Below are 288,358 nucleotides of genomic sequence, written 5' to 3' on the forward strand. Positions count from 1 at the left end.
ATTGCATATCTCAGGAGAGACTGTATTCTTATTTTCAAATGCAGTTAATTTCTGATTAACAATTTCAAGGGCTTCAGAAGTGGTAAAACCATGCTACCTACTACAAAGATGGTTATGTTTTTCAAAGTAGTTACTAAACTGTATGTATTTTTAAAGATTGTGACAATAGACACTGGCCTTTAGTTCTCAGGGAGATGATTTTTCCCCCTTTTTGTACATAGGTGTAACTTTCGACATTCCGAGCTGGTCAGGAAAACTCCATACTCTAGTAATTTGTTCATAATAAATGTAAATGGTTTGCAAATAACGTTTATTGCTGTCTGGCGGAGTGTGCAGGAACTAAAATGCCCCCCAAGAAACCCTATCTTCTCCTCCACGACCTCAACACATTCTCTCAGGGACTAGAGTGCTGCCCAAGACACCCTATCGTCATTCCTTCACATCCTCAACACCATCTCTCCCATACGTTTCACGTGGTCCTCCTCACACCAGCACACCACCTTCCTAAATGTTGACTTCCTCCTCTCTTATGTCTCCATCCACACCTCTGTCCACATTAAACCCACCAACCAAGAACAGTGCCTACATTTCGACAGTTGTCATCCCTTTCCCACCAAAAAATTCGTACCACACAACCTGGCCACCCAGGGATGGCATATCTGCATTGACAAGAACTCCCTTACTCTGTATGCCGAGGGTCTCACCAAGGCCTTCACCGACAGGCACTACCCCCAGACATAGCGCAAACGGATCTACGGTGCCATTTCATGGATCTCAATGCCCCCAAGAAACAGCCATGAAGCAGTGTCCCCTTCATCACCCGGTACTACCCTGGAATGGAACAACTGAACCACATCCTTCAGCAAGGGTTTGATTGTCTACCACCATGTCCTGAAATGAGGGACATCTTACCTGAGGCACTTTCCATTCCTCCTAAAATGGAGTTCTGTTGCTCACCCAAACTTCACAACATCCAAGTACATCCCTATGCCACTCCCAATCCCAACCCTGTGCCACAAAGTTCATATCCCTGTGGAAGATCCAGGTGCAAGACCTACCCAGACCATCCACCTAACACTTCCATTCCAGTCCTGCCACAGGTTTATTCCACCCCATCAGGGGCTAGGCCACCTGTGAAAGCAGCCATGTCATTTACAAACTCTACTGGAATCATTGCATAGTTTTTTATATTGGTATGACTACCTCCCAGCTGTCCACTGCTCTGCTGGAATCATTGCATAGTTTTTTTTATTGGTATGACTACCTCCCAGCTGTCCACCAGGCCGAACAGCCACACTATTGTCAAGAGCAAAGTAGAACAACATGCATTGGTACATAACATGGTTAGTTTCAATGCCTACTTCACTACCTGAGCCATCTGGATCCTCACCTCTACCACCAGCCTTTTTGGACTGTGCAGATGGGAATTATCCTTACAACACATTCTCTGATCCCATAATTATACTAGCCACAACCTACGGTAACATACTGTACCCACACCTTTTGTTTGCCGCCCTCTGCCAATGCACCCGCCCTCTTTCCCTGTTCCTCTCCTTTTTCGCCCCTTTTTTCTCCACCTCCCTGCCCCACAACCTCCTGACACTGTGCCTGCTGACAGTCTAGTCCCTGCACATTCCACCTGAAAACGTTCTTCTCTCTCTCTCCCCACCCATACAATATCCCTTCCCTTTCCCTGCCCTGTCCTGTCCAGATTGCTGCTTGCATACCACATTATAATTGCATTATGGCCCTAGATGCTGGAGTTGGTGCCCATATGTGCATGAGGTGTGCTTGCTTGTGTGTGTGTGTGTGTGTGTGTGAATGGTGTGTGTCTCTCCTTTACTGATGAAGGCTATGGCTGAAAGCTTTAAGTAAGTGTCTTTTAATTGTGCCTGTCTGCAACTTAACATATCTTCCTTACAGTAAGTAGCAATCACCTTTTCCTACATTGTTCTTATTGCATAGTTAAATAGCCAGAAACAGTCCATGCTTTTTGAGTTAGAAAATTTTTAAACACAAATTTCTATATTTATGTGTGTGACAATATCACAACTAAATTCATGTCCTCTAGGAACATGATCAGCAAGTATATTAGTTGCTGGTGTTTTTAACTGGTTGATTTAAAATCTTCATTCATTTACTATAGCAATAAAGTACTTAGTGAGCTCTTCTGGCTCAAGCAGAATGTCTTTAGTATGTGTAGAGGTGGAGTCGTGTGTTATAATATCCCAGGCAGCCTTAAATTTGTTCGGAGCTCCTTCTATCTAATTTTTACAGGCAACTTGTTTGGCAATTTTAGATTTAGTTTTATAATTTTTTTCCAGATAAGCTTCATAAGAAATGTTATATTGCTCTAAGCCATATTTGCAATTATTTTTATACATCGTGGACAATGAAAGCATCTCTTCCCTGACACCAGTAGGTCATCAGTGTACAATTTAAGCTTTTTTATCTTTTTTGTTTGGTTTAGAACTGATTCTTTTCAGTAGTGAGCAAGAGTACCATAAATCCATGTCTGTCTTAAAGAAATTAATAAAGAGATTTTCAACAGTTGATTTATCTCTATCATATTCAGAAATAAAGTTTCAGTTTGTATTTCTAAGGCAGTCTGTGAATAACTTAATACAATCCTCATTCTGACCTCTAACCCATGCAATTCCTGGCTTGTTATTTGCGGTCAGTCATTATTTGACTATGCATAATAGTATGTGAGTAGTAGTGGATCACAGGTATCTTAAGAAATTAACTATAATATTGTCCAAACACACATTCCCATGTGTTGAGCTATTGTTAGTACAACATAAATTTAATGATCTGAGTAGGTTTAAAAATGTTTCTGAGTCAGGCACATATGAGTTGGACCACTCTATGTTGAAATCATCACACAATGCAACATTTCTTTTGAGTTTTAAAACTTTTTTCATCATTCAGATTTCTCAAAAAATAGATTAACGTCACCATTCGGAGATATCACAAACTGACAATTATGATTTTCTGTTTGATCAGTCTTATGCAACTAAGTCCTTTATTTAATTCAGAGAAGTATAAGCTTACATCTATTTTAGAAAATTTTATATATTGTCTGATAAATATTGCACCCACCTATTTTTTGTCTCACTACTACACATTATAGCTGCCTGAATGAAAAAAATGTACTTGGTTCTGTAAGCCAATGTTCTGAGACACAAAATACATCACATCAATCTCTCTATATACAATTGGGGTCCTGTTTTTTACATGATGTATTTGTACTCTGTGATGACTCTGGAGCTAAACTTGCAAATTTTCTCAAAAAAAGAGACTGGTTTCTTCTACAATTTGTTAAACACATTGTTCTATTTAAGCCTTTTCTCAATTATTTTGTTGAACTGTTCGCACATAAAAATGTCCCTTTGTAATTTAAATGTAGCCCATATTTGGCACATGTAGATCAATTAATATTGCCTATATCTATATTGTCACAATTATCATATTGTGAACAAAGCTGTTTGCTCCAGGTGCACTTCTTTGTTGATGCAGGAACTTGAACTTAAATCATGTTTATAGGGTACTGTGACAACAATGGAATTTTGTGATTGGTTATGTTCTAAAAACATCTGTATACTTTAATACAGATGCCTGCTTCATTACACACCACATCGTTCGAACCAGTTACGCCCATATCATAGTCAGTTTGTTGCAACATCATTTTCTTTTGACTGATATCTTCTAGGACAGCACTGCATCTGTGCGTGATCTCCTCGCCAATTTTGATATAAGGTTAGAGATGTGAACAAGCAATCTCCAGTGCAAAACACTCACCGAAGATGGATGAATGGTCATCAGCTGAAATATCATGGCAAGAAGTCAATGTCATCAAGCTGCAGTGCCAAAACTTCACTGAAAACTAAGATTGTTCTTCATCCTCACTATTCCCATGTTCTTTCTATACATTGTTTGCCCATAAAAGATTTTAATAAAGCACATCCTCAATTACACCATCTCCAACTGATGTGACCTGATCATTTGCATGGCAGCATTCCACTTCCAATTAGCCATTCTATAGATATATAACGACTATTCTCTTCCAGTTTTTTTTTGTGTTTTGCGTTTTTTCTTGTGTACCTGCAGAAAAATTGCAACAACTGTTGTCACTGAGAATACAAAATGTACCGCTTAAAACATCATTTTTTGCTATTTGTTCAAATAACTCATGCCATTCACTAGGTCTGTAAATGGACAAAACAATTAAATTACTCCGAAAATAGTAACATCCTTTCAGTTACTGGGATCTACAAGTATTATTTCAATTACAACTATCTTATACCACCAATTGTTTAAATTAATGTTAACTGATAAGAATATAATACAAAAATGTGGAAATAGGTGAATTTTGTGTAGATTATCCACTGGGAAACGGGAAATTTTCATGAAAAAAGTTGATGTTTTATTGTGCTACCTGTCATACAGAAAGAAGGACTTAGTAATACGTGGTGATTGTTCCATGATTTTATTGGAGAAATTTGACAGGAAAAGTGATCTAAAGCTGTTGTTGGTCATTTATAATTTATTTTTAGTCATAAATTTCCCTACCATACAACACAAGTTACAGAAGAACATAAAATTATTTTTCTTTTAAGGATAATGGGAGAATTGTAGAAGACATTTTATGTGAGCAGATTTGTTTAATTATTAGTTATTTTTAAACAGGTGAGAATATTGTTGCAAATAGTTTAGAAGAGAGAGCTAATAGCACACTGAAAAAGAAATACACAGAACAATTAGTGAAATAAAAATTGATCTCACATCCCCATCTAAAAATTAAAAGTTCATGTAGGGTGGATAATATCTCCAACAAGACATTGTGGCCCTATAAAAGGCAATGTTCACAGTCACTTCTGCAATGCATGATTAATTCAGGTGGTTTCCCGGAAGATTAAAATATCCTATTATGAGGCCTCTCTAAAAGAATGGTGACTCCACAGGTGTCAATAACTACAGCACACGGTCGCTCCTTACATCATTTTGCAGATACTTTGAGAAGGTAACGTACTCGATGGTTGACACCCAATTGTGTAGCAATGGGATACTTAACCAAATACAGTTTGAATTTATAAAGGGCTAATCTACTGAGAAAGCTATTTACACAATTTTTAAATGATAAAATATCACCAACTGAGACCTTTGCATATTTTCATTCACTGACGTCTTTTGGGAGAATATCCTAGGTTAATCCCTCATTTTGGTAAAAAGTATTCATTGCAACAAGAAAATCTTAACAATGTGTGGGGTTCACACACACACACACACACACACACATATATATATATATATATATATATATATATATATATATATATATATATATAAAACAGAAAGAAACTTCCACATGGGAAAAATATATTAAAAACAAAGATTCCAAGACTTACCAAGCGGGAAAGCGCTGGCAGACAGGCCCATGAACAAAACACACAAACACACACACAGAAAGACACACACAGAGATAGAGATAGAGTGTGTGTGTTTGTGTGTTTTGTTCATGTGCCTGTCTGCCGGAGCTTTCCCGCTTGGTAAGTCTTGGAATCTTTGTTTTTAATATATTAAGCAGTTGGCAATAATAACCACAGCCTAGCAGTACATTTATTCACTTACAAAACTTCCTAATAACAATCCATCTGAGTTAGAGTGTAACAGAAAAATTGACAAGTACAACAATAGATGGAAAAATTATCTACAGTAACCTTTAATAAATCTAACTTTGGTACAGAAAGGTCGGAAATTTACCTATGGATATGAAATTCTGACATACAGCACAAGTTTTTTCAAACATAGATAAAAGATGGTTCTACTTAACAACTCCTTGCATACCATACAGGAATTTTTGACAAGAAATAGTCATTTTTACAAAAGCTAAATTTGTAAATAACCAGCATCTAGCTATATAAAAAATTTTCAAATTTTTTCAGATATATAAAGGGTGTCCATAATTTAAGTTCCAGTTTCAAAACACTAGAAAGAGAACCACTGCTCCGAATGACATCAGAATTGAACAGTGTATTATTGACACGGGGGGAAACATTATGGAACAAAAAATTTGTATGAAAATTTGATCAATAGATGGTGCAGTAAGCATCAGAATATGCACACCAACAGATGTGCAGTGCATGGCTGTTCCTCAGTTTGCACCCGGGGTGCCCAACTTGATTGTCTCTATAAAGGATCGCATGCAGCTGGCAGGTCTCTTTTATAAGAATGGTGACTGTGTGCCACTAGCCCTGCAGAAGTTCCGGACACTCAAGGGTGTGAACAGAGGCACTGGCCCAATGTCTGCTGAAGGTATGGAGAAACTGATTACAAAACTCGAAAACACAATGGAGGAAAGCAGTTGATCTGACATCTATTGAAGATGTGACCACAGCACTCAGGAGGGGTTATGTGGTGACACGTAAACATGCAATGCATGAGGAACTGCACAAACGTTAGATATGTCTGTGAGCAAAGTACATAAAATCCTATGAAATATCCTGCAGCTCTACCCATACAGTATCATCCATTTTCAGCAGTCACTTCCTGCTGACTTACCAGCAAGACAAACGTTCACTCTGGAATTTCTTTTTCACATGGAAGTGGACAATGAATGGCCATGGTACAGTGTATAAAAGAGAAAGTCTACTACATGTCAATATGCAGAACTACAGAATATGAGCAACAGAAAATCTGCTCGCATATCAACAGGTACGACTTAATTTTGCAGAGGTGACTGTGTGGTGCAGGTTGATGGCCTGTTCATCACAGGGCCATATTTTTTGGAGGAGTTGAGTCCTGTGGAATCTGTTACTTGTACCATCACTGGTAAATGTTTCGAGAGGCTTTTGCATACCAACACGTCCTAACCTTTCAACGGCATGCATGTGTGGGATCATTTTACATAAGATGGAGCTCCTCCACAGAACGCACAGCTGGTAAAGTGGCTGCTGCAGAGGTGTTTCGGAAATGCTAGAATTATCAGCCATCATTTACTTACAGTTTGGCCATCTAGATCACCTGATCCTAATCCATGTGCCTTGTGGCAGTGGGGTTATCTGAAAGATTCTGTGTTCAGTGTTCCAATTACGAACGCAGCTGAACTGAAGGCATGCATTGTGCAACACATACTAAATGTGACCCCCGAGACACTCCAGTCTGTTGTACAACATGCTATTTCTCAGTTTCAACCTGTGACAGAAAATGATGGACAGCCTACTGAACATGTCTTGTACCAGTTCTTTCTTTTTATGTGGTTTTTGGCCTCAGTACAATTAAAAATTGATTTTTCCCATCCGATACAGTATTACCTTGCCGTGGTAGGTGGGATTAGCTGTAGGAATGGTGTAATGTGCAACTCAAACTATACCCATTGTACTGCAATTCAGTCAAAGCTGACCCAATTTACGTTACAATGCTTACAGCATTATCTATTGGTAAAAGTATCGTTAAATTTTTTTTCCCCCGTGATGTTTCCTCTTGCATCAATAACATGCTCTTCTCATTCTATAGTGTTTTGAAACTGAAATTTTAATTATGGACAGCCTGTATATAAACAGGGTGTTCCTCAGTTGATTTGCATCAAATGTCCAGGGGTAATAGATCACATTATGGGGAAAAGCTTTTGTCACAGACATAATGTTTGCTAACACTTCTTGACGATGCTACGCATCTTTTTATTGGATTTGCTGGCCCTCGGACAACAAGACTTCACTGAACCAGAAGGGTCTTCTAACCAGGTGTGCTGCATTCCCATAGTGCCTACCCTAACAAATTGTCAGAATGATTTTTCGCAAGAAACCTTAAGAATGGATGACTAAGTGGAGAAACATATTTCAGAAGTGAATGAGAAATGTTAAATTTGTTCAGCCTACCGGATTTCACGGGGCAGATGACTGTACAAAATATGTAACATAAATTGCACACAAAAACCGCAGAATGCCTACACCCTGCCTCCCCTTGGCAGCAACACCAATAAGCCTAGTGTAGCCAGGAGGCTCCAGTGATCAGCTAACATTTTGCCTCTAACAAAAGTTGTTCACCAAGATATTATCTATCAACCACAGGCATCTGATGCAAAGACTGTGTGTGTGTGTGTGTGTGTGTGTGTGTGTGTGTGTGTGTGTGTGTGTGTGTGTGTGATAACATGTTCCATGTCATAACACTGAATATGATCTATGGTATAAGTAACTAAGTACCTGTGCCATATCTGAAATATTCTCTACTTGTTAGACAATATGTTTTTAACAAAACAACATTAGTCCATGCCATGTACCTCTGGAATACTTGTTTTTATACAAGCCAGACTGATACATTACACCCCACAAATAGCCAGAGAAAACAATTTTTTCCGAAGGCCACTGCACTTACCAGCTGTCTCAGTGTATGAGTATTTCCTACTGATTTTTTGTCTAGGAAAAAGTTTACATTCGTTCACATCTAGCAATGCTGCTGGAGTTGAGAAAGCTCATTAGCACAGCCAATAAGAAAATCACACAAGCTAGCCTTTTGCTGAAAACGGAACAACCACCTGGATGTGTACTATAGTGAATATATTAACAAAACACACAAACACACACACAGAATTACGAGCTTTCGCAACTGGCAGTTGCTTCGTCAGGAAAGAGGGAAGGAGAGGGAAAAATGAAAGGATGTGGGTTTTAAGGGAGAGGGTAAGGAGTCATTCCAATCCCGGGAGCAGAAAGACTTCCCTTAGGGGAAAAAAAGGACAGGTGTACACTCGCACACACACACACACATATCCATCCGCACATACACAGACACAACATGTAGCGCATTTGAACTGGAGGCAAACCAGTGTATATTCACTCATTGATTTTCATTGATCTCATCAAGGAGGAAAGCTTTCATAGATTTTGAAAGAGTTAAGGTGTAAAAAAAGATGAGCAAATCATAGAAACTTAATTGTACAGTATCAACAATAAACTTTCACCATACCGCTTAATGCTACTTATGCTTATGCCAGCTAAGATAATCCAAGAATAAGACAGTAAGTTGGTGCTTTAAAAAAAGGGTGTTCTCTTTCATGGAACTGACAAAAAGGGTGTTATACATGGCATAGTTTCCTATGTTCACAAATCAAACAATATTTATTACATATCTTCAGCAGACACAAAAAGGCGTGTTGTACTGGATTTTCGAAGTAAAATGTATTGTCCAGAGTAAAACAACATTCGTATTTTATACATTAATGGTGGAATTACGTAATCAGTTAGTTATTTAGTCAGTCAGTTAGTTATTTGCATGTTACATTGATCACAGTTCTGATCTCTCATTGTGATGTAGAATAAGCAAGTTAGTTTACAACAATTCACTTAATATTCTTTCTCAGTGGAAAATCTGACAACATGTTGATCGTTCACATGACTCTCTCTTACTTTCATTGTATGCAATGCAGTGATTAATATCTAACTCCATCTGCAACCACACAAAAAATTATTTTATAATATTACACACTCTAGAGGAGGAAAAGGAATTGTTCAGCAGGTATGATTGGAGTTTGTGTTCGAAATTAATATGATTATCAGTATCTACAAGGTTCCTCACATTACTGGGTATTTGATCAAAGATTTTTTGGATGAAAACCTCAGTCCGTTCTGCACTACACGAAGGCTGAGTGAGGTATAGTGAAAGTCATTTCTCTTTATGAATGATACCCTTTCATAAGTGTGATGGAGTGGTTTTAGGTACACAGTGGCAGGTTCCAATTTATGTGCTGCCCCTCTAACCCGTCAGATCTGAACCTGATCAAACACATGTGGCATGCGATTGAACTTGTCACCAGAGGTAATTTGCCTCCTCGCCAGATTTTATGGTGATTTGTATGTGCAGATGTCTTTCCAACTCCATCCAGCGACCTACCAAGGCCTCATTGCTTCCATGCCACTAAGCATCACCACTGTTATCCATACCAAAGATACACGTACTGGTTATTCGATAGGTGGTCAGTGTATGAAGAATACCATGAACAACACTCCTTACCAGAGGACTGTATGGTCTTCATGGTAAAACTGGGCTATTGCTGGAGTTTCATTTCATAAAGTAGAAAACTCACAACGAAGTTTTGGTATGTAGTGATTCTATGAGCAGTCCAAAGGCCATTGGTCGAGTCTTTACCACCCAATAGTCTCTACTATCCATAACCATCTTTATGATTTGAGTTGTACAGCAGCCTCAGACGTTTTTCTCTGTATCCCAAGTCATATGGGAAATAAGTTAGCAGATCATTTAGCCACGGAAATGACTGCATGGCTAACATAGGCAATGGAGAGACCAGGCACTGATTTAAGAGTACATATGAGGCTTGTAATCTATCAGAACAACTCATTCAAATGGTGGGCTACTGTTCCCTCCAGTAATCTACACACCACTAAGGAGACCACTCCTGTGTGGAGGAGTTGTTTATCGTTCATTGTCTTACAAAATCGTGTGTTGGCTGGAGGTCAGGCATAATAAGAGGAGAGGAGGATCTCATCACAAGTAAGTGCTCCTGTTTGCCTCTTTTCCTTGTACCACAGCCATTGCGCACCTCTTCTTACATCTCTTGAAATTGCTTTTCACTCATGGCATTGTCTATGGTCCTAACATCTCTTAATTTTCCTGTTGTCTGTTTAGACATATATTACTTATTACATTGTTTAATAACAGACATCCTGGAAAAACACTATAAGCTCTATTTGTTTTGTAAATAAAAATCTTTCTATTTACGAAACAAATGTTTCTATGTCTGCTGAGGAGGATGGCCACGCAAAGAAACTATAAACTGTATATATTAAGTTTCCTATATTTCAATGGAGCACAACCAGTTTCCACATTCTTACTGGTCATTGCCACGTGCAGAGTAAATGAGTTATATTGCCAGTCCATGTGCTATTCAATACTGTTAAAGTGTACTGATTTGAGTTAACTAATAATGGCAATTGTTGAGATATTTGACAACACGGAATGCAGTTGGCAGTTTGTTATGTAACATCCCTTTACTCCGCACTTGATAACAACCAGGAAGGTTGAAACTGGTTGCACTCCAAAGAAATAAGTGAATTCCATGCATACTGCCTATGGTGCTTTCCCAGAATATCTGTCATTAAATTAAGGCTGTTGGTAACTGCTGTCATAATCTATTTAATTTATTATAGCATTGTTTTCACATGTCCTGTATCTGCTGAGAGCTGTGCATGGAGGGGTCTTCTCATCAGAGATGAACCCTGAAGCACCCTCATCTGCCTCTGGTCTTTATGCTGGTTCAGTTTTGTGCCTGTTTTTATGTCTCTTTGAAACTGATTTTAATTCTTAACATTGTCAATATTCTGGATGTCTCTGTCTTATTATTTTCCATGACATGGTAAAACTCCAAGGTGGCTTTTACAGTTTAAATCAGTGGTCTCTATCAGTAAATTGGTAGGCCAATTGGTTCTCTGGGATTACGAGACCAAACTACAAGATCGTCAATCCCTTCTATACAATACAAGTCTATGGAGAACAGCAACATTAACAGTGCAATGCTGTTCCCCATGGACTTGTTTTGCATATGCGGAATCAATCACATCAGTCTGGTCCTTTAATCCTATAGAACCAATTGGCCTACCAATTTACCAATATAGACCACTGATTAAAACTGTCATATAATTAGATAAATATATGAATATTATCAGGAATGTCTTTGGCATGTGCTATGAAACAAGTACATATAAGATGCCACTGATGACGGGAACGTGCACCTGTTCTGAGTCCCAGAAATTACAACAATTCTTACCCAATAGTGACAAGCAAGTTAAGGTGTCATCTGTCCGTATTAGTATAATCAACAGGAATGGGTGCATATAGACACTGGACCAGAAGAACCGAAAATCTGATTGTTTCTTTATGAGGGAAGAATGATTTTTTTTTTCAGGGGGTGTGGGGGTGGGGGAGGGGGGTATGGAGTGAGAAATAAATGCTCCAAACAAAACTTCACTGGATATTTACAGCAGTAGATAAAAATGAGTGGCCATGCCATAGTTGAAAAATTTATCTTTTATTTCTGTCTGTTGAAATGTATGTGTGAAACAAAAAATAAAAGCATTAACAATATGTATATCACAAGTATCAGCTTCTTACAAAAAATATCAGTACAAAATACCACTGAGATATTTCCCATGGAATGTTTGCTTTGGTTTCTACAGCGAACAAATGAATTAATCTTTTCACACAGTACCAGGTACCTACATGGTACATCCTTTACATCACAATGCTAAGCAGATTTCTTCCTCAGCTTCCATGCTCCTATATGGTATCGAAACCAGATAAGGATTAAATCCTTTCCCATCTGCAGCCAGCTCCAAACTGGAACAATCTTTGAGCCTGCAAAAATAACAAACAGGGAAACATAAATTTCATTTTAAGGAGAAATAATGAACACGAACCATTCCCAATTTGAGGAAAATGTTCTGGATGGTTAAAATTCATTTTATGTTCCAGAATTAATTTTCACTCTGCAGCAGAGTGTGCACTGGCACATTAAAACTGTGTGCCAAACTGGGACTGGGACTGAGACTCGAACCCAGGACCTTTGCCTTTTGCGGGCAAGTGCTCTACCAAGTGAGTTACCCAAACACAACTTATGACCTGGCCTCACAAATTTATTTCTGCCTTGGTTGGCTGTGGCCATGCCCTGTCCCTGAAGTACCTTTTCTTCCAGAGTGCTAGTCACACAGGAGAACTTCCATGAAGTTTGGAAGGTTTCAGATGAGGAGCTGGCAGAAATAAAGCTGTGAGGGTGTGTCGTGAGTCATGCTTGGTTAGCTCAGATGCTAGAGCACTTCCCTGCGAAAAGCAAAGGTCCCGGGTTCAAATCCTGGTCCAGCACACAGTTTTAATTTGCCAGAAGTTTCATTTTAGTTACTTGCTTTCTCTTTACTTTTCCTGATTCAGAACTAATGCCCATTTCTAATACAACTTTATAAAAATATAGCTGCTTTCTGGGAAAAAAAATAGAAAATGCAAACAATATATAAAATTACATAACTAATCAACAAATTTATCACTACAAATGAGTCAAAGCTTCATTAAACACACAGATGCTCAGCTGATCATCAAAGGTAACAAAAATTTAATCCCTGTAGCAGTTAAGATTTCATGTATGTACTGACTTATATGTGGAAAGTTCAGCTATAATACAATCAATACCATTTACAATAACATTACTTTTAACAATTTATTGGCTATAACGGCAATATCTATTGGTCCCATCTAAATCCGATGGAAAAGCTCTATTTAAAAAATTGCTTAATTGTTGGGTTCAAATTAATGATGATGTAAATAAAATAGAAAGAAACTTCCACATGGGAAAAATATATTAAAAACAAAGATTCCAAGACTTACCAAGCGGGAAAGTGCCGGCAGACAGGCACATGAACAAAACACACAAACACACACACAGAATTACGAGCTTTCGCAATTGGCAGTTGCTTCGTCAGGAAAGAGGGAAGGAGAGGGAAAAATGAAAGGATGTGGGTTTTAAGGGAGAGGGTAAGGAGTCATTCCAATCCCGGGAGCGGAAAGACTTCCCTTAGGGGAAAAAAAGGACAGGTGTACACTTGCACACACACACACACACACACATATCCATCCGCACATACACAGACACAAGCAGACATATTTAAAGGCAAAGAGTAAGGGCAGAGATGTCAGTCGAGGCGGAAGTATAGAGGCAAAGAAGTTGTTGAAAGACAGGTGAGGTATGAGCGGCGGCAACTTGAAATCAGCGGAGGTTGAGGCCTGGCGGATATCGAGAAGAGAGGATATACTGAAGGGCGAGTTCCCATCTCCGGAGTTCGGATAGGTTGGTGTTGGTGGGAAGTATCCAGATAACTCGGACGGTGTAACACTGTGCCAAGATGTGCTGGCCGTGCATCAAGGCATGTTTAGCCACAGGGTGATCCTCATTACCAACAAACACTGTCTGCCTGTGTCCATTCATGCGAATGGACAGTTTGTTGCTGGTCATTCCCACATAGAAAGCGTCACAGTGCAGGCAGGTCAGTTGGTAATCACGTGGGTGCTTTCACATGTGGCTCTCCCTTTGATCGTGTACACCTTCCGGGTTACAGGACTGGAGTAGGTGGTGGTGGGAGCGTGCATAGGACAGGTTTTACACCGGGGGCGGTTGCAAGGGTAGGAGCCAGAGGATAGGGAAGGTGGTTTGGGGATTTCATAGGGATGAACCAAGAGGTTACGAAGGTTAGGTGGACGGCGGAAAGACACTCTTGGTGGAGTGGGGAGGATTTCATGAAATATGTGTGTGTGTGTGTGTGTGTGTGTGTGTGTGTGTGTGTGTGTGTGTGTGCGCGAGTGTACACCTGTCCTTTTTTTCCCCTTAGGGAAGTCTTTCCGCTCCCGGGATTGGAATGACTCCTTACCCTCTACCTTAAAACCCACATCCTTTCATTTTTCCCTCTCCTTCCCTCTTTCCTGACGAAGCAACTGCCAGTTGCGAAAGCTCGTAATTCTGTGTGTGTGTTTGTGTGTTTTGTTCATGTGCCTGTCTGCCGGCACTTTCCCGCTTGGTAAGTCTTGGAATCTTTGTTTTTAATATAAAAAACTGCTTAGTAAGACATCACTTATTGTGATGTAGCATATAAACTAACGTATTTTTATTACATTTGCAGAGGAATATATTGGCTATAAAATCCATTATTGATTTCTGTTTGTTACATTTTTGCAGGTTACTAACAACAATGTAACTCATTTTCAAACTCTTGTTTCCTGTAGATTGTTGGTTTCAACTGAATATGTCTGTTAACAAGTCAATGAAAACATTGCTTTAAATACATCACAAAAAAATGAAAGTATTTAATATTGAAGAAAAGTCACACATAATATAGCGACTAGAAAATGAGGAAACAAGCTTCAGCATCGTGAAGAAATTGGGTGTCTCACATTCAACGATTTCTGCAATCTGGAAGGACAGAGAGAAAATAGTCTCTTTTTGAACACAATTTTTTAAAAATCAAGTGGGCGAGATAGTCTGCACACAAAGGTATTGAAGAATCTTAACTTACTTGGTTTAACCAACAAAGGTCAAATGAAGTGCCAATGCATGGACCAATTCTTCAGGAAAAAGTCAAAGAATTTGCCCATCTGTTGGGAAATCCGAATTTAAATTGTTCTTCATCTCGGACACAATATTTCCGAGCTTTTTATGCTATTACTGCCAGGAAAATTTGTGAGGAAGCTGCCACTGTAATTGATGGTGTAATGGATAAGTGGCTGTCTAAGAAGTGGCTTATTTCATGTTAAGGTTACAAGTCTGATGCATTCAGTGCAGATGACACTGGCTTATTTTACAACATGACCTGAGATAAGACACTGAAATATAAAGGTGAACAGTCCAAGACAAGACTCACAATTATGATTGCTGCAAATATGACCGGATCATGTAAAGAAAGGCTTTTTGTGATTGGTGATCAGAAAACCTAGATGTTTTAAAAACATTCACTTCCTATCGAAAATGTCCCTCAAAATACAATTGGCACTCGTTTTAAACATGCGGGATTCAGAAAACTTTCTTCAGCATCCCACAGTTAGGGGGAGACATTTTCAGCAACAGTTCATGATGAAGATGAGGATGACATTCCTCTGGCAGAATTAGTGCAATAATTTTGTCCATCTTTGTCAAATTATGAAATAGAGGACTTCACCCATGTAAATGCTAATCTTACCGTGTACACCTCAGTGAATGAACAAGAAACTGTAGCTGACATCCAAAGCCAACATGTGACTGACAAACATGAAAATTAACAAGAAGCACAGTTTGTTGTGCCATCACTTAACAAAGCTCTCGGTGCAGGGAAACTTTACCAGAAGTTCTTGTTTTCAAAGAAGAGTTTAATACAAATGACTGTAGTGAGGTGTTAAAATGAATGCATTTTCAAATGCAAAATGCGTACATACATCTTAAATCCAGAAAGCAAACAGAGAGAACTGATTACCTTAAGTAAGGCAATATACTGCAGAATATGTTACTGTATTGTACTTTAAAGTTATATATAATACTGTCATTTTGGCACCATTGATTAATTTCTGCAATACATTAACGGGAATGAAACTGTGTTATTCATTACTATTACTATTATACTATACAACACTTACAGCAAGTTTTACACATTCTCAACATTTTATCTCATTGATTATCCAAGACAGTGTTCGACATTAATGAACAATTTACATTGTTGCTACTTCTTTCTTCATTTATTGCAATGACAATGCACGTCCCCATTCTAAAGGGGTCACTCAAAACCTTATTCAACAATTCGACTGGGAGAAGTTTGATCATCCAGCATACAGTCCCGATTTGCCACCTTCTGACCACCACCTTGTTCTTGAACTTGAAGCATGATTTTGGAGGAAGGCACTTTGACAGCAATGATAATGCAAAAAATGGTGTTCAGCAGTGTCTGTCTTCATTGGCGGCATCTTTCTGTGATGAGGGCATAGAAAAGTTGACAAATTGTCAATGGAAATTAGCAGAAAAATAATTTAAGACATGTCCAAAATGCCTCATGCATACTCAAGAGGTTTCACTGCATCAGTATTCCTCCGGTACATTTCACTGAACAGAATGTCACAATGAAGCACAACTTTATTAAAATAAATGCAACCAGGAGAGAAAAATCATCATCTAGCAGGAAACCCTTCAGTCTGATAGCCTGGTTTACTTTTCTGTAATCATCAGTGTCATTTTCAATCATTTTCCCCATGCACTTACGAATTTCCCTTTGGCATTTTTATACAGTGGCTATGTTCCACAAGTTGAGTTTTCATCTCAAGGACTGAGGACAGGAGGTAATATGTTTCTTCATTATCTCATCAAGAATAGCTGTGCATTTAGGAGACTGAGAGAAAAAGGTGGAAATTCATTCCAAGTTGCTGAAGAAGATCTGCACTCTTATTGCATCACACAACCTTCACAACTGAATTTAAATGATGTCCATAGCAGAGAACAAAGTCAGCATTTTCATATACCTCTTCAACTCTAATTTTAACTCCAGTTTTCTGGGTACTCGTAATAGGAGCTCTGTCATAACACAGTACTACCAGTGCTTCAAGTGTTTCATTTACTTCGTTTTGTCTAGGTCACTGATAACAATTGTGTAACAGCTATACTTACATCATCTACAGAGTGACTTTTTGGCCTTATAATTTAAAATTGCAAATTGACAAGTGTGAGTTCCTACAGAAAGAAGTAACTTACTAGAGAAACATAATTACAACAAAAGGATTAAAACCCCACCAACAGAACATGAGTGTGATAAACATACCCAAGGGCCAGTAATAAGAATAAGTTAAAGAGCTTTCTAGGTGTTGTGTCATTTTATCACCGTTTTATCACAGACTTCAGCAATATAGCAAGACTGTTGCATGAACCACTCAATAAATGAGCAAACTATGAGTGGTCAACTCAGAAGAAAGCAGTTTTCGAGGAATTAAAAGAGAAAATAGTTAGCCTCCGAATCTTACAGTATCCTGATTTTACGAAGCAGTTTATAATCACAATGGACACTACGAAACAGTCGATTGGTGCCCTATTGAGTCAAGGAGAATTAGGGCAAGATTTACCAAAAGCCTTTACATCCAGGACACTGAACAATGCTGAGAGAGGATATAGTGTGATCGAGCAAGAGCTCTTAGCCACAGTGTAGGCAGTGGACCACTACCGACTTTACATGTACAAAAGAAAATTCATTTTATATACCGATCAGGGACCCTTGAAACTGTTTGGTGCATATAAGTGATCCATCATCAAGATTAATGAAATTCATAATTAAACTGGCACAATATGACTTGGAGATAATGTAGAAAAAGAGATGGCAAAACACAGTAGCAGATGGATTGTCAGGCATTATCAGAACACCCAGTTGCAGTTGTTAGGAATGTGGAAGAGGCCAATGATGAAGAACAAGATGACCAGCAAGCACCTATTAGTCATGAGGAGAAACAAGCTATTCTCAAGCAAATTCATCATTCACAAATAGGTGGACACCAAGGAGTCAGTCAAATGTATGACTGTGTTAAAAGGTATAGTTCATGGAGAGGTATGAAGAAAGACGTAGAAGAGTACATTAAAAGTTGCAAGAGTTGTCAGAAGAACAAGACTATCCCCAATAAGGTTAAGATGTACTTAGTGCTGATCGAAATACCTAACCAGGTATTCACCTTTTGTGATGTCAACATAGTCGGACCACTCCAGATGACAGAGAAAGTGACCAAGGCACAGACTTACAAAGGGACATCCTAAAGAGGGTTTGTTGCATACCGAAGTTCAAGAAGATTCAGTCTTGCACATACCATCTGCAAGTGAACAAAGCACTCGAAAGAATGCATCAATCACTAACAGAATATCTATGCCATTTGAGAATGAAGCAGGAAAACTGGGTAAATGGATGCATTTTACCTCTTCTGTATATAAGGCCACACCATATTCATTTGAGCTATTTTTGGGAGAATATGCAATATTCCTGGGATCCTACAGCAGGATGCAGCCAAAGCACAATACAACTGCGCTGATTACATAACACAACTAAAGATGCATCAGTCAGCAAATACGGAATATTATTTATTAAAAGAGAACATAGTTATCCCCCAATTGTATAGTATCCCGATTTCATGAAGCACTCAAAACAGAATGGAATTCAAGGCAGGAGACAAGTTACTATTACAGACGAAACTGTGGGAATAGGTGGGCAAACAAGTTAACAGGCTCATGGAGAGGATCTTCTCGTGTCATAAAGATTCATGGACCAAACGTAGTATGCCAATTAACAAATAAAAAGTTCATAATAGTAACACAAACAGATTAAAGGAGTTCATCTAACATTAGGAATGTGAGATTGAAAGTGAGTTAATTTGTTCTCAAGTAAGAAAGAGAAAGAATAAGGTACATTCTATCTTAAAACTGATTAAAGGGGTACTTATACATAGGAAATCAAAAGTTTGATGTGAGAGAGACTTTGTGGTTGATCCTCAAACATAGGCTGACCCTTGGTCACTTCACCTCTATTATCTTAACCCTGGCAGCAGTAGCAAACAGGAAGAAGGGACAGAGATGGAATATGTCTGTGAGAAACATAAAATTAGAAGTCCAGATATTAAGAGAAACCTCTTTTATATTGTTGGTAGCCCCAATGACAATGCTGCTGGGAGCCTATTTGACAAGTGGGTGAACAACAGCAACTTCAATCCAGTATAAGCTAGATGCCTACTAGAAAGAGGAGTTTCACGCCACCCCAGAGGTATACTACAACTTGGAAGAAAAAGTAGAGATCACCAGTATCACATGGAAAATTGTGACATACATCAGTTCATGCAAGTTAGAAGAAAAAGATGACAAGACAATACACGTGGCACAAGGTGCCATAGAATACTGGGACAAGTGGTCCCAGATAAGAGAGCTGGATGCTATATACGGAAACTCCACAGAGAAAATGGTGGAATGGCAGAAAGACATGCTATGGCTCTTCATCAACAACAGCCTAAGCAAGGACTCAAAAGTTTGTAGGATCAGGCAGTAAGCTTTTATACTTGGCACTTTAAACAAGTAGGATAATGAGTACTTTGAGATCGGGAACATAAGCAACTATTGCACCTAAGCCACGAGGAATAAATGATAGTGAAATCTGCAATAACCAATTTTAGCTGCATGGGGAATTGGCACAGGTGCACAGTTATCCAGTGGACCAGAACAGAGAAAATTAAGAAAAAAGTCTCTAACTTTCAGAACAAAACAGAGCAGAAGATGCAGCAGTTAATCTTAGAGACAGTTTTTAATGAGCAGATGACATAGCTGACAGTAACGTTCCAAGGATTGTGAGAATAGTATGAACAGTTATTGGCAGACATCATGAATGCACAGAGGGGAATATTAGTAACATATACCATTACCCCGTACAGGTGATAGAATACCTCCAGTTAATCAGGTATGACTCTGGTAACAACAAGTTTCCACTAGACCTTAAAGAACAGTATGGATATAGGTTCCTCCTAATAATAGAAACCAATGTGTTCCTAATTGACACACATGTTCTTAGCACATGTATTGAAAGTACTCCTAGGAGAGAACCAAGTTTTCAATTTATGCAGGGTATTGCCATAACCCATAAGGAGAGAGGAAGATTGGTATGTACAATTTGGATTCAGAAACAGACTTTCTACTAATGTACGATGCCAAGCAACAAAATGCTACTTTATTACATGATCAACTAGACCGTAAAGACGTAGCAAAATCCCAAAAGATATTCAAGCACACTTTTGCAATTAAAACAATTCAATAGCACAACCCCTGTGAGATAGACCTGTTGAAGCAGCTACAAGTTTCCAAATAACTTCATCAACAAAATTGTGTTGATAACCATAGCATCTGGACCCCACTGGGATCTATGTAGCCCCCAAAGATGAAACATAAACACTGTTATACAATAATCATGAACCAACAGACATATAATCATAAAGAAACAGGTACACTGAAATTCTTAGGAAAATGTACAGGATACAGCAAGTAGACTATACTGCATACCCAGCAGACAATACAGAATGTGTGAGCCCTCCGGGGCTTACTACCCAGTGTTAACACATACATGAAGGAGATCCAGTCCAAAGCTAAAAAACAAGCAGATAGTAATGACGTCAGAGAACTTTGCCTACACCTAAGAGAATAAGTCACTTGCAGGACCTAAAATGGATAGAGTAGCATCTGCATGAATTAGAAAATAAGTTAGGATTACACACAATAGCAGAGACTGAGAAGAGATCCAACTGGAAAATATGCATACCCATCTATGCTTTAGTCACCACCATTACCATCCTGTAACTATAGCAGTGATGCTAGGGCATCTCAGATGCTAGGGCATCTCAGATGCAGCATCCAGTGCAGGAAGTAGAACGAAGAGAAATGGTATGACCATGTGCGTGTGAATTGTGATCCAGCTTATCTGAAAATCTCACAAGTGCACCTCCCCAGAAATTATTCCTAGCCACAGTGCTTTGTCACAGGATCACAGATAAGCATAAAAAAGGATGTGATTACTTATTGTACATATTTGTGTCACAGGGATGTATCAATTCTATCAAGGGGAAAATCTATGTATGTGTATTTATAAGTTAAAAGAAAAGAGAAACCCAGGTATTTATGTACATATATTACACAACAATGTAACTTATATAAGAAAGAAGCCTAAAATTAGTATCTAAGATTTGAGGACAAATCACCTCCTGGTAGGGGAGATGTAATGACCAAATCATGCAAGGTTGCCAGAAAAAGAAAGAAAAATCATCAAAGTCATGTAGAGATGCACAGTGTAAGCCACTTTCGCCAGTCTGTTAAGCGGTAGCATTGAGATATGGTTCATCTCACACTCACTGATTGCAATCTGGAGCTAAAAAGCAACACAGAACATCCCGTATGTAAGCAGAGAGCCCCAACTGCCATATATAGAGGCCCTCAAACACCAAGCAAGGCAGGTTCCAGCAAGTTTCTGAGTTCCAGACAGAGGGGAGTTCCAGCTTTAGATGACTGACAGCCTACCAGTGTGTTTGAGCATTACGCTTAGTTAAATTTGTACACTAAGAAGGATTTGCAAAGCTTGCTTCTATGTACGTCTGGGCTAGGGTTATTGGTTACCATCATACATTTGTCTTCATGTTCCTAAGTCTATGTCACTTTCACTGTGATGAGTACTTGAACTTAAGGGTTCAATTAGAGCAATAGCATCTGGTAATTCTGTAGTTTTTGTCTGTAGTAGTATATGCTACTTTGTACCTTAATCTTAAAACTGTTCAGGTCAGGGCAGCCATTTGTTCTGGTATTTGATTATAATGACCATATCCACATCCTTAGCTTAACATCTTAGTCACTCTGCACTGCCTCCAATCACAAAGCCCTGAAAATTCTCAGTTTGACCCTGTCGCTCTTCCACTCCTGTACACAGCTGCTCATGTACCACGAAACAGACGATCTAAAATACCACATCTCCAATGACCTGAGTGTGAGCTTCTGAGTAAGTATGTTGCAGTCCACATCCGGTTACTACAATAACAGGACATATTATGCTTGCTGTTTCTTCTAATGATTTGTGAAATTCTTGTTAGGTGATGACACTTGTGAATGCATATTCTAATGCACTCTGGTGAGAAATTTTCAAATTTACTCCTACAGCAGATAAAACTGTCAATGTGACACACAGAAAAACTGTTTCACACACCGTCAAAACATTAATACTAATCACTGGTTAATCAAAACATAATAAAGATATAGTCTACTACACAAATCTAACAAACATTTCAAGATGTATCCTCGATATGCTAGCTACTACCTGTGATCTCTCAGGTTTTTTCAGCATGATTGATTAATGGTGTGCTTCCAGATATATTGCTGAGTTATTGTTTTCATTTTATGCACAATACTTTGGTGACTGACCCAGCTATCTTCTTCAAGTGATACAAGTTTTGCTATTATGTGTATTCACTGTCAGGAGTCCAGGCATAAGAGTCCAGGCAGCTGGGTCAGATGTCGAAATATTGTCCATAAAATGAAAACAATAAATTGGCCTGGAAGCACAACATTAGTTACTATTTGGTTACTATTGGTCAATAAACATCACTAAATATCCACAGTTTCAAAAGCCTTGCTGTCATTATTTAAATCCATGTGAGAAGTATGCAAAATTCATCTCGACAACTTAAATTCTGTAACACATTATTAAGAAATATACTTTAATATACAGGGTGTTTGGAAATTATAGGATGAAGGCTTTCACGACCAGATGTGATGGCTGCTGGTAAACCTTTCGGGATGCGAGGTTATGTTCCAAGAAACAGTTCTGTTCCTGACATTTCGTCTAGGATTGCACTGGACATCCTAAAACACACTACTCCACTGAGTCAGTTGACAAGACTCAGTAGAGGAGTGCCTCTAAGGATGCCCAGTGCAATCCTAGATGAAATGTCAGGAACAGAATCGTTTCTTGGACCACAACCTCACATCCCAAAAGGTTTACCAGCACCTATGTTTGGAAATTCCCCCTACAAACTTCTACAACTTGTAAATGGGAGCGAGTACATAATGTTTGATATAGGAATTCATGTGCTGAAAGGTACCGTTTCCGTGCTACAACCATTTGAAAACATGTTGGTAATGTGACAACTTTTATGAGAAATGTATTATGTGTGACCCAGTACATCATTTGTTTTATGGTTCCACTCATTAACAACCAAAGAAACTGCTTGTGTACTCACTGACGGGTTCTCTTCAACGTGATGCAGTACAGTTTCTTGCACTTTGGGAATTTGGCATCTCCTTGGAGGGCAACAGTCATTCCTGCTGACGGTGACGGTACCCCTTTCTCAAAGGCATTGCATAATTGTGGTGAAAAGTGTATGCAATGGAGTCATAAATTGTGGATAACAATCTTGATAAAGGCAACGAGGAGCTCTTACTGTGAACTTTGCCATAAAGGACCGTGTTGGCATATTCTGCAAATCTGACTCAATCATGTTGTTCTATAAGTCAAGACACGTGGATGAGGCTCAAATCGGGTCAGAGAGGCAGGATAGATGGCTGATGCCATCAATATGATGTAAGCACCTCTCCCCTGACTACCCCGTTGCATAACTACCAAGCAAACGTTTTCAAATGGCTGTAGCAAGGAAACAATATGTTTCCCAACACGGGTTTCACAATTCAAAATACAATGGGACTTCAATTTTACGTTCTCCAATTTTACATTTTTTGTGATTCTATGCCATAAATTCATAGCTCCTGTGAAAAACCTGTAAGATCAATGCTAAAAATTCAGCAAATTTTACATGTAAGGTTCGATTCTACATTCTCTTTCAATGTCTCACTTGACTCTGTCTCATTTTCTTCCTACTGACATTTGATGTGACTGAACGAGTTATAAGTGGCACAAAAGATAGACGGTTCGCACCATGGGTGGTGAGGGAATTAAGAGAATATTTCAGGCTACTGCAAAGAGAGGTAATGTGCAAGAGGATATGCTGACATAATCCACAATTGGTGTCGCCACCACAGCTTGCAACATTTAGCTTCACCATGAAATTATGATACAACTACTGCTAGATTGTGGCAGCATTGGAAAAACAGGACTGACTCAGGAAAGTGTTCTGGGCCAAGGCAATACATAGTAATGGGCCCAGCCACCACCTTTTGTTGTGGCACTTATAACTCAGTCTTGTATTTTTGCAAATATTTCCAATATACTGTACTCATCAACAATATCAATCATCAACCTTTTAAATTCAAACACTCAGTTGCGAAGAATATGCTAGGTCAGAAACAAGGAAAAGTCGGCCGTTTCCAGCTAGTGAAATCTTACTGGTTGGCGACTTGGTATGCCATCCAACAGGCAGTGCAGCCACCACATCACACTAACACAAGTAAAATAACTCACCTGCTGGGTGTGTGGAGAAGAGGAGAGGCTTCTCAATGACGGGAGTGGAGGTAGGGACAAAAGTATTTTATAAAGTGCTGAAAGTATACTTTTCATGCAAATCATGTGCTATGGCAGACATGTCACACAGAGACACAACAAGGATTTTGAGATAGCTCATTTTAAAGACCTTCATGCACAAATCTGACACAATACAGTTGCAACATCTACATACACTACTCATGTATATAATCTGCACTACACACTGCAGACTGTTAAGTTTGGCAGCAGTGATAGAAGGCATCAAACGAAACTGTAGCACTTGAGCTCTCTTTTAAATTTACATTTTACACATCATACAGAAGTTCATAGAGTCGACTTCTAATAAGCTTGTATCAATTGGAGAAGTACTCATTTTCTCACGTGTCTATTTCTCTCAGCGAGAGAAGGAAAACACGCACCCCACATATTTGATTCTGATGCCTTTCAGCACACTTCACAGTTTTCGTTTTAATTCACCATGTTCAACATTTATTATTATTATTATTTTTTTTTTGTTTTTTATTTTATTTTTTTTTTTTTTTGTTTTGTTGAGCACAAAGGAAAGTTCTCTCGAAAGACACATGTTTTGATGTATAATTTGTGGTTCTAGAATGTCAGAAAATAGCTTGATTACCTTGTATTTAGATACTAAGCTTTTACTTACATATTGTGATTTTTTAAGAACCAACGAAATTCATTGTCACAAATTATTGTGTGAACATTGTATAGGAGAGGATTCCAATTTTTAATCATATATGCCAATTACACACATTTTTGTTCATATTTTGGGGGTTTTACCATTTTCTTTGATTCTGCATTGTCATCAGTTTTCCATTTTTTGTGTCTGGATCACACAAAAACATGAAATAGGGGTTTCACTGAATTATCTATTCGATCCCCTCTACAAGTCCTAGAAGTTTGTAATGGGAATTTCTGAACACCTTATACATATTAGGGCAGCATTGGCTACAACCCTTAACTATGAGTCGCACGTGTGCAAGGCAAACAGATAACATATTTCATAAAATATTTCAAAATTAATCATTGCTTTTTGATCAGTTGAAAGTCCTTTCAAGTATAGAAAAAAAGGAGAGAAAGAAGAAATGTTTACGCTAGTGATAAATCAAAGAATTCTAGGATGTACACAACATAAACAAAGGTGTCAAACGACACAATGGGTTCTGTTGGTTCTCACTTATTCATTGTCTTTTGCATTATTGCAATCTCTTTTACACACTGCCTTGTTCTACTGATTTTACATCAACATAAGTATAGCCTGTTATTTACAATACTCCCATGTGTTTCCTTCCTTCTATCTATCTTACTTTTTCTTTTGGTTTTGAGAGAGTTGTATGAAGTCTGATGAAATGCTTGAAAAATTACAACACAGTCTTACAATTGTATTACTAATGCTCTTCATCTCCAACTGAACACAAACATGATCTTTGTTTATCTATCACTATTCATATTTAATAATTTTACACTTCTTGTTGAAATATATGTAAATGATATGTCTACCTTCAATCTCAGTCCAGTCAACTGCTACTTCTGCAATAGGAATTTTCAGCTTCTGGGCAATGTACAAAAGCTCCACATCAAATGCCCTGAAAGAAATATACATATTATCCAAAAGAAGCACTGAGTACTATTTAATAAGCATATAAAGTTCTTCTTAAATATGAAATCATCTGTCTGTTTTGCTATCAGAGTCCACTTTCTCTTGCATATGACTAGCATACTAACTTTGGTGGAAGAAAATTTGTCAAGTACTGATAGAGAAACAGGTAACTACTATATTCCATTTCAGTCATTATTACTCAGTAACTCAAAACACACTTAACATTCTCTGTGGCCAAACATTTTTCCATTCTGATTTAACATGACTGTAGTCTTAAGGGCAATGCTGAGTAAAGGAACATATATAAAGCAACTACAACTTTCTTTTCTTTCCAAATTTTTTGTCAATCTTAAGACGTTGCATGGTCATTAATGATTCACAGCAGATGAGACATTATGCCATTATGCTGTAACAGAGAGAGAGAGAGAGAGAGAGGGGGGGGGGGGGTAGGGGGGGGGGGGGTACACAACTTATAACACCTCGAATGGTTAGAGATGGACAAATTCATTTTCATCTTCAAAAACAAAACAACAAATACACTGCAAACATTAATCTTGCAACTACCAAACACCACAATCATGGTTTTACAGTTGCTCCTGCTAATGATAGGCTATTTTATCAATAGAGGATAATTCTACCATAACCATAATGACATTAATCTCATCACCTTTTTGCCACATACACCAGTTTTAAAATTCCAGAAGGCTTGTCATCAAATGGTAGCACAAAATTTGTAACAATCCACACACAAGAATTCATCTGACTCTTAAAAAGTATCCAGGATGAGTCGTGTAACGTTACTGCTGGAAACACCTTCCAAACCACAACAAACACTGAATTACCAATTCCATAGACCGAAAGTGAGGAGAGGGGCTGGTGTAATTGATTAATACAAACCATTTAGGAATGCAGTATGATTTTGAACACACACTTACTTTTTTTTAAATTTAAACCTGCAATCATTTTTAGCACAACTGAAAATAGAAGCTAATACTTAATCAATGTTGTTTGTTACATTGTAAAATGTTAAATACATCCAGACTAATTTGTAATGCAAAGTTGACACTTGAGTAACTCCTCAGCAGTTCAATCGTGTGTATCGGAGAGAACCGATTTAATTAGGAATACAAAAAGAACAGTGATGTAACATAGATACAGAAGAGACATGAACAGCACGTTACGTACAAATGCTAACATTTTTATTAGTTTTTTCTCTCTGAAGAATACTGTACGGCACTGATTTGTTAGAAGAAAATGTACATTAACATGAGAATGTAATTAAACTCACAAATTTGTTTTTTGTTTTCAATTACAGAATACGAAAGAGTGTATCCTGACATCTCAGGCCAATAACTGTTCAACCCCCTCCATGAATCATGGACTGAACCATGGACCTTGTCGTTGGTGGGGTGGCTTCCACGCCTCAGCAATGCAGATAGCTGCACCGCAGGTGTGGCCACAACGGAGGGGTATCTGCTGAGAGGCCAGACAAGCATGTGGTTCCTGAAGAGAGACAGCAGCCTTTTCAGTAGTTGCAGGGGCAAAAGTTTGGATGATTGACTGATCTAGCCTTATAACATTAACCAAAATGGCCTTTCTGTGATGGTACTGCAAACAGCTGAAAGCAAGGGGAAACTACAGCCGTAATTTTTCCCAAGGGCATGCAGCTTTACTGTATGGTTCAATGATGATGGTGTCCTCTTGGGTCAAATATTCCAGAGTAAAATAGTCCGCCATTTGGATCTCCGGGCGAGGACTACTCAGGAGAATGTCGTTATCAGGAGAAAGAAAACTGGTGATCTATGGATTGGAGCATGGAATGTCAGATCCCTTAATCGGGCAGATAGGTTAAAGTTAGATATAGTGGGAATTAGTGAAGTTCGGAGGCAGGAGGAACAAGACTTCTGGTCAGGTGAATACAGGGTTATAAATACAAAATCTAATTGGAGTAATGCAAGAGTAGGTTTAATAGTGAATAAAAAAACATAGTGCCATGTAGAAGACGGTGTAATTAGATGAATGACAAACACTAACTTCACTTAACAAAGGTTCATTCAGCACTTGCACATACAAGAGTGCGAAGCGAACTGCCTCTGGCCAAAGCTCGTACAGTATATATACAGCTACAAAACATTCCAGTACAATGATTCTTTACATTTGTGGATACTTCTAGAATGTAGTCGAACCAAATACAGAAATTAAAAATGTACAGTCCAGGTGGGTTTTGAACACATGACCCTCCATGCAACAGTTTAGTATCATAACCACTACACTACGGTGCTACTCAGCTTTATCTGTCACATTGCTCCCTCCTTAAGAAAACAACATCTCAGTGTTACATCCTCCTAGTCCGGAAATGAGTCATCGGTCCTGCATACTCCGACTGCCGATGACTGATTCTCGCCCTGGCAGTGATCTTCTTAGAACTTCTTTTGCCACTAGGCTCTTCGTCACCTTTCCGCTTGTTGCCTGTCGCTGGAGTTTTGACTTTATCCTGGGTTGCAAGATCCTTATAGGGCTTCATTCGAAGGTCATGGACCATATCTCTGATCTTTCGTTGTCTTGTATCAGGGTCAAAATCTTCAACTTCATAAGTAACAACAGACAACTGTCTTACAACCTTATAAGGTCCAAAGTAGTGCCTGAGGAGCTTCTCAGAGAGACCAACCTTCCGAACAGGAGTGACGATCCAGGCGAGGTCACCAGGCTGGTAGACAACAGGACGGAGGCTCGCATCATACCTTCAGCGATCGTTTTCTTGAGCCTGCAGTGTGTGGGGTTGAGCTAGCTGCCGAGCTTCCTCAGCTCTGGTTAACACCTGGCCAATGTAGTAGTTGTCCATGTCATCAGGATGTAACAGAAACAACATAGCGTCCATTGTCGTAGTTGTCTCATGCCCATGCAACAGGAAAAATGGCGTAAATCCTGTGGTTTCCTGTTTGGCGGTGTTTTAGGCAAACATTACAAAAGGTAGCACTTATTCTAGTTGCTCCGCTCAACATCGATGAACACTGATAGCATGTTGGCAAAGGTCTTAGTAAGGCGTTCAGTAAGCCTGTTAGTTTGCGGATGGTAGGCAATAGTCAGATGCACCAACGGTTTATCTCTGTCACAAAATTTGATTGAAAAACTTTCCCTCAATCCGTAATTAACAACCTTGGGGCACCGTGTTTTAATACAATCTCTTCCACTGAGAATTTGGCTACCTCATATGCTTCGGCTGTTTTTACGGCTTTTGTAATTTGCACATGGCCCAGATCACAGCAAGGCATTCTCTTCTGTAGTTGAGTAGTTTCTCTTGGCTTTTGTAAGTGTCCTAGAAGTATAGGCTATAACCTTCTCTTTTCCATCCAAAATCTGCACCAGAACAGTACCGATACCATACCCACTGGCATCTGTGTGTAGTTCTGTAGATGCTCTCTCATCATACAGACCAAGTACAGGGTCAGTCGTCAAGAGTTTTTCGCAGCACATCAAAAGAATCTTGTTGAGTACCACCCCCCATAAATTTAGCATCAGCTTTTAACAACTCTTGGCGTGGCCTGGCTTTGATACAAAAGTCTTTGATAAAACGACAATAACAAGAACATAATCTGAGGAAGCTTTTCACATCTCTAATATTTTTAGGAACTAGAAATTCCATTATAGATCTAACTTTTTCTGGGTCTGGCCGCACACCTTCGTTAGACACAAGGTGTCCAGGCATTTTGATTTCTTTTGCTACAGAGAGACACTTTCTCGGATTAAGTTTCAGTCCGCCTTGTTGGAGACACTTAAGAACGGCCCTCAGTCTTTTCATATGTTCATCAAACATCTCTGAGAACACTATTATGTCATCCAAATAACAAACACACATCGTCCACTTCAAGCGCCTTAGAAGATTATCCATCATCCATTCAAAAGTTGCTGGTACATACACAAACGAAACAGCATCATCTTAAACTCATACAGGTCCTCAGGGGTGATGAATGCAGTTTTCTAATGATAAGCCTCATCTACTTCAATTTGCCAGTATTCTGGGTACATGTCCACAGTTGAGAAAAACTTAGCCCCCTTCAGATAATCTAGTGTATCGTCAATTTGTGGAAGAGGGTAAATGTCCTTTTTTAGTTATCTTATTAAGCTTCCTGTAGTCAACACAAAAGCGCCAACTGCTATCCTTCTTCCTGACGAGGACCACTGGTGATGACCATGGGCTCTGCGAAGGCTGAATGATGTCATTCTTCATCATTATCTCTACCTCATCACGAATTATTCAACATTCAGTTGCTTACACACAGTATGCTCTCTGGCTTATTGGTTGATGGTCTCCAGTGCTAATTCGGTGCTTCACTGTTGATTTGTCTAATTTGCTTTTCACCTGTGGATTGAAGCATTCAGAGAACTCTTGAAGAATGGCAAGTATCTTCTTCTGTTGTTCCTTAGTGAGATCTGGAGATAGTCGAGCTAGAAGATCTTGTCTCATAGTGATAGCGCTAATTTTGCCCAAAGACTTGGCATGAGAGGTTTCTATGACACTCAGCTTTCCTTCAATTAACAGCTCAGCATTTGCTACACACATACGTCTTGGAAGGATTTGCAGTTTTCAGCGACAGTTAACTATACACAATTCACTGAATCCGTTCTTAAATGAGACAACAGAGGCTGGGATGACGACGTTACTCTTCAAGGGTATGCTTCTCTTACATTCCACTACAAGATCCATGGGTTGATGCATGGCATGACGCGTGACAGTTACTTTCTAGCAAAGACTGCAGGAATGATCACTTCATCCAGCACACATAGTCTCCACACACTCAAATGTGCATCTTCCTGTCAACAGTATCTCATTTCATCTAGCATAATCTTCGAGTGACCACAATCTATAATTACCTGAGAAGCTTTCAAAAAGTCCTATCACGTCATGACTATACTCTTGTAGGTATTACATATTTCCCATTAGCCACCTTCAGCAGAGATGTTTTGTTGTTGACGAATATGGTTTTCTGCAACTGGTGATGGTACTCCGAAATGACTGAATATGATGCTCCAGAGTCCACAAGAGGTTGGGCTGGTAAGCCATCCATGAGGATATCGAGGTAGTTTCCTATCATTTTTGTAGTGGCCAATGGCAGAGGATTTTTCTCTTCGGCGGCTTCACCTCCAAGGAAGGTCGCATCCTGTAGTTTTCCAGGTTGCGGTGGCTAGGTGATTGGCTGGAGATTCTAAATGGCGAAGGAGACCTGGATCGGTGTGTTGGGAAGCATCCTCTCCAGCGGCTAGCTTGCGGCGATGGTGACCTACGTCGTCCTGCACTCATATCTTCTTATTCATTTTCGTAGTACCGGAGTTGGCATCAGCTAAGATCGGTCTGCTGTCTTCTGGCATGGGCCTCATCATATATCTGCTGCCATTCTCAACAATAGCACACCACATGTCCCGGTTGTCCACAGTGGAAACATATTGGTTGGTTATCCTGGGTCCTCCCGATGTCAGTCTTCCTTCGTGCCCAAACAGTTTCCTCATGCGGCATTGTAGGAATGTAACTCCTCCTGGGTCTCGACTTTTTCACCATTTTAAAGGGAAATGAAGGACAAGAGATTGGGTTCAATGTCTGTTGCACTACCTCCCCTATGACCTCTTGAAGTGTCTCAGTTTTTTGCTCGCCGTGCAATCCAAGTGCCTTCTGAACTTCCTCTCTCACTATCTGACGAAGAACACTTGTGAAATCAGTTGCTTCCTCCATCACAGACATCAATACGACATTTTGAAGCCGTTCAAACTTCTTGCATGTAATTCTTTTTGTGATGCATTGTCTCGATATACTGGCACCATTTTATCAAGTCATCTCTGTTGAAACCTCCTTCAGGAGTAGGGCTTGATACATGTTCTCAGCAACACCCCTCATGAGATGTGCAACTTGATCTTCCTCCTTAATTCGACGATCCACTATTTTATACAGCTCCGAGACATCTTGAAAGTATGAAGCTGTAGTTTCTCCTTGATGCTGTACCCTGCACTTTAATTTATCTTCAGACTTGCACTTCTGTCGTTGTGTGTCACCGAAATACTTATGCAGTTCTGCCTGGAATACTCCCCAGCATGTGAACTTCTCCTCATTGTTCTCATACCACTGCTTGGCAGTGCCCTCCAAATAGAAAAATATGTTAGCCATACACACAGTGTCATCCCATTTGCTAAATTTGGCCAAATGCTCACATACCTTCAGCCACTTGTTTGGATCTTGGCCATTGTCACCAGAGAACACAGAAGGATGTCTCATGTGGTGGTGGCACACAGTTGCTGTCATCGTAACGTCCTCTTCTTCTTCTGACTCCAATAGATTGCGATCTGTTGAATATGGCTCAAACTCGGATTTCTCGCCATTTAAATGGTGGCTCTATCGTGGCCTGATGGGAGCCACTGTGTCATAGATAAAGTGGCCTATCACAAATTCAAATACTCGACACCTCCACCAGAATAATGTCACATAGAAGACGGTGTAATTAGATGAATTACGAACACTAACTTCATTTAACGAAGGTTTATTCAGCACTTGCATATACAAGAGTGTGGAGTGAACTGCCTCCAACCAGATCACATACAATATATATGCAGCTACAGAACATTCCAGTACAATGATTCTTTACATTTGTGGATACTTCCAGAGTATAGTCGAACAAAATATAGAAATTAAAATTGTACAGTCCAGGTGAATTTTGAACTCATGACCCACCATGCAACAGTTTAGTATCATAACCACTATACCACAGTGCTACTCAGCTTTTTCTGTGACAATAGGAATGTGGGTAAGGTACTAAAAACAGCACGGTGAACGCATTATTGTACCCAAGATAGACAAGAAGCCCACACCTACCACAACAATACAAGTTTATATGCCAACTAGTGCTGCAGATGACAGAGAGATTGAAGAAATGTACAAGAAGATAAAAGAAATTATTCAGATACTTGTGCTTTAACAGTCATGGGGGACTGGAATTCGATAGTAGGAAAAGGAAAAGAAGGAAAAGTAGTGGGTGAATATGGAATGGGGGTAAAGAATGAAAGAGGAAGCAGTCAGGTAGAATTTTGCACAGAGCATAACTTAATCATAGTTAACACTTGATTCAAGAATCATAAAAGAAGGTTGTATACATTGAAGAATCCTGGAGATACTAGAAGGTATCAGATTATATAATGATAAGACAGAGATTTAGGAACCAGGTTTTAAATTGTAAGACATTTCCAGGGGCAGATGTGGACTCTGACCACAATCTGTTGGTTATGAGTTGTAGATTAAAACTGAAGAAACTGCAAAAAGGTGGGAATTTAAGGAGATGTATTGCTCGGGAGATACATTCCTCCCTGTCCAACAACAATGTTCCTGCCCCCAGACCACACAGAAGCATCCTCCTTGTCACCCAATATTATCCTGGCCTCGAATACATCTACAAATTACTCCGCCAGGGATATGACTATCTCAAGTCAAGCCCTGAAATGAGATCACCCCAAGACAATATTCTCTCCACACCACCCAGAGTTGCCTTTCATCGCCCCCCTAACCTCCGTAACATCCTTGTCAACCCCTAAAATATTCCCAGACCACCTTCTCTACCCAGCGGTTCCTACCCCTGTAACCGACCCTGCTGCAAAACCTGCCACATGCTTCCCCCCACAACCACCTACTCCAGCCCTGCTACTGGTAAAACATACACAATTCAAGGCAGGGCCACATGTGAAATAACATGTCATTTATCAGCTGACATGCCTGCATTGCACAGCCTTTTACATCGGTATGACGACAACTAAACAGGCTGAGTGCATGAACGGTCACAGACGAACTATCCGCCTAGGAGATGTCCAATACCCAGTAGCAGAGCATGCCCTCCAGCATAATTCCTGGGACCTAGGAACATGCTACACCGTACGTGCCATTTGGCTTCTCCCACCCGACACCAGTCCCTCGGAACTGCGGAGATGGGAACTTGCACTTCAACACATCCTTTCATCCCGCCATCCACCTGGATTGAACCTACGTTAACCAACCTCACTCCCATTTACTCTTCAGTCTTCTCCTCTTTCCCTTTCCTCTTTAGCCATTCATGCATCTTTTCAGCCTACATAGTTATGTTTATCTTTATACTATATACCTCTTTACTTCTGTATGCATCCTCTTTAGTTTGAAGCTGGCGCAGTACTTACAGTAGAATATCTTTGGCTTCCCTCTGACAACCATGCCTCCATCCTTGCTACTCTCCCTGTTTACCTTTCCCTGTTGCTTCATAACCTGGGTTGTGAGTAACTGAATCCACTTTCCCTTCTTCCCTTTCTTTCCCCTCTCTCCTCCCTGACGAAGGAACAAAGTTCCAAAAGCTAGGAACGTAAATTTTCTGTTCTGTTTTGTGTATCTGTTGACTGTACTGAGCTAAGTACTGGCCAGCCCCTCTATCTCTTTGTTAGTATTTGTTTCAAACGATCAGTTTAATAAGTCACGGTTGCAAAATACTAACATGAATTCTTTACAGACGAATGGAAAGGCTGATACAAGCCAATCTCAGGGAAGATCAGTTTGGATTCCGTAGAAATGTTGGAACACGTGAGGCAATACTGACCCTATGACTTATCTCAGGTGATGGATTAAGGAATGGCAAACATACGTTTCTTGCATTTGTAGACTTAGAGAAAGCTTTTGACAATGTTGACTGTAATACCCCCCTTCGAATTCCGAAGCTGGCAGGGGTAAAATACAGGGAGTGAAAGGCTATTTACAATTTGTACAGAAACCAGGTGGCAGTTATGAGTTGAGGGGCATGAAAGCAAGCAGTGGTTGGGAAGGGAGTGAGAAAGGATTGTAGCCTATCCCCAATGTTGTTCTATCTGTATATTTAGCAAGCAGTAAAGGAAACAAAAGAGAAATTTGGAATAGGAATTAAAATCCATGGAGTAGAAATAAAAACTTTGAGGTTTGCCTATGACATTGTAATTCTGTCAGAGACAGCAAAGGACCTGGAAGAGGACAGTGTCTTGAAAGGAGAATATAAGATGAACATCAACAAAAGCAAAATGAGGATAATGGAATGTAGTAGAATGGAATCAGATGACGCTGTAGGAATTAGATTAGGAAATGAGACACTTAACATAGTAGATGAGTTTTGCTATTTGGAGAGCAAAATAACTGATGATGGTTGAAGTAGAGAAAATATAAAATGAAGACTGGCAATGGCGAGGAAAGTGTTTCTGAAGAAGAGAATTTTGTTAACATCGAGTATAGATTTAAGTGTCAGGAAGTCTTTTCTGAAAGTATTTGTATGGAGTGTAGCCCTGTATGGAATGAAGCCTTCGAAAAGTGGTGCTACAGAAGAGAGCCGAAGATTCGATGGGTAGATCACGTAACTAATGAGGAGGTACTGAATAGAATTGGGGAGAAGAGAAATTTGTGGCACAACTTGACTAGAAGAGGGGATCGGTTGATAGGACATGTTCTGAGGCATCAAGGGATCACCAATTTAATACTAGAGGGCAGCGTGGAGGGTAAAAATCGTAGAGAGAGACCAAAAGATGAATATGCTAAGCAGATTCAGAGGATGTAGGTTACAGTAGGTACTGGGAGATGAAGAAGCTAGCACAGGACAGAGTAGTATGGAGAGCTGCATCATCAAACTAGTCTCTGGACAGAAGACCACAACAACAACAACTGTTTAAAGTGGTGCCCATCATTTGCTGCACACATTTGCAATACTTTCAGCTTGTAGGTGAGCTGCTGTTGGAGTACTACAAGCAGCCAATGCTAATTTCTCTTGTTGATTGAGATACGAACCCTTGTCTTGTAAGTTGTCCTTCTACCTCCCTCTCAGGACATAATAAAGTTTGTTGAGCTTACAAACATTCTTCTTATAGTTGAAGAGATATATCTTCTATCAAAAGGTTTAAATTATAGCTCCAGACCAATATTAGGACTTCCTATTCATAGACACGACGACTTGACAGTCAATGTCATCCACACTTTAAAAACACAGTTTCCGTGAGAAAGTAACCATAATAATAATAGCAGGACTATAGATAACTTAAATAAGAAGTTAAAGATGCATAAAGCATTCATCACGAGGGCAGATAAGGACAGCACTGTGGTCACTTTAGGTAATGATGATTATGTTGATAAAACAGACAAATTTCTCTGAAAAATGGATAAATGAAGTGAATGCATTTCCAAAAAAAAATTTTTTTGCACTACTAATATGCAAAATTCAAGACTCTGATTTTCTACTCCATAGTACGAGGAGGGAAAATAAGACATATATATTAGTCATCAACCCACAGTTGCCAGACACACATTCACAGGTAAAGCTACATCTAATGACCTGATAAATGCTCTAATGACCTGATAAATGCTACACTAGCACAAATGATTTAAATACTACACACATTTTACAAGCAGTATTGTTCAAAAAAATATGTTTGAGTTTGTCGATCAAGTTAAGGATATAGTCACACCAGCTGATTCCATCTTTACAACCCTAGATGTGGTGAATTTATACACTAATTATGCCTGTCCATGAGACATTACAAATCATTAAGAACAAAATTATAAAACACTACAAAAAGGGTACAGCAGTAATAGCTGAATCAATGGAGCTTCTAGAACTTATATTATCCTACAACTGTTTCATGTTCCACAGTAAGATAGGACCACCAATTAGAAGGGCTAGCCATGAGAAATTCTCTAGCCAGCATTATGGCTGGGATTTTCCAAAATCATTTGGAACATCAATTTTTCACTGGCAACCCTGCAGTAGCCAGGAAAGTTCTCTGCTATTACCGCTAAGTAGATGGTGCCATTTTGTTAGTTAAAGCAAAGCAGTGCTAATGATACAGTGGAGAGCCCGAGTGCTACAGCTGAGCATGAAAATAAAGGAGCCATCAACTATCTCAACATTACAGTTACGAGAGACATGGGTAAACATAATTAATAGGTTATTAAAACTGCCACTAAGCGCGCATGAGATGAATAAAGAAATCGCTATTACAATGCAAGTTTCAGTGAGCACCAGTTATCCAGTCCCAACAATAACTAAGTTGCTATATAAAATTAAAAGAAAACAACCGTGTAAAATCAGTGGCAGCACACTAACAGATGAAAGGGAAGACAAGAAAGTCATATACTTCATGGCAGCAGGTATAGATAAACTAAAGTCCAAGAGTTTACATAGGTCAAACAGGCACGATGTTTGAAGTATGAAATATGTTTACAAGAGCACGCTTTAATTCACAATAATAAAACAGCATTTGATGAACATCTTCTAACATCAAAATGCTGTTGGAACTATTGATATGCATTTGAAAGTACTGCAGAATGAATCTAAGGGACACCTCTTCTAAACGTTGGAAGAAAACGAGATTTTTACATGACCGGCAAGAGTCTGGCAGCACATTAAATCAGCAGAATGATTTTATTAATAGTGCTTTTATTAGAAATTCTGAAGGCCTCTTTCAAGTGTCGATCTCAGCACATGACACATATGAGTAACAACCCCACTCATTGATAAGAGACAGCAAGTATCACTTTGATTGATACACCATCCTGGCAGCAGCACATCTGCATGCACACTGGTTTCTGAAAATACTGTACAATTCTGTGCCATAGGCTACCACACAGAGTCAAACGCAATTACCCATAACTGTTACATTCTGTTCTCTGTAACTTTAGTTGCTGAACAGTTTCACTTTTATAATTTATTGTTTTACAGTTTTCATCACTTTATACCTCTTTTCTTTTTAATTTTAACATTTAATGACACTTAATTCAGTTCTCACTACCATACATAATTTCACTTCTATAATTTTACGATCTTTATGTCTTTTACTATTTATGGTGGTGGTGGTGGTGGTGGTTGTTGGGATGTTTAAGGAGGACTTTCACTGTTTATGCATCCATTGTTCTACAATTTTAACATTTTAATGAGAATTTTTATAAAGTTATACTTTTTATACTTTCAGAGCAAGACTTTAAGGTTTTACACTTTCAATGTTTCAAATTAAACATTTTAAGATGTTACTTAAGTTTTAGTTACTTTATTTCCACTTTTATAATTTAGGCACTGTTTTATATATTTTACAATTTTTATGCAGCCCTTGGTCTATGCTTTTAATATTTTAATGAAAATTTATACATATTGCATTTCTGTAATTTTAGTGTAAGACCCTCTACTGTTAAACCTGTAACATCCCTACCACTAGCTCTCATCCCCCATCCCCTACTCCCTGCCTTCTTTTACCACTCTCATTCCCCCTTGCTCTATTTTATAATTTTATACTGCTTATGGTTTATGCACTCATTATTCTACACTATTAACATTTTAATGAGTATTTTTACATAATTATACTTTTTTATAATTTTAGCAAGACTGTTTTTGCTAAACTCTTGACATCCCTACCACTATCCCTCCTGCTTCCTCTCACCTCTCTCAATCACCCTTGCTTGATTTTTCTTTTCCTCCCGTTTTGCCCTCCCTACTCCCCTACTACCACCAGATATCTATTTAAAACACTGACCGCATCTGCAAACCACAGTACCCTGAGATGAGTTTCTAAACAGACAAGCCAGATTGCTGTCGCAAAATTCATGTACATTTTTCTACTTATTGTACAATATTAAATGATAAATACTTAGTTTCATTTTGTTTCAGATCTGAAGATGATCCAGAGTGATCAAACCACATCATATAATTAAAAATATGTAACTGAGATTGAAGAAAAAATGAGAACTGCTTTAAATATCAATACACCTACTGATTCTCTTGGGACAAAAATGTCAACTATACAATAGTTTCACTCAATAAATAGTTTTACTCAGTAAAAGTTGATAATCATCTACTTCAAATTTAACTTGAATATGTTATGATATTAAGTCACTGTTTACTGTAAATGTACCTACAGATTACCTAAAAACACAAAGCAATGTAAAATGAAGGTAACTTAACAAGGTTCGCTAGAACTTATTTTGTTTACTTTAATTATTTCAGGAAAGTGCAAATAACAAGAGGCAATCCAGGAGTCAGGTGGAATAAATCTAGGTCAAAATTCTTTGTTACTGTTCATCACTATGCAGACTGTAGTGATCTTACAGAAACACAAAAAGATAAAAACTGAGTATCTAGTTGAGCTTAATACCACTCACCAACGCTCAACATGCATGTTGTGAAAACACACTCTGGCAGTTTCACGGGTAAACAGTTTAAATCCACATTGTGTATCACGAATCCCTCTCACAGCAAACAGCCAGACAAGAAAATGAAATCCATGCATCAGTAATGTGCGAAACATGGACCGGGTAGCAATGGCCTCCTCCTCCAAGTGTGCACGTGATCCACATACTACAGCTATTCTACCTTCAACACCATCTGGTTCCTTTGTGTAGTCACCTAGCAAAAAACAATAAAACTCAAATACTGTTTTTTCCAAAGAACAATACAAAAATTACTACTACTACTACTACTACTACTACTTCTGCTACACAACATCATAATCTTCCTACTCTCCTTCACTGCTATGATAACAATCACAGGTATGACCACAAAATATCTAAGAAAACACACAGAGAGAGAATGACAAAATTGAGAAGACTCATTTTGCTACTAGATATTAAAATAACTTATATGAAGTTTGATTAATAAGACATGTTTGTTTTCTCTCCTTTTGAATATACATGAATTTCTAATTTCCAGTTATGTCTGAGCGTAATTTGGTGAGGACATCTGCGCCAGAAGACAGAACACACACTGAAACGTAGCTCCAGAAACAATCAACATAACACCTATCTCGGTATCTTATAGTGTGGCATTTGAGGTGGGTAGATTTCTGCAGAATGCACTGTTATTCATTTAACGTAATATTCTTGTTTCTCATTTTTGCGCAATAAATCTGTTAATGACTTCAGCTGCACTGCATTACTCCAGAAAATAACCACATAAAACAATATAGTGAATGGTAATATACGAAATAAGACTGGATTTTGTGCACACAGTAACATAGTAAGAGATGCTTGTAAGTACAACCCACGCCAAACACCTTTCTGTAGTCCTTTCAACTGGTTAATCCTCTGAAAACTAGATACATTGAAGGTAATTGCTGTTGCAGCAGTATGCAGTTTTATGCATACAAGCTTCATTACGCAATAGCATTGACTCAACAGTGGGTTTTTCACACTAAGTGATGGAGTGTAGATGACCCTGAGACTTCATTTCTGTCAGTAGTCACGGGCACACATTAGGATGTGTACTTACACTGAATTATTCTTGAAATTACAGGAATGAGAATTAATTTCATCATCTAGACCATAGTCCAAAGTAAAAGCAGGTCTCATAAAAAGTTTATTTAAATGTTGTAGCATAATGAAATGAGTAGTTTGCTCATTAAATAAAGGAAAGGCGATCACTCTTCCACGAAGAGCTCTCAAATGGACAGAAACTGGAAGAAGACCAAGAACAAGACGGAGAGATCAGGTGAGGGAAGGTTTGAACCAAAGATGATTACAATGGGAGGAAATGTGAACAACGGTCTTTGCACGAAATGAGAAGATTGGAAGAGGCTCTGTGAATGACTGGCATAAGAAGAAGAAGAAGAAGAAGAAGAAGAAGAAGAAGTACTCAGCAGATTGACGTGTGGGAACCAGATACACATAATACAACACAGTATTAACTAGCTTTCGAGTTCTAGCTCTCCTTCTCGCAGAAAGTCCACACTTCCACACACACCGTTCACAAACTGAACACTAGAGGTTTTATTTAGTATGTCACCAATAAAAAACTCTGTTAGGTGTACGACACAGCTCTTTGTTCAACACTGCATAATATTTTGTAAGCCGTCTTCATGATTCTTTGTGCATCAAATCACGCTTGTCCATATTCTTTGTTTCATCAGGTGAAGTTGCATTTGGGCCCCTAATTAGTACAGTCACAAATTTTATCCCCTCTCTCATTCCACCCAACACAACTCCTCAATGCAGGCAAGCTGCAATTGCAACATTGCATATTCAGCCAGCACAATATACATGTACAGGTGGGTGCATGTGTGCACACACACACACACATGCAATCCAGCAGGGCGGGGGGGGGAGGTCAAAATGCCAGCAAGTTTTCTGTCCTGCTTATGTGTCTGTCAATAATGCAACAGCTCTACTGCTTTGCCCCTAAATTGTTTACATTTCACCAGGATTTTCCATTGCCATGTGTTATAGCACTGGGAGAGCACTTAAAGACCTTAATATTAGGGCCACCTTTGAAGATTTTACAAAAACAAAGAAAGAAATCTTTTTGATGAAAAATTTTTATTGCTTGCCAAAACATTCACCTTTGGAATTTATACAGTTTTGCATGCATTAAAACTAACTCTGGAAACATTTTTCCCATCTATTTTTGCATCTCAAAAATCTGGTTTCGGAAAGATTCAACATGTCCTTCAGATGACAAAAATCTCCATTCATACATTTTTAATAACATAATGGAATGAAAAGAAGTCATTAAGCAATAATTCAGATAAATATGGGCAATGAAATATTAATTTCACGATTTTGTCCTTCAAATAATCAATTGCCTGACAGACAGCACTGTAATGATGAAGAACAACACATTTTATGTTCTTTTCCTGATTTCATCTGACTTGTGGTATAAAAAGGAAATACTCCATTCAGCATTAACTTTTCTTCGATCTTCTTCAGTAATGGACAAATTCCAGCTTAGACACAGATTCAAATGATCATTTTCATGTAAATGCTCCATGAACAAACAACTTTTCTTAGTTTCAGACAAATGTCTGATTGTGTCTGTGTACGTGCGGCAGATGGATATGTGTGTGTGTGCGCGAGTGTATACCTGCCCTTTTTTCCCCTTCAGGTAAGTCTTTCCGCTCCCGGGATTGGAATGACTCCTTACCCTCTCCCTTAAAACCCACATCCTTTCATCTTTCCCTCTCCTTCCCTCTTTCCTTAAGAAGCAACCGTTGGTTGCGAAAGCTTGAATTTTGTGTGTATGTTTATTTGTTTGTGTGTCTATCGACCTGCCAGCACTTCTGTTTGGTAAGTCACATCATCTTTGTTTTTAGATATATTTTTCCCCGTGGAATGTTATATATATATATATATATATTCCAAGACTTACCAAGCGGGAAAGTGCCGGCAGACAGGCACATGAACAAAACACACAAACACACACACAAATTACTAGCTTTCGCAACCGATGGTTGCTTCTTCAGGAAGGAGAGGGAAAGACGAAAGGATGTGGGTTTTAAGGGAGAGGGTAAGGAGTCATTCCAATCCCGGGAGCGGAAAGACTTACCTTAGGGGGAAAAAAGGACAGGTGTACACTCACACACACACACACACACACACACACACTCATATCCATCCGCACATACACAGACACAAGCAGACATTTGTAAAGGCAAAGAGTTCGGGCAGAGATGTCAGTCGAGGCGGAAGTACAGAGGCAAAGAAGTTGTTGAAAGACGGTAAATCTTTGACAAGGGCAGTTTGGTTGAACCTCTGTCCTATCCAAAGGCCTCACTTCAACCCCACTCCCAGGTTCAACACAATCTGGAACCACAACACCCCAATTCAGTAGTTAACCTTTCCTCCAAACCTCTCCCCCAATCTGAAACCTCTGTCCTATCCAAAAGTCTCATCTTCAGCCCCATTCCCAGGTTCAACCAAACTGCCCATGTCAAAGATTTTCTGTCCTACACTTGTAGTCTCTGCTGGAAATATCACTTTGCCACGAAGAAAAATAATCCTGATCCCACTCCTAATGATCCAACTCCCCAAGACACTATCCAAATTGAACCCTGCCTGGAACAGTTCCGTCCTCCATCAAAGCGGGACCCACCTCCTCTTCCTCAAAACCACCCTCTCCAAACCTTCCAGGAATTTCTCACTTCCAGCCTTTCCTTTCAATCTTTCTTGAAAAACCTTAATCCTACTCCCAACATCACCGCAGCCGAAGCCCAGGCTATCCGTGATCTGAAAGCTGACCGATCCATCATCATTCTTCCGGCTGACAAGGGTTCCACGACCGTGGTACTTGATCGTCAGGAGTATGTGGCTGAGGGACTGCGTCAGCTTTCAGACAACTCTACATACAAAGTTTGCCAAGGTAATCCCATTCCTGATGTCCAGGCGGAGCTTCAAGGAATCCTCAGAACCTTAGGCCCCCTACAAAACCTTTCACCTGACTCCATCAAACTCCTGACCCCACCGACACCTCGCACTCCTACCTTCTACCTACTTCCTAAAATTCACAAACCCAAACATCCCGGCCCCCGCATTGTAGCTGGTTACCAAGCCCCCACTGAATGTATCTCTGTCTACGTAGATCAACATCTTCAACCCATTACATGCAGTCTCCCATCCTTCATCAAAGACACCAACCACTTACTCGAACGCCTGGAATCCTTACCCAGTCTGTTACCCCTGGAAACCACCCTTGTAACCATTGATACCACTTCCCTATACACAAATATCCCGCACATCCAGGGCCTCGCTGCAATGGAGCACTTCCTTTCACGCCGATCACCTGACACCCTACCTAAAACCTCTTTCCTCGTCACCTTAGCCAGCTTCATCCTGACCCATAACTTCTTCACTTTTGAAGGCCAGACATACCAACAATTAAAGGGAACAGCCATGGGTACCAGGATGGCCCCCTCGTATGCCAACCTATTTATGGGTCGCTTAGAGGAAGCCTTCTTGGTTACCCAAGCCTGCCAACCCAAAGCTTGGTACATATTTATTGACGACATCTTCATGATCTGGATTCACAGTGAAGAACAACTCCTGAATTTCCTCTCCAACCTCAACTCCTTTGGTTCCATTAGATTTACCTGGTCCTACTCCAAATCCCATGCCACTTTCCTTGACGTTGACCTCCATCTGTCCAATGGCCAGCTTCACACATCCGTCCACATCAAACCCACCAACAAGCAACAGTACATCCATTATGACTGCTGCCACCCATTCCATATCAAACGGTCTCTTCCCTTCAGCCTAGGCCTTCGTGGCAAACAAATCTGCTCCAGTCCTGAATCCCTGAACCATTACACCAACAACCTGAAAACAGCTTTCGCATCCCACAACTACCCTCCCGACCTGGTACAGAAGCAAATAACCAGAACCAGTTCCTCATCCCCTCAAACCCAGAACCTCTCACAGAAGAACCCCAAAAGTGCCCCACTTGTGACAGGATACTTCCCGGGACTGGATCAGACTCTGAATGTGGCTCTCCAGCAGGGATACGACTTCCTAAAATCCTGCCCCGAAATGAGATCCATCCTTCATGAAAATCCTCCCCACACCACCAAGAGTGTCTTTCCGCCATCCACCTAACCTTCGTAACCTCTTCATTCATCCCTATGAAATCCCCAAACCACCTTCCCTACCCTCTGGCTCCTACCCTTGTAACCGCCCCCAGTGTAAAACCTGTCCTATGCACCCTCCCACCACCACCTACTCCAGTCCTGTAACCCGGAAGGTGTACACGATCAACGGCAGAGCCACGTGTCAAAGCACCCACGTGATTTACCAACTGACCTGCCTACACTGTGACGCTTTCTATGTGGGAATGACCAGCAACAAACTGTCCATTCGCATGAATGGACACAAGCAGACAGTGTTTGTTGGTAATGAGGATCACCCTGTGGCTAAACATGCCTTGGTGCACGGCCAGCACATCTTCGCACAGTGTTACACCGTCCGGGTTATCTGGATACTTCCCACCAACACCAACCTATCCGAACTCCGGAGTTGGGAACTCGCCCTTCAGTATATCCTCTCTTCTCGATATCAGCCAGGCCTCAACCTCCGCTAATTTAAAGTTTCCGCCACTCATACCTCACCTGTCTTTCAACAACTTCTTTGCCTCTGTACTTCCGCCTCGACTGACATCTCTGCCCGAACTCTTTGCCTTTACAAATGTCTGCTTGTATCTGTGTATGTGCGGATGGATATGTGTGTGTGTGCGCGAGTGTACACCTGTCCTTTTTTCCCCCTAAGGTAAGTCTTTCCGCTCCAGGGACTGGAATGACTCCTTACCCTCTCCCTTAAAACCCACATCCTTCCGTCTTTCCCTCTCCTTCCCTCTTTCCTGAAGAAGCAATCGTCGGTTGCGAAAGCTAGAAATTCTGTGTGTGTGTTTGTGTGTTTTATTTATTGTGCCTATCTACTGGCGCTTTCCTGCTTGCCAAGTCTCGGAATCTTTGTGTGTGTGTCTATATATATCTGTCCCTTTTTCCCCCCAAGGTAAATCTTTCCACTCCCAGGATTGGAATGACTCCTTACCCTCTCCCTTAAAACCCACATCCTTCCCTCTTTCATGATGAAGCAACTGTGGGCTGCAAAAGCTTGAATTCTGTGTGTGTGTTTGTGTTTGTTTGTATGTCTATCAACATTCCAACGCTTACGTTTGGTAAGTTACATCATCTTTGTTGGCTAGACTCCAACAATGCCAATGCTATTTTGCAGTAGGTAGGCTACCGGTAATTGTGGAGAGGATAGTGTCGGGTGGGATGTATGGAGGGAGAGGGTGGTGAGAAGCAGGGAGAGGGACAGGGGGTTTGTGGCTAACAGCTTGGGGTTTGCAAGCTAGGAATGCAGGAGGGAGGAGTGGCAGGTATATGGGCCTGGGCAATTGTACCATGCAGCGGAAGCAGCACACAATGAAGGCAACATGTGGACATGAATGGCTGGAAGTGACAGGACAGAGGAAGGGGAAACTGATGGGTGGAGAGTGCAGGGTAGCGAGTTTCCTTTCCTTTGTATGTGCCTATCGATAACTTAACACTTCTGTATTTTGGTGAGAGGTCTCCTTTAATCCTAAAGTATTTGGGAAGAAAACAGCTGCTTAAAAAAATAAAAAAAATAAAAACAGCTGTTATACTAATCATCTGCTGTTTTTATCTAAAACACCAAACGAAGTATTTACATAATTTTACACAAACAACTATCAGCTCTTCATATACCTACTGTGCCAAGTACTGTTGAATACAAGCACTACAATCATGCAGAATTTACATCTCTGGGTCCAAATATTATATAGAAAACGTGACTAATGTTATATTCTTTTCCTTTGTTTTTGAATAACTGAGGACTTTCAATTTTCTGCCTGATGTTTACTGCCAACTTGTTACTGACTTTTGTCCCACAGTACAAAACTCCATTATGAACTCTAGATAAGGGGACATAGTCTGTACGGAAATCATTTTTAGTCCTGGTTTTGGCATTGTGCACTGCATATGTCAACCCAAAGTCACCTTTGTTATTAACCAGAGATACAATTATGTAAAATGTTGAGTTACACACTTCATGAAATATTCACATGACGCATTTCTGTAAACTAAGTACTTTTCTAAGCTTATCTGCACTTGTAGTGCGGCGGCTCTATGAGGTCCACATTCCATTCCGCATCATTCCACCTCAGTGATGGTTACTGAACATTTTGGTTGCATGTGATTGATTTGTGAGCTACTGTGAGCTGGATTTATTCAAATTCAAAAAAGTAGTATTGATATGAAACATATATTTGCTTTGCACATAATTAATTTCATTACATAATATGAGCTCGAATTCTGTACCAGAGGAGGGTGCATGTGTGTATGTGTGGAAACAATCAGAGCCAACATAGCAAATTTTACAGTGCATTCTCACTGGAAAGGGGTACACGGCCATCAGGAAGATTTCAGATCATTGGTAGAATAATACTGCCACAGACTCCCCAAGTTAAAATGCAGTTTCCCTTCAGGGACATCATTTCCCTGCAATTACAGGACCAGCCCTTTCACTTGAGTGGGGGAAGAATGTAAAGTAGTGTGAAGCTACTTAATTTCTAACATGCACTCTTCCTAGAGTTTCAGAACAGAATGTGAGACAAGGTGAAGGATTAACCTTATTAAGCCTCCCAAGTACTTAAAGGAAAAGATTTATACAAAATAGCAGTTTCTCCCCACTAAACCTAGGATAAATCTTCTGTTTTTTGGGGAGGCATGCCTTGGGACCACACACTCAATGAAAGCCGATAAAACCAACAATTTATGACAAGAATTCATTTACTAATTATGACAAGAGCTACAGAGAAGCTATCAGACTCTCCCTCATGCTGTATTACACCAAAGGCAGCTTAAATATTGACGAATCATCCAAACAGGTATGGCAATGCCACCCCTTGGTGTTACAGGTTGAGATGCAGCTTTGCATCTTGTTTCACATCTCACAAAAGTGTCTGATGTGCAAGGTCTTCATGTTTGCATTTTCCTGGCAGTAACTAAAATCAGTGAAGCCACTGGGTTTCAATAAATAATGTTAAGGCAATAATATTTGATGAAATTTTGCAAGTCATGAAATAATGTTTAAGACTAACATGGTAAGACTAACATTTGGCTGTCACTGCTTTTGTACCCGGCACATTTGAATTGAGGAATAGTACTTTGTATTGTTTTATAAAAATGAAAAATAAACAATTTTAAACAATATAATGTAATTTGATAGATAAAAAATCTACTCACCAAGCAGCAGCAGGAGAACACACATATAAAAAAGTGTTTTATGTATGCAAGGTGGCTCCTTCTTCTGGTGGAAGGGTTGAAAGGTAAGGATGAGGTATTCTCATTCTGTCTGGTACGACTCCGCTGACCCGTGGTTCTGGGTGACTTTTCCAAACTCTACCCCTTTTCATTCACCCCTCTTCCTCCCCTTTCAACCCTCCAGCAAGAAGAGGTAGCCACAAGCTCCAAAAGCTTGCATGTGTAAAACCTTTTTTTATATGTGTATTCTCGTGCTGCTGCTTTGTTAATTTTTTTTAGGTAGTCACTGCACTTCAAGGTAAATAGTTTCCTTTCAAAAGTCAAATTTATTCTGACTGGTGCATGAATAAAAACCTTTCCTCAAGAAAGCAAGTGTTTCTCACTTCTTTAGCTATGCTATAGAGAGATCACATTGTGTGCTTGTGCTTTTTGAAAATGAGAGGCACATAGAGACTGCAGGATTATAGACCTTCAGTCAGTGGGATGATACGCAGCGCCAAGGTAAGTGGGTTTAAGTGGAGGTCCATTACCGCACTACCTGGGCACCACTCATCTTACCACAGAGGTAAAGGCACACTATGCTACAATTTGATGCATTGGCCAAGAAATGTTTAATTCATTGTTTTCATATTTTATGCTTGCAGGTAATAAATGTTTCCACACTGTTTGGATGTGAGGCTCGGTGTCAGAATAGACACATAATATGACTGAGCAAACTGACTCGCAAATTACCACTCAACCAGAGATTGGTTGTGGTACAGTTAGAAAATGACATTGAGCACTTTAGCAGTAGTTGGGAAGTGCAGCACAGGAGTGCATGAATGGCTCTCGATGAAATTCACCCTCGTTGTGAGTCAACTTGATCACCGCTATGCCATAGAAGTACAAGATGTGATTACTGCAGCACCTCATGAGATTAAGACAAAAGGCTCAGACTGGATTAATCCGAAGAGTCGCAGCATCGCACAGGAAGTGAATCCATCAAGTGCTGACACATGAACACATATGCAATTGCAACCGGTCAGCAATATTAGCATCATTTGTGTGCCCGCATCTCGTGGTCGTGCGGTAGCGTTCTTCCTTCCCGCGCCCGGGTTCGATTCCCGACGGGGTCAGGGATTTTCTTTGCCTCGTGATGGCTGGGTGTTGTGTGTTGTCCTTAGGTTAGTTAGGTTTAAGTAGTTCTAAGTTCTATGGGACTGATGACCATAGATGTTAAGTCCAATAGTGCTCAGAGCACACCATCATTTGTGGAGCAAGGTATATACGGTTACTGTTCCTGACAATCTACTACAAACACTGTGGAGCAGCAGGCTGCCATCACAAGTCAAAGTAATCATAGCATCACAAACGGAAATGTTGTTGGACACCGTAATGGAGCTCGCCAATTAAATTCAAGAGCACACCACACTTCCACAGGTTAATACAGTAGCAGTGCTAGACACTAGAACAACAGTGACAGCAACAGTCGGGTGCAAATAGTTTGACTCATTGGCAGCAAAAGTGGAGATGTCAGAACACAGTTCAGTACAAATCTATCAAATTCTACCCTTCTTCCCAAACTCTTCCAGTCCTTATCCTTCACCCTTTTTGCTTCCCCTTCAACCCTTCTGTCAGAAGAAGGAGCCACTGGCTCTGAAGTTTGCATATGTAAAACACTTTTTTTATATGTGTGTCCTCCTGCTGTCACTTGGTGAGTAGATTTTTTATCTATCCATTACATTATATTGTAAAAGTTAACTATTTTCATTGTTATAAAACAATATACAGCACTAAACACTTCCTCAATTACAGTTGTGCTTGGAAAGGTAGAGGATGTTATTGCCAAAGATAAAAAAATCTGATCGTCGACCAATGCTGCATCATTGAGCATGGAACAAGCTATGAGCTGGTAACACCAAAGGTTCAGTGAACAAGTACAAAAATGTACAGCACCATGTTCACACTCAAATGCAAGTAGCAGTCGGTAGTAGGCAGAACCAACTGCCCCACAAAGTTATGGTGCCTGTTCATTAGTGATACAAGGTCCCAGCCAGACGTATCTGATACACAGCAGCTCAGATTTAAACATCCTACCAAGAACTTCAGCGAAAAGCTGTAGACTGCCTGTGGCATTCCATTTATCTGTCGCTAATAACTCGTTCACTTCAACACATAGAACACGGTGGATCGAGTTGAATTTGTGACTGCACCACTCATTCAACTGAGACTTCACTGTCACCTACGTTACAGAGCCAATTACAGGAGCCGACCTCTTGGCACATTACTGGCCTGGCAACAGCAGACCTTCAACACAATACATCAGTGCACAGTGTTAAGCTAATGCAGGCATCTGTAGTGAAATATGCCTTCTTCTATGACAGTTTCCAACTTTGAACAGACCTTCAGGCACACCTACACATGTATCATATAATACGGTGCATAGAATTGAAACTACATATGGTTTTCTGGTATCTTGTAGATCCATGCATTTGGCACCTGATCATTTGGCCATCACAGAATTTGACAGGATGCTTAAAAAAGGAATAATCTGACCATCATGTAGCCCATGGTTACCTGCACAGCACCTCATCCTGAAGAAATGAAGAGGCTGGCATCCACGCACTCAACTCCAGAACTGTACCTGATCACTATCTCATGCCGATGTTACATGACTACAATTACATGCTGCAAGGCACAACAGTACTCCATGTTTTGGACTGTGCCAAATCATACAAGCAAATATCCATGGTGGAGGAAGACATTCCCAAGACGGTGATGATTACCGCATTTGGGCATGTTGAAAGGAGATTCATGATGTTTGGGATACGAAATGCTGCCCAAACCTGGTAAAGGTTCATCAGTTTCACTCTGCAGGGACTGCCATTTTGCTTTGCCTACTTAGACAATATGCTTGTATTTACGGTCCCAGGGAGCAACACCCTCTCCAAGGCCACCAAATATCGTCTGAAGGATCCCTACCACTAACTGAGAAAGTCAAAGCTATTCAACAGATACCGTGACTGACCACAATCAAGGAGTTACCTCAATTTTTAGGAACATTAAACTTTTACTGTCAACACATACCCTGTCCAACAGAGCTGCAAGAACAGTTGACGCAGCACTTCTTTCGATACCACAAAACATAGTATGGAAAACCGAGCACTCCTCACACATTCTTTGACGCACCTTTGGCATTAGTGGTGGGCACAAGTAAAATTGCTGTTGGTGCAGTACTGCAATTGTGGCAGGATGATTCGCGGCAACTGCTTGCGCACTTCTCCTGAAAATTGTCATGGAACACGTAATAGCACAGGCTCCTCGTCATGTATGAGGTGGTCAAATACTTCTGGCTGCAAGTGGAAGCAAGGACATTCACAATCTACAGGGATCACAAGCCACTAATCTACACTTTCTAACAGAATAGCATCAACATTAGACTCTGGTTAACTAGATTTGGGTGCTCCCTACATGTAACTCTTGCACTTTCTGCAGGTATGTACTTCAACGACTACCAGCCACCACATCACCACTAATGTAATAATCGAAAGATGGCATCACTCCCTGCAGGTGGTAATAATGAGCCCTAGAACAATCCTGGACTTCTGCCCTTCTGCTAGTCCTCCTCGGCCTACAAATGATATGCAAGCAGTATTTTGACTCCTCGGCTGTGGAATTGGTCTATAATGAACAACTGTGTCTTCCCAGAGACGTTTGATGACGACACACACAGACTCTGGACATCGTAGTGAGCAGAAAGCCCATAACTGTTGCCATCACAGTGTCAAACCTGCATACATTTTCCAGAAACAACTATCACCCGCCATACCAAGACTTCTGCACCCTCCAGCAGTAGCACTAGTGCTGCATGGTTCCATAATGATGATCCACTTCCACCACATGGGCCAATGTAGTATCTGCCATGTGGTTGTGTGCTGTCGTCACAGCCAACTGTTAAGTTTGTACCAACCATTGATGCTCCTATGTTTAGTGGTGTAGTGTCGTACGTGCACAGTAACAATAAATCACATCTGTCAAGCAACTTCCGCACCAGCCACCAGGAACACTGTGTTTTCTAATAAGTTTTTATGCCTCTGTGTATTGTTCACTCCTTGTTGTAAATTTGTATATGTTTTGTATGTTCTATGTTTTATGTTCTGCTCTTGATTCTGTTAGTCTGAATTAGAGCAGTAATTCCTTACTGACTTGTGTCCTCAGAGTCTTTCGTGATGGTATACATGAATAAAACGTTCTCAGTTTTCCAGCCGTGTCAATTCGAATAAAATCCTCGAGCTTTCGATGGCCATTTCCACCATCATCATCAGGAGTTCACTGACTGCCAGGGCTATTACAGTTTCTTGCTTATATAGGCATGATGACATCATTGGCAGCCAATCAGATCGAGCCAATGTGGTACATGTGCGTAAGTCGACCCAGGCAGCTAACGGAGCTATTGCCCGAGGCAGCACCGGTGATGTCAGGTGGCACCAGGGGCAGGCGCCACGTTTGAAACTGCCGCTCCCGCGTCACACATTTGCCTCTGCTTTCTTTCGATGTCCAACGCCCGTCCCTATGCCCTGCTGAGTGTGTATCCCTGGTCTCTGTTGAAACTGTTGTTGTTTAAACAAATCTTGGCTGCTTCCTTTATAATGGAGTCCCAATATGTAGACCATGAGCCAACACTTTTGTATAGGCAATGCTCCACTATGGCCGACTTGTCAAGCTCCCTTTGTTTTATATGGTGCTTGTGCTCAGTACAACACTCTGCAACCATGCGAGTTGTTTGTCCAGTATACATGCTGCCACATTCACAGGGTACACCCTACACACCGGACAGTCGAAGAGCAATGTCATCTTTAACAGGGTGCAACATGTCTCCTATCTTGGGGGCGGGCCGGAACACTGGTTTTAGGCCATGTTTCTGCAACAGACGTCCTAGCTTACTGGTAGTTGCTCCACAGTATGACAGGAATACAGTCCATTTGGCCTCTTCTACTGATTCACCAGATGCCTTTCATTGGCAACCCTTGAAAGCATTTGCTATGTCTCTTTAGCTGTATCCATTTTCCCCAAAAACACATTTTAAGTTCTGCAATTCTGATTGTGGGTGGTCGTTGTCAGAGATAATCTGGGCTCTATGAAGCAACGTGTTCAGGGCAGATTTCTTGTGTACAGGGTGATGGAAACTATTGGCGTTCAAGTAAAGATCAGTGAGTGTTGATTTCCGGTACACTGAATGACCAAGCTGGCCTCCTGCCTTCCACTCAACCAAAACATCCCCGAATGGTAGCTTGCCGTGCTTTTCCATCTCGACAGTAAAGTTAATGTTGGGATGGACACCATTCATATGATCGACGAACCGCTGTAGTGTATCTTCACCATGAGGCCATATCAGGAAGGTGTCATCAACGTATCATAGAAAGCAAGACGGCCATAATGTCGCAGTTTGCAGAGCCTGCTCCTCAAATTGCTCCATGAAGAAATTTGCGACTGCTGGAGACAGTGGTGATCCCATGACTGTGCCGTCAGTCATCTCATAATATTCATCGCAGTACAAAAAGGACGTTGTCGTTAGGACGTGACGGAACAACCTAATGATTCCAGATGGAAAATGTTGGGCCAAAAGATCCAGCATATCGTGTTATATATGTATAAGCTCGAGGATTTTATTTGAATTGACATGGCTGGAAACCAAGAATGTTTTATTCCTTACTGACGTCCTCTCAAGTATCTATACATTCAAGAACAATTTGCCTCAGAGTTTACATTCTGATCAATATTTGACAAACAGTAATAATTGCTGTGCTCCTTGTTCACCCTGTTTGTTAAATACAGTTGCCATAATAAAGTATTTTGTTCCAGTAAACCTCCATCTCAGTATGTTCACATTTTGCAAAGGTCGGACAGCCCAAACTGAGCTGTACTCGACAGCGTCATAGTTGGTAATCAATACTTGACATACCACAATAATTACTGTGCTTCCTCTTCACCTCGTTTGTTAAACACAGTTACTACAATAAAGTATTTCATTCCAGTAAGCCTCCATCTCAGTGAGATGTACTCAACAGCATCGTACTTGCTAAAGGCTCCAGGAATTTCTGCAACACCTTATTCCCTACATTATTACATTAAATGTATTATGAAGAAAGATTTTTAGATGTCTTACACACAAAATGGACAGTACACTTATATGTTCGGAGTATAAAAAGCTCACTCTTGCAGACTACTAGTTACCGCTAACTGACACTGACAATAGAGCCTCTCAAGGCCTTAACTGAATGAGCCCGTAACATATCAGATGCAGAAGGCCTACAAGATATGGAACCTTTTCAAACTGTATTCCTTGAGAATAGTTAGTCACCTCAGTAGACACAGAGCTGGCTACAGACTATAAACAACAGAACACAGAAGAGGGGCTCAAGACAACAGTTTACCTGCCATATACTGAAAATGTTTCCACAAAAATCGCACACCAGACCATGACTCTTGATGTAGATTCTGTGTGTCTAGCACGCAGACAAGTTGGCTGCAGGCCCTCAACCAACCTCCTTCTAACCAACGCACAGCCATCACTGGCACTAAGACAGAACTACCTTTCACAAAAATCACAACAGCCTCCACCCTGCCTTCCAATGAGCTCTCACTTGACACCACTAAGGTCACAAATGGTGTTCTTGAAGTAACCAATGGTAACACTTTCGTGTATCACTGTGGTGCCAACTGCTGCTCAAATTGCTGCTGCAGATGCAGTATGATGCACCAAAGCCATACACCATATACAATCGTCTTCCCTCTCAATATTGCCACTTAGCTGTCGGAGGCCCAGTCTTCTTGTCACCGTATATTCTTCTGGCCACCCCTGCCAGCAAGCATGTGTAGTGGCTACACTCTTGCCAAGCCTTTCTGCAACCTCGCAGAAGGGGTCTGTGGCTTCTGATAGCCCTGTTACACAACCTTGTTCAAACTCAGTGAGGTGTTGATAATTGCATCTTTGTTGCCTTAAAGGCATTCTTGACTAACATTGACTCAACACGTACAATCTTAAAGGTAACCAATGTTCATTAGCATTACAGAGTCTATTCAGAGCAAACCTATATTTGGATCCTCATATTGGTGCTATTAGCACCACTCTTATGCGACTGGTGTAAAATTTGAGTAGACATCATCTTTCAAATGTAGAAACATGTCTACCAACTTTTGATTATGCCTCACAATCTTCCCACTTGCTGTTGCGATTTTTTTCTGTTAGTGTATCTAGTAAAGTCATCAGGATATCAAAACTAATTGCAAACTAATTTAGAAAAGATATCTGTATGGTGCAAAAAGTGGTAATCGACTCTAAATACTAGTAACTGTGGGGTCATCCACATGAGTGCTAAAAGTAATCCATTAAATTTTGGTTACATCTACATATACCCTCTGCAAACCACATAAAGTGCATGGCAGATGGCACCATTGTACCGTTCCATTCAAGTATGGAGTGTGGGAAGAATAACTGAATGAACACCTCTGTGCATGCAGTAATTATCCTAATTTTATCCTCATAATCCCTTTGTGAGCAATATGTAGGGGGTTGCAGTATACTCATAGAGTCATCTTTTAAAGCCACTTCTTGAATTTTCATCATGAGACTTTCTTGGGACAGTTTATGTCAATCTTCAAAGAGTCTTCCATTCAATCTCTTCAGTATCTCTGTGACACTCTCCCATGGATCAAACAAACCTGTGACCATTTGTGTTGTCCTCCCCTGTATATTTTCAATATCCCCTGTTAGCGCTATCTGGTATGAAACCAACACACTTGAGCAATTTTCTAGAATTGGGTGCACAAGTGATTTGTAAGTGATCTCCTATATAGACTGATTGCACTTCCCCAGTATTCTGCCAATAAACTGATGTCTATCGCATGCTTTGCCCACAACTAAATCCATGTTATCATTCCTTTTCATATTCCTACAAAGTGTTATACTCAGGTATTTGTATGAGTTGCCTGATTCCAAAAGTGACTCATTGATATTATAATCATAACATTGTGAATTCCACAAGGTTACATTCCTGAACATTTAAACCAAAGTGGCAATGTTTGCACCAATTTGAAATCTTATCTAGATTTGGCTCTATATTTATGCAACTTCCTTCAGACAGTCCTTCATCACAGATAACTGCATCATCTGCAAAAAGTCAAACATTACCATTAATATTGCCTGCAAGATCATTCATATACAACATGAACAGCAAGGGCCCCAACACACTTCCTTGTGGTACAGCTGCAGTTACTTCTACATCTGATGATAACTCTCCATCCATGATAATACGCTGTGTACTTCCTACCAAAAAGTTCTCAATCCAGTCACAAATTTTGCTTGTTACCCATGTGATCATACTTTTAAAATAAGCGTAGATGTAGTACAGAGTCAAATGTTTTTCGGAAATCAGGAAATACTGTATCTACCTGACTGCCTTTATCCAAATATATCAGAACAGTATGTGAGAAAAGCACAAATTGAGTTTCGTATGTTTGATGTTTTTGAAATCCATGCTACTTAGCATGGACGGTCATCCAGTTCAAGGTATAAAGGATATTAGACAGTAGTTTTGTTGATCCCTTCTACTACCCTTCTTGTAGACGGATGTGATCTGTGGTTTTTTTCCAAGAACTGGACATGTTTCTTTGTTCGAGGGTCTACAGTAGATTGTAGTTAGAAGAGGGGAAAATGCAGTACAGAATTTGACAGGGATTTCATTGGGCCCTAGAGCTTTATTCAGTTTTAATGATTTCAGATGATTCTCGACGCCACTGAAACTAATACTTATTTCATTCATCTTTTCAGTGATATGAGAATTAAATTTGGGCAATTCTCCTGGATTTTCCTTTGTAAAGTAACATTTGAAAATGGAGTTAAATATTTCAGCTTTTTCTATGCTTTCCTCAGTTGCAGTTCCTGTCTCATTCAGAAGGGACTGGACACAAACTTTGGTTCCACTAAAAGCCTTTACATATGTGCAGAATTTCTATGGGTTTTGTGAAATATTATTTAACAATATTCTGCTACAGTAGTTACTTGAAGCCATCACACACTGCTTTCTTGACAGCCAAATGCATTTTATTCAGCATCTCTCTATCTGTACCCCTAAGCTTTGTTTCACACCTATTATGCAGTAATTTCTGTCTTTTTATAAATTTCTTTACAGTGATTGTATACCATGGAGTTTCCTTCCCATTATTAACTGTTCTCCTGGTTGTACATCTATCCAGTGCATGATCAACTATTCTTTTATACTTGGACCATAGTTCCTCTTTTCCCTGCACTGAAAGTTTCACGTTCCTCACTAAGATATAACATTGCTGACTCTTTATTACTTTACTGCAGATAATATCTCTCAGCTTGTTTTAGTTGTCCTTGGTACTTAAGTAATCACTGTTGCCACAAACGAGAGTAGTTACTGGTACCAGTTTCGATATGGACATCCTCAAAGAGGTCAGGTCCATTTGTTGCCGTTACATCCAATATACTGTAGTTCCATCATGAATGGGGTTCCTAACTATCTGTTCTGGGTAGTTTTCTGAGACGATATTTAGTAATGTTTCACAGGATGCCTTGTTGTTGTGGTGGTCTTCAGTCCAGAGACTGGTTTGATGCAGCCCTCCGTGCTACTCTATCCTGTGCAAGCTTCATCATCTCCAAGTAAGTACTGCAACCTACATCCTTCTGAATCTGGTTAGTGTATTCCTCTCTTGGTCTCCCTCTACAGTTTTTACCCTCCACACTGCCCTCCAATACTAATTTGGTGATCCCTCGTGCCTCAGAAACATGTCATACCAACCGATCCTTTCTTCTAGTCAAGTTGTGCCACAAATTCCTCTTCTCGCCGATTCTATTCAGTACCTCCTCATTAGTTATATGATCTACCCAGATCTTATCTTCAGCATTCTTCTGTAGCACCACATTTCAAAAGCTTCTATTCCCTCCTCGTGTAACTAGTTATCGTCCATGTTTCACTTACATACATGGCTACACTCCATACAAATACTTTCAGAAAAGAACTTTCTGATACATAAATCTATACTCGATGTTAACAAAATTCTCTTCTTCAAAAATGCTTTCTTTGCCATTGCCGGTCTGCATTTTATATCCTCTCTACTTTGACCATCACAGTTCTTTTGCTCCCCAAAAAGGAAGACTCGTCTACTGCGTTAAGTGTCTCATTTCCTAATCTAATTCCCTCAGTATCACCTGATTTAATTAGACTACGTTTCATTACCCTCATTTTGCTTTTGTTGATGTTCATCTCATATCCTTTAAAGACACTGTCCATTCCGTTCAACTGCTCTTCCAGGAATTACAATGTCACTGGCAAATTGCAAAGTTTTTAAGTTTTTATTTCTTCTCGATGGATTTTAATTCCTTCTCCAAATTTTTCTTTTGTTTCCTTTACTGTTTGCTCAGTATACAGATTGAATAACATCAGGGAGAGACTACAACCATGTCTCACTCCCTTCCCAACCACTCCTTCCCTTTCATGCCCCTCGACTCTTATAACTGCCATCTGGTTTCTGTACAAATTATAAATAGCCTTTCGCTCCCTGTATTTTACCCCTGCCACCTTTAGAATTTGAAAAAGAGTATTCCAATCAACATTGTCAAAAGTCTACAAATGCTAGAACATAGGTTTGCCTTTCCTTAAACCATCTTCTAACGTAAGTTGTAGGGTAAGTACTGCCTCACGTATGCCAACATTTCTAAAGAACCCAAATTGATCCTCTACCAGTTTTACCATTTGCCTGTAAACAATTTGTGTTATTATTTGGCAACCATGCTTATTAAACTGATAGTTTGGTAATTTTCACACCTGTCAACATCTGCTTTCTTTGGGATTGCAATTATTACATTCTTCTTGAAGTCTGGGGGTATTTCACCTGTCTCATACGTCTTGTTCACCAGATGGTAGAGTTTTGTCAGGGCTGGCCCTCCCAATGCTATCAGTAGTTCTAATGGAACGTTTTCTACTCCAGGGGTCTTGTTTTGGCTTAGGTCTTTCAGTGCTCTGTCAAATTTTTCATGCAGTATCATATCTCACATTTCATCTACATCTATGTCCTCTTCCATTTCCATAATATCGCCCTCAAGTACACTGTCCTTGTATAGACTGTCTAGATACTCCTTCCATCTTTCTGCTTTCCTTTCTTTGCTTAGAACTGGTTTTCCATCTGAGCTCTCTTTTCTCTAAAGGTCTCTTTAATTTTCCTATAGGCAGTATCTATCTTATCCCTGGTGATAACACCCTAATGAAACTGTAAATATATTAAAAACAAAGATTCTAAGACTTACCAAGCGGGAAAGCGCCGGTAGATAGGCACAATAAATAAAACACACAAACACACACACAGAATTTCTAGCTTTCGCAACCGACTGTTGCTTCTTCAGGAAAGAGGGAAGGAGAGGGAAAGACGAAAGGATGTGGGTTTTAAGGGAGAGGGTAAGGAGTCAATCCAATCCCGGGAGTGGAAAGACTTCCCTTAAGGGGAAAAAAGGACAGGTGTACACTCACTCGCACGCACACACACAACACACACACACACACACACACACACACACACACACACACACACATATCCATCCACACATACACAGACACAAGCAGACATTTGTAAAGGTCTGCTTGTGTCTGTGTATGTGGGGATGGATATGTGTGTGTGCAAGTGTACACCTGTCCTTTTTTCCCCCTAAGGGAAGTCTTTCCGCTCCCGGGATTGGAATGACTCCTTACCCTCTCCCTTAAAACCCACATCCTTTCGTCTTTTCCTCTCCTTCCCTCTTTCCTGAAGAAGCAACCGTCGGTTGCGAAAGCTAGGAATTCTGTGTGTGTGTTTTATTTATTGTGCCTATCTACTGGCGCTTTTCTGCTTGGTAAGTCTTGGAATCTTTGTTTTTAATATATTTTTCTCATGTGGAAGTTTCTTTCTATTTTATTTACATCATCATTATAATGAAACTGTAATCTGGAGATGAATCAGGTGGGCTATAGAAGGAGCCAATTATTATTTTATGCCAATTGCTGATACTGAATCTTGCCCAAATAGTGTCTCTGCAGCTTGAGTTTCTATCTCAGTCGATTTGAGTTTCTTGTCTGTTGTGATACATACACACTCCCAGTTGCCTATCCTTTCAATATGTGTTTCAATTTCAACTGCCAACTTTCTTCTGCAAATGCAAAAATATTTTCTTGACATCAATCTACATAGGCAGAAATTATCATCATAATAAAATACAAGAAATCAGAGCTCATAAAGAAAAATATGTTGGTTTTCTTTCATGCTCTTTTGAGAGTGGAATGGTAGAGAAATAGTCTGACGGTGGTTCAATGAAGCTCTGCCAAGCACTTAAGTGTGATTTGTAGAGTAGTCATGAAGATGCACACATAGCTGAAATTTGTTCATGGGATGTGCTCTGAACTGTAGCAATATACTGCTCAGCAACGTTGTTAGAAAGCTTGGTCACTGCTGTTCTATAACTATTGGTCACATTCAAAATTAAAGGAGTAATTTGTTTTACTGTTTACTGCACAATGAAACAAATGACTGTCCAGTCTATCTTCAGTTCATCTTGCCTGTACTAGTCCAACAGCCAACAAAAATCAACAAGTTAGACCAGCAACCACAGTGGGATTAAATATTACATGTTTACACAGTTATTAGAATTAAAAGTGACACACAGTGTCACTGAGACAATGATTATGATACACATATCACACAGTGTGACTGAGATAGTTTGCTGCAGACTACAATGATTATGATACACATATTTGAGTGTCAAAGGGAACCATTTACATACATTTGGAATTACACTGTCTGTCAGCAATGTTCCTGAGGAACGGTGCATCAACTCATAACATCAGCACTATCAACAGCAGACATGTAAAATCAGACATGGATTTCCTAAAATCAAACATTTCTCATGAAGTGAAGACTGTATAAAATGGCAGGATTTTAGATCAGAATAGGACTACTGTCTCTTCACAAATAAGATATGTTTTAAATACTAATAAAATATTGATAATAATACATATATTAGAAGGATAAAGGTCTCGTTCACTTTGAACCACAGCAGTGCAAAGTATAATTTTAAAAAAAAATACATGTAATAACGTGACTTTGTACCTCCAGTCAACTTCTGGAGACTCGTTTCAAGTTTTTCAAGTTCTGAAAACTTTGTAGCACCATCAGCATCAGCAAAAAGTATAACAGCTCCTCGGGAGCTTAGAACACCCTGAAAATAAAGACAAAGAAAATTCATAATGGAGCAAAAGCACACATACAATATCAAAAACAGGTAAAGTGCTTGAACTTAATTTAACAGTAAAAATTAACATACTGTATTAAAAGAAAATTTACTTGAGAAAACAATAAAATGGCAAATGAGCCACTCACTTTAGGGATGCTGCAAACTAGTTGCAGAACAGAACAGGTTACGTTAACTAACTGAGCATGATCTGGACTTAAGTGACTGACTGTTACAAAACCTATACATGCAAAAGAAACAGGATAGAAATATCAGTATTGACTAAAGTAAGTTTTTGACAGGACAGTAATGGGTAATGCAGCATCTTATCACATCAATCATAAAACAACTGCACAACTCCCAGTGCCCACAAGATAACAGATTAGGTCTAGTATACACACAGAGTTAATTTCAATATGTGTTTCTACACTGCAGTAAAATCACAGTAAGTGTATTGTGTAGGGCAGCTAGGTCATAGTAGGCCATAAATATGACAAAAAGTGTGAATGAATAGAACTTATTGCAATGAATATGTTGTGGCACAACATGAATATTTTTGCCAGGCAAGGACTTTAACCCAAACTCCCATTTATAATGAGCAGTGGTCTTAACTGATACACTATTAATTCAATTAGAGAGTTGTGGGATGAAGCAAGGAAAATAGGGGAACAGGAAAAAATGCAATGGTAGTAGAAGAATTCTGTGAACACAACAACGACAAATGACTTCAGGGAAGTTACACAGAAATGGTTGGCAGCAGTCAAGAAAATGAGGCAAGTACAGTACACTACAAACAGAAAACCACAGTAGGGCTGTCTCTGTATTTTACAGTGTCTTTATAGTCCAATGCAATGTTCCTTTGGACATGCATTTACTAGTAACATTCAAAAATTTGCAGTAGACCAGCACTCAAAGTCAGATTTCCCACTTTAAACAAGCAATCACCACAACCTCCCTTGCCATCCGTGTACACTTCTAGGACCGACCCAAACTTCCATATGTCCTGGTGTCTTACCTTCCATAGTGCTAACATACAAATCGCCTGATTCCTGCTGAGGGAGAAACATTGTTTTGCTCATCAGATTTCCTTGCTTTGATATAAAATACAGCAGCACAGTGTCTGTATAGTTCAGTGTATAATGTTCCTTCGGACATACATCCATGACACTGCTGATGATTGACAGCCACATTAAATTATGAAATGTATTCTCAAATTGTGAATGTGATTGTGCAATGGCTACATGATTTATAATAGCATTTGAAAATTTGTGCTGGACCATGATTCGGACCCAGATTTCCGTCTTTAAGCAAGCTGTCACCTTAAATGCCTCAGCCACTGAGCACGCAATGAGGACAAACCCAAACTTTCACATCTCCTAGTGTCTTACATCCCATGGTACTCCTAAACAAATTGTATGTTTCACACACAGTGAGTGACATTGTTTGACTTGTCAGATTGCCTTCCTTTGGCATAAAATACAGTAGGGCTGTGTCTGTATTTTCCAGTGTATGTATAGTTCAATGCAATGTTAAATTTTATGATTTGTGAGTGGGCACTATGGGACATTCCTTCAGAAACAACATGTTTAAAAATTTTCCTGTAAAGTTCCATCACAGTCCTAAAAGACCTGCACAGTTTTTAACGGCTATTGCAATCATCTTATATACAAAAAGAATTACTGAATCCCATACATTGATCAATGGGAAACAGTTAAGAGCATCCTATGAAGCCTATAACTTAACTGCAAAGATTTAAAAAAATCATACAATTTAGGCAAGATCATGTGTTACCAGCCAGGGCAGTAAGAATGAATAGAATTATTCTAAGTCAAAAATTTGTATGCACAGACGCATGCGCGAGCGTGCTTGCTCTCTCTCTCTCTCTCTCTCTCTCTCTCTCTCTCTCTCTCTCTCTCTCTCACACACACACACACACACACACACACACACACAAATCGTACTACACATTCAGAAATTATTCTCTGGAGTAGAAGAAGTTGTCAAGCAGATAGTTTGTACTCGAAATTAATTTTATTCTCTATTAAAATCTTTACTTCAGTGGATAGATGGTCGAATATTTTTATGGCTGAAACCTCACTTCTTTCTGTGCCTAACTAAGCCTGAGTTATGGATAGCGTAAATCATTTCTCCTACCAGTATTACATTTATAAAAGTTACTGTTGTTTTCAAACTGTGACTGATTGTTGGCAACAAACAATGTAAGGCAGCAAGTGTACTGTGACGCTGTTGTCACTATGCTCAACTGGTTAAGGAGCTGTCTACAAAATTTTCTAGAGTGGATACGTGCAGAAAACATTGTTCTTTCCTCGATGACAGGTTAACCCTGGAATATGATGCCATAAGACAGTTGTTGTGGGCATAAGTCAAAAAACTGGTTTGATGCAGCACTCCATGTTACTCTATCCTGTGCTAGCCTCTTCATACCCAAATAACTACCGTAAGTTAAATTCTTACTGTATTCATCTCTTGGTCTCCCTCTACAATTTTTACCCCCACAATTTCCTCCAATACTAAAGTGGTGTTCCCTCAATGCCTCATAAAGTGATCTATCAACCGATCCCTTCTTCTAGTCATGTTGTACACAAATTTCTGTTCTCCCCAATTCTACGAAGTACTCATCATTATTTATGTGATCTACCTACCCAACCTTCAGCATTCTTCTGTAGAACCACATTTCAAAAGCTTCTATTCTCTTCTGTCTAAACTGTTTATTGTGCATATTTCACTTTCACACATGGCTACACTACATAAAAATACTTTCAGAAAAGACTTCCTGACACTTAAATCTATATCCAATGTTAAGAGATTTCTCTTTTTCAGAAACACTTTTTCTCATTGTCAGTCCACATTTTATATCTTCTCTGATTCATCCATCATCAGTTACTTTTCTACCCAAATAACAAAACTGACCTGCTACTTTTAGTGTCTCGCTTCCCAACCTAATTCCCTCACATTGCCTGATTTAATTCTACTACATTCCATTTCCCTGGTTTTGCTTTTGCTGACATTCATCTTATATCCTACTTTCAAGACACTGTTCATTCTGTTGAACTGCTCTTCGAAGTCCTTTGCAGTGTTTGATAGAATTAAATCTTTGTCAGCAAAATTCAAAGTTTTTATTTCTTCCTCCTAAACTTTAATTCCTACTCCAAATTTTTTTATATTTCCTTTCCTGCTTGCTCAGTAAACAGACTGAACCCCGACCCTCGACTCTCATAACTGGTTTTTGTAAACATTGTAAATAGCCTTTTGCTCTCTGTATTTTACATCTACTACCTTCAGGATTTAAACGAAGAGTATTCCAGTGAACAATGTCAAAACTTTCTCTGAATCTGCAAATGCTATAAATGTAAGTTTGCCTTCCTTAATCTACCTTCTAAGAGAAGTTATAGGTTCAGTAGTTCCTCATTTGTTCTAACATTTCTCCAGAATCCAAAATGATCTTCCTCATGGTCAGCTTCTACCACTGTCCCTATTCTTCTGCAAAGAATTTGTGTTAGTGTGTTGCAACCACAACTTATTAAACTGATAGTTCGGTAATATTCACTCCTGATCAGCACATACTTTCTTTGGAACCTTTTATTTATTTACTCGTGTCCAGAACATTCCATACATGTATAGCCGATAGACGGCTATTCACAAACTGGAACTATTATATTCTTCTTGAAGTTTGATGGCATTTCAGCTGTCTCATAACTCTTGAACACCAGATGGAAGAGTTTTGTTATAGATGGCTCTCCCTATGCTATCAGCAGCTCTGACAGAATGTTATCAACTCCCAGGGTCTTGTTTCAACTTAGGTCTTTCAGTGCTCTGTTAATTCTTCTCAGAGTATCATATCTCCCATCTCACTTTCATCTACATCTTCTTCCATTCAATATTATTGCCTCCAAGTTCATCTCTCTTGTACAGGCCTTTTATACATGACTTCCATCTTTCAGCTTTCCCTTCTTTGCTTGGGACTAGTTTTTCACCTGAGCTCTTGATATTCATGCAGCTGCTTCTCTTTTCTCAAAAGGCCTCTTTAATTTTCCTGTGTGTGGTATCTATCTTCCTCCTAGTGAAATATGCTACTAAATTTTACATCTGTCCTCTACCCATACCTGTTTAGCCATTTTGCACTTCCTGTCAATCTCGTTTTTTATAGGTTTGTATTCTATTTTAATCTGCTTCATTTGCTGTATTTTTATATTTTTGCCTTTTGTCAACTGAATTCAATGTCTCCGGCGTCATCTGAAGATCTACTAGACCTTATCTTTTGCCCTATTTGATCCTCTGGTGCCTTTGCTATTTCATCTCTCAAAGCTATCCATTCATCTTCTGCTGTAGTTCCTTTCCTCTGTCCTAGTCAATTATTGCCAAATGTTCCATCTGAAACTCTCAACAACCTCTGATTCTTTAATCATATCCAGGTCTCAATTCTTTAATTTCCTACCTTTTAGCGATTTATTTTGTTTTAAGCCACAATTCATAACCAATAAATTGTGGTTAGAGCCTACAACTACCCTGGAAATGGCTTACAATTTAAAATTTGGTTCCAAAATCTCTGTCTTATAATTATACAATCAAACTGACACCTTCTGGTGTCTCCATGTCTCTTCCACATATACTACCTCATCTCATGATACATTCCTTCAATCTCTTCATCATCTATGGTGCTAGTTGGCCTACTGTGGTGGGTGTTAGCTGTGTGTATATCTTGACCATGATAATGCATTCACTAGGCTGTTCATGGCAGCTCAGGTGCAGTCCTATTTTGTTATTTATTATTAAACCTACTCCTGCATTTCCCCTACTTGATTTTATATTTATAGCTCTGTATTCACTTGACCAGAAGTCCTGTTCTTCCTGCTATCTAACTTCATTAATTCCCCCTACATCTAACTTCAGCCCACCCGTTTCCTTTTTTAAATTTTTGTACCTGCTTGCTTAAGGGATCTAACATTCCACACACAGATTCATAGAACGTAAGTTTTATTTCTCCCGATGATGACATCCTCCTGAGTAGCCCTGCCCAGAGATCCAAATGCCCATTTTATCTTCAGATGCCATCATCATTTAACAATACAGTAGAGCTAAATGCCCTTGAGAAAAATTATAGCTGTAGCTTCCCTTGCTTTCAGCTGTTTGCAATATCAGCACAGCAAGGCCATTTTAATTGATGTTACGAGGCTAGATCGGTCAGTCATAGAGACTGTTGCCCTGCAATTACTGAAAAGGGTGATATCCCTCTTCAGGAACCTCATGTTTTGCTGGCCTCTCAACAGATATTCCTCCTTTTCGGTTGCACCTTCAGTATGGATTTTGGATGCACCTACGGTATGGCTATCTGTATCACTGAGGCATGTAAGCCATCTCGCCAGTGGCAATTTCCTTGGTTCACGGAGGGTGGCAAAAGACAGTAGTGAATGAAAATTGGAACAGTATGTCAACTTTTTGGTATTTTTATCACCAAGATGTAATATCTGTAGCACTAAAAGTCACTCAGCTTAAACATTTAAGGAGTTTTGAAAAGTGTTACTTTCAGTTCATTTTTTTATCACTGTAAACACCTAAGAATTTATAATATTCAGTTTTCATTATTGATTTACCCTCTTTTTTATGGTGTGTCAGGCTTTGTGAAAAACAGAACTGCCAGTATTGTGAGCTATCTAAATTTGGAGATAGTCTATTTGCCAAGAAAAAATTATTAATTAGTTATATTAAAAACAAAGATTCCAAGACTTACCAAGCAGTTAGTTTAACAAACTAACTATGGATGATTTATACAATTGGTCATTATGATGCAGATTGAGTCAATTTAGAATCACATTACACATTCATATGTAAATATGGCTACATGTTTACCATTCACATTTTTTTCCTTTTTTCTTTTTGTAGATAAAGATATTAGTTGTTCCTGGTCACCAGCCACTAAACATAATAAAAATAGAAATTCTTCTAGTGAACAAAAGGAGTTCCCAAGAAGAAACTTCTTCAATTCTGTGGCCTGTTGTTCTGAATGTCAGACATTTTGTATCACTGGGCAAGTCATCAGAAAATTTGGTGGCAGCGTTGTGCACCCCTTTTTGTCCTAAACGACAATCTCAATATTGTTGTAATTAATGTCATTTTTCTTCTGGAACTAACATTATGTCCATCATTGTTCCTTTTGAACCGCGACAGATTATTTACATCAAACTCCACAAGTGAATAATTATACTGTGCAGCAGTAATCAAAATGCCCAATTCCTTAAACAGATGTTACAGCACTTTTTTGAGCAATGAAGACTTTCTTTCCATAAGATGAGTTACCCCAGAACATATTCCTGTAGTTCATTATTGAACAAAAACAAACAAAATATGTCAGCTTACTCATCTGTCGCTTCCCAAGATTTACAATGAAACAAAGTGCAAATGTGGTTCAATTAAGTTGTTTTAGGAGTTCCAAAATATAGTTTTTTCAGTTTAAATTTTCATCAGTGTAGAAATCTAAAAATTTTGAAGTTTTTGGCCTTGTTATTACTTCCTCATCATGTGTTGCACTCATCATTTGTGTAGTACCTCCAGCACTGCAAAACTGAATACGGTGTGTCTTTTAAAAATTGAGAATGAGACTATTTGCAGAATACCACTCAAAAATACTTTCAGGAATATAGTTTACCATTTCTTCTGTTGCTATATGTATGTTTGGAATGATTACAGTACTAGTGTCAGCTACAAAAAGAACTAATTCTACTTGTTGTATAGCAGACAGAAGGTCGTTCACATGTGTGAGAAACAATAGTGAACTTAAGATTGAGCTTCTCGAACCCCAAAAAACATTTTTTCTCCCGTCACAAGGATATCTCCTGTTTAGATTCATTGCATTACTAAATACAACTTTCAGCATTCTTTTGGTGAGATATGACATTATTCTTTGGTTATCTATATTATCAATACCATAAAACCCCAGTTTATCTTGGAGGATATTGTGATTCACACAGTCAAATGCCTTAGGTAGGTTACAGAAAATACCAATTGGTGCTATTTTCTTATTCAATGCTCTCAGATTTGGTGAGTGAATGTGTAACTGGCATTCTCAGTAGAGCATCTCTTCTAAAATCCAAACTGTGACTTACTGAGGACATTATTATTGCTTAGGGGGGCTACTGTTCTAGAATACATCACCTTCTCAAAAATTTTGGAAAATGATGTCATTGGTGAATCAGGTCAGTAGTTACTGCCATCCATCCTATCAACTTTCTTATAGAGGGGTTTAACAATGGCATATTTCAATCTCTCTCCAAGTTAATGATGCAGTACATATTTCACAAAAGAAAGCACTTATATGAGAACAAGTCTTCAGTAAGTTCAGAGTACTCTGTTGGAAACACTGCCACATCAAGGTCACTCGTATTCTATATAAGTGGGCAGTGCACGCCAGCGGAACCATTCCACTGTGAGCTCTATCTGCCACAGCGTTCAAGCACTATGCCTCATCGACGTGTGTATCGTCAACGCCGCCATCACATGCCTGTCTACAAACATATTATTAGCCTCGAGAATAAACTTGGAGGGAATGGAACAGCACAAGCAATTGTATTAAATGGACCTATATTCTTCCATGGTTGCACGGTTAATTTTACTCTCCACATCGCTACTGGAAATTCTGGTAGTGGTTGGTTTACCCTAGCCATCGTTTGTTGTGAAAACTCTTCACTTCCTGGACTTGAATCTTTCGCCAACAGAGATGTCATCACCTACAAGACCTGGCATTGTGGAATTGACCCAAAGAATCAAAGTAGTACATTATTAGCCTCGAAAATAAACTTGGAGTGAATGGAACAGCCCAAAACCCCTAAAATACTGACGAAACACAGTAACCTTACTTTCTTGCACATTTTTAAACATTTTGCAGTATTATTCTGTTGTTTTAACACTTTTCACAAAAGGAAACCTCTATCATGAATTTAGATTAAGAAAAGTACCCCTCTGATACCAGTACCAACAGAGATCTTGTTTTGTGTGACAAAAGCCCCCACACCTTTTTTACAAGGTCAGCCAACCTATCTTCCTTTCTCTTCTTCTTCTTCTTCTTCTTCTTCAGATATCAGCAGTGTCTAGTAAATTTCTCAATTGTAGCAACAGTGACTACTGCATGAGATTTCATTTAAGTCACCAGCAACCGGCTCAACTACATGTTCACACAGATTACAGGGCAAAAACCCCGGGTTGGTGATAGTGCTGTAGGACCTCCACAAAACTCACATTTTATGTTTGATGCATCTACTCCTATTCCATCGAGGTCACCCCTAATCCTGGAATTTCTATCTTTAGCCAGGATGTTCCCTGCTCCATCATGATAACCCGATCCTCTTTGTCAGAATCCTCACAGGAAATCCCAATTTCCTTTATCACCTGGCTTAAGCTTCACAATACTTGTGACATAGTACCCTGAGCCTAATTTGTCCTGTACCATCTGGCCTATAGCCCTGCCATGGTTACTACCTAGCAGTACATCATTTTTTTCCCATTCTCTTTTGTTATCAATCTACACTTCATTTCTTTGCTAGTTGTCCACTGCAAACTGTGATCTACAGATGAATGAGGCTCTTCCCCTACTACTTCAAGTAATTAGTTAAACTTATTAGAGAAATAAGCTTAAATGCAGTAGACGAGCTGTTTCCCTTTCACACATTACTTGTTACCTTTATTCAGTTTCCATGGTCCCACCTTTCAAACTATAGAGTTCAAATTGCTCCCTGTTCAACAATTCTCTCATCTTTTTTGGCAGAGTCAGCAATCGCATGAGAGAGTCTTGTTATGTTCCCCATTCAATTTCCCATTATAATGGCCTCAATGGAACTCTAACCCCCAATCTTCACATACCACTCCCCTGTCTGATTACCCCATGGCAACATCAATATTAATCACACGTTGCTACATTGATAAACACTTAAAAATCGCACTAAACAACTTAAAAAACACTTTACACCACATGAATTAATGTTATTGATGAAACACAAAAATTAGGCCTACAGATTCGAACTTCAGGTGTGTGATATAATGTAAAAAGTTAGTTATTTCAAATTAAAACAAGAACTAGGCATTCACTTAACTGTAGTCTGTGTTATTTAACTCACTCACAATAAAATGTAGCTTCTAATCACTATTCATCACAAGCACTGTTTGAAACTAGACAATGTTTATTATTGGCAAAATATTGCCTATTACATGTGATGTAATTTTGCATGATAATTTAAAAACAAAACTCAGATCTTCAACTCCACAGATAAAGGAGACACAGAGGAACAAACTAGTGTATAAAATATCCTTCAATCATGTGTCCCTATGAAACATGTTTATTTTCACTAGTAACACAGACACGGCTACAGATGGAAACCAGTGTTGCCAACTATTATTTATTTAAGACTGTTCATTTTCATTTTAATTCAATGAAGCATGGCATTGTAGCCTTAGAGAAATTAAAAGTTTATTATCTTTTATATATGGAAATCAACTAATGTCAGCTGACATCTTGTCATTTCAGTTAATTAAACATAAGTAGCCACCTCGTTTTAACAGTTTTTATACCCTGATTTTTAGTGGACTAACATCTGGTAATAGCAGTTTACCTTCTCATTTTAGAAATACTGTCTCTGGTCTTGGACTTTCCAGTTTATAAGCAAGTACTACCAATGAGAACCATGTGTACGATGAGTTATCGTTTACTGGCATTATCTTTAAGCAGCAGTACTAAATGTAAGAATGCATTTGAGTGTATTTATTTATTTGGTCCAGGAAACCATTTTTAGTCATTGTTTGTACATATGATATACGAGAAGGGGTGAACATAATTTATGATCTCAGTAGTCACTGTGACTACATGATCAACACAATCAAAGCACATAATAACATAAACTGACATACTACTTTGCTTATACATATAACAGCAGAAGTTATTAACTGAGATTATGATCAAAAAGCAGTTTACTGGCGGTGTTCATTTTAAATAAGAAGGTACATTATTATATAAGATAACTCCGGTATGGTAAACCCCTCTTTTGCAGAAGTCTGTATTTTTACTATGTTTACACGTAGGTTAAGCTTCTGCCTAGTTTCATATGCATGTAAATTATAGTTGGTTTTTTTTTTTTGTATATATAAAATTCCAGACTTTTGAAAATATGTCAACAGGAATCCCCCAACTTAGTTTTCTTTATCACCCTGAAAAATTTTGTTCTGTATTTTTTGAGTTTTTTTAAAATTTGGAATCCCCCAAAACTTTGTAGTGTATATTATTAGTGACTGTATAGTACCATAATAGACTGCCATCATCGATGAGCAGCTTGTATTTTGCGTGACAATCCTTACAGCATCTGTAAGTTTTCAGTTTTTTATTTTGATTGTTCAGGTGCATTTCCCACTCAAATACACCAGGATATATATGCCTAAAAATTATGTACGACTCACATTTGAGAAAGTTTTTCCTTCAATGGCGAAAACAGGATTTGCAAGGTTTTGTGTGGCGTGAAACTGTCACTGGCCCTTCCCCTCCCCCCGGGATTTATGATGAGTCTATTGGTCCCGAATCACTGTGCTAAACCAAGCATAACTGGTGTTGTTGTTTCCTGCAGGTTTCGTACACTGTGTGATTTAATTTGAATATTAGTGTCATTTGCGAAGAGTAATGCGGTTCCATCATGTATTTTATCAGCCAAGTGATTTACATACAAAAGAAAAAAGGACTGACCATTGTGAGACTCCATACTTTTTTCCTCCATTGCTACAAGAACTATAATTTTTTTGTTTCACTGGTTTTGTATTTTATTTCTGTCATCTGTTGATGACTGTTTAGATATGACTGGATCCACCTTTCAGGCTGGCTCTAATTCCATAATTTCTTAATTTATGCAAGAAAATGTCATGACCAATAATATCAAAGGCTTCACAAAGATCAAGAAATATTCCAGATATACACTGAAGTGCCAAAGAAACAGGTATAGGTATGTATATTCAAATATAGAGATACCTGAATTATAAGTTTTTAAGTAAATCAGCATACCAGGAACCATTTTGATGAGAAATATATTAGAAAGTATCATTTTCTGTTAAATGGAGAAAAAACATTAATTTAAAGAATATATGTATGAAGTGGAACACAACTGCAGCAAATGGGCTCATAGAAGTATTTTAGAGAGAAAGGGGGCTACTTGTGGGGCACATACAAACAAAGAGGTTGCATGCAGAAGCAAAGAGAATTTTGTGGGATGAATAGAATAGAATATTTTTATTCACCTTTCAGTGTTTTTCATACAATTGGCTTCATCAAAGTTTACAATGGAGTACAGTTAAGCACAATAAACACTTACATACACAGAATTATTTAGCTTATTTAAGAATTGAAAACATTTCTTTATCACTTATTAAAAGCTTATATTATAATGAGTATTTCCAAGGAATTCTTCAATTGTATAGAATTCACTGCATTTTAGCCAATTTTGCAACACACTCTTGAATTTATTAAATGGGGCTGTATGAGCAGAGTATGGTAACTTATTAAAAAAATTTATGCCAAAATGTTTATAGCATGCATATTTAGAAAAGCTGTGTGCAGAGTTGTTAATTATCCTAGCTTTCAAACTGTTAGTTCCTTACTCATGGAAGAAAGGAGGATAGAGTGGGGCACGTTAGCAGAAGGAGATGTAACACCTACTTGGGCCCTATTTTGTATCTGAATCAAAATTTGTGTGTCATTTTGTACTATTGCTTATGTCTAATGTTGTCTCTGTCATAGAAATTCTTTGACTATGCATACATGTTTCAGTTATGTGAATTTTTGAATGATGTTGTTTAAATTATGCATGTGAATTTAAATAACTACTTAAATGATTGTTGTGTAATGTACTGTAAAGGACTTGGTCCACAGTTAGGAAACATAGGGTTAAATGTAAAAGATGTTGGGAAGCCCCGCAGCCATGGAAGTAGCTGGCAGAGTGGAAAAGGTGTGGTTGGCACACAAGTGGCAACTCGTCATTTGTGACGGGTAAGGAGTCTGGGGTGAGCAGTGCTGTGGATAACACCTCGCTATGAGTAGCAGATCATTGTAGCTCATATTCCCAGAGTTTTGAGGCCAGAAAAGCTTAAGGGCAGTATTTATGGGCCTTAGGTGCTGCATTTGGTGATACCATTATCACGGCATGGTTTTTATCCCTATAAATATCATTACGACACTAAGAAGATATGTAACAGGGCGAGGCCAACAGTACAGCTATGACTGCATCGCCGCCATGTTAATAGTCAATGCAAATTATGCCACCAGCACAACTAGCCTTTCACTAAATTGTTTATTTTTAGCACTCTGTAAATGGACCAGGTATTTGTGAAATTTGGTTTATTTTATAATAAAAATTGTGGTGCTGCTAAAAACTCTATCTTACAACCGTGATTAAACCAAATCACAAACCTGGACAGGTATCATATCCTACTGAATTTCATTCTGAGTGTCCTAATTTATTATGAGGAAGTGGTTGAACTTGAATTTAATGTTGTGTTGTCATTTGCACAACCAATTATATTTTTGAGTAAGTCAGAAGACTGCTTACTACATCTACATCTAAGTGATTACTCTACTATTCACAATAAAGTGCCTGGCAGAGGGTTCAATGATTCACCTTCAAGCTGTCTCTTTACCGTTCTACTCTCGAATGGTGTGCAGGAAAAACAAGCACTTAAATTTTTCTGTGTGAGCCCTGATTTCTCTTATTTTATTGTGATGATCATTTCTCCTTATGTAAGTGGGTGCCAACAGAATGTTTTCGCAATTGGAGGAGAAAACTGGTGATTAAAATTTCGTGAAAATACCCCATCACAACAAAAAAACACCTTTGTTTTAATAATTGCCACTCCAATTCACATATCATGTCTGTGGCACTATCTCCCCCACTTCACGATAATACAAAATGAGCTGCCCTTCTTTGAACTCTTTCGATGTCATCCGTCGGTCCCACCTGATGCGGGTCCCGTACCGAACAGAATAGGGCAGACAAGCATGGTGTAAGCAATCTCCTTAGTAGATCTGTTGCACCTTTTAATTGTTCTGCCAATGAATCACAGTCTTTGGTTTGCTCTACCCACAAAACTATCTATGTGATTGTTCCAACTTAGCTTATTTGTAACTGTAATCCCTAAGTATTTGGTTGAATTTACAGCATTCAGGTTCATGTGACTTATCGCATAATTGAAATTGAGCGGATTTCTTTTAGTACTCATGTGAATAACTTCATACTTTTCTATACTCAGGGTCAACTGCTACTTTTCGCACCATACAGATATCATAAATCATTTTGCAGTTTGTTTTGGTCATCTGCTGACTTTACAAGATGGTAAATCACAGCATCATGTGCAAACAATCTAAGAGGATTACTCAGATTGTCTCCTATGTCGTTAATATAGATCAGGAACAATAGAGAGCCTATAACACTTCCTTGGGGAAAGCCGGATATTACTTCTGTTTTATACAATGACTTTCCGTCTATTACTACAAACTGTGACCTTTCTGACAGGAAATCGTGAATTCAGTCACACAACTGAGGCAATATTCCATAAGCACGCAGTTTAAAGACACTTGTATGGAACAGTGTCAAAAGCCTTCTGGAAATCTAAAAATATGGAATCAATTTTACTTTCCCTGTCGATAGCACTCGTTACTACATGAGTATAAAGAGCTAGTTGTGTTTCACAAAAATGATATAGTTGTGTTTCACAAAAATGATATTTTCTGAATTCATGATGACTATGTGTCAATAAATCATTTTCTTCAAGGTAATTCATAATGTTCGAACACAGTATAAGTTTCAAACCATACTGCAAATCAACGTTAGTGATAGTGGCCTGTAATTCAGCGGATCAACATTTCCCTTTTTCCAGTCTTTAGGTGGGGATCTTTTTGTGAGCAAGCAGTTGCATGTAATTGCTAAATGTGGAGCTATTGTATCAGCATACTCTGAAAGGAACCTGACTGGTATACAATCTGGACCAGAGGCTTTATTAAGTGATTTAAGTTGCTTTGCTACACTGAGGATATATACTTCTTTGTTTCTCATCTTCACAGTTGTTCTTGATTGGAATTCAGGAATATTTACTTCATCTTCTTTGGTGAAGGAATTTCGGAAAACCATATTTAATAACTCTGTGTTTGTGGCACTGTCATCAGTGACTTCACCATTGTTATCGCACAGTGAAGTTAGTGAATGCATCTTGCCATTGGTGTGCTTTATGGATGACCAGAACCTCTTTGGGTTTTCTGCCAGATTCTGAGACAGAGTTTCATTGTGGAAATTATTATAAGCATCTCGCATTGAAGGACACACTATCTTTCGAACTTCTGCTGCAAAATTTTGCCAATCTTTGGGATTTTGCATTCTTTTAATTTCGGCTTGCTTTTCTTGTTGCTTCTGAAACTGCAATCTGACCATTTAGTGTACAATGGAGGATCAGAACCATCACTTATTAATTTATGTGGTATATATCCCTCAATTGCCTTCAATACTATCTCTCATATTTTCTACGCTTACATGATCAGAATGGAAGGAGTGGAGACCGTCTCTTAAAAAGGCATTAAGAGCATTTTTATCAGCTTTTTTAAATAGATGTACTTTGTGTTTCTTTTTGATGGTTGAGGATGTTATGATATTCAGCCTAGCAGCAACTGCCTGTAACCGTCATGATACTCCCTATTTGTTCAGGATTATTTGTTGCTAAGAAGTCAAGTATGCTTTTGCAACCATTTGCGCTTAGAGTGGGCTCGGGTACCATTCGTTCAAAATAATTTCCTGAGAAAGCATTCAGTATGACATTTTATGCCTGCTGCCGGCTTTAAATGTATAATTTTTCCAGCGTATCGAGGGTAGATTGAAGTCACCACTGACTATAATTGTATGATTGGGGTACTTATTTGAATTGAGACTCAAGTTTTCTTTGAGTTTTTCAGCAACTATATCCTCTGAGTCAGGGGGTCCATAAAATGATCCAATTAATAACTTAGGCCAATTGTCAAGTAAAACCTCTATGCATACTATTTCACGGGAAAGTATCTACTTCAGTTTCACTACAAGGTAAACTACTTCTGACAGTAATAAATACTCCTCCACCAACTAACCTTTCTGAACACTGTTAGGTCGTTTGAAAAAATTTCGGCTGAACTTATTTTCGGTTTTAGCCAGCTTTCCATACCTATAACTATTTGAGCTTCCGTGCTTTCTACTATTAGGGCTTGGAGCTCTGGTTCTTTCCCAACACACCTATGACAATTTACAACTACAATAATGATCATTTCTACGACTAGCACACTGTGTTTTAACTGCTCCCTTTTAGACGGATACCCTTTCTGTGGTTACCTAAGGCCCTCTAACCTAAAAATCCACCCAGTCCCTTCCACACAATCCCCGCTACGTGGGTAGCTGCTTCCTGTGTGTAGTGGACTCCTGGCCTATTGAGCGGAACACAGAAACCCACCACCCAATGGTGCAAGTCAAGGAATCTGCAGCCTACATGGTCACAGAACCGTCTGAGTCTCCGATTCAGACCATTCACTCAACTCTGCACCAAAGGAACACAGTTCTATCAACGATACTGCATATGGTGAGCTCCACCTTAATCTCACAAGCAAGACAGGCAATCTTTACCATTTCCACTAGCCACCTGAAACCAGAGAGAATCTTCTCCGATCCAAAGTGACACATCACTGGTAAAGACATGAGCCACCACCTGCTGTTGGCTGCACCCTGTACTCTTTATGGCATCCGGAAGCACCCTTTCCACATCCAGAATGACTACCCCCAGTATCCACACGGAGTACACACTGGCTTCCTCCCCCTCCTTGGTAGCCATGTTCCTAAGGGGCCCCATTACCTGCCTAATGTTTGAGTTCTGAACCAGCAGCAAACCCACCCTCTGTGAATGCCCAGATCTTGCAGGCCAAGAAGCTTCCTCTGGAACAGGGTGGATGACTGCATCCGGCTCAGAGACATCATCAGCCACAGATAATGGCCGAAACCTATTTGTCAAACAAACCGGGGAGGCCCTACGATCAGCCCCTCAGAAAGTCTTTTGCCGCCTGCCAGACTTTGGCATGATCTCCCACTCGACCACGGAGTACACACGGGTGTGGGGTCAACCTCAGTGCAGGCAGCCACAGCAGTGGACTGATCGGGAGACATTTGGGACGTGCTCAACATCCCTAGCATCCCCACGTGCAACTCCTGACAGTGATGCCCCTTGGCAGTAGCCTCAAGCTGTGTGTCAGAAGCCAACACTGCCTGGAGCTTTGAGCGAAGTGTCACCAACTCAGCTCGTATCTGCATATAGCAATCACAGTTCCTATCCATTACTAAAGTCTCTCCTGTTTGAAGCTCGTAAAGATATGCAACAAGTGAACAGTGTACTCAACTTATTAGCAGTAGGAACGGTCTAACAGACACTGAGCTGTTCTAATCAAAACAAACAAAATCCTGTACGATACGAGGGTCAATACAAGGATTGATAACAATGGTGGTACTGTACACTACACTGTTTTTAAAATAAAAGATTGTACCTAATAATCAATGAAACATGCAAGAAATTACAAAAATAAGCTAGTAACTACACAGATAACTGAAAATAAGTCGCTCTTATTTGAAACTCGTAAAAATACTAACAAACGAATGGTGTACTCGCCTTATTAGCTGCAGGAACTTGAGGTGCTCTGTCACTGACGGTCTAACCGACATTTGTTACTTAAAGAGTTATAGTTTGTTGTGCTTTATTTAATTAATAATTAATGATATAATACTTACCATTTCTCATACAAACTGGTGTAGTTTTGTTCAAACCATGAACGTTTAAGGGTCCTCATGTACTAGGCTAGTTAGTTAATGAGGCAATGCAAAAGCTCGTTCAGAGCCAGTGTAGTTGAATTTGCTTTCTCTTTAGTTGCGTCACACCGAGTTTAAGAATGAACTATTTACTGTGTTATATATTCTAGTGTAAGTTGGTTAATGCACACGCATAGATATCCTGTATTGGGCAATAAAGTTATAGATTGTGATCATTAGCAGAGCCCCTGATTTCAATTCAGAATCATTTCAAGCTTTTTCCTGTTCAGTATGCAACTAGTTTCATGTGTGTCAGTAATTGTTTTTATAAACTGTTGCACCTAGTTCATTTAAGGTACATGTTGTTGAGAGGCATATGTTACTGTTTACGATTCATTGGCCATTTGTTTGTTAGTAGCACATTTATCTGCAAGATTAGGTTACTACGTAGTAGTATAAGGAAAGAGTTTACTGTGTGTGTCAAGGAAGGTTAGGTTAGTCTTAGCACTGCCTTCCACTTTATGATTTTGCTTGACCCAAGAATGACTAATTAGGTGGGTGACTGGTTTAAATATGTTATGTTACAACTTGCTTTTGTGCTGGGAGAAGGTCTGTTCTTGACCCACCATTTACTATTTGTTATATTTTGCTGGAGTGTTTCGGAAACGAATCTCAGTTTGATTGTTCTGTTTCCATTAGGTTATCTCATGGTCACATGCCAAAAGTCCTCGCAGAGGTATAACGTTAACAACAATTGCTGTTTAAGACAACCAGTGTTACCGTTAGAGAGGGACAGGTCACTTTAACCCCATGTTGAAATGGACCTTCTTCCCATGAGGTGAGTCACTTTCAATTTGTGATCTGAGTGACCTACCACTCTTTCCCAGACATCAACAATCTATCCCTCATTTCTCCCTGAGAAAGGAACTAACAGTTTCAAACTCGAGGATAGTTTTCGTATTTTTACATAAGTCTATTAACAGATTGTAGTTTCATCTCCTAAAGATAAGTACTGAGCAGATGTGTCTCCTTATAATTTTTGTAGTTTCCTTATGCAATCTATAATGTTAGATCAGTTAAGATGTGGGTAAATGACTAACTAAAGCACACATCTCCATTTCCCCCTTTCTTTCTTATTCTTTTTCTTTTCCTTTTTCTTTCTCTCTCTCTCTCTCTCTCTCTCTCTCTCTCCCTCTCCCTCTCCCTCTCTGTAGTGCCTGGTAGTGTGGGAGGCAAAGAATAAGTCTCCTACTGTATAGCCAGTCTCAACTTATGGATAGTCAAAACTGAAGAATAAGTTGCTTTTAGCCAAAAAGTTGAATGGTGCTTCTGCACTGAAGGAAAATACAAAAATTTATTAGTTGCGATACTAGGTCACTCACTGCAGTTAGTGATACTCACTACTGAAGAAAGTACGCACGTGCTGAAACGCTTAAAATGTGGTCACCCTAATACACCCTATTGCTACCTCATGTCTGCATAATCTACCTTTTTTTTCCGCAATAGTCGTAATGACTATTGATGTTTGTCGGTGGCAGGAGGATGAACCTTTGACAATGCCAGCCACGCATGCAGACAAACCGTTATCAAAAAATGATAAGAAACATCAGCAAGAGATCCAAAACAGAAGCCAACAGGAAATATACCAACATGTAGCCACAAAAGCCTCACAATTTTCTGTAATGGCTTTTCTTGGCAAACTGAGATTTTGAAATTCACAGATATGTGCTTCTGGCATGTTGACATTAGGATCAAGGTTCTTTCACAACAGAAAGCCCTGATGATGAAGCAATGACTTCAAAATGCACACTGACAATGAAAATGCTATGAAAACAGTAGATGGAATTTATTATTAAGTTTTCGATCAACGTATGGCTCACGTTTTTGTCCTAATTTTCTTAGTCATATTAATTTGTAAAATAATGCTTAATCAAAATATTAACTTATATATGTAACTTATTGTTTAACATTCAAAGCAATGGTTATTTATTCTTTAACTTCAGGAACAAATAGTGGAGATGATTACAGAGTGTATCACCTAGTCTATGAGAGGAACAATTAACAACAAATTTGTAATCTGATGAGAAAGAATGTATGCTTGTTATGAATTCATTTAGGCTGAAACAAATATTTACTATTATTAACTGTTTTACAGAAAAAGCTTGTATGACTATTTAAAGTATAACAGCGGCAATACCTGACACCAACTATTTGGGTGCAGTAATGTAATACATTAACGTTCTTATGACAAATTAAAGAGAGGAATGATCAATGTTCAAGTATTTTAAACTGTTAGTTTTCTGTCCATTTACACTTGATGGTATTTGCAGTTAATGATAAAAATCAGTTACGAATTGTGATTTACACAAGTGCTATATAAGGCACAAAAACATTATCCATATAGACTGTACCATCAACTTCACAGTTCAAAATGGAGTTTTGTATTTATTCTTGTGCACAATAACTTAACTAATACTGCAAGAACATTTGACATGGAAACGGAAATTTTTGCTCATTAAACAAATAAAAATAAAACCTTTTATTAGCTACCCTTTCACAGTTCCCATCCCTTCAAATTCAGAGACTTCCTTTACCAGGATTCAGATTAGCTGGCTGTTCTTCAGGGAGTTCTTTACAGAGTGGGGGAGTAGCCATGTACATAAAAAAATAGTATTCCATTTGAGTCCATAGACTATGAACTGGCATAGTTTTCTCTTTGTTTATAACAACTAATTATGATAAAACACATCAAATGTTAAACATCTATAATGAATCAGATTAAAAGAATAGCACTTTCTAACATGACAATGGAAAATCCAGGATGGAATGTAACAATATTATGAGAAGGAAAGTTACTTCTCACCATATAGCGGAGATGCTGAGTCGCAGATAGGCACAACAGTTGCCTGAGACTGCAGTCGTATGTGTGAGTTGCGTGTGCGCGCGCGTACTCCTGTGTGTGTGTGTGTGTGTGTGTGTGTGTGTGTGTGTGTGTGCGCACGCGCGCGTGTGTGTGTGAGAGAGAGTGTGTTGACAAAGGCCATTGGCTGAAAATCTTTTTATTGTGCCTATCTGTGACTCAGCATCTCCGCTATATGGTGAGTTTCTAACATTATTAATTCATCATTGTGAACCTAATCAAGCATCACAACACAATGGTTAAGAAAATACTGACCTTGTCATATAATATAGATGGATAGATAAAACGTCTCCTCACCGAGTGGCGGCAGGGGAACACCCACACAAAAGGATTTAACTTTTACAAGCTTTAGAGTTAAATCCTTTTGTGGTGTGTTCCCCACTGGTGAGTAGTTTTTTTTATCTATCTGCTTATATTATATTATCAATAATTGATTCTTTTCATTGTTACATTCGTTTTATCATATGTTAGTTATGCAACAGTGTTATGCAAATAATTAACACCATGCCCTCACACACTAAAATGGGGTGCTCCACTACCACCTCACCCCCCCCCCCCCCCCCCTCTCAATTTTGCCCACACAGAACATGGAGGTACCTAACTATTTTCAAGACAAAGAAGGAAAAAATAGTAATGCCAGTATAAATCTTGCTACTCCCTATAAGTACTGTTCAATTATTAAGTCACAATAGAACATCTTTCAAACATATCAAACACAAACCCTTTTCATCTCTCATTGTTATTTTCGATGTTCACTTCACACAAATGTCCAAGACAAAAGCAAGACATCCATATACAAGAATATGCAACGATTCATTAAGTATAGCATTGTTGCTTCTTGCCATGGATGAATTACACTGCATGTTTTCACTATGATTTTCACATACATACCATATTGAAAATGCTTCATTCATAGCACAAAAATGTCCTAGGAAGAGTTAGGGATGTGAAAGAAGGTAAGTAGCTTTTCAACTTACCTGACAGCTATAAAGACTTTTAAATCAAAACATCTTGACATTATCATGCTTTTTTACTTGTTAGTTACCTATCTATGTCATGTAATATAATGCATTGTGCCCAGTAAACTATCGTGAGGTATGGAAACTCCAGGTAGGAATATCAACAATGTAGGAAAAGATAGATTGCTACTTACCACAGATAAAACATGTCAAGCTGCACATAGGCACAATTAAAAGATGGCACAATTAAATAACACTTAAATATAGTTTTTGGCCACAGCCTTCAGTAAAAGAGACGCACACACCATTCACACACACAAGTACCCTTCATGCACACATGACTGCCAACTCCAGATCTTAGGCTAGAATGCAACCATCACGTGGGATGCAAACAGCAATCTGTACGGGGCAGGGATGGTGTATGGGTTGGGAGAGAAACAAACACTGTCTGGTGGAGTGTGCAGGGACTAGACTGGCAACAACTGCAGTGTCAGGAGGTTCCGGGACAAAAAAAGGAGAGCAGCATAGAAAGATAGGCACATGCGTTGGTAGAGGGCTGCAAGTAAACCGGGTGGGAGATGAGCTTGGAAGGGGCGGGAGGGGGGGGGGGAGGGGGGGGGGGACAGGACAGAGGGAGTGAAAGCATTGGGTGGAGGGTGTGGGGACAGTATTTTACCGTAGGTTGAGGTCAGGATAGTTACGGGAATGGTGAATGTGTTGTAAGGATAACTGCCATGTGTGCAGTTCAGAAAAGCTGGTGGTAGACGGAAGGATTCAGATGGCTCATGTAGTGAGGCAACGATTGAAATCAAGTGTGGTCAGGCTGTGTGAGAGGGTTTTTTTGTTGTGAATGGGACGACAACTGCCAAAATGAAAGTACTGTGGTGGTTGGTGGGTTTAATGTGGACAGAGGTGCAGATGAAGCCATCAGAGAGGAAGAGGTCAACATGTAGGAGTGTGGCATGCTGGGTTGAAGAAGACCACTTGAAGCAGATGGGAAAGAAGGTGTTGAGGTTGCGAAGGAATGAAGATAGGGTGTTTTGGCCCTTAGTCTAGATCATAAAGATATCCCCAATGAACCTGAACCAGACTAGGGGTTTGGTGTTCTGGGAGGCTAGGAAGTCTCCTCTAGATGGCCCATAAAAAGGTTGGCATAAGAGGGTGCCATGTGGGTGCCCATGGCTGTGCTGCAGATTTGTTTATATACCTTGCCTTCAAATGAGAAGTATTTGAGGGTTAGGACAAAGTTAGCAAAGTGTATGAGGAATGGGGTGGTGAGTTTGGAGTCTGAAGGACTCTGGGAAAGGCAGTGTTCAGTAGTGGTAAGACCATAGGCATGAGGGATGTTAGTGTATCAACAGTGACAAGTAGGGATCTGGGAGGTAAAGGGGTGGGGATGGTGGAAGGTTAGTGAAGCGAGAGATTGGTGTCTTTGATGTGGTAGGATGGATAATGGGCAATTGGTTGGAAGTTCTGGTCAATGAGTGCTGAAATTCTATCAGTGGGGGCACGATAACCAGCTACAACGGGCGTCCAGGATTGTTCAGGTTTGTGGATTTTGTGGAGCATGTAGAAGGTGGGTGTGGGGGGTATCATAGGGGTGAGGAGAGAAATTGATTCCGGGGCATTGTTCTGGGAAGGGCCTAAGCCTTTAAGCAGGGATTGGAGTTTGTGTTGGACTTCTTGGATGGGGTCACTCTGGCACAGTTTATAGGTGGAGGAGAGGCCTTCTGCCAGGTAGTCATTGTGATTCATAACAGTGGCAGAACCTTTGTTTGCAGGTAGGATGATTAGGTTAGGATTTGTTTGGAGGTTGTGCAAGGCTATTGTTTCTTCTACTTACAGGTTGGAGTTTCGAGGCAAGGAATTTCTGGAAAGTGACCAGTGCATGGTTAGGTGGGAATGGGGTGGGGGTAGGGGTGGGGGAAGGATCACAGTTGGTATAAGCTAGAAGAGGCAGGGTTCAATGTTCGAATCAGGGTGGTTTTGGCTGGAGGGATTGGCAGCAAAGGAGTGCTTCCATTGCAGAGATTGGGAGAAGATGTAATGTTATGTGTGCCTCACTGTTCTTTTTTTAAACTAATTTGTGTCTGATTTTATTCTGAGAAGCTCAGTAATGTATGCAAATACTGTATATGTAAATGTGATTCAAAAAGTACTTGAAGTGAAGTGAAGCGCAGCTGGACAGCAACAAACTCTTTGGCGCAATCCCCGCAATGATAGTAGTTGTGAATCTTTGAGTAGGGACTAAAAACAAAATCTGTATCTTGTGGAAAGAGGACGTATTGCTAGGCTGTCGCTCAGAACATATTGTGACATTTAATGAAAATTGATATTTTAGTGATAAAACTGAGTAAAGTATGTGTAAGAGTTTCCAAACATTTAGGTACACAAATTTTCTGGAAGTGAAGAATAGAAATATTTTGTTTTTAGAAAAGGAGGTGAACTTCATTGTCCTTGCCATCTATCAATCGACAGAATTCAAAGTGTACAAAGTTCACTAAAATGCAGGAAAAGAAATGCATTCTCTATAGTTTTCATTTCTCATAATTTCTTAATTACAGTAACTGGATCATTTCTTGTACAACAGTATGGTGCTGAACTCCACTGACCAATTTTGATGTAGCAGGACGTGTAGTTTAAAGGAAGTTTGTGTGCCACGCAATCTCCTTTTCTCAAGAAAAGCAGATTACTGCTTGATCTTATTTACTTACAACAGTGGTCCCTTAGGTATGAAAAGCTACAAAAACTTGGGCTCAAAGCTATACGCAATACAGCCAAGTAACTAACAGAGTTGTATTTTAAACCTTAAAGAACAATAACTTCCTCCAAATTGAAATATGTCACCAACTGGTGCAGAAGCTGATCATTCAAGGAGACAGCAACCAAAATTCAAGTACCAGTTACGACTTAAAGTAAAAATCTCAATCAAAAATCAATCTCTCTCCAAACACATATATATATTAAAAACAAAGATTCCAAGACTTACCAAGCGGGAAAGCGCCGGCAGACAGGCACATTAACAAAACACACAAACACACACACAGAATTGCTAGCTTTCGCAACCGATGGTTGCTTCTTCAGGAAGGAGAGGGAAAGACGAAAGGATGTGGGTTTTAAGGGAGAGGGTAAGGAGTCATTCCAATCCCGGGAGCGGAAAGACTTCCCTTAGGGGGAAAAAAGGACAGGTGTACACTTGCACACACACATATCCATCCCCACAAATGTCTTTACAAATGTCTGCTTGTATCTGTATATGTGCGGATGGATATGTGTGTGTGTGTGTGTGTGTGTGTGTGTGTGTGTGTGTGCGCGCGCGAGTGAGTGTACACCTGTCCTTTTTTCCCCCTAAGGGAAGTCTTTCCACTCCCGGGATTGGATTGACTCCTTACCCTCTCCCTTAAAACCCACATCCTTTCGTCTTTCCCTCTCCTTCCCTCTTTCCTGAAGAAGCAACCATCGGTTGCGAAAGCTAGCAATTCTGTGTGTGTGTTTGTGTGTTTTGTTAATGTGCCTGTCTGCCGGCACTTTCCCGCTTGGTAAGTCTTGGAATCTTTGTTTTTAATATATTTTTCCCATGTGGAAGTTTCTTTCTATTTTATTTACAAACACATATATAAATATTCATATTATTAAGATAAAAGTCATTTTATAGAGAGTTCGCCATTGACAAGTCCAGCATTGTTAAATTTGGTTGTAGGCATAAGGGTAAGGCCTTTGGATAGGACTGAAACTTCTGTGGAGCTGAGGGTTTTGGTGGAAAGGTTAACAACAGTGCTATGAGAATTTTTTGGCTCTGGATTTGGTGGACAGTTGGTAGAGAGTTTTGGGGAATGTGGCAAGTTGAAGAAGTCAGCTACACAGGGTTTAGTTGATGTGTGGTGTGGACGAAGGGGAACACTGTGGATACAATAAGGGTTGAACAGTGATGCCCCGAGACAGCAATAGGAAGTCAGCAGGTTGGATATAACTTATGGAGGTTGTGTCTGAATCTGTATGTTCACTTATCTGATGGCTCATTCTGCATCTCTGTCCACATTAAAACCACCACTCACCAACAGTACCTTGATTTTGACAGCTGTCATCCCATTCACACAAACAAAACCCTCTTTCACAGTCTGGCCACCTGGGGACAGTATATCTACAGTGACAAAAACTCACTTGCTGAATATGCTGAGGGTCTCACCAAGGCCTTCACAGACAGGCACTATCCCCCAGACCTAGTCCGCAAACAGATCTCCTGTGCCATTTCCCCTCGCACCCCAAATCTTCCCACCACCCCAAGAACCAGCCACAAAGGAGTCTCCCCTTCATAACCCTGGACTGGAACAACTGAACCACATCCTTCGCCAGGGCTTTGATTATCTATCATCATGCCCTGAAATGAGGTTCATCCCACCTGAGATATTTCCCAAGTGGAGTTCTGTCACTCAACCAACCTCCACAATATCCTAGTCTATCCCTATGCCACTCCCAATCCCAACCCCCGTGACACAAGGATCATATCCCTGTGGAATACCGAGGTGCAAAACCTGCCCAATCCACCCACCCATCACTTCCTATTCCAGTTCTGTCACAGGTCTGTCCTACCCCACTAGGGGTCAGGCCACCTGTGAAAGCAGCCATATCATTTACCAGTTCTGCTACAATCATTGAACAGTGTTTCATATTGATATGACTAATAACCAGCTACCCACCACGATGAATAGCCAGTACCAAACTGAAGCCAAGAGCAAAGTAGACCACCCTATGAACACAGCATGCAGCTGAACTTAACACACTTGATTTCAATGACTGCTTCACTACCCGAGACATCTACATCCATCTCTCCACCACCACTGCAAAGATGGCAGTTACCCTTACAATACATTCTCCGCTCCCGTAACTATCCTGGCCACAACCTATGGTAAAATACTGTCCCCACATTCTCCACCCAACAGTTCATATCCCCTATGTCCTATCATCTCCTCCCAACCCCATCACCCAACTTCGTTTATTTTCAGCCCTCTGCCAATGTACCCGCCTGCACTTCCCTCTGTTTCTCTCCTTTCTTGCTCCTTTTTTTTCCTACCTCCCTGCCCCACAACCTTCTCACACGGCACCTGTTGGCAGTCTAGTCCCTGCACACTCCACCAGACAGCATTCGTCTATCTCCCCACCCATACACTATCTCTTCCCCTTCCCCGGTCCCTTCGTGTCCAGATTGCTGCTTGCAGCCCACATGATAGTTACATTCTGTCCTTAAATGCTGGAGTTGGCAGCCATGTGTGCGTGAAGTAAGCTTGTGTGTGTGTGTGTGTGTGTGTGTGTGTGTGTGTGTGTGTGTGTGTGTGTGTGTCTTTTAATTGTGCCTGTCTGCAGCTTTACGTGTCTTCTTTATGGTAAGCAGCAATCTATCTTTTCCTACACCGTTAACATGAGACATGACGTCATGAAGTATAACATGACACCATATACCATCGTGTCTCCTAACATGGCATTAGTCATATCATGTAATGTGACACAACATGTCATTAAAGCTTAGTATTTCTAATCTGGAATACTTCCTACTACAGATGCAACATCACTCTCAGATACTTCCTACTGTAAATGCATCCCTCTCTCTAAAAATACAAACATTTCTGTGTTCTTACACCCCTCATCATACAGATAACAGGGGGGGAGATCTAATAGACCTCACTGCCCTGGGGAAATAGGGTTCACACATAAAAAAAGAGTGAATATATCAAAATGGTTTAATTTAAATGCCTTTACAGCTGATAGATAAATCAAAAAGATAGTTTCTTTGTTTTACACCCCTAACTCTGACCAAGGCATATTCGCCTTTTTTGAGGGAGCATTTTTCATTCTGGTTCCCAACTTTTACTCTACCACAATTTTGACATTAGACTGCCATAGATTGGCAACCAACCAATGTAGACATTTGTTCACTCAGGTGACAACTGATCCAGTACAGGCTTTTTTATTGTCTTTCAAACCATGTTGCTTATATCGTGGCAATGGATAAGGCTATCACAAAACAACTGGATGGCCATAACAACGAGTATTTGTCTACCTTCTTACAATTTTGAACAAATTCATGTAAGTCTGAAACACAGAAGTGGCACGCATAAAAAACGCACAAAAAGTGTTTTTTTACATGTAAAATCCAAATAGAGCAAGAATTTTGTAAGTAAGTATTCAATTTCATCATAAGAATGCATTTTTTATTTATTTTAAACCATTTCACATAAAAATGAACTTTAGGTGCTACATTTAGCTTGACTTTAAGCAATCATATCCCAACAACGGATAAAGGTTACTGGATTTTAAAAAATTGACTTTATCCATTTATACTCTGTGCAAAGTTTGAACCATTTCATACACATTTAAAGTAAAGAAGAGGTGCACTACCATTTTTCTTTTTTTTGTGCACATGAAATCCACACAATGCAAGATTTTTTTAAAAAATGGTTAAAACTTACCTTAGACCAGGGTCCGATAGATCAGTGGAAAAAATTTGAACCATCAGTCTCGCTGCAGTCCGGAGCAATTTAAATAATCTGCTTCGGTGCCAGCTTCAGGTTGTTCAAACCTTGCTTACTATACTGTGACATAGTAACAGATATGTTTGGATGGCTGTACAAATGACCACTGGTCTGGGCTAAACCAAGAACTTCCCCATGTTCTTAGCTCAAGTAGGAACTGAGCACCCAAGAGCACCCTCCCTCCCCCCCCCCCCCCCTCCACCCAAATTGAGTATGTGGCCTTTTCAGCCATATTTGTTACAGTTGGTGGCAGCTCATAAGTATACATTCTGGGTGTTCACAAATTTTTAGATTCAGATAAATATGAGAGTGTGAAATTAATAGCATCTGCTGTGTAATAGTTATGCTTATCAACATATTTATACAACTAGAGCCACTGCCTATAATAATAATATATGTAACTTGTCTGAAAAAAAGGAAGATTTTTTTTTTAATTTTGTTGTTTGGTACACAATTAAATACAGTCTAGGGCATGAACAAAATAATGTTTAAGCTTTTGCTAATCTCCCTCTTGCATTTTTGTGAAAGTGGAAGTTTTCATACTTTTTATTTTCTCAGCCAAATGTACAAGATCCCTAACACATGTGTATCTATTAGTTAATGAATTAACTTCCGGGCTAAAAATCAGACATTTTTAGATTGCACCCACACATCTTATGCTTATTATGGACTTCTTCATTAAATGTTCACTTGTAGTCATGCTTATCTTATACATTGTGGGCCTGTAGCACAGATAGACCTAATCCACCATAAAATCAACAGATGTCAGAAGCATGAATAAATGCTACACTCTCACAATTAACGATGGCATGCTTTATGGTTCACAGCACCTCACTGCATTATAAAATCCAAAACTTAATACACTATATCTCATTCGGAATCACATAAAATAGATTTTTCTATCAGCATAACTATAACATATATTGATGTCCAATCTAATTTTATTATATAGTGAGAGAATTGACACATCTGAGGAGTGTACTACTTCCTAATGGGATTTATACAAAAAAAAAAAAAAAAAAAAAAAAAAAAAAAAAAAAACAAAGGTGAATCTACTGCAATGTGATACCACCTGATGGTATCAACACAAGCTTGCAGTTGAGTGGTTTGAGTGGTAAGGGCTTCCTGTGCTTGCCATGAGCTGTGCATGTTGTTTACCAAAACCATATGTATTTGGTCCATAAGGCAATTACATCACACCAGTTGTGCATGTGTACAAGCTCCTAAAAACTTGCACAACTAATGGTGTGTTCATGACTCTGATGCTAAGTTTAATGAAGTCTTGAGGAGTAGCAATGTAGCATAGCATGGTAGATTTATGCCATGAATTTTAGATTACCACATCTATATTATGTTTAACAGCATTCAAAGAAAAACAATCAATAAATCCACAAGGTGTCAAAAGTTGGAGTGTTCACATGCTCTTGTGCTCTTATACAACAGTTGCCACTGGTTACAGAGCTTCCCTTCTGTAATGATTACCTCCTGTGATTTTACACAGCAGATGAAGGAAGGTTACAGAGTCAGTGAGCATTCCAGTGTCTGGTCCTACCATTTGCAGTCCACATTCTGAGTATAACATTTTTTTAGAACACAGTGAAATTAACTGAAAACATCTAGGCCATCAGAGTGCATTTCCTACTTCACGACATGTGGCACAAGGAGCATTTTGTTGCTACTCTAAACAAGAGCTGTATGCAAATAATCTATGTGAACTATTGAATGAGCTTTGTGAAACATAGTCAAGTATGTTTCCTACAGTGGAATTAACAGATAAGAATTATTGGAAGTTCATTGTAACAATGATTTTAGGAAGAATATATCTTTTTGGCTCCAATACTCTAAGTTCCACGCATGTACAACAAGAACTTTCAATTACTCAGAAATCTGAGTTTGCTTGTGGATCAGACTGCTACAGTGATCTCCACACATCCATTTACAGTATGTCTTGGGTTTATATTTTTGTTTAGAAGGGGTGGTATATTAGCTGTATTTACATGCTGTTGATGGGCTACATAGTTCACACCATAGCATCAAAAAAGGTTCAACACAGCAGTTATCGATTTTTTGTACCCTTCATCACAGGCTGCTCAGATGCTGCCCCACAGGCAAAGGATGCCCCTCATCACATTTTTGGGCAGTGTGCATGTGTTTCAAGTACAGACAAGGAGCCTGGCCACCCCTCCCCGCACGCACATGGCCATTGCAGTTAGGTTGTGCGGGCTATGGATCATCTGCAAGAATGCTCGTACATCAACTGTTTGCCCATCCCTACCCACCTGTGGCCATGCCCACTCGTGCTGCCTCCTGGGCGGGAATGTGAGCTTGAAAAGCCTATCCTATGAGACATTAACAATGGCTACCCAATATCCATATGATTACTCAGTATCATAGAGGGGCCTGAAAAGATGTAACATAGCACCGAAACTGATTACAAATAAAATATAGCCTATAAATATAGCTGAAGGTGTCATCAATGTTACATAAACACACTATAGCAATTGTCATCAACACTTCTTATAATTAAGACAATAATATGAAAAGAATAGATGGCTAATCACCAAATAGTGGAGATGATGAGTTGCAGACAGGCATAAGAAAATGACAGCTAAACAAGTGAGCTTTTGGCCAAGAGGCCTTCTTCTGAATTAGACACCACACACACACACCCATTCACACTAGACTGGCCACAGCAGCAAGAGACAGGTGTCACATGCATGTGAGTTGCATTTGCATGAACATGTTTGTATGATGTCTAGAAGAAGGCCTTTTGGCCGAAAGCTCATTTGTTTATCACTCCTTTTGTTGTGCCTGTCTGTGACTCAATGTCTCCACTATATGGTAAATTGCAATCAATGCTTTTCATAATACTGTCATTATTCCATCCTGGGCCTTCTTATCAGTCTGTAATTTACATTCTGTTTCAACTGTCCACATTTTCTACTCTTTTTACGCAAATGATTTGTTTCTCTCTTGTGTAATGCAACTGGTAGTTAATACAGTAAAGATGGGCCCTTATGAAACAATAATACTAAATGGAAGATACGAAAAATGAACCTCCTTACCAACCGTACTGCACCTCCTTTACCCCTATTTTTAACGAGCTTTAATACTCGGACTTTCTCTGATCCAAATTTTTTAGTGTATTGAGATGCAACAGAAACAGTGTTATCAGTACTTCCGTCACTAACAACTATAATTTCATACTTGAAATTTCCGTTTCGTTTTTCAAGGAAGTCCAAACATTCATCAAGCATTGGCGGAACTGGAACAGGAAAAGAATAAAATTATAACTAAATAATAACATAGCATATTTTATCATAGTGTCATGTCTGTTACTAATCACAGTTGTTCAATATTAAATAGGAAAGCTAGTTCACAATAAAATAAGTAACATTTTGCTGAACATCAGGAAAGTTATCTGAAGATGGCCCAATAAGGTGAAAAATAGTTCATACAAATAAAAATCAGTAGAACAAAAAACCGCCTAAGTGTAAATTCAACCCTCATCAGGAAAGTGTTTCCTAATTAACACTGTTGTCATGTGGTGTCAAGCACTGGTGAAATATTCAGTTAATGTTACAAAGTAACAAGTATTGTGATTTGTATCATGCAAAATATGTGCATTCCCTACTACACTTTTCATAACTTAAAACATTTCAAGGAGGTTGTAATGTATGGGATCGAGGTGCCTTTAGTTTACTACTCGAACCACACTTTTAATGTGATAGCTGATACAATATTGTGAATAATATAACTTCTTGTATCTACTGTCAATACCTTATCATTTGTTATCTGATGTATAAAATCTTATATATCATAACTTAAACATATTTTTATGCTAAAATTCCATCTCTGTATGATCAACACAGACTATCTAAATATGTTTGCAAATTCCATCTTGAAGTATTTAAAACATACTTTAAGTTTAATGATGAACTATTATTAAATGCACAAATTATATAAATTTTCATAATGGTAAATTTGTCTTTGAAGACTGTAACTATGCTAGACCTTCCCAAGCAACTACTAAAATGTATTGATGTAATTATGTTTCTGTAAAAATATAATTTTAATTATACATCTAATTATCTGACTATCATAATCAAAACACCTTGCGATTTTTGCATTATTAAAATCTTATAAAGCACATCAGCAGTGGGGAGGGGGGGGGGGGGGGGGGGGAGAGATCACTTGGCCCTGTTCAGAGCCAAATTTATTATCAGTTCTCGTAACTAATTCTTATAGCAATGAGATCAGAAGTTGAACTAAAGTGTGGTGATAAATAATAATTTGTGTTGGTCATTTAGAGAAATGCATGATTATATTTTGCCAAAAAGAACACAGAGAAGACAAAACAAAAATTAAACACCTACCAGCCTCCTTTCCTTAAAGAACATTATATTCACTAAAATTATCACCAACTGCACAGAAAAATATTGGATTTTACGCAGTCTATAATACATTAACTTAAGGAACAGATATTGCTCAATGGCCAACTTGGAAGTCATGAACTTATATAGTGGAGCAATGAGCATCAATTATCAGCAAATCAGGGATTCATAAATATTGAGAATGCTTTTGACTTTGTTTCAATAAAATCTGTAGTAAAATCCCAAGAGAAGAATAACATTGAACTATATTAATCATATTCTGTGCATCCCACAGAGAATAGACACATAAGCAATGCATTCTGATCAAAGTGATTTCAGTATAGGGAAGTAAATGAAGATGCGGAGGCACCCACTGCAATGACTTTTTTGCTGTATCGTTGTGGTATATCTTCAAGATTAGAAAGAATTTTCTAGAGACATGCCATCAACTATGATTTTGTCCACCAGAAAAATTTAGGAATTTGTTATGTTTGGTCAGACAATCTTGGCCTTAGAAAATTTGGTTCATATAAGATCCCACGGCAATGTGGGAAATCTTATATTGGATAGACATATTGAACCATGCAAGAATGTTGTATTTGAATGCCACCATATATGCTTGGACCAATCCTATAAACCAGTGATTGCAGAACCCTGTCTGACCATGGAGCATCACGTTTTACACGATGACTGAAGTTTTATTCTCAGCTTTGTCATCCTGAGATTGCACTTTTACAAAGGCCATACATATCTGTACGGCAGACAATCTGGTCAACAGGGGTGCAGGGTTTCACTCAAGCACTGCCTGGAATCCAGCATTGGTTGCTGTTAAATTAAAATTAGGCAAACAAGAACTTCCCGATTCATGACCAGATGCTTCACACTGTAGAAATTTCATTCAGCTTTCATCACAGGAGCACCGCTTTCATCCAACTGTGAGCACTTCCACGTGCAATTGTATTTACTGCTCCTTGGCCTGATAAATTTCGACATTGCTGAGTGATTAACATCAGTCATGTCTTGTAGCAGTGACAACAGCAAATACCATCAAGTGAAGTTGCTGAAAAGTTGTATGGGTGGAATATTGTGATACTTACACAATGTTATCCAGTGGCAAACTCCATAGATGAATATCTTAAGAGAGATTGTTACGCCAGCTTAAGTAAAAATAGTTGTTAGATTTCAGTTTTGACAGCAGTAGGTCACAACAGTCAAGATTAGGTATTTTGTGTATGATAAATTTATTAATAGTGAATAACAATGTATCATTCTGACAGAGTGTTAATTCTGTAAATATCAGCTGTTGCAGATTAACGCATTGTACTCACCTACTTCAACAATCTCCTGACAAATGATCAGGGTAGTCAGTGTTATATTCAAATGTTTAATGTGTGTATGTTATACTTTCTGACAAGTTCCACACCCATGAGAATCACCTCATTTTTGGTCTCCGGAACGAAAACTGAATCTAATATAATCTAGAAGTGTATTTGCAAGCATATTGTTGATATTGTGTAAATTTTTCACAAGTTTTTGTTACTAGATATAAATGGAAAAATCACAATTAATTAAGCACTTCAGTTTGCCTGCATTTACAATATGCATCATCACTGCTGCAGGAGATCTAAAACTGAAGAAACTAGTTTATTCCACATATTTCCTCTCACTAATGAGTTACATAAATTTTTGGAGGAAACTTGATTCTCAAGGACAATATTTTGTACACTACATAAGCAATTTATAATAATTCTGTCTGGTGTTAATTCTAGAACATCTTGCAGAGAGTTCTTAAAAAAACATACTTTGGCAACCATTTCATAATAGATGTATGTTGAGTTGCAGACAGGCTTAACTAAAAGACTGCTACACACTTAGCTTTTAGCCAAAGCCTTCTTCAGAAAAGAAAAGAGAACATACGCAGCCACATAAGCAAGCACACCTTTCACATACATGAACACTCTCTGCAGCCGCTGTGGCTAGAATATTTCTCTTTTCTCAAAAACAGAGAGAAGCAAGAATATAGCACAAGGACAAAATCATCATGGGGTTAACATAAGTGAAAAACGGATTCAGATAGGGTACACAGTACACGTATATTCAACAACTTATCAGATCAAATTAAAACATGAGGGCTGTCCAGAAGGAAACAGGTAATTTGAAATAAAAAATTAGCAACATTGAAAAACCAAATTTCATTATTATAGAAATCAGCTATTGCAACCACTGGTTTATACCGGCATCCAGTTCGGAGTCACTACCAAAGAATTGTGTAGTGAGTCATGTCTTTATTGCTGGGAAGAGGTGGTGGTTGCTCAGTGCCAAATCCGAGCAGTATTGTGGATGATCAAACACCTCTTAGACAGAAACCATTAGGAGCTCTCTGGTACAATTGGCCATTGTGGACATGCATTGTCACGAAAACAACTAAACTTTTGTGTGAGTAATTTATCCCCGACGCTTGTTTTATGTCACCTGCCTTAACTTTGTCAGTGTTTGACAATACCTAACTGAGTTAATTGTTGTGCCACATCCAAGGAAATCAATAAGAATCACTCCATTTGAGTCCAAAAACACAGTGGCCATGATCTTTCTTGGTGACAGAATTTGCGAACACAGCCTTTGTTTCTGGGAGAATTTGTGCGTATCATTCCACCGAATACCTTTTTCTTTCACAACTGAGATGCTTAATCCAAGTCTCGCCCCCAATTACGATACGATCAACAACTCTCTTACAATTTTTCTCATAATCTTCAAGGAAGGTCATTGCTGCAATACTCTCTATTTTTTGTGGACTCCCATTAGGATTTTGGGAACTCACCGAGCACAAAATATGTGGTAACCAAGGTTTTCTGCCACAGTTTCACGCACTAAAACTCTGTAAATTTTGGAGAAAATGTCGCAAAACTTCTGTAATCATGAAACAATGATTTTCACAAATGTCGTCATTGATTTTCAACACTAGTTCATCAGTCACAAGGCTAGGACTATCACTGCAGTCCTCATCATGGTATAGCCATTTTTAAAATCAATGCACCATCACCTCAATCAGCTTTCATTCACTATTCTTTTTCTGTACACATCACAAAAGTCACCATAAAATTTAACTGGTTTGCAGTTTTTTGCAAACAAAAACCTAATTGCAGAATGCCCCTCACAAGTGGCAGTATTTTCTACTGCAGTGCACATTTTAACACATCACAGAAATCAAAGTAGCAGGGATACAGACCGCTCACTACCAGTGCTGGATGCGTACCAAGTGTAGGAATGTTATGGCACCAAGATGGCAGCTGTAGTTCTGCCCACTGCTGCGATACACAAAAATGTCTGTTACTTTCTGGATAGTACTCGTATGATGTTTAGGCAACTCTTTCTATACTACTGTAAAGTGTCTTCATAGAAGCTCACAATGTTGATGTTTTGAGTTATTTTATAATACACTCCTGGAAATGGAAAAAAGAACACATTGACACCGGTGTGTCAGACCCACCATACTTGCTCCGGACACTGCGAGAGGGCTGTACAAGCAATGATCACACGCACGGCACAGCGGACACACCAGGAACCGCGGTGTTGGCCGTCGAATGGCGCTAGCTGCGCAGCATTTGTGCACCGCCGCCGTCAGTGTCAGCCAGTTTGCCGTGGCATACGGAGCTCCATCGCAGTCTTTAACACTGGTAGCATGCCGCAACAGCGTGGACGTGAACCGTATGTGCAGTTGACGGACTTTGAGCGAGGGCGTATAGTGGGCATGCGGGAGGCCGGGTGGACGTACTGCCGAATTGCTCAACACGTGGGGCGTGAGGTCTCCACAGTACATCGATGTTGTCGCCAGTGGTCGGCGGAAGGTGCACGTGCCCGTCGACCTGGGACCGGACTGCAGCGACGCACGGATGCACCGTAGGATCCTACGCAGTGCCGTAGGGGACCGCAACGCCACTTCCCAGCAAATTAGGGACACTGTTGCTCCTGGGGTATCGGCGAGGACCATTCGCAACCGTCTCCATGAAGCTGGGCTACGGTCCCGCACACCCTTAGGCCGTCTTCCGCTCACGCCCCAACATCGTGCAGCCCGCCTCCAGTGGTGTCGCGACAGACGTGAATGGAGACGTGTCGTCTTCAGCGATGAGAGTCGCTTCTGCCTTGGTGCCAATGATGGTCGTATGCGTGTTTGGCGCCGTGCAGGTGAGCGCCACAATCAGGACTGCATACAACCGAGGCACACAGGGCCAACACCCGGCATCATGGTGTGGGGAGCGATCTCCTACACTGGCTGTACACCTCTGGTGATCGAGGGGACACTGAATAGTGCACGGTACATCCAAACCGTCATCGAACCCATCGTTCTACCATTCCTAGACCGGCAAGGGAACTTGCTGTTCCAACAGGACAATGCACGTCCGCATGTATCCCGTGCCACCCAACGTGCTCTAGAAGGTGTAAGTCAACTACCCTGGCCACCAAGATCTCCCGATCTGTCCCCCATTGAGCATGTTTGGGACTGGATGAAGCGTCATCTCACGCGGTCTGCACGTCCAGCACGAACGCTGGTCCAACTGAGGCGCCAGGTGGAAATGGCATGGCAAGTCGTTCCACAGGACTACATCCAGCATCTCTACGATCGTTTCCATGGGAGAATAGCAGCCTGCATTGCTGCGAAAGGTGAATATACACTGTACTAGTGCCGACATTGTGCATGCTCTGTTGCCTGTGTCTATGTGCCTGTGGTTCTGTCAGTGTGATCATGTGATGTATCTGACCCCAGGAATGTGTCAATAAAGTTTTCCCTTCCTGGGACAATGAATTCATGGTGTTCTTCTTTCAATTTCCAGGAGTGTATAATTGGCACTCACTGTAATACAGAATAACAGCTGTATGTAACATTGTTCTTTGGGAGAGACAACTCACCTGGCAGACTGTTGGTATCTGAGACCACATGTGCTTTATGTACCAGAGAGAATAAGGTACTAGTACACTGTGGAGGGTGATGACAGCTTGTGGCCTGTAAATATTACTCTGTTTGAGTTGGTTTGTGGTAGACGCTATGTCCCACCGTAGTGACAGATTTTCTTCTAGCCATGATATCTGTCATCCATTTGCCTCTGTTCCAGGGGGGTACACCACAAATATATTGCCTACATACCATCAGAACAGTTAGAGACTCACTAACTGCAAAAGTTTTACCTCACAGTCTTCCATAAAGTAGTTAGCCACGGTGAGAGACAGGGGACTTGCTGCAATGTCACTGTACACTTGTTCAAAGTATAGGATATTGAGGAAGAAGTAGATTGAGGTAAGAATGTGTTTAAACAATGTCACACTGACTCTCTCAAACTTGCTCCTAATAAGCTCTAATGAGTGCTACAGAGGTACTTTCAAATATAAAGATACAACATCAAATCTAACCAAAAGATCTGACAGTTGTAGTTTAAAGGTCTTTGGTCATGCTATGAAGTCCTCTGAATTCCAGATGTGATGGTCATATGTTGCTTACTACTAGGCTAAAGAGGAGACCCTTCCTTATGAATCTCTGGCAGGCCATACAGTTTTGAGGGAACTGCAGCCTGTTGGTGCTGGCCCTCGACTACATTTGTTGGAACAGAACTCTTCTTGAGAAGGTCTAAAGTTTTTCTCTGCTGCTTGCCAATCAGATTCTCTCTTAGTTAGCAATATGCAGGGCCATTGAGCAAAGCCTCTATCTTGCTGTTGTAGTCATCCATAAGAGAAGGGCAGTGGCTTTCCCTTTATCAGCAGATTAAAAAAAAAAAAAAAAAAAAAAACACACACACACACACACAATGAGGTCTTGGTCTGCTCTCAAGTCTCCCACAGCTTTCCTTTCCTCTGAAATGATATTTAAGTTTTTATATGGGGCTCAGGTTCAAATTCAGCAGGTATCCCTCCAAATCTCTTCTGCAATGTCACTGGGAACTTTTGAAATTTCCTGCTCTATACTAGATTTTCACACGTTGGATTGGAGTTGCCCATATGTTGGTGTAAAGTTCAGACCTTTCCCGACCAACAAAACCAATGTGATGGATTTTCTTCTTTGCATTTGGGTCTCAAGAAGAGTGTACTTTGACATTTAGTGAACCTTAGCATGCTGTTTAGTCCAGCCTTTTAGTTTCAGGTACCGCTACCTACCCAAGCGCAGAATACAGCAGAGACATTCAAAGAGCTCTTCAGATATAGTGATAGTAATGGACACCATGTGCAGTTGCCATTACATATAAGGTACCCCCTCTTCCACTAGGACTGCACTTGCCCGTCGCTTAATTCTAACAGCAGTCGCAGAGGCATTGTCAAATTCACGTCTGTCACTGGCCATCTCCTCCCAATAGAGGTGCTAGATCTGACTTTTCAGGCTTTCCCAGTGAACTTGTTGCAAATACAATTCTCAAGTTCGCCACCAAATAATGACATATCCAGAATTCAGAGGACTTCATAGGATGCCTTAAGACATTTCAACTACAACCATTGAATCTTTTGGTTAGCTTTCAAGTAGTATCTTCATTTATGAAAGTATCTCTACAGAACCCACTAGAGCTTAGCAGCAGCAAGTTTGAGAAAGATACTGTGGCACTGTTTAAACATGTGATTACCTCAATCTATTCCATAGTTAATAATCACTATTCTGAAGAAGTGGACAATGTCACCAGGAGAAGACCTTCTCTCCCAAGGCGGCAACTACTTTATGGAAAGCTGTAGTCAGAAAGCCTTCAACCTTCCTGTTTCTGACAGCATATAGACAATTCATTTGTGGTGTGGCCACATAGAACAGAGACATTACCTATATTTCTCCAGCATTTGAACCCAACCCATCTGAATATTCAGTTCACTATGGAAGTGAAAAAAAAGATGGCAGATTACCACTCCTGGGTGCCACAATACCCTGGGACATAGTGTCTACCAGAAAATGACTAACACAGGGTTGTACTAGGGTGCACAAGTTCTTAGCAGTTTTCTGTAAGTTTAATAAACACAATGGATACACATAATAGAGACTTTAAGTCACCAATAATATATTCTCATTCACTATTTACAACAGTCTGGCAATGTTGTGGTAACTTTTTGATTCTGCGATTGTAGAAATTTCTTGATTTTGAGACGAAGAACTTGTTGCCACATTTGGAATACATTTTCATACAGATAGGAAATTCCTTGACTATTTCTTGGTAGAGATCAGAAAAGGTGAAAATCTGATGGTGCAAGGTCAGGTGAATAAAGTAGGTGCAAATGACTTCCAACCCAACTCCTGTATAGTGTTTTTGCAGAATGCATGCGAATGTCCCAAGATCATCCTGCAGACATTTATTTAAGGATCTAGGGATATTCACAGTAGCTTCTCAGTATACATACTCTCTTATGAAATTTGTTATTAACAACCAAACCCAATTCAAAAGTAATAGCAGTGTGCACAACTACAATACTAGGAGAAAGGATAATCTTCACTATTCAAGATTAAATCTAACTTTCGCACAGAAAGGGGTGAATTATACTGCCACTAAAGTCTTTGGTCACTTACCAAATAGTATCAAAAGTCTAAAACAATTACTAACAAAGAGATAGAGGGGCTGGCCAGTACTTACCTCAGCTCAGTACAGTCGATAGAAACACAAAAAACAACCGAAAATTTAAGTTCCTAGCTTTCGGAATAAATGTTCCTTCATCAGGGAGGAGAGAGGGGAAAGAAAGGGAAGAAGGGAAAGTGGATTTAGTTAATCACAACCCAGGTTATGAAGCAACAGGGAAAGGAAAACAGGGAAGGTAGCAAGGATGGAGGCATGGTTGTCAGAGGGAAGCCAAAGATATTCTACTGTAGGTACTGTGCCAGCTTCAAACCAAAGAGGATGCATACAGAAGTAAAGAGGTGTACAGTATAAAGATGTAGGATGGAAAGATGCATGAATGGCTAAAGAGGAAAGGGAAAGAGGAGAAGACTGAAAAGTAAATGGGAGTGAGGTTGTTTAACGTAGGTTCAGTCCAGGGGATGGCGGGATGAAAGGATGTGCTGGAGTGCAAGTTCCCATCTCCGCAGTTCAGAGGGACTGGTGTTAGGTGGGAGAAGCCAAATGGCACATACGGTGTAGCAGGTTCCTAGGTCCCTAGAATTATGCTGGAGGGCATGCTCCACTACTGGGTAGTGGACATCTCCTAGGCAGACAGTTTGTCTGTGTCCGTTCATGCGCTCAGCCAGTTTAGTTGTTGTCATACCAATGTAAAAGGCTGTGCAGTGCAGGCATGTCAGCTGATAAATGACATGTGTAGTTTCACATGTGGCCCTGCCTTGAATTGTGTATGTTTTACCAGTAGCGGGGCTGGAGTAGGTGGTTGTGGGGGGATGCATGGGGCAGGTTTTGCAGCGGGGTCAGTTACAGGGGTAGGAACCGCTGGGTAGAGAAGGTAGTCTGGGAATATTGTAGGGTTTAACAAGGATGTTGCGGAGGTTAGGGGGACGACGAAAGGCAATTCTGGGTGGTGTGGGGAGAATTTTGTCAAGGGATAATCTCATTTCAGGGGTTGACTTGAGGAAGTCATATCCCTGGCGGAGTAATTTATTGATGTATTCGAGGCCAGGATAATATTGGGTGACAAGGGGGATGCTTCTGTGTGGTCTGAGGGTAGGAATATTGTTGTTGGACGGGGAGGAATGTATTGCTCGGGAGATCTGTTTGTGGACAAGGTCTGCAGGATAGTTGCGGGAGAGGAAAGCACTGGTCAGGCTATTGGTGTAATTGTTGAGGGATTCGTCACTGGAGCAGATACGTTTGCCACGAATACCTAGGCTGTAGGGAAGGGAACGTTTGATGTGGAATGGATGGCAGCTATCAAAGTGAAGGTACTGTTGTTTGTTGGTGGGTTTGATATGGACAGAGGTGTGGATGTGAGCTTCAACAAGATGAAGGTCAACATCCAGGAAGGTGGCTTGGGTTTTGGAGAAGGAACAGGTGAAATTCAGATTCGAAAAGGAGTTGAGGTTATGGAGGAAATTAAGGAGTGTTTCCTCACCATGAGTCCAGACCACAAAGATGTCATCTATAAACCTATACCAGGCCAGGGGAAGCAGCTGTTGGGTCTTCAGGAAAGCCTGTTTAAGCTGCCGAATATGAGGCAGCCAAGTCAACCAGGCATCAAAAACCACCCCCAAAAACCTATGTAAGTCCACCACTGTAAGAAGCTTGCCGTCAAGATAAAGCCGCGGCTCCGGGTGAACAGTGCGTCGCCAGCAGAAACGCATAAAGCAGGTCTTGGCTGCCGAAAACTGAAAACCATGCGCTACAGCCCAAGACTGCGCCTTGCGGATTGCGCCCTGTAGCTGACGTTCAGCAGCTGCAATGCCAATAGAGCAGTAGTAAAGGCAGAAGTCGTCAGCATACAGGGAAGCGGAGACAGAATTTCCCACGGCCGCAGCAAGCCCGTTAATGACTATTAAAAACAGACAGACACTTAGAACAGAACCCTTTGGCACAGCGTTCTCCTGGACTTGGGAGGAACTATATGAGGCCGCGACGTGCATGCGGAAGGTACGATATGACAGAAAATTGCAGATATAGATCAGCAGAGGGCCCTGAAGACCCCATCCATGAAGCGTAGAAAGGACGTGATGAAGCCATGTATCGTATGCCTTCCGTATGTCGAAAAAGACAGCAACCAGATGCTGATGGCGGGCAAAGGCAGTACAGATGGCCGACTCCAGGCTCACCAGATTGTCGGCGGCAGAGCGGCCTTTACGGAACCCACCCTGAGACGGAACCAGAAGGCCCCAAGACTCCAGTACCCAATTCAAGCGCCGGCTCACAATCCGTTCAAGCAACTTGCAAAGAAAGTTGGTGAGGCTAATGGGACGGTAGCTGTCCACCTCCAAAGGGTTCTTCCCTGGCTTCAGAATGGGGACAACAAGACTTTCTCGCCATCGCGACGGAAACTCACCCTCGACCCAAATGCGGTTGTAAAGGTCGAGGAGGCGTCGCTGGCAGTCCACTGAAAGGTGTTTCAGCATCTGAGAGTGGATGCTATCTGGCCCAGAAGCGGTAGGACAAGCGGCGAGGGCACTGCGAAATTCCCACTCACTGAATGGAACATTGTACAATTCAGGATGGTGGGTGCGAAAAGAAAGACTCCAACGTTCTATCTGCTCTTTAATGGAGCGGAAGCCCAAGGGGTAGTTGGCAGAAGCGGAATTCAGAGCAAAGTGCTCTGCCAAGCGGTTTGCAATGACGTCGGAGTCAGTACAAACTGCTCCATTCAGTGAGAGCGCAGGGACGCTGACAGGGGTCCAATAGCCATAGAGGCGGCGAATCTTGGCCAGGACCTGCGATGGAGTGACATGGAGGCCAATGGTAGACACATACCGCTCCCAGCACTCCTGCTTGCGTTGGCGGATAATGCGGCGGGATCGCGCACGCAGCCATTTGAAGGGGATAAGGTGTTCAATTGAGGGACATCGCTTGTGACGCTGGAGCACCCGCCGGCGAGCTTCAATCGCTTCAGCAATCTCAGGCGACCACCAAGGCACAGTCCACCGCCGAGGGGACCCAGAAGAACAGGGAGTGGCAGATTCGGCGGCAGTAACGATGCCGGTGGTGACCGATTGAACCACTGCATCAATGTCATCGTTAGAGAGAGGCTCAATAGCGGCACTGGAGGAGAACAAGTCGCCGGCCACTGTGGTCTCGCGGTTCTAGGCGCGCAGTCCGTAACCACGCGACTGCTACGGTCGCAGGTTCGAATCCTGCCTCGGACATGGATGTGTGTGATGTCCTTAGGTTAGTTAGGTTTAAGTACTTCTAAGTTCTAGGGGACTGATGACCACAGCTGTTAAGTCCCATAGTGCTCAGAGCCATTTTTCTTTAGGAGAACAAGTCCCAGTCAGCCTTATTCAGAGCCCATCTTCTAGGGCACCCAGAAGACGCATGCTGTGGCAGTGACAGAAAGATCGGAAAGTGGTCACTACCACATAGGTCGTCATGCACTCTCCATTGGACAGACGGTAAGAGGCTAGGGCTACAGATGGAAAGGTCAACGGCGGAGTATGTGCCATGCGCACCACTGAAGTGTGTGAAGGCACCATCATTTAATATCGAGAGATCGAGCTGCGCCAATAAATGCTCAACGATGGTGCCTCAACCTGTTGCCACTGACCCACCCCACAGATGGTTATGGGCGTTAAAGTCGCCCAGTAACAAGAAAGGTGGTGGCAATTGGGCTATCAGAGCAGCCAGGACATGCTGCGCGACATCACCATCCGGTGGAAGGTAAAGACTGCAGACGGTGACAGCTTGTGGCGTCCACACGCGAACAGCGACAGCCTCTAAAGGTGTTTGGAGAGGTACAGACTCGCTGTGAAGAGAGTTCAGGACATATATGCAGAAGCCACCAGACACCCTTTCATAAGCTACCCGGTTCTTACAATAACCCCGGTAGCCACGGAGGGTGGGGGTTCGCACTGCCGGAAACCAAGTTTCCTGCAGAGCATTGCAGAGGAAAGGGTGAAGGCTGATAAGTTGGCAGAGCTCAGCTAGAAGGTGGAAGAAACAGCTGCAGTTCCACTGGAGGATGGTGTTGTCCATGGCTGAGAAAGGCGTGACAGAACTGGGAAGGCAGATTACGCCGCTGGGTCACCTGCTGCCTCCGATTGAGCACCTGGGGTAGTGCTTTCCATGGCGTCTGAGGGACCGGCAAGATCGAGGTCCTCAGCGGACGTCAGAATCTCCACCTCGTCCTCAGACGCAGAGCTTGTAGGAAGCAGTGGGACAGGTGCCACCGCAATGTCGTTAGCCTTGGGGAATTTCTTCTTCTGTTTCTCTCGCTGTGCCTTTGATGGTTCAGGCTTCACTGAGTCAGTCTCAGGGATGGACGACGAAGACCATGAGGCCTGACGACCAGGGACTGGTGGTTGTTTTAGCCACTTGCGGGTGTCCGCTTTTCCACTGGTCGGAACTTGCGAAGGGAAGTCCCCAAGGGACCCCTTCCTGGCGAGAGTAGCCGAAGAAGTTATACACTTCTCCGGCTGGGAAGAGGGAGCTGATGTCCCCGATGGTTGGGAGAGTGTTGCTCCTGAAGAAGATGGAGCAGGAGCAACAGGGTGTTAAGTGCCCCCCACAACCAAGCGGGCTGTTGGATTCTGACCAATCAGAGAACCAACTGTACGGGACGACACAGGAGATGGAAGAACCGTCGTTGCAGCAGCGGCGTACGTTGACGTCATTGGCACAGGATGGAGCCTCTCAAATTTCCGCCTCGCCTCTGAGTAGGTCAGGCGGTCCAGGGTTTTATATTCCATTATCTTCCGTTCTTTCTGGAAGATCCTACAGTCCGGCGAGCAGGGGGAATGGTGTTCTCCGCAGTTAACACAGACAGGAGGCGGAGCACATGGAGTATTGGGATGCGAAGGACGTCCACAATCTCGACATGTGATGCCAGAAGTACAGCGGGATGACATGTGCCAGCATTTAAAACACCGCATCGGAGGAGGGATATATGACTTCACATCACAACGATAAACCATCACCTTGACCTTTTCGGGTAAAACATCACCTTCGAAAGCCAAGATGAAGGCACTGGTGGCTACCTGATTATCCCTCGGACCCCGATGGATGCGCCGGACAAAGTGAACACCCCGTCGTTCTAGACTGGCGCGTAGTTCATCATCAGACTGCAGTAGCAGATCCCTGTGGAATATAATAGCCTGGACTAAGTTTAGACTTTTATGGGGAGTGATGGTGACAGAACATCCCCCAACTTGTCACAAGTGAGCAACTTCCATGACAGGGCAGAGGATGCTGTTTTGATGAGAACCGACCCAGAGCGCATTTTGGACAAGCCCTCCACCTCCCGAAACTTGTCCTCTAAATGCTCCACAAAAAACCGGGGCTTGGTCAACGTAAATGATTCCCCATCAACTCGCGTACACACGAGGTACCGGGGTGAATAATCTCCACTGCCTTATTTAGCCATACGTTCCTCCCATGGAGTGGCCAGGGAGGGAAACGATCTCTGATCAAATTTCTTCCCATTGAGATTAGACCTCGATTGCTTAGAGACTGCTGGTGGAGACCCACCAGCGAGAGATGATGTACCACGCTTCATTGCGGATCATCCGCCCTGATGCCACCCACTCCGACCAGGGGCTCTCCCCACAGGCGCCACCCAGCTGCAGCAAAGACCACCTGGCAGGATGGCCTTTGCCGGGAGTCCTGATGCCCCAAAGGGATAGGCATCTACTCCTCGGCATACGTGGGGAGGTAGCAGCTCAGGCATCAGCAATGCGATCCCTGTGTAGTCAGGGGGCCAAGAGGGTACATGACAACCCCACCACAACGAACTGGCTACCGTGCTGGATGTCGGGTATCAAAATATCAATGTACATCACGAGGGCAAAGATGGAAGTGCACTATGGAGGGAATGTACGCTACCCGGAACACACTGCAGCAGATGTGGCCAGAAGCTCGATGGAAGTCCAACTCCATGACAATATTGGGTGGGCCAGATCTTAGGGCAAGATGGATATATAATACACCACGTAAGGCGTCCTTCCCCAAATGGTACGCATTAACAGAAAATTTTGAAAGGTAGTGGTCAAACCCCTTAGGGGACCATCACATTAGGCCGACGCGTTTGAGACTCCTTTTAGTCGCCTCTTACAACAGGCAGGAATACCGCGGGCCTATTCTTACCCCCGAACCCGCAGGGGGGTCCCTGGTTGTTGTTCTCGGATTGCATACACAAGACGTCTCAGTTGTAAACAATAAATGTCAGCAGTAAAGGTTATACGTGGGGAATCAATTCATAGTACACCACACAGTTTCACTTTTCCATGAGATGCATAACATTACCTTTCGTGCATGAACGTAGGTCTTTGTATGGGGAATTGCTGCTTTGTTTTCTGCTTTCTTTTCCTAGATGTTAGCATATAGAATTGTTTCTTGTCACCAGCAGTGATACAGGAAGGAAACGGTTGGAGTTGTTCATGAGCCAATTGAAGACAAGCAAGCATAGATGCACATAATATGACCGCCTGCTGATTTTTGTGAGTTTGGCTTAGAGTATGCAGTACCCATGCAGTCGATTTTTGAACCTTCCCCATTGCATGTGATTGCCGCATGATGTTAGAATGATCACATTTCATCACATTTACCAGTGCTCAATTACACTGATGTGGATCATTGTGGATTAAAGTGTTTAAAATGATTTTCAGATCCTGAAGGTCTTCCAGAACATGGAGAGTCACTTATGGCAAAATGATCCTCCTTAAAATCAGAAAACCATTTTCTTGTCATACTCTGTCAAATGGCATTATATCCATACACAGCGCAAATGTTTCTGGCTGCCTCTGCTGCTGTCACCCATCTATTAAACTCAAACGGAAGAGTTTGTTGGAACTGTTCTAATTCTCGACTTGGAACTCCATTTTTTAGCATCCGCAGCTCTACTCACTTTCTCCAAATGACAAAATGACAATATGTAAATTCAAATAGCTACAATGAACTACAAATAAAAAATGACAATCGATAAATAAACACGTAGCAACTAGAATACCAACACAAAAAACAAAAATCCTAGGAATTTAAACACCAACCTACTATTTACAGGCCGGAACCTGTCATCACTCTGCACTATGTGGAAATGTCTACACTCTCTGGTATGTGGGGCACATATGGTCGTCTCTGATAAAAAGTTGCCGAGTGAGCTGCATACCCCAAAGAAAAGTGTTCCAACAAAGTGGTCATTCTGTCAGTCAGATACACGATGCATTACATACATACATTAATACTTCTCCCACAGATCATGAATACAACATTTCATAATGATGTGGAACATATCACTTTAATGTCAGTTTTCTTTTCACAAAATAACAATTATTATTATTATTATTATTGTTGTTGTTGTTGTTGTTGTTGGTTGTCATTCAGAAATTCTTTTCATTTGTTTTTAAATGTTGGTTGGCTAAATGTCAGATGTTTAATGCTATTTGGCAAATGACCAAAGATTTTTACTACAGCATGGTTCACCTCTTTCTGTGCCAAAGACAGATCTAACCCAAAATTTTGAAGATCATAGTTTCCTCTAGTGTTGTAGTTATGCACCTCACTGTTATTTTTCAATTGGGATGGGTTTTTAATAACAAATTTCATAAGTGAATGTATGTATTGCAAAGGTACTGTCAATATCCTGAGTTCCTTAAATAAATGTCTGCAAGGCTCCAGCTATTATTCTGATTACACACTTTTGTGCAATGAATACTTTTTCTCTTAATGATGAATTACCCCAAAATATACCGGTAATGCCATATGAAAGCAATGAATGAAAATAGGCGTAGTAGGCTAATTGACTGATATGTTTATCACCAAAATTTGTAACATCATCAATGTGTTTCTCCCAATTCAATTTCTCATCAACGCACACACCCACATATTTTGATATTCTGTCTTAGCCACAGACTTCTGTTCATCATCTATGGTGGTATGTCATTTGCTGTACACAATTGTATCAACAGTGTTTTCTCAAAATTTAGTGAGAGTCCATTTGCAGAGAACCACTTAATAATTTTGCAAAAGACACTATTTACAATTTCCTCAGCTGATTCTTGTTTGTGGGATGTGATTCTATACTTGTATCATCGGCAAAAAGAACTAGCTTTGCACCTTCACGAATATAGAGTGGCAAGTCATTAATATATATTGAGAATAATAAGAGGCCCAAGACTGACCCCTGTGAGGGCACCATTCTTGATACTTCACCAGTTAGAGGACTCTGCTGATTTTTGCAGACTATCTGTACTGTTAATTTCAACCTTCAGGACTGTTCCAATTAAATATGAATTAAACCACTTGTGCACTGTCCCACTCATACCACAATACTTAAGCTTATCTAGAAGAATTACATGATTCATACAGTCATTAGCCTTTGAGAGATCACAGTTATTCAACACATTTAATATTTGATCAGTGAAAGCATATTAGCATTTTCTGTTGGAAAGCCATTTTGAAAACCAATCTGACATTTTGTTAGTACTTGATTTTTACAAATATGTATTGCTGCTCTTGAATACATTACTTTTCCAAGAATTTTTAATAAAACTGTCAGAAATGACACTGGGCAGTGGTTGTTAGCATCAGATCTGTCCCCCTTTTGTGCAATGGTTTAACAATAGCGTTTTCCAGTCTATCTGGAAAAGTGCCCTGTTTCAGTGAGCTACTACATATGTGGCTGAGAATCCTACTTATCTTAGTACTATGTTGGAAATGCCATCAATTCGATGTGTCAGCTTTTAGTTTTGAGTGAATTTACTATTTTCCTAATTTCAGTAGTACAGGTGGGTTGTATTTCAATTTTATCAAATTGCACAGGTATTCTCATATACTGCCTAGCATTTTCTAATGAATAGCTGGATCCTATTTTCTCTACAACAATTAAAAAATGATTTCTACTTCTGACTTCTTGTTATTGAGTTTGTCCTTTTCATTGAGTTTGTTAGAAATACAGTCTTCCTGCGCTCTCGGTTGCCCTGTTTTCCTTTTAACAATATTCCAAATTGTTTTAATTTTATTGGCAGATATGCAAATCACAGATATAATGCACACACTTGCGGACTTTTTAAAAAATTTCTTACTGTAGTGCACTAGTTTTTACAATGGTGTACTGTTTCTGGATCATTACTCTGCCTACATACAAGATACATTTCCCTTTTCTGTTTACAAGATATTTTTATCTCTGTAGTACACCATAGCATTCTGATCAAAACAAGTTTAATGTAGGGAAGTAAATGAAGATGTAGAGGCACCACTGCAATGGCCTCCTTGCCATATTTTGGCGGCATGTCTTCAAGAATAGAAAGAATCATCACAAGTCACAACATCAAATGTCCCGTATTTATCAGCGGAACTAATGAATTTGATGTGTTCAGTCAAATACGCTCTTAGCCTTAGAAAATGCGGCATATATAAGATCCCATGGCAATTTGGGGAACCTTATATTAGGCTGATATGTTGAAACATAAACACCATGGTCATACGCACCTGGGGCAACCTAATAAATCAGCTGTATCAGAGCAGTTCCTGAACATGGGGCATCACATGTTTCACAAGAAGACTGAAGTTTTAGCCTCAACATCATCATTTTAGGACTGTGTTTTTAAGGGGATCAGACACGAGTATCCAGAAGTCAATTTACCAAAAGGGATGTAGGTTTTCAACCGAGTATTGCCACAAATTTGCATCTACATGGATACTCTGCAAATCACATTTAAGTGCCTGGCAGAGGGTTCATCAAACCACCTTCACAAGTCTCTATTATCCCAATCTCGTACAGCACGGGAAGAACGAACACTTGTGTCTTTCTGTACAAGCTCTTATTTCCCTTATTTTATCATGGTGATCGTTCTCCCTATGGAGGTCGGTGTCAACAAAATATTTTTATACTCAGAGGAGAAAGTAGGTGACTGGAATTTCGTGGGAAGATTCTGCTGCAACAAAAAACTTCTTTGTTTTAATGATGACCACCCCAAATCCTGTATCATTTCAGTGACACTCTCTCCCCTACTTCACGATAATACAAAACATGCTGCCCTTCTTTGAACTTTTTCGATATACTCCATCAGTCCTATCTGGTAAGGATCCTACACTGCCCACCAGTATTCTGAAAGAGGACGGACAAGCGTATTGTAGGCAATCTCTTTAGATCTGTTACATTTTCTAAGTGTCCTATCAACAAAACACAGTCTTGGCTAGCCTTCTGTACAACATTTTCTGTGTGTTCCTTCCAATTTAAGTTGTTCATAATTGTAATTCCTAAGTATTTAGTTGAATTTACGGCCTTTAGATTTGACTGATTTCTCATGTAACTGAAGTTTACGGGATTCTTTTTAACACTTATGCGGATGATCTCACACTTTTCGTTATTTAGAGTCAACTGCCAATTTTTTGCACCAAACAGATATCTTTTCTAAATCATTTTGCAATTTGTTTTCATCTTCTGATGACTTTATTAGTCAAAAATGACAGCATCATCTGCAAACAACCTAAGACGGATTGCTCAAATTGTCTCCCAAATTACAATTATTATTTTATTCCAGTTGCCAACAATGACCTCTACCCATACTAACTAACAGGAACTGTCTACTTTAATTTCGCAACAAGATAAACTACTTCTAGCAGCAACAAACATGCCTATCCTTTCAGAATACCGTTCTGCTCTTCGCATAAATTTTGGCTGAGTGTAGATCTGCTGAGGAGCTGGAGAACTGCACGACACATTCCCTCCAAGGTGTTACAACCACAGGTACTAAATCTGACAGCAAATCAATGAGACAAAGAGGAATGACAAATAATCTGCATGTAAAGAAATTTCAATGATTCTCCCACTGTTCTCAATCTTTGACCCACTACTGTTCTTGTTTTAGCTTATTGATCTTTTATTTTATTTGAATCAGGAAGCATAGTTAGTCCCGTTTGCTGGTGATACAAGCATAGGTGTGAAACCAAACAAAGAAGCAACAACAGAGAAAATGGTAGTAAATTATGGTTTTGTCAAAATTACTGACTGGTTTTGCAAAAATGGGCTATCTTTAAATTTGAGAAACACAGCTCAAATGGTTCTGTACTGTCAAAAACATCCCACTTCCTACTAAGATGGCATACCAACAAAAAATAGTAAAGTTCTTTGTTGTGCTTGCTGATGAAAACAAACTAGACAAACATCCAACTCCGCAGTTCAGTTATCAGCTTGTCTGGCTGCTGCATAGGAGATTCAGGTTCGAATTCCCATGCTGCTATGCATGTTCTCTTCATTGGAGGACTAGAACTGGGTGCATTCAGCCTTGTGATGCCAATTGAGGAGCAACTTGATTGAGAACTAGTGGATTCAAGTTGAAGAAATCACACAATGGCCAAGACAGCAGTGTGCGAACACCACACCCCTCTATACCACATCCAGTGGCGTCATTTGTAGTGGTTAGTCGTTCGCAATTAGCCCATTAGGAACAGAATGCAGAGCTTTGCTAGGAACAGAATGCAGAGTTTTTCTAAACTGGGAAAAAACATATAATAGACCTGATAAAAAGTTTAGGTTGGTTACTTTTGCCGTAAGAATAATTCCAACTTGAGGCATATAACAGTCAGTAAGTTAAAATAATTTGTATAAGACTAATGTCTTATGGGTTAATAATATGGGTAACTCCTCAGTCCAACAAAAATTACTCACTGCACAAAAGAAAATAATTAGAATCATGTTTGAGGTTCACACACACACACACACACACACACACGTCTGAGAATATTAACTGCAGCCTCACAGTACATTTATTCCCTTATGAAATTTGCTATCAGCAATCCATCTGAGTTTGAAAGGAACAGTGATCTTCACATGTACAACACTAGAAGGAAAAATGATCTGTATCATTAGCAATTAATGAATTTAACTTTGGCAGAGAAATGCATGAAACACGCAGCTACAAAACTGTACCCATGAAAATAAAATGCGGAGAGCTAGCAGAAGAGTTTTCAAATCTATTATTATTATTATTTACATTTTATGGCCTTCATTGGACCAATCTAGTCAACTTTATAAAAAAAAAATTCAGCCTCCTGTCAATCCAGTACTTCTTCATTCTCTCAGATCTCATTCTTCTTTCTTCATCAGAGATCACCCTTCCTATTGTCTGTTTGTTGACTCTCGTTTGCAGTCTGGTTTGTTGGTGAGTTTCCTGATTTTGTCAGTTTTGTTTCCTAGGTCTTCCAATGTAATCTGTAGCTCATCCATATCTTCCTTGATTTCTGTAATCCACTTAATGTTGCACTTACTATTCCACAATTTTTCTATTATTCTCCTGATGATCCTGTTCTCTGGTGTTCTGATTAGATGTGTGAAAAATGAAATTTGTTTCTTCCTGATTGTACTCATTATCGGTTCTATTTCCTTGTAGACTGTTTCATATGTAGCTACTCTCCAGTGTCCATCTTTCTGGTACAATTTGTTGATGCATTTTCTTATGATTCTTCTCTCTATTTTGAGTATTTTGTCTATTTGTGCAGTATTAGTTGTTTTGAAGATGGTTTCACTTGTGTATGTTATTTCTGGTTGACTGACTGTTATGTAGTGTTTTAATTTTGTTGCTATTGACACGATCTTTTTGTCATAGGTGTTCAAATGTATATTAAAGATGTTTTTCCTTAACAACTCCTTCCACACCACAGAGGAATCCTTGCATGGAAATAATTTGTCAGTTTTACAGAAAAAAAAACCTGTAAATGGCCAGCACATAGCCATATAAAATATTTTTTAACAATATTATGAAAAGGATAGATTGTTACTCACTGTAAAGATGACACACTGAGTTGCAGACAAGCAATGTAAAAAGCACAGCAATCTGCAGTGGGGTGGGAAGTGGAAGGAATAGCAGGGTACAGTAGAAGGGGAGGGGGGCGAGAGGGAGAGAAGAGTACTATCTAGTGGAGCATGTAGGGACTTGATGGTGGGACAGGACAATGCTGTCAGGCGCAACATCAGGAAGCTGTGAGGGAGTAAGGGCAGAGTGGGCGGAATGGGGAGCAGAAAAGGAGAGGAACAGAGAAGAGCAAAAGAACAGTGGGTGTGTTGGCAGAGAGTGGGACACAGTGAGGGTGAGGAGAAGTGAACTGAGAGGAGTTAACAGAACAAAAGTGTGGAAACTTTTGGATGGAGAGTATGGGGGTAGTAGGTAGAGGTCGAAATAATTTCAGGAGCAAAAAAATGTGTTTTATGGTTAACTTTCACCTGTGCAGTTCAGAAAAGCTGGTGGTGGAGGGGAGAATCCAGATGGTCAGGGTTGTGAAGCAGCCATTAAAATCAAGCATTTTACGTTCAGCTGCATGCTGTGCAAGAGAGGAGTCTACTTTGCTCTGGTCACAGTTTGGCGGTGGCCATTCATCCCTGTGGGCAACTAGTTCATAGTCATACGTATATAAAAAGCTGTGCAATGATATGAGATCCCTAAGGCAAGGCATTGGGACTGGGAGTGATATGGAGCTAGACTACAATATTGTGCAGGTGGGTGGTCGATGGAATATCACTTTAGGGAGGTGAGAAACGTTGTGGGTAGGATGTCCCTTATTTCAGGGCATTATGATAAATAATCAAAGCACTGATGAAGAATGTGGTTCAGCTGTTGCAGTCCGAGGTGGTATTGAGTGATGAAGGGGGCACTCCTTTGTAACTGGTTCTTCAGAATGGTGGGAGAATTAAAGATGTGTAGGGATATGGCATGGGAAATATGTTTGCAAACTACGTCTTTGAAAGCCTTTGTGAGATCTGCAGCATAGTGGGCGAGGGTATTCTTGTGACTGAAGATATGCCAACCGAAGGTGGTCTGGGATTTTTGCTGTGTAAAGGATGGCAGCTATTGAAATGCAGCTACTGTTGGTGGTTGTTGAGTTTAATGTGGACAGAGCCACAGTGAGAAGAACGTCAACATCCAAAAGGTGGCACACTGGGCTGAAGAGGACCAAGTGAAGCAGGTTGGCATAGGAGGGTACCGTGCGGGAGCCCATAGCAGTGTCATGGATTTTTTTTTAGACCTTTCCTTCAAAGGAGGGGTAGTTGTGTGATACAATAAAGTTAGTAAGGTGTATGAGAAATGATGTAGTGGGTCCGGAGTCTGGAGGATGTTGGGAAAGGCAGTGTTCAATAGCAGCAAGACAACGGGCATGAGGGATGTTGGTGTACAGGGGGTAAGGTCAACAGTAATGAGGAGGGATCCAGAAGGATAAGGGATGGAGATGGTGGAGAGTCAGTGAAGGAATTGGTTGGTATCATTGATGTGGAAGGCTAGATTTTGGGCAATTGATTGAAGGTCTTGTTCAATAAGGGTCAAAATTCTTTCAGTGGGCCGGCGGAGGTCATGGTTTGATGGTGGTAGCAACTGGGACAGGCAAAATTCATTGTTGGGAATAGTTCAGTTTTGACTGGAGTGATTGGTGGCAAAGAACTGTTTACATTGCAGGTATCAAAAGAAACAGAGTAGGTTCTTGACAAGTTCAACATGGTTAAATTTGGGTGCAGAGCTGAAGGTAAGGCCTTTGGATAGGACTAACTTCTGTGAGGCTGAAGATTTTGGTTGAAAGGTTAACAACAATGTTCTGGGATTGTTTTGGCTCTGGTAAGAAGTTTTTGAAGATGTGGCAAGTTGATAAGGTCAGCTAGGCAGAGTCTGGGTGCTACGAGGTGTTGACGAGAAGAAACACTATGGATAGGATACAGGATGGGGCAGTGAGATGTCAGCAGGTTGGATACTTATGAAGATGGTGTTTGGAATGCTCTTCCAGGTGATGTAGAGCAAGGGATTCAATTTCAGAGATGTGATGTATGTAATAGGGGTTGCACAGTAGCAGTATCTTGCAGTGGTAGCAAAGGTGGTTCTGGCATGTCTGTGCCATGGAGATATGTTTTTGCAGTACTAAGATTGTGAGGGCAGGGACTGCCAAATCTGAATAGGTGAAGTTCACTATGTAACAAGGGGTGGGATCCACACAAAGGAATTTTTATAGTTAGGCTGTTTGGAGGGAGGGGGTGAGAGATTCCAAGATTTTGGCAGCACTTGAGGAACAGGATGTGGGTCTGAGTTTTAGCCACGAAAATGGATACTTCTCTGAACTGATGCAGAAATATGAAACATGGGTCCATTGTAATAGCAATGGCATTGGGAAAACAGAGAATGATGCAGAAAATGGGCAACAGAAAGTGTTATGTGGATGTAGGGGAGCTGGGTAACAGAAAAATACACGTAAAATGACAGCAAACACACAAAAATACACACAGATACTTAAAAATACATAACAATGTGCACAAAATATGTGAAGATATGTAAAATTATCCAAAACTACATAAAAAGTGGAAAAAACATAGGAGAAAAGGAAGTAACAATTGAAGTATAGGGTTGGATAGGTAGATAGATAGTTAGATAGTTACATGTTCCACATGTTATCAAAATGATGCAGTGTTCTTCATTTCAATGATTGCCTCACAGCCTGTGCCATCTGGATCCTTCCCACCAACACCTACTTTTCTGGATTGCACAGGTGGGAACCCTCCTTTCAATATATCCTATGTTCCTGTAACCCTCCAGGCCTCAACCTTCATTGGTCATTGTCCTCACCCATCTAGCCTCTTCCCTGTTCCCATTCCAGCACCACACAGCCCTCTATTCCACCAACACACCCGCAGTCTTTTTACTTCTCTCCTTTTCTACTAACCCCCACCCCTCAACCTCCATCTAACCTCCTGACTGCACCTAGGTGCCCTACCATCTCTCCACCTCTTCCCTGTATGGTCTCACAAGCAGCACTTCACCATCCATCACCTATACCCCACTGTGTGTGAGATGCATTTGTGTGAGTGTGTGTGTGTTGTCCATCTCCAACAAAAGCCTTGCTGGCCAAAACCTCACTCTCTGATAGTCTTTATGTTGTGCCTATCTGTGACTCAGAATCTCCGTTATATAGTGAGTAGCAACTACCCTTTTCATAATATTGTTGATTAGTGTCAGCATTAACAAACACATGACAGTAAATTCTCATTTATATGTTTTAGAAGGGAGATGATAAAATAAATGTACAAATGAGATTAATGTGAAATTGAAATTTTTTAAATATATTTCTACTACACTCAAGTGCATGCAAATAGAAGATACCTACACTGTACAGTAATAGGAACAGCAGTTTAAGTAGGCTTACACCTAAGTTATGGGCAATTAAAGTTATTTAGGCCTACAGAATGAATCAACAATGGTTTGTTTTTTTGGAAGCAATACTGCATTCATAAATCAAGTTTTCATATTCAATCACTGTGACCATTTTGTCATCACTAATGTTTTTTATCTTATGTAACATTGTGTTACTTCCAATGCAGTAAATGCTTCTGACAGTCTGGGAGGTTTCACAGATTCACCATCCAATTCTTCAGATTCCTCAGAACTATTTATTTCAGCTGATACTGGCTTACTTCTTTAATTATTTCATCCTCATTTTGTACTCAACACATGGCAGTATCAGCATCACAAACAACAAAATCGTCAAAATTAGTTTCACCTGAAATAAAAGCCCAGTCATTGTCATCTGGTATATTGAAATCTACATCAAAATGTTCAACATTTTTTATGCCAGCTTGAATTTCACCTTTTGTGATACCAGCTTCTCGAAAGCACATGTGATTTTGTTTGGCTTCAATTGATCCCAGGCAGTCCTTATACATCCATTCTAAAAAAAATGTAGTGAAGTTAAGGGTGAACTGACAGGGAATGCTATACATACACAGTATATGTGTAAAGTGTATCCTAACCTACAATGCAATTATTTGGTTTACCTGCAAAGGTCCAGCTGAGGATTACCCTTCCCATTGTCGAGATGTGTGATGACACATTGAACCAACATTTTCCTTTACTTTGCTTTCATGGCAGCAACAATGCCCCAATCCAGAGTATGAAAATGGTTCGTGCAATTTGCTGGAAAAAATTCCAGTTCTATGCTGCTGAACTGTAGCACCAGAGAATGAACTAAATAATTGTCTAGAAGCAAATATATTTTCCTATTCTCATGACACATGCGGGCATTAAACTTCTCTTTCCCCCAAGGCAGTGATCAACCTTAAATGCAAAGGTTTTGTCCAGAACAAGTTTTAAAAAGTCCTATCTCACCTGTGTTGCAAATACGTTTCAGACTGTATTTCCAACATTCTATGGTGACATTACCCACAATTTTGGCCTCCCTATAAACTTTGCGGCCAGTAATGTCACGTCTTACGTCGAATCAGTGTAACTAACCAGAAGAAGCACGAAAATTTTCAACATTTAAGTTTTTTTGCGAATTCTAAAGCCTTTTCTTTCAGTATTGCACATAAACTAGGTACATTAGCTGCACACTGTTGCTGAAACCAAATCTGTTGGCATTTTTCTACACCTGCAAACTTTCCACCCCAGATATGTGAGCATTTCTCACCACTTTCAAAGCACTACATCTTGAGTTTGATTGGCTTCATGGTAGTTAAGATAGACTATGGGATTTTGAGACACTTTGGAATGTTCACTTGAGGTTCACTAGGACTTCCCCGACCTTAGGGGCCCATTACACCATGACATCGAGAAGCAATACTCTGCAGCACTCATGTATTCACATGCCATGGTGCATCATGCTGCCATTCACAAAGGAGAAGCTGTAGCTGTGAGCAACTTTTATGCTGCCAGTACTGATGCTGTTTTCATTGACATCTTGTGCCGACTGTTCATAAGTGGCTACCCGCTGCTTGGCTGGTCAACAGCATCCCCAAGTGGCACTGTGTGAAGGCCGCTATTGGGAGCAATGTTCCGTCAAGTTATATGATCTGAAACCGACTGCAACTAGGTCAACAGCAACAGTGTCACAATGTGTACCACAGCTAAAGCCCACAATAATAACTGTGACTTTGCATGCATACACCAAACCAATGATCACTGACCACATCTCACACAAAACGTTTAAGACGATTTCTTGGTCTTTACAATGTATAAGCACGACAAAAATGACTGTGCCGGAGTAAAAATAATAGCATAAAAGTGCAAATATGTATAAATGGAAAACATGAAAGTGGGGTAACTTTGTACACAAAACTGAAAAAGTATACAGTATACAACATACAAGTGTGAAAAAAAGTAGAGTCGAGAAACAGATAAATGCAGTTTCCCATGCAACTACACTTATACAGACAGCTGTCACTGGAACAGAAGGATCTGTCCGGGAGAAATGATTTCAAATTAGATTTAAAACCTCCTTGTTACCTGTTGGACATTTCATGTCATTGGGCAAATGTTGCCAACAGTTTTTGTTTTTGGTTACTGAACTCCTTTCTGAGCCACTTACAGGGTAATAAACATCATTTTTCCCTCTAGGATTGTAGATATGGACATCACTATTCTTCTCAATCTGTGATAGATTATTTATGATGAATTACATTAGAAAATATGTGTATTGTGACGGCTCAGTTAAAATGCCTAGCTCCTTGAAGAAGTACTTACATGACATTTGTCGGTAAACAGCACATAGTATTCTTACTGCTTGCTTTTTTTGCAATAAATACTTTCTTTCTAAGAGATGGGTTACCCCAGAAATTTATAGTGTAGGGAATGACTGAGTAGAAATATGCAAAATACACTCCTGGAAATTGAAATAAGAACACCGTGAATTCATTGTCCCAGGAAGGGGAAACTTTATTGACACATTCCTGGGGTCAGATACATCACATGATCACACTGACAGAACCACAGGCACATAGACACAGGCAACAGAGCATGCACAATGTCGGCACTAGTACAGTGTATATCCACCTTTCGCAGCAATGCAGGCTGCTATTCTCCCATGGAGACGATCGTAGAGATGCTGGATGTAGTCCTGCGGAACGGCTTGCCATGCCATTTCCACCTGGCGCCTCAGTTGGACCAGCGTTCGTGCTGGACGTGCAGACCGCGTGAGATGACGCTTCATCCAGTCCCAAACATGCTCAATGGGGGACAGATCCGGAGATCTTGCTGGCCAGGGTAGTTGATTTACACCTTCTAGAGCATGTTGGGTGGCACGGGATACATGCGGATGTGCATTGTCCTGTTGGAACAGCAAGTTCCCTTGCCGGTCTAGGAATGGTAGAACGACGGGTTCGATGACGGTTTGGATGTACCGTGCACTATTCAGTGTCCCTCCATTCACGCCTGTCGCGACACCACTGGAGGCGGGCTGCACGATGTTGGGGCGTGAGCGGAAGACGGCCTAACGGTGTGCGGGACCGTAGCCCAGCTTCATGGAGTCGGTTGCGAATGGTCCTCGCCGATACCCCAGGAGCAACAGTGTCCCTAATTTGCTGGGAAATGGCGGTGCGGTCCCCTACGGCACTGCGTAGGATCCTACGGTCTTGGCGTGCATCCGTGCGTCGCTGCGGTCCGGTCCCAGGTCGACGGGCACGTGCACCTTCCGCCGACCACTGGCGACAACATTGATGTACTGTGGAGACCTCACGCCCCACGTGTTGAGCAATTCGGCGGTATGCCCTCGCTCAAAGTCCGTCAACTGCACATACGGTTCGCGTCCACGCTGTCGCGGCATGCTACCAGTGTTAAAGACTGCGATGGAGCTCCGTATGCCACGGCAAACTGGCTGACAATGACGGCGGCGGTGCACAAATGCTGCGCACCTAGCGCCATTCGACGGCCAACACCGCGGTTCCTGGTGTGTCCGCTGTGCCGTGCGTGTGATCATTGCTTGTACAGCCCTCTCTCAGTGTCTGGAGCAAGTATGGTGGGTCTGACATACCGGTGTCAATGTGTTCTTTTTTCCATTTCCAGGAGTGTATGTCCTGATGTCCATTCACTTGTTTCCAAGATTAGCAATTATGTAAAGAGCCAAAGTAGTTGAACTTAAATGTCTGAGAAGCTCAGTAATATGCAGCCAACGGTTCAATTTTCCATCAATATGTACCTGCACAGATCTGGAGTACTCTACCTTATTTACTGATTCCTCCTCATGTGCGACGTCAAATATTGGTATTACTGACCATATTTGTGGTAAAGAACTGAATGTAGTATTTCCTTTCTTTTTTCAAAATTTAAGGAGAATCCCTTTTCAGATAACCATTTAATAATTCTTTGAAAATTTCATTTACCAACTTTTCTGTTGCTTTCTCTTTCATGGGCTATATTGTAACACTAGTATAACCATCAAAAAGTAGCAATTTTGCTAGTTGAATTCACATATATGAGGAATAGGAGTTGACCTAAAACTGAACCTTGTGGGACTCCCTTTGTGATTTTTTTTTTTCCCTCCCCCCCACCTCCCCAGACACACACACACACAAACCTTTGCAACATTGTCTGATTTTTCAAAGAACCTGTTGCATTCTATTTGTTAAGTATGATTCAAACTAACTGTGCAAAAAGCCATCGACTCCATAAAAACCTGAGTCTTTCTAAGAGAGTAAAATGACCTACACAATCAAACATCTTGGAAAGATAACAAAAGCTACAAACTGGAGATACATTATTATTTACGACTTGTACCGTTTGTTCAGGAATGTATAAATAGCATTCACAGTCAAGCAACCCTTCTGGAAGCCAAACTGTGATATGCAAAGTAAACTGTTTCCACTTAAGAGTGCGGCTAGTCTTGAGTACATTACTGTCTTGAATATTTTCGAAAAGGTGTCAGTAAAGAAACAGGATGATAATTGTTTAAGTCTGTCTTGTCACCTATCTTATGAAGTGGTCTAACAATTGAGCTTTTTGACCTGTCTGGTACGGAAAGAGAATGAGGGGAAAGGGGCATTGGTTAGGCCAAGATTCAAAAGTTTTGTGGCACTTGTAGGTATGGAAAATAAAACATGAAAATACAAGAGGCTGAGGGAGGAAACATGATCAATAGAAGCCCCGATCTGCCCACCTAACCACACCTTGGTCACCTTCCATAAATTAATTATCACCAACTCTGACTCCCCATCCTTACCTTAGTCCACAAACAGATTTCCCATGCCATGACAGCTCCCACAAGCCTGCCACAAAGGTGTGCCCCTTATGTCACACAGCACCATTAGTGGCTAGAACGGCTGAACCTCATTCTGCAGCAGGGATTTGATTACCTTATGCCCTGAAATGAGGGACATCCAGCCCAAGATCTTTCCCACCCCTCCTGTGGTGTTCTGGCACCCTCCCCTCCCCCTTCTCCTATTTCCATAACATCTTAGTCCATTCCTGTGTCACTCCCAATCCCAACCACTTACCATAGGCATCACATCCCTGAGAAAGGTGCAAGTGCAAGACCTACCCAATCAACCCATCCAGCACTTCCTATTCCAGTCGTCTCATGGGCTTACACAATCCCATCAGAGGCAGGGCACCTATGAAAGCAGCCATGTCGTATAAAAGTTCTGCTGCAATCATTACACAGTTTTTTACATACGCATGACTGCCAACCAGCTGTCCCCCAAGATGAATGAACACAGTCGAACTGTGGCCAAGAGAAAAGTGGCCTACCATGCCACACAACATGCAACTTCATTTTAATGAACGCTTCACAACCCAGGCCACCCAGGTCGTCCCCTTCACCACCAAATTTTCTGAACTATGGCGCAGGTAGCAGTATTCCTTGCAAAACATTTTCCATTCCCAAAATCACTGTGACCTCAACCTACGGTAACCTACTGTCCCCACACTCTCCACCCAACAGTTTCCACCCCCTTCTGTCATACCACCTCCTCCCAATTTATGTACACTTACCTTCATTGTGTGTCACTCTCTGCCAATGTAAAAACCTTTTCCCCTTTCCTGCCCCCCCCCCCCCCCCCATGGTCCTCCCCCAAAGCCTCCTGTTGCTGCACCTGACAGCCTTGTCCTGCCATCATCTAGTCCCTGCATACTCTGCCAGACAGTGCTCTTCTCTTCCCCCAACCACACTCTGCTATACAAGCTCATTACCCATCCTACTCCAGATCGCTGCCTTTGTTGACTGCAATAGATGCATTCTGGTCATAGCTGCTTTAAATGGCAGTCATGTGAGCACGAGTTATGCTTGCTCATGTGAATGTGTGTTATATTTTCTGAGAAAGGCTTTGGGCAAAAGCTCAATGCATAACAGTCTTTTGGTTGTGCCTGTCTGCAACTCAACATGTCATCTTTACAGTGAGTAGGAGTCTATCCTTTTCATTATGCTGTTGATTTTCCCATCTGGACTTTCCACTGTTTGATTATTTTCATTTTCCAGTGTGTGTGAGTGTGGGAGGGAGGGGGTGGGGGTGTGCACACATCCGCTATTTTTGTTCAGTTCACATGTTCCACATCATGAAGTTTATCACAAATACAATTTATGGAACAACTAACTAATTAACTACACTCATGCTCATACAAAACTGACACTAATAGCATAGGAACATAGGGAACACACACGACACAGATCTGTAAGACCATGGTATTGGTGATAAGTTGAGAAAACGGCCCCGAAACACATGTGCTACAAAACGACACTGTTTCCTGCACATGTACCCTGACATCAATATGGGATACGATCACCATGCACACGTACGCAGGCCGCACAACGGGTTGGCATACTCTGGATCAGGTGGTCAAGCAGCTGCTGGGGTATAGCCTCCCATTCTTGCACCAGTGCCTTTCAGAGCTCCTGAAGTGTCGTAGGGGTTTGAAGACATGCAGAAATGCATCGACCGAGAGCATCCCATACGTGCTCGATGGGGTTCTGGTCTGGACAATAGGCAGGCCACTCCATTCGCCTGATATCTTCTGTTTGAAGGTACTCCTCCACGACGGCGGTTCAGTGGGGCCTGCATTATCATCCATCAGGAGGAAGGTGGGACCCTCTGCACCCCTAAAATGGCAGACATACTGGTGCAAAATGAGTCCCGATACACCTGACCTGTTACAGCTCCTCTGTCAAAGACATGCAGCGATGTATGTGCACCAATCATAATCCCACCCTACACTATCAAACCACGACCTCCGTACAGGTTCCTTTCAAGGACATTAAGGGGTTGGTATCTGATTCCTGGTTCACACCAGATGAAAACCCGGCGAGAATCACTGTTCAGACTATACCTGGACCACTGTTCCAATTACCATGTACTGTGTTCTTGACACCAGGCTTTATGGGCTCTCCTGTGATCAGGGGTCAGTAGAAAGCACCTTGCAGGTCTCCGGGCAAATAAACCATGTCTGCTCAGTCATCCGTAGACTGTGTGTCTGGAGACAATTGTTCCAGTGGCTGCAGTAAGGTCCCAAGCAAGGCTACCTGCAGTACTCCGCGGCCGTCTGCTTGCGCTGATGGTGAGATATCGGTTTTCATGTGGTGTTGTACACTGTGGACATACTGTACTGAAGCGCCTGGAAACGTTTCCTGTCTGCTGGAATTGTTGCCATACTCTTGAGATCACACTTTGTGCCACACGAAGGGCCTGTGCTACGACCTATTGTGTTTGACCAGCCTCCAGTCACCCAAGTATTCTACCCCTCATAACATCATCAATATGTGGTCTTTGAGCCATTTTCAACACAATCACCATTAGCACATCTGAAAATCTCTGCACACTTACTCGCTGCACTGTACTGTGACATGCACCAACACATCTCTGCGTATGTGGATTGCTGCCAGCGTCACAGTGCGACGACCGCAAGTCAAATGCACTGCATGGGCATACCCCAAGGTGATTGAAACCCGCAAACTGCCCACCAAAGCACTGTTTCACCATGTATCAGCATTATCCTTACTTTATGAGCACGAGTGTAACAATGCACCTTATGTGCCGTGTTTGAAAAAATGAAACACAAATTTCTAAAGCGTTAATGAGCTTTTGTATGCATTGCAGCAGAGGAAAGTGACTGAAAGGTCAGGGGAAAAAAAAAAAAAGAAAAAAACACTAACAAGGCTGGTTTGCACTTGAAAAGCAAAACAGAACTTAAAAAATTTAAGATTTTGACTTACCTGAAACAAGAAGTTTAGAATAAAGAGACAGTATTTATTACTATTTATCACTTAGAACCATGGGAGATGCTGGACTTTTAATGCAAAGACTATTCATCAAGTGATGGTAAACAATCAAATCAACAGAACCAATTGAGATGCACATGCCTTCACCCTCATTGTGTGCCATTCTCTGGCAATGCACCCACAGGTCTCTTTCCCTTCTCTCCTCCTCTCCTTTATCCCCCCCCCCCCCCTCCACCTCACTCCCACCACCACAGCTTCCTGACACTGATACGTAAATAAAATGAGCATGTAGAAGATATGTAACCAGGCGACTGAATGGTAAATACACCATAGAAAATAAACAAGAGCATCATAGCTGCATATAGCTGAAGGGTATACAGTGCATAAGGGGCATTTATACAGCAGTGTTAAGTCAAATGGCTGATGATTAGCAAAGTACGCTGTTGGAAAGACAGTACTGCATCATGAAAGAAATTCAAGGGTAATATGCAAAACATATCTTGTCTCCTTCTTCCTTCTTTTGAGGGAAATGTGAGTAACTATATTTTGCTCCGGCCACAACGCAGTACAGCAATGCTGTCGTCATCTGTTACACACTTCGTACTTCAGTTGCCATAGTATTAGTTTACATTGTAATCAAATCAGAATTGCAACAATGGTTCTTGTATCATTGCAGAATGTAAATGTTTCCAACAGCTGGATGAGATTTACTTTTTGTTGCAGACGTCCACACCGAGCAGATACTTAATGACGTAGAATGTGTCATAAATGCCAACAAAAATTTGCCAATTTTCTTTTCACGAATCCTAAGTGAAATGATCCTCATGGATGTGGAACATGTTTAAAAAAAATTAAAACACTTTAATTTAAGAGAGTACAAAGCTTCCAGAAAATATGTAGAGGTCAGTAACATGAAATGCATTTTACAATTCTTAGGCTATTGTAGCTACACCTGATCAAACAGAAAATTAGTTTACAAAACTTACGTCGTGTTTCTTCATTGTATGCTGGCACTACAACGCTAAGATGAATACTCCATGTATCTTCAAGACCAGGAAAATTTTGCTGTACTGAATTTTCATCACAAAAAGTCTTCTCTTCTGAAGACCGATCAATGATGGGGTAAGGAATGGATACCACTTTTAGTATCACGGAGATCTAGAACACACAAAAATATCTGCAGAGCTCCAATATGTTCAGGATTATTTAATGATTATTTGCAGGAACAAATTTATTCATGGGAACAGTTAAAACATTTTGGTGCTGTTTAATACTTTGGTCGCCTGAGACAACAGACAAGCACAGAATAGCTACCAGGTTTATCACAACACATATGAGAACAGCTGAGTAAATTATTTAGTTATTTTTCTCTTCATCACTTACTCAAGTGGTAATCAAACTAAATATATCTTGACGATTCCCAGGTACACAAATGATTGTGTTAAAGATTGTAATATATAATTATAGACACAACTGCTACTTCTGTGAAGGTTGACAGTCCATATAAGGGGTTATTTACTTATTCGAGGCCTGTTGATCCAGTAGGTAAAATAATTGTGTATATATGGAACAAGTCATATTTAACAAGTAACACAAAAATTAAAAATTTAGATATTGTAGCCATTCATGTGAACATTAACTGTTGTTGTTGTTGTCTTCAGTCCTGAGACTGGTTTGATGCAGCTCTCCATGCTACTCTATCCTGTGCAAGCTGCTTCATCTCCCAGTACCTACTGCAACCTACATCCTTCTGAATCTGCTTAGTGAACTCATCTCTCGGTCTACCTCTACGATTTTTACCCTCCACGCTGCCCTCCAATGCTAAATTTGTGATCCCTTGATGCCTCAAAACATGTCCTACCAACCGATCCCTTCTTCTAGTCAAGTTGTGCCACAAACTTCTCTTCTCCCCAATCCTATTCAATACCTCCTCATTAGTTACGTGATATATCCACCTTATCTTCAGTATTCTTCTGTAGCACCACATTTCGAAAGCTTCTATTCTCTTCTTGTCCAAACTAGTTATCGTCCATGTTTCACTTCCATACATGGCTACACTCCAAACAAATACTTTCAGAAACGACTTCCTGATACATAAATCTATATTCGATGTTAACAAATTTCTCTTCTTCAGAAACGCTTTCCTTGCCATTGCCAGTCTACATTTTATATCCTCTCTACTTCGACCGTCATCAGTTATTTTACTTCCTAAATAGCAAAACTCCTTTACTACTTTAAGTGTCTCATTTCCTAATCTAATTCCCTCAGCATCACCCGATTTAATTTGACTACATTCCATTATTCTCATTTTGCTTTTGTTAATGTTCATCTTATATCCTCCTTTCAAGACACTGTCCATTCCATTCAACTGCTCTTCCAAGTCCTTTGCCGTCTCTGACAGAATTACAATGTCATCGGCGAACCTCAAAGTTTTTACTTTGTCTCCATGAATTTTAATACCTACTCCAAATTTTTCTTTTGTTTCCTTTACTGCTTGCTCAATATACAGATTGAATAACATCGGGGAGAGGCTACAACCCTGTCTCACTCCTTTCCCAACCACTGCTTCCCTTTCATGCCCCTCGACTCTTATGACTGCCATCTGGTTTCTGTACAAATTATAAATAGCCTTTCGCTCCCTGTATTTTACCCCTGCCACCTTTAGAATTTGAAAAAGAGTATTCCAGTCAACATTGTCAAAAGCTTTCTCTAAGTCTACAAATGCTAGAAACGTAGGTTTACCTTTTCTTAATCTTTCTTCTAAGATAAGTCGTAAGGTCAGTATTGCCTCACGTGTTCCAACATTTCGACGGAATCCAAACTGATCCTCCCCGAGGTCTGCATCTACCAGTTTTTCCATTCGTCTGTAAAGAATTCGCGTTAGTATTTTGCATCCGTGGCTTATTAAACTGATAGTTCGGTAATTTTCACATCTGTCAGCACCTGCTTTCTTTGGGATTGGAATTATTATATTCTTCTTGAAGTCTGAGGGTATTTCGCCTGTCTCATACATCTTGCTCACCAGCTGATAGAGTTTTGTCAGGACTGGTTGTTCCAAGGCCGTCAGTAGTTCTAATGGAATGTTGTCTACTCCGGGGGCCTTGTTTCGACTCAGGTCTTTCAGTGCTCTGTCAAACTCTTCACGCAGTATCGTATCTCCCATTTCGTCTTCATCTACATCCTCTTCCATTTCCAAAATATTGTCCTCAAGTACATCGCCCTTGTATAAACCTTCTATATACTCCTTCCACCTTTCTGCCTTCCCTTCTTTGCTTAGAACTGGGCTGCCATCTGAGCTCTTGATATTCATACACGTGGTTCTCTTCTCTCCAAAGGTCTCTTTAATTTTCCTGTAGGCAGTATCTATCTTACCCCTAGTGAGATAAGCTTCTACATCCTTACATTTATCCTCTAGCCATCCCTGTTTAGCCATTTTGCACTTCCTGTCGATCTCATGTTTGAGACGTTTGTATTCCTTTTTGCCTGCTTCATTTACTGCATTTTTATATTTTCTCCTTTCATCAATTAAATTCAATATTTCTTCTGTTACCCAAGGATTTCTAGCAGCCCTCATCTTTGTACCTACTTTATCCTCTGCTGCCTTCACTACTACATCCCTCAGAGCTACCCATTCTTCTTCTACTGTATTTTTTTCCCCTATTCCTGTCAATTGTTCCCTTATGCTCTCCCTGAATCTCTGTACAACCTCTGGTTCTTTCAGTTTATCCAGGTCCCATCTCCTTAATTTCCCACATTTTTGCAGTTTTTTCAGTTTTAATCTACAGGTCATAACCAATAGATTGTGGTCAGAGTCCACATCTGCCCCTGGAAATGTCTTACAACTTAAAACCTGGTTCCTAAATCTCTGTCTTACCATTATATAATCTATCTGATACCTTTTAGTATCTCCAGGGTTCTTCCACGTATACAACCTTCTTTCATGATTCTTAAACCAAGTGTTAGCTATGATTAAGTTGTGCTCTGTGCAAAATTCTACTAGGCGGCTTCCTCTTTCATTTCTTAGCCCCAATCCATATTCACCTACTATGTTTCCTTCTCTCCCTTTTCCTACACTCGAATTCCAGTCACCCATTACTATTAAATTTTCGTCTCCCTTCACTATCTGAATAATTTCTTTTATTTCATCGTACATTTCTTCAATTTCTTCATCATCTGCAGAGCTAGTTGGCATATAAACTTGTACTACTGTAGTAGGTGTGGGCTTCGTATCTATCTTGGCCACAATAATGCGTTCACTATGCTGTTTGTAGTAGCTTACCCGCATTCCTATTTTCCTATTCATTATTAAACCTACTCCTGCATTACCCCTATTTGATTTTGTGTTTATAACCCTGTAGTCACCTGACCAGAAGTCTTGTTCCTCCTGCCACCGAACTTCACTAATTCCCACTATATCTAACTTTAACCTATCTATTTCCCTTTTTAAATTTTCTAACCTACCTGCCCGATTAAGGGATCTGACATTCCACGCTCCGATCCGTAGAACGCCAGTTTTCTTTCTCCTGATAACGACATCCTCCTGAGTAGTCCCCGCCCGGAGATCCGAATGGGCGACTATTTTACCTCCGGAATATTTTACCCAAGAGGATGCCATCATCATTTAATCATACAGTAAAGCTGCATGTCCTCGGGAAAAATTACGGCTGTAGTTTCCCCTTGCTTTCAGCCGTTCGCAGTACCAGCACAGCAAGGCCGTTTTGGTTAATGTTGCAAGGCCAGATCAGTCAATCATCCGGACTGTTGCCCCTGCAACTACTGAAAAGGCTGCTGCCCCTCTTCAGGAACCACACGTTTGTCTGGCCTCTCAACAGATACCCCTCCGTTGTGGTTGCACCTACGGTACGGCCATCTGTATCGCTGAGGCACGCAAGCCTCCCCACCAACGGCAAGGTCCATGGTTCATGGGGGGGGGGGAACATTAACTAAATATATTAATTACAAATTGTAATATAATATGAGTATGGGAATAAAATATGGTTATAATTACTGACTTCAGCATTTACTACAGTGAAACAGAAGTATTAAACAATAAAATCATATGTTGTAGTTATTCCACATTATAAAAAGTTCCTAATTAAGCTGAGCATTAAAAAATTACTGTAATACTGAATGCTACAGTATTACATTACATTACACTTTATTGGTCCCTTTGATCATTTGTTGAACAAGGTATACAATATTATATTCGACAATTCATTGTGATTTAAAGTACATGTTTTTAAATCATACAAGAATATTTACATCGATTTAGGCTTAATACTATCACAACTAAAGGTTCAGCTTCCATGCATTATATTTAGTATTTGGCAATAAATTTTTTATGTTTCACAACATTCATCTATACTATAACAACATTTTTGCAATGAATATTTATGGACAGCAGTTTTAAATTTTGAAGTGTCTTTTATTGTTTTAATGTTTGTAGGTAGCTTACTATATAGTCTGTTTCCTGTTTGCAGTGGTCCATTCTGTTTTAGTGTTGTGTGTGCATGTTGAACATGTGTGTCCTGCTTTCTCCTTGTGTTATACAGGTGGATACTCTGGTTAGCTGGCACAAGATGGAAGGATATGAAGTTTCTTGAATAAGTGCTTGCATGAGCTTCTTGATGCAGCATTTTCTATGGCTCTTACAATTCTCTTTTGGCATATAAAACAACTTTTGCAAGCAGATGTGTTTCCCCAAAAGATTATGCCGTATCGCAGTAAGGATTCTGCCTGGGCGAAATAAACACCTTTTAGTGTCTCTTTTGATGCACAATCAAAAAAAATTTTGATAGTATAGCAAACAGTATTTAATTTATTTGTGAAGTACTTTGTATGTTGGACCCATCTTTGATCTTCTTGGATCCATATCCCATGAAATTTTGTAGATCTTACATTTTCGAGGGTTCTAGTGAACAACTCTATGTCTGGTGCTAGTGGACATTTATTTTGCACTGTGTGTATATGCATTGTAACTGTTTTTTCTGTGTTTATTACCAATTTGTTTCCAGAAAACCAGTCTGTAATGTGGGTGGTACAATTTTTAATCTCATGTAGTAATTCTTCTTTGGTCCTTCCTTTTACTGTCACATCTGTGTCATCCGCAAATTTTATGTAATTATGGCATTGACCAGTCAGTTCCAAGTTACTTAAAAAGAGTAGAAACAGAACTGGTCCTAGAATGGGGCCTTGTAGTATACCATACTTGATGCTCTGCTTTTCTGAATAGTAGGACTTTATCTTGTTCCCTTCTTGGATAGTAAGCTCAACTATTTGCTCTCTGTTTTGGAGATATGATTTTATCCATTAGGCACAATAAAAAGATTCCCACAATCAAAGCTTTCGGCCATTAAGGCATTTGTCAGCAGTAGGCACACACACACGCACGCGCGCGTACACACACACACATATATACACACGCGCGCACACACACACACACAAACGCAATTTGCACACACGTCTGCAGTCTCAGAGAGCTTTTGGAGTCTCAGCTCTCTGAGATTGCAGACGTGTGTGAAAGTTGCGTTTGTGTGAGTGTGTGTGTGTGTGTACGTGTTTGTATGTGTGTCTACAGCTGACAAAGGCCTTGATGGTCGAAAGCTTTGATTGTGTGAATCTTTTTATTGCGCCTATCGCGACACAGCATTTCCACTATATGGTGAGTGGCAGCTTTCCTTCTCTGGTATTGTTACATTCCATTCTGGATTTTCCATTGTTCGATTTTATCCATTCACAGGCTGGGCCCCTAATACCAACAGATTCAAGGTTCTGAAGCAAGATGTGGCTGATGACATCAAATACTTTACAGAGGTCTAGAAATATGGCTGAGATATGTTCTTTATTGCCTATAGCATTTAAGGCTTCATTTAGGAATTCGCAAAGTGATAATACCAAATATTACCCATGCAGTGTGTCATCCCTAATGTACAATAGAGAAATATTCACATTACAAAATTCATCAAGAGAGAAGAAAGGGTTTTCAGATATATTCCTTAAACTTATTCTTACACTGTTGCCTTACACTAGTAAGACTCTTAACTGTCAGATGGAAGTGAACCAAACACCTTTGTGCTTGAGTAATGCACACCCTTTTATACAAGACTCAAGTTCGGTAAGCAAGTCGCGTTTTGACATTGTATCATGGTCATGATATGCACTATTTCTTTTGTGCACAGAGTGGTTATTAATCACAAAGCACATAAGAGACAAAATATACTGTGAGGTCACTGATATTATTTTATGTTTTTCAAAAATATTTCTGCATATATATGATTTCTTTTAACTCCACTTAAAATATGGATATTTTATGAGCAATGAATACCTTCTTCACCATTTGTTGGTGAAACAATGCCGCTGGACAACAACGAATGAAAATAACCTAAACAAGCAACAGTAACAGCACCAGTATTAACTGTTGACGCTGTAATATGGAGTGTATTAAGTTGCTGAAGTAGCTCTGTTTGTTAAATCAAGAACATGGCAAGACTAATTTAATTAATTTTCAGTATAAGGGTCTAAGTATTTGGAGGAGTATACTTAGTGTATGTCTTTATTATATTTTAATCTCATGTCCTCCTGCACTTACTGAGACCTATGAAAATGAATGTACTGTTCTTCTCTTCCTTTTTGTTATAAGTTAGGCCATTGCAACTAAAACACTTTTCAGGTCACATATTGTTTACAGTTAGTTGACAGGGCAATCATCAGGTACATAATTACCGCCAGGATGATCAAACTGCAAAATTTAATTTTCCGCACTATGTTCCTGCAGTTATTTTTTAAACTTGCGTTTCTAACATGCAGATAGGTCTGATTTTTGCAGTCTTTGAAACCATACTTCTTCATCAAAAATCACCCTACATCATAGGAAGACGTATTGTTACAATGAAATATTTATAACAAGAGGCGGCACTTAAAAGTTTTATTTAATAACATTTAAATCTGAAGTTAAAACTCAAAAGAAAGCGGCAAAACAACTTACCAACAATACTAAAATAATTCCGGCCAAAACTGCAGCACTAAGTGCACACCATAAATGAGACAGCAGTTCCATATTCCAGGTTATAATGGTTCTTCTCTGCACATTCTGGACTGATTTTTCTAATACGCTATGCCACGTCAAAACTTATTCTTTCAAAGCATGTTGTTGACATTGTACAGCTGGCACAGTGTGGATAAACATATGACGTGATGATGAACACCGAAAGCAACAAACTCTGGCGGCTACAGCGTGAGCGTGAAAACGAATCGTAGCGTCTTCTCCTTTAAAGATCTTTGTATTTATTTGTGTGTAACAGGTTGACATGTAAACTACACAGTGGGCGTATGGATTGGAGAAAGTGTGCAGACGGTATGTAATGATAAAGAACGTTGTTTATCATACCACTACTTTGTAAATATTCAAAGAATTCCTAGTATTGAGATTTGCGTCCGTTTCATTTTCTGGCAACGAATATCCGTATTTGTTTTCTTTTTCATTGCGAGCTTTCTCCCGCATTCACGTCGCGGTTTTAAAACAAGACAGATTAGCAAATGTGAGCTATTGGTTGCGAAGAATCTCTTATTTTTACATATTTTGTATAAATGGACAAATTGTAGAGTTACAGATTACGCCAACTGAAAAGCAAGTTCGCACAAACAGAACTGCTTCAACAAACAGATAAGGCCTACCTAAATCGTTCCTGTTTATTAGTATTGCTATAATTTTATAGGATTGGTGAATGTAGGCAGTGTGTAGCATAATCATTGAAATAATACATAATAAGCACCGAACTTCTTAAATTTCACTACAGAGATTTAGAAAATGAAACGTAACTTCTCCTTCGTTTAAGGCAAGTCTCAAGTCAGCCGTTGCATTCTCGTCAGAAAGAAACCATCCTTGCATTTGTGAAATGAGTGCAACGCCAAAGGTCTAGAGCTGTAAAAAAAAAACATCTGGGACGAAATCATAATCCAGATTTTGAATGAATTGATAGCTTCTAGGCAAGATAATGGCTATGAGATTAGTGTTCACGTGGAGAAACTGAAATTCCTATCACAGATGATGACAATGTGTTCATATAACCAAAAGATACTTTTCAGATACACCGTTACCTGTGTGTAAAACACTTGTTGCCCTTGCAAACAAGACTATCACTTGGAGTGTAGTTTAAGATAGTGTGTCCATACTTAGCATTCCCGCCCCCCCCCCCCCCCCCAACCCCCATCCTTTAATACACCTTTACAAGCAGTTGCTGCAGTAGTCTACATGCCACAAAGAACAACTACATGCTCCTGTATCTGACCCCTAATGAGGGTTATGACCAGAAAACACTCACAGCATGTAACCATATTTGCATTTTAATGTATTTACTGGGCTCTCCTATCCATTCAGCCTTTGTGGGCACTTCAACACACTAACATGCAATGGAGATTCTACCATCCCCAACACTCTGGGGCTATGCTGTTGAGAGTTTCATGTCTTTAGAAACACCGAAATAAGTTCTGCCATTGATATCTTGATATGCTGCCTTTTTAACCTGTAGACAATGCTCAGTGGAAGTGCTCAACAGTTTTCACTCAACTGACTACCTACTTCCTGAGAGGACGTTGCCTAACCAGATCTCAAGGAGGACTATTTGATACTTCACACTCAAATAACTAGCCTATTTAAACATTGATTGTACACTAGATGTAGGGGGATCACATTACCAACAGGATCTGCCAAGCCAATAATCCATCCATTCCAGAATCTCCAGGCTGCCTATAATGACTACCTGCCTCCCATTGGAATGAAGTGTGCTGCTCTTCAATCAGGGCAGGTGTAAATCTCTACAGCAGATCAAATGCCTACCAACTGCAAATAATCTCATAGCCATTTGGGCAGCAGTGGCAAAATACTGCAGAATTATTAAGGAGAACAGAAAGAGATCATGGTATAAATTGCTGAACATCATAGCATTTTCCATATTGTGGTATCTTTTGAGGGAAGCCAAAGAAATCATTCTTTCCCTTCTCAATCCAATCTTGGACACATGAAGCTGTCCTGACTAATTGGAGGATGTAATTTTAACAACCGTAGTGGCATTTGGAATTGACCATACATGTCCCTGTGGCTTTCATAGTGTAGATCTCACCAGCTACTTAGGAACTGCTATACAATTTTGGTTCAAAAGATATGATTTTATGATGACCTTACCCTACTATAAGTGATTACCCAATTGGCCTTCTAAAGCAGGTAACACAATATTGGTTTCTGTTTCTATCCAGATATGGCGTATGATACTACTTGGAGGCACAATATCCTCAAATAGCTCAGTGAAAGGGGTTTCAAAATATATTAATTATGTTCATACAGTCCTTATTATTTCTTCTTGTATCATGTTCTAAAAGTCTTGCCAGATGGGTGTGAACAGGATAATCATATCCTTTAAAACAGTACACTCAGTGTTGCTATTTTTCTGTAGCCATAAATGGTATTACATCTGCTATTAAGAGGTCAGTATGATATCCGTTATGCTTGGCTGAGTTTGCTCCCCCAAATCTGAAAAAAGCAATGTGGCAGTTGCAGGTAATGCTAGCATATCCATTTGTGATTTGTCTGTAGCAGTCATAAATTTCAGACTCGCATTTGGGACGTTTCAATCCCGTCTCCGGCCATCATGATTTAGGTTTTCCGTGATTTCCCTAAGTCATTTCAGGATGGTTCCTTTGAAAAGGGCACGGCCGATTTCCTTCAAAATCCTTCCCTAACCCGAGCTTGAGCTCCGTCTCTAATGACCCCGTTGTTGACGGGACGTTAAACACTAACAACCACCACCACCACCACCATAAATTTCAGTAAGTAAAATTCTACACCTACCACAATGGCTTTTATTAAATGCTACCAACTTCAGAGTATTAGTTGTCCCTTAATCTCAATGTAGCTGAAAATAATTAAAATTAATATTGTATGAGTATTGGTAAAAGCTTTTTCATACAATTGTGATGCAATTTAATTTAGAAATGGATAAGCTACCAGCCACCAATTTTACTGGACCATGGGTTCTCTTAAGAAATTTAGCTGTGTTGGTTCAACCTCCAGTCTCCATAAGCTCAGTAATTCATTATACAATATAACAATCAGTTACCAGCCATCACTTTCCAAGTTATTGCATCATATGATAAGTACCAACAGGTATATGCAATTAATTCAGCAATATATACCTAAGATGCCAACACTGCCCAATTCACTGAAAGACTGGGCATCACACAACACCTGGCTACCTGAACTGCATGAGAAACATTGCTAAATGTTTACTTGTAGATGCTCTAAGTTTTAATAGTCAAGATTGCTAAAGGCTAGTCTTCTTTTTTATTTTTTTTATTTTTTACAACTATAGTATATAAAAAGATTTTGCTTACTGATCATGGTTTATGGTATTTCTCCATATCTCCATGTAACAGTTTTTGAGCAGAGCATCACAATTATAAGGCTTTATGGTTTGATATTTTGTGTAAGATATTTCATAACAATTGTTAAGTGCTTTATGAGTCTCCTACAACTTCCAAAGGTGTTGGAAAAAAAAACAATTTGTTGTGTGATATTTGGTACACTATATATCTCAAAGTTGGAACTAACCGCTTCCCGGAAGGTAACTGAGGGTGGTTTTGTGAAGTGGGAAGACTGTCCCCCATGGTTTACTCTGGGTGTGGGGCTGAGCGTGAGGCCTTTGGATAGGACTGGAACTTCCACATGAATACAGTGTTTTGGATTTGTTTAGGTTTTAGAGTTTCTGCGATGTTGGTAAGCCATTCTAGGACATGTGTTAGATGGAAAATGCCAGAAAAGACAGGACCTGGATGCTATGAGGAGTTGATGGAGTGGTTCACTGGGTATAGGAAATGAACATCCTTCCCACAATTCTTCCCACTCTTCTGAAATTGGTATTCCCTCACCCACCCAATCTACGAAATATCTTATATCATGAACCACATACCACACACACTTCGAACATCCTGTACTGTAGAAGATCCATGTGTAAGAATAGTCCAATACACCCACTCAAAACAGCTTAGTCCAATGCCATCATATCCTTATTTCATACTGTCAGAGGTCGCACCACCTGTGAAAGCATTCATGACATAGACCAGCATTGCTGCAATCTTTGAGCAGCATTTCATGTGAGCATGACCACCAGCCAGCTGTTCACCTACTAGACTATGGCCTAGAGCATAGCTGATCACCCAGTAGCTGCTTCACAGCTCATCGCATCTCGTAATGTAGCAGAATGGGACAGTATAAAACAAAGAGAAGAATAATCATGTGTTAAGGAAATTGTGATATTATCAACGATCTTGAGGAGGAGGAGGAGATTACTGTTTAACGTCCCGTTGACAACGAGGTCATTAGAGACGGAGCACAAGCTCGGATTAGGGATGGATGGGGTAGGAATTCGGCCGTGCCCTTTCAAAGGAACCATCCCGACATTTGCCTGAAGTGATCTAGGGAAATCACAGAAAACCTAAATCAGGATGGCCGGACGCGGGATTGAACCGTCGTCCTCCCGAATGTGAGTCCAGTGTGCTAACCACTGCGCCACCTCGCTCGGTACGATCTTGAGGCGGAGTCATATAATAGGTGCGTATAATTAAACCGCCATTGTTTTGAGTACTGCAGTGTGTTCTATATATGTTGCAGGACAATGAAACATCTTAAGTATGATTATTAATTGGTGTGCTCACAGAGTACGCTGAAAAAATAATAGTTTCGCTTACTGTCACTAGGTGAAAATATGGCACAGTAAGCAGTCAGAATGTGTAAGGTTTCCTGCTTCAGCATTAGTATGCTGTCTTTCATATGCCAATGCATGCTGATTTCTTTTTTGAGACGTGACTGTCAGTAGTATAGTGTGAAGAAGGTTGAAATTTTTCATACAAAACACAGTTATTGAAAAGGAAGACTGTGAACTTCTGGTAAAGTTGTTTATCATAATGGCAGCAATAGCAGTGCTGCATAGAGGGAATATCACCAACAGAAACAGTTGCAAAGCTCCCACATGTCAATAAATCAGCTAAAGAGTATGATCAAGAAATTTGAAGAAACAGGTGAATCAGCTGGTGCAGCAGGGACAGGGAAGCTACCCATTCCAATGGCAGGTGTTGGTGAAGTTGCTGTAGCTATAGGCAATCGTGCAGTGCATGGCTCAAATGTTGTAGCCAGTGCTCGAGTTGTGTCATGGGAATTGCCTCTCTGTTGAAGAACAATTTGAAAACTTTTGCGTTGCTTTTGATGCTGATATCCATGCAAGATTCGGAATGTGCACCAAATTAAGGCCCAAGATAGGCTACAATGCCATGACTTTGCCCTACATTTTTGCACGCAAGGAAATGGATGACGTGGCCCTGGAATGTGCTTTGGACAGACAAGACATATTTTACTATGGTCGGTGTGGCAAGTGCACTGAACTGTTGCTTGGGGGGGGGGGGGGGGGGGGGTTCTACTCCACCACATGTTGTGCAGGAATGACCACTGCACTCAGCTTGTGTAACTGTGTGGTGTGGTTTCACAAGCTCCTCCATTGTTTGTCAATTTTTCTTCGGATACTGGACTCACATTTTCGAGTATGATGGTTCGAAAATGCACCTGGCCATCCAGATTTAGGTTTTTCGTGATTTGTCTAAATTGCTCCAGGCAAATGCTGGAGTGATTCCATTGAAAGGGCATGGGCGATTTTCTTCTCTATCCTTGACACAGTCCGTACTTGCGTGCAGTTTGTAATGACCTCGATGTTGACAGGATTTTAAACCCAATCTTCTTTTCTTGCTTCTTCAAAGAGATGACACCTCAAGGGCCTGTTAGGTTTACTGTGAGATCTGCATGTTATAAAGGTGCATGTGTGGCCTTCCAGATTCTCTGACCGGAATTCATGTGACTTCTGGTTGTGGGGTGTATGAAAGATTGTGCCTGTCAGGAATGTATCTGGGGTCCTTGATCTGAAGGATAGCATACAACAATGTATATGAAGTCTTCATGGGTTGTCAGCCAAGTAGCATTGTCGTCTCGTAGCAACGTTTCGATGGAATGCGTCTCCATCATCTTCAGGCAGTGTGACATCAAAACGTTGCTACGAGATGACGATGCTACTCGGCTGACAACCCGTGAAGACGTCATATATGAAATTCAGCGAGAAAGCCTGCACTTGCATATACAACAATGTATCACTCTGATTACACCAGATATGCTGCAACAAGCAGTTCATCATGCTGTGTTACGGATTCAGCATGTTGCCAAGTCGGGAAACCATATTGAACGTATGTTGTAACTCGTGACTATATCTTAGTAAATGTACCAGAACCACCGTTGTCATGTGCTTGATCATTTCTCCCCTTTTCCTGCACCCACACCACATTCTTACTGCTAACAGTGCCATATTTACTCCTGGTGGCAAAAAGTGGATCTATTACTTATTTTCCTTCAGGATACTCCATGAGAGCACCAATTAATGAACATGCTTACAATGATTCAGTGTCCAATCATGTATAGAGCCATCACTGCAGCACTTGAAACAAAGTCAATTTCATTTTAACAACCCAGTACATGCAGGAGTTTTAGTTGTATTGCTATACACTTACTATACCTATGAAAGCTAATAAATTTCTGATGATATTAAGTGCATAATACACAATTCCTAAAAAAATGTAGAAGGATTGTACTGAAAACAAGAAATATGTTTAGCCAAATTTAAACACACCCTGAGATCATTCTTTGAAAGAATAGTACACTAAACAGCAGTTGTAATAACAATAGAGCTCAATGTACAGACACTGAAATCATGTTAGCATCAAAAGTCATGGTGTGATTATGAAGTAATTAATGAAAGTAATCAGCATATTGTTATCAGTGAATCATTTGTGAATTTGCAATGTAAAAATCAAGTTATTTGAACATGCTAATTGTATGAGACTTACTGTCACCATTTTGTCAAGCTAAATTCTGTAACCAGTCTTCTGAAAGTGTATATTTCAGTTGTACCCAGTTTATAAACAATACATAGAAAAAGTTTGTGATTTTTGAACGTTTATATAAGGACCAGCCACGTTACACCAGCTATTATTGAGTTAGTCTTGAAGTCAATTAGTGTACCACATTTGACGAGAAATATACAAACGTTAACTATTCAAATTTAGGGAAAATTATAATCTGGATCTCTCACCCCTACAATACCTTATGCGAATTGAAGCTGTCCATGCAATTTGTCCACCTCCACTGCTGCTCCAGGATTGTGTGTGTGTCATTAAAGGGACAGTTATTTAATAAAGCTACTTGGGAAAACAGTGAAATTTGTTGGAGATAGGTAGAAGCAAATGAATAGAAAATATTTTAGTCGGTGAGCCAGATACTGAAGATAAGATGAACATTACAACAAATAATAGGAACATGGTAGAATATTCAAATAAACAAAAGTATTTTTAAAAGGCCAGAAGGTACAATGAAAATTTCATAAAAATAAATAAAATATGAAGGGGTGGTGGGGGGGGGGGGGGGGAGAGAATTTAAGACTGCACAGTAATTGACTGGAGGAAGTATTGTATACTTTTCAGTGGTATCTGCAAATGTTTGTATAGTCAAAGAGATGATGCAAGAACACAGACAGTATTAATACTGAAAGTAGTGGCAGATGAAAAGTGAGAAAGCCATGTAGGCTGAAAACTTGGAGATGACTGTGATTCAGAATTAATGGCTAAAGTCGAAGAAAAAAATTGCACAATACAGTACACAGAAAGATTTTATAATTGTGGATATTATGTAATGGCCAGTGGCAGTAATCACATTACTTCACTTGTTACTGAGTTAGTCTTGTTGTTAATTAGTGTACCACAAAAACTGACTGTTTGTAAAGGAAGACAATTCCCCCCAAAATTCCACTAAAGTTACATCAGCTATTAAATAAAGAAAATGTGCTTGTGTTTTATTCAGGCAAAGAAACAAACTGGGTGTAGAAGTACATGGATAGTTGAAGATTGTAGTGTATGGAATAGTTTGGAGAGACATTTTATCCAGATGTGGAAATCAAATGGCTGATATATGATCCAACATGATTGGATGATACAGCTCAGGAGTACTTAGAGTGCCATGCTCACAACCAGTGTCTTCCTTACTTTCCCATTCATGCTTTTGAAGAGAGTTATTTATTAGATCATTATTTAATACATAACTTGTGCTCTACCTATGTCCTATACACCATTCCAATTTTGTGATACACCTCCCGAACTTGTTTCAATTTTTTTTAGTGTTCTGAATGTCTCATTTATACTGCTTTCCATATGCCAAGGTAAGATGCTTGAATCAGTTTTATTTCTGGTAAGAAGCACTGTTATATTTTCTGACAATGGACTGATGATCTCATAGTTTGATCCCTTAATCCTTGTACAATCAGCCAACCATATGCAGTCTCTATGCTGAGACTAGTGAGCCACCACAACCCAATTGCAACGACTTCTCACACTGTTACAGACATGTAAGTTCTTGTCTGATCCACAGTCACCAATATTCCACCTGTATGAACACTCAGCTACGGAAATTTATATACATAAGTCACATATGATGAATAAGCCTCTTTTAAATTTGCATGAAAGCTGACTTAATGGTGTTCAGTATGGTTCAGATTCCAGTTGTTGCCCAGGAATGGAGGTAGATGCCACCCTAGATTGTTAAGAGGTCAAAGGTTATTTTAAATTCCCTCAGTTCTCTGATCTGCTGTACCCTGCACTTCACAGGATATTATTATCATATGAATTTATTGTCTGTGACACTGAGATGCATGCAGTCGAGTGAACATAGAAGCAGATTAACTTTATTCGAGTTATGAAATTCCTCTTTGTTCCAGTATCTTGGGAGCACTTTAAACCATTTAGATGTAACAGATTAATCAGTCCAGTCCGTCCAGGAAATACTCCTTCATCTGCAGTATTTACAGAAGTAAGTGATAATGTGCTAGATACCAGTGTGTGTTACAATGAGAGCAACTAACTGGCAGTTGCAGTAGCCAAGACGGCTTCTACAATACCTACAGTGATGAGTTGTGAAGTACGTCTTTATGTAGTTGCCTCACTGATGAGTTGTGAAGTACATCTTTATGTAGTTGCCTCACTGTTGAGGCATAGGACCATACACTATTGGAAGGAGAGGTGGCAGAAAATCTGAGACAAGAAGTTGCAGGCAGTAGAATCAGCTACTTGGCTATGGTGAAGCTCCATCTAGCAACTATAGTTTAATGTAGTCTTCGTAACTGGCCGTTTGGCACTGCCCATTGAAGTGTGGTTCCCCTTTGTCAAGAGAATCCACCAGTGATGCCTATGACATATGGAATCAGTATACCACTTGTTGAAAGAAGCTTCCATTTTGCTGATGCTCTGTATTTTGGGTTATTAGATTGCAAATGTGCCTCTCTTCTTGCATTTACCAAATATTTGTTGTCGTCGTCTTCAGTCCTGAGAATGGTTTGATGCAGCTCTCCATGCTACTCTGTCCTGTGCTAGCTTCTTCATCTCCCAGTACCTACTGCAACCTACATCCTTCTGAATCTGCTTAGTGTATTCATCTCTTGGTCTGCTTCTACGATTTTTACCCTCCACGCTGCCCTCCAATGCTAAATTTGTGATCCCTTGATGCCTCAAAACATGTCCTACCAACTGATCCCTTCTTCTGGTCAAGATTTGCCACAAACTTCTCTTCTCCCCAATCCTATTCAATACCTCCTCATTAGTTACGTGATCTATCCACCTTATCTTCAGCATTCTTCTGTAGCATCACATTTCGAAGGCTTCTATTGTCTTCTTGTCCAAACTAGTTATAGTCCATGTTTCACTTCCATACATGGCTACACTCCATACAAATACTTTCAGAAACGACTTCCTGATACATAAATCTATATTCGATGTTAACAAATTTCTCTTCTTCAGAAACGCTTTCCTTGCCATTGCCAGTCTACATTTTATATCCTCTCTACTTGGACCATCATCAGTTATTTTACTTCCTAAATAGCAAAACTCCTTTACTACTTAAAGTGTCTCATTTCCTAATCTAATTCCCTCAGCATCACCCGATTTAATTTGACTACATTCCATTATCCTCGTTTTGCTTTTGTTGATGTTCATCTTATATCCTCCTTTCAAGACACTGTCCATTCCGTTCAAATGCTCTTCCAGGTCCTTTGCTGTCTCTGACAGAATTACAATGTCATCGGCGAACATCAAAGTTTTTACTTCTTCTCCATGAATTTTAATACCTACTCCAAATTTTTCTTTTGTTTCCTTTACTGCTTGCTCAATATACAGATTGAATAACATCGGGGAGAGGCTACAACCCTGTCTCACTCCTTTCCCAACCACTGCTTCCCTTTCATGCCTCTCTACTCTTATAACTGCCATCTGGTTTCTGTACAAATTGTAAATAGCTTTTCGCTCCCTGTATTTTACCCTGCCATCTTCAGAATTTGAAAGAGAGTATTCCAGTCAACATTGTCAAAAGCTTTTTCCAAGTCTACAAATGCTAGAAACATAGGTTTGCCTTTTCTTAATCTTTCTTCTAAGATAAGTCGTAAGGTCAGTATTGCCTCACGGATTCCAACATTTCTACGGAATCCAAACTGATCTTCCCCCAGGTCGGCTTCTACTAGTTTTTCCATTCGTCTGTAAAGAATTCGCGTTAGTATTTTACAGCTGTGACTTATTAAACTGATAGTTCAGTAATTTTCACATCTGTCATCACCTGCTTTCTTTGGGATTGGAATTATTATATTCTTCTTGAAATCTGAAGGTATTTCGCCTGTCTCATACATCTTCCTCACCAGATGGAAGAGTTTTGTCATGACTCGCTCTCCTAAGGCCGTCAGTAGTTCTAATGGAATGTTGTCTACTCCCGGGGCCTTGTTTTGACTCAGGTCTTTCAGTGCTCTGTCAAACTCTTCACGCAGTATCTTTTCTCCCATTTCGTCTTCATCTACATCCTCTCCCATTTCCATAATATTGTCCTCAAGTACATCGCCCTTGTATAAACCCTCTATATACTCCTTCCACCTTTGAGCCTTCCCTTCTTTGCTTAGAACTGGGTTGCCATCTGAGTCCTTGATATTCATACAAGTGGTTCTCTTCTCTCCAAAGGTCTCTTTAATTTTCCTGTACTCAGTATCTATTTTACCCCTAGTGAGATAAACTTCTACATCCTTACATTTATCCTCTAGCCATCCCTGCTTAGCCATTTTGCACTTCCTGATGATCTCTTTTTTGAGCTTTTGTATTCCTTTTTGCCTGCTTCATTTACTGCATTTTTATATTTTCTCCTTTCATCAATTAAATTCAATATTTCTTCTGTTACCCAAGGATTTCTAGCAGCCCTCGTCTTTTTACCTACTTGATCTTCAGCTGCCTTCACTACTTCATCTGTCAGAGCTACCCATTCTTCTTCTACTGTGTTTATTTCCCCCATTCCTGTCAATTGTTCCCTTATGCTCTCCTTGAAACTCTGTACAACCTCTGGTTCTTTCAGCTTATCCAGATCCCATGTCCTTAAATTCCCACCTTTTGCAGTTTCTTCAGTTTTAATCTACAGGTCATAACCAATAGATTGTGGTCAGAGTCCACATCTGCCCCTGGAAATGTCCTGCAATTTAAAACCTGATTCCTAAATCTCTGTCTTACCATTATATAATCTATCTGATACCTTTTAGTATCTCCAGGATTCTTCCATGTATACAACCTTCTTTTATGATTCTTGAACCAAGTGTTAGCTATGATTAAGTTATGCTCTGTGCAAAATTCTACCAGACGGCTTCCTCTTCCATTTCTTAGCCCCAATCCATATTCACCCACTATGTTTCCTTCTCTCCCTTTTCCTACTGACGAATTCCAGTCACCCATGACTATTAAATTTTCGTCTCCCTTCACTATCTGAATAATTTCTTTTATCTCATCATACATTTCTTCAATTTCTTCATCATCTGCAGAGCTAGTTGGCATATAAACTTGTACTACTGTAGTAGGCATGGGCTTTGTGTCTATCTTGGTCACAATAATGCGTTCACTATGCTGTTTGTAGTAGCTTACCCACACTCCTATTTTTTTATTCATTATTAAACCTACTCCTGCATTACCCCTATTTGATTTTGTATTTATAGCCCTGTATTCACCTGACCAGAAGTCTTGCTGCTCCTGCCACCGAACTTCACTAATTCCCAATATATCAAACTTTAACCTATCCATTTCCCTTTTTAAATTTTCTAACCTACCTGCCCGATTAAGGGATCTGACATTCCACGCTCCGATCCGTAGAACGCCAGTTTTCTTTCTCCTGATAACAACGTCCTCCTGAGTAGCCTCCTCCTGGAGTCTATTTTACCTCCGGAATATTTTACCCAAGAGGACGCCATCATCATTTAATCATACAGTAAAGCTGCATGTCCTCAAGAAAAATTATGGCTGTAGTTTCCCCTTGCATTTTAGTACTACTGTGTTAGTTTGATGAGCTGATTTTTTATGTAATTCATTTTTTGTGAAAGTTTAACTGTTAGCATTTTGGTTTACCAATGACAATGCTGTTATGAGCCGTTATAACAAGGAGTAAAAACAACAATAATAGGGTGTAATAACATGGAATGATGTGGAAGATGATTTGGAGGAAACAAGATGTTATTGAGGAAAGTGAGATACTGAACATGTGAATGACAAATATAGTGAAGGCAATAAAACACAAGGCAAAGTGCCTCTCACCCTTACATTTTTGATTATTGATTGGTATATCACCAGTACTACTCCGTTTACTTGTAAAGAATCTAGTTTCTTGTTCATTCAGTTATGTATTTAACTTTTGTTCTGAATTATTCTTTGCAATAGCCTTAGGCCTGTAGAGTAATAAAGTACTTGTCCTTACCTCCTTACTACTTTTTCAGTTTCCATGAACATTATTTCATGGCACATCTAAAAAGCCTATTTTCACCCTTAGATGCCCAGTGTATTACTCAGTTCTTTGATTTGGAAAAGTTGTCTATCATATTAGCAAATGCATAGCTATCATCAAATGCATAGCTGCCATCAAATGCATAGCTGTCATCATAACTACCATTGTCACCTGTGTATAATATTCTCCGAGATTATGTTCCTGACTTCCATTAATTGCTTGTATGGTTTTTTTCCCCATTGAGATCTATTTAATCTAGTGTGCACAATACATGCATACCAGTATCTAACCAAATTATTTGTAATTTTACAGATGACTCACAACAGAGGAAGTTGTGCTCAAGAAAGTGAAATTGTGAGTATGCCCTAGCAATGAAAGTCTGTATAATCTTTTATGCAATATTTCATACTGTAGAATTGTCACAGTGAATAAATAATTCACACACAAGGGGGAAAAACAGATGTAAAGGTCATGTGTTCCACAAGAAGAAAGAACTATTCTTGTAGGCTCATGCTATATTAAAGAAATGTAACTGTAAGTTTGAATTATACACTCACTCTGATTAACTTTTAGATCATAGACCAAAGATAAGAAAGGAAGTCATACAGATAATTAGAACTATGTTGAAGTGCTTACTGTACATGAGGAGGCTTGAGATTCAAAATGCATTTTCAAACTAACATACCCCTAAAGCAGTGGAACACACACCCATCATTCAGTTAGTCTTGAATAATAGCATTAATTCTTTTGTAAATATATTTTTATATACATTATCAACTTTGCTGATTTATGGTATTTCTTCAGTGCTATATCAGTTAAATCTTAGCTCAAGAGGATAATCAATAAACCAAAAACTGTTGATTGTTTTAAGACACTCCTCAGATACATTCACTGGAGTGATATTTACAGTGCTCATGGCATGAATGAAAAGTATAACACTTTTGCTGATAAAATGCTTATGTTATTTGAACACTGTTTTTTCCCAAAACTAACCAAGGTTGGAGCAAAGTCTACAAAGAAGCCATGGATTACTCAAGGAATAGAGTTATCTTGTAAAACAAAAAGAAAACTGTATCTGTCAATCCGAAACAGTTCTGATGTTGATGCTATAGCACATTACAAGAACTACAGCAAAATATTAACAACTGTAATATGGACAGCAAAGCAAATATATTTCAAGGAAAAGATAGTTGTATCAGATTACAAAATAAAGATAATGTAGGATATAAATGATTAATGGAAAATCTCATATAAAGATGTGAAACAAATACTAACAAAGAGATAGAGGGGCTGGCCAGTACCTACCTCAGCTCAGTACAGCCGATAGATACACAAAACAGAACAGAAAATTTTTATCCTAATCTTCGGAACTTTGTTCCTTCATCAGGGACGAGAGAGGGGAAAAAGGAGGAAAAAGGGAAAGTGGATTCAGTTACTCACAACCCGGTTTATGAAGCAACAGGGGAAATGTAAACAGGGAGGGTAGCAAAGATGGAGGCATGGGTGTCACAGGGAATCCAAAGATATTCTACTGTAAGTACTGTGCCAGCTTCAAACCAAAGAGGATGTATACAGAAGTAAAGAGGTATATAGTATAAAGATAAACAGAACTATGTAGGATGATAAGATTTGTGAATGGCTAAAGAGGAAAGGGAAAGAGGAGAAGACTGAAGAGTAAATGGGAGTGAGGTTGGTTAACATAGGTTCAGTCCAGGGGGATGGCGGGATGAAAGGATGTGTTGGAGTGCAAGTTCCCATCTCCGCAGTTCCAAGGGACTGATGTCGGGTGGGAGAAGCCAAATGGCACGTACGGTATAGCAGGTTCCTAGGTCGCTAGAATTATGCTGGAGGGCATGCTCTGCTATTGGGTATTGGACATCTCCTAGGCGGACATTTCGTCTGTGCCCGTTCATGCGCTCAGCCAGTTTAGTTGTCGTCATACCAATGTAAAAGGCTGTGCAGTGCAGGCACGTCAGTTGATAAATGACATGTGTAGTTTCACATGTGGCCCTGCCTTGAATTGTGTATGTTTTACAAGTAGGGGGGCTGGAGTAGCTGGTTGTGGGGGGATGCATGTGGCAGGTTTTGCAGCAGGGTTGGTTACAGGGGTAGGAACCGCTGGATAGAGAAGGTGGTCTGGGAATATTGTAGGGTTTGACAAGGATGTTACGGAGGTTAGGGGGGGGGGGCGATGAAAGGCAACTCTGGGTGGTGTGGGGAGAATTATGTCAAGGGATGATCTCATTTCAGGGCTTCACTTGAGAAAGTCATATCCCTGGCGGAGTAATTTGTTGATGTATTCGAGGCCAGGATAATTTTGGGTGACAAGGGGGATGCTTCTGTGTGGTCTGGGTGTAGGAACATTGTTGTTGGATGGGGGGGGGGGGGGGATTTATTGCTTGGGAGATCTGTTTGTTGACAAGGTCTGCAGGATAGTTGCGGGAGAGGAAAGCACTGGTCAGGTTATTGGTGTAATTGTTGAGGGATTCGTCACTGGAGCAGATACGTTTGCCACAAGTACCTAGGCTGTAGGGAAGGGAGCATTTGATGTGGAATGGATGGCAGCTATCAAATTGAAGGTACTGTTGTTTGTTTGTGGGTTTGAAGTTTGAAACAGTATGAAATAATGTAGTTCATGAAATAAGTTCTTGGCTTGTGGAAAATAATTTGATGCTAAATCACATTAAAACTCAGTTTTCACAGTTTCTAACTCACAATTCAACAAGTACCGATATTTTGATCGGGCGGAATGGGCGTATTATAAGCGAGACGGAACAGTTCAAGTTCCTAGACATTCGGATAGATAGTAAGTTGTTGTGGAAAGCCCATGTCCAGGATCGTGTTCAGAAACTAAATGCTGCTTTATTTACCATTAGAACAGTATCTGAAATAAGTGACACTTCAACACGAAAAGTAGTCTACTTCACATATTTTCATATGCTTATGACGTATGGTATTATTTTTTTGGGGTAATTCTTCGGATTCAAAAAGGGTATTTTTGGCTCAAAAACGGGCTGTTCGAGCTAAATGTGGTGTAAGTTTGAGAACTTCTTGTCGACCCCTATTCAATAGTCTGGGAATTCTGACATGCCCTCACAGTATATATTTTCTTTAATGTCGTTTGTTGTTAGCAATATTGGCCTATTCCCAAGAGTTAGCAGCTTTCACTCAGTTAATACTAGGCAGAAATCCAATCTGCATGTGGAATACACTTCCTTGACTCTTGTGCATAAAGGAGTGCAGTATTCTGCTGCATCCATTTTCAATAAGCTACCACAAGAACTCAAAAGTCTTAGCAGTAGCCCAAACTCTTTTAAGTCTAAACTGAAGAGTTCCCTCATGGCTCACTCCTCCTATTCTGTCAATGAGCTCCTGGAAGAGCTAAAAAATTAAGCTAATTCAGTGTTACATTGTTGATTTTCTTTATCTAAACTTGTGACTTGGCATCTGAATATGTTTTTTTATATTTAATTTTATCTGTTTATAATATCGCGTTATAATTTCATGTATTGACTCATTCCATGACCATAGAGACTTCCCCTTAATTTGTCCCACGGAACAATAATTAAGTAAATAAATAAACAGAGGTGTGGATGTGAGCTTCAACAAGATGAAGGTCAACATCCAGGAAGGTGGCTTGGGTTTTGGAGAAGGGCCAGGTGAAATTCAGATTCGAAAAGGAGTTGAGGTTATGGAGGAAATTAAGCAGTGTTTCTTCACCATGAGTCCAGGTCACAAAGATGTCATCTATAAACCTATACCAGGCCAGGGGAAGCAGCTGTTGGGTCTTCTGGAAAGCCTCTTCCATGCGGCCCATGAAGAGGTTGGCATAGGACGGAGCCGTCCTGTTTCCCATGGCCATTCCCCTGATTTGCTTGTAGGTCTAGCCTTCAAAAGTGAAGTAATTATCTGTGAGGATGAAGTTGGAGAGTGTTATAAGGAACGAGGTTTTTGGAAGATCTTCGGGTGGGCGTTGGGAGAGGTAGTGTTCAAGGGCAGAGAGATCATGGGTATGTGGGATGTTTGTGTGAAGGGATGTAGCACCTATGACAAGAAAGGTTTCAGGTGGGAGGGGAGTGGGAATGGATTTGAGGCGTTTTAGGAAGTGGTTTGTTTCTTTGATGTAGGATGGTAGTCTGTGTGTGATAGGTTGGAGGTGTTGGTCTACCAGAGCTGAGATACATTCTGTTGGGGCTTTGAAGCCTGCCGCATTCAGAAGCAGTAGTTAGTATCCCTAGTTCCCCAAACAGGCTTCTGCAGGATGTTCTTGAATTCACACCACATATAACTCTTATTGCACGTTTTTGTGCCCGGAAAACTTTAGCTTGGCTTGATGAATTACCACAAAAAATAATCCCATATGACATTTGATTTTATTTTTATATCCGCTATGTCTGACACAATTCACATTGCAAATAGAGATTTGTTAAGCTGCTTCAGCAGTTCTGTGGTGTGCTCCTCCCAGTTGAATTTATTATCAAGAATTTAACACTGCCCACTTCTAACAGCCTGTCATCATATGTTAGGCATATACTCGTGAAACATCCCTTACGAGTTCTGAACTGCATATAGTGTGTTTTTTCAAAGCTTAGTGACAAAGTATTGGCTAGGAACCAATGAGTAATGTCCACAAATATTTTATTAGCCTATCTCTCTAAGACTACACTTGATTTGCTATTTATTGCAGTGTTTGTATCATTGACAAACAAAACAAACTTGTCATCTGGTAATGTTACTGATGAAAGGTCATTGGTGTACAAAAGAAAGGGTAAGGGGCCTAAGATGGAACCTTGTGGGACACCACATGTAATTAGTTCCCAGTTGGATTATGTCTGATAGCTTAATACATGTCTCTTTCCTAATAACACTCTTTGTTTCCTGCCAGAGGTATATGATTGAACCATTTTGCAGCATTTTCTGTTACACCATGATATTCTAATTTACTTAAAAGGATATTGTGAATTACACAGTCAAATGCCTTTGACAGATCACAAAATATACCAGTTGCTGCGATTTTTTGTCTAATGAATTAAGTACATTGTCACTGTAAATGTAGATAGCCTTCTCATTATCATAACCCTTTAGAAATTCGAATTGCAACTTTGACTGTATGTTATTTGTGATAAGATGATTATAAACCTGATTGTACATTACCTTTTCTAAAAATTTTGAGAATACTTGCTAAAGTGAAACTGGATGGAAATTTGATGTTATCTCTTTAGCTCCCTTCATAAACAGTGGCTTTACACAGCATATTTTAACGATTCAAGAATTACTCCACTGATAAACAACTGGTTACACAGATAGCTTAATATGTTACTTAACTCGGAATCGCATTCTTAAATTAACTTTTTTGATATTTCATCATACCCACTAGATGTTTTTGATTTTAAAGGTTTTATGATGGACATTACTTTTGCTAGGGTAGTGAGGATCAAATTCATATTATGGAAGTTACTGAGGTATCCCGTGGTAGCATCTAGAGAATCTGACAACTCTAACCAATTTTAACTCAGTCAGTGTGAAACGTCAGCTATCTTTATTGCATTAAAATATTTGAGGACTGAGAAATAAAATTAATGAATTAATTATCTGCATAGAAAAATTAGAATCCTCAAACCCAGCTGACATACACTCCTGGAAATGGAAAAAAGAACACATTGACACCGATGTGTCAGACCCACCATACTTGCTCGGGACACTGCGAGAGGGCTGTACAAGCAATGATCACACGCACGGCACAGCGTACACACCAGGAACCGCGGTGTTGGCCGTCGAATGGCGCTAGCTGCGCAGCATTTGTGCACCGCCGCCGTCATTGTCAGCCAGTTTGCCGTGGCATACGGAGCTCCATCGCAGTCTTTAACACTGGTAGCATGCCGCGACAGCGTGGACGCGAACCGTATGTGCAGTTGACGGACTTTGAGCGAGGGCGTACCGCCGAATTGCTCAACACGTGGGGCATGAGGTCTCCACAGTACATCAATGTTGTCGCCAGTGGTCGGCAGAAGGTGCACGTGCCCGTCGACCTGGGACCGGACCGCAGCGACGCACGGATGCACGCCAAGACCGTAGGATCCTACGCAGTGCCGTAGGGGACCGCACCGCCATTTCCCAGCAAATTAGGGACACTGTTGCTCCTGGGGTATCGGCGAGGACCATTCGCAACCGTCTCCATGAAGCTGGGCTACGGTCTCGCACACCGTTTGGCCGTCTTCCGCTCACGCCTCAACATCGTGCAGCCCGCCTCCAGTGGTGTCGCGACAGGCGTGAATGGAGGAACGAATGGAGACGTGTCGTCTTCAGCGATGAGAGTCGCTTCTGCCTTGGTGCCAATGATGGTCGTATGCGTGTTTGGTGCCGTGCAGGTGAGCGCCACAATCAGGACTGCATACGACCGAGGCACACAGGGCCAACACCTGGCATCATGGTGTGGGGAGCGATCTCCTACACTGGCCGTACACCTCTGGTGATCGTCGAGGGGACACTGAATAGTGCACAGTACATCCAAACCGTCATCGAACCCATCGTTCTACCATTCCTAGACCGGCAAGGGAACTTGCTGTTCCAACAGGACAATGCACGTCCGCATGTATCCCGTGCCACCCAACATGCTCTAGAAGGTGTAAGTCAACTACCCTGGCCAGCAAGATCTCCGGATCTGTCCCCCATTGAGCATGTTTGGGACTGGATGAAGCGTCATCTCACGCGGTCTGCACGTCCAGCACGAACGCTGGTCCAACTGAGGCGCCAGGTGGAAATGGCATGGCAAGCCGTTCCACAGGACTACATGCAGCATCTCTACGATCGTCTCCATGGGAGAATAGCAGCCTGCATTGCTGCGAAAGGTGGATATACACTGTACTAATGCCGACATTGTGCATGCTCTGTTGCCTGTGTCTATGTGCCTGTGGTTCTGTCAGTGTCATCATGTGATGTATCTGACCCCAGGAATGTGTCAATAAAGTTTCCCCTTCCAGGAACAATGAATTCACGGTGTTCTTATTTCAATTTCCAGGAGTGTATAATCTGCCTCTCTGAATATCATGTTGCCACTGGTATAGAACTTTTAAGTGTTACTGGACTTAGGTTAGCATTTCACTTGTGTAGAGCAGAAATGGAGAAAGGAGGAGTTGCCTCATTCATCAGGAACTGTCATAAATTTCAAAACAGACATTCATAAATTTTGCTTAGAACAGCATACGGAAGCATGTGCAAGGTAAGTAAAACTTCATAAAAAACATCCTTTATAATATTAAGTGAATATCGAGCACCTACAGGTAACTTTAATCTGTTCGCAAGCCACCTTGAAGCTGTACTGGCCTATTTAACAACCAAAAACAAATAAATAGTGGTTGCTGGTGACTTCAGTGCAGATTTCCTTAAAGATTCTCCCAATAAGAACTTATTTGAGTTAGTAACACTATCATTCAACTTAATTCCCATTGTAAAGTTCCCAACTAGGGTAGCCAATTGCTCACAAACAGCCATTGATAATATCTTTATAGAAAAGTCCAATGAACAAAATTATATTACAAAACCAATAGTCAATGGCCTCTCAGACCGTGACAGGTAGTTCCTTCTGTTAAATGTAAATACTGAACAGGACATAAAATCTGTTAAAACTGAACTCAAGAAGGTAATCAATAAGCAAAAAATTGATTATTTTAGGGCACTCCTCAGAGACATTCACTGGAGTGATGTTTACAGTGCTCATGGCATGAATGAAAAATATAACACTTTTGCTAGTAAAGTGCTTACCTTATTTGAACACTGTTTTCCCCCAAAACTAACCAAGGTTAGAGCAAAGTCTACAAAGAAGTCATGGATTACTCGAGGAATAGAAGTATCTTGTGAAACAAAAAGAAAACTGCATCTGTCAATCCGAAACAGTTCTGATGTTGATGCTATAGCGCATTACAAGAAATACTGCAAAATATTAAAGACTGTAATACGGACATCAAAGCGAATATATTACAAGGAAAAGATAGTCATATCAGATAACAAAATAAAGACAGTGTGGGATATAGCAAAGGAGGAGACCAGTAAAACTAGACATGAAGAGGGACAAATAGCAGGAAGAGTAAATGATACATTGGTGACAGGTGTGTAGAGTGTTGCAGAATTTATAACAAGCTTTTGAACCAGCTAGAGCTGCATTTGTTTAAAAGATGAGATTATATTTTATCAACTGTAATTTAAACTTACTACTAAGACTTCGAATGATTATATCTAATTTAATCTCAGTACTCTTGTGTGTAATGGAGACATGGACACTTATAAGACAACAGTGAGGAAAATTATGGCATTCGAAATTTGGCAATATGGACAAGTGTTAAAAATATCCTGGACATAGAGTATTATCAGTGAAGAAGTTGGATGGAGACAACATTGTGGGTGTAGAATCTGAGAGAATGGTTCAGATGCATTTCCCCACAATTGTTTGGATCCGGAAAGTCAAGAAAAAGATTAGCCCTCATGATAACAAATCTCACCAAAGAGACATGGCACCTTAAGAACAAGAAGAAAAAGATGTCGCAGAGAGAACTTATTAGATAAAGTTTAGGTAAGAGTTCCAAGTCTGCGAATGTGCTGTAAGTTTGAAAATCAGATCACTTTCAAAGCTGCATGGACAGTGTCTCAAATAATCACTGTCATGTTGTCTTATGGATGATGAAAGACATCCTCTTCAAAGTTGAGAGTATGGTACATACAGCTAGACATAGTTAGTTGTTACAATTCTACTCCTTAAAAAAACCTTTGTTCTCCATTTTTTACATTTTATGCACAGTGCAAAATATATGATTTCATATTTAATGAGAGATTATCAAAACTTTATTATTCTCTGTGTACTTTCTTAATTACTGATAAAAATAATATAATTAATTCATCTTTAAAGAATTATTAGTGATCAACTACATATGCAAACCATGTGGAGGAGAAATTTTCAGTGAGCAAATTGTTGTTTGTTTCTGAATTGAGGTAGTCAATTTGATAGACCTTATTCTACTCTTCTCAATGATCATCTTATTTTTTCCAGAAACTTCACATTTCAAAAGTTATTCATATTCAGTATGTTTGTATTCAAAAACATTCCAATCTTAGCTTGTGATTATTTCGCAGATTCAGTACCATAGTTCTGTAGCCTTGATTTTTCTGAATCCAAAAAAATTTTCTTTCATAAAAAAGAACTTGCTAGTTTGTTAATTACTCGGTTTGGAAATTTCCTTTCACATAGAAATCATCTTCATAAGATAGTACCTCTAACTTTGTCATTGTCTACTTAACCAGCTGATAGTTAAACTAAACGATCAGTTCAATTAGTCATGGTTGCAAAATACAAACATATATTATTTACAGAAGAACAGAAAAACCAACTTCGGGAAAGATCAGTTTTGATTCTGTAGAAATGTAGGAACACATGAGGCAATACTGACCCTACAAGTTATATGAGGAGGCTGGTTAAGGAAAGGCAAACCCACATTAATAGCTTCTGTAGATTTGGAGACGGCTTTCGACAGTAGGAAGTGGAATATACTCTTTAAAATTCGAAAAAAAACAGGGGAAATAAAAGAATAAAAAATGTCATGTACAACTTATATAGAGACCAGAAGGCAGCTATAAGAGGCAAGAGGCACGAAAGGGAATCGGGATTTGGGAATGGAGTTAGGCAGGATTGTAGCCTATATCCAATGTTGTTCATGTTGCACATTAAAAGATACCAAAGAAAAATGTGGAGAAGGAATGCTCAGGAAAAAGAAATAAAAGCTTCGAAGTTTTTTGTCAAAGACAGGAAAGGTCATAGATCTTGGAAGAGCAGTTGAACAGAATTGACAGTGTCTTGAAAGGACAGTATAAGATGAACATTAACGAAAGCAAAACAAATGTAATGGAATGCAGTCAAATTAAATCAGCCAATGTAGAGAGAGATAGCTTAATAGAAACAAGACACTAAAAGTAGTAGGTGAGTTTTGTTGTACATGCAGTAAAATAACTGATAATTTCCAAAGTAGAGAGAATATAAAATGTAGATTGACAATGGCAAGAAAAGTGTTTTTGAAGAAGAGGAATTTAATAACATCGAATTTAGATTTATGTGTTAGGAAATCTTTTCTGAAAGTATTTGTCTGTAGTGTTGTCTTGTACGGAAGTGAAATGCGGATGATAAGCAGTTCAGAAAAGAAGGGAATAGAAACTTTCAAACTGTGGTGCCACAGAAGAATGCTGAAGGTTAGATGGGTAGCGCACGTAACCAGTTAGAAGGTGAAAGTTTTTGGTAACATTTTTGGGAAACAGCAATTTTTTAAGCTGTACAACATTAGTGAAAAAAACATTCTAGATCGCAAGGGTTATTTGATTTAAAATCACTGGTTTTGGCATAGTCTTAGGCCCTCTTCAGAATAGCACCGTCAGCTGAAGTTTCAGTGGCTGAGGTCGGCTGATTGATCTGGACATCATCTAGTTCAGCTAATGGTGCTATTTTGAACATATCCTAAGACTAGGCTGAAACTTGAAGACTGTTTTTCACTAATTTCAATGAGAAGGTACTGAATAGAACTGAGGAGAAAAGAAATTTGTGCGTAGCTTGACTTAGAGAAGATATAGGTTGATATGGTACATTCTTAGACATCAAAGGATCGGCAATTTAGTATTGGAGGGAAGTGTGGGAAGTAAAATTGTGGAGTGAGACCAAGAGACGAGTATGATATACAGGTTCAAAAGGATGTATGTTGCAGTAATTATTTGGAGATAAAGAGACTTGCACAAGATAGAACAGCATGGAGAGCTGCCTGAAAACGGTCTCCAGACTGAAGACCAGAGCAACAACAGTTAAACTGGTATGTTTCTTTGCCAGTTGTACCTTTTAATATTTCTGATTTCTATGTTGATGTTGAACATGTAATAACAAATTTTGATTTTTAATGTTATACGCTTCTAAAGTAGACCTGTTGTACAAAGATCCAGTCAGTCTGTGGTTAGATATCAAGAAGTCAACATGTATTCAGTTTGAAAGAGTCTAGTGAGAATCCAAATTGCACGGGTATTATGTGTAAGTCAGTTATTGCCCTGGGAAACAACTTACATATCGTGTAGCCATTTGGGTTGGTTAGTCTCTGCTGAGAAATCAAATTACCAACATCTTTTCATCGCTATTAGTCAGTCTGCATGAAGCTTCCAGAATGTAATTGTCGATGTGACTCATTTAGATTACTATGCCAATCAAAGTCCATATTAAAAAGTGAAAGTGTGCCATGACTATGTAACCAAGAAAACATTATGTTGTTTGTCAGTCAGAACTTGATAATTAAAGTGTACAGTAATTATGTTGCCACTCTTTCAGAACAATCTTAGTTTAGTAGAAGTGCTGACTTGTGATAAATTAAATGTCTAAATTCATGAATACAAACTGGTCATGGCAGTATTACATGTCAATAGATATGAAATCACTAATTTCTACAATGTTGTGTTTGTTATTTAATGAGTAGTCACCAGATCAAATGATCTGAGGAAGGCATAAATAAAGAAAAGCTATGAGACTTCTGAGATCAAATCCAGGTCATTAATGCTTCAGACACCCATGGAGAACCACTGTCAGCTCTTGTAGTAGCTAACATATCAGTTTCTCACAGCCGTTGTTGTAATTGGATGAAGATGATATGTGACGTCATAATTATAACAGAAACTGAAGACTCAGTATGTGTGTTTATCATGAAGCAAGAGATTTGAAGCTGATTAATTTTCAAACTTTTTTTATATCTAAATGGCACATTTCCAGACATGGCTTCCTTATATGAGTCAAGTGAAGACAGGAATGCAACCAGTTGGCTGTGACCAGTGATGTCATATTGTATTCATAGATATTAATATTTTTATTTTTGAACCATAGATAATAAATTTGTTATGTTCTCAAGTGAGGCGTCATAATTGCAAATTGAATAAATGAATGTATTTTCAAAAGACAGGGCTAGACATTGTGTACAATTTCTGTCACTCACATTAATTTAAATCATGTGTTCTTTCCAATTCATTCAGTACTTTTTTCCATTCTTAGTGAGTTTGAGATATTTTGGAAGACTTGTTATTCATGAGGGACAATTTTTACTTTTTTTGTGTGGATTTACCTATTTCTATGAATATGGAAGGCTTGAAGCAGGATTTGTCAGCTGAAGTATGGGATACAAATTTTACAGATGTGTCATTCTTTTCACCATTGCTATTACTAGTATCAGCAGAAGAGTAGGATGCTAGTAGTAACAGAGACGAAAAAAGCACCTGTAAAATTTGTATCTCGTACTACAATTGACCTACACAGGTCAACTGAAAAATACGATACTTGTGCTAGCGAAGACAAAAAAGTTAACATATGTTAAATTTGTATCCCATACTGCAGTTAATTTATATAGATTAATTCAATTTTTTCAAATGCTAACATTATTTCTGTGTCTTTTTTTCCTTTCTTTTTTGCACTACTATCCCATTCTTCAGTTGAGCTATGTAAGTCAATTACAGAATAGGATACTAGGACTCAAAGAAGTGAGATACTTAACATCATGTTTGAAATATGAATGCATATGTTATATGTCCACCATCTGTTTTCTCTCTCCTGCACTCCTTTGTTTCTCAACATTCGTATTTGCTGTTAAATCTTTGCAATACATTGTCTCTGGTAACTTGTAACATCATTGGTCAAAGACAACAGGTTGTATTCCATTGTCGGCCGGAGTGGCCAGGTGGTTCTAGGCGCTACAGTCTGGAACCGCGAGACCGCTACGGTCGCAGGTTCGAGTCCTGCCACGGGCATGGATGTGTGTGATGTCCTTAGGTTAGTTAGGATTAAGTGGTTCTAAGTTCTAGCGGATTGGCGACCTCAGAAGTTAAGTCCCATAGTGCACAGAGACATTTGAACCATTTTTGTATTCCATTCTTCAGTAATCTCCCTTATCCATACTTCTCTCTACAGCCTCTAGAAGCCTGTAACAGAAATTGTGAAACACACTGTACATTCCATGTTGTATTTATAGAAAGCATGGACATTGACTGCAAAGGCTAAGGAAGTAAAGTCTTGAATTTTTTGTGCTGGAATAATGATCTGTTGCTGCTTAATACATCATCAGTTTAATGTTGCAGCCATGTTTCAATGGACAGCCACATCTTGAAGCCAGATTTGAGTGCCCAATCTGTCTTCAGTGCATGAGAAATCCCATCTTGACAGCATGTGGGCATCGATTTTGCAGTGACTGCATTACAGACTGGCTGAGGTTTGTAACTATTAATACTTTAAATCAGAATTGCATTTATTTTTAAAATGGTTTAATTCTGTGTTCTTTTCATTCTGTAGTATTTCTTTTGGGAAATTTAACAAACACTGTATCATTTTACCCCTACAAATTCTTTCAATCCATTCCCTGTGGCATCATTATAGGAAGTTCTGTGGCCTTCGTTGCCACATTGTTGATGTAATAGACCATGGAGATGTCATAGCTGTTTCATCAAGAAAAATTATTACAGTGCAAATAATTTCCATACACCATGATTTCTGCTGCAAAGTCATAATTCAAGAGGAAATGCTCAGTAACAAGTTTCTGGGTGCCACTAGGACATCAAAATTCAATTTTATTATATTTCTGTCAAAAAACTGTACACTAAGACAGATGGGTCTCTGATGAGCTGTATATACCAAACAAAAGCGCTGGCAGGTTGATATATACACAAACATACACACAAAATTCAAGCTTTCGCAACCAACGGTTGCTTCTTCAGGAAAGAGGGATTGGAATGACTCCTTACCCTCTCCCTTAAAACCGACATCCTTTCGTCTGTCCCTCTCCTTCCCTCTTTCCTGAAGAAGCAACCGCTGGTTGCGAAAGCTAGAATTTTGTGTGTATGTTTGTGTATCTATCGACCTGCCAGCACTTTTCCAAGACTTACCAAGCGGGAAAGCGCTGGTAGACAGGCACAATAAAATAACACACACACACACAAACACAATTTCTAGCTTTCGCAACCAACGGTTGCTTCTTCAGGAAAGAGGGAAGGAGAGGGAAAGACGAAAGGATATGGGTTTTAAGGGAGAGGGTAAGGAGTCATTCCAATCCCCGGAGAGGAAAGACTTACCTTAGGGGGAAAAAAGGATAGGTATATACTCGCGCTCGCACACACACACATATATACCTACTGACCTGCCTGCACTGTGACGCTTTCTATGTGGGAATGACCAGCAACAAACTGTCCATTCGCATGAATGGACACAGGCAGACAGTGTTTGTTGATAATGAGGATCACCTTGTGGCTAAACATGCCTTGATGCACGGCCAGCACATCTTGGCACAGTGTTACACCGTCCGAGTTATCTGGATACTTCCCACCAACACCAACCTATCCGAACTCCGGAGATGGGAACTCGCCCTTCAGTATATCCTCTCTTCTCGATACCCGCCAGGCCTCAACCTCCGCTAATTTCATTTGCCGCCGCTCATACCTCACCTGTCTTTCAACAACTTCTTTGCCTCTGTACTTCCGCCTCGACTGACATCTCTGCCCTTACTCTTTGCCTTTAAATATGTCTGCTTGTGTATGTGTATGTGCGGATGGATATGTGTGTGTGTGTGTGTGTGTGTGTGTGTGTGTGTGTGTGTGTGTGTGTGTGTGCGCGAGTGTACACCTGTCCTTTTTTTCCCCTAAGGGAAGTCTTTCCGCTCCCGGGATTGGAATGACTCCTTACCCTCTCCCTTAAAACCCACATCCTTTCGTCTTTCCCTCTCCTTCCTGAAGAAGCAACCATCGGTTGCGAAAGCTAGTAATTCTGTGTGTGTGTTTGTGTGTTTTGTTCATGTGCCTGTCTGCCGGCGCTTTCCCGCTTGGTAAGTCTTGGAATCTTTGTTTTTAATATATTTTTCCCATGAGGAAGTTTCAGACATATTTAAAGGCAAAGAGTTTGGGCAGAGATGTCAGTCTCTGTATCCAGATAACCCGGACGGTGTAACACCAACACCAACCTATCCGAACTCCGGAGATGGGAACTTGCCCTTCAATATATCCTCTCTTCTCGCTATCCATTAGGCCTCAATCCCCGCTAATTTCAAGTTGCCGCCACTCATACCTCACCTGTCATTCAACATCATCTTTGCCTCCGCACTTCCGCCTCGACTGACATCTCTGCCCAAACTCTTTGCCTTTAAATATGTCTGCTTGTGTCTGTGTATGTATGGATGGATGTGTGTGTGTGTGTGTGTGTGTGTGTGTGTGTGTGTGTGTGTGTGTGTGTACGCGCGCGTGAGTATATACCTATCCTTTTTTCCCCCTAAGGTAAGTCTTTCCGCTCCCAGGATTGGAATGACTGCTTACCCTCTCCCTTAAAACCCACATCCTTTCATCTTTCCTTTTCCTTCCCTCTTTCCTGACGAAGCAGCCGCCGGTTGCGAAAGCTTAAATTCTGTATGTGTGTTTGTGTGTTTTATTCATTGTGCCTATCTACCGGCGCTTTCCCGCTTGGTAAGTCTTGGAATCTTTGTTTATGTATATATAATAAAAGCATAGATTTGTGTGTTATACTAGAAATTGATTGCTACCTTTAGCACACAGTGAAAGTTTGGTGTATCTATGCAAGCAAAAAGTGAACAGATTTTCAGACAGATCAAGTAATTACTTATATTGGCTTGCACATATGGAGAACATGGTCACTCAGCAGAGGAAGAAACCATAAAAGAAATTTCCAACTGTGCCACAAATTTCTCCTAGTGGTGCAACAAGACTCATGCATTCGCTCATTCATGTGTTCATTCATTGTATTCTGGAGACCCATTAAGAAGGAGAATTTTAAGAGATGAGGCTTTTCCACATATTGAGCTTTTACAAGGATTTGATGGCTTGGCTTCAGTTTCATCACCAATAATAATATTGCAATGTTGAAGTGAAAAGTGCAAGTGATATGTTGTAACAAATGTGGGTGAAAAAAAATGCTGGAAATTGGCCAGCAAGAGCATGGGGACTAATGAACACATCTCCATCATCACACATATGGGCTAACAGCACTGGAAATCATAACATTGAACAATAATTTCACCTCACAGAATTTTGTGCTACAAAAGTTGATTCTAATATGAAAAACGAGAGAAAAACCTGTCAAAATGTAACATAGTAACATATTGTGACTATTACATAATACACTTGTATATGTGTAAAAAGAAACTTGTATTACAGGCTGCTGAAGATGCTTCACAATTAAAAGACGCAAAACGCATATGGCAATAAACAAACTGCCTTTCATTTAGTTCCAAAGACAGAACATACCTCCATGAACAGAGAGAACTTGTTGAACTTTGAAAGAAAACCCTGACAAAGTTCTTTGGACCAATCTGTAAAGATAACATCTGGAGACATAGAAAGAATTGAGAAATCTACGACCTGGTGAAAAACAAAACATTTTGCAGAAAATAAAAGCGTGGGGAACAAGTGCGGCAGTGCACTTTGCTACGAGGCCAGACACTGTCTAAGCCAAAGCTGTGCTTGAGGGAAAACCTAAATGGTACACGCCCAGTTGGAAGACTGAAGAAGCAATGAGTGGATGAACTGCAGAAGGACCTTCAGCAGTTGGAGGTGCATGAGGACTGGATCCAAAATGCATAAGACTGCGACCTATGGAGGAACATTGGAAGGTCTATGCATGATCTTCAGGATCCATGATCGCTGATATGTGTATATGAACTTTGGCCCCTATGTCAGACATCTGCTGAAGATAATACTATATACTTCGACAGATTGTGGACTTACATAATTCATTTGGTATTCAGAATATACTCCACTGCTCCAATGTAAAATTACTTCTCTAATTATGAAAAGTAATGTGCTATGTATTTGAGTTGTAGTTTATTAATGACTTTATAGCCTAAAGTGTACTCTAAAACTGACTACAATGTTCTTACGAAATCACATTGTTACATATTTTACAGTTCCAATTTTTTTCCACAGATTGGAACATTGCATAGGGATGTTCTTAAAAAATATATATAAGTTCTCTCTTGACAAAGGTCTGCAGTGGCCTAAAACCACAGTGTGTTGCCCAGTGCTTAGAGTACTTATTACTCACCCCCTTGGTTATGCATCACCTCTCCAATCCTCAGGAGTAACACAACAAGTATGATCCTTATGCAAAGCTAATAACATTTCGTAATGGCTTCAGCCTCCATCAAAATGTAAATATTAATATATGTTGACCGATGAGACTGAGAAATCCATTTCAGTTGTTAAATGAAATTTTAACTACACAACTAGTTTTGGAGATTAGTACTCAATCATTGGCTGGTGCACATTAAAGAGTTTATCAAGTCATGATTGTGACAAGGGCAGGCCATTAATCACAGTACATACAACTCGCACTTATGCAACATTAAGATGCACTGGAGCTGCCAAAGAAGCATCTGTCATCTGTCTTGTCAGTAGGTATACACAGGGGACTGTATGAACAGAATTGGTATTTTATTTTTAATAATAATTGTACAAGATTTGTGTATGAGAAAGCAGTTGTAACAATTTATGTAGAACCTTTATTCATACACATCTAATCATTTACTTTGTTTCCCAGGCAAAAAGACCAGAGTTGTCCAATTGATAGCCTTCCTATCAATCAGGAGACAGATCTGTTTCCTGACAACTTCACCCGTCGTGAGATTCAGGAACTTGATCTCCATTCTTCATCCTGTAGTTATGAGGTATGAGCAATGACACAAAACACTATTTTTTAATTTTAACAGAAACTTGACATTTCCCTTGTTTGAAATTTAAATTTACTAATTGCCAGATTTCTGATGAATGTGTCACTGAATATTTCCCATGAGTTTAAATTGGCAGAACAAGTGTCAGTTTGAATTAAATGGTGGAGTTCAATTGAAGTCATCTTAATAAACTTCAATCATGTGAAACTCAGATAGTCGCACATTTGACAAAGACAACTAGCAACAATCTAATAAAGCTACCTTCGGTAATTTATAAGAAAGACCCATGCTCCAGATGTAGTTCTTGTAAGCTATATAACATTGAATTGCCAAAGAGTAGAAAATAAGATGTACATACATGTACACATTGTAACAAAAAGTTTGCCTACTGAGGAGTAATGAAATTTCCCAAATGTATTGAAATGCACCAAGATAAATCCATCATTCAAAAATGGAATGACAGAATATATAGTGAATTACTGCACTTTATCCTTGTGCCAGCCTTCTCTAAAGTATTTGACAAGATTGCAACAAAACAAATGTAAACATTCTTACAATAAATGACCAGGGTTGCCACAAGTTCTGGAAAACAAGGAATATCAGGGAATTTCAAACATGTCAGGGAAATATCAAGCAAATTAAAAAAAAAAAAAAAAAGAACTTGAAAAACCTCATTTTTGTCTCAGTAGATGAAATGGTTTGTGTACTGAAATGTCACACGTCATCACTGGCTGGACACAGCTGAGTATGTGCACCACTTTACTACTGCTGCATTCTTACTGCTTCCCCTCTTCCTACCACTCCCCTCAGCTTGCAGTCAGTGCTGCCACCACTTCTTGCCACTAACCTAGCAGCTACTGACAAGAGGCAGGTAGGTGGGAGGAGTGGTTTTTTAGGATCTGATTCTCAGAGATTGTTGACATAGCAGCCAGAGATGGTGGTCGTGTGTGTGAGCTGTATCTGACTGTCTGTGTGAATGTGTGTATGCCCTTGTTTTCTTACAAAGACTGTGGCAGGCTGACAATTTAGTTGTGAGAGTGTGAGTGTCTTTTCTACACGCCTGTCTGTGGCTCAGTGATCATCTTTATGGTAAGCTGCTACCTATCCACATTAGTATTGATTCTCAGAGTATTTGCGCAAGTTATCTGTTGCATGGATTGATCAACGTGGCCTCATTTCATCAACATGGTGTCTGTGACGTGTGAATAGCTGGTCACACGAGGGGACTTCCACGATGCACCAAAACCACAGGCCATTTTGTAGGTGTCTCTGACAGATCACGCCTTCCAATCTTAAGCCCATCATTTCCCACTAATGTGCAGGCCCTGCCCACCGGATCTAATCTCACCAGTCTGCCTGGAGTCCTGGTCTGTGTGTGTGTGTGTGTGTGTGTGTGTGTGTGTGTGTGTGTGTGTGTGTGTGTGTGTGTGTGATGCAGCAGATTTTCGTGGTTTATCCAAGGACCCAGGACTGCGATGCCCCTCTGCTGGCCACAGACCATGGGCGATGGATTGCAGAAATTTGGACTGTACATTGCACAGTGCAGCATTTTACAGACATTTTATTTTTTCAAGTACAGCTTGGCACGTAGAAAATAATTTCTGTATTAGAAAGTATAGACGATATGAAGAAAAAAATTGTGGCAGTTCTGGCAGTTTGTACACTATGCACTCGTATATTTCTTGAAAGAAAAATCACACAATACCTGTAAAATAATAGACATAACACAGTGACTAATAACTGCCAATAACAAACATAGTAGAACCAACATTTTATTGGTGGTCACCTATACTGTTTGTTTACACAACTCTTCCCTGCTTTATACACTTCATTCAAGAGGCCTACTTTTTTCCGAGGTTATTTCTGAAACCAGTGAACGTATTTTAAATCTGTCTTGCGACTTCAAGGAAATGCATATTTTTGTCACAAATGTGTTTTAATTTATTGAAATAAAATAACATCAGTGGTCTTAATAAAACATATATACCATCTGCCTTCCTTTCTCCATCTAAAAACAGTTCATTAAAAAAGATGTTGATATTAGTACTTAAGATTTCTGCTCACAAAGTGGGAGGGGGGGGGGGGGGGGGAATCTGCAATCTGCAGCATATTTTCCCTTTCATGTTGAATGTCTATCCTCTTGCTATTTGCTATTATTTCTCCCTTCCCTTGGGGAACACTTCTGAGGTATTTTTGGAAATGTTCTGCACTGTCCGTAACGGACAAAAGAATAGTCTCACCACTGTCTTTTTGTTCCCTTTTCCTTTCTTCATTCATCTTCTCCTATCCTTCCTCCACTTGGGTGCTTCAGACTCCTCCTTTTTCTTCCTCCTCCCTGTGCACTCCTGAAGGCCGGCCCACACATCTGATGCATAACAGGTGACTGTTCGCACGTACCGCATGGTACAGGCCAGACCCAGGGTGGGGTGATTGCCTGGTGCTGTTGTTGTTGTTGTTGTTGTTGTTGTTGCGGTCTTCAGTCCTGAGACTGGTTTGATGCAGCTCTTCATGCTACTCTATCCTGTGCAAGCTGCTTCATCTCCCAGTACTTATCGGAACTTACATCCTTCTGAATCTGATTGGTGTATTCATCTCTTGGTCTCCCTCTATAATTTTTACCCTCCACGCTGCCCTCCAATACTAAATTGATGATCCCTTGATGCCTCAGAACATGTCCTACCAACCGATCCCTTCTTCTGGTCAAGTTGTGCCACAAACTCCTCTTCTCTCCAATCCTATTCAACACCTCCTCATTAGTTATGTGATCTACCCATCTAATCTTCAGCATTCTTCTGTAGCACCACATTTCGAAAGCTTCTGTTCTCTTCTTGTCTAAACTATTTATCGTCCATGTTTCACTTCCATACATGGCTACACTCCATACAAATACTTTCTGAAACGACTTCCTGACACTTAAATCTATACTCGATGTTAACAAATTTCTCTTCTTCAGAAACGCTTTCCTTGCCATTGCCAGTCTACATTTTATATCCTCTCCACATCGACCATCATCAGTTATTTTGCTCCCCAAATAGCAAAACTCCTTTACTACTTTAAGTGTCTCATTTCCTAATCTAATACCCTCAACATCACCCGACTTAATTCAACTACATTCCATTATTCTCGCTTTGCTTTTGTTGATGTTCATCTTATATCCTCCTTTCAAGACACTATCCATTCCGTTCAACTGCTCGTCCAAGTCCTTTGCTGTCTCTTACAGAATTACAATGTCATCACCGAACCTCAAGGTTTTTATTTCTTCTTCATGGATTTTAATACCTACTCCGAATTTTTCTTTTGTTTCCTTCACTGCTTGCTCAATATACAGATTGAATAACATCGGGGAGAGGCTACAACCCTGTCTCACTCCCTTCCAAACCACTGCTTCCCTTTCATGACCCTCAACCCTCATAACTGCCATCTGGTTTCTATACAAATTGTAAATAGCTTTTCGCTCCCTGTATTTTACCCCTGCCACCTTCAGAATTTGAAAGAGAGTATTCCAGTCAACATTGTCAAAAGCTTTCTCTAAGTCTACAAATGCTAGAATCGTAGGTTTGTCTTTCCTTAATATAACTTCTAAGATAAGCCGTAGGGTCAGTATTGCCTCATGTGTTCCAATATTTCTACGGAATCCAAACTGATCTTCCCAAAGATCTGCTTCTACTAGTTTTTCCATTCCTCTGTAAAGAATTTGCGTTAGTATTTTGCAGCCGTGACTTATTAAACTGATAGTTCGGTAATTTTCACATCTGTTAATACCTGCTTTCTTTGGGATTGGAATTATTACATTCTTCTTGAAGTCTGAGGTAATTTCGCCTGTCTCATACATCTTCCTCACCAGATGGTAGAGTTTTGTCAGGACTGGCTCTCCCAAGGCTGTCAGTAGTTCTAATGAAATGTTGTCTGTGCTGCTACTTTTCCAAATTGCCGATTGACCCCTCTGTCAGATTTACAGGAGGTGTGACTTCAGATGTGATCAGTCACCTAAGATGGATGCACCCCCTTGTGAAGGGAGCCCCCAGTTGGAAGCAGCGCACCATCGGAGACGCTGGCAATCATGAGGGATTTTCTCGCAATGAACCAATCAATTTCTACAAAACGTATATGGAATGAGGCTAACTATTCAACCATAGGTCCTTGTGGTTTCATGTCCTGAAGACAGCAATTGCCAGCCCTGTGAAATCCTGCTCTTGTTTACTGAATGACAGGTTCGCAGGAAAGCTTCTGTAAAGTTTGGAAGGTAGGAGACAAGATACTGGCAGAAGTAAAGTTGTGGGGACGGGCCGTGAGTCGTGCTTGGGTAGCTCAGTTGGTAGAGCACTTGCCCGCGAAAGGCAAAGGTCCCAAGTTCGAGTCTCAGTCCGGCACACAGTTTTAATTTTCCAGGAAGTTTCATATCAGCGCACACTCCACTGCAGAGTGAAATTCTCATTCTGGAAACATCCCCCAAGCTGTGGCTAAGCCATGTCTCCGTAGTATCCTTTCCTTCAGGAGTGCTAGTTGTGCATGGTTCGCAGGAGAGCTTCTGTAAAGTTTGGGAGGTAGGAGACAAGATACTGGCAGAAGTAAAGCTGTGAGGACTGGGTGTGATTCGTGCTTCGGTAGCTCAGATGGTAGAGCTCTTGCCCTCGAAAGGCAAAGGTCCCGAGTTCGAGTCTCGGTCCGGCACAAAGTTTTAATCTGCGAGGAAGTTTCATATCAGCGCACACTCCACTGCAGAGTGAAATTCTCATTCTGGAATAATCCATCTATTGCCACTAGCAGACATTGGAGGAACTGCCTTTCTCCTCTGGCACTCTCAACAGTGCGACACATAGTGAGGGGCACTCCTAAATAAACTGGCCAGAAAAATCTCTTGCAGATCCTATCATATGTCTTAATGAATCCTAAATGTCTGGCCTCAGGTGTGTCATGGAATTTCTGTAGAACATCTGAGCGCATGTGTTTAGGAATCACTGGTTGCCACCTCTGTGCAAACGGATCAAAGTTTTCTTGCAAAGTAATCCATTAACTACTTTAAATTGTCCTTTCACATCCTCTCACCGATTTAAGGCATGCATAATTTGAGATATCTTGGTGTCATCGTCCTGCTCAGCAGAGATATCCGGGAGTGCAGTGAGGATGGAGTGCTCACCTGGTGAGTCGTCCTGTTGGATCCTTAAGACCTGTCAACCAACAAAGTGAATGATGGTCTTTAACAACTGTGAAGGGGCTTCCATAGAGATACTGTCAAAATTTTCACATGGCCCATATCACAGCAAGACATTCTCTTTCTGTAATTGAGTAGTTTCTCTCGGCTTTTGTTAGTGTCCTAGTCTGCAGCAGAACAGCACCGAACCCATACCTACTTTCATCTGTGTGTAATTCTGTAGGTGCTCTCTCACCATACAGACCAAGTACAGGGTGAGTCATCTGAGCTTTTCACAGTACATCAAAAGAATCTTGTTGAGCACCACCCCAGATAAATTTAGCATTGGTTTTTAACAACTCTCAGAGTGGCCTGGTTTTGATACAAAAGCCACTCATAAAACAACGGTAATAAGAATGCAATCCGAGGAAGCTTCTCACATCTCTAATACTTTTAGGAATAGGAATTTCCGTTATAGCTCTCACCTTTTCTGGGTCTGGCTGCACACCTTTGTTTGACACAAAGTGCCCAAGTATTTTGATTTCTTTTACTCCAGAGAGACACTTTCATGGATTAAGTTTCAGTCCAGCTTGTTGGAGACTTTTAAGAACGGTCCTCAGTCTTTTTGTGTGTTCATCAAATGTCTCTGAGAACACTGTAATGTCATCTAAATAACAAAGACACATCATCAACTTCAGGTGCCTTAGAAGATTATCCATCATTCGTTTAAAAGTTGCTGGTGCATTACACAAACCAGAAAGCATTACCTTGAACTCATACAGGCCCTCAGGGGTGATGAATGCAGTTTTCTAATGATCAACCTCATCTACTTCGATTTGCCAGTATCCTGAGTACATGTCCACAGTTGAGAAAAACTTAGCCCCCTGCAGACAATCTAGTGTATCGCCAATTCGTGGAAGAGGGTAAACGTCCTAGTTATCCTATTAAGCTTCCTGTAATCAACACAAAAATGTCAACTGCCAGCCTTCTTCCTGAAGAGGACCACTGGTAACGACCACGGGCTCTGCGAAGGCTGAATGATGTCATTCTTCATCATTTTCTCTACCTCGTCGCGAATTATTCAACATTCTGTTGCTGACACATGGTTTGCTCTCTGGCTTATTGGTTGCTGGTCTCCAGTGCTAATCTTGTGCTTCACCATCAGTTTGTGTGATTCGCTCTTCACCTGTGGATTGAAGCATTCAGAGAACTCTTGAGAATGGCAGACAGTTTCTTTTGTTGTTCCTTAGTGAGATCTGGTGATAGTAGAGCTAGGAGATCTTGTCTCGTTGTGGTAGTGCTAATTTCGCCCACAGACTTGGCATGGGAGGTTTCTGTGACTCTCAGCTGTTCCACAGTTAACGGCTCAGCGTTTGCCGTGCACATGCGTCTTGGAAGAATCTGCGGTTCTTGGCAATTGTTAACTATCCACAATTCACCAAATCCATTCTTAAACAAGACAATAGAGGCTGGGATGACCAAGTTATTCTTCAATGTATGCTTCTCTTCATGACACATGACAGCTATCTTTCTAGCGGTGACTGCTGGAATGATCATTTCATCCAGCACACATAGTCTCCACACACTAGGATGCGCATCTTCCTGTCCACCGTACCTCATCTCATCTAGCATAATCTTCGAGCGGCCACAACCTATAATTGCTTGAGAAGCTTTCAAAAAGTCCCATCTCAGAATGATGTGATGAATTACACATCTTCCTGTCGTTTTTAAATATTTCCCTTTAGGCACCTTCAACAGAGATGTTTTGTTGTTGACGAATACGCTTTACTGCAACTGGCGACGATACTTCTCCGAAATGACTGAACATGATGTTCCAGAATCCACAAGAGCTTGGGCTGGACAGCCGTCCATGAGGATATTGATGTAGTTTCGTATCATTTTTGTAGTGATCGATGGCGGAGGATTTTTCTCTTCAGTGACCTCATCTCCAAAGAAGGTCGCACCCTTTAGTTTTCCAGGTTGCGGCGGCTAGGTGATCGGCTGGAGCTTCTAAACGTCAATGGGGTCCTTGATCGGCGTGTAGGGGAGTGTCCTGTCCAGTGACTAGCTTGCAGTGATGGTGACCTATGCCGTCCTGCTCCCACATCATGTTGTTCATCTTCGTCGTCCCAGAATTGGCGTGAGCTAAAATCGGTCTGCTGTCTTCTGGCATGGGCATCATCAAATATCTGCCGCCTTTCTCGGCAATAGCACACCACATGTCCCGCAGTGGAAACATACTGGTTGGTTATCCTGGGTCCTCCAGGCATCAGTTTTCCTTTTTGTCCAAACAGGTTCCTCACATGGCATTCTAGGAAAATAACTTCGCCTGGATGTCTTTTTACTGTTTTAAAGGGAAATGAAGGACGAGAGATTGTATTCAATGTCTGTTCCACTTCCTCCCTTTGTGACCTCTTGAAGCATCTCGGTTTTTTGCTCGCCATGCAATCCAAATGCCTGCTGAATTTCCTCTCTCACTATCTGACGAAGAACACTTGTGAAATCAGTTTCTTCCTCCATCACAGACATTGATACAACATTTGGAAGCTGTTCAAACTTCTTGCTTGTAATTCTTTTTTTGATGCATTGTCTCGATATACTGGCACCATTTTATGAAGTCTTCTGGTGTCGAAACCTCCTTCAGGAGTAGGGCTTGATACATGTCCTCAGCAACACCCTTCTTGAGATGTGCAACCTGTTCTTCCTCCTTCATTCGAGGATCCACTATTTTATACAGCTCCAAGACATCTGCACTTTAATTTATCATCAGCTTTCACTTCTGATGTGTGTCGCCGAAATACTTGCGCAGTTTCGCCTGGAATGCTTCCCAGCATGTGAACTTCTCCTCGTTATTCTCATACCATTGCTTGGCAGTGCCTTCCAAGTTAAATTTGTCCATATGCTCATATACCTTCAGTCACTTGTTTGGATCTTGGCCATCATCACCAGAGAACTCGGAAGGATCTCTCATGTGGTGGCAGACAGTTGCTGTCATTGTGATTTCTCCTTCTTCTTCTTCTTCTTCTTCTTCCGATAGATTGTGATCTGTTGAATATCGCTCAAACTCGGGTTTCTCGCCATTTAAATTGCAGCTCTGTTGTGGCCTAATGGGAGCCACTGTGTCATAGATAATATGCGTTACACAAGTTCCAATACCCAGCACCTCCGCCAGAATAATTTCATGAAGAGGAAGGTGTAAGTAGATGAATGATGAACACTAACTTCACTTAATAAAGGTTTATTCAGCACTTGCACATACAAGAGTGTGGAGTGAACTGCCTCTGGCCAGAACACATACGCTAAATATACATCTACAGAACATTCCAGTACAGTGATTCTTGCCATTTGTGGGTACTTCTAGAATGTACTCAAACCAAAGACAGAAATTAAAATGTTTCAGTTCAGGTGAGTTTTGAACTCACGGCCGTCCATGCAACAATCTAGTATCATAACCACTACACTACGGCGACTGTGTTACTCGGCTTCTTCTGCAACAATATTGTATGAAGGTGAATTGGGTAGGAATTCCACACTAGTGTGTGCAGTGCTGGTACGGTATGTCAGTTAACCACATTGAGAATGGAAGGATCACATTTAGAGGGACAGGATGAGTAGGACGTGGCGAGACTATTAGAAGAATGTGCTGAGTTATTTGATCCTCTTGGACCATTGCCTGCTATGTCACTAACTCAGCATCATATGCCCACTGGGAACGAGTCACATGTCTGTAAGAAACTGTAGAAAGTCCCACATCATCTGCAAACTGTCATGGAAGAGTTTATAGATCAACAACTTCAAGATGGGATGGTAGAAGAGTCGTGGACCACATCCGCTGTCATTGCCCCTAAGAAAACACCAGGTGGCAATAAAGTGTAAAGGTTTCATTGCGACTACCATTATTTGAAGTGTAAAACAATTACAGTTGCGTATCCTAGGCCTGACATGGGATCTTATTAGGCCAATGACATTACTTTACAACCAAGTGGACACCATCAATTAGAGGTAATACCTGAAGATCATCTGAAAACAGCATCCCCAGCTCCGTCTGGACATCATCACATGCCTAATGGGCTAAAAACTGCACCACCACCTTTCTACAGTCTGTTAGTTGGTGTATTGCCATCATTAAAACGAAAGAAATCAATGGTCTATTAAGAAAATATCAATGTGTTCCCCAAGATTAGATTAGATTCAGTTTTCGTTCCAGAGACCCAAAAAATGAGATGATTCTCTTGGGTGTGGAACATGTCAGAAAGTATGACATAAAAACATAAGGATATCCAGGAGCATATACTACTTTTACGTGAAGTCTTTGAGTATTTACTTGCAGTACGGTTAACACTCAATGTGGAGAAGTGCCATTTCCCATTTCGTTTTACCAGAAGTCTATTACTTAGGCCACATTATCAGCCAGAATGGTGTGTGTCCCAATCTGCAACTTGTTGATGCCATGAAAAACTTCCCAACACCCACTACAGAAAAGGAAATGCAGTCGTATCTAGGCCTATCCAATATTTATAGAAAATTAATTCCAAAATTTGCTGAAATTGCAAGACCCCTCACACAATCATTGAAAAAAGAAATTAAGTTGTAATGGTCTCCATACTGCAAAACAGCATTGTAAAACTAAAAGGTTTATTGACCTCTTACCCAGTTCTTGCTTTTCCATATTCCCAAAAGCAATATAAACTTTTATTTTCTGTGATGCTAGCAGTTTTGTGCTAATGGTAATTGATGATTTTTCACATTTTGTGTCATCATTGATAGCAATACTTAACCAGCAAAGCATGGTACAAGCCATAGTTAACCAGTGGATACTAAAGTTTAGAACACAAAGCACCTGCTGAAAATTTTGCTGACCAACTTTCCACTTACTTGTCACCATCACTGGAACCATCATCCAAATTATCACCCGCACATAAAATTACATAGCCAGCCTAACCTTTGAACTCTTACCCACTGTAAACGTGATTATCTTGAATAACTCTTTAGATTCAACTCTGCTCGCCTCCCTAGATCAGACATTAGCTGCCCTATATAGCCACTTATTGATGGAACACCTTTTAAAGCATGTAAAAATCATGAGCTGATAACTACAAGAACATCAGTCTCAGCTGCTTCAATAATTTTAACCATAATAGGTGTTGCTTTTTACCTGTTCAAGTGGAAAGTTGCTCAAATTTCATCCATGCCATCTTTCATCCTAGGGGTTCAAAACAATAAAAACAGCAACAATGCGAAACAGTCTGACAAGGAACCAAATCAGTTGTGAACAAAAACTTAGTGTATGAGGCAATTGTTAATAATGTCAGGAAAGAAATGTAAATATTATAAAGGAGCTAGTGACACTCTGAGTGAAGTAAGTGGCGTGAAGTGTAATTACTTCTAAATGAATCAGTCAGATTTCAGTGGAAACATAGCAGCCAGATTTTTCTTAGGGGGGAGGAATGTAATGGGATGAACTGCAGCAGTGCTTGGAGCTAAGGACAGAGTACCAAGAACTGGGCATCGGTCATTGCCAGTCATTGTGATGCCTGCTCAGCACCCTCAAGCTGTTGCCTTGACACCATTCTGTGCGTTGAGGCCATGTGGTCAGCCACTCCAATTTGACTGGCTCCCACCCAATGGCAGCTGCTTTCGTCATTGCCCCTATCCCAAAACATTTCCACATGGCGCACAAAAGCGGACACTTCATCAAGTCAGCCAGGAGCTGCTGTATTTAAACTCCTCCCACACCAGCCATAATCGTCGAGCAGTTGAGCAACAATGCAACGTGCAGTCCATGCTGGTCATTGCCCTACCGATTACATAGCTGTTTCCATCGTCAGTAAGCATCAAATAGCTGTCCCACCGCTGAGCATCTGGGCACTTTGGCAACTCAGTGCTTCACCACTTCCAGACTGTGACACGGGATCCAGCCATTCCCACCTCTGCTGAGGTACCAAAAGAGGACTTCCTCTCTCTGTATCACTGGGGATGAGGTGTAACATGGCACATTCACCATCAAGCTATCACATCAGGCCATTTGCGTTACAACTGAGAAATATGAGATTTCCTCGATGCAGCAATGGGCACAGCAGTAATGCACGGTCAGCACTTCCACCAGCAAGACTAGGCTAGAGGCCAACATACTAAGAGACCCCCTTGGTGGTATATTCATCTCGCTCACCATTAACACTAACAGCTTCCTAGACCAGTGATCGTAAACAACCAATACTAAAGGTGCTGAACCGCTTCCACCTTTAGCAGAGAGTCATTGTCATTCCAGAAACCTTGTGACACTACTACATAACTGTAAATAAGATGCTCATAAATATATATTCATAGAACATGACATGCAGTACATATGTGATGTGCTCTCTTACTAGCAAGTTCCATGTAGATATACTATATTGTATTATCTTTACAAATTTATGCTTCCGTTGGAAATTTATATGGAAACTGTCATTGTGCAGAAGATTCTCTTAATATCTGCACAGCTCTCTCACTGCCCTCCCCCCCACCCCCCCCCCCCCCTCCTCCCCATTTGTTTCAAAAATTTATAAATTGTATGTATATATGCTCAATAGCACAAAATAAAAGTTTTCAATTTGTGTGCTAGGTCCACCTCCCCCACCCCAAAACCCAGTTTAATCTGCTTGGAAATTTGAAAACAGTACTCAAACTGCACCACAATGACAGATCTCATGCCCGTAACATTGTAAAAACGAGGCAGTGCTCCATGGTACCCTTTCTTCTAGGTATGCAGGGGGACTTCTGTGAAGCTGTGAAAGTAAGAGCATTCCATATGAAAGGCTAGGTTCTAGGTTAGTCCCTAGCCCAGCACACAGTTTTCATCTGCTGAAGAAGATTCCTGCAGAATGTAAATGTCATTCTGTAAATCTAAATCTGACTGAAATGAAAGTTGTTGTAGATACCAAGAGAAGATTTAATACCAGGTTATTAAAGTTGTTTTTAAATTTCATTCAATAACACAAACACCACATTCCATGATATGTTTTTAAACAAGTATTCATACTGTTTCGGCTTTGTTATAATAATGCTCCTGAACAGAGGAACAATTTTTGCCCACAATATTGTCTCAAACTTCCACTTGACGTGAAAGAAATACAGTAATGTTCTTGTGGATCCCTATGTGTGTAAGACTGAAGATAATGTACAACACACTCGTAAAGAGTTTTAACGAGTGGGTCGTGTCATAGTGTGCAAGTGTGCAATAACCTTATAATGCATAGTGGCTGAGGGTGATTGAAATGGCGGCCGGAGTGGCCGTGCAGTTCTAGGCGCTACAGTCTGGAACCGAGTAACCGCTATGGTCGCAGGTTTGAATACTGCCTCGGGCGTGGATGTGTGTGATGACCTTAGGTTAGTTAGGTTTAATTAGTTCTAAGTTCTAGGTGACTGATGACCTCAGAAGTAAAGTCGCATAGTGCTCAGAGCCATTTGAACCATGTTTGGTGATTGAAATGCCAACGTGATTTTACCTCAAAACTGCAGCATTTTCAATGATACTAACTTCATTTCTCTGATGTTCATTTATGAAATGATGGGTGTCCAAATAATTAGTGATACGTCCATCCATTAGCTTACATATATTTTTGGCAAACCTGAAACTTAATTGGTGGCAGCTTGCAATAGATATTGACATCACTGTACACTGTAATGAATAGTTCAACAATACAAGTTATATTAAGTTTCACCTTAAGAGCATCACAGTAAATCAAACCTGTTTGATGTTATTTTCCTACTTTTGTGTGAATGTCTGTTTTGGTAGATACTTAATTTATTTCTATCTATTGTTCTTGCAGAAAAGGGAAGAAGTTCAGTGTACCTTCCATGATGTGGGATGTACAGAAATACTTACAAAGAATTCTTTGGCTGAGCATCTGAAATCACAAGTTCATCAGCATCTAGATGTAAGTTATTTGCCAGATTTAATTTCTGTACTTCAGGCATAAAAGAAAATGGTACTGTGTAAATTTGTATCTGTGTTTCACCTTTGTACTGTGGTAAGAGACTGATGACACTGATAAAAATGCAAATAAAAATCACAGATAGCCTTGAAGAGAGCTATTATGCTAAAAATAGTAGACTTTAATAAGTATTACAGTAACATGAAAAAATTGGTTATTATTACTGATTGATAATGTTTGTATATGTTGAGACAATTATTCATGTGAAAATTACTGTCTTGTGTTTATCATTACTTTGGAAATTAAAACATTTTATGCTCTATTTGAAACTGATTTCCTCTTGCAAAACTCTTTTTGAGATGACTGTCGACAGTGATAAACATATTTACATAAATTTAATTGCATTGTACCATATTTTCAGCTGCTTAGACAAGCACACATGAAAGCACGAAGACAAAACTCTGTTGAAGAGAAGTTTAAAGGAAAAGCACAGGAAGCAGCTCTTCTTTGGGCACCAGATTCAAAAGGAGAATCCACAGAGAAAAATGGGGGTATTTATTTTATCTTGAAATTGTGTGTGTGTGTGTGTGTGTGTGTGTGTGTGTGTGTGTGTGTGTTTCAATTGATAAAATGCATCCTCATTTACTGATAACAAAAGTAATTAGATTACTGTTTTAAGGAAGCGCTCATGTACTGCTAAGTGTGCAGTTAGTTACTCTTAGTGTAAGTTTGGGTATTGTGCAACAAACTGTCCATTCGCATGAATGGACACAGGCAGACAGTGTTTGTTGGTAATGAGGATCACCCTGTGGCTAAACGTGCCTTGGTGCACGGCCAGCACATCTTGGCACAGTGTTACACCTACCGGGTTATCTGGATACTTCCCACCAACACCAACCTATCCGAACTCCAGAGATGGGAACTTGGCCTTCAATATATCCTCTCTTCTCGTTATCCACCAGGCCTCAATCTTTGCTAATTTCAAGTTGCCGCCACTCATACCTCACCTGTCATTCAACATCATCTTTGCCTCTGCACTACCGCCGCGACTAACATCTCTGCCCAAACTCTTTGCCTTTAAATATTTTATATAAAGAAACTTCCACATGGGAAAAATATATTAAAAACAAAGATTCCAAGACTTACCAAGCGGGAAAGTGCCGGTAGAGAGACACAATTAAAAAACACACACACAAACACACACACAAAAATTCGAGCTTTCGCAACCAGTGGCTGCTTCGTGAGGAAAGAGGGAAGGGGAAGGAAAGATGAAAGGATGTGGGTTTTAAGGGAGAGGGTAAGGAGTCATTCCAATCCCGGGAGCGGAAAGACTTACCTTAGGGGGAAAAAAGGATAGGTATATAATCGTGCGCGCGTACACACACACACACACACACACACACACACACACACACATATCCATACATACATACACAGACACAAGCAGACATATTTAAAGGCAAAGAGTTTGGGTAGAGATGTCAGTCGAGGCGGAAGTGCGGAGGCAAAGATGATGTTGAATGACAGGTGAGGTATGAGTGGCGGCAACTTGAAATTAGCGGGGATTGAGGCCTATATATATATATAAAAAATAGAAAGAAACTTCCCCGTGGGAAAAATATATTAAAAACAAAGATTCCAAGACTTACCAAGCGGGAAAGCGCCGGCAGACAGGCACATGAACAAAACACACAAACACACACACAGAATTACTAGCTTTCGCAACCGATGGTTGCTTCTTCAGGAAGGAGAGGGAAAGACGAAAGGATGTGGGTTTTAAGACTTACCTTAGACATATGTCTGCTTGTGTCTGTGTATGTATGGATGGATATGTGTGTGTGTGTGTGTGTGTGTGTGTGTGTGTGTGTGTGTGTGTGCGCGCGCGCGCGCGCTAGCGCGCGATAGTATATAGCTATCCTTTTCTCCCCCTAAGGTAAGTCTTTCCGCTCCCGGGATTGGAATGACTACTTACCCTCTCCCTTAAAACCCACATCCTTTCATCTTTCCTTTCCCTTTCCTCTTTCCTGACGAAGCAGCTGCCGGTTGCGAAAGCTCGAAATTTTGTGTTTGTGTGTTATTTTATTGTGCCTGTCTACCGGCGCTTTCCCGCTTGGTAAGTCTTGGAATCTTTGTTTTTAATATATTTTTCCCATGCGGAAGTTTCTTTCTATTTTATATACACTTACATGGGCTACTTTGTCTGTGCCACCCTGTCTCAGATTTTGAAAATGAAAATGTAAATTTTTCTATTTTCATTCACTAATGTCTTATGGTGTCGTGTTCTAGGATAACACATCATTGAGGATAACTGTTCGTAGCAAAGAAGCGTGTAATAGAAGTAATGTTTTATATGCACTCTAGAATCTCTTGCGGACAGCTCTTTACTGAAAACAGCCTCACAGCACATTTACTCCCCTATCAAATTTGTTGTCGGCAATCGATCATAGTTTAAAAACAACAATAATATTCATAAAGGTTGCTTAGTGTGGTACATAAAGGAAGAGGTACTCAGCCACAAAAATCTTTGACCACCTACTGAGTGATGTAAAGAATTTAATGGATACTAAAATTAACTTCTAACATAAATAGAAATATTATCTGGTTCGCAACTGCTCCTACTCCATAGATGGATTTTTGAAAGCATTGTAGTGTGATTTTGTGTATGTACATGCATGTGTATGTTTGTTTGTTGAACATATTTAAGTATAACCCAGTATATACAGGAACAACACTGTAAGAAAAAGACAGATTGCTACTTACTGTATAAATGACAAGTTAAAAGACAGTTGCACATTAGCTTTCAGCCACAGCCTTCATTGGAACGCTGATTTGTGGCCGAAATAAAATGTGTAAGTGTGTTTTAATTGTGCCTGTCTGCAACTTAATGAGTCATCATTACAGTATTAGCAATCTATATTTTCCCAACGTCTCTGTTATCCCAACATGGAGCTTCCATTGTTCAGTATATGCAGGATGTTTCAAAACGATGAATATACGGGTTTTAAAGCTTTGCAGTTTTTTTACATTCAACTTAATATCATTAATAATACATCAAATGAAAGAGCAATATCATAAATAATACATCAAATGAAAGAGCTACGGAAACATTGTTTGTATACTTGTGCAAGGGAAGAGTATAAAATGACCAAGAATGATTGAAGAACGCATTAAACAAGTGAGTGTCTTTCATGCATACCTCCAAGAAATTGGTTTGACAGGCTATTCATGAATTAGCAATTCCAACAATGTCTGAGTGGAGACTTTTAAGTACAGGGTGGCGCACGAAATGTGTTACCAATTGTTTCTTTCACAATTTACGAGGCACATTAGATATCCCGCTGGGATCTCTACAGCAGTACCAGCAGAGCTTGGAAAAACAAATGAGTTACGAAATGACGTGTAATTCATGATACTTCCGCTAGTAAGCAGCAGTGGCTGACAATGGAAGACTGACGACACAGCAACAATCGGCAACTGTGTTACTTTTTCATGAAATGAAAAGCCTTGTTGTGACTCCGAGGTGTTTTCAACAACAGTTTAACACACGATGGGTCCCTTGCGAGAAGACCATCCACAGGTTGTACAATAAATTTGTACAGGAAGGAACAGTATTGGAAGTGAAGTGACCTCGGCCTAAGTGTGCTCCCTGCCACCGTTGGATAAGCAGCTGCAGCAGCAAGTCGTATACTCTTAGCTCACTTATTTGTTACATAGTTTAATTCTTAATTTCTTTGCGTGTTTTTGGTATTTGCATTGTTTGTTTAATAAATTTTGGGCGTATTATAGTATTTGAGACTTGTAGCATCGCGTTTTAGTACCTGAATAGTGTAAAATCGCGTAGTCTCCTTCTGCCGCTGAGCAGTGTGTCAGCAGTGCGCAAGTAGCAGCATTACTGCATTTACTAGGCAATCTTGTATTTTAATAACAGATTAAATTTTGTGTCGAATTGTTTGTGCTCTCTGTAGATTAGTTCAGACGTTCTTTGCACAACAGCTTTTAGCATAGATAGGGACTGCAACTGCTGTGTTCGGATGCAGGCCGAGTTGGCATCCCTTCGCTCCCAGCTTCAGGCAGTGTTGGCTTCGGTCACACAGCTTGAGGCTGTTGCCAATGGGCACCACTGTGGGGGTCCAGATGGGACGGGGGGGGGGGGGGGGGGGGGGGGACAGCCAGCTTGTCTGACGCATCCCCCAATCGGACTACGACTGTGGCTGCCCGAGATACTGCCCACATTGAGGCTGATCCCTCGCTTGTGGTAGAGTGAGAGGTCGTCTCAAGGTGTGGCAGGGGGCGAAAGACATTCCGGAGGTCTGAGCGAAAGGCCTCTCCAGTTTGTCTGACGAACCGGTTTCAGGCCCTGTCTCAGGCTGATACTGATCTTTGGCCGGTCATGGCTGCTTGTCCTATTCCAGAGGTTGCCGCTCAGTCTGCAAGATCCGGGCGGTCGCATAGGGTGGCCTTACTGGAAGTTGGGAGCTCCAACACCAGACTTGTAATGGGCCCCCTTAGGGATATGGCAGCAAGAGAGGGGAAGAAAACCAATGTGCACTCCGTGTGCATACGGGGGGAGAGTCATTCCAGATGTGGAAAGGGTCCTTCCAGATGCCATGAAGGATACAGGGTGCACCCATCTGCAGGTGGTTGCTCATGTCGGCACCAATGATGTGTGTCACTATGGATCGCAGGAAATCCTCTCTGGCTTCCGGCGGCTATCTGATTTGGTGAAGACTGCCAGTCTCGCTAGCGTGATGAAAGCAGAGCTCACCATTTGCAGCATCGTCAACAGGACTGACTGCGGACCTTTGGTACAGAGCCGAGTGGAGGGTCTGAATCAGAGGCTGAGACGGTTCTGCGACCGTGTGGGCTGCAGATTCCTGGACTAGCGCCATAGGGTGGTGGGGTTTCGGGTTCTGCTGGATAGGTCAGGAGTCCACTACACGCAGCAAGCGGCTACACGGGTAGCAGGGGTTGTGTGGAGTGGACTGGGCGGTTTTTTTAGGTTAGATGGCCTCGGGCAAGTACAGAAAGGGCAGCAGCCTCAAAGAGTGCGGGGCAAAGTCAGGACATGCGGGGGCCAAACAGCAATCGGTATTGTAACTGTAAACTGTCGAAGCTGCCTTGGTGAAGTACCGGAACTTCAAGCACTGATAGAAAGCACCGAAGCTGAAATCATTATAGGTACAGAAAGCTCGCTGAAGCCAGAGATAAATTCTGCAGAAATTTTTACAAGGGCACAGATGGTGTTTAGAAAGGATAGATTGCATGCAACCGGTGGTGGCGTGTTTGTCACTGTTAGTAGTAGTTTATCCTGTAGTGAAGTAGAAGTGGATAGTTCATGTGAATTATTATGGGTGGAGGTTACACTCAACAACCGAGCTAGGTTAATAGTTGGCTCCTTTTACCGACCTCCCGACTCAGCAGCATTAGTGGCAGAACAACTGAGAGAAAATTTGGAATACATTTCACATAAATTTTCTCAGCATGTTATAGTCTTAGGTGGAGATTTCAATTTATCAGATATAGACTGGGACACTCAGATGTTTAGGACGGGTGGTAGGGACAGAGCATCGAGTGACATTATACTGAGTGCACTATCTGAAAATTACCTTGAGCAATTTGAACAGAGAGCCGACTTGTGGAGATAACATCTTGGACCTACTGATAACAAACAGACTCGAACATATCGACTCTGTAAGTGCAGAACAGGGAATCGGTGATCATATGGCCGTTGCAGCATCCCTGAATATGGAAGTTAATAGGAATATAAAAAAAGGGAGGAAGGTTTATCTGTTTAGCAAGAGTAATAAAAGGCAGATTTCAGACTACCTAACAGATCAAAACGAAAATTTCTGTTCCAACACTGACAATGTTGAGTGTTTATGGAAAAAGTTCAAGGCAATCGTAAAATGCGTTTTAGACAGGTACGTGCCGAGTAAAACTGTGAGGGACGGCAAAAACCCACCGTGATTCAACGACAAAGTTAGGAAACTACTGCGAAAGCAAATAGAGCTACACTCCAAGTGTATACGCAGCCAAAACCTCTCAGACAAACAGAAGCTAAACAACGTCAAAGTTAGCGTAAGGAGGGCTATGCATGAAGCGTTCAGTGAATTTGAAAGTAAAATTCTATGTACCGACTTACAAAAAATCCTAGGAAGTTCTGGTCTTACGTCAAATCAGTAAGTGGCTCAAAACAGCATATCCAGACACTCCAGAAACAGAGGATGACACACGTGAAGCTGAAATACTAAACACCTTTTTCCAAAGCTGTTTCACAGAGGAAGACCGCTCTGCAGTTCCTTCTCTAAATCGTCGCACGACCGAGAAAATGGCTGACATCGAAATAAGTGTCCAAGGAATAGAAAAGCAACTGAAATCACACAACAGAGGAAAGTCCACTGGACCCAACAGGATACCAATTCGATTCTACACAGAGTACGCGAAAGAACTTGCCCCTTCCAACAGTCGTGTACCGCAAGTCTCTAGAGGAACGGAAGGTTTGGAAAAGAGCACAGGTAGACCCAGTCTTCAAGAAGGGTCGTCAAGCGTCAAGCAGATGCGCAAAACTATAGACCTGTATCTCTGACGTCGATCTGTTGTAGAATTTTAGAACATGTTTTTTGCTCGCGTATCATGTCGTTTTTGGAAACTCAGAATCTACTCTGTAGGAATCAACATGTATTCCGGAAACAGTGATCGTGTGAGACCCAACTCGCTTTATTTTTTCATGAGACCCAGAAAATATTAGATACAGGCTCCCAGGTAGATGCTATTTTCCTTGACTTCCGGAAGGCGTTCGATACAGTTCCGCACTGTCGCCTGATAAACAAAGTAAGAACCTACGGAATATCAGACCAGCTGTGTGGCTGAATTGAAGAGCTTTTAGCAAACAGAACACAGCATGTTGTTATCAATGGAGAGACATCTACAGACGTTAAAGTAACCTCTGGCGTGTCGCAGGGGAGTGTTATGGGACCATTGCTTTTCACAATATATATATAAATGACCTAGTAGATAGTGTCAGAAGTTCCATGCGGATTTTGGCAGATGATTCTGTAGTATACAGAGAAGTTGCAGCATTAGAAAATTGTAGCGAAATGCAGGAAGATCTGCAGCGGATAGACACTTGGTGTAGGGAGTGGCAACTGACTCTTAACATAAACAAGTGTAATGTATTGCGAATACGTAGAAAGAAGGACCCTTTATTGTATGATTATATGAGAGTGGAACAAACACTGGTAGCAGTTACTTCTGTAAAATATCTGGGAGTATGTGTGCAGAACGATTTCAAGTGGAATGATCATATAAAATTAATTGTTGGTAAAGCGGGGTACCAGATTTATATTCATTGGGACAGTTCTTAGAAAATGTAGTCCATCAACAAAGGAGGTGGCTTACAAAACACTCGTTCGACCTATACTTGAGTATTGCTCATCAGTGTGGGATCCATACCAGATCGGTTTGACCGAGGAGATAGAGAAGATCCAAAGAAGAGCGGCGCGTTTCGTCACAGGGTTATTTGGTAACCGTGACAGAGATGTTTACCAAACTCAAGTGGCAGACTCTGCAAGAGAGGCGCTCTGCATTGCGGTGTAGCTTGCTGTCCAGGTTTCGAGAGGGTGCGTTTCTGGATGAGGTATCGAATAGATTGCTTCCCCCTACTTACACCTCCCGAGGAGATCATGAATTTAAAATTAAAGAGATTAGGGCACACACTGAGGCTTTCAGACAGTCATTCTTCCTGCGAACCATACGCGACAGGGACAGAGAAGGGAGGCAATGACAGTGGCACGTACAGTGCCCTCCGCCACACACCGTTGGGTGGCTTGCGGAGTATAAATGTAGATGTAGAAGCCTGTTTGTTTGCCGGAGAATATTGAAGCGGTACAAGTTCCTGTACAGAGAAGTCCCGGGAAATCGTGTAGAAAGGCAGCAGTGCAACTGGGAATATCCAGACCCTCTGTTCAAGGTGTTCTTAAAAGTGACCTCCATATGTACCCATACAAGATCGACCTGTGCACAGAAGCTCACTAAAGAACATAAACAGCAGATACTGCTGTTTGCTCAGTGGGCAGAGGATAGGGAAGAAACTCTCAGCAACATTTGGTTTTCAGACGAGGCACATTTTCATTTAGACAGTGTGGTTAACAAACAAAATGTACACTTTTGGGGCACTGAAAACCCACAAGTGCTTCATGAACGACAACATTATGCTTCGAGGATTACAGCGTGGGCAGCAATTTCCAGTCACGGACGTATTGGACCCTTTTTCTTTGAAGAAAATGTGAACAGCGAGTGTTATTTGAGCATGCTTTGCAATAGCTTCATTCCACAGCTTCTTGCTACTGCCTTGCCCTTCAACAAGCAGTGGTTCATGCAAGATGGAGCAAGGCCACATACTGCAAACACTGTGTTGGAGTTTTTACATGAACATTTCGACATGCAGATCATTTCACTCAGGTTTCCAGGTCGCTTCAATCAATGATGGACAAAATTGGCCCCCCAGTAGTCCAGACCTCAATCCATGTGACATTTTTCTTTGGGGGTACCTAAAGGAAAAAATTTTCCCGAAATGTCCACATGATTTAATGGAGCTGAGAATACTTATTCTTCAAGCTTACAGTGAAATAATGGAAGATATGTGCCCTAGGATAATCAATAACTTCAGTGTTCGTTTGAAGGAAGTTAGGAAACAAAATGGTGGACATATTGAGCATGTGCTGAGTTATAACAAATCTCCATGGACGGCTCTTCATTGTAATACATGTTCCTTTAAAGATGGTATTGACAGTAAAGTTTATATTCAAAAACAAAATTGTAACACATTTCGTTTGCCACCCTGTAGATGCTTAAACTGCATCTACATCCTTATTAACTGCAGTTGTTCCAAGCTCTAAAGCCCACAGACTACAGTTTCTGTGCCAACCTTGCAAACAAAACATTTCTGCATAACAATGAAGATTTTCTGAATCATGTTGTCTTCAGTGATGAATCGACATTTCACCTAAGTGGAAATCTGAAAACATGTAATGTGCACTTCTGGGTATCAGCAAATCCTCACGAGATGGTACAGTTGCAATAAGGCTTCCGTAAATTGCTTTTTTACACTTCCCAATGGAAAGCATACTGCATTTCTTTTTCAGTGAAGCAACTGTAGCTGGTGTTTCTTATGTCACTGCATTAGAACTGTGACTCTTTCCTCAATTGGAAGAAGCTGAACCACAGAACTTGGAGCAATATGGTGCGCTGCCTCACTGGCGTAACTCAGTGCACAGTTTGTTGAAAAACATTGTATCCAACCGCTGGATTGGCCACAAGGGATCAAGTGACAGAGCTTATTTTGCGTGACTTTTACATTCACACTTAATATGATGCCATGCGGTTTTTACCTTTGGAGCTTCATAAAGAATCATCTGTATGTGCCTCTGCTACCAGCTAATCTACCCAACCTTAGAAACAGCATTGTTGCAATAATTACTCTGATTGAGTTTTTGGGAAGAACTCACCATTCACTATTGAGTTTTGGGATGAACTCGCCAATCACTAGATGTGTGATGAATGGTGTTCACATTGACACTTAAAAGAATAACTGTTTGAGTTGCCCTTTCATTTGATGTATTACTTGTAATTTTAAGTTGAATGTAATAAATGCTACCAAGCCAACACACTGTATGTACTTAAGAAATAATGTAAGTGAACAACATGTTGCCATTTTTTCTACTGAATATGTACACTATAACTGTAAAACAGACTTGAACCACTTCATATCAAGAGGTCACAATTATGACCCACGGAACATGTAAATAACTAACTCTACCTTATGCTCTAACCAGGAAGGTAAAACTGTGCTCCTGTCTTAAGCTATATTTTGCATATGGCACAGAGTATGGGTTTTTGGTAAGACATTTTGATAATATCACTTTATTGGATGTAATGGAGCTTGTACTTCACTAACTGAGTTTGAGTGGTCTGTTTGCCATTACCAAGATGGATGTTGCAGACTGTCTACAGTTACTGATTTACAGTGATGAAATGACTACAGTGATTCATATGTGGAAAAGGTTATAATTTGCTGCTTCGCGATTCCTTTCAAGCAGGCTGCTGCTTGCATATGAAGATTTGAGTGAGTTTCCTGCTGATGATATTGTGGTGGTTATGGATTCTTTGTTATTTGTGACACTGTACTGATAAGAGGAGGTGTCATGTTCGGTATTGCTGTGTATTGTTTAACTGCCTACACATTTCTGGTTGTCTATCTTGTATCCCCTTTCATGCTATGTTTTGTTGTAAGCCTCTCTCTGGAGGTTTTATAACAGTTGTTTTATATATATATATATACCCCCTCCTGCAGTGTCTTGTTGCAAAAGCACTGGTTGTATAACGCAAATATTGACCAGTCTCTTGGTTTCTGTATTTAAATCCAGCATGTTGCTGTTTAGTATATGGAGAAGTTTGAGAGCTGTTACAAGTGTAACAGATGTTTTGGGCATGAAACATGTAACAGCAGAGGTTTTTTTTTCTGAAATTGTTGAATATTGACCAAAAACAATGTCATGTACACATCACTCAGGAATTGCTGAATGAAGTTGACAATGATCCAGAACTTCGAAATAAGGTTATAACACATGACAAAACATGGGTATATTATGACTTCGGAACTGCCTGAAGAGCCCAAATCAAAAAAGTTTGACACATTCGATCACAGGTGAAGGTCCTTCTCACTATCTTCTTCAGTTACAGTGGGATAGTGCATTACGAGTTCTTGCCTTATGGTCATACAGTCAGTAAGGAATACTACCTGGAAGTTCTGCGCCATTTACTTGAAGCAATCCAAAGAAAATTACCAAAAATGTGGTAAAATCACTTGTGGAAATTGCATCTTGATATGCTGCTGCTCACATCAATGTTTGTTCATGATTTTTTAGCAAAAAAACAAACCAGTCATGTTGCCTCAGCCACTGTATTCACCAGGCATGGCCCTCTGCACCTTCTTTGCACTCCTGAGGCTGAAAAGAACCATGAAAGGATGTTGTTTTGCCACTATTGGTGAGATAAAATCAGAATCCCTGAAGAAGCTGAACACCATAACCAAAAGTGAGTTCCAGAAGTGCTTCCAAGATTGGAAAAGGTACTGACAGGAGTGTGTTTTATCTGAGGGTGATTACATTGAAGGGGGAAACAGTTTATGTTGATGCATAAATAAAGATACTTTAAGATAAACAAAACTTCCCGTTACTTTTTAATCACACCTCATATGTGGGCATGATAAGGCAGCAAGATCATTTGCATAGGTTTGGCTTCTGGAAGCTTCACATGCTGTCTGGTAAGCTTCACATGCTTTCTGGTAAGCTTTACATGCTTTGTAGTAGGCTTCAGATGCTTTCCAATAATTCAAGTTGGACTATGCCTTAGTGCTGTCAGTGGCTTTTTGTCTAGCACATTCCCCGCATGACCTGTTGGTAGCTTCATTATGACCTGAATACTGAAGTCACTACACACTGAGTTGACTAAAGTCATGGGATAGTGATATGCACATATACAAATAGCAGTAGTATCGCGTACACGAGGTATAAAAAGGCAGTGTGTTGGTGGAACTGTCGTTTGTACTCAAGTGATTCATGTGAGAAGATTTCCGAAGTGATTATGTTCGCACAATGGGAATTAAAATACTTTGAATGCAGAATGGTAGTTGGAGCTAGACACATGGGACATTCGATTTCAGGAATCAGTAGGGAATTCAGTACTCTGAGAGCCACAGTGTCAAGAGAGTGCCAAGAATGCCAAATGTTTGGCATTACCTCTTTGCCATGGATAACTCAGTGGCTGACGGCCTTTGCATAACAACCGAGATGAGCATTGTTTTTGCATAGAGTTGTCAGTGCTAACAGGCAAGAAACAGTACATGAAGTAACAGCAGAAATCAGAGTGGGGCATGCAACAAATGTACCCGTTAGGACAGTGCAGCAAAATTTCATGTTAATGGGCTATGGCAACAGATGACTGGTTCGAGTGCCATTGCTAACAGCACGTCATTGCGTGCAATGCCTCTCCTGGGCTCATGACCATGTTGATTGGACCCTAGACGATGAAATTGGTGGCCTGTTTAAATGAGTCCTATTTCAATTGGTAAAAGCTGATAGTAGGGTTTGAGTGTAGCACAGATTCCATAAAGCCTTGGACCCAAGTTGTCAACAAGATACTGTGCAAGCTGGGGGTGGCTCAATAATGGTGTGGGCAGCATTTACATAGAATGGACTGGGTCGTCTATTCCAACTGAACCAATCATTGTCTGGAAATTGTTGTGTTCAGCTACTTGGAGACTGATTTCATGTTCCCAAATGGTGATGGAATTTTTATGGATGACAATGTACTATGTCAGAACATTCTGGACATTTTGAGCGAATGGTTGGACCACCCAAATCACCCAACATGAATCCCGTCAAACATTTATGGAACGTAATTGAGAGGTCAGTTCATGCACAAAATCCTGCACTAGCAACACTTTCCCAATTATGGGCTGCTGTAGAGGCAGCATGGCTCACTACTTCCAACGACTTGTCAAGTACATACTACATCAAGTTGCTGCAACGTGTCAGGCAAAATGAGGTCTGACACAATATTGGGAAGTATCCCATTACTTTTGTCACTGACGTGTACAGTGTCGTGTGGGGCACTGCACTCTGCTGTACAAACTGGCACACTGACTACATCCCACACTGCTGTCATTTTTGTCATATCTTAAACATGTACAGCATTGTGAACTAAATGGATGTCCCTTTCTCAGGCTTTTTGTGGGCTTCGAATATTAATAATGTTTGCGTCCTGTCTTAACTACTCGACAGATGACTTTGGGTAGAGTCTTCCAACATTTTTGTTTTTACTGTCTACAAACATAAGAGTAATAAAAGTTAGTATTTCCTACTTAATAATGTGCTGCTGTTTGATATGGAAGTTTGTGTTGTTGTCAACACATTCTTCACATTCATGCTGTAATTTGCCTGACCTACATGAATCTCCAGTTTCTTCTTGTTGTGCTCAGAGGCTGTTTATAAAACAGGGAATCTTAACTCTTTCTTAACCATATTCCCTAAAACAAGTTAGGGCAAAATTGAGCAAAAGAAAGGATAAACAATAGATAACCCTTGGGATTAAAATACCATGTGCTTGGAAGAGGGAGCTGAATGTAATTCAGAGAACAAGCAGTAGTCAAGATTTGGAACTCCATTACCATCAGCTAGGATGTAGTGTTGAATATTCCACTCTGTCATTAAAAAAAAAAAGAAAAGTTCATGTATTACACTAAAAAAAAGGAATATTCCAGGAGTAAGACTAAACCTATTTGGAACATTACTAAAACAAGAAACAAACAACACTAGTAATCCAAATGAAATTAAGCCATCAGAAAATAGCTCTGGCAGAAATGGTTGCACATTCAAATCTTGGCCATTAGATTCAATCATTACTTCCTCACAGTCACTGCAAACACTACACACAGCAATAAACACTCAAATATAGACACATTAGATTTACTTGACCAGACACTTGGTGCACCGCCAACAGACACAAGCTTAAAAAAAAGTACGGAATTCATCAGGTGAGTAAAAGTTAGTAATTTTGCTAGCTGTAATGATGTTTCTGGTAGAACATTAAAATCTTGTGCTGTCTTGACTGGATAAGATTACCTCTAAGCTACCTTTGTAATCAATCAACCCTGACAGACTTAAATATTCTGTAACAAGCCCATCTCCAATCCACCTCTAATTGCAGACCTGCACATTTCTTCCGGTTTTCAAAGGAATTCAAGGAAGTGGCCTATGATAGAATACTGACTCATTTGCCTAATCAGTACTTGTCAACCACCTCTCAGTTTGGATTTCACAAAGAATTTTCCACACAGAAAGCAATAAAAGATCTCACAAATGAACTGCTGACAGAGTTAATCAAGAAAATGTTGGTATATTGTGTGACCTTGCCAAAGCCTTTGAATATGTGGCTCAAAAATAGCATACTAAATTGTTATGGCACTAATGGCATCCCTCTTATATGGATGGTACATTTCCTCCGTAACTGATAGCAGAGTCACATTGACAGTCTTTGGCATGAAAATAACTTCAGAGTGGGGGAACATAACATGTAGTGTGTCACAGGGATTGGTACTGGGCTCATTCTTGTTTCTAGCCCACACACACTGTCCAGTCAGATTAAATGACTGCAAGTGCGGATCACTCCGTGACATATAGGAAGAGAGTCAGTGAGGCTCTAGAAGGTACTGATAAGGCTGTAGAGCCGTGCTGATCCCATTGCTGTGGCCAGCTGTGATAGGCTCTGCAGTTGAGGACCCATGGTACGAACATTCTGATGGAGGTTCCACAGCCCATAACGCTCCTTCCTTCAACCTGGACCCTGACAATTGTTACAGGGTATTTGCTTTCAATTCTAAACTGTGATTCAACTCAAAAGACCATCTGTCACCACTCAACAGAAGTCCAGTTACAGTACTGGTAGTAAATTCCAGCCTTCATTGGCAATGTACATCAGTCAGCATGGATGGACTTAAAGTAGAGCTATATATAAAGGCATGCCCACATTGCACAATCTGGAAATAAACTGCTGAGAAAAAATTGAGAAAGTATTGAAAGCAAGAGAAATTGCTTAAGAAAATACACACAGATATTTGTGATTAGGTTGCTGAGAAAAAATTGAGAAAGTATTGAAATCAAGAGAAATTGCTTAAGAAAATACACACAGATGTTTGTGATTAGATTGCCAAGGGAACACTGTTCTCTCTTCAGACTTGGAAATGAAACATAGTTGATCCAATTTTAAATAGTGAGAAAAACACACACACACACACACACACACACACACACCTACCTACCTACCTACCTACCTACCTACCTGTCATGTACCTATAGTTTCTGTCTGAAACCCCCCCCCCCCCTTTTTTTTTTACCAGTGCCTTTAGCAGAAAATATGAAACTGCAGATTCTGTTGCAAGACAGAGACATCTAGTGGTACACTGAGGTAATTCTAAAAATGTAGTGCATTATAGCAGTCACTTATAATGTTCAAAGCAACAGTTAGTGTGGGAATTGTGCTACATGATTGTAGGAAATTGTGGCATGTGGTTTGTTTTTTTATACCACCGCTTTTATGAATGGTTTCAAAATGGAATCACTGGGGCAGTATATTTAAGTTTTAGGCCCATTTTTGCTTATTATTTGGGACTATAATTTGTTTTAGGCTTTATGAGTTAATGGAAGTTTTGAGATGTGGGATTGTGTTGAGGAGAAATGAGAATTTGCTTCCAAATATATTATCCGAAATGATGGGTGATTGAAAACTGTATGTCCTTGTGGCTGCAAAGTGGAACCACACACATAAAACAATTTTTGATTACTTTTTGCCAGTTTCTTCTTGTACTCATTGCTTGCTATGGTTAATTATGTGAAAAATTTTAAATTTTTTTTTCCCCATATTGGTGGAACTCGTAGAGTAAGTAGTATACCAAGAAAGAAATAATAACATGGTAGATATTTTCAAGCTCTTGGGTGTGAGTACCAGAGAAAACTTAAAACTGGAAAGACTGTATATAACAGCCCTACTAGGGCATTTAGGTCCAACTGCTTTTGCCATCAGAATACTGCCAATTATGGGGCAGAAAAATCTATAACTTAACACATTTGTGGGTAACTTGTCACTTAGGTGAAAAGCTCTTATAATACAAGAAAAAGTAATAGAAATAGTTGCCAGATTCATACATTTACATCTTATAAACATCAATTTAAGTGGGAATATTAACCACAGCTTTTCACTCCAATAAACTATTCGGGTCTGAAAACAACAGATACAGTATATTCACACACACAAAAAATTATAGTAATAGAAGAACTGGTACTCTACAGTTTCCTGTTGTTAATCTAAATTTGGCATAGGACTCAGTGAAATACCCAGCTATAGAACTGTCAGTGTACCCTCAGAAATAAAATTTATTTCAGACAGCACAAACATTGTCAAATGTAGTTAAAATATTTCCCATTAGCAGCTCTTTCTATACCTTAAAAGAATATTTCAACATTGCTAAGTAGTCAGTAAAAATCTGGAAACCACCACCATGTAGTGATGTGAATGTGTGTTTTTGGCAAGTGTGTATAAATTTTGCTCAGTGAACACATTCCACGTCATACTATGGTTATGATGGTTATGAATGTGTGATTGACTAAACTGATTTAAATTTCAGAATTTGGGTTGTGCCATGACTTATGAGGGCTGTTTAGAAAGTAAGGTCTAATCGGCCACAAAATGGAAACCACAGTGAAAATAAAATATTTTTCATTCACAACAGTTAGTCCCACCTTCCAACTACCTCTCTGAATAGTCACTGCTCTGACTTAGACATTTGTTGTAGCTCTTTACAAACTTTCCACTATCCTCATCACAGGTAGCAGCAGCCTGTGCTTTCCGCCAATTCTCTGCGTTGTTTGCCCAACACATCTGTGCAAAGTTCCATCGTATTTTCACATTGGTTTCCATTTCACTCCAAATCGGACCTTACCCTCTGAATACACCTTGTACATTTCATTTAAACTGACCCGTGGTAACTAGATGTGTGAACCAGTTTTAGGCCAGAAAAATAAGATATCTTCTCAAATTCTGTAGGACCATGTCTGTAAAAGCATTACGGTTTTCAAGTCTTCAGAAACCTTGTGGTATGTTCTGCAACAGTTAAAAGTGCGTAAGTTTCCTTACAATTATTTTCAGAAAAATGCATCTCACAGTTAAAAAATGGTGGTAGTCCTGTAAATCTCCCTCAATAGAGCAACTTTCAAACCTACTGGTAACAAATATTATGTGATATCTGTACAGAGTATTAAAGGTTAATTATGTATCTGATCATGACTTTCACACAATCATATCAATCGTGTATGTTACTACAGTTCACATTTAATATTGACTTTAAAATGTACAGGAGATCATGTGCAAATCTATGTAAGTCGACTGCAGTGCACTTATGATTTTTAGGAAACCTGGCAAGCACTGGCACGTGACTTATTTGGTAGGATTGTGGTCCTGGAACAGAAGTACAATGAACATGAAATACAGCTGTCTAACATCAAGCAGCAGCTGCAGCAACATGTCAGCAATTCAAGTGCTGTCCTCGAAGAAATCTGTCGTAAACACTGTGGTGGTGTCATGTTGTGGGCTATTCCTGAGTTTCGTAAAGAGCTGAACACAATGGAAAGAGAACCTGCTCATTATTTCCTTTACAGCCCGAGCTTTTACACTTCACCCAATGGATACAGGTAACAAATTACTATATTCACCCACTGCATTTTTTCCTTTTGAAATCCCTTTGTATTATTTTGCACACTTAAGACATAATAAATTTTTGTCTCCATAATCCTGACAACAGGTGGGCCCCTCTCATCCTGATGTCCAAGTGCCATGCCTTTCCTTTTTATCCCTTAAACCTATCCCTCTCTTCTCAAAGATGAAGGAACTGATAGTTTCAAAAGGTAGAATAGTACATGAACTTTCGTATATTAGGTGTGTGAGAAAAATAGACTGATTTGGTCTCTACCAAAGTTTTTATTTTATTTTCAAGTAACATTGTGGTCCACTTTAAAGTAGTTCCCTTTGGCAGTTATTCACCAGTGGAGTTGTTTCCTGTTTCGCAGTGCCAGAAAGCTTCACCTGATAAGACCTTCAATACATCGGTCTCATTCTTTTGAAGTTCTCTTCGAAAATGACATCCTTTTTAATACACTTTTCAATTTTGCTGAAAGAAGGTTGTGAAGACTCGGATCAAGTGAATAGGGGGGCTATGGAACAACGGGAATGCAATTTTAGGTAAATAATCCTGAGATGGAAGTGTCCATGTGACATGAAGCGTTGTCATGATACAACATCCACTTGTCTGCAACGTCCAGTCTCACTTGATTCACTCTTTTCATGAGCCTTTCAAGGACAACTTTATAAGACACTTTGTTGACTGTTTGTCCTGGAGGAACAAATCTTTTATGCACTATACATCTACTGTAAAATGCAAATTTGCATTGTTTTAATCTTATATTTGCTCATTTGAGCTTTTTTGCCTGAGGAGACGTCTCAGTGTGCCACCCTTCACTATGCTGCTTTGTCTCAGGATCGTACTAAAAAATCCAGGCTTCATCGCCTGTGATTGCATGACTGAATCATTCATGGTCATTAGCAATACTTTCAAGAAGATCAACACATACATTTCTTCAATTGTCCTTTGCTCAGCTGTGACATTTTTCAGAACCAATTTATCACAAACATTTTGCATGTGCAAATCTTTGGTCAGAATTTGATGTACAGTGATGTACAGTTTCCCCAGATTTAACACAAAACTTGATTGCAAAAGGTTGCTCTAAATTCCACTGTTCCATTTTCATAGCACACAACAAAACACAACTTCACTGATGGCACTCTCAAGAATCACATGTTAGCTGTTCGGAGCTCAGACTGAGCTTCTGGAAGGGATAAACACACCAGTCTACACAAGTAGAACAACACAGCATTGCCAGATTGCACACAGATTTGTCAGTCTCATTTTTCTCACACACCTTGTGTGTCTATTGGTAGTAACAAACTTTTCATCTCCTGAAGGCATGTGGTGACCAGCAAATTCTGTCTCGTACATTATTTAATTTTCTCATGTGAATTTTCCATTTGATATAAATAAATGTGAGAACGAAATAATGATTGTCATCTCATTTTTAGCTTATAATTCAGAATTGTTTGTTTCAGGTTTTGCGCACGGCTTAATATATCACCAAAAGATCACAATTACTTATCATTGTTGATTCATCTTATGAAGACTGATCATGACGTTTGCTTAGATTGGCCGTTCACTGGAAGAATTAGTTTTCGATTGGTCAATATGAAAGATTCACAGTTACACATTCAAGAAACCATGATGTCTAGGCCAGAAATTGACGCATTTCAACAGCCAACAAAAAACATTAACCCTAGAGGATTTGGATACACAGAATTTATTTCAATACCAGAACTTATGACTGCTGGATTCATACATAACGATACACTTACCATCAAAATAAAAGTGCAAAGTGTGTAATTAATGTGATTCTTCAGGTTTGCTCAATGTAGTAGATCATTAAGGAGACCTTGGACAAGAAGCCGGATAGGCACGTGCAATATTTCATCAGTGTACTGGCTGACTATCATCAGGTGCACTCATGGACTGCTCTTTTTGAACACAATAATATGGCCATTCACCTAGTACTTGTCTGATGCGTCTATATACTTCATGCATAAACGAGACCATTCACAAAATGGTAGAAACATTGAGTTGCTGCAGGCACAAAAAAAAAAAAAATGAAAATAAAACTTGCTGGAATTCAGATGAATACTTTAATGAGCTAGAGAGTACACACACACACACACACACACACACACACACACACACACACACACACCACACACACACACACACGACATTGTGCTGGCTGAACACACAATGCCAGGATTGCAGTTCGACTGATGGACCATAGTGAGGGGATGTGTCGGGTGCTGTGGGTAGAGTGAGAAAGAGGTGGGGAGTGGGATGAGGGCTTGAGGATAGGTAGCTGGTGTCTCAGACGATAGCAGCAGGTGTGCAGGTTAGAAATGCAGGAACGGGAGACAGCAGGTGCACTGGCTAGGAATGCGACACATAGGCATTGGAGTCAGTGAGTTAGTGCAATGCAAAGTGACAGTGACATAGACTGATAGTTTTAACAGGACAGACAAAGGGGAAGCCGTTGAGTAGAGGGTGTGCATGCACTGAATTAATAGAGATTGAGGCCAAGGCAGTTATCGGAGTGCAAGGACAATTCCCATCTGCATAGTTCAGAGAAGCTGGAGCTGCATGGTAGGCAGGGATTGTGGAACAGCATGTTGTGTTCAGTAGCATGTTCCACCACTGGATGGTCAGCTCTGTTTTTTGCCACAGTTTGGCAGTGGCCTTTCGTGCTGATGGACTGCTGGTTAGTGCTCATGTCGACTTAAAATGCTGTGCAGAAATTGGAGCACAGCCTATATATGACATGACAATTTTCACAGATGTCCCCGTCTCTGATGAGGTAGGAGAAGTCTGTGACAAGATTAGAGTTGAAATCGATGAGCAGTTCAATCAGGCAGGTCATGCACTCAGGGTATTCCACAGGGATGTGACCTATGTGCCAAGACACTGGAAGGTGGAGTATCATGTGGATGGACCAGGATATTGTGTATGTTGGGTGGACGAAGGAATACCACTTCAGGATGGATGGGAAAGATCAGGGGTAGGATGTACCATCTATCACATCCTACTCTACTTCTGTCACAGGCTTCTTCTGTCTCAGCTGAGGCAAGGACACCTATGAAATTAGCCATCAGCTCTACTGCAATTTCTACAGAGCATTTTTTATGGATATGACCACCAACCAGCTGTCCACCAATATGAATGGCCACAGACAAAACTGTGGACAAGAATAAAGTTGACCACCCAGGGGCAGAACATGCTGATTGACCACCAACCAGCTGTCCACCAATATGAATGGCCACAGACAAAACTGTGGACAAGAATAAAGTTGACCACCCAGGGGCAGAACATGCTGATTAGCACAACATGCTGGAGCTCAGGGGTTATTTTACAACCCATGCCATCTGGACCTTTTTGTCTAGCACTTTTTTGAAAATTTAAATGGGAGTTATCCTTTCAACACTTCCTTCACTCCAGTAATCCTTCTACACTCAGATCCTCAAATACTAGACACAAATTTGGGAGGGCAATGATTCAAATCTACAAAGAGCCATCCAGATTTAAGTTTTTTCATTATTTCTGTAAAGTTCCTGTAGACAAATGGCAGGCTTATTCCTCCAAAAGGGCATGGTCAAACTGCTTCCCCATCCTGGAATCAGTCTGGGCTTGTGCTCCATCTCTAATGATCTTGATGTTGGGATGTTAAACTAAATCTATCTATCTTCCTGGCCTCAATCACCACTAACACACTTCATGCACACCCTCCAGCCAGAACTTTCCTCTTCCTCAGTGCTGTTACCCCCTCACATTCTATGCCTCCACATTGACATCATCGTGCACCATTCAAACTCACCAGCTTCGTCTTCCGTTGTCGCATTCCTAGCCCATGGACATGCCACCTTCCCATCCTGCATTTCTAACCCGCACACCTGCAGCCACCCTCCAAGCCACAAGTTACATCTCCACAACCCCTCATCCCAGTTCTCGCCTCTCTGTCTTTCTACCCAACCCCAACCTACCCGATGTAATCGCTCACTCCTGCCAACATGGCATTAGGTATTCAGTTGGCACAATGTAGCTGCTCAGGTGTGCACTTGTGTGTATATGCACTTAAACTTGCTAAATAGGGTTCATCTGAAAGCTAACAAGTTTTCATTCTATTTTATGTGCCTGTCAACAGCTTGACACAAACTATTCGACAAATTCCTTCCTTTACTCCTAAAGTATTTACATACCATATTTGATTTATTTTTAACATACTTTGTGTATAAATATATCACTGTACATAATATTATTTCTTTGACTTAGTGCAGAAACATAACTTATATTTTGTCATTTTTAATATACCACAGTTGACTTAATTCAAAACATCTGCAAGAAATATTGTCTTTTGCTGTTTTCCATGGCATATTAGTGTACAATTGTTTTTGACGTTGAAATGCATTTATACACTGTGATAAATTTCATCAAAATCAATCAGCTGTGTGGCATTGGACTAGCAGTTTACTGCAGACTAGTTCCTGGTCTCCACCGGAAAAGATCATATGCAAAGTGTCACACCAAAAAAGATGAGACTGGTGTAAATTTGTATTCTTACGAGGCATGTTCAGTTAGTTATACTTGCTTTAAAGTGGATCCCCTTGTAATCTGTATACAGCTGTAGTCATTCTAGCATTGCTCAAAACATTCTATGGAGCATCACAAGAGTTCAACCATTTTTGCCTTCCACAAAGCATACAAATTCTTAAGTTCTAATCTGCTGCCACTGAGTTGAGTGATTGTGTTGAAACTTGTCAAAACCTGTGTATTGTTGTTCTGTGGTGTATTGCCATATTTTGAGAGAATGCAAACCTGTACTTATGACTAGTTTGAATATTTTGTCTGTTAATGTTTCGTTTACAACATTTTTGCACTTTTTATTATCTAAATACAATAGTAGTATTTTGTCTGGTACATGAACATTACCACAGAATGTAGTGTGTGTGCTTCCATTTTGTGATATTTTCCACTGATTTCTGTAACATGGTCTGTTGTATAATTACTAGGATAAAAAGTTTTGTACTTGATTTATAATCTGATTATCGTGTCACTGAGGAAGCTATAGTGGTGTGCTGGGATGTTTTTCTTTGACTGTATATTAGATTTAGATAATGTCACCACTCCTAGTGAATATAGGAATAATTCAAATCAAATGCCTTTGCCTTTGATGGTGGTTTACATACAATGTCATACATGGCCAATACAGTGTTACAGCAGCATATAATTTTATGTTCCTAAGTGCAGGACCTAGCAGTTTTGACTGATTCCTGAGATCTCTCCTGCTCCATCCCCATGGCCTCCTTCCTTTCAGGGTATTAGTTCTCACATACTGCTGAAACTCAACGGGCACTGTGAAGATTCAGTCTGTGTCCTTAAGAACAGCAAGCAGATATGTTGTTGATATAGCATTTATTTTTTTTAAATTACTTAAGTTTCTGGGGCTCTTGCCATGGATTTTCATTAAAATAAAGCATTTTTTAATGTCCGTTCTCAAAGTATTACTCAAAAGTGCAATTAACTACCATACTGTAGAAAACCATTAACTAATAAGAGACTATTTTATCTGTAGGAAAACACGGTTAGATTCCATATTATTGCATTATGAGGTATGTTATATACACTTTAAAATGTCAGTATTATATTGTGTGGGGTGGGATCTTTTTCAAAGTGCAATAACAACCATCCTTTTGTAATATACATTTTACTGCATTGTTTTTAGAATATATGTATTACTGGTGTCATCATTTGAACCAGTATTAATCACTATTATGCCGTCCAGTTTATTAAGCAAGTGATTGGGTTATAGCAGATATTGAATGTATATTGTTTATCCAATTAAAGCACTTTCAAATCGTTAATTTTTTGTGGTTATTTTATTAATATATAAGTCTGTCACATTTACCTCATTCCTGCATGTTTTTCTTACATATGTGTTCATTTCTTGGGAAAAGAAATAGTTACAAACTCTGAGCAAGATACTTACAATTTTAAAGAAGAGCAATTTTCACACAAACTGAACTTGCAAAAATGTGTAGAATGCAGTGAATAGATATCACAGTTGTTTCATGCATGTGCTTCACCAACATTCCTTTTTTTATACAACTATATTTGTATTCATTTATTGAATTACACATCTGTGGCAGTGGCTTAGTGCCAATAGAATACATCATAAGACACTAAGAATTTATTGAAAGAAACTTTAAGAATACTTGAAACAGTGAAATTTAAGCATAACTCTGAAAACAACAATAGCAATAACAATGCATACAGAACATGATTGAGGGCAGAAGACCAAGGGAAAAGCCAAGCGACAAGTGGCTAAAAAGTCCAGGAAAGATGAGAAGAGTGGATCAGAGTAGCGACAGATGGCTGGACCAGAGAAGATGGAGAGGCTTGTGTTCCAAGCAGACCTTGCTAGTGGTGGGAAGCTATAAGATGATGATGATAATGAATAATGGTCCTGTTAGGAACCTTTCTGAATTTGCCTGGAATGATTAGGGAAAAAGGAGATCAAGTGCTCTAATGTTATCTATTTCAGGTACTGTTTTGGGGTGGATCCAATAAGCCACAATTATTAATAATAATTATTAACTCACACACCCATGACCACAGTCTCTGGCAGCTGAAGCCAGACTGCAAGCAGCACAGCTTGATGGAACAGTCAGCCAGGTGACTGGAGTGAGGAGGAGGCTGGGGCAGGGAGTGGGAGTGACGGCAGGGTAGAGACTGGGCACAGCAAAGTGGTGCTTGTGGTGGCATGCAGGGACGAGGTGGAGAGAGGGTAGAGCACCTACGTGGAGGCCGGGGTAGTGGAAACGGTGAGAAGTAAAAAGACTTACGGCGTGTTGGTGAAATAGAGGGTTGTGTAGTGCTGAAATCGGAACTGGGGAGGGGTTAGATAGGTAAAGACAGTGACTAACGGAGGTTGAGGCCAGGTGTGTTACAGAACATAGGATATATTGCAGGGAGGTTTCCCACCTGCGCAATTCCAAAAAGCTGGTGTTGGTAGGAAGCATCCAGATGGCACAGACTGTGATGTTGTTGTTGTGATCTTCAGTCCGGAGACCGGTTTGATGCAGCTCTCCATGCTACTCTATCCTGTGCAAGCTCCTTCATCTCCCAGTACCTACTGCAGCCTACATCCTTCTGAATCTGCTTAGTGTATTCATCTCTTGGTCTCCCTCTATGATTTTTACCCTCCACGCTGCCCTCCAATGCTAAATTTGTGATCCCTTGATGCCCCAGAACATGTCCTACCAACCAATCCCTTCTACTAGTCAAGTTGTGCCACAAACTCCTCTTCTCCCCAATCCTATACAATACCTCCTGATTAGTTACGTGATCTACCCATCAAATCTTCAACATTCTTCTGTAGCACCACATTTCGAAATCTTCTATTCTCTTCTTGTCCAAACTATTTATCGTCCATGTTTCACTTCCATACATGGCTACACTCAATACAAATACTTTCAGAAACGACTTCCTGACACTTAAATCTATACTCGATGTTAACAAATTTCTCTTCTTCAGAAACGCTTTCCTTGCCATTGCCAGTCTACATTTTATATCCTCTCTACTTCGACCATCATCAGGTATTTTGCTCCCCAAATAGCAAAATTATATCCTCCTTTCAAGACACTGTCCATTCCGTTCAACTGCTCTTCGAAGTCCTTTGCTGTCTCTGACAGAATTACAATGTCATCGGTGAACCTCAAAGTTTTTATTTCTTCTCCCTGGATTTTATAACCTACTCTGAGTTTTTCTTTTGTTTCCTTCACTGCTTGCTCAATATACAGATTGAATAACATCGGGGAGAGACTACAACCCTGTCTCACTCCCTTCCCAACCACTGCTTCCCTTTCATGTCCCTCGACTCTTATAACTGCCATCTGGTTTCTGTACAAATTGTAAATAGCCTTTCGCTCCCTGTATTTTACCCCTGCCACCTTTAAAATATGAAAGAGAGTATTCCAGTCAACATTGTCAAAAGCTTTCTCTAAGTCTACAAATGCTAGAAACGTAGGTTTGTCTTTCCTTAATCTTTCTTCTAAGATAAGTCGTAGGGTCAGTATTGCCTCACGTGTTCCAGTATTTCTACGGAATCCAAACTGTTCTTCCCCGAGGTACTTCTACAAGTTTTTCCATTCATCTGTAAAGAATTTGCTCTAGTATTTTGCAGCTGTGACTTATTAAACTGATAGTTTGGTAATTTTCACATCTGTAAACACCTGGCTTCTTTGGGATTGGAATTATTATATTCGTCTTGAAGTCTGAGGGTATTTTGCCTGTCCCATACATCTTGCTCACCAGATGGTAGAGTTTTGTAAGGACTGGCTCTCCCAAGGCCGTCAATAGTTCTAATGGAATGTTGTCTACTCCCGGGGCCTTGTTTCGACTCAGGACTTTCAGTGCTCTGTCAAACTATTCAAGCAGCATCGTATCTCCCATTTCATCTTCATCTACATCCTCTTCCATCTCCATAATATTGTCCTCAAGAACATCACCCTTGTATAGACCCTCTATATACTCCTTCCATCTTTCTGCTTTCCCTTGTTTGCTTAGAACTGGGTTTCCATCTGAGCTCTTGATATTCATACAAGTGGCTCTCTTTCCTCCAAAGGTCTCTTTAATTTTCCTGTAGGCAGTATCTATCTTCCCCCTCATGAGATAAGCCTCTACATCCTTACATTGTATTCTAGCCATGCCTGCTTAGCCATTTTGCACTTCCTGTCGATCTCATTTTTGAGACGTTTGTATTCCTTTTTGCCTTCTTCATTTACTGCAGTTTTATATTTTCTCCTTTCATCAATTAAATTCAATATTTCTTCTGTTACCCAAGGATTTCTACTAGCCCTTATCTTTTTACCTACTTGATCCTCTGCTGCCTTCACTACTTCATCTCTCAGAGCTACCCATTCTTTTTCTACTGTATTTCTTTCCCCCGCTGCTGTCAATTGTTCCCTTATGCTCTTACTGAAACTCTGTAAACCTCTGGTTTAGTCAGTTTATCCAGGTCCCATCTTCTTAACTTCTTACCTTTTTGCAGTTTCTTCAGTTCATAACCAATAGATTGTGGTCAGAGTCCACATCTGCCCCTGGAAATGTCTTACAATTTAAAACCTGGTTCCTAAGTCTCTGTTGTACCATTATATTATCTATCTGAAACCTGTCAGTATCTCCAGGCTTCTTCCATGTATACAGTCTTCTTTTATGATTCTTGAACCAAGTGTTAGCTATGATTAATTTGTTCTCTGTGCAAAATTCTACCAGGCAGCTTCCTCTTTTCATTTCTTACCCCCAATCCATATTCACCTACTACGTTTCCTTCTCTCCCTTTTGCTACTACCGAATTCCAGTAACCCATGACTATTAAATTTTCTTCTCCCTTCACTATCTGAATAATTTCTTTTATTTCATCATACATTTCTCCAATTTCTTCGTCATCTGCAGAGCTAGTTGGCATATACACTTTTACTACTGTGGTAGGCGTGGGCTTTGTATCTATCTTGGCCACAATAATGCGTTCACTGTGCTGTTTGTAGTAGCTTACTCGCATTCCTATTTTCCTATTCACTATTAAACCTACTCCTGCATTACCCCTATTTGATTTTATATTTATAACCCTGTATTCACGTGACCAGAAGTCTTGTTCCTCCTGCCACCGAACTCCACTAATTCCCACTATATCTAACTTTAACCTATCCATTTCCCTTTTTAAGTTTTCTAACCTACCTGCCTGAGTAAGGGATCTGACATTCCACGCTCCGATCCGTAAAACGTCAGTTTTCTTTCTCCTGATAACGACGTCCTCTTGAGTAGTCCCCGCCCAGAGATTCGAATGGGGGACTATTTTACCTCTGAAATATTATACCTAAGGGGACGCCATCATCATTTAACCATACAGTAAAGCTGCATGCCCTCGGGAAAAATTACGGCTGTAGTTTCCCCTTGCTTTCAGCCGTTCGCAGTACCAGCACAGCAAGGCCGTTTTGGTTAGTGTTACACGGCCAGATCAGTCAATCCCCTGCAACTGCTGAAAAGGCTGCTGCCCCTCCTCAGGAACCATACGTTTGTCTGGCCTCTCATCAGATACCCCTCCGTTGTGGTTGCACCTACGGTACGGCTATCTGTATCGTTAAGGCACGCAAGCCTCCCCACCAACGGCAAGGTCCATGGTTCATGCGGGTGGGGGGTGATGCAGTCATTGAAATGAAGATCATGTTGGGTTGCATGCTAACACCCGAACCTCTAGATGTTTGACATTTAGATTGGTACCAAAAGTTGTGTGTCGATAGAGTATCAACCAAACAGTTTGTGCTGTGTGCTGTCGTCCAGCAGAACATGTGTAAATGGTAATTAAAAGTAACACCAGAATTATGGCTGTAGAAAAAGTGCATCTGTCAGGTCCACACATCAATATCTCTGGTAGGTTGAGTTAGTAGAGCATCAAATCGTCATATTAAGGGTCCCGAGTTCGAAACCTACTGATGCTGTGTTTTTTTAAAAAAAAACAGCGTATGCTTGAAATTGTTATATGAGAGGAAATTTTTGTGACTTGTACATAGAATTTTTTGGAGTTTGTAGCAATGTTCTTTTGGCAGTCTGTTTTCACTTCATTAGCTGAAAGCAGCACCCCTATAGTGTACATTTGTATAGGCAACATCACACCTATTTATACAGATGTACTCTATAGGTTTTCTACTTTCAACTAATGAAACAAAACCAGACTCTCAAAAGAACATTGCTACAAACTCCGAAAAGTCCTATTTACAAGTCACAAAAATTTTCTCTCATATAACAATTTCAAGCGTAAGCTGTTAAAAAATTGGCATCATTAGGTTTCAAACCTCAGTACGATTATCTGACGCTGTACCAGCTGACCTACCAGAGGCATTGACATTTGCACTTCACAGATGCACTTTTCCTGTACTACATAGTTCTGGTGTTACTTTTCATTACCATTTACACATGTTCTACTGGACGACAGCACACAGAATGAATTAAATAAGTGTTTTGATTGATACTCTTATCAACACACATTTGATACCGATCTGAGTGTCAGACATCTGGAGGTTTGGGTGTCGGCAACAGGACAGCCCTGCTGTTTCTTGGCCACAGTTTGATGCTGGCCATTCATGCAAACAGACAACTTGTTTTTTGTCATGCTCACATAGAATGCAGCACAGTGGTTGCAGAAAAGCTTGTAGATCACACGAATGGTTTCACAGGTAGCTTTGCCTGTGATGGGATAGATGATGTTTGTGACTGGACTAGAGTAGGTGGTGGTGGGAGGATGTATGGGACAGGTCTTGCATCTAGGTGTATTACAGTGATATGAGCCACGGGCCAAGGTGTTGGGAGCAGGGGTTCTGTAGGGATGGATGAGGATATTGTGTAGTTTCAGTGGGTGGTGGAATATCATTGTGGGAGGGGTGGGTAGGGCTAGACATTTCTCATGTCAGTGCATACGAGAGATAGTCGAAACCCTGGCAGAGAATGTAATTGAGTTGCTCCAGGTCTGGGTGGTACTGAGTCATGAGGGGAATGCTCCTTTGTGACCAGACGGTGGGACTTTGGGAGGTGGTGGGTGACCCCCACCTGCTGAGATTCCACCAATCTTTAACCCTCACCAACATAGTCCTGCAAAACCACACCAGTCTGGCCCAAACCCTCTTGCAATGCCTCCTCTCCATCTGCAAAATTCTTCTGCTATGCAATTCGACATTCCTGGCTCCCATAACACACATTGAAACTCTTGTCCTTCAGGAACCAGAGCAGCATGCACAATGTCAGTTCAAAAAACTCTCTACCCTGTTCACGTCCTACTCCTGCCTTTGGACTTCCACAATCCACCACCTCTACAACAACCTCCAAACCTCCTCTGTATCCTCTCATAGCTGACAAACCCTGTCTCCCAGACCTACCACATTTACCCCGCCCCCAAAAACTGCCTCCCACCACCACACAGAATCCAGAACCTAAACAGACCTGAAATGCAGTCCTGAACATTTCCTCTGAAATCCTTAACCCCGCAAAAGTATCGGTCCTTTCCAAAGGCCTCATCTTTTGTCCAACAGTCGGCCGCGGTGGTCTCACGGTTCTAGGCGCTCAGTCCGGAACTGCGGGACTGCTACGGTCGCAGGTTCGAATCCTGCCTCGGCATGGATGTGTGTGATGTCCTTAGGTTGGTTAGGTTTAAGTAGTTCTAAGTTCTAGGGGACTGATGACCACAGATGTTAAGTCCCATAGTGCTCAGAGCCATTTTTTTTTTTTTTTCCCAACATCCAAATTCAATCATGCATGATTTGTTAAAGACCTTCTCTCCTTCTCCTGTTCCCTACATTGGAAGCACTTTTTGCCGTCAACCCCACCAATCACACTCAACCAGAGACCAAGATTGAACCCTGCCGTACTCATTTCACTCGTCCATCCAAACATGATCCACTCCCACTGCCTCCAAATCACCCCTTGTTAACTTTCCAGAGTTTCTTAACCTCAAACCTTGCCTCACCATCATTCCCCAAATCACTCAAAAATCCCAGTCCACAGAAAGAACCACAATCCATCACCTAAAAACTGATCCCAACCTTATAATCCTTCCTGCTGACAAAGGCTCCACCATTGTTGTTTTGAGTCGCAAGGACTACCCAGCAGAACAACTCCTCCAGCTGTCAGATTCATCCACCTACAAGCCCTGCCACATTCCAGAAATCCAGCAGGATCTCCAGTCTCTCGTCAAAAATTTAGGCCATTCCCAAAACCTCTCCCTAGAGTCCATCTCTCTCCTCAACGTCACCACTCCCTGCACTCTGTGTAGTGTAGGTTCTTTAAATGGCATATACATTAATAAATATTAATGCTGACTCTGTATGGCAATGCTATTATGGAGATGTATGATTATATCTATTCTGACAGAAAACTAAAGAACAAAAATAGCAGTTATTTTATGTACCTCATTTGTCTTGTTTCACCAATCTTGGTGCCTGTCAGTCTTCTGAGTTAGTGTGAGAAAGACGCATTTAACTGAGTCGGAGTACTCTGTTAAGTAGAAGTTGAAATATGCAGAAGTCGCAAGTTTTGTTTGTACTACCAAGTTATGTCCTTATTTCCTTCTCCTGATGCAACGACAACTTGCATTTTTAAATGGGTACATTTGCAGACGAATTTATTTATGAAGAGAGAATTGCCACCACAGCTATGCCGGCATTGTTGTACGTTGTTGGGGAGAAATGTAAATTACCAAGCTGCCCACAAAAACTGTGAGATAAACATTTATCTAATCCCTGCGCTTGTTTCTGGGCAGACAAATTTTGGTGCTGCTTACTGATAATAGCTACATATATCTCTTCCCCAACCAATATAACTCCTACCTTCTACACACTTCCTTAAGTCCGTAAATCCAACCACCCAGGATGCCCCATTGTGGCTGTTTACTGTGCCCCCACTGAGAGAATTTCTGCTCTCATGGACCAATACCTTCAGCCTATTACCAGCACTCTTCCCTCCTATATAAAAGATACCAACCATTTCTTCCAGTGACTCTCCACAGTTCCTGTTCCTTTACCACATGATGCTCTGCTTGTCACTACTGATGCCACCTCCCTTTACACTAACATCCCTAATGCCCATGGCCTTACAACCATTGAACACAGTACCCAACGGATTCTAAGCCAACAGCCTCCTTCATGGTCACCATGACCAACTATATCCTCAACCACAATTACTTTTCCTTTGAAGGCATTACCTACAAACAAATCCAGGGCACCCACGTGGCATCATCCTAAGCCAACCTATTCATAGGTCATCTTGAGTAATCCCTTCTAAACACCCACAATCCCAAATCCCTCACTTGATTCAGATTCATTGATGATGTCTTTATCATCTGGATTGAGAGTGAGGACACCCTGTCCACACTTCTCCAGAATCTCAACACCTTCACCTGGTCCTACTCAACCCAACAAGTCACCTTCCTCGATACTGACCTCCGCCTCAAAGACTGCTACATCAGTACCTCTGTCCATATCAAGCCTACCAACTGCCAGCAATACCTCCACTTTGACAGCTGCCACCCATTCCAAAGCAAGCCTTTTCATACATTTTAGCCATCTATGGCCTTCCCATTTGTAGTGATGAGCAATCCCTTTTGAAATAGACTGAGGGCCTCCCTGAATCCTCCGCAGACTGTAACTATTCTCCCAACCTTATCTCCCATGTCTTATCTTTCCAGTCACCCCCCACTTCCCAATGTCCGGCCACAGAGGAGCATTCCCATCGTGACTCAGTACCACCCAGGACTGGAGCAACTGAATTACATTCCCTGCCATGATTTTGACTACCTAACATCATGCCCTGAAATGAGAAATGTCCTACACACTATTCTTCCCATTCCTCCCACAGTTGTAATCCGACACCTACCAAACCTACACAATATCCTCATCCATTCCTACACAATCCCTGCTCCCTACCCCTTGCTTCATGGTTCACATCCCTTTAAGAGACCTAGATGCAAGACCTGTCCTGTACATCCTCCCACCACCACCTACTGCAGTCCAGTCACAAACATCACCTATCCCATCAAATGCAGAGCTACCTGTGAAACCATTCATGTAATCAACAAGCTAAGGTGCAAACACTGTGCTGCATTCTATGTGGACATGACAACAAAGAAGCTGTCTGTCCGCATGAATGGCGACCAACAAACTATTGCCAAGAAACAGCTGAGTGTGCCACCCAGCATGGCATTCTTCATTTCAGCAGCTGCTTCACAGCCTGTGCCATCTGGATCATTCCCACCAACACCAGCTTTTCAGAATTGCTCAAGTGGGAACTCTCCCTGCAAAATATCCTACATTCCTGTGACCCCCCCCCCCCCCTGCCCTCAACCTTCATTAGTCATTGCTCTTACCCATCTAGCCCCTTTCCTGTTCCCATTCCAGCAGTACGAAGCCCTCTATTCCATCAAAACACCCTCAGTCTTTTTATTTTGGTCTTTTTATTTCTCTGCTTTTCCGCTACCCTACCCCCCCAACCTCCGTCTAACCTCCCAAAATGCATCTAGGTGCCCTACTGTGTATCCACCTAGTCCCTGTAGGCTCCCACAAATAGCACTTTACTGTACCCAACCCCTACCCTGCTATCTCTCCCACTCCCTGCATTCGCCCTCTCTGTACCCCCACCACTCGGTTGCCTGTCTCATCATGTGCTGCTGCTCACAGTCTGGCTTCAGCTGCCAGAGACTGTGGTTATGTGTGTGTAAGTTGCATTTGTGTGTGTGTGTGTGTGTGTGTGTGTGTGTGTGTGTGTGTGTGTGTGTGTGTCTATAGAGCAAGAAGCAAATTACACTGATGAGCCGATAAAATTGGTACACCTGCCTAATATCGCCGCGAACACGCAGAAGCGCCACAACACAACATGACATCGACTCGACCAATGTCTGAAGTAGTGCTGGAGGGAACTGTATCCTGCAGGGCTGTCCATAAATCTGTAAGAGTAGGAAGGGGTGTAGATCTCTTCTGAACAGCACATTGTAAGGCATTCAGATATGCTCAAAAATGTTCATGTCTGAGAAGTTTGGCAGCAAGCAGAAGTCTTTAAATTGAGAAGAGTGTTCCTGGAGCCACTCTGTTGCAATTCCAGAAGTGTGGTGTGTCACATTGTCCTGCTGGAATTGCCCAAGTCTGTCGAAATATACAATGGACATGAATGTATGCATATGATCAGACAGGATGCTTATGTACGTGTCACCTGTCAGAGTCATACCTAGATATATCAGGAGTCTCATATCACTCCAACTGCACATGCTCCACACCATTACACAGCCTGCACCAGCTTGAACAGTCCTCTGCTGACATGCAGGGTCTTGAAATGAGAGTCGTCCGATCAGACTACATGTTTCCAGTCAGCAACAGTCCAATGTCAGTGTTGATAGACCCAGGAAAAGTACAAAGCTTTGTGTTGTGCAGTCATCAAGGGTGCACAAATGGGTCTTCGGCTCCAAAAACCGACATTGATGATGTTAGCATTGAAAACTGCAGCAGTTTGCAGAAGGGTTGCACATCTGTCATTCTGAATGATTCTCTTTCGTTGTCATTGTTCCCAGTCTTGCAGGATATCTTTCTGGCCATAGCAATGTCAGAGATTTGATGTTTTACCAGATATTCACGGTAGAAAAGTCTCCACTTCACCTGTACCTCAGAGAAGTTGTGTCCCATTGCTCATGCGCCGACTATAACACCACGTTCAAACTCACTTAAATCTTGATAACTTAACATTGTAGCAGCAGTAACTAGTCTAACAATTGCGCCAGACACTTATTGTCTTATAGAGGGGTTGGCGACCACAGCACTATATTCTGCCTGTTTACAGATATATGTATTTGAATACCCATGCCTGTACCAGTTTCTCTGGCACTTCAGTGTATAAGAAATTGTACCAAGGGTTACTTGTTTATGACAAATATTCAATGTACCAGCAACAGTATTAATAACATAAACCTGCACGAAGGTGAAACATGGCATTTTTCGATTGGCCATCCAGTTCTAGTTTTTCATTGGTCACTTGGTTAGAGCCCAGGTGGCATGATGGGGATATTGCTAAACCCCATGTTATTTCCATTCTTGTATGCCACACTCACGCAATCTGTCAAGCAGCATGCTAAATACTCTGTTATATGAAACTCTGTGATTAGAAAACAGTCATTCATACTCAAGGACACAAGCTTTGGAACTCCCATTGCAAAACACCTAGACAAAGACCGTGTCACCATTCTCCACATGTGTGAATACCTTTTGCATTTTCACTACATTGACACATAGTGTTTTGACTGCACATATAACAACACAACAGTACATTGGTGCAACTACTGTAGTACTGACACGTGAGGTAAACAAGATGTACATTTGCAGGACTCGTCAATCCTAATGCCTCTTGTGCAATTGCAGACACACAGGAATAAAGAGCCGTGCATAAAATTTGTGGGAAGAATGCAGGTACGCATGGGTGTTCTCGTGTCCACACACTTCCTCATTGTGCTAGCAGTCTGCTATGGATCCCCTTCTTTGCTTGGGATCTTGTGCTGTGTTTGTTGTGATGAAAAGGTGACAGAAAAAGAAAGCATAAAAGCGACTGTATGTAAAGAAGTGTCTAAATAAAGAGCTACAAGAAATACAAAGCAGCGACAATGTTTTGTTTGCAAATTTGAGGAGGAGAATGAAGTGTGGATGTATGTTATCACCCTTTATGGCCGCAGACATGCAGTGAACTGGCTTTACTGCCCCACCCATGCACTATCTCCAAGGAAGAAACATGGTGGTGGGATTTGACAGGAATTGATGAGAGGGTATTATTATTATTATTATTATTATTATTATTATTATTATTATTATTATTTCCCTCTCAGTGACACATTTATTTTGCCATAGTTTTGTTACAAACAAAACCTTATCTTCAATGTCCATACTGATGCATTGTACTGAGGATACAGTTCGATCCCTGATCCTGGAGGGTACAAACTCCTGTGATAAACACATTGTACAGCCATGTGAACCACATTAAAGTCGTGTCTCTGAACAGTCACTTTCCGGTGCAACCTGCTGAGCGCCGTGTCTTGCGCAGATGGATGATAGACACCATGAAACAAATGAATGAACTAAACTTTTGTGTACACGTTTCTGGGGAGTCATTTAATTCAAACCACATGGTCTGTGGCTAGAAAGATCGGAGGCATGTGTCGTGTTGATTTGTCCAACTCACACTGACTGCCTGCCACATCTTGTGCAGGCTGATGTGCATCACGCCATTGCCAAAATTTGGCATAACAGTAAATCTGCACATGCAGGCCAGTGAATACTAGGCACTGTTTGCTTATGTTGGCTGTGACCACAATTCCATCATACTCATGTTTATGTGGTCAGTCACCGCACAGATCTCTCCTTGGATAGTGGAGCTCCATAGCTGCGAGAAAGCCTGGTAATCAGACTGTGTATGCATGTGTTCAGACTTTGTGCGCTGTATGGTGACATCTGTATGAATGAAAGGGCATCTGGTTGGTCAGTGGTGGAAGGGCTGTGGCTCATGATGTCAGCATGCGGGGCTGGTGGGCACATTCTCGCACAGTTGACTAGTGAGCAGCAGCAGCCAGGGCTGGCTACAAACCGTCCATAGCAATGCACAGTGTAGGCATGTGGCTGAGTCATTTGGAAAGATGTTTCAAAGGCTGATGCACTGATAGCTTAATAATGACACACAGCATTCACTAGTGCTACAGTTAATACACTACAATAGAATGAAGTTCACTATCTGAATTGTTCATAATGACAAATCCAAAGTTCATGAGACAGCAGAGGTACAGAGATGGCACACTAAGTATAAACTTGCACAAGTATGTGTGCCCTCTCAGCGACAATTGTGCTATAAAGACATTAAAAAAAACTTGGAACGAGAAGGTATCTTGCAATAAAATAAATTTACATGAACATTGTGTGTTTCACTGACCACATAGGTGGCGTAAAATTTTCCTGTTTTATAGTAAATTTAATCTTCGTATCAAGGAGTAAACTCTTTAAATGTAATAACTTCTAAGCAATTAATAAAGGAGAAGAATGCTCCTAGATTGTTCTTATCTCCCTCTCACTTCGCTTGTTTCTAGTAATAGGAAGCAGACATATTGTACCATGAAGGTTAGTGGTTGTTATATAGTACATTAAAGTATGTGTGTGAATTATTTTGATGTACAGTGAGCCCTCTGTCATGTTCCTCGTATTGAATTAATTTTTCTTATGACATTTACAGCTCTACAATTTTAGCAGCTGCTGCATCAACAGATGCCATTACACATTGACCTATAAAGTGAAATCATAGCGGAAATGCCGAGATCACCTGATTTAACATTTAACAAGCATTTTTTCACAGCTTCGAGCCACAGCAGAGAACAACACTAGTTTTAAGATTTCACTTATCAGATTATACTGAGATCCATAATTTGACAACCATAGCCTGAATATGATGGTAAGAGGAGTTTTCTTTGAATGTTGTGTGGGTCCACAATAATTTAAACATTTGACTGCTCAATTGTGAGTTATGTAAAAGTAAAATCAATTTTGAAATAATTTTCTAAAATAGATAAATAACTCAACAGTCATAAATCAAAGGGTATATCTAAATCTCTTTGAATGATAGATTTTAGTAAAAATCATTTAACAATTTTTGCATATTGGACCTCACAATTACACTCACATGTGTTTTTAAAGACACCAAACAAATGAGAAGAATATAAATAAATAAATAAAACAGAAAGAAACTTCCACATGGGAAAAATATATTAAAAACAAAGATTCCAAGACTTACCAAGCGGGAAAGCGCCGGCAGACAGGCACATGAACAAAACACACAAACACACACACAGAATTACGAGCTTTCGCAACTGGCAGTTGCTTCGTCAGGAAGGAAGGAAGGAGAGGGAAAAATGAAAGGATGTGGGTTTTAAGGGAGAGGGTAAGGAGTCATTCCAATCCCGGGAGCGGAAAGACTTCCCTTAGGGGAAAAAAAAAAGGACAGGTGTACACTCCCGCACACACACACACACACATATCCATCCGCACATACACAGCCACAAGCAGACATATGTGCACTCAATGTGCTGCATTTATTCTCTGTAGGCTATCGTGTGGTGCAGTCCAGTGTAAGGTGGCCAGAGAGGTGGCTGTTCCATGTCAGCACACAACATCGAGTGCGTGCAATACTACAGAACAGCATGCGTGAATACTTTCCTCATGCCGAGCTGCATCTGTGCATGTGCTCGGATCTCAACCGTGTGAGCGCGCAGACGTTCTGTCGAGGTGGGTGCTGTGGCGTCATGTGGGAGTGGTCCTTCCTCTACAAAATCAGCTGGCCGCTGCGGCAGAGCGATTCTAGGTGCTTCAGTCTGGAACCGCACTGCTGCTACATTTGCAGGTTCGAATCCTGCCTTGGGCATGGATGTGTGTGATGTCCTTAGGTTAGTTAGATTTAAGTAGTTCTAAGTCCAGACCTGAGATGTTAAGTCCCATAGTGCTTAGAGCCATTTGAACTATTTCTACAAAATCATCTCGAATTGCGAGAGGTTGTCCGTAAGTGAGGTTGGCAGGTGACACATCGATCTCCTCCAGAGATACTTGCAGGCCTAGCAGCACCAGAGGATGTGCCTTCATCAAGGCAGTATTAGGGCACATGATGGTAGTTTACAAAGTCCTTTGGAGCCATTTGACCAAGCCCTTCTACACAGGATGGTAGCTTGTGGGTCAGGGACTATATTGTCTACCCCAGAAATATTGTGAATGTCTGTCATAAATTGTGACACATATTCTAATTGCTGGAGTTGACATGGTGAACACTTGGAGTGGCTGTTTCAAAAAGCCTGACTTACTGGTATACGGACAATGAAAATGACAGTCTGGCTTCCAACACTGGGCAGAATTATTTCACTGCTGCATATACTGCAAGCAACTCCTGGTGATAAGAACTCGAAGCACGTTGCGATTCCTATATCCTCTGCAAGAAAAAAAAAACCGCTAACTGCCAGGTCCCACCAACATGCTGTTGTAGCACCATGCCGATAGCAATCTGGGTGGTGTCCACGACTATGGCTACGCCTGTGTCTTGTACCAGGTGCACAAGCAGCATCGCTTCTGTCAGATTCATTTTGGCTCCCTGAAACTCTCTTCCAGAGCGTCCATCCAGTTCACAGGAGTCTTCCCTTTTGCGCTGGGACCAAATAGCACTGTAGTTATAGGTTCTTGCACATTGGCAGCGTTGGTCAGATGGGAGCGATACAAGTTCATCATGCTGAGGTAACAGAGTAATTCTTTGTGTGTCTGTGGATACAGTGTGTTCATAATCGCTTGTACTTTCTCCGGTAATGGTGTCAATGTAGTGGGGGTAAATGAATGGTCAAGGAACTCGATTCTCCTCACACTGTTGTTAGATGGGTTGGTGGAGCTCAGCCGACTTCAAGAACACCAGGAGTTCATCGAGATATCCAAAACAAAATGGAAAGCCATTCAAGACGCTACCAGGAAGCGGTGCCTGGTCTGGGCAGCATTCTGAAGAGCGAACATTGTAAACAGAGTTTCAATAAGCCCAAAGGGTGTGATAATAGCCATCTTCAGCGCCACTGGAATCGTTATGTACACTTTTGCACAATCGATCTTGCTAAATATGTCACAGCCTTCCAAGGGGTTACTAAAATCTTGAAGGTGCAGTACCAGATATCGATCTAGCACTATTCGTGAATTATGGGCATGAGAATCTCAACACGGGCACCACTAATTGTGTTGTTTTGAAACTAACTGCAACACAGACGACTATAGGCTGCTTGATGGCTGAACGATACCTCGCTTCAAACTCGGTTTTCGGTACCACCAGTCTCTCAGGCATGAGTTGACATGGGTGGCTTGATGTAGCATGAGGAATCTGTGTTGGTTAGATCAACAACAATGCATCTGTGAAATAAGTGTTACACAATAGGCCAGCATGATGTAGCATGAGGAACCTGTGTTGGTTAGATCAACAACAATGCATCTGTGAAATAAGTGTTACACAATAGGCCTTGTGCAAAAACAATGACAGTGACTGTGGTACACCATTGAATGACTTATGTCCTTTAGTGCACCAACTGGGCGGGTGAGTTCAGGAAGTTTTTCCAGAACGTCGTCATAAGGTCCACGGCACGTCACACGTTTTACACTGTAGAAAGCAGCCTGCCAAGATTATCCTGCTATCTTTAAATTTGTTGTCACATCAATCAGCTGGCTGTTCGCTTTGTCAGCTAGCATATGGCCAAGAAAGTCCGCCCCCAAGATCAACTCACTGGTGTCAGTCAAAGTAAATGTCCATCAGAATGTGTGGCATAGTTTGAGATCTATATTGTGGTTGTGTGTGCCATACTATTTAATGGCCGAATTGTTCTCTGCAGTGAGAGAGAGAGCCTTGGCCAGCCTGTGGTCTCTCAGCACGGAACGGGGGAATATCGAGAGGTCCAAACCCGTGTCAATGACGTACCTCATCCGGCCGCGGTGGTCTCGCGGTTCTAGGCGCGCAGTCCAGAACCGTGCGACTGCTACGGTCGCAGGTTCGAATCCTGCCTCGGGCATGGAGGTGTATAATGTCCTTAGGTTAGTTAGGTTTAAGTAGTTCTAAGTTCTAGGGGACTAATGACCACAGCAGTTGAGTCCCATAGTGCTCAGAGCCATTTGAACCATTTGAGGTACCTCACGCCATCCACCAACTCTGCTATGAAGAGACACCTGGGTGCTGAACTGCAGTCGGTTGTGTCTAGGTCCAGTTGCAGCTAGAGTTTGGGTGCATGGAAGATGATACTGTGTCACATAAATGCTGAAGTGCGTGTGGTAACAGCAGAAGTTACTCATCAGCTGCTCTTCTGTGAGTGGAGTACCGTTAGAATGACTGGTGCTGCACTGCCAGTTGTGTGGGCTAGTTCAGCAGTGCCTCAATCAGCTGCCGCTACAGTGCCTGCTGACCTCTGCCCATGAATGCATCACCGGGTCAATCTGCACGGTGAGAGCTCCCACCGCTGTGGCCAAGTCGTGAACTAGCTGGTGTAGACTGCTGTCCGTGGCGGAGGCTGTGGGAGGTGAGCGCTGCCATGGAGGTGGGGGAACAGTGTCATAAGTCACAGCAGCTGCAGTGCTAGGCACTGTTACCTGCAGCTCATGCACCTGGTCGGCCATGTTTGCAATGGCATCCAGCTGCATCACTGTCTGGACTGCTGTTACTGCCTGCACCTGAGCAGGGAGGCTGCGCACCCAGATAGGGTGTAACAATGATTCTGGTGCCAAGTCGAACTGTGTGAGGCTCCCCATGTGGCACAGGAACTTAGAAAGTCTCTGGTCGCCGCATTCCTCTTGGCACAGCAATTGGTGCACTAGATTTTTCTTAGACAAAAGATCTGACGGATGAGTTCTTCCGTCAGTCGTTTGTAAGAGGACTGCGTTGGCAGGGCGGCGATTATGTCCTATTCTTCGGTCGCGTAGTTTTGGTCGAGCTGGCTCGCTATGTGCCCGAATTTCGCGAACTCGCAAGTTACGTTGTTACTCATGAAGACCACCTCCATTTGGCTGAAGCATATTACCAGGTGGTGAAGCTAAAAAGGGGGCAGCCTGACCAACACCCGTCCAGTGTTTGTCGCCGTTCCAGGAACAGTAGGAGGCGGTGGCGTGGCAGGGTTTTGCGCCCCAAAATTTTTCTAAGCCGTCTGCAGGTGCACAGAGTCTGTAAGTGCAGAGCGCGCCTGTACCTCACTCTCGAGCCTCTGTTTCTTTACTAGCAAGTCTTCTATAATTTCTTATAGTTCTTCTAGATTCACCATCTTGGCTTAGAGTCAAATTCTCGTGCGAGGGGAAAGCACACAATGGAAATAACACAACACATTACAAAAAAACACTAGAAGGTTCTTGAGTGAAGCATATACATAAAAAAAGACAAATTCGTCAATATTTTGATATGTTTCGAGAAAATATCGTATAGTGCTACTATGTATTTTCTCCTCCTTTACTTCTTGGATATGGAGCAGCCATATCCAGGTATACTATATCCAAAGGGTTTTTTGTGAGTATTGGAAAGTAACAAAGTGTTGCAACTTTTTAGTACATTTGCCTACTCCTACTTCATGTGTGTGCCTTATAAACTCGTCGATATAGTCTTCAGGAATACACATACACACACACACCACTGATCAGATTTCTTCGTGTTTCCTATGAAACAAAACTTCCTTGTACTCCTGATACCATTTTCTTACCTTTCCGCCTTCATGTTGCTTAAGATTTTGAATGACTTTTCTCCATCTGCGATCTTGTTGTTGTATAAGGCTCGATGCACACTAGCGATTTATTACCGCGCGATCGCAGCGTCAGTGTCTTGCGCGTTTCAGCAGTGCATGTGAAACAACGGAGCACCGCACACTACGGCCGTAGCGATACGAAAGGAAATAGCAGTGATATCGCTGCGAGCGAATTGCTGCAAAGTTCCTGTCAGAGGGTAAGAATGAATGGCCTCTGTCCGGAAAATAATGATAAATTCTGAGTAAATGCTGAAATGCTGCAACTGCCACGAGGAACCTGACCATAGTATTATTCTTATTCTGCCCTGGGCAGCCATCTGAAAATATATGCAGGTATTTTACGTTTGGTGGCAACTCGTTTCGTATGTAATCCAGCAGAAATGTGCAGACTTCATCGGGACCCTTCTCTGCTACACCTTCGTGATAAATGTAGAATGTTGCATTTGCTGTCATCAGGTTGTGGATATTGAATACATTAAACATTGAGTTGCTGAAGGTAGGAAGGGACAGATTTTGCGTAAAATCTATGGCAATACCTGCAACATCCTCGTCTTTTTGACACAATACTTGTACGTCATGAATACGAGCAGAAAACTTTGCAGCCCTGCATTTATGAACCATCATTTCTGCAGTGGCAACCTTCTTAGCCTTTTCATTCAGTGTTTTGTTTCGTAATTTATTTTGAAGCGCTTCACAAGTACCACATGTGTCAACTTGTGGTTGACCAAATGTAAGTGAAAAACGTTCTTTGAATATTTTTAAATAAAATTCGTACTTAATATTACTTACTTGGGGATGTCATAATCTGAACTGTTTATGCATGATTATGAAATTAAGCTGGTTATTTAAATAACGCTGTTCTCTTGTGCCATAGTGAGTAATTTTTTGGGGATAGGAATTTATGTGACCAATTATCAAACTTATTTCTGCACCACCGATTTGATTTCCCGGTGCTTTTTACCCCTCTGGTCACAAAGCGACTTTCCCCATCAAGCAGATTGTTTATCCCCCTTACCCTTTGGTTTGTGACACCATGGATACGTAAGAAGGCTTTCTTGCATACCTCTGATTGTCCAGTGCTGGAATTAATAAACTACTGAAAATTGTTGCATCTTGGTTTGCAGTTGCCTCCTTTTGGTACTCTTTTTCGACTTCTGGGAATATTACCTACAGTAATTAGCCCTTGGAGATAAGAATCTTGTGCGTCCTTTGATGTCATATTGTAGAAAAGTGAAAATACTTCATTTATTTCCTCTTCAGGAATTCTTCCAAAGCAGTTTCGACACCTACAAAATTATACAGATATTTCAGTCTCGCAATAAATCATTAGTTTACTATTTTACTGACGTATAACATCCTGTATTAGATCATTACTTACTTGCAGTCCACACCAATGGCCGGCCGGGGTGGCCGAGCGGTTCTAGGCGCTACAGCCTGGAACCGCGTGACCGCTATGGTCGCAGGTTCGAATCCTGCCTCGGGCATGGGTGTGTGAGATGTCCTTAGGTTAGTTAGGTTTAAGTAGTTCTAAGTTCTAGGGGACTTATGACCTCAGATGTTGAGTCCCATAGTGCTCAGAGCCATTTGAACCATTTTCCAGACCATTGCTTTTCTTTGAAATTAACTTTCCACTGTAGTTTTTATACTCTAAACCTCTAATTCGCGACCTTTTTATGATTTCATGTTGATATTCAACATTTTTTACACCTTTCGTCCTATTTCTAATTTCACCACCATCAGGTACATCCATACCTTCCCTGTTCAACATTGCTGTACTTCACAAAGAAAAACCGTGCGAACACAGAGATGATATTACACAGCAGGCTAGCCAATGTTGGCTGCAGAAATAGCAGTAGTCCAGGACAAGTTTTCTTTCTCTTCTCACTCATTACTTCGGGATCTTGTTTGCCTCATTAAGAATCGTGGACAAATGTTATTTCTGCATTCATTCGATAGAGGGAGCGCCATAACATGGAAATCAGCTCTAACTCAGTTTAACCAAAAAGTGGACAAGTGTTGTTTCTGCAATCAGCGATTCGTTTGTCTTGCCATGGTACTTTCCCAGCATCATTTATGAAGTAATCAGCGAGAATATTTCTTCTAGAATTAAGTAAACTTCCTCCTTGGGTCGTTGGAACTTCGTTGCCCAGATCACATAGGCCCTGTATACTTAAAGTGTCTACAAAGTTAAAGCCATCTCTGGAACACAATAGTTGTGGAGGACACATCAACATTTGATGATGCTAACAGTGAAGTTCAACTTAACATTGATAGGTCTGTGAAATATTCGCCATTCATTCCTCAGAATACCAAATGCGCACTCCATATATCTCCGAGCACGACTTAAACGGTAGTTAAAGATGTGTTTCTTGTAGGAGACGAAAGTTCCGGTGTACAGTTTCATGACTAAATTAGACAGAGGAAACGCTTCATCCCCCAATAACGCAAAGAGCACAGAAGGTTCTGTACTTCCTGGTAGAGCTTGTCCTTCTGGTAGGCTTGCTTGGCGACTTTCTAATAGTTTATACAGCTTAGAGTTTACGAAGATAGTGCTGTCCGATTCTCTTACCACAACATCCAACTTCAACATAGCTGAAGAAATAGTTTGCATCTGCAACTATGAACTACAGAATGGAATTTATTATAGTTGATTAAATGTGAAAGGAAACGCACAAAATTAGGGCAAGGAGCGATTTCGTGTAGAAGGTATATATATATATGCCTGTCAACTGTCGTTCCGTGCAAACAAAATAGATCCAGGTCCCATGCAAACTAGTGTCAATGATGATGGAGTGGCTGGTAATGAAACTGCGGATGAATCGACAGCAGAAACATCATCACCTGCACAGAGTGAGCCTTCGAAAAATTTGGATAATGCACCTGCTGCCAAACGACGCAGGATAATTGAAGATTCTTTATTAAAATTCATGAATACTCCTGTACTGTAAGCTTCACCCAAAGCACAGGATGATGACAAATTACTTTTTGTCACTGGTTCCTGCAGTTAAAACGTTGCCTTTGGACGTTAAATTGGAGTTTAGATGCGAGGTGATGAAATTATTGCCAAAATTCAGAAACATGAATGAGACTTTCGATCTTAGTGCTCGGCAATGTCCTCAACGAAGGCAATTGATCGTTTTGCACACTGAAACAATCAAGAGAGTGTGTTGTCTCGTGATTCACTTACCCAGACTCACGCACGTGCCAGTTCCCAACAACACCACTACACCACGGCTAGCCCTTTGTCCTACAGCAGTACATGTGTGACAACAGAAAGTGAGGATTCTGTGGATATTTTTGATATCCATACTCAATAAGTATAGAAAAGAACGGCATTTCTAAGTGTGTTTGTAATTACTTTTCGAATAAATATTTTCTTTTGAGATGTGTGTCTGTTGTCCAACTGCCCTTAACATATTCTTGTACTGCATTGAAGTTTCTGCACAACGCAGTTTAATTACTTTACAACTCTACATGCAAAATATTTCGACTATTCCTAATCTACTGATGTTAGTTATGATGCTTTATATCAAAATACATTAGTAAAATCCCATATTCAGTAATCCAATAACGGAATATCGTTGATATGAGAATACCATTTACAGTTATAATCCAGTTCACTATATTTTAGCTTTTGATTGAAATAATTAACGTGATGTAAATATTTAAATACTCTCTGCTTACCTCAAAGTCACTACCAACGTTTCTTGAGGTGAAACTGAAAGCCTCATCGCAGAGTCTATGCTTCTGATGAATGACTGCAAGTTCACTGTTAATTCATCAGACGAATGTACAGTCACTCAAAAATAATTAAAGAATTTACTTTCATCTCCTCGTAAATCAGTAAACAGAGTCACGAACGCTCCTTTCAGCAGTCGTGAACTAACGAGCGGGTGAACCCAAAATCTCCTGTTGCGTTGCTTGATGTATTTGTAAACGAAATAAGCAACACCATTCCAATTGGCTCCCAATGTAATACTGCTGCGGAATAGTGCATCGCTCAGTCATAGCGTCAAGTATGGCGCGTCGTAATTTTTTTTTTTTTTTTTTTTTTTTTTTTTTTTTTACGAGTAAAGTCAAACTTTTATTGAGAAACTAAATACAGATATGGGTGTACTTTTGCTTCATCTACATAAAATAATTTTTTAACGCAAATCGGATGACTTGAAATTTCACTCCCCGTTGCGTGATTATCTCTGCGATGCCGCGGTGTGTGCACTGGAATAGTTTTGACGCCAGTATCTCGCTGCGAGCATGTACGTCTGTTTTTCGCCCGTGTGCATTGAGCCTCATTTTCATTTGCTTACAAAACATATGGCAATCAGACATTTATGTTGTACCTTGCATTAATAACGTTTTGATTAGTGCATCTTGCTCTGTTAATTCACTAAATTCCTCTAAACCTTGTGGTAACCTAGACAAGGCATCTGCAATAACATTCTGACTTCTTTCAATATAAATGATCTCGAAACTGAATTCTTGTAAATCTAGACATCACCTAGCTAATCTATGCTGCAATAGTTTACATGTTAACTGAAATGACAGTGACTGATGGTCGCAGTAAACGTTGGTATTCTTGCCCCACAGAAAACATTCAAACTTTTCAAATGCCCATATTACAGCTAATCTTTCCAGTCCTGACACAGAGTAAGATCTTTCTGCTTCTGGTGATGTGCGACTAGCAAAACTGGTGACCTTGGATACTTCTTTACCTTCTCCTTCTCGCATCTGGAAGAAGCATGCCCCCAGCCCCTGAGAGGTCAATAGCCTGGGGCTTAACCACGAACGGTTGGTGTTTTCCGACGACGCAGTGTGACTCAGTTCATTGCCTGGAGTAATCTCAGTTAGTTGCACTGTGTGGGTATTTGGCCGGTTTGTGTTATTAGCTGCTGTGCCGTTGTTTTTCCCAAAGGTAGGCTGCGGTACAGCGTAAGGCATGGCATTGTTGCCGCACGTCAGCCACTGCTGCCATGATGGCGGATTGTAATTCGCTCGTGCGTCACTATCATTTGTCACACTTGCGAAGCTCATTTCTGACCCACTTAAACCTTCTGCAGTAGGCATGCATGGCGCCCGAACTTCAATTGTTCGATCGCGCAATCCTACGCCATCTTTTGATTGCGTGTTTGCTATTGTTTTCAAAAATGGACATGTATTTTTCAACCATGTTGTATGAAACTCCTGTTAATTGGCCAACATAAAATTCAAGGAAGGAAATAATGAGGAAAAGAGGCACTACCAAGGCTAACTATACAAGCAACTTGCGTAGCTGTCGTACCTTTCTGTGTCGAACAAAACATTTTACCATGGAAAATTTTATGTGACCAGGGTCCAATTCTTACTGCTTTCCAAAATGTTCTCCTCAATTTTTGCCTTTTTGTTTTATTTGCTCCCACTCGTGATTCATGTAAACAGATAAATACGGACAATTAGTTTTTATGTCTCATAACAATGTCATAGAAATTTCTTACTATGACAATAGTATACAAACCCTACTTACAACTGGTGCCCTGAAGTCCTGTCACGGTCGCCAGTTGTGTTATAATGATAAAAAAATAAGAAATATGCATATGTGAATGAAAAAAATTTAAAGGATAGTACAAGTGCATTATTATAAATGTTCTGCATGTGCGAATTTATTCTATTCGAACTCCCTCTCTTACATTTCATTGTAGATGCAGGTAGCCGACTTCAAGGACACCAGTGCATGTCAAAAATAAGAAAATCCTCCTTACTTGGTTCCACGTCATTTCAATAAAAATACTTAATACTGTTGTTAAGTATTGTCTTATTCCAACACACACATAACACTGGAAATACTTCATATCTTTAGCCATACATCTTCATCGTCCTTCTACATATGAGAGAGTCAGAAACAAAATCATGTACAAAGAAAAATGAATGCTGACTTTTTTCATTTGTCCGCGCCTTGCTGCAGATTCACAATTAATGTATTTGCCGACGCTTATGGTCGATTGCTGTTTCATTTTTGGTTTTTAATAAATTTTAACTTTACCATATCCAGGGGGGGAGGAGGTTGTTTCACTATGTACCGACACAGGTGTCGTGACTGTATTTATTAGACTGTGATGCACACTCCGGTGATAAGCACGTTGCGCGACCGTGACCACGCGAGGCAAAGATTACATATCAGATCGGTCAGTTCCGGCGCGACCTGTCGAGCATCGTGTCTTTTGCGGACAGATGAAAAACAAAACTTTGCGTTCGCTTTTGTGGGGACCCACGTGGTCCGCGGCGAGAAAGATCCGAGGCGTGTGTTGTCCAGTTCGTACAGACTGACTGCTTTGTCTCTTGCAGGCCGGTGCGTGTCGTACCGTTGCAAAATTTAGCGTAACGGTAAATCTGCGTGCACGGGCCGGCGAACGCCGGCACTGTTTGCTTGTGTCGCTGTGACCTGAGTTCCGCCGCCATAGCGTTTCTGTGGTATGGCCACAGAAATACCACAGTGATATTTTAGATTTTCTGCTTCGGAAACTCTAGTGACAAAAAGACTGGAATAATATTTCACTAGCTAGTAAGTTGTGACTTATATAACAGTTGAACTATTTATTTTGCGTTAGAAAACAAAGCATTTCAGTGATTGTTCTTGAAAGAGACGTTGTTAGTCATTATGTAAAGGTTAATCAACTTTCAATACATCACTTGTTCTTTCTTTTATAAAAAAATGTTTAAATAACTTTAATCGTGAAAGGTTATACTGGATGTAGACTAACACCCTTGGACTGGACAAATTTGGGAATTTCATAGACGGCAGAACCTAGTAGAATGGAGGTTTTGTTTTCAAATTTTGTATTTTTTCATCATTACTGTGTTTAATTTTTAGTTCTAGTAATTTGTTGAGGAGCTACACATTCTCCATGATTTCTTTTGCTCTCTTGCCAGACTCCTTCATTGTGCTATTAAATCAGCATAGCCTGAATATTCGTCCACAATTTTCACATACATTATTCTTTACAGTAATGTGATCAGAAACTTTTTATCCAGTACTTAACATTCAGAGTGTCGCCTCTCAAAGTTTTATTCAAATGATCTTTAGCAGTGGCATTCCATAAGACTTTCTTTGTCTGCAGTGATCTATACATTTAAGCGTGCTTCCTTTGGAGTTAACAGGCATTATTGCACGTAAATATCTTCACAGCATAACCTCAACACACTGCACTATCAAACAAACACAGGCGCCAGCTCCCTGTCGTCTGTTAATAGCATAAAGGTTCCCACCAAAGGCAGGAAGCAATGCGCTTTATGCAAAAAAAGAAGGCATCATGTGAACACACATAAAGACAACACTACGTAGCCCAATGTCACTTTTGTTGTATTCTCATGTGAGTGCTGGTGAAAATGGACATGCAACTGATGTCAATCATTTTCAAACAACTGTATGTTGGATATGGTTAAGAAAAGGGCATATATTCGTTTGAAGTTTCTTTTGTTTAAGATAATCAATACTATCACCTCTCAAAACATTTACCTTTGCTCCCGACTCACCCAGTATCTTCATTATATACACACTCAAAAACAAAAGAAAAAAAGACACACCATGAAGGAGCTTTGGCGACCATCGAGCACTAGAACAATATCGTTCATCTTTGATGTTGTAGTGTTTCACCCTGCTGTCTTTGTCTTCGAGGCTGCATGCCATTACGATTCGTTCAGTTGTATTGTGTTTCTACGTTTCATTAAAATTTTTGATAATGAACCACTTGTTGGCGATTTCCATCCTCTAACCCATCATCGTTGGGACTGGAATTGCCACGTTAGTGACCCAACGATGTTCACGAACATTGGTTTAAACGCCTGAAATGCGGATTTGCACTTTGTCATGGACTGACAATGTTACTATCTTTGGTTAGACTTCTATGTTCGCCATTTTTATAGCTCAGTTCATATGTATGTAGTGTATTAGAAGTGTGATTTATGTATATTTTCTCGACCTAAGTGTGTACAGCCCCAAATTTGCCTGCATTTTGTTAAACATTATTCTGACGTTTGTTTACATCAATGTGTGCGCTTCACTAACCAAGAATCCTGCAACATAAAATGTATCAAACTCAGTGCTACCCCATCACATTGCGCCAGTAGGCTGTGAATCTCACATGTGTCACCCTCAACATCCTACCGTTAAACTGGAGCAGAAACAATTTCGCCCTTATGCGACTCAAGTGGAGACTCTAACCTTACCAACAGCACAATGGTGCAAAACCAGTGCACCGACTTTGGTATTTCCACACAGTAACATCTGTCTTTGCACTTCACACAAGCTGTTTATAATGTATCTTACTGTACTACACACTTCACCACTGCCGCTAGGCGGCATGACATTGTGCGTTACTTGTCTTCCACAGATATTGTCCACTCCCTGGCTCTGTATGTTCGGATTTCTCTGTTTTCACATTCTGCAGCTACGGCTGTACCTCCTGCGATGGTGAACAGCGCTTCTGTGCCTTCTGCATCGCAAATCCTCAGCCCCCAGCCCTGTGGGCTACTGGTAACACTTTGCTTACGTCTTCCACCTGTTCATGCAGTGCTACCTTCAATGACATGGTTGTTCTTGCTGAGCCAGCCTACTGTGCTCTCGTGCCTATGAAGTCAAGTGCTGCTTCTGGTCACTGCAATTGAGCAATTGACATCCCTGCAAAGATATCACGCGATGCCTCACTCAGACACCCACAGCTGCTCAATCCAAATTTTGTCGTTGACAATGCTGTATCAGTTTCAGCAGTCTACTGTCAACCCCTACGCCAACATCTATGCAAACAGTTTTATCCAGCAGGTTTCGTAAATTGCCTCAATTACTGAAGGACAATCCAACTATGTGGTTCACCTTGGCAGATCTTTGACTTTTATGGCATTATGGACGAAGAGTCTTGGTTTATTTGCCTGGATATTCATTTGCATGATCACACAGATCTTATCAGTGACTTGGTCCTCGCTGTACCTGCCCATTGCAGATAATCTGTGGCTAAAACTACTATTATTAAATGTTTGTCACATCGCACTTTCGAGGTCATGCGTCATGTTATACATAACAATAACTTAGGACATAGGATCCCATCCCAGCTTTGGGGGCACCTTTACATGTAAGTGCATGTTGAATTCTTGCTGGAAATTGTGTTTAGGACACTGTGGCTTGTCAAGTTGTCATATGAATTGCAGTTTCAATTATTGTCACATGCTTCTGAACCAGTGGAAAGCATGTTATGACTCACAGATCAAGCATATAGCTTTCTGTATAACAGACACATTCTTGCTAGCCTACACAGCCATTCGGATGTTAATGTTGTCACTATGGTCGACCTCCTGCCCCACTCCAATTCATTCAGTTGGCAGAGGCCGTGTGAGGGTGCATGTGGTTGTTTGACTCCCTGAACACATCCGACCTCTACCGAGGAAGCAGCCAGACAGCAGGATACCTCTCTGCAGAATCCAACAGAGAATACGTGTACGCCATGGCTTACTCCCCACATTGTGTACCCCTTCGCTGGTTCCACATTACATTTGAAGACATTGCTCAGAACTGCCCCCCCTCCCCCCCCCCCTCCTGCGTGGGTAACTCTATATGCAGAACAGTTTAGACACCCTGGTCCTTGCCTCTCATAAATTGTGACTCATCATACAACAGTCAGCAAACAGCTCCCCATCTTCTAGCAGTCGTCTTTTCGTTCTGGACTGCACATCAGGCCCCCCATTTCTCATTAATGCTGGTGCAGAGGCTGATCCTACCTCTCACATTCCCTACCAAACTGACACTTCACTTGGCAAATAACACCCATATCAAAGTCCTTGATGTTGTGGATCTCCAGGTTCATCTCATGTCTGAACTGTGTTTCCCATGAACATTTCATGTCACTGATGTCGACAGCTGGTGCTCAATGTCGTTTTCCTTAGACACTCAACAAACAGTCAGCTTCACTGCTATGTCATGCATCTGGCGCACTAATTTTGGGCTCTTTCAGCACCGTCCCTTCCATGCTGCCTCCTCCACTCCCTCTTTGAATGCTTCACATTATTGGTTACCTCACCATTTCACTAGTCGAACTTTTGCTCATGTGCCCCACCATCAATGCTCTTCAAGCACACAATGCCTCACTACATCAACAGATTGACACGGTATCTATATGGCTGGCACAAATATGCCAGCTCTCTGACATGATTTCTTCTCAACCGGGTGACTCAGCTGCTCTCAGATCTGTTCTAGCTTCAGTGCTGTTGACATCTCAGAACCTGAAGGTCAGTGACATTTGTCTCTCCAGTGTATCACCCCAGCACACTTTTCCCCCCTCGCTCTCTGAAAGTGAAGTTCCTCAGGGAAGTTCCAACAAATGGTCATGGTAGTTATCTCCAATGGCAGGTACCACAGAGTTAATACAAGGGAAGATCCACTCGTACATCATAAGAAACGCCATCTTAACCCCCAAAGTTACGAAATTCCAAGCCAATCATCAGCAAACTACTATTATGGAATCATCCACCCATGAGACAAAACCTGGTCTTCCCTGTTACATCTTGTCCAGAACAAAATGGCTAATTTTGTCTCTGCAGGGATTACCAGGTCCTGAACTCTTGAACTGTCATAGATAAATACCCAGTTCCATACGTCCAAGACTTAATGGCGCACAGGTGTTTAGTGTAATGGACTGCTGGAACACTTACCACCAAATACCTATATTTACTGATGACATTCCAAAAACTGCACTGATTACCCCTTTGAGATTTTGCAAGTGCTGCTTCATGCCTTGTGGCCTCAAAAACACAGCCCAAATGTGGCAGAGATTTATTGACTTTCTTGTTCAATGTGCCATTTGCATGCTCTTATCTTGACGATATTTCAGTTCTTTTGTCTACCACTGAGGAGAATGAAGAGCCCTTGCTATAGTTCTAGGCGACACTGTACTGCAACAGGTTGAAATCAATCATAAAAAGTCACACCTAACCCATGACAATATACCTTCCTGGTCTACATCGTTCTGTCTAATGGCATCCAACTGATGTCTGCATCGAGCTAATTCACAACCTCCCTTTACCTATAGACTACTGTGTAGATACCTCAGGAGCATAAATTTCCACTGCCGCCATCTCCCACATGTTACCTCTGTACAGGACCCCCTTACTGACTTCCTCATTGGTAAGAACACATAAGGCGCTATGAAGGCACCTTCAAAAAATGATATGAATACAGATTTCGAGACCCTAAGGTTGCTCTAGACCATGCTGTTACACTGGCTCACCCCATACCTGATGCTCATATCTTGGTTAATGCAGACGTGAGTGCAATATTACAGCAGCATATCGGTGACACAACCAAGCCTCTTTGGTTCTTTTGTAAGACACATTTGACCTCTCAGTGCAAATGGTCAACATTCGGCCACGAACTTCTCAAGTCTAAAAGGCGATCAAACACTTTCACAATGATATCATGGGATGCAGGGATCCAGTAGTAGGGAGATGGCGTTCTGAGCACAATTCTGACATCAAATTGATATGCAAATTAATTAAATTGATCAATTAATTACCCCACCATCACCTCCACCCCCAGATGGCTAGGGATAAATAGGCATAAACTGATATAACTAAATTATCTTTAGAACTTTGACATAACTGTCAATAAATGCATCGAGTATACCTGTAATTTTTCATACAGCAGATGAAAAATATAAGAAAAGGAGCTATTGTCAATACCTGCATACATATATTTACTTTTGTACAGTATGCAAGCTTAAATAATTACATTAAAGTTTGTTTTACCTGAGATATATGTACCTTTTCACAGTTTTAACAAATCTAGTATTAATAGACGTAGCTGAGCTGAAAGAGAGGTATCATCAAATAAGTATCAAGACAGTTGTTCGAGAATTGTAAAAACCAGCACAAAAAACATACCCTCGTAGGCACATTGTGATTAAGGGTTTGGATGACTTATGGCAGACTGATCTTGTACATATGAGGGAATATTCACATGAGAATAATGGATTCATAAGTATTTATGGTTATTGATACACAATCCAAATTTCCCTGGAGATTATCTGTTAAAAGAAAAATGGGGAGAAATGTTGCTGATGTGTTTGAGCGTTTGCTGCAGACAAGGACGAATCAGTGCCCAGACAACCTCCAAACTGATCACAGTGGATAGTTTTACAATAGGTATTTCAAGGCTGTGAGTCAGCAATATGGAATACATCACTACTCAACATTCACCCACCTGAAGATGAGTATTGTGGAATGCCTGAACAGAACAATAAAAGGTCAAATGTGGATTAACTGTAATCTTCACTGCTCATACAAATGGACAGATATCCTCCCAGAAATAATTGCACAGTATAATCGAACCAAACATAGCACAATTAAAAATAGGCCAATAGATGTTTATGACAATGGACTCATGGGTATGGAGTACTATCACATTAAAATGCTGGATCCAGACAAACAGAAATTTAATGTAGGTGAGTTGGTACATATGTCAAAAGACAAGACAGCATTCGAGAAATCAACAGCGATACTTACAGTTTCCAAGGTGCAAAGAACGAATCCTGGAACTTATGTCTTGAAGAACAGCAAGGGGGAAGAAATTGTAGGTTTCTTCTACACTGAGTGTTTATACAGGATACATTACCAAGGACTATATGGAAGACTGGTGAATGTGGTATTGCGAATTTACATGTTTGTGGCGGTCCTGGCACCCATTGTGTGACATATGCTATGAAAAATACAAATAATGTCTACTATTTTACCCATTTGGTGACCTGCAACTACCATAAGAATTACAACGATATTTCACTCGCACAAGACGTGTGTTCTACAATTTTCGGCGCTATGAGAACCTAAATTCACATCTCTGCAGACATCTATGCATCATGTTTCTCTTGACGTTTACAAAGAAGAAGAGAAGAATATATAAGGAAGATCTTTATAAATTCCTTCGTCAGTTGATGTTCATATGCAATGATGTATACTTTGACTTTAAAATTCTTCTGGGTATCATGCTACGTCATTGCTAAAAACTAACAACAATAATAAACTATAACCGACGTTTCGGCCGAATTGCAACGGACTTCCTTAGGCCACGACTGGTTGTGCATGCGGATAGGTGCTTCTATTTATTACAGACTATCGATGTCTGACCTCACGGTTGTAAAACTTTTAATTGGCCCTCTAACATGATTAGCTAGTCTTGACGTAAGGGAAGATTGAAGAAAAGAGGCTATTCGTGGGTGTCAACAGAGAAGATGGCTACGAACTCCCGGCGTCCTGGCTGCCGGCCACCGCAGTCCAACAGGCCGCGAGTGGTCGCTGGGCAGAAGTTACACGGGACATGGACATATTTGCACAAACAGCTGTAGAGCAACTGTCAGTCCACTTCCGCGCACACCAGGAGGAAAACTTGCCGACTAGAAGCCGAACGCTGATTGGCGGACAGCTACCAATCGTTGACGATATGGACATCCATGAATAGCCTCTTTCCTTTCATCTTCCCTTATGTCATGACAGCCAATCATATTAGAGGGCCAATTACAATTTTTACAACAATGACGTCAGACATCGACCGTCTGCAATAAATAGAAGCACCTATGCCCATGCACAACCAGTAGTGGCCTGAGGATGGCCGTTGCAATTCAGCTGGAACGTCGGTTTTAGTTTATTATTGTTGTTAGTTTTTAGCAATGACGCCACATAACACCCATCGCTCTTTAACTAGTTGGATAGTGCCTGACTATCTCTAGGTTAAGCAAGTTAAGTGCTTTGCACTATTCCTGCGTTTCCTAATATGTACTTTGAGTGGGCCTATCGTGTGTGTTGGTTCTATTTTGTGATGTGCATTTTATGTTAGTTAATAATCGTTACTGTAGTGGTTTTTACTGCTGTAGCAGGTCGGGCCATCTTGTGGTGCCCCTTCTATGTATTTGGTTCCCGAGGTTCGAGACCAGTCTGTTCTCTGACTGCTGTGATTTCTCATAGAAAAATTGAGCGGTCTGTCTTATTCTTTCCTTTATTGGCTGCACTCCAGTGATGGTATGCAACTCCCTAGTGGGAAAATCACACGGGAGTTTCATGATCATCCTAAGTACTCTACCCTGAAGGCCCTGTAATCTCCGGATGTGGCAGTCTGCCGCGTTGCCCCACACTACTGCCGCATACTCGATCACCGGCCTTACAAGGGCGAGAAACAGCGTAATGCCGCAGAATGTGGGTAGGGTTGTCTTCGGGTTCAGGATTGGGTATAGCGCTCTCAATCTGCCATAGGCTTTACCCACAATGTCCCTTATGTGTGGTCCCCACGTGAGTCGCCTGTCCAGGGTCACCCCAAAGTATTTTGCAGTGTTTGTCCATGTGATGGGGCCTCCCATGATCCGCACCGGCTGTAGGTCGATGGGGATTCTTTTCCTCGTAATGATGATTGCCTGGCTTTTGCTGGCATTGTATTTCAGGCACCACTTTGTGGCCCATGTAACTAGAGCTTCACATGCCGTCTGCAGGCGGCGGCACATGAGGTGCACGTTCGCACTTCTGGTATACAACGCGGTGGCGTCGGCGTACAATGCGATCGAGACTCTGTTAGCCTTTGGCGTGTGTGAGGTATATAAGGAGTACAACAGGGGGCCAAGGACAGAACCCTGTGGCACTCCCGCCTGTATGGGCCTTGCTGTGGATATACCCGCTCCCGCAAGTCTTCTATGTCTGTTCCTGCATCCCTTTAGAAGAAGACTGGGAGCCATTGCTGCACTAGAGGAATGTGCTCCTCATCAATGGGATCCTCTACAGGAGTGAAGTTCTCCGCAAAGACATCGGCTAAGGCACTGGCCTTGGCGTCAGGCTCGCATATCGCCTCACCCCTGACTTGTAGGGGAGGGATGCTTTGACCTTTCCTCAGAAAGTACTTTGTCGTTTTCCTGGCTGACCCATCGTTTATCTGCAGGCTGGCTATTTTCCCTTCCCATTCCCTATTACGATGGCCTTCCACCGCCACTTTCAACTCTCTCCTGAGCCTGTTGAGGAGACGCTTAGTGACAGGACTTCTGGTTACCTACCATTCCCGAAAGACTCTATTTTTGCGGGCTATAGCGTCTATTAGCTCTGGGGGGAGCTGGCGTGAGAAGTCTTTAATTTTTTGTGGGCTTCTGGGGGACGCATTTGCTACAGCCTGTACTGTAGCTGCGAATATCACCGGTAGGTGATCCGACGAGAGCGCGTTTCGGGTTGTCGCAGTTGTGCGGTTGCCCACTCCCTTCAGCAGTGCGATGTCGAGCACGTCGGGTCGGGCGCCTTTTGCAGGGTAGGAGGTGGGATCATACGGTCCCAGGGCGACTGCGTTGTGCTGTCGAACCACATTTAACAGGCGACGTCCACTCGTGTTGGTCACTCTGGAGTTCCATTCGGCGTGTTTGGCATTGAGGTCCCACGCGATAAAGATTTTACCGCGGATGGACAACAATGCCGCGAATTCCGCCGGGTCCAGTAGTTTACCTGGTGGTCGGTAGGTTGCTACGAATGTGGTTTCGCCTGACGATGTTTTTACTACAACTGCTGTGGCTTCAACTGTGCGAAGTCTTGGCAGTTGCACAATGAGGTGTTTGAGGCAGTTTTTAATATAAATAGTAGTACCTCCTCCATGTGTTAATCTATCTGTGCTGTGGCATGTGTAATTCGCCGCGCGTACGTAAATACCTGGATTTAGCTTAGTTTCCGAAACTAGGCATATATCTATTGCCTCATCCCAGAAAAACTGCCTGAATTCCCCTCCTTGGGTACGTATGCCATTTGCGTTCAGGCGCAAACTGTTAATCCATGAATGGCGTTATTTATTGGTTATATTGGTTCCAGATGGTTGTTGGGCCTTGTTGGCTGTCGTAAGTGCAGTTACTAGGAGGTGAGGTAGTGCTTTCATCATTTCGGCTACCGATTAGAAGGCGCACCTCGCGGAGTTCTTCAGCGATGTTTGTAGAGGTGTTATTCGCGTCATTGGTGTGTTCCGTGGCCGTCACTGTTTCGCTCGTGTTAGCTGCGCTCTCGGGCGCGGTGGCTTGCTCGTTCGCGCTTCCTGCGCCTGCGCGCTTGCCACCCGCTGTTGCTTGCGCGTCATTTCGCGGCTTGGCAATGCTGGCGTAACTTACGCCATTTTCGATTTTCCTGGCTGGTGTGGTGTTTTTTCCCGCCGGTATGTTGTTCCTAGTCTGTTTGGTGTCAGCCTTCGCTGGTGTGGTGTTTTTTCCCGCCGGTATGTTGTTCCTAGTCTGTTTGGTGTCAGCCTTCTTGAAGACCACGCACTCCCTGTAGCTGGCTACGTGGGCGAGCCCACAGTTGCACCACTTGGGCGTGTTCGTGCTTGGTGTGGGGCAGTCTCTACTTTGGTGCTCCCCTGCGCATTTCACACACCGTGGGGGCATTGTGCAATATCTTGCCACGTGGTTTAACCCTTGGCAGGAGTAGCATTGTGCCCTGCGCCCTTTACCGCGGAACTTCTCAACTTGCACGTTCGTAATGTTCGCGACGCTAGTTACTTGGAATATCTTCCTGTTTTCTACGTTGTCTACTAGGACGACCATGAACAGCGGCGTTTGCCGATTTGTCTTCGGCGTCTTCATACGTGATACAGCCTTCATTCCGTATCCTAGGTCCTCAAGTTCCTCTTTCAGATGGTCAGGATCCATCTGGAGGGGGAGTCTGCGGAACACTACCTTCAGGAGCCTCAGTGGTTCCGTGCTGTGTGTATATGAGTGCAGCCGTTTATCTTTCACTACCTTCATAATATTGTCGTAGTCCTCTCTGGGTTTTGTGAGGACCTTGTAGGTCTCTCTGCCTGCCACCTTGAGTGATAGTGTGGACGATGTCACACCCTTCAAAAGTATTTGGAGGCTTTTGAAGTCCTCGGTCCATACAATGACAATTGGGGGGATTTGAACTGTTCTCTGCGTCGGTTCCTCAGTGGGTTTCCCTATTCTTGGTTCCCCCAGCGCGTCCTTGAATGTGACGTACCTATTTGAGGTGTCAAGTGGTCGTACTTGTTTGGGTACCGCTGCTCTGGCCGTGTGCCTCTTTTTCGGCACTTGGAAGCCGTCCTCAGTTAGCTGTACTCCTTTTGTGGCCTTTGTGCCGGCATGTGATGCCTTTTTGCACGTTTGCAAACTGGGAGCCTTTCCTTTCGAGGTGGTTGGCTTTTCTGCGGATGTTATTTGGGAAGTTGCCGCTGGGCTCTTCCGTGGGACATCCTCCTGTCCTAAATCGGTCTGTTTTGGTGGGAGTGTCTTCTCAGAGGCTGCCTCTGAGCACCCCTGCTGGACAGCCGCCCCGTCTGTCGCTGCCTGGTTCCTTCCTGGTATCAGACTTGTGAGGAGCTCTGAGCTACTACTAGCCGCGTCCATTCCCGCGTCTGCAGAGTTACCCTCTTTTGCTGCGTTTGTATCCTCATCTACTGATATGTCCGGCCGGTTCCCCCCCCCCCCCCCCCTCTCCCTCCCTGCAGCCGGTGTTTCACCCCTCTCCTCTCGGGTTGTCTCCTTTCGCGGTTGTTTCATTGTTTGCTTAGGCGACGCTTGTCCTTTCGGAAGTAGCAGTCGCAGCACGGTAGAGGTTTTCCTGTCTTTAGTTGCTCTTGCAAGTAGAAGCTGTGATGGGAGTGGGAGAGCTCTAGTTGGTGGTGATAAGCCTAGGGGGGGTTTTTGGAGCTGAGGGCTCCCTGTTTGCACTCGCCTCTTCAGTTCCTAAGATCGTAATGGCCGATCCTCCCACTTGAGGGACAATTCTCGCTCTCACTCCGATGATTTTCATGTCCGTCGGCGGAAAGGGAGTCAAAGCTGCCGGGGAGTGTCGGGAGTCGCTTTCGTTGTGACCGTTATTCGTCTCAGGCGACAACACCGACCCTCTCGTGCTACCAAGCGCGGGGACTGGCCAGCGACCAGGCCCTGACTTGGGAAATTCCCTACGCCTCGGGGGGGGGGGGGGGGGGGGGGGGGGCAGATGGAGTATCTGCGGCAGCGAGGCGCTCGATCTAGCCGGAAAGGCAGCACACGGCAGCAAGAAGGCGCGCCCCAGACCGCGCCAACCCGCAGCCCACAACGAACACCGACAATTTGCTCAACGGCTGTCGGTAATACAGCCCCTGGTGTCCGAATCTTCTTGCAACTTCGCTCCCGGTTTAATAAAATCAGGAGCTCGGAAGCCTCAGTGCACGTAAACGTCCGGCCTTAGCGCGGACAAACGAGCGACTGTTCCCGCAAGCGGGTTCCTATGGCTTGGTGCAGTACCGTATGCGCTCCCGCAGCCCAGCACACGATCATCGCACAGTACGGCTGTCAGTCACTATGACACCGGCTGCGGAAGCCTACGTTCTTATACTTCCCACCTATTGACTATTGATATCGATACTTTCTCTGCTGCTACAGACTTGGATTGTTTTGATTACTGATTTTGTTTGTTCTCTATTTTGAAAGGCTTGCAGTGTGGTGTTGTGAATTTCGAAACGATTTTCATTTGGCAATGCTGTTTTGTGTTGGTTTGTGGCACATTATCACACAAGGCCCCTAGAATTCATTGCAAACAATGTCAACAGGGCAATGGATACACAGTAAAGGGTGCTACAACAAATGTTACACCAGTGGCTCAACACTGCTACCCCTCAGAGCTGGTGAACAAGCCACCCCCGAGTGCTTCAAAAAGGAAACTAGTTTTTGGTGCTAATGACACTGGAGGCTTTTTAATATTGGACAATGTAATGTGCAAGTATTGATTTGGTGTGCAGTGTGTACTGTGGTGGAAGATGAGAGTGCAAGGAAAGGCCTTGCTGCGAACTCATCAGTGATAAGCAGCAAATTCAAAGTTGATGCGTCTTGTGTGACATCTAAAATCGTAAACAAAGTTTATGATGTGATTCTGAGGGTAGCATATGGCATGCACTGTATTGGTAGTGGCCAGAATGCCGCAAGAACACTTTGTGCAGTGACGAATCTCCCGCCTCCTCCAGCAAAATTTTAGAGATATTATAGATTACTGCTTGAGTTTGTAAAAGAAGTTCCAGAATCTTCAACGAAAAGTGCAACAGAAGAATCTATTACCGAAAATTATGGTCACAGGGGCATAGTGGCCGTTTTGTATGGTACCTGGCAAAAAAGAGGACACACTTCATTGAATGGTGTTGTTAAAACAACATCTCTTGACACTGGCAAAAAACTAGAGGTTGAAGTGTCGAGCAAATTTTGTCATAGTTGTGTAAAAGGGATTCCAAATCATGAATGTAATATGAACTATAAATGCTCAAGTGGAGGTATGGAAGTGCAGGGAGTTATCAGCTTGTTTATCAGATCTGTTGCCTCTCATAGCCTGCAATACCTAAAGTACCTTGGCGATGGTAATATTAAAGCTTTCCTTGAGGTTGAAAAATGTGGTCCGTATGATGCAGAAGTTATAATGTGAGAGATACGTACAGAAAAGATTTAGCACTAGACTTAGAAGGCTGAGACTAGATTTGTCAGGGACAAGATTATCTGATGGGAAGGGAACAAAAGGGAAAAGGCGACTGACATATGCAGAAATTGTCAAGCTACAGACATATTATGGCTTGGCAATGAGAAGGAACACAGGGGCTTGAAAAATATGAAGCAAGCAGTTTGGGTCTTATACTTCCACAAAATGTCCACAGACAATAACCCTATCCACAACTTTTGCCCCAAAAAAAAGTGAATCATGGTGTGGTTACAAGAGGTCAATTGCTGGTGGTGAAGAATATCATTACAGGAATTTTCTACCAACCGCTGTAATGGAAGCCATCAAACCTATATTCAGGGACTTTGCAAATGAAGAAATGTCTTCATGGCGCTACCCAAACCCCAAATACAATTTTTAAACAATGTGTAAAGGATAGATTAAAAAAAAACAATTTTTGTGTGAAGAAATACACTTGATATTGGTGTTTATGCTGCAGTTTCATATTTTAATGATGGTGTTTAAAGCAGGAAATATGTTTTAGAGAAAATGGGAACTAAGCCCAGAGTGAACATCATCAAAGCTTTGTATGCGGTAGACAGAGAGCGTGTAGTGAAAGCATATAAATCATTTTTGGAGGTGATAAAATAAAGAAGAGTGCATCATAGGAATGTGAAAAGGAATAAAACTGATTTAGAAAATGAAAAAAGAACTGCCTATGGTGCATACTTCCAATGAATGTGACAGAGGGATATGCTGCTGATGATCTCCGTGCTATATCCACATTTACTGCTACCTCCTAAATACATCGTTTTCTGCCTTATAGAAATCGCCGTAAATTTTATTTGGTGTCACCGCTTCTTTTTAGGGTGGCAGCTCATGTAGCTTGCTGGCGAAAAATTTTCCATAGTCGGATAACGAATACTGTTGTCATTGTAGTTGTTGTTATGATACTGAGAAATGAGAGACTTGTATCGTCTCATACAGCCCCCGCAATCACGAGTACACAGTGATGTATAAAAATTCAATGTGACTATTATTTCACATTATAGTTACTCTTTCTCATTAGTGATACAGAGGCTTCCATGCCACTCTTGGCAGTTAACTGTTCAGTCTTCCACGCTTGTAAGCGATCCTGATAAACATCTTTTATGTGGAAATAAATGTTCAATTCCACCAGATACCACATATTTGGTGACTCCGGCGATAACACAACAACACGACCGTGTCGGCTTCAGCATTCCGCACCGCATCGTAATGTGGACGTTGTTTACTTCCGCGTCAGCTGCGCCGCGCTCGTTCTCGCACAAAAGTGGACAATGCGCCAGTCACCACAGAGTCAGCTGAGAGCAGCACAGTTAATAGGTTACAATTAAACCATCGCCGTTCTGACAACACGGCCCGGTGTTGTGGTTTGCACAGTTTGAAAGCCAGCTCGTCCTTGCCCAAGCATCAGCAGACGAAAAGAAGTATAGCTATGTAGTCGCATCACTAACAGAAGACTTAACCGCTGAGGTGCAAGATATCCTTGCTGCACCGCCCAAAGCCGAATGGTATGTGTCAATTAAGAACGCGCTAGTGACGCGCCTATCACAATGAGAAGCTAAGCGACTAGAGAAGGTTTTACGGACTGAGCATCTCGGCTATCAAATCCCGTCACAACTTATACGCCGTTTGTGCGGACTGGCAAGCAACACAGTGAACAGCAACGTACTGCACAATATTTGGTTGTCCCCACTACCCTCTGACACTCAAAAAAATTCTGACAATGTGCGGGGCTGATTTAAATGCACTAGCGCAAACAACGGACAGGATTGTCGAGATGTACCCCACAACAAACGTGTCAGCACTGGCACCACTGCAAGAGGACACGTCTGCAATGACACTATCATCGCTCCAGTCACGATTAGCGGAGCTTATCGGGCAAGTAGCCGCATTACGAACGACGCACACAGGTCATTGACCACGCCGCCGATCGTCAAGAAATCGTACCCACTCGCCATCGGCGCAAATTTTGTACTGGTACCACAAGAAATTCAGCAATGACGCGCGAAAGTGTACGCCACCATGCAAGTGGAAGCATGAAGCGGAATACGTAGCAGCAACAACTACTCATACCGGTAACGCGTGTCGACTTTTTGTCGCAGACCGCATTACGAATGTGCAGTACCTAGAAGTATCCGATAACTCGTGTACCATGCTGGAGCTGCGACGATTCTTGTCTGTTTGCCGAATCACTTTCTAAATTCGGTGATTTATTACGAGCTTACACCGTCGGTGACGTGCACCCGCACTTTCGGCCTGTTAATAAACACTAAGGTGATCACCGTCTATATTCAATGTCATAGTATTAGTCTGGAAAAAACACTTCATTCGAAGGTAATGCCATACGATGATTTATAAGGCTTGTACAGTTTTTAACATGGATATCATTAGCGATACTTGTAAACACCTGTAGAACCGAGACCGATTGTGGCAGTAACATGGTCGTTGTGATCGTGTTTTTAACACATGGCGGCTTGAAAGATGATTATGCCTCTCTTTCTAAGACACAACGGTACCACTTGCAAGAAAAAATTTTGAGACATGTCCACCCATCACTGATTTTCACTCAGTATTTTTCGGTATTGCCAGCAATCAGCTATTTAGCAGGAGGGGATGCATGATAGGTTCGCCTTAAGCATCAGGCTTCTAAAGTATATGTGTGTGTGTTCTGAGATGTGCAAAGAAAATTACTATGGCCAGTTGGAAGGAAGATATGGATTTGACGTGGAATACTGCAATAGCAAAGGGAATGGAAGATACTTCTTTTATTTGGAAAAGTATGTCAAGTCATAAGAATGGTACAGGTATTTCTATTTCCAGAGCCACAGCTGTGAGCATGGAATATGATTGCCTCCTGGATCGCGCAGTTCAGCTGTCCATCTTTGGTCACAACAGACCAGGGACGACAATTTGAGGATGTTCTTTCCTCGAAGCTGTGTGACCTGTGCAGTGCAAGCAAATTACATACAACAGCATACCACATGTAGAGCAGTGGGTTGGATGAGTGCTGGCACCACACTTTAAATCTGATGTGCCATGACATGTCTTGATCAAATATTCTCCCCTGGCTCCTGCTTGGCATTCATACAGCCTGCAAAGAGGATTTACAAGCCTCCCCTGACTTACTGTATGGGGAACATCTCGTCCTTCCAGCACAATTCATTGAGAACTCCAACCTTCCCATACACTCCGAAATTCCGATGTTAGTAGAATGTATCCAACACTTGGTCGCACTGCGTGATGTTGCATGATGACAAGGTGCGACTAAGGTATTATGGCACTCGCTGCAGTCCTTTCACATTCTGCTCCACGGTATAAGAAAAGCAGCCTCTATCCCAAGTCTCAGACGAGGTTGGCTGCTCGACGAAGATGTAAATTCGGAGGACGACTCTTCCCCCAATCCCGTTTCCATGCGACCCCTCACTCCCAGTGCTCCTAATGAGCAGAGCTCTCCTTCCAGCTCTGATAGTGCTTATGACAATGCATGTGACGCTAGTGTCTCATGCCCTTCATCCAGCTCAGAGATAACATGTGATGTTGCGAGTGAAGGATTCCCATCACCTTACCCCCACCCCAGTGATTCCACTGACTGGCTGACACCATCCGACGACACCTGCTTTGCCATCTTTCCTGTCAACAACATGACCTCTCTGCAGCTACACGAAGGCACACTGTTTGTCCTGTATGCACACTGGATGATTCGATCATCCAGGTCACTCTCCTCCATGCATCTGTGATTCCTACGGATGCAGAGGAGACAACCATCTCCGCCTCAACTGAAGATGATGGCCATATCTGTATTCACATGCCAGCCATGGTCCACCACAACCCCGTATCATCGGACTCTCTGATCCCAGTTTCATGGTTTGGTCACCCGCTCTGCCCACCAGCGTCACAATGCAACTTCATCATTAACAGAATCTACACCCACGGATCCTCTTTCCCCACAGGGACATCTTTAGACACGACCACAGACCGAGCACTATGCCAATCTATATCACGACCTCTCCCCATGCTTCGCATTGGAGGATGGGAGGGGGGTGGGGTGGGGTGCGAGGGAGGGTGAGGTGATCTGTGGCGGTCATCGACCACCAGAAAGAGGTGTTGATGGAATGTGTTATCTTTGAACTAGTCAAAATCTTTGACTTTTCAAACTTGCACCTTCATTGAGATTTTTCCTTACTCTTACTCCGTCACTTGGCATGTGGTTTTGTATTGTATACTGTGTTCATAATAAATTCCTAGTTTCATAGAAAGTAGTGTTCAGGTTATTAATACAACAACTGTATAACCTGTTATTCATACGTGTAAAGAAACTTGTCCACCGGCACATCACCGTAATTTCAGGGTGACCACTTATGTAGGGGTACTTGCACTACATAAAAGAACATGTATTCATATTTGTGCTAATATAGAATATGCAATAACTTTATTACACAGCGTAATGGAACAACGACTTACATCAAGTGAGTTCTGTGCTAGTGTCAGGCCTAGTCGAGGGAAAGAGAAATTTTATCAAAATTCAATGAAGGCATGGTTGGCCGATGAAATCTGGGGCCGCTGGCAGAGTGTTGTAACAGACGACAGCCAGCGAGCTAGGCATGGTAAACATGGCACTTGTGGGCATGGAGCTGCGACAGCCGTATTGCATGCACGATTTGTTTTGAGTGGAGCAGCAATGAGGCAGGAGACTACAGTGTTGCTTTAAGTTATTGTGATGTATGAGGCAGGGCACTGGACAGAGCCAGGAGTGGCGATTTGTAAGTGGCTGATGTGTGGGAATTTATCAAAAAATGGTTCAAATGGCTTTGAGCACTATGGGACTCAACTGCTGTGGTCATCAGTCCCCTAGAACTTAGAACTACTTAAGCTTAAGCAACCTAAGGACGTCACATGCATCCATGCCCGAGGCAGGATTCGAGCCTGTGACCATAGCGGTCGCGTGGTTCCAGACTGTAGCGCCTAGAACCACTTGGCCACTCCAGCCGGCTTGGAATTTATCCCTGCCATAGTTTATGTCTCTCTTTGACACTACGTCGGAAGTGAGGAAGAAACCAATATAAATAGATGGGCAATTTTAGATTGACGGTGTGTGCCAGGTCAGTCAAGCATCAGGAAGGATCTGTGCTGGTCTATGCTTATAGCGCTCAATCTGGCAGCAACATTATAAGTATTTGGCATAAACTTGTACTTTGTTTCTATGTTCTTGTTCGGGCTATATTCTGCCTCTGAGGACACAACACTGGGGTGGGAGGGAATGGCAGTCTGGAACTTGGAGATCACATGGTCTGCCTGAAAGAGGACAGTGACAGCAGTCTGCAGTGGGTCCAGGAGGGGCTCGGTTCCACTCCAGTCTATGGGCCACATTCGCTTCCCACCTGGGGTACCAGGGTATAGGTGAGGTGTACGCTGCGGGATACACAGAAGCGCTGTGACAGCACCAGAGATGGTAGTGGGTGTTGCCATCCGGCAGGCAACACTAGCAGCAAGTTGCGTCACAGCGTCCAGGAGGGCGCGGGTTCGAGTCTGGTCCTGTTCTGGAAGCAGTGGTGGGACGAGGGTCACATGTGACCAGTACATCCACTTTCGTCCCATGGTTGAACAGAGCAGGCCAATCGGGGCAGAGGGCAGGGAGGACCAGGGACTCCAGCAGTCTCCGGACTCGCAGGCAGCAGCACAGCGCAAGTCACAATGCATCAGCAGGCGGTGACTGGGAGAGCACACTTCAAAACATTGGTCCAAAGCAACTCGTCCTGACGATAATGCATAAAGTGTTCTGTTGACTATCGATAGTCACTCCTATAGCTCCACCCAGTATTATGAATGTGAGAAAAAACTAAACAGAATACGAGCATCATATTTACAATACAATACACACAAGAAGGTGGTAATCAGGAACATAATTTCCTTGATGACAGCCCCATGGTAGAAATCACAATATTGGGATTTACAAATAAATGCACTTTAGCAGCAGACTACCATGCCCACCTATGAAGTATAAATGAAAAATGTTATCATGTAGTACTTGTATTTCGCCAAGCAAGAATATAGATTGTTTCGCCATATTTTCCCGAGTTCGAATTTCGCTACAAGCCCTCTCGGAATGCTACTGTCTCAGTTCCCATAGTGTAACATGGGCGTCGTATTTCCGACATTTTGGTGTTCTGTATATGTAATGCCCTTAAATACGACAGACAAGTGCCTGTTTAAGTGCAGGACGTCTTTGACTGTACATCGTTGCTCTGGAATTTGTTGCGGTTAAAACGTGTTGCTCCAAGCTTGTCAGACTGGTGACATACACTATTATTTATGTTGCCTATGTATGACGCTGTTTCTGAGCCTTTTTTATGATGTCACTGATCATAATGCAACATACTGGGAATAAAAAATTTACAATTTGTTCCTCGCTGAAGCGTTGGGAGAGTTGGTGCCCACATGAACAAAAACAAAATTTATAATATTTATTTACTTCATTTGCCATCTGTCTGTGTTATATCTGAGCTTTTAATTGATGCACCACAATTCCAGGACTTCCATCTACCTTCCAGTTAGAAACAGTAACATTTCAGAATGTTTAATCCCAACTTGCCGTTATACACACATTAAATAAAGTTTTGCATCACCCCAGTTCCCAGAACTCCTGAGATAGACGTTGACTATGGATACTGTATCACAGACACAGAGATGTCACTGAACTTGCCCAAAGATGTAAACAACCTTCAACCATGCCTAGACGGTCAATACCGCGGTTCTACCACGTCCGCATTGTTACTTTGCCCAAAGAAGGGCTCTCAGCAAGGAAAGTGTCCAGGCATGTCAGAGTGAACCTAAGCGATATTGTTTGGATATGGAGGAGATACAGAGAGACAGGAACTGTCGATAACATGTCTCACTCAGGTCGCCCAAGAGCTACTACTGCAATGGATGACCGCTACCTACGGACTGTTGCTCGTATGAGCCCTGACTTTAACGCCACCATGTTGAATAATGGTTTTCGTGTAGCCACAGGTCGACGTGTTACGACTCAAACTGTGCGCTATAGGCTGCATGATGCACATTCACTCTTGACATCCATGGCGAGGTCCTTCTTTACAACCACGACACCATGCAGCGCGGTACAAATGGGCCCAACAACATGTCGAATGACCACTCAGGATATGCATCACGTTCTCTTCACCGATGAGTGTCTCATATGCCTTCAACCAGACAATCGTTGGAGACGTGTTTGGAGGCAACCCAGTCAGGCTGAACGCCTTAGACACACTGTCCAGAGAGTGCAGCAATATGGAGGTTCCCTGCTGTTTTGGGGTGGCAATATTTGGGGCTGATGGTCATGGAAGGCGCCATAGTGGCTGGAGTGGCCAGCATGTTCTACAGACATGAACCTTATCGAACATGCCTGGGATAGATTGCAAAGGGCTGTTTATGGACAATGTGACCCACCAACCACTCTGAGGGATCTACGCCGAATCGCAGTTGAGGAGTGGGACAATCTGGACCAACAGCGCCTTGATGAACTTGTGGATAGTATACTAAGACGAATACAGGTATGCATCAGTGCAAGAGGACGTGCTACTTGGTATTAGAGATACTGCTGTGTAGAGCAATTTGGACCACCGCCTCTGAAGGTATTGCTGCAGGGTGGTACAACATGCAGTGTGTGGTTTTCATGAGGCATAAAAAGGGCGGAAATGATGTTTATGTTGATCTCTGCACAGGTTCTGGAACTCACGGTGATGCAAAACTTTTTTGATGTGTGTGTATTAAATTCATAATGATTGTCATCACGTGTTTTGTGCATACTTTCGGAGTTAATTGTTTTATATTTTTTAATAAAACTCCACGTCTCTATGGTTCCAACTTACAGGTATATTCACTGAAGCTTGCTAAGTCCAGTTTCAGCACGTTCATTTCCGTGTCTGCTCAACATTTCTCCATTGTCACTTCACTACTGTCACAATTAATTTTAAAATGTGATTGTGTCCAATTGACAAACGTGTGATATTAAGCATGACGTAACATATTTTCATCGCTCGAACTGAAGAGGCGATTACCGGTCAAACGATGTGGACGGTATACACATTCTTTTCCTGTACGAGATTTACAATTTTTATACTGGTTTCTTTCGCTCCTTATTTACAATTAAAAAAGGAGAATATACTTCCTGTCACTCCACAAGTGTTTACCCATTCGTTCGATGTGGACGTACACACTTTTTTCCTTTCCATAATTTATCCATTTTATACTGTGTTTTTGTTCCTTATTTATAATTACAGAGGGGAATGTGTTACCTGTCACACTGACTATTAAATTTGTACACAATTTTTACATCGTCGTTTATGATTGTGTCAACAAAACTACTGTTAACTAAATTATCACGCGGCGCCCTCTATACTCAGATGCCAATTCTATGTGTTGAGCTACACATATTAATTTAGTTTCGATTTAGTGAATTATGTGGGAAGATAGCTATTTTATACATTGAAGAGAGATAGTAATTTTTTCCCGGCTTGTTCATTACTACTTCGCTGCCGTCAGGGTAGATGCGAGTGGTACATCTTTGTGTTGATGACAACTCAAAGACGTTGGTGTAGGATAAGAGGATTGAATGAGGCTATAGGTGTTTTGAGGTTGTTGGTAGGATGGTGGTCGTGTTATGACATACTTTGCAATAAACATGACGTCCAGTTGTCGTGTTATTTTGCGATTCCCATCACTCTCACTTTTCCTATAGTTATCTTTGTAAATAATTAATAATAATGATGTCCGGCGAAGTTGACCCCACTTGTAATCCCGTTCACTTTGTGACACAGGCAAGTTTCATTCGCATGTTTCGGAAATAGTGAAGTTTGTTTTATGTTTGTGTTAGTGTTCGCCTACATAAAAAGTGATCTATATTGACAGGATGCTTGCAAGCCAGGGCCTACGTACAGAGGTGATCAAAGCGAAGCTCATACGATTTTTCAAGAGCCTGTTACAGCTGTGACGGAGCAAGATTGCAGTGGATTTGATATAGTTAAAGCAACACAGGTACACATGTAAAATCGGATACACTAGTCAGAACTAAAGTACATTATATATGTTACTAGTTATCAATTATAGTCTCACTTTTGCAGTACGGGTCGTTGGCGCGCTGCCACGAGCTTATTGAAGGCGGCTATGATGTTAATCAGCCAGACAGTGAAACTGTCACATTACTCCACTGGGCGGCCATCAACAACCGAAGAGATATCATACGGTATTACATAAGCAAAGGAGCTGTTGTAGATGCAATTGGAGGTGAACTTGCTGCGACTCCTCTACACTGGGCCACAAGGTACATGTTCAGACAGATAACTGTATGCATCTTGAACATGGCACAAAATTTGATTGGAAGCGACTGACATAACTGAATATTACAAATACAATTTCTGTATTTGGTATCTCCCTACCAGATATTACCTTCTGGCACCCAGCACATCTGTCTTGTGAGGTATAGACAAATAGATGTCAAAACACTTAAGTGTCATTTAAAGAAGATACGTCATGAGGAGAATGTTGTGTCAAGTGCTGTCATCATAAGTTACTGCATAATGGGGGGAAAAAACTTGCTACTCTTATGACTGAGATCTGAGACTACTTGAGTATTAGAACTGAGTCACAATACAACTGTTTGACTTTGGACCTCACTTTGGTGCATGTGAAAGTGGGATTTGTTGCATTGCAATCTGTTTGTAGAAGTTTAAAATTTGCCATCAGGAGCATTGAATGCCATTGGTATGTCCCAAAGTACAATTAGATGATTGTGGAGTATCAAATAATAGAAAATATTAAAGGAAGATAATTATGGACAATGCAAGGGGCAGTTATCTACCCTTTCTCACATTATTGTGGAATTTGTTGCAGGCTGCAATCCAACTCCAATTAGGTACGTGTTCCGTAATAATTCAAAATATCATCATAAAAGTATGGAGTCACGTGGGACAGAGGTTAATACATTGAGCTCCCCCTCAGGAGTGATATTAAAGTGCTCATCTGGACATCAATATTTAGAGATTTCATGGCTTCCCTAAACTTAATTGGGGAATGTCGGGGTGGAAGCTGAACGAAATCTACATGTAGTTGTATGCTAGAAATAAAAGTATTGATGGGGCAGAGATGGCATGAAAGGAAAATGGCATTTATAAATACATGGTTGAAATTGTTCTTTACAGGCCTCAAGACCAGAAAATTAGATTCTCTGACCTAAAGTCCTGTCATGTAAAATTACCATTTGGATTCTTTCTCATAATGAAAAACATGAGCATACTGACCAAATTCTGTATCCTTTATGTTGCCTATACATACTTAAATTTGACTGATCACACCTGGAATTTATTTGAAAGACACATTGTAATCAGGCCAGCCACAGCTAGAGAAGATCCTCTTGAAGAGTGAACAAGAACTCCCCAGTCTCATTAAGACCATGACCCAAGATTGCTGGTAGTCTGTTTTGATCAGACTTATGCCTATGTCACTGATTTTTGAGTTGTCACTCTGCTGGAAAACTAAATAAATAAAATTGACTCCACAAATTCAAGGAACAGCTATGTAAAGTTTACTCCAACATTGTAGTCTAAAATAAAATAGATCATTGTATTATGTCAAGTGAATTAAAGGCTTATTCTTATATATTGTGGTGTCTCACCTGATTATTTTTCCCAGTGTGTTGCTTTTCTTCTCTTTTGTCATCATGTTTTAATTCTTAGGACTTGAATTAGCAGTCTCACATCCTTCGTGTCAGCCAGGATGCATTACAAAAAATCAATCATGCAAAACCCGACTATTGCTTCTTTTGATACGACATCATAGAAATTGTGGATCAAAGCCATGCTGTAGATGCAGTATTTGTCAACTAGGCATTTCGAACAGCATTTACTCAGTAGTGCACCTGATCTTCTTGAAGAAAGTGTGTGTGAGTGAGTGAAATGCAGGAAGCTGAACATTGTAAATGTCGAAATTGTGTATTTCACGGAAAAAACGAAAAAAAGCGTGGCATTGTAGGGTTATATCATCAGTGAGTTACAGTTGAAATTATACAACTCGCTCAAATAGGGTATGAGATGGAGTGATCACGTAGACTCAGTTGTTAGTAAAGCAAGTGACAGACTTCAATTTGTTGGTAAGACACTGGGGAAATACAGTCTTTCATTGAAGAACATTGCTTGCAAAACACTTGTGGGATGCATTGTAGAGTACATCTCAAGTTTGTGGAAACTATTCCGCATATGAATGTCAAGATGTATTGAATATATGCAAAGGAGGACTGTACAAATGGTCACAGGTTTGTTTGACCCATGAGAGAGTGGCATAGAGATGCTCAAAAATTTTAAACTGACAGGCATTTGGCAATAGATACCAAATATCCCGCAAAAACCTACTTTCCTATTTTCAAGAACCAGGTTTGAATGTGAAATTTAGAAAATAATACAACCTGTACATTTCCTTCTCACAGGGAGTCCAAAGAATCATTTGAAGAACACTACACAGGCCATTTGTGGAGATCTCCATGTAACCTGATCTGTAATCTATTTGACATACTATATCACTCACTATACGTCCTTGCTTTAGATAGAACCCCAACTAGTCTTAATGACTTGTGGGGGACAGTTTATTATGGATGAGGTGTGCTTCTCAACAGTTTTATCTCTCAAGGAGTACAGCACATTACATTACTGCCATCTTTGTGGTAGCAAGATGCTACCAGGCAGACGATTCTCATTCAGTTTCTTACAAGAGTACAAGAACAAATAATAATTTGCTATCTGTCAGCATCTCTGTTGAGAAGACTGCATTGATCTACATAAACTTTTTCTCTCCCCACTGAAAATGTATTGGTAGTGTAAGAAGTATTTTAATTTAACTTTGAAGAAACATTAAATAAATTTTGCAAAACATTTTTTCTTATGCAATGACCACACATATTGTTAAGAAGGGGACAGTATGACATAATCATAAATTCTGATTAATTCACACTTTGTGGAATAATCCTGGGTGAACGGTGGAAAGTAGTTTACTTGTGGAATAATCCTGGGTGAACGGTGGAAAGTAGTTTACTCAGGACACACAGTTAAAACACTATAAATAGATTTTTCCTTTACTAGGAGTCACGATCAGTTAGAGTGGATGCTGCGTGGAAGGGTGACTAACATTTGGGAGGGGAATGCTTAATTTAATGCAAGGTGCACTGCAGTGCCTCAAGAAAAACAAGAGCCATGCATAAAAAATAAAAATTCCTATACCAAAGCAAAAGCAGTTCGGAAAATTGTTATGCATTAATTGAATAAACTCTGTGAGGTAAATAATATTCAGATTGCTGATGACAGTAACTGCAAGATAGATGATGGAATGAAGTCATTGGCCAGCAAATTTAATAACTTTTTCATAACAGTAGCAGAAAAACATCTGAGACAAAAAAATGAGCGCTCAAAAGCGGATCCACTAGATTTATCTGGAAACATTGGTATACTCCGCCAACAAACATAAGTTTTTCCTATTCAGCTGTTAAAGTGATTGCAAAAATTATTGTTACTGAAAAAGCTGTAACTCTTCTGTCTATTGTTCTGTTTCAGCCAAAACACCAAAAATTATTGTTACTGAAAAGCAGTAACTCTTCTGGCTATTGTCCTGTTTCAGCCAAAACACATTTTAACATATATTCAGTTTAGCATTCATAAAAGATTCTCTGCAAAGAAAGCAATATACATTGCTGTGAACTCGGTTAGAATAGAATAAACAAGAAAAAATACCGTCTTTGCATTATCCATGATTTTGCCAAGGCCTTTGATTACGTAAATCAAAATGGTGATAAGGGAACTAAAATGGGCATTAAAGAGAGCCCTGTGGATTGATGAAGTTTTATTTTAACAATAGAAATTAGAGGGTCACTTGAACGTATGATACCACAGGACTATAACAAAATTAAAAATGGGAGAACATTAAATGTTGTGTCCATTGAGGTACGTTACATCACTCGATTCTCACCTTGACATAAATAAGTAATTCACTAAAGATATGAGAAGGATCATCAGAATCTGTGATGTCTGCTAATGATAAAGGGTGCAAACAAGTCCATACTAGGAGGATAATGTGAGACACTCGAAAATAGGTTCACAGCAAACAGTTTAATTCTCAATCTTACGAAAACTCGTGCTACAGCATTCTAAATAAAGGAAAATAATGTATAGGTACCAGCAACTCTTGATGAAACATAAACAATTGAAGGAGTGAAGGTAACAGTTTACTGAACAGTAGAGGCAGGAGTTTTGATTGGTGGAGTAGGTGAGGGGAAAAATGTTAAAATGAGCGTGCCACAGTCCAGCTGCCCACCAGAGTGAGTGAAAGGTCATTGTCAAACTGTGCCAAAGGCCACCCAGTGGCAGAACATGCTGCTCAAAACAACATGCTTGATTTTAACGACTTTCACAACATGTGCCATCACCCCATGCCCCTCCCCCAAAAAACCAGGAGGAAGATTGAGAAAGGGCAGTTGATGGCTGGGAAGGCCAAAACATCATATATGGAAGATAGGGATAGGTATTTGACCTCTCTCAGAAGGCATCACCTGTTCGTATCCTATATGCCAGTGAAATTTGGGAAGTAGTCGAGAAGATAACATCACAATTGCAGAGCTTCGTAAATAGGTGTCCCCAATGCATCACGAATATCTGGTGGCCAGAAAAAATAAGTAATGCAAAGCTTTGGAGGAAAACAAATCAGGTAATACAAGAGAGAAAGAGGATGGCTAGGACTTACATCGAGAAAGCCAGACAGAACAATTGAGAAGACATTGGAATGGAATCCCCAGGGAACAAGGAAAAGAGGCAGGCCTACAGGTACATAGAAGAGGACAGTGGAAGAGAAATTGAGGAGAGTTGGAAAGACCTGGGCAGACTTGAGGGAAATGACCAAAGACAGATGGTAGCCAAGGTCTCCTGGATGCCCTATACTACCATAAGGACCAAAGGTAATAAGTCATAGGAATCTGGCACCAGTAAGTTCCCTCTGTCCACAGGCAGGAGGGATGTGCACAGCTGGTGGGGGATTTGGAGGGGGGGGGGATAGGGAGTGACGACAGAGGAAGGGGATCCTGTAGGGAATATTGTGTGGGTACAGGTTGAGTGGCAGGGTGAATACGGGTGTGGGTCAGAGGCCAGGGGGATTATGAGATTGAAGGATGTGTTGCAACATCGTCTCCCATCTGCGTAGTGCATAGAGGCTGTTGTTAGAGAGAGAGAGAGAGAGAGAGATAGAGTGAGTGTGAGGGGGGAGGGGGTCCTGATGACATATGTTGTGGAAAAGTCATTGAAATCAAGCATGTTGTTTTCAGTAGTGTGTTCTGCCACAACCAATTGTGCTCTTGGGCACGATTGAGCAGTGGCCATTCATTCAAGTGAATAGCTGGATTGTGACATGCTTGTATTAGATGACAACATTTCGATATCTATGTATATTTTCTGCAAGACTCAGTACAGTGAATGACAAAGGGTACTTCAAACATAACCTTGCTCTATTCCATTCACATATAGAATGAGGAAAAATGACGGCCCATATGAGTCATGTGTGCTCTTACCTCTCTTATTTTATTCTCATGATCCCTGTCTAAAATACATGATAGAGGCAACACAGCTGTTGCACAGTCTTACTCGAATACTATTTCTCTGCATCTAACCAACCAGGTTTCTTGAGAACATCACCTGAAGATTCACCATTTTAAGTTTCCTGAGCACTTTTGTGTGGTGTAGATTGACCTGTTTAAGATCCTGCCAGTGCCCTCTAATTTCATTTGAGGTGTCTGTTAAGTCTACATGATAATGACTCTATTTGCCTTCCATTCTATTGATTTCATGTGTCTGTCCCATTTTGTATCAGTTCACAATATTATTCCCAGGTACTTAAACAAAATGACAAGCTCCAAAAGACATTGTAACTGAATGCTATCAGATTCTTTCTGCTTGTTATAGGTGTTATCTTGTGTTTATCCACATTTAATAATGCTGTTATTCAGTACACAGCCTCTTTAGGTTAGCAGCTGCCTTAGGGAATCAAAAACTCATGAAGTGACACTCTAACAACTGCATTCTGCTCACTTTGGCAGAAAGAAAATGGAAGAAATACAGAAAACCCTGAGCATTTAGACAATTTTCATTCTCTAGCGAAATGTAAATGGATTCAGAACATTTGCAGAGAAACTGTACTTAAACCACAGGATAAATCCATGAATCTTCTGGTGCCCCCTTGCGCTCAACCATTATAGCCTCCATAGAAAATATGACACACAGTGGAGAAGCAGATTCTGTAGTGGCTACTTTTATTAATGTTATATACTACTATCTGTAATTCTAGTGAGCATGAATTTTAACAATACTGAACAGAGAATTCACTACTGCATGCATGCTTTGCTTCCCTCATCATTGCTTTGTGGAACATTCATGATATGTATTGCAGTTGCTACTTCCCACACTGGATATACCTGTCATACTCAGTCATAGTTGAAGGTTTTCACATGGGTTCTTATGAAATGCAAATTACTTTTTAGGGAAGGTGAATCCATAATAGGTTTACTTTGTGGATCGTTTCTCTTTGAAGCAATTGAATTTGTATTTTAAGATTTGGAAAGCAATATGCTACTGCTTACTGGTTTGGCGGGCAGGTACACGGAGCATGGAGAGTGAGTCATTGTCTTTTCCTTGAATGCCCTCTGACAGGAAACTGTGTTTCCTTTATTCAGTTTGTTCTGCCAGATGGTTGAATGCGGATCTGTTTGGGCTTGTTGCCAGATTCTGTCTGCGTGAAAATGGACATAAAAATGGAGTGATGAGTTTGTGTGAAATTTTGTTTTAAAACCAGGAAATCAGCTTCTGATATGTACAAGCTGTTAAAAACAGCCTTTGGAGATAATTGTACGTGTCAGTCAAATGTTTTTGTCTGGTTCAACAGATTTAAAAAGGCCACAAATCATTTGAAGGTTAACCACGGTCCGGCTGTCCTTCCACCTCAAAAACAAATGAAAATGTTGTGAAAGTTTGTGACTTAATGCACTCTGATTGTCGACTTATAATAATTATGTAGATGGCTGATGAACTTAATTTAAGTCTCTGTGCAGTTCAGTCAATTTTAACTGAAGATCTGAACATCTGCCGAGTGTCTGCAAAATTCATTCCAAAAGTGTTGTCAGGTTACCAGAGACAATATGAACTTGAAGTGTGCCAAGAAATGACTAATCAGACTAAAAATGACCCAGATTTGTTAAATAGGGTAATTACAGGTGACAAATCGTGGGTATATGTATATGATCCTGAAACCAAAGTGCAGTCTTTGGCAGTGGAAGACTCCAAGTTCACCATGACCCAGAAAGAATCGCAAAGTCAGTCGAAGGTGAAGACAGTGTTGGTAATTTTTTTTCGATTCTACCGGTATTGTGCGTTATCAATTTACCCCTGGAGGACAAAAAATTAACCAGGAATACTACAAATGTGCCCTTGAGAGTTTGCGCGAAAAGGTGCGGGAGAAAAGGTGTACATTGTGGAAAGACAGGAGTTGGGTGCTACACCATGACAATGCTCCAGGTCACCATGCCTTCTCCATCGTTGAGTTTTTGACCAAATTCAAAATTCCTGAGCTTCAACAACTGCCATATTCCCCTGATTTGACCCCTGCAGACTTCTACCTGTTTCCTAAACTAAAATTTTCAGTGAAAGGGAAGCAATTTGACTCTATTGAAGACATCCTGGCAAATATGGAGAGTGTCCTTAACACACCTCAGGAAAATAAATTCCATGAATGAATGTTTCCAAAAGTGGAAACACTGTTGGAGTTGGTGTGTTCTGTCAGAAGGGGACTATTTTGAAGGAGATGCATCGCAGTACCATGTAAATATCACCATTGTACAATTACAAGCCCATTCCTAAAACTTTCCAATTTCACCTCATATGTTCACCTAGATTCAATAAAAACATGTCAAAAATTCTGCATTATCATCGTAATCAGGAAATGGATTTGTATAAACTTGTAATATATCTCAATGAAAGTGAAGTGCAGTTCCTGCAGAACATATAGATCCAAGACCTGTTGTTATACATAGAATAGTATGAGTGTGTGACAGTTTTTGAAATGTGAGATTAAGAATGTATTGTGTGTGTAATATGGCTATTCTGCTCCTTGCTATCCCATACTCGTGCCCAAGTGAATCCTAAAGTATTTTGAACGAATTATACATCTGTACATTCCTGTGTCATGAGTTCTGAAATATCTTCCTGTGACATAGTTGTGAATGTGTTTTGGAATATTTGCATTTCTTTCCCAAACAGTTTTGTAAATATGAACGTCCTCTCCCCCCTCCCCTCCAATCATTATGAAACTGGATGAGTTTGTTAACTTTATTGTGACAACGACTCTAGATGGGGTTGTGCAACCAGTGTTGGTATTACGTACATTTTATCTCAATTGAGGTATCATCTTGTAATATGTTTTATTTTTGTTAATGCATGAAAAAATCTCTTTGTGCAGTTCTGTCTCAGTTACTGTTATTAACATTGAAAAAATTGCCAGAAAAAACTTGTGTGTATTTTTTAAAATTTTTTTAAAAACTATTACAATGGGAAGTCCAGGGAGGAATAACAGATTGCTACTCACCGCATAGAGGAGGCACTGAGACGCAGACAGGCACATTGAAAAAGAACACTAGAAATATCACATTCAAATAAGTGGAGTCAGCCCACAGTGGGCTGTAGGGTCAAGAGTCAGTGGCCATGTGTGTGGGATATTTGTTTCTTTGACTTTTTTGTGTTTTTTATATCTGAAGAAGGACCTTGTCTAAAAGCTAGAAGTATTTCTAGCATTCTTTTCCTTTGAGCCTGTCTGATCCAACACCTCCTCTATGTGGTGAGTCACAATTGTTGTCATTTACAAAAAGTCTGTTTCATTGAACTGTATTTCAGTATGTTTGTGTCAGGCAGGGCCACCTCGGTACAGTGACATTGCTTATGCAGTACGGAGCAGACCCCTCATTACGTGATGGAGAAGGATGTTCCTGTATTCATCTGGCAGCTCAGTTTGGTCACACAGCAATTGTTGCATATTTTATAGCAAAAGGTGTCAACATGAATATGCAAGACCGTAATGGAATGACTCCCCTTATGTGGAGTGCGTACAAAGTTACAAGGTGAGTGTCTCTCTCTCTCTCTCTCTCTCTCTCTCTCTCTCTCTCTCTCTCTCTCTCTCTCTCTCTCTATATTGTTTTTTTCCTTCTATTGTTTATTGGTGTTCGATGTCTCAGAGTAAGGGGTTCACTCTCTCCCGGACCACATCTCCAGTGCTACGTCTATGCCTTGCCCCTCATCCACAAAGGAGCATCAAGCTTTCCTAGAGAAGATAGCCCACTACCATAAATTCCTGCAAGGGGCTGCCATATCCCCCCCCCCCCCCCCCCTTTCCTGATGTGTGCCTTTTTATGTGAAAGTGCTGGAGCCCAGATTGCAAATGTGCTTTTCTGGGTGTTGAAATTGAAACTACTCTTAGCCCCTTGTTAGGTCCACCATTCTTTCCTCAACCAGTTCTTCCATCTTACCAAAATAATATGTAAAGTGTTTCACCTTAAAGGAATATTTGTGATATCACAAGTCTGTAGTATGTCCAAAGTTATGGAAAATTTAATATTTTAGTAATGATAAATCAGCTGATGTGTTTCGGCTAGAGTTGTGTGTGTAAAACAAGGTCTTTTGACCCCCAGCATCAGGAATGAACATTGCTTTTGAAAGCAGTCTTTTAATTGAATTTTAATATTGCTCCATAGCTTCCTACATTTTTATATGTGACACAGTTTTGGATTTAGCTAAATTAATAGCTCCCCTTTGTAACCTGTTATTATATAATGGTTTAAATGGTCATAGATTCTCATTTCGTGTAGCAAAATAGGGGTGATGAATTTAATTGATTTCAACATTCAAAATGTGGCTTTCTTACAGGAAGCCTAGATTACAGTTTCAGGATTGCATGGTATCTATGGAATCAGCAAGCAGTCAGCAATGTTGTGCTGTTGTTATAAACATGTCTTAGTGTAAAAATGGATTTTACCTGATATTCGTTTAGATTAATATCAAGGAACCTGTTGTCAGATGTCACAATTAACTTTACTTCAATAATCGATCTTTAAATTGTATCTCAACTTTCATCTGGCAAGCTAAATTCGTCTCTCTCTCTTTTTCAGAAACACTTTTCATTGTGTTGCCAGTCTGCATTTTATATGATCTCTACTTTGGTCATCATCAGTAATTTTGCTGCTCAAATAACAAAATCCATCTAGTACTCTCAGTGTATCATTTAAAACTCTAATTCTTTCAGCTTGTCTGATTTAACTTGACAGTATTCCACTACCCTTAACACTAGGCGCAATATGGAGCCCCTTAGGCAGATAGCTTTCAGGGCTGGAAAAAAAAGCCAATGTGCACTCAGTATGTCTGCTGGGCAGTCTCATCCGGGATGTGGAGGCGACCTTGCCTGCAGCTATCAAGCATGCAGAGTGCAACCATATGCAAGTTGTGGTTCACGTAGGCACCAACGATGCCTGTTGCATGGGTTCTAAGGCCATCCTAAGTTCTTACCAGCAGCTGGTGGAGTTGGTGAAGACTGCTGGTACCACGCAGAGCACACAATTTTCAGCATTGTTGCCATAGTTGATCAGGGTCCTTTGATTTAGAGCCAAGTAGAGGGTCTGTACCAAATGCAGATTTCTAGACCTACATTATCTTGTGGGGATTTGCAGGACACCTCTTGATAGGTCAGATGTGCACTACATGAAAGAAATGGCTACTCTGGTAGCAGAGTATTTATGGAGTCCACATGAGGTTCTTTTTTTTTTTAGGCTAGACAGTAGTTCAAGGTGCTCTGATGAACACTTGCCAGTGAATACACAACAGGGGAAGTTGGACAGCATTCTGAAGAAAGAAATTTCAGCCATCAAAATTTTAGCAGTAAACTATCTTAAGTGTTTGTAATAAAGTTCCCAAATTTACTGCTGTCCAGGAAAGTTATCGCACTCAAATTATGCTTGGGACTGAGAGCTGGCTGAAACCTGAGGGGGAACGCTCTGTAGGAGTTAGTGAGTCATGGAAATTATATTGGAAAGACAAATTAGAGGTCATAGGAAGGGGAGCGTTCATTGCAGTTGACAAAAATATTCTCTCCATTGAGGTCAAAGTTGAGTGTGAAAGTTCTCTGTTTGTGTATAACAGGTCTAGGTGAAACTAAGTTAATTGTTCGCTGTGACAGCTCTAGAGTCATTCAAAGAACGTCTGTGGTCAGTAGCATGTGAATATCCAGATCATGCAATACTGGTTTGAGGCGACTTTAACCCACCGATTATAAACTGCGATGACTATGGATTCATTGGGGGAGGGTGGGCAAGGTACAGACAGAAGGATGTGTGAAATACTTTTGGACCTGTTTTCTGTAAACTGTCTTGAGCTGATAGCTCAGCAGCCCACACACAGTGGAAATAACATATACCTTGTAGCTACAAACAGGCCATACCTTATTGACAATGTTAGTACAGAAACGGGGATTAGCGATCATGATGTCATAGCAACTATGATTACGAAAGTTGGTAAACCAGTCAAGAAGGTTAGGGGAGTGAAACTTCCTGGCAGATTAAAACTGTGTGCCGGACCGAGACTTGAACTAGGTCCCTTTTGCGGGCAAGTGCTCTATCAACTGAGCTACCCAAGCTCAGTTGGTAGAGCACTTGCCCGCGAAAGGCAAAGGTCCCGAGTTCGAGTCTCGGTCCGGCACACAGTTTCAATCTGCCAGGAAGTTTCATATCGGCGCACACTCCGCTGCAGAGTGAAAATCTCATTCACGCTAGGGGAGTGTTTCTGCTAGATATGCAGTTGTTAGGATCTCACATAGACAGTGAATTGACATCACTTAGTTCCAGGTGGATGCAATTATGAGTGAACTATGGATGAAGGCTGACAGGCTGATTTCATATTTCTAGATTTCTGGAAAGCATTTGACATTGTGCCCCATTGCAGGATGTTAACAAAGGTACTAGCATATGGAATAAGTTCACAGATGTGTGAGTGGCTTGAAGACTTCTTTACTAATAGAACCTCAGTATGTTGTCTGTGGCAGTGAGTGTTCATCAGAGACAAGGGTATCATGAGGAGTGTCCCATGGAAGTGTGATAGAACCACTGTTGTTCTCTATGTACATAAATGCAGCAGCCTGCAGTTGTTTTCTAATGGTGCTGTGATGTACGGCAAGATGCTGATGATGAGTGACTGTAGGAAGGTGCAAGATGACTTAGACAAAATTTCTAGTTGGTGTGATGAACGACAAGTAGCTCTAAATGTGGACAAATGCAAGTTAATGTGGATGAGCTGGAAAAACAAACGGTCATGTTCGGAAACAGAGTTACTGGTGTCCTGCTTAACATTATTAAGCGACATGAAATGGAACAAGCATGTGAGAACTGTGTTATGGAAGGCAGATGGTTGACCTCAGTTTATTTGGAGAATTCTCATAAAGAGTGGTTCATCTGTAAAGGAAACTGCATTAGGACACTGGTGCGACCTATTCTTGAGTACTGCTCAAGTATTGTGGTCTGCTAGATTTGTTACCGGTAGTTTCGAGCAACACGTAAGTGGTACGGAGATGCTTTTGGAATTCAAAAGGGAATGCCTAGAGGAGAGGTGGCATTCGTTTTGAAGAACACTATTGCGAAAAATGAGAGAAGTGGCATTTGAAGCTAACTGCTAAATGATTCTACTGCCGCCAACATGCAGTGCGCATAGGGACCACAAAGATAAGGTATGAGAAATTAGGGCTCATATGGTGGCATATAGACAGTCGTTTTTCCCTCACTCTGTTTGTGAGTGCAATAGGAAAGGAAATGACCAGTAGTAGTAGTAGTAGTAGTAGTACAGGGTATCCTCCGCCATGCGCCTTATGGTGGCTAGCAGGTTATCTATGCAGATGTGTCCATGTTTTATTATTGTTGATGTCTTTTTCTGCCTGTAAGAGAATTACAGCGTCATCAGAGAACAGTTTTATGGGAAAAGATACAACCACAACTGTATCTTGAGAATATCTTTATTGTCCTGCATAACTAGTTTTGGAGGCACATTACTGCCATCCTCAGGCCCCACCACTGCAAAAGAGAATTAGAATTCCTTGGCGCATTTATTGCGGCATCATTGTTGCTAGTACATGTGGGCTAGCTTTCCTTAGGGATTACTCCCAACACCATGTTGTCTCCAATCAACTTTTAATTTATTCTCCCTGAATTTTTATCCCTTTACACATTTCTCCTTGGTTTCCTTCACAGATTACTCAATGTTCAGGTTCGAATAACTCTTGAGCATAGGTTACGACTGTGTCACATTCCATTCCCTTTAATGTTCTTTGACTCTTCTAGCTGCAATCTGGTTTTTATATGAGTTTTAGTACACGCCCACCAGTAAACTAAAAATGGCTGCCTCTTTGTAGCCCACTAAAGCACAACAGAATGAAATACCCGATAAATACAGCCCTTTAGCAACAAGTGAAGGAACTGCTTCCACATTGCAAGACAAAGCAGTTGTACTGAAATGCTATGTCTGTCTCATGCAACAGGTACATTTTCTCCTGTGTCAGGTGTGAGCATAGTAGAAAATCCAGTACCCTTGCACCAGTATGGCATACGAACCCCATTCTCCACGTATTAAGGACATGTTTATCAACTAGTGAACACAAACCTCATTTAAATGTAAGAGACAGTTTTACATTGACAGATAAAGAATTATGTGAAAAATAAGCTCTGCGCATCACAGTGTGGGAAATGGTTGTCATTTATCATTAATTTTGACATAAATGTGAAGGAAGTAATTATATATATCCTTTACAACTACTCTAGTACAAAACTAGGTGACTGTAAGACATCACTGGATGACATGTCAGTGTTGCTGTTGTGGTCTGGTGCATCTCTCAGTGCTAATCCACCCTGTGCAGGCCTCTTCATCTAGTTGTGAATGGCATCCAACTGGCTTACTGTGTTCAGCCCATGGTCTCCCTCTACAATTTTTACTCACTGTACTTCCCTCCATTACCAAATTAACTGTTCACCTTCCATTACCAAATTAGCTGTTCCTTGACATCTCAGCATGTGTAATAATAACCAATCCGTTTATTCCGTCAAGTTGTGCCATTAATTTCTTTATCCCCAGTTCTGTTCAGTATCTCTTTACTAGTTATCTAGTCTGCCTGTCTAAGCTTCAGCATTCTTTTGTAATTCCACATTTCAAAAGTGATTACTGTACTTTATTTCCTGATGAACACTTTATGGTATTGGTGTAAGCTGCATATTTGGTATTTGTTATTCAGAGTAGATTCTGAATGATTTGCTGTCATATTTCTTTGACATTGGACTCAGAATATTGGACAGCATTCAGTGGACAGAATTACTTCCAAGGACACACTTCACAGTATTAAACTTTCTAATTACATTCCTAAGTGACATGTGGACTCCTACCCATACTGCTTCTTATTACACATAAAAGAAAATGATAAAAAAGTCCATTCAATGGGAAGCAATTTATAATGGACACTGAATTTATTATGCTTTAACTCCAGAGAAAATGCTCCTATGATATGTAAAGTTGTGCGAACCACAACAACTTCTCTATTAAATATAAATAAAGGTAAGTATGGAACCACACCCAAGGTGTCAGAGTTCTGCAAGAATTAGCTATTGTTGCTTTCAGATTCAGTATTGTTGCGCTAAAGAGATTCTAGTTTTTCTCAGCAAATACAAAACTAATGTTAACCCATAAATATTACGCTTTGGAACCCGATTCTACATGACCCACTCACCCATCATCAATAAGTTCATTCCCAAGCACTAAATCAGCAGGTGCCAAAACCACACTTAACTTGGATTGTGGGACATTCCCATACCATCCGTGCTGCTCTGGTCTGACAGAGATAAGTAAGGGGAGATCCGATAATTAAAGTACAGTATTGACATCTGTACCCTTACAGTGTGCATTCAGATTTTCTCCCCAGAATTTTCTCATCATATTTATTTATTTATTTATTGTGCCGAACCAGGTATCCATTTCACCAGTCTTCCTGTAACAAGCACAGTTTGGTTAATCTCTTTTAGTATTTGCCTGTTGGAATTTCTTTCAAATCAAGTGTTTGTTTCTAACTCTTCTCCATATATACCTCTAATTTTTTTTCTTTCCCATTTTCTCAGAGTTTATGATTCACAACAGTAGTTTAAAACATTACAAATAACTGTCCTTTTATTTACCAGTATCTGCATGATCACAGCGATTATTCTTTTTTACTCTTCGGACTTTTATTACCGCAAGTTACCATACTACCCAACTAGCAGGTCTCGTTTACTTCCTTTAGATTGCATTTCCTGTCTTAGTTTTGGTTCTCACATGTCTTTCTAATTTATTATGATCAATTTTGTTTTGTGTTTATCCTTAGCTTATGGGTGGTCACTGCAGAAGTAAAAATAGTTAATGTATAATCTGTGTCCATTACTGACTCTGCTAATATTTAAATATCACGGGCAGATCTAATGCACTGTGTTGGCTTGCCATTAATGCTTATCACTTTTTGATGTCTTTGCTGTTTCTGTCATATTTCCTATAAGCAAAATAAATAAATAAGGAAATTCCTCAATCTTCCAAACTAGTTTTTCTGAGGTACTAGCAAAAACTGTACAATATACTTTTCAACATGTGCGAAGGATGAGTAACCCTCTAGTACTTTATAAAGAATAAAATACAATTTTGGAAATTGGTGAGTTTGACTGATGATAAAGATGATCTGATCATAATTACTTACTGTTTTCTCATTATTAATTGCTACGTTTCAGAGCAAGATTAGTAAAATTTATAATTATACAATTAAGAAAGTGACACATTACGTTCTTAAAATGATATTGGGAGGGAGGGAGGGAGGGGGGGGGGTGGAGGGTTATGGGAAGTTTGTAAGTTGAGCCACCATGCTCATCTTGTTCATTGTGTGTGCGTATACCACTGAATGCATCTAATACTTGAGTGATTCTTTGCTCATTCCATTGCTTAACATAATATCCTTTGTATCTCTTTGTGGAGCACAGTCTCTACACCTGTTTGCATGTCGTAGATTGACATTGCATTGCAGTTGATTATTTGATATATAGTTAGAACAATAAAATGTGGCCCCGGTTTGTGAACCCATACAGTTTTCCACCAGCAACTTGTTGGATATGCTGTGTGGTAATCATAACTGAGTGACTTTATGTTCCTAGCATGTAAGTCTTGCACCATTTGCTTGGCTATGCAGCATAGTGAGCACAGACATTATTTTAAGCCCTTTCTTGGAGTTTCACTTTTGAAAATTATAAAAATTACAAGGAGGTATATTGACTGGCCAGTACTTGCCATCAGGAGATGAAATTCTAAGAAAAAAAGCTATCGTAGCTTTCAGGTCTGTTAGTTCCTTCCTCAGGGAGGGAAGAGGGACATGTTTGAGAAAGCTAGAAAGGACGGGCAGGTCACTCATACACCAGATCAAGAGCAAGACACATGATGCGCATACCAGGGCAGCAAAAGTGGAGCAGCTGATTTTGAGGAGAATTACTCTGAATGCGCTGACAGGCCCAGGGGCTGAAAGGTGGTGCATTTTGAACAGAGACAGCAGCTGTTGGAGGTAGTAGTTCCCAAAGGTAATTTATAGGTCAAGGAAAGAGTGAGTTAATGTCTGAGGATTGATTAGTTTGGAATGGAAGAGGAGATTGGTGGAAAGACAGATTGCAAGCTGAGATGAACTTCTAAGCTGAAGCTTGTAGGAGTAATACCAGAGTTTAAACATAGCTGAAGGAAAATTTCATGATACTGTTGGTCGCGGATTGAGTGGAGCTATCGAGGTCTAGCATTAGGGAGCATGATGAGGTGATGAAAAAAGGAGAGTTGCTATAAACAGAAAAGTAACACAAGCTGATGAGTTTCTGTATATGGGCAGACTAGCTGCTAGGATGACAATAGAGTGTAAAATAATAGTCACTAAATGCCCTTTAACAATCCCCAAGAATGAAATGCAACTATAAGGAGTAGGGAAAATGTCAATAAATGGAGAAAACCAGTACTTAAACGAGAAAAAATTGTTCGACAGTGCCACACAGTGGAAGTAGAAGTGGATTTTCAAACAGTAAGAGTATGTGCTGAACAGTGAAAGTAGATCGCCAGACAATGTGGATAGACTGACAAACAGTGGTTCTAACTTACCCCAGATAAGGAAATAACTTCCTAAAGCTTGGGATACTTTTTTGTACTTTTGTATGTGTCTTATTGTCAAGACTTAAACTTTCCTTCTGAAGGTAAGAATAATGCTCAGTTAATGAATGAAGTTTTCTGATTTTTGTGGTGACATGAAGAAAACTGTCCCAATCATTCAGCATTAGTTTCCTTCCCTAAGTGCTTCACACTTAAGGAAAGAATAAAGACATTATTGATTACAAATTCAGAAAAAAACACTATTTACTGTGCTACTGCTAAGAAGTAGGAATAATTCCTCTATTTCACATTAACCAATGTATAAAAAAGATTTTTCTGTGAAATACAAGCAGATTTGCCAAGAAAGATTGCAACCAAAGCCAGAGAAAAGGTTCTGAAACACATAAAGATAGATAAAAAAATTGAGAATATGGTGGTTATTGGAGTATAGTCATGGAGACAGCTTACAAAATTTAGTGAATCTATTTAAAATAAATGAGATCGAAATAGAAGATATACTTTAAAGTTTCCAACTGGTTGATAGTTTCATTTTTCTCGCGAGTATTTCAGCAACTGCCCATGTCATCTTCATCCAATGCAGTGAACAATTATTTTACATGTGCTGAACTTTCTATTCTATCAGAAAGAGAGAGAGAGAGAGAGAGAGAGAGAGAGAGAGAGAGAGAGAGAGTGTGTGTGTGTGTGTGTGTGTGTGTGTGTGTGTGTGTTGTTGTTGTTGTTGTTGTGAATTCACAGAGAGTGGGATTTTATATTTTTACATTTCAATGTTTATTTTGATGTAGCTCAGTATTAGGTAGGTACTGAAGGGTTCTGTTAAAATAGTATAAGACCATGAAAAAAGGATGGGTATGTGACTGAAAATCCTGAGTAAGACAGTTTGGTTTAGATTTTCTGAGATTATTGTTAATGTGTGTGCTTCTGACATTTAATTGACAGTTAACCAAAAGTAATAAATTTTCATGTTTGTATGTTGAAGCTTAGATCCAACTCGCCTGCTGTTGACCTTTGGAGCATGTACATCAATTCAGGACAAGCTACATGGTAATACTGCACTCCATTGGGCTATTCTGGCCCAAAATCATACTGCAATTAGTACACTTATTTTGCATGGTGCCAGTCTGGATATTACTAACATGCAGGTATGTGATATGTGATCTCTTTAATTGCAGGAAATGAATAGTATGAAACAACTGTGTAGTAGATTAGCTTATTACGATCATTGTATTTTGACGGGGCAGTGTTATCTGATTTTGTTTTGAGTACATTGTGAAAAATGTAACTATCCTGTCCATATAATAATACAGTGTCTAAGAAATTGGCAAATTATTATTATTATTATTATTATTATTAGTCGTAAAGCTCCCATGTGGAAGACGCTAAGTAAAGCTGGTTCACTTTCCGTTCTTCTGGTTCTTTTTATTTGCCCACCAGTTTTTCATTGTTTGCGAAAATTTAGTTCTTCTTTCTTCGCTCCATTTTGTTCCGGTTCTCGGTGCTTTTGTCTCTGGTTTAACCTCCTACTTTTCAACTTTTATTCTAAAATTGTTCCTTGCAGCTATTTCTTCTTTAGTAATTTTTGCTAATTCCAAATCTTTTTTAACTTTTTGGATCCATTCTCCTCCATTAACAAGAGAATCTACGTATTTTACAATTCTTTTTGTTAATCTGTGTTCAGGAAGTCTCATTATGTGGCCATAGAATTTAAGGCGTCTTTTCCTCATGTCTATCTCTATGTTAGAATATTCTTCAATTTTTGATGTTTTCTGTAATCTATATCCATTCTCGGTCCATCTTGGTCCCAAAATTTTTCTAATTATTTTTCTTTCTTCTTTCTTTAGATTTTCTAGATCAGTTTTCCTGTTTAGTGCCAAGGTTTCGCTGGCATATAACATTGATGGTTTAATGACTGTATTGTAATGCCTAATTTTTGCATTTAAAGATAAACATTTTTTATTATAGAGGTTTTGCACTAATCCTAAACCTTTACGAGCTTTTTGTATTCTTTCTTGTTGTGCAAATTTTTCCGAGATAATTTCTCCAAGATATTTGAAGTATGGTACTCTGTTGATTTCTCCGTATTTTGTTTGTAATTTGGAAATTTCTAAATTTGTTGTTGTAAACACTGTCTTTTCAAATGATATCTGTAGGCCGACTTTTTCTGCACATTCTTTTAGAATTTCTACTTGTTTTATAGCCATCTCATTAGAATCTGCCATTATTGCGAGATCGTCTGCAAAGGCTAAGTAGGGAATTCTTAGGTTATGTTTCTTGGTTCCTAATGAAATTGGTTTCCAGCACTTTTCTTCTTCAAGTTTCTTCTCCCATTCTTCCATGACTCTATCCAGAACTACATTGAACAACAAAGGCGACAACCCATCACCCTGTCTAACCCCAGTTTTTATTTCAAATGGTCTTGAAAGTTTTCCCATAAATTTCACTTTGGATTTTGTATTTGTTAACGTCTGTTGAATGATTTTCTGTATTTTCCGATCCAATCCTTTTTCCTCAAGAATCCTAAATAGTGTGGGTCTTTGGATTGAGTCATATGCCTTCTTGAAGTCGACAAAGACATACACTGTAGGCTTGCCTCGCATCTTCCTTATCCTTGTGATTAATTTTAGGTTTAAAATTTGCTCTGGGCATGATCTGTTTATTATTATTATTATTATTGTTACTCTTTCAGGGAGATTCTCCATACTCAATGTTAGCAATGTTTCAAAATGCACCTTGGGTAGGGAAGAAAGTTAGAGAAAAAATTCAAGAAGTATCGGTGACAAACAGGAGAAATCCTTGCTATAGATTCACCCGAGACAAGGTATGAGTTATTTTGAAGTTGCAGCTCTATTTGTTAGTGTATAGTGTACAAAACTTTTTGTCTTAAGTTACTACTGCATCCTACATCCATTTCAAACTACTTCCTGTATTCAAGCCTTGGTCTGCCTCTGCAATATTCCTTGATGGCTCAGGATGTATCCCATCAACATGCTCCTCCTTTTATAAAAGTTGTGCCATGAAGCATAAATAAAAAATGCTTATAAAAATAAATTATAGGCTTGTAGATTATCTGTGCATAACTTCCAGTGTAGCTGTTTGATATTAATGGTAACTATTGTATGATACTTGCTTCATACAATAATTACCCTTAATGTCAAACAGTGTTTGCATACTGTCTGATATATATAATCTAAGTGAATATGTTACTACATGTGTATGTGTTTGCATTTCTCTAGCGGCTTCGTTTCTGGTGTATGGTCTCAACACCATTTCTTGTTTTCTACCTGATTGGCATAATCTTGCAGTCAGATCAGAACTACCTAGTCAAACTTGGTCTTTTACTTGCTTGCTACATCGTACTGCATTTTGGTGGCCAAGTTATTTTTGATGACCGCCTCATGAACCTGCTACCAATGTCCATATATTTAGCAACAAAGGTGGGTATTTCTTTCAGTATTATTTCTTGTAGGAATAAAATTATTCAGATTTGTCCTGCTAGATTTTGAATGAAAACTTGAAGACATGATGTTTCTGATTTACATCAGGCTGTAGATACGAGGGTATTCTAGGAAGTTTGCCATTTTGCTTTAAAGAATTCCAGGTATATATTTTATTGAAATCAAACAATGGAAAATCCAGGATGGAATGTAACAATGTTATGAGAAGGAAAGTTGCTACTCGCCATATAGCGGAGATGCTGAGTCACAGAGAAACACAACATAAAGACTCACAATTAAAACTTTTCTGGCTTTGAGGTCTTGATTAAACACACACACACACACACACACACACACACACACACACACACCACTGCAGTCTCAGGCAACTAATCATTTGTCATATCTGTCCATGAGCTTTAGGATCAGTCCATGTACTCCATAGCAGCGTAAACGTAATTAAATTTAGAAAGCTACCTGAACATTTTGGTATGAGCATATTTTGGGCACAGTATCCAGTGATGTGCTTAGGCTTGCCCCTCAGAGTTAAACATATATGATTTACACTGATCAGCCGGAAGATTATGACCACCTACCTGCTAGGCAGTATCTCCACCTTTAGCATCGATAACAGTGGTGACCTGTTGTGACATAGAAGCAATGAGGCCTTGTTGGTAGCTGGAGGGAGTTGTACCACATCTGCATACACAATTTGCCTAATTCTCGTAAATTCGGGAGGGGGGGGGGGGGGCATTGAACTCTGACATCATGTTCAATCATATCCCAGATGTGTTCGATTGGGTTCAGATCTGGCAAGTTGGAGGGCCAGCACATCAATTGGAACTTGCCACTGTGTACCTCAAATCGCTTCATCACACTCCTGGTCATGTGACATGGCGCATTGTCTTGTTGAAAAACGCCACTGATCTTCATGAAGCAGTGTACGTGGTTTGCAACCAGTGTATGATACGCCTTTGCCAGAAAGGTGCCTCGCATGAGCTCCACTGGGCCCTTGAATGCCCATGTGAATATTCCTCAGAGCATAATGGAGCTGCTGTCAGCTTGTCTCCATACCACAGCATGGTTGTCAAGGAGCCATTCCCCTGGAAGAGGCCACAGTTGCGCAAACGCATTGGCATGATGAAGGAAGTCTTGGGATTCACCAGAACCTGCAACACTCCGGCACTCCACCATTGCGCCAACATCCAGTGCTGACAGTCACATGCTCATTTCAGATGTAGTCATAGTGTTAACATTGGCACATGCATGGTTCGTCAGCTGTGGATGCCCATTTTTAGGAGTGTACGGTGCACTGTGTGTTCACACCTAAAATCTGACGATATTTCTGCCACAGTTTGCTGCCTGTCCCATTTTACCAGTCTGTCCAGCCTACAGTGCCCAACATCTGTAATGAGGGGCCGCCCACCCAGTCCCACGACGTCTGGATGTGGTTTCACCTTGGTTTTGCCATGTGTTGAAGACAGTCACCACAGCATTTCTCGAACACCCGACATGTTGTGTAGTTTCTGAAATGCTCATGCTGAGCCTCCGTGCCATCACAATCTGCCCTCAGTCAAACTCAGATAGAGTGCACATTTTTCCCATTCTACATACGGACAGCACACTCACTGATACTACATTCACCATGTGTGTGGATGATTAGCAGTCGTTCCTCACCAGGAGACTGCTATCGCCAGGAAGAGTTTATATCGATAGTAGGTTGGTGGTCATAATATTCTGGCTGCTCAGAGTATTCAGCAATAGTTGTGTCACTGGAATGAACTAACCTCAGAATAGGGGAAAATTACATCCGGGCCCCTACAAGGCACAGTAGTGGCTGGCTCTTGATTTTTACCTACATAAATTTTCTTCCAGTGACTGTAAACAATGGTTCAACAACTGTAATATTTTCAGTGCCTACTACAGGGGTGTTCACATAAGAAGCTAGTTAGCAGGCCAGTGTGAAGCAGCAAGAAACAGTTTACCATGTGATGCTCTAGCAAGTACTGCCATTCTGCTGCATCTGCCTGTAGTGTGTGCTTCAGGACGTGTGTGGAACATTTTGCGTTGGTCTCCATATTAGTTTAGGTATGGTGAGGGTCCTTAGCTACTGTAGTGTTCATTGTGGTGGAATAAGCACACATTACAAGTTTTATGCTAAGAAGTGTGCATGCAGTGTACTTTGTACACCAGTAAAGAATAGCCATCTTTGTTACCAGGGTAAACATCTAAGAGGAAAATTGTAGTTTAATCTTAGTTTAATTGAACACTGATAAAATAAACATACAAAATATGCATTAAAACATGGTGTAATTAATCAGTAATGAAATAAACTTTCATTATATCACTGGCCACTTACACAGTTACTCATTATCTCATAGACCACTGCCTAATTGTGGGATTGTGCTGCTAGCTTGTAATGTGGGTCATTTTCATGCATGGATCATAAATTTTTTCTGATATTAGTTTGCTGCTTGTGATATATTTTTCCTGCTCACTTGGATATATGACAACACAGTCTATCATTGTGTTACCTGAGCCAGTAACGAAGGAATAAGTATGGGCTCACTATTATGAAACAACAGTGGAATGGTGTAAAATGATTTATTATGTGTTTGGTGCACTTTATAGGTGCACCCATTCGAAGGTTAAGTAATTAATGATACTTCATTGTTAATGCAATGCAGAGATTTAAGTTGCTAAGAGCTGTTTCACTTTTGTTAATGTATATAATGATCTGTTCGACATCCTTGGGGGTTATCCTTCTACAATAGAAATAAATGAAACAAAATAAAATCAAAACAGTGCATCAGTGCAAAAAGGTTTACTGGTAGACATCAGCTGTGGTACTCGTGTTTTGTCTGTGGGGACTTGCTAAAGGCTTTTTAGTAGACTGTAAAACTCAACTCCAAACCTTAGAAATGAATTTAAAAAACCAGTAAGGGACATCTTCATGACTGTCTAGACTCATGAAAAATCTGCATTCTGATGTTTTCTTGTCAAATAACTTGGGACCTGAAAATGTAGTATCTATTTTGTGTCAAAATTTACGTCTGTTGTTGGAGAAATTCACATCTAATATTTTTTTAATGATTATATGTACAAATTTAAAAGGTTTTTGTGCTATGTTCCTGAAATCAAAGCCCTAGTGCTTTGAAATTGACTGTAAAAAAGAAGTAGTGATTTGGGAGATTTTTGGCTGTAACGTTTACTTTTGCGAAAACTTTAACAGTATTTTTCTGAAATTATGTTTGCTTGTTTTCTCCTTTTGGTTCTACACAGCTTTCAACAAATTATTGTTACTGTTGAGAAGCTGCTCAATTTTCATGTCTCTGATATCTCAAAATTGTGTGTTTTCCGAAAACTAATCCAGTAATTGCAAAATCTGCAGAATATTGATTTGACCTTTAATGGGCATTCATAGCCTTTTGACTCACACTTGACAGTGCTACAGATAGAACCAGAAAGGTACTTAATGTAGAAGTAGAACTGAAAATAACTATATTCACACATAAGGGGAAGACTCAAATATGTTAAGAGGTCTTGTTTTCTGTTACCCTATAGTGCAGAGTGCAGACACTGTAAAATGGCATTCGACCATGACCATAAACAAATTAGAATGTAGACCTCCACAGATGGAGGAGCAGTGTGGGGAAGCAACCCATTGGCTGGGCAGCCAGCCTGTTTCTGTGTTCTGCATTTCTGTGCAAGCAGAATTTGACACGTGGTCGCAGGGATCAGTGATCCCTTCTGGTGTTTTGTGGTTTGAAACTGAACTCTGTGTTGGTAGTGGCCGGGATTAGTTTCTCCACTCATATCCAAATAAGAAAAGAAAAAGCAACCAAGCACAATGCAAAGCATCCAGTAACGGCTACTGCACAATTGCTTGCTTTTGTTGACAATGTCAAAAATAAGGCAGTGTCAAAAATAAGGCAGTTCAGGCTGGACCTTTACTGGTGTTTGACAGTTCAAAACATCCACCACCTAAAATGGCCATGTTGAATGAAGTGTCCACATTATACCAGCTTTGAAGCTCAGATCACAGACAAATGTGTGTGTTTCTTTGTTTTTAAGACGCAAGGTCCCATGGTTGAGTCCAAGGTTGTATTACATGGCATGTGTCTTATGCATATCATTCAACCACTCACAACTGGCATGACACCAGAGCATCAAGTGCATTGTCATATCTTCATGGTTGTGCTCTTTTTTTATTTTGCGGACGCTTTCTTACACATATTACTTTCAAAAATTTGCCTTCACTAGATGATTTGCAATACTAGTAACAAAACAGTAAATTTTCAGTATTTGTATGCAGAAAATAAAGCTGTTGCAAATTGACTTTGAGAAAATAGTTCATCTGGATTCAGTTTGCTGTGAAGCAATGTTTTTAGGTAATTTCATGTTTTGCATTTTGAGGCAGAATTCACATCTATATTTGCATTTACTATAAATTGCAAATTTTGTAGGGTATTGCTGTTAACCTAGCCATTCGTAAGAAGTTAAACTCCTGCCTTTATTCTTAAGTTTCTTAGACTCATTTGTTTATTAACTTTAAACTTCAAACTTCATGCTCATTTTTGCATAAGTAGTTCACTCATTCATTCTGTGTTATGTACAGACAGCTGAAACATTTGAGAAGACTAGTATTGAAATCTCTATCAAGATATCCTGATTTACATTTTCTATGGTTCCTGCATATCACCTTGAATGAATAACAGGGTGATTTACATTTCCTGTGATTCTTCTTAATCACCTCAAAAGAATATCAGGATGAATCCTTCAGCAAGATCATGTCCAGTTCTATCACAGCATCGCCATTTCAATAAGATTCTTCATATCACTTTGGCCATTTGTCAGCCAGCTGGTTTGAGGTGTTTCTCTCACTCTCCTCCTTGTAGCCAAGGAAAGGGTTTTTTTCCACAGTTTAGTCACAGACCTTTGAGTTATGTAACTTTACCATCTCCACCTGGATTATGAGTATTTTGTTTATGGGAACAACTGTAAAACTACCTCTTAGGCTGCAGTCACAGTGGCACAGAAATCGGTGGATTCTGCCAATGGCCAATCCTTCCAGATCAGTACATCATTATGAGCACAGTCGTACTGTAGCCAATATCGTAATCCAAATCTACAGACAGGAGGCAACAATCAGATAAATTCAGATCAGTTTGTTTTCTTCAGCCAAATCGACCGACATGCTAAAACGCGAAGTATGGAATGTGAGAAAATGATAAGTTTAATCCAAGAAAGAGTGAGCTTGTGCCATCCTGAGAATAAAAATATCATAACTAGTATATTGTTCAGAATCTGTGGACTGATCCTGCAGTTTTATTGGAAACCACGAGTAGGCAAAATCTTTATCGGAAGTTTTAAGTGTGCATTACAACCTCAAAAAATAATTTGTTCAAGTACAAAGGGGATGGCATATCTTGTGTTTAAAGTTACTGTAGTGGATTTTCTTTGAGCTGTGGGGGCAGACGTTAGTAGTCTATAAATTATTATTGCTGCTTTCTAGCATTTTTATGTGAGTAGGATGGTGATTCTATTACATGGAGTGGTTTTCAAATGTGCTTTCAGTGTTTGGAGTACCTTATTCTAAACTTTATGTATGTCACTCATATATATGCTAGTGTTTGAAAGTTAGATGTATGTCTGTGCAACCTCAGATAAATTCAACAAAACATAGTGGTTTAATCCTGCTTTTCAGGGCCACTGCTAATCAACTCAAGTATGGAAAGCTGAAAACATATACATGAAACACTTATGCATAATGAAAGCTAATTTTGAGTGCTTGTAGAAATGTGATTCAAGCTCTATTAAAAAATCCAGTACCTACAGTAAAGATGCGTTTCTGGCTCAAGTGAAACCAGAAGTGACATTTCATATTTGACATCTGGCAGTTACATCTTTCAGTACTAGGCCTATACCACAATCGCAAAAGTACAAGTTCAGAGTTTTTGTGTGATGTGTTGGATGCTAATTTAAAAGCTAGTATCTTCACTCTTGAGTCTCCCAATGCTAAGAAATATTAAAGTTATTATATACTCAATTTTACAGCTCTGCTTTGTGCAAGTACACTAAAAGACACTGTAGTAAAGTTATTTTCCTTTCTTAAAAGCTACACTCAGTCTGAAATAATACTGTCACCAGAAAACTTGTTACTTCCTTTCTCAAAGCCACTGAGCAAGTGTTTAAAGAGCATTGAAGTTTCCATTACTAGAATTGATTATCTGAATATACTGCCAGTATTGCATTAATTTCACCATTTTTAGAATAAAGTAGGCTACTGTGAAACCACAAAACTACCTTTTTTTAAATAATATTTGCTCAGTCACTCACAAGTTTTATCCATGCATCATATAATAGAAACATATACTCTCACCGCATAACTTAACCATTATGTGCTCATAAGCCCATGGGCAAAATCTTTATACATCGAAACTGCATTCCCTAACCACTGTATCTTAATAAACCATACTGTGAACAATGTGTTTTGGAGAGATCCTTAATGTAGTGTATCTTTGAAACTACATACTTTCATAATACACATGTTTAAATATGAAAAAATCAAGTATGGCATGTTAGGTTCAAAGGTGACGATGGTGGGAGAAGGAAAGTGGAGTCACAAAGTTAAAGGTTTTTACCTTTTGTGGTGTGGTATATTTCTCTTCATCTCATATATTTGTAAAACTAGTTTGGTAATTCCAATAACTGATTGTAGAGTGTACAGTACTCGCCACGTTCTTTTCAAGACGGGTATACACTGAGGTGACAAAAGTCCTGTAACAGCAGTATGTACTTATACAGATGGTGATATTATCACGTACACAAGATATAAAAGGGCAGTGCATTGGTGAACCTGTCATTTCTAATAAGATGATTCATTTGAAAAGGTTTTCTATGTGATCATGGCTGCATGACGGGAATCAACAGGCGCTGAACCTGATTTATAGTTGGAACTACACAAATGGGACATTTAAATAATTAATGGAAAATCTCATATAAAGATGTGAAACAAATACTAACAAAGAGATAGAGGGGCTGGCCAGTACATACCTCAGCTCAGTACTGAAGCTGGCACAGTACTTACAGTAGAATATCTTTGGCTTCCCTCTGACAACTATGCATCCATCCTTGCTACCCTCCCTGTTTTACTTTCACTGTTGTTTCATAACCTGGGTTGTGAGTAACTAAATCCACTTTCTCTTCTTCCCTTTCTTTCCCCTCCCTCCTCCCTGATGAAGGAACATTCATTCCGAAAGCTGGGAACGTAAATTTTCAGTTGTTTTTTGTGTATCTATCGGCTGTATTGAGCTGAGGTAAGTACTGGCCAGCCCCTCTATCTCTTTGTTAGTATTTGTTTCACAAATGGGACATTCTATTTCAGAAATCATTAGGGAACACAATATTCCAAATCCTCCATGTCAATAGTGTGTTGAGAATACCAAATTTCGGACATTGCCTCTCATGGTGGACAATGCAGCAGCCTACAGCCTTCAACTGAGACCAGCGGCATTTGCTTAGAGTTGTCAGTGCTAACAGACAAGCAACACCACATGAAATAACCACAGGAATCAATGTGGGATGTATGATTGACATATCTGTTATGACAGTGCCATGAAATTTGGCGTTAATGGGCTATGGCAGCAGATGACTAACAAGACCTCCAACGCCTCTCCTGGGCTCATGACGTTTACCCAAGTTGTTAACAAGGCACTGTGCAAGCTGGTTGTGGCTCCATAATGGTGTGGTCTGCGTTTATGTGGAATAGAATGGATCCCCTGATCTATTTGGCTATACTGGAGACCATTTGCAGCCTGGACTTTATAATACCAAACAAAGATGGAATTCTTGTGGATGACAACGTGCCATGTCACTGGGCCAAAATTGTTCACAATTAGTGTGAAGAACATTGAGGACAGTTTGAGCAAACGATTTGGCCACCTGGATTGCCACACATGAATCCCTTCGAACATTTGTGAGAAATAATTAAGAGGTCAGTTGATGAACAAAATCCTGGTCCTCCAACACTTTCACAATAATGGATTGCTATAAATGCAGCATAGTTCAGTTTTTCTGCAGGGGACTTCAAAAAACTTGTTGAGTCCATGCTGCATCGAGTTGCTGCACTATGCTGGGTAAAAGGTGGTCCGACATGATAGTAGGAGGTATCCCATGGCTTTTGTGACATAAGTGTGTGTAACTCATTTTTATGTATTTGGAATCTTTTTAATAGCAGATGCCTCATTGCAGCACTTGTCTCTGAACACAGAGGTCTTTGTATCCATTCCACCCGTGGAAGTTAAAATCTAACCTACTTCATACATAGAATATGTGCTAACCTTACCTATCCTCCTTGACCCCACTAAATTCTGACGGAGGAGGTTCAGTGCGCTGTGACCAAGCTATTGGCCAGTGTCATCAGGCGACCTTTGGCACTAGTGTCTGACTGCCGTTGTCGGTGCCACTGTGAACGCACTCTTATGAATTCATTGTGCACTGTGTCTTTCAAGAATACTCCTCCAGAACATTGTAACATGCACATTCCTCTTGTATGGAACTTCTGTTGATGAGGCTTTTTTGATGCCCTGATTCCACAACCTTATAGTTGAACTGATCTTATTGCAGCTGTTTTATAAATATTGCATTTTGCTTTTATGAACTTTTTGCTTCTCACAGAACCTCTGGAAGCATATGCTACTTGTCCAACCGGATTGAGATGCCTGCTTCAGTTGATCCATCCACTCAGATACTTAAAATTTTTAACTCCTTGAAGATCAACATTCTCAAACTTAATATCTGTGGTTTGTGTGGCATCAAGGCTGAAGTCGCACCTTATGAACATAGTCTTTGTTCTACTGATGCTTAAGCCATTTGTTTAAAGTGCCTTTCTCCAGTCATCAAGGTTCTCTTACTTTCCTGGGTGGTGTTAGATATAACAGCTAAATCAACAGTATGCAGAAGATTCCACAGTGTTGCTTTTTGTATCTTTGGAGTTATATAATTCATTAAAAGATAAAACAAAAGGCCATTCTCCGAGGGACACCTACAGTAACATTGAAGTTCTTTCATATGCCTTCTGTCAACATGAGCTTTTTTGAGTAATTTAGCAGGATTTAGTTGGGTTTCATCAAAGGTTTGGATAGTTTTTGTAAATAATAATTTTAAGAATTATATAGTAAATATAAATATGCTGTTTTGCTTTTCGACCACAGATTCAGTGTTGGGTACTCATTTTCAGTTACCTATTATGTTGTGAATATACGAAGCAAACAATTGGATGAAACATAAATGAGTAGGGTAATGAAGAGTTACTTATAACGTTAAATTTATAAATACCAGCAAAACTCATGGTATAAATATGTATCAAGGACAAATAGCAGATCTCATAAGCTCATGCCTCATGTAATCTACAAGGAAGTTGTAGTTAGTAGGGCTGAAGAGGTTGTGAAGAATGAGGAATATGGTGAACCATGGACCTTGCCATGGTGGAGTGGCTAACATGCCTCAATGTAGCCATACTGTAGGTGTAATCACAGTGGAGGAGTATCTGTTGAGAGACTAGAGAAAAGTACTGTTCCTGTAGAGGGGCAATAGCCTTTTCAGTAGTTGCAGGGGAGAACAGTCTGGATTATTGGCAGATCTGGTCTTGTAACATAAGCCAACATAGCCTTGCTGTGCGTGTACTATGAATGATGGAGAGCAAGGGAAAACTACAGCCAAGATGTGTAGCTGTACTGTACAGTTAAATGATAATGGCATCCTCCAGGGTAAAATATTTCAGAGGTGAAATAGTCCCCTATTCAGATCTCTGGGTAGGGGCTACTCAGGAGGATGTAGTCCACATTTTAAAATTTAAAAATGGAGTTGAATAGGTTTAAGTTAGGTATAGTGGAAATTAGCGAAGTTTGGTGGCAGGAGGGACAGGACTTTTGTTTAGGTGAATACAGGGTTGTAAATATAAAATCAGGTAGAGATAGTTCAGGAGTAGGATGAATAAGACAATAGGAATGCGAGTAAGCTACTTTGAACAGTGTCATGAATGCATTATCTTAGCCAAGGTAGACATAAAGCCAACATTCATCATTGTAGTCTTAAGTTCATATGCCAATGCTCCGCAGATGATGAAGAGGTTGAAAAAAATTGTAATCTATGTCTATGTCTAGATCTACATGGATACTCTGAAAATCACACTTCAGTGCCTGGCAGAGAGTTCATTGAACTACCTTCACAATACTTCCCTATTATTCCTTTCTCCAACAGCACATGGAAAAAACAAATGATTTCTCCCTGTGTAGGTCAGTGTCAACAAAATATTTTCGCATTCAGAGGAGAAAGTTGGTGATTGAAATTTCATGAGAACCTCTTGCCACAATGGGAAATGTTTTCTGTTTTACTGATGCCCACCCCAAATGCTATATCATGTCTGTGACACACACTCCCCTACTTCTTGGTAATACAAAAAATACTGCTCTACTTTGAACTTTCTTGATGTACTCCATCAATCTTGTCTGGTGAGGATCTCACACCCCACAACAGTATTCCAAAAGTGGATGGACAAGTGTAGTGTCGGCAGTCTCTTTACTAGACCTGTTGCATGTTCTAAGTGATTTTTTTCAGCTTGTTTAAGTTGTTCATAATTGTAATTCCTAGGTATTTAGTTGAATTTACACCTTTTACATTTGACTGATTTCTCATGTAACTACAGTTTAAAAGATACTTTTTAGCACTCATGTGGATGACTGCACACTTTTCATTACTTAGGGTCAATTGCAAATTTTTGCACCATACAGATATCTTTTCTAAATTGTTTTGCAATTTGTTTTGGTCTTCTGATGTCTTAATTAGATGATGAATGACAGTGTCATCTGCAAACAACCTAAGACAGCTGCTAAGGTTGTCTCCTAAATTGTTTTTATAGATAAGAAACAGCAAAGGGCTTATAACACTACCTGGGGCAACGCCAGAAATCAGTTATGTTTTACTCGATGACAGGAAATCATGAATCCAGTCGCATAACTGAGACAATATTCCATAAGCACACAATTTAATTACAAGCCATTTGTTAAGTACAGTGTCAAAAGCCTTCTGGAAATCTAGAAATTTGGAATCAATTTGAAATCCTTTATCAATAGCTTTCATAACTTCAAGTGAGTTAAGAGCTAGTTGTATTTCACTATGTTTTCTAAATCTGTGTTGACTTTGTGTCAACAGATTGTTCTTTATGAGGTTAATTTGTAATGTTCATACACAATATATGTTCCAAAATCCTGCTGCATATCAACAGTAATTGCCTTTCTTTAATATTGATGTGACCTGTGAAACTTTCCTGTCTTCGGGCACTGATGTTTTGTCGAGAGAGCGGTTGTATGCGACTATTAAGTATGGGACTATTGCATCAGCATACTCTGAAAGGAACCTAATTGGTATAGAGTCTGCACTGGAAGATTTGCTTTTATTAAGGGAAGTTTGGAACGCCCTATCCCAATGATGTTAAATTTAATGACTTGGCTTCCCTGTATTTCATGAACCACTGTAGTCATTAACATGAAACTTTTACAGGACATTAAAATGTATGTTCTGAGTCTGCTGAACTACAATCATTGCATTTCAGCCACTGCTTTAAGAAATACAATTTCTTCATTATACAGTTAAAATTTTGTTTACTTTTTTTGTACATTATTCTAAATAGTTTTGATTACACATAACATTATGTTCTTTTAGTGCAGTAGAAGGATGTGTATGTTATTACTCCCTGAAAATTTGAATACTCTACTCGAAGTAGTTTCTGAGATTTAGGGAAAAATGCAACATAAAATTTAAATTTACAGGAATGGGATTCAAAAGTTTCAAAAGACTGTAACTCTCTTAATATATGCTTAGTTTTTTTTTTTATTTTTAGTCACTCAGAAGCACCCTGCATCATACTGTGCATCACACTCTTGATCTTTTTCCAAGTTTTGTCTTCTTTCTGGACTCCTCAGTGTCCAACAGTGCTGCATACTCTGCTATATCAGTGCGAACCTTTTCCATCCGTTTAAGTTCTGTGATGCAGTTTGCTCCAGGACTAATTCCCATATGCTGTAGCACTTTCAGCCTACCAATGCTGCCATCATTAAAAGCAATAACAGCATCACTGATGTGCCACTTTAGTGTCGTCATTCCAACAAAAACATTTTTTGGTAAGCGATTCCATATAAGATTATTGAACTACTCTTTGATATTTTGAGTCTGACCATGTAGACACTTCTTCAGTAACTCAGGATTTGCCAGGTCTCTGTAAATAGGTTTTAAGCCATCCATGACTGCTGCTGGGATGGAATGTTTATGGCTGTATGAACTGTTTGAGTGTTGGGCATTGTGGTAATTGCACCATGAATCAGGTCCAGGGTTTTTCGTCAGTTGACAGTCTGCGGAAGAAGGTAGCCCACACTGCCTACTTCATTTGCAACAAATCCTCAGTATTGCTTCTAATGGTCATTCATAATACTGCAGTAGTTCATCAATCATTTTGTCTGTTAGCGTGCCTCTTATGGTTTTACCATCAGAAAGTTCTTGTCTCTCAAACTTTGTTTCAACTTCCGCAACCTGGAGCCCAGACTCTTCTGAATATGACCAACACATTCCAGTTTTGTTATAATCTTCTCACCATAAGGCTGTGTGGCTACTAGACTGATATATGCTTTTGAGTCTCCGTCACCTAAGAACTTAGTGTAACATACTCCCCTTTTGTTCACAGATCGACTAAAAATTTCAGTGGATACAGTGGCCTCCATATCACCAATTGTTCCTTCATAATTTCTGTCACATATATGCCTTCTTCGTTCCCTAATTTACACTTATAAAAATGTTTGGTTAAAATATGGAAATCTATTACCTTTCCAGTACCCACACTGGTTATCATAGCAACAGAATTCTTAGAACTGTATCCACGCTTCTGCTAAGTGCCATCAAAAGCTTTTGTTATATCAGTCATACCATCATTTATTTCAACAACTTTGTTTGCAGCACCCTTCATTGACTCACATGCAACAGATTCCACAACAGCTCCAATAAATCCTGCATACTTGTCGATTTTACAAGGTGGGCGTGGCATATTCATCACAGCACACATTGTTTCTCCTGCAGTGCGTCCTTTGCCAATAGTCTCAATCCATAAAACCACCTAACATTTATTTTAAAATAGTTATCTTTACACTTATCAGAATTCCAAAATGAATGAGTATATTTACAACTGGCACAATTAACGATAAGATTCCTGGCTAGTCCATTGATACCTCACTGTCTTCATGTAAACTAACTGGCCCTCCACATATTTTACAACACACACATTCACTTAACACCCTTGTTCAGATGTGTAAATCTATCAGAATATAACCTAATCTACCATTTACAGCACTTTCATTTTGAGGAAACTGTGCATCACAACATTATATTTTAATCTTCGAAGCACTAACGGGTGTTTCTCTAGATACTGATGAGTTTGCCTGTATTTCATTGTCTGTAACTTCACACACCACATGTTGAACACAATGTGTCCCTTTATTCAAAAATATAGTACCATGAAACCCATGTTTCTTAAAAACGTTTCGTTTTGACATCATACTTTACTTTTTGAGAGCTTTACCAATCTATTTGTCACTTTTCCTGAGAGAAACGTTAGCACTTCGACATACAATGCGTGTTTATACTATGAAATGATAGAAACACACAGGGTGAAGTGAAATCCGGGTGCTCGGGCTTCGCAGCACGGCTCCTCACAGGCCAGCGATAAAAAAATGTCTGTCACAAAACTTCATGGAGTGAGTACATCCAGCAGAAAAAGGGCGTTAAAGAGTGGCAATCTGGCAACACTGTAACTACATGGTGCAGTGGATAGAGTTTTGGGTTAGCATGCAGGAGGTCGATGGTTTGATCCGGAGTGGAGGCATATGTTTTTTACTTGGTAAATGTAGTCCAGATGGTACAGTATCTTGCATTTTAATCATCAACAGCAATTGCAGCGGGTCCTCTAGAAAACATTTGCACTTACATACTACAATAGTAGAAATGGAAGATTCATCAGCCTTGAAAGAAGCCCTTTCCACATCGTGGGTGTGAATTTATTCACCCCACTTCACCTACTAGATGTGAAACCTGTTTTCTTTGTACCCACTTCCAGTGGTCCCATAGATTAGTACCAATTATTGTTCTCACCTCATTCGGGTCCATTACATTTTGTTAGGGCCTTACATTACCAGTAGGACTAGCAACATGCTCTGGGAATAATGTCCAAACTCGGTTACTAATTGTATGTGTTATCACCATCATCCAACTGATGATGCCTTTCAACAATGAGTCTGGTAACCACATGCTGTTGAGTTCATATCTCAATGAATTATTATTATTATTATTATTATTATTATTATTATTATTATTCTATCAATGGGATTGTGGAAACATCACACCTTTTCCTATTAGGGAAACAATGTAATTGACAACTGAACATTTCACAATGAGCGGTGTCAGGATGAATCGTGCAGAACAATATCTGTCAGAGGGGTTATGCATGTTAGGTGGAACAGCACGCAGGACAGACAGCGTGTTTATACTGTTTGTGCTGTCCACCAGACAGGGACTAGTTGCTAGCTGAGCAACACGCCCGTAACAGACTCCACTGTACATGCGTACTCATATCGAATTTTCTCATTGTAAACCTCTAAACCAGTGTGTCAGACATATGGCATACACAAATAATGACTATGTGGATATGCTTCTGGTCCTTGATGCATCTGATAACTGGGCTGGTGTTGCCACTTGTGAATATGCTGCTAAGTATCCTCGTCGATGCCATCCAGACAAAAATGTGTTTTGTCATCTGACGCTGTGCCGTTGGGAATTGGCTTCTCTCCTTCCACCTTTGTGTGACAGAGGTCATCCACAGACTTGACATACTCCAGCTACTGATGAAGCTATTCTGGATGTCATACACAAAGAACGTCACTGAAGTACACAAAGTGTAGCAAGGCAGATGTGTGTCACACGATGCATGCTGGTCGTTAACGTGCTGCATGAGCATAGGCTGCACCCCTATCATTATGCTTTCATGCCATACCTGCATCCTGCAGATCACCAACAGTGGGTGCAATTCTGTGAATGGTTCTGACAACAACAGCAAGCCAACAATGACTTTGTGAACATTGTAAAATGGTTGGATGAAGCAGTGTTTACTCGTGAGGGTGTCTTCAATATGCACGATGCTCACCATTGGTATGAGGTTAACCACATTTCATCCACAACTGTGGATATCGGTTCGCTTTGGTACCAACATATGGGCTGGAATATTGGGTGACAGGTGTTTGGGCCCCTATATGTTGCCTGACCAATTGACTGCACGAAGGTATCATGCATTCCTCTCAAACTGTCTGCCTAATGCGTGGAAGATATTCCACTACATGTTCAGCAGAGGATACGGTTCCGATGTGATGCTGCATCTCCACACTCTGGAATTAATGTGTGACAGTATTTGGACAGAATATTTTGGGGGAAATGGCTCGGACGTGGAGGTCCAGTTGTATGGCCACTGCATTCACCTGATCTAAATCCATTGGATTTCTTCCTGTGGAGACATGTGAAGGAGCACATGCACTCTACTCCACAAACGAATGTGAAAGAATTGATAGCGCATGTTCATGCTGCTCTCGTTACTGTGGATGCAGCTTTGCTGCAAAGAGTCCAGAGCTGTATGATCAGGCGGGTTGCGCAATGTTTGGACTTGCAAGGAGGTCGCTTTGAGCATCTGTTGTTCTGAGGACAATGTATTCTGTTATGAAGGTCATGCGTTCATTAATGTGGACATTATTATTGTCACTGGTTGCTAATGTGCGACATCTGAGTGCTCATATTACATGTAATATAAATGACAAGTAGATTTTGTGTTATTGTACTGTGGTATCATCTTTAGCATCTCAAAATTGATATTGTTTTTGTAGTTACTCTGTCCTATGACAGCTCATTTGTTTCAACTGTCTATTTCTTATTTTTTATGGTCAGCATTACAAAATGTTGTAAATTTAGGATACATGTGACCTAACAAACTGTGCATATTACAGTATGAAATGTCAGAAAGAAATTAGCTAATAAAAAAAAATGCACCTGAACCCAGGATCGAACCCTTGACCTCCTATATACTAACCCAAAAATCTATCCACAGCACCAACGCAGAGCACAAATTACATGTGCTGACAGAGGTAGCTACCATACATGTGGTTACACTGTAGAGGTAGTTATCACACATGTGGTTACAGTGTTGCCAGATTGCCACTCTTCGTCCATTTTCTGCCAGATGTACTCCCCAGACGAAATTTTGTGAGAGACATATTTTTTGTTGCTGGCATGTCAGGAGTCGCGCTGCGATGCCTCTGAATTTCTATTCACCCTCCGTGCGTGCGCCTGTGTGTGTGTGTGTGTGTGTGTGTGTGTGTGTGTGTGTGTGTGTACACGCGCGCGTGCGCTTGTGTGTTTTTGTTGCCAATTTGATAATGAGATAAAAATGTGAAAAAAGTTCCCCTCCCCCTCCCCCCATTCCAAGGATAGTTACTTCTAAGTTACTCATGTTGGCAGCTGTTCTCGACTTGAATTATCGAATATTTATTTCGTCCTCTTTGGTGAAAGAATTTTTGCAGCTGTGTTTAGTAATTCTGCTTTAGCAGCACTGGCATTGGTAGTATTTCAATTGCTATCACAAAGAGAAGGCATTGATTGCATCGAGCCACTAGCGTAATTTACACACAACCAGAATCACTTTGGTTTTCTACCAGGTTTCAATACAAAGCCTTGTTGTGGAAACCATTACAGCATCTCGCATTGAAGTCCATGTTAAATTTTGAGCTTCTGTAAAATATTGCCAGTCTTGGGGATTTTGCATTCTTTTAAACTTGGTATGCTTTTTTTTTGTTGTTTCTGCAACAGTGTTCTGACTCGTTTTGTGTACCAAGGAAGATCAGCTCCATTGTTTGTTAATTTATTTTGTTTAAATCTCTCAATTGCTGTCAATACTATTTCTTTGAATTCAAGCCACATCTGATCTACACCTACATTATTAATTTTGACTGAATGGAGATTGTGTCTCATGGAGGTGTCACATGAATTTTTATCTTCTTTTTTTGAATAATATATTTTTTTTTTTTGAGGTTTGGGAGTTCAGATATTCAGCCTCACTAAACAACCCTATGTTTGTTGTCTCACTAAACAACACTGTGTTTACTTATCCCTGTATCCGTTTTGATGCTCGTTATTAGTCAGAATTATTTGTTGCTAAGAGGCCAAGTGTGTTTCCACAACCATTAACTATTTGAGTGGGCTGATGAACTAACTGCACAAAATAATGTGTTTAGCAAAATTTTGGATGATGTTTGATGTGTTCCTCTGCATTTAAACATGTATTTTTGCCAATATGTCGAGGGTAAATTGAGGTCACCACAACTATAATTGTATGAAGCGGGTACATGTTTGAAATTAGACTCAAGTTTTCTTTGAACATTTCAGCAGTTGTATCATCTAAGTTGAGAGGTCAGTAAAAGGATCCAATTCTTATTTTATTCTGGTTTCCAAGAATGACCTCTACCCATACTAACTCACAGGAAACATCTACTTCAGTTTCGCTTCAAGATAAACTACTTCTAACAGCAACTATGTTTAGGCTGTCCTTTCTGAACACTGCCCAGTCCTTCACAAAAACTTCAGCTGAACTTATCTCCTATTTGAAACAGCTTTCAGTGCCTATAATGATTTGAGCATCAGTGCTTTATATTTTCACTTGGAGCTCTGGTACTTTCCCAACACAGCTATGACAATTTATAACTGTTATACCAATGGTTCCTAGATATACGTTCTTTCTGTGTTTGACCTGCACTGTTTGAAACTGAAGCCCTTTTGGTTTGACTTTGAGAGCCTCTAACCTAGAAAACTGCCCAGCCCATGCCCCAAAACCACTGATACCCGTGTAGCTGCTTCAGTGCAAGCAGTAACTGGGCTGGCCACTGGTGCAGACCATCCAGCAAACTCATGGGCCATGCTGACGTTCGTTGGATCCCCACGACCCGCCCACAACAGTGATGCCCATCCACTGCAGCCTCAAGCTTTTTAGCCAAAGCTGTCACTGCTTAGGACTGAGAGCGAAGTGTCACCAGCTCGGCTCGCATCCGCATACAGTAGTCACAGTCTCTATGCACACTAAAGACTGTGGAAAACTACACTGCACGGACAAATAAAGGACTATCGACATACACTACAAAACTGTACTGTAGACACTGATAAAAAAGTGAGGACTGTGTCTAATAAATATGATTAACATGCAGGCATTCAAAAACTAAACTAACAAAGTAGTCAGGTGAGACTAAATAATTTGCTCCTGATTAGGAACTTGTAATATGTCCCCAAATCGATTTACTTTCTGACACAAACGTAAACACGAGAACTGTGTCTGTTAAATATTGAATTAACATGTAGAAATTCAAGAAACTATACTACCAAAGCACACAGATAAAACTACATAATTTGATCCTGGTTAGGAACACACAAAATGTCACAAAATCAGTTGGTGCTTGTGTCTCGGCTGGCTGCCGCTGCCTGACTGGCTGACTGATATGAACAAATGGTCACTAGCTTTCAAAACAAGTGAGCAAATGGCTATCGACACATGCTACGGAGCTCTAGTGCAAATGCTGACGAAAGTGCAAGAACTGTATTTAATAAATTAGGTTAACATGCACAGATTCAAAAACTAAACTACGAAAGCACTCAGGTGAGACTAAATAATTTGATCCTGATTAGAAAGAGAGAAAAGAAATCATTCATGTAATTAAGGGAGACAAAAAGTCATGGTGGACTGGAATTTGATAGCAAGAAAAGGAAAATAGTAAGTATGGACTTGTGAGGGGGGTGAGAAGAAGGAGTGAAAGAGGAAGTAGCCTGGTAGAATTTTGCAAAAAGCATAATTTATTCATCAATAACACTTGGTTTAAGAATCATAAAAGAAGACTTTTTATGTAAAAGAGACCTGGAGACACCAGATGGTTTCTTATTGATTATATAATAGTAAGACAGAGATTTGGGAACCAGGTTTTAAACTGTAAGACATTTCCAGGGGCAGATGTGAACTCTGTGCACAATTTATTGGTTATAAAATGTAGATTAAAACTGAAGAAGTTGCAAAAAGGCTGGAAATTAAGGAGGTGAGACCTGTATAAGTTGAAGGAACCAGAGATTGTTGATAGTTTCAGAGGGAGCATTAGGTAATGATTGACTACATCAGGGGAAGTGAATACAGTAGAAGATGAATGGGTAGCTTTGAGAGATGAAATAGTGTAGGCAACAGATGATCAAATAAGTAAAAAAGGCAAGGCCTTGAGGAAAATATCACAGGAGATATTGAATTATTGATGAAAGGGGTAAATATAAAATTGCAGCATATGAAGCAGGCAAAAGGAAATACAAATGTTTTAAAAAGTGAGATTGACGGGAAGTGTGAAACAGCTAAGCAGAAATTGCTAGGAAACAATTTTATGGACATAGAATCATACATAATTAGCAGAAAGATATATATTGCATGTAGTAAATTAGGGTGCGTATGGAGAAAAGCAAAGCAACTATGTGAATTTCAGGAGCAGGGATGGAAAATCAGTACTAAGCAAAGAAGGGGAAACTGAAAGGCGGAAGGAATATGCAAAGGGGCCATATGAGGCAAATGAACTTCAGGACAGAAAGGGAAGAGGACATGGATGAAGATGATGTGGGAGATATGATACTGTGAGTCATGAGAACTACTTGACAAAGCATTGAAAGACCTAAGTCGAAACAAGGCCCCTGGAGTATATGACATTCTGTCAGAACTAATGATATCTTTGGAAGAGCTAACCATGACAAAACTATTGCACTAAGTGTGCAAGACATAAGAGAATGGCACAATAGCTTCAGACTTAAAGAAGAAAAATGAAACATGCTACATGCTACCCTCCCCTGCCCTACCCTCCTTTTGAGAGCCCCTAGCACAGCTAAGAATTGGCAACATCATTGCAAATGTTTGATGACCCTGTAGTAGTGCATTTATTTCCTCATCTGGTCCTGAATTGTTCCACTAAATTCGCGTGGCTTTCCCTTTCCACTTCAACAACTTATGCTACATAAACCTTACGCATCATGAGACACTGAGACAAAAAACTTATTTTTGGACTCCAAGAATGCTGTACTTCACATAAGTAACAACTGTTCTTATCTTGAATGTTGCATTATGAGATTTAGTGACCAATGTTGCGATGAGAGGAACTTACTCTCAGCAGTGTCTCGTTAACTTGGTTGTTCCACACCACTCTTGGAGCCGTTTTGCTCACAAGACGTTGCATCCAGAACTGTGTGATTTACCAGTAGACCATGTACATAGACATAGAATAGTAGATTGAACAGAAGACACGACTTCCTCAAGGAACTGCCACAGACTACAGTGTTACCAGTTTGTGCAGGTAGCTGGAATTGAGTATTATCAGCATGGCCACATTAATGGTCTCGTGCCACGATTTGTACAGACTTAGATTCTGTGGTGGCTGGTCACTAGCCAGATTTTGTGTCAAAGAGTGTACATAATTTATTTGGATAATGTAAATTGTAGTCTTCAACTAGTCACAAACACACCCGCGTGCGCACGCACGCGTGCTAGATCACTGAAGGCATGGCAGATTTTTCTCCAGTGTCTCAAGTGTGTTTCTTTTGGTAACAAAACTATTTTTCTTCATACTTCTGTTCTGAGCAGATTTCTCACAACAATTTTTAGCTGCATCTACTCATCCTGTTTCCTTTTATGTTACTCTGATGTTTCTTCAAAATTTCTTGGCACTATTGTTGTCATTATTGTAACTATCTTTCTTTGCTACAGTTTTTTCCTGCATAAATTAATAAGTTAATAAGACCTTAAATGTAGTTTCATTTTTCTGACCTATATTATCCTAAGAAACAGAAAAACATTGAGTTAAATATGCTTCCTGCTTCTTATATTTATTTCTGTCTACTGACTTGTCTACAACAGATATTGACTTTCAACTTTGGCTGTTAATCACATTGAGAGAAAATTTTATTTGTTTATGACCAGTACTGCCAAACTCAAGAAGTATGGTTCAGAAACAGAGAATTATTTAAAAGCTATTAGAAGTTTTTATGAAAGAGTAGTATCATTTAGTGATGCTTTTAAAGAATGATAGAGAGGGAAATGTGAATTAAAAAACTACAGGGAAGCCCACAGGAAATAGTGCATTTTCATTTTCTGGGGTCGAGGTTTAGCTTATATTTACATCAATATAACATATAGATAACCATTCTGCAAACATTGCCACTATTGAAAAGCCAAAGATAAGTTTATTCCTTAGAAAGCACATCCTGAAATTGACTTTCATCATTGGTATTGCATTGCTGAAAGATGTTTGCATAATCTCGCCCTTACATTCAGAATTATTTCTAGAGAAATCTCTCTCTTCCTGGATTGTGGTTTTCAGTTCATCAGTATTGTGGGGTAGCCATAAACAAATTTTGTTCTTGAGATGACCACGCAGAAAAATCAGGGGCTGAAAGATAGGGTGGCCTCTCTGACCATGCTTTATGTCTGAAAAATATTGGATACTTTGTTTACCAACAAGCCCATTCAGAAGTATGTTTGCCACTTTAGACATCACGAGTTTTGCCTGAAAGTCATCATCCTGGTTAATTCAAGGCATGTTGCACAAAAATTGCGCGTACTAACTTTATCTCCCAGTCATAAATGTTGAGCTGCCTGCAGCTTATGTTTAAATCCTGTTTCACAATCCCCTGCAAGGACCTAAAGGCATTTTTAATGTTTGGTAGTTGACAGACTGCCGTAGGCTTTGTTGCAGAGCTGCATGAACTAATTGGATATTTTCCAGCATTCAAACAGTCATTCAGGTCCCTTATGGTTCATGTTGGTTACTGAACTCATAACATGTCATTGTTTTATCTACCTGGATATCGTCATTCTGTCAGAAACATGGTAATGGCAGCCCCTTAAAAGGTGCTTTATGCGTTACACAGGTGCAATGCTCTGCAGATGACAGTATGCATCAGAACTTGCCAAGTTCCATACTCAACTGAACTGCACACTATGTGCTTATGATTAAGTGGTGTGAGCATGTTACAGAGTAGCGTGGTCTTGTTATTACCTTGACAGTCTTTTGTAACTTATAATGGTCTATTCGCAACTAAACCAACAACACTTCGAACTCTTCTTTTTTTTATCTGGACAGTCTTACAATAGTTGACTGCATTAATACCTTTTGAAAATTAACTGGACAATCTTACTTTGTCCGGAGTGTTTACTGGAGAAATTAGGGCT

At 40.6% G+C, this 288,358-nt stretch overlaps 3 protein-coding genes and 1 non-coding gene across 4 annotated transcripts in view; 3 read left to right on the forward strand and 1 right to left on the reverse strand.

Moving 5' to 3' along the window:
• Positions 1–12,018: 12,018 nt before the first annotated feature.
• LOC126356190 (dolichyl-phosphate beta-glucosyltransferase) lies at positions 12,019–132,053 on the reverse strand. The gene is made up of 7 exons (XM_050006972.1): positions 131,969–132,053; positions 124,971–125,142; positions 91,205–91,404; positions 60,778–60,886; positions 39,257–39,500; positions 26,004–26,089; positions 12,019–12,363 (listed from the first exon to the last, which is right to left on the reverse strand). The coding sequence occupies exons 1-7, from the start codon at positions 132,038–132,040 to the stop codon at positions 12,254–12,256; spliced, it is 993 nt and encodes a 330-aa protein (XP_049862929.1). The 5' UTR covers positions 132,041–132,053; the 3' UTR covers positions 12,019–12,253.
• A 195-nt stretch (positions 132,054–132,248) lies between these two features.
• On the forward strand, positions 132,249–198,819 carry LOC126356189 (TNF receptor-associated factor 6-B). The gene is made up of 8 exons (XM_050006971.1): positions 132,249–132,337; positions 145,214–145,255; positions 158,030–158,160; positions 162,483–162,609; positions 175,552–175,659; positions 176,078–176,205; positions 192,678–192,959; positions 194,428–198,819. Exons 2-8 carry the CDS (start codon positions 145,214–145,216, stop codon positions 194,753–194,755), a joined length of 1,146 nt encoding a protein of 381 aa, XP_049862928.1. The 5' UTR covers positions 132,249–132,337; the 3' UTR covers positions 194,756–198,819.
• Positions 167,209–167,285, forward strand: Trnas-cga (transfer RNA serine (anticodon CGA)). The gene has a single exon. It is a non-coding gene; the product is annotated as a tRNA-Ser (tRNA).
• Positions 198,820–244,810: 45,991 nt separating the features above from the next.
• The window catches only part of LOC126356191 (palmitoyltransferase Hip14), a 129,978-nt gene continuing 86,430 nt past the window's right edge, over positions 244,811–288,358 (forward strand). The window contains exons 1-7 of the mRNA XM_050006973.1: positions 244,811–245,080; positions 245,172–245,297; positions 245,384–245,583; positions 254,239–254,448; positions 263,532–263,694; positions 265,239–265,370; positions 265,786–265,986. Of these exons, the coding sequence (XP_049862930.1) occupies positions 245,027–245,080; positions 245,172–245,297; positions 245,384–245,583; positions 254,239–254,448; positions 263,532–263,694; positions 265,239–265,370; positions 265,786–265,986 (1,086 nt within the window). The 5' untranslated portion in view covers positions 244,811–245,026. The remainder of the gene's footprint in view (positions 245,081–245,171; positions 245,298–245,383; positions 245,584–254,238; positions 254,449–263,531; positions 263,695–265,238; positions 265,371–265,785; positions 265,987–288,358) is intronic.

This window comes from Schistocerca gregaria, chromosome 3, assembly GCF_023897955.1.
Source record: "Schistocerca gregaria isolate iqSchGreg1 chromosome 3, iqSchGreg1.2, whole genome shotgun sequence".
Lineage (NCBI taxonomy): Eukaryota > Metazoa > Arthropoda > Insecta > Orthoptera > Acrididae > Schistocerca > Schistocerca gregaria.

What these genes read in the sequence shown, in the direction of transcription:
- LOC126356190 (XM_050006972.1), bottom strand. Translation starts at nt 132,040, where the DNA reads ATGGAACTGCTGTCTCATTTATGGTGTGCACTTAGTGCTGCAGTTTTG. An exon ending in AACATGCATGTTGAGCGTTG is followed by an intron (nt 26,090 to 39,256) that starts GTGAGTGGTATT and finishes TATTTCTTTCAG; the next exon opens with GGCATTTGATGTGGAGCTTT. An exon ending in TGACTGGACTGAGATTGAAG is followed by an intron (nt 12,364 to 26,003) that starts GTAGACATATCA and finishes TTATTTTTGCAG; the next exon opens with GCTCAAAGATTGTTCCAGTT.
- LOC126356189 (XM_050006971.1), top strand. Translation starts at nt 145,214, where the DNA reads ATGACTCACAACAGAGGAAGTTGTGCTCAAGAAAGTGAAATT. An exon ending in TGCATTACAGACTGGCTGAG is followed by an intron (nt 158,161 to 162,482) that starts GTTTGTAACTAT and finishes TTTGTTTCCCAG; the next exon opens with GCAAAAAGACCAGAGTTGTC. An exon ending in CTTCATCCTGTAGTTATGAG is followed by an intron (nt 162,610 to 175,551) that starts GTATGAGCAATG and finishes TTGTTCTTGCAG; the next exon opens with AAAAGGGAAGAAGTTCAGTG.